Source organism: Molossus molossus, unplaced genomic scaffold (assembly GCF_014108415.1).
Source record: "Molossus molossus isolate mMolMol1 unplaced genomic scaffold, mMolMol1.p scaffold_m16_p_19, whole genome shotgun sequence".
In the NCBI taxonomy this organism is placed as follows: domain Eukaryota; kingdom Metazoa; phylum Chordata; class Mammalia; order Chiroptera; family Molossidae; genus Molossus; species Molossus molossus.
The window spans coordinates 43,303,603-43,586,742 of record NW_023425354.1 but is presented as its reverse complement, the minus strand read 5'-3'; the positions used below and the strand labels follow the sequence as shown (position 1 = coordinate 43,586,742).

The window sequence follows — 283,140 nt, the reverse complement described above, 5'->3', positions numbered from 1 at the left end:
ACTGTGGGTCAGATAGAAACACTGGGTCTGTGCCCAGCAGAGCGTCAGGAGCTGGGCAGCCTCAGTTAGAACACTTGCAGTGCGGGTGGTGCACGGTGTCTCCTCCAAATGACTCACAGGCATTGTGCTCCTTAGAGAAGGCCAGAGCTCAGGAGCGTGAGTGGGTATGTGCTAGAGAACACGAGACCCCTCCCAGCTCATAACTGGGTATATTTTGAAAGGCTGAGGTGGTGACACTATAGTCCTATGGTCAAGTGGAGGATTTGAGCCTGTAAACTTCTAGTATTAGTGTTAGCATGACCTTATTTATTGCCAAGGCTGGTGAGGTCTGAAATACTGGGTTACACATTTTTTCTTCATCACAGATCTATGAGCTCACTCTGAGCAGGAGCTATGGCCTATTTACTCCTGTATTCCCCACAGGATAATGCTTGTCACATGGTGGAATAATTGCCCATTCTCCATTTCAATGCCCCCAATTACCCTCATGTGAACCTCTGGAAGGCCTTCCCTAGGAAGAGTTTTCCCAGAGCCCCATGCATGTCCTTGTTCCTCAGGCTGTAGATGAAAGGGTTCATCATGGGGGTGACCACTGCATACATCACTGTGGCCACTGAGTCCTTCTTGGAGTAGGTGTGCAGAGGCTGCAGATACACCACGCTAAGTGTTCCATAGAAGAGGGAGACCACAGCCAAATGGGAGGCACAGGTGGAGAAGGCTTTATACTTGCCAGGGGCTGAGGGTATGTGGAGGACGGCTCTGACGATCCGGACATAGGACATGATCATGAGCCCTAAGGGGGTGAAGAAGATGAAGCAGCCTGTGGCGATCAGCACTGTGTGATTGGTCTGAGTGTTGGAACACGCGAGCCTCAGCAGGACGTACATCTCACAGAAGATGTAGTGGATCTTCGGGGACCCACAGAAGGTCACCCTGGTCATGAGGAGGGTGTGGATGAGGCCATAGAGGATAGAAAGTGCCCAACATAAGGTGAGGAGCAACATACAGAGCCCAGGGCTCATGGCCGTGGTATAGTGGAGGGGGTGGCAGATGGCCACATAGCGGTCATAGGCCATCGTGGCCAGGATGAGGTTGTCCAGGGCCACCAAGGAGACCAGGAAGTAGAGCTGTGTCAGACATCCTGCATAGGAGATGGCTTTGTTCTCGGACTGAAGGTTGACCAGCATCTTGGGGATTGTGTTTGTGACAAACAGTAAGTCGGTGAAGGAGAGATTGGCCAGAAAGAAGTACATGGGTGTGTGCAGGTGGGAATCGGTGCCTATGGCCAGGATAATGAGTGCATTTCCCACCACCGTGACCAGGTACATGGACAGGAACGTCCAAAACAAGACCCGCTGGTCTTCAGGACTCTCTGAGATCCCCAGAAGCAGGAACTCGGAGACTCTGCTCTGGTTGCCTCCATCCATCTCCCCAGCTGTCTGCAGCCTTGGACCAACACGTTTGTTTACTCAGCACCTCAAATTGACAGGGACGTTCAGAGATGTGAGATCAACTTTACTCTTAGCTTAACATAACTTAGACTAAATTTTGTAACATTTTTAAATTAGCAACAAGATAAAAACAGTCATAAACACATAACATGGAAAGTTTTTTTGTAACTTAGTCAATCCAGCTACTTTTAATTTTTTAATTTGACATACTCCATATACAGGACTAATGTCTTATCTTATTTCAAACCCTACCATCTTATAGTATGCCTCAGCTGCTTAAAGATTACTAGCTTATGATATTGAATAGATTTGTATTTATTTTTGATTGATTTTTAGAAAGGGAGGAAGGGAGACAGAGATAGAAACACTGATAAGGAAGAACATGGATTGGCCACCTCCTGCATGTCCCCCACTGGGGATCAGGCCCACAACCTGGGCATGTGCCCTGACCAGGCATCAAACTGGCAACCTTTTGGTGCATGTGTCGATGCTCAACCACTGAGCCACACAGGCCGGGCAATATTGAATAGATTTTTAAATGATACTTAAGACTGTATGCATTTGTTATTAAACAATGAATGGGTCACCGAGGAGATCAAGGAAGAAATCAAAAACTTCCTGGAAACCAATGAAAATGAACACACAACAACACAAAATCTATGGGATGCAGCGAAAGCAGTTCTGAGAGGGAAGTTCATAGCACTACAGGCCTACCTCAAAAAACAAGAAAAATTTCTAATTGACTGTCTAACCTCACAACTTAAAGGATTAGAAAGCAAACAAAAAGAAAACCCCAGAGCAAGTAGAAGGAAGGAAATAGTAAAGATCAGAGCAGAAATAAATGACATAGAGACCAAAAAAACAATTCAAAGGATCAATGAAACAGCTGGTTTTTCGAAAAGATAAACAAGATTGATGGACCCTTAGCTAGACTCACCAAGAAACAAAGAGAGAGAACCCAAATACACAAAATCAGAAATGAAAGAGGAGAAGTAACAACCAACATCACGGAAATACAAAATATCATTAACAACTACTATGAACAACTATATGGCAACAAATTCGACAATCTAAGCGAAATGGACAAATTTCTAGAAACACACAGTCTCCCAAAACTATTCCCGGAAGAGATAGAAAACTTGAACAGACCAATAACAACTAAGGAAATTGAAGAGGTAATCAAGACTCTCCCAGCAAACAAAAGCCCAGGCCCAGATGGCTTCACAGGGGAGTTTTACCAAACATTCAAAAAAAGAACTAACACCCATTCTCCTCAAACTATTTCAAAAAATTCAAGAAGAAGGAAGACTTCCAAACACATTCTATGAGGCCAGCATAATTCTAATTCCAAAACCAGAAAAAGACACTACGAAGAAAGAAAACTACAGGCCAATATCCCTGATGAACATAGACGCCAAAATCCTGAACAAAATATTAGCAAATCGGATCCAGAAATACATCAAAAAAATTATTCACCATGACCAAGTGGGATTCATTCCAGGGATGCAAGGCTGGTACAATATTCGCAAATCAATAAACGTGATACACCACATAAACAAAATAAAGAATAAAAGCCACATGATCATATCAATAGATGCTGAAAAAGCATTCGACAAAATCCAGCATCCATTTGTGATAAAAACGCTCAGCAATGTAGGAATAGAGGGATCATATCTTGACATAATAAAGGCCATATATGAAAGACCTACAGCCAACATCATACTCAATGGACAGAAACTAAAAACATTTCCATTAAGAACAGGGACAAGACAGGGATGTCCACTTTCGCCACTCTTATTTACCATTGTACTGGAAGTCTTAGCCACAGCAATCAGACATGAAGAAAAAATAAAAGGGATCCAAATTGGAAAGGAGGAAGTGAAACTGTCATTATTTGCAGATGACATGATATTGTACATAGAAAACCCTAAAGACGCCATCAAAAATCTATTAGACTTAATAAATGAATTTGGCAAAGTAGCAGGATACAAAATTAACGTCAAGAAATCGACAGCATTCTTGTACATCAATGATGAACTCACAGAAAGAGAAACTGAAAAAACAATCCCATTTACCATCGCGCCAAAAAAATTATGATACCTAGGAATAAACTTAACCAAAGAAGTAAAGGACCTATTTGCAGAAAACTACAGGTCATTGAAAAAAGAAATAGAGGAAGATATAAAAAAGTGGAAGAACATACCCTGTTCATGGATTGGAAGAATTAACATAATTAAAATGTCCATACTACCCAAAGCAATCTATAGATTCAATGCAATCCCCATCAAAATACCAACGACATATTTCATAGAACTAGAACAAATACTTCAAAAGTTCATATGGAACCACAAAAGACCCCGAATAGCCACAGCAATCTTGAAAAAAAAGAACAAAGTAGGTGGGATCACAATACCAGATATCAGGTTATACTACCAAGCGACTGTAACCAAAACAGCCTGGTACTGGCACAAGAACAGGCATATAGACCAGTGGAACAGAACTGAAAACCCAGAAATGGACCCAAGGCAATACGCTCAATTAATATTTGACAAAGGTGGCAAGAGCATACAGTGGAGTAAAGACAGCCTCTTTAATAAGTGGTGTTGGGAAAATTGGACAGCTACATGCAAAAAAAATGAAACTAGACCATCAACTTACACCACACACAAAAATAAACTCGAAATGGCTAAAAGACTTAAATGTGACCCGTGAATCCATAAAAATTCTAGAAGAAAATGTAGGCAACAAAATTTCAGGACATCATACGGAGCAGAATTTTCACTGATACATCACCTAAGGCAACAGAAATAAAGGAGAAAATGACACATGGGACTACATCAAACTCAAAAGCTTCTGCACAGCAAAAGAAACAATCATCAAAATGGAAAGGCAACCCACTGTATGGGAGAACATCATTGCCAGTGATGTATCAGATAAGGGGTTAATTTCCAATATATATAGAGTGCTCATACAACTCCACAAAAGGAAGACAAAGAACCCAATTAAAAAATGGGCAGAGGAGCTGAATAGACACCTCTCCAAACAGGACATACAAATGGCCAAAAGACATATGAAGAAATGCTCAACATCACTAATCATCAGAGAGATGCAAATTAAAACAACAATGAGGTATCACCTCACATCTGTCAGAATGGCCGCCATCAACAAATCATCAAACAACAAGTGTTGGCGAGGGTGTGGAGAAAAGGGGACTCTAATACACTGCTGGTGGGAATGCAGACTGGTGCAGCCGCTACGGAAAACAATATGGTGCTACCTCAAAAAATTAAAACTTGAACTTCCATTTGACCCAGTGATCCCACTGCTGGGAATATACCCTAAGAAGCCTGAAACACCAATCAGGAAGAATATATGTACCCCCATGTTCATAGCAGCACTATTTACAATAGCTAAGATCTGGAAACAGCCCAAGTGTCCACCAGTAGACGAATGGATAAAAACGCTGTGGTACATATACACAATGGAGTACTATGCAGCGGTAAGAAAAAAAAGATCTCTTATCCTTTGAGACGACATGGAGGGGCCTGGAAAGTATTATCCTAAGTGAAAGAAGCCAAGCAGAAAAAGACAAATACCACATGATCTCACTTATATACGGAATATAATGAACGTAACAGTCTGAGGAATACAGTAGACCCAGACACATGGAAGTAGGGCACAGACTGACATCCCTCAGAAGAGGGGGTGGGGGGGTGGGGGTGGGAAGAGATAAACCACAGAACTTATATGCATGTATGCATGACCAATGGACATGGACAACTAAGCCGGGGACGGGGTGGAGGTGGGGTGGGGTGGGGGGTGCCAATGGGGTAAAAAGGTAAAATATCTGTAACAAAAAAATAAATAAAAATTAATTTAAAAAAAAACTGTATGCATTATAACGAATGGCTATTGTCAATTGGACAGAGAAGAGGAAGTAAAAATGTTGAAAAGAAGAAGGAACAATGACTGTTATTTGCTGATAAGATGATCTATCTGGGAAACCAAGGACAGTCAACTGCAATGCCATTAGAAATAAAAAGCAACTTCAGTAAAGTGGCCATTTACAGTGAAGAGCAATGTATTCCTGAAAAGTAATGCTGTGCCCAGCAGGCCACGTGATGCGACGGGTAAGATGCGGGGATGCATGTCTGAGCTCTGCCAAGCTGAACCCTCAGGCGAGTGCCTGAGCTCTGGAAGACTTGCTGTTTTCATGCGAACATGAGTCCAGGATAAAATTAAGTAATAAAAGGCTTAACACTAAGAGTTGGCATGTGGTGTCACTGAATAAACATTGCCTGTTCATCAGGTGAAAATACAATATGAAACATCAACAAGATAACCTAAAGCATTAAGATGTTAACAGGAATTGGGCAGGACCTTCCAGTTCTCCATCGCTCCGTGGAATCATAAATGGATAGACTTAATAATTTTTAGATAGAAAGATAAAATCTTGCAAAAGCATATGTGCTCCTGAATATATCTCAGATTTACTTATTTGAAATCAAAATCATAACCGGATTTGGGGAAAACAAAAATTATTCTAAATTTTATTTAAACATGAATATGAAAATGAGTCAGGAAACTGTTGAAGAGAATATAGGCAGGGACACTTGCTCCGTCAGATGGAAAGGACTCTAAGACAGTGTGGTCCTGGTGCTGGAGCGAGCAATGAACTCAATACCTTCAGGAAATGGCAAAATGAACTTTTTACAGCTAACTCACAAATATTGGAAAAGGTGTCCTTCCAAGAATCAAGGACATAATCATAAATCATACTGGCAATTATTGAAGATACTTGAGACCCAGGAACCTCGTGTTTTTATGCTAGAAATCACTGTGACAGTATTGGACACAGAGCAAACACCAGACTGCTTGTATTTGGCCTTCCAAATTTTTCTAAATTTAATTTTATATTTCTTGAAAATCATAGAAGAATGCCACACAGTCAATTACACACACACACACACACACACACACACACTGTTATTCTTAGAAAATGTTGTGTCCATATTACTGAATATTTTTCCAACACACCAAAAAAGAGAAAAATGTATGCTCAACAATGTCATTTTATGACTTTGAAACAAACAAAATAAAGGACATGCTTTTGATTAGACAAATTCTAGTTCTAGAAATTTAGCTTAAGAATATAATCCCACAAAATATAATATATACATATATATGACATTTATCAGAACCTTGTTAATAATAATAACAATGTAAAAACAACATAAACATTCAATATTAAAATTTTGTTTAAAAAATTGCAGACTAGCCCTGGATGGTCTGGCTCAGTGTTTAGTGCATTGACCCTTGATCCAAAAAGTCTCAGGTTGGATTCATACCTCGGTTGTGGTTCGGTCCTGGCCTTGGTCAGGGTCACGCAGGGGCAACCAATCAATGTGCCTCTCTCACATCAATGTTTCTCTCTCTCTCTCTCTCTCTCTCTCTCTCTCTTTCTCTCTCTCTCCCCACCTCTCCCACTCTCTCTCACTCTCTCTCCCTCCTTCCCTTCCTTTCACTCTATCTGAAGATAAATGGAAAAATATCTCTGGGTAAAGATTTAAAAAGGAAAATACTGTGGACTGGGCAAATCCATAGAGACAGAAAGTAGTCTAGATTTGCCCAGGAGCTGTGGGAGGGGAAAATGGGTATAATTGGAAACTGGTATGGGGTTTCTTAGACAGTGATGTTCTAGAATTAGATTGTGGTGATATTTGCAAAATTTTGTGGCTCTATTTCAACCATTAAATAGTATACTTTAAAGGGGTGAATTTTATGATATTGAATTACAGCTCAATAAAACTGTTAAAATTATGTAATCCATTAAATCAATAGAACACTCTGAAGCTATCTTAAAATGATGATGCTAACATTTTTAAAAATTTGTATATGGAAACATGTTTATAATAATTGTTCAAAAGTAAAAGTACACTTCACTTTTACACACAGAAAAAAAAAACGGAAAACCTGCAGTTTGCACTCCTTGATGCCCGGTGGTGTGACCTTGAGGAGGAACAAGGAAACGCATCAGAAATGCTCAGCGCTGGCTGACCCCTCCCCCACCCAGCCAGGTGCCTGGATTCAGGGCCCCTGCTACTCCTGTGGTTGGCCAGAGGCAGGGGCAGGTAGCAGGTCTGGGGAAAGCCCCAGGCCTCTCAGGCCATCAGCCCAATTGTTTTTCTGGCCTGAAAGCAAGTGTCCCTCTCAGTTTAGTGTGCATCAGGGTCACTGAAAACTCATGAGAACAGATGTCCAGCCCTGGCCAGTTTGGCCCAGCAGTTAGAGCATCAGTCTGTGGACTGGAGAGATGGGGTTCAATTCCAGGTCAAGGGCACATATCTGGGTTGCAGGTTCGATCTCCAGCCCTGGTTGGAGTCCTGTGGGAGACAACCAAGCTAAGTGTCTCTCTCCCGTCAATGTTTACCTCCCTCTCTCTGCCTCCCTTCCTTCCACTCTCTCTCTGAAAAATCAATGGAAAAGTACACTTAGGTGAGGATTAAGAAAAATAAAACCAAATGATGTTTAGGTCCCCTTCACTGAGATGATTCAGTAGCTCTGTTCCGAGAACCTAGTCCTTGTCAGCCATCACCGGGGGACTCTGATCCTGTAGGTTGAGCAGCACTGCTTGAGCCTGTAAGAGCCGGTGTGCTCTGAACCCGTGTGTGGTCTGATGGCCTTTGAGATCCAGCCCCATGTGCAATGTGACTGGGCAGAGAGGGGACAGAGTGTGGGATGTATGGAAAGGTCGCCAGCCCAGGCTGGTTTGGGTCAGCAGTCGGAGCATCGGCTCACGGACCCGAAAGGCCCCCATTTGGTCCCCTCTAAGAGCACGTACCTAGGTTGCAGTTTGTCCCTGGGCCTGACTGGGGTCAGGTGAGTGGTGGCCACTCAATGTGTCTCTCTCAGGTTAATGTTTCTCTCTCTCTTTTCCCCTCTCTCCCTCTCGCTCTATCTGAGGATAAATGCAAAAATGTCCTCAGGTGAGAAGAAAAAAATAAATAAATAAAACGGCCTCCAGACTGGCCTTGGGCAGCTGGCCTTCAGTCCCCAGCCCGTTGCCTCCTGGCGGCACAACCTTGAGCAGGGCCCCACCCCCAGGTGCCTGCGCAGCTCACCCAGCAGGCCTTCCAGCAGGTTGGAGAATGGCCTGCAGAGACTATAGAGACTGGCGGGCTTGGTCATTACCTTAAATACTGGGGGTTAGAGCATATGAAGACTTCTCCAAAGATTGTGAGTGTGTTTGTGTGAGTCAGAAAATGCAGAAGAGACAGAGAATGAGCCAAGACCCCCAGCCCTTACCCCTGTCTGTGCTGGGTTCAGAGCTCACTGGGTCTGCTGCCTCCACTTCCTCCTGCTCTCAGTGACACTTCAGTCAGGACCCCGGAGACCCTGCGGAGGGCTGTGGGACTCGGGCTGGGACAGGGGAAGGTAAATGAGGGGACCTGGTACCTGGATCTCTGGTCCCGTAATAAGGGAGACAGATCCTTGGGCTGGGGGTGCCCCGAGGCTGGGGGACCTGAGCACTGATGCCTGAGCTTCAGGTTCAGGAAGAAAGTGGCTGAGTCAGGACGGCATCAGCTGATTTATCAGTTTTGGGGAGGCCTCAGGGAAGCAATCGGCTTCTTCACACACACATGGGTAATTGCTCCAGCGAACAGGGCCCCTGGGAAATGGCACATTCTCCTCCGCTTTTACCCTCACTCTGTCCCACCTCCCCCAACTTCTTCCCTGCCTTCTCCCTATTAGAGGTGGGCTTCCCACCCATAGATGCTCAGCCCATCCTCTCTCCGAACACACCCCTGGCACCACTGACTCAAAGCTGAAGGGATTTCAGCTTCAAACAAGCCGTCTACCCGCCCCTCCATATCCTCTCTAAAGAGAAAGTAGATCCTTAGCATCCTTGTCCAGATAACATCTTGGGTCTCCCTTATGTCTCCTCTTTCATAGGGACCGCACTGCCTTAAATCAGGCTTCAGACAAAGTGCATCCTGTCTCGAGGTGCAGCTGCGACCATCTCGGTGTGCAGCCCGCATCTGGGGCAGAGCGATGCCACCGACACACTGCTGGGGGAGCGCAGGGATGGCTGCTGGCCTGTTCCTGCCTCCACTGCCAGATGGATTAATTCATTACATCCTTCTAGGCCTTTTGAAACAAACTCTCTGCTGCTCACATTATGAGGTGGTCACAGTTGTCTTGGTGCCACCACCCAGCCACTCCATAGGCTCAGTTTGGACAGGTGGCCACTCTCCAGCTGCTGACGTCCCCGCACTCAGTCTCTCCAACCTGCACCCCTTTCTGGAAGTAGCCCCGACTCCCAACAGCGTTCACCAAAGCGTCCTCAGTTCTCCGTGTGTCAGGGGTTTACCTCCGTTCCCTCTTTGCGCGTTGGATTCGTGTATATTTATTGTTGCAGGCGTGGGGCTGGATGCTGGGGAGACCCCCATGGACACCATCACGTTTCCCCTCCTGGAGCTTGTAGACCGGAGGAGGGGAGATCTCAAAGCAAATGACAGGAAAGTAACCACAAACTGCTAAGTGCCGCAAGGAAACAGTAACGTGCAACAGAGAGTAAGGGGCGGGGGGCAAGCGACTTCTTAGGTTGTCAGGGAGATTCTCTCTGAGAGACATTTACGCTGAGATCAGAAAACTGAGAGGGTGTCAGCTCCTCAGAGAGCTGGGAAAAGAGCTTTCCAAAGAGAGGGAAGAGCATCTGCAAAGGCACCAGAGTGCATTCAAGGATGGAAGGAGGTCCGTGCTGGGGTTTTATGAGCGAGGCTGGGAGAGACACAGTTGACGTTAGGAGGTGGACAGGGGCAGATTAAGACGGTGAGTCATCTTGTTTTTTGTTTTACTGCAATGAGAAGTCACTGAAGTATTTCTAAGCAGGTAGGGTGCGGTGGTTCAAATTTGGTTGGATGGATCACTCTGGTTGCCATGAGAACAGGTTGAAGCCAGGACAGGAACAGAACCAGAGACAGAGGTGGCCCAGCAGCTGGGGAGGGTGGCCTGAACCAGGAGGAGAGCAAAGGGTAGGAAAATAATTGTGTAGCCACACGGAGATGACATCTCAAAGCTTCTGTGGGGGACTGGACCCTGGAGATACAAGACGGGAAAATCCAAGACGCCCCTCCATTTCTGACTCGGGGAGTCCAGTAGGGTCCACAGAGGGTTAGTAAGGGGAGAGTTTGAACTCCTGAGAGGTGAGCAGGGCAGATGGCAAGAAGGTATTTAGATGAATAAGTCTTGGATGGTGGTATAAATTTGGAACAAGGAAAGTTACTGATAATAGAACCCAAATTGGGTATCACAGGGAAAAGGAGACCCTACAGTAAAACTGGGGGAGGGCAACCAACCAGACGAGAAACTCTCACTGCATTTGAAACCCTGCATCCGAGCCACAGAGGAGGGAGCACTCGGCTGGGAAGTCAGGGAGCTGTTTCTAACCACATCTCCCTTCCAAACGTTTAGGAAAAAGAATTTCCCTTAAAGATGAGCGTTGGGAAATGATTGAGTACTAAGAAGAGTGTGGAACGTAGGCACTCATACATTTTAAGGAAAACTTGATCGGAAAAAGTTTATTAGAGAATAATTTAGCGCATCTATAGAAATTGAAATGTTCATTCTTTTTTATGCAATTCCACTTTTCTAACCTTTTTATGGCCGAACTCAAGCCACAGTGAAAAGATATAAGTACTAGTAAATTTATGACCACATTGTAATCATAAAAATTTGGAGTTACCCCAACATCTATCAATAGACAACTGAATAAAGTACATTATTGTACGTACAGAATGAAATACTAATTCAGTTGTGAAAATGAGTGATGTTATCTTAAGGCAGATGTGAAAAAAATTTCTATGATGAAGTTTTAAATAAAAAAACAGAAATTTGTTTAATCCAATTTTAATGCCATATATGTCTGTTTGTATATTATCAGAAAAACCTGCCAGTGTATGTATCAAACCATTAAGATCAGGTATTTTATTACTTAAAAAATTGTATTGTTCATATAATTCGATCCTATAAGTCTACTCTTAGGAATACATGTCCTAATAAGTCACTGAAAATAAAATTAGTGTAAGCCAGAGACATCCGTCACAGCATTATTAATCAAAGGTGTTTATTGACCCCTAATGGGTGTGCGCTCCTGCCCTGGTCCTGAGGCCCAGAGCTCTCCGATCTGCTGGGACCAGGACATGACCGTGTGCAAAGGGGAAATAACGAGATGTCTTCAGCTCGATGACCTCGGAGCCCCCAGGGAAGCAGAAAACTATGGGGAGACGGAGCCTCGGGGACACCCATGGGGACCAGGCACGAGCCTGCCTCCGTGCTCCCCGGTGTCCTCACTAACGAGGCTCTGGGGAGACTCTGCTTCCTCTGGCCTCCAGGTCCTTGACTCGATGCCGAATTAATCACTGGGGAAGGTCTGTGCCATCCAGTCACCCACTGACTGGGTAAATGTTGGATTATTTGGAAGGTCTCTCAGAAAACCTGTTTCCCATCCCAGACATGGGTCTCCACAAGGAGAAGAAAAATAATGGGTGGGAGGTGGGTGGTTACTGTTGTTTTCATGGTGAAGAGTCAAGTAAATCATGTGCCTCAATTCATGACACATTATCCCCACCATTCTTTGCAAGACATCCTCCTGGTTTTATTGTCTTTTATTAGCTCTAATCTCTGTTCCCTTCCTCTCCCTCAACATAGGTAGCGGATCAAAATAGGCGAGTATGCTTGAAGAATTCAGGTCTTTGCGTGTCTGTGTGTTTTACATGCACACAGAGTGTGGTGCTGTAGATCCCACTGGGTTTCTTACTTTCTGCCCATTGGGTGGATACTCGACTCCCTGCTGCTCTTCTCTTTCCCCAACCCATTGTCTCTACACACAGACTAATTTTCTTTAAATCTAAATTGAACCCTACCTACTACTTTCCTGCTTAAAGCACTTCAAGAACTTCTTATTACAATGAGGAAAAAATGAAAACCAGCCTATGAGGTCTACTTGTCTCGCTCCTACATGTATCTACAACTTCAGCCAATATCATTCTCTTTCTTCTGCTCCCAACACCTCAGCCCTGCTGGCTTTCTTTCCATTTGCTGAATTCACAAAGCTCTTTCATCTCAGAGCCTTTGCCTCCTCCACCCCCACCCCACCCCACCCACACTCTGGGAATGGCTCTCCCTTCTCAGCCCTCAGCCTCTCCTCAACTGGGTAAATGGGCACAACCACTTTGGAGAGACTGAGGCAATATTAGCCCTCTGGTCTCAGGTTCCCTGGAGGCAGAGGGACTCATGGGAACTGGGAGAGCGGTTGACTGAGGAGCGACCTCAGAGGAAGATGGAGGTGAGCAGAGACGTGGACTCAGCACGTGACGTTCAGCCTGGTCTTGAGAAGAGATCTGGACACGGCTGTACCCGCTGAGTCTGTCCTGTTTGGAAGTAAGGAGCCAGTGTTGTCTGCCCAATTCCAGTCAGTTATTGGCCACTGGCTGTCCCCTCCATCCCAGGGCAGTGCAGGGGGAGGACCTAACTACTCTGGGCAGGGAAAGGTCAGTGTGAGCCATTGGCAGCCAATGTTCATAGCAGCTGGGAGGTGGGTGCTGACCGGCCAGTGAAATAGCACCCACTAGTCACAGGTCCGTGTGATGGCCTCCCTCCCAGAACTCACACTTAGCAATACACTCTAGAGAATCTTCATTCATGTGCCCAAAAGATGTGTACAAGAAAGTTTATTTCAACATTTTTTTATAATTGTGAAACACTGCAAATAACCTAAATGACCTTCAACAGGAGAATAAACAAATTATAATTTATACCTATTATAGGGGTAAAAATAATAAACTCGGTATGTGTATAAATGTGGACAGATCTCAAAACATGACTTGAGTGAAAGAGCAAGTTTCAAAATATATACAGGATGATGCTGTTGAAATAAGTATTTTAAATATACAAAACAACGCTAAATATTTTTGTGGCTGTACCTCTTTCGAGTAAAATTGTAACAACATACATAAGAATGACAAACACAAAGTCAATGATAGTAACGACTCTGGGGAAGGAAAAACTGGGATGGACTCAATAGTTTAAGTGTCTCAATTTCACTCTAATGTTCCATTTAAACACACACACAGGCAAGGGCAACAGTTTACGATTTAGTAGTAACACAAGGGATTCTCTTTTACTCTATATACTAGTTTGTGTATTTGTAACAGTCACATTTTAAAATATATATTTTAATATATTTTCCCTGGCCAGTGCTGCTCTGTGGTTGGAGTATTGGCCCACACACCAAAGGATCACGGGATTGATTCCCAGTCAAGGGCATGTCCCTGGGTTGCAGATTCCATCCCTGGCCCTGGTTGGAGAGCCTGCAGGGGGCAACAATCTGATGGGCCTTTCTCACATCGATGTTTCTCTCTCCTCTCTTTCTCTTCCTCACTTCCTTTCACTGTCTCTAAAAAGCAGCCAGTACAATAATTACAAAGTATTCATGTGGCCATGTGGACACCTAGGGAGATCCTCTTGCTACGTGCTCAGGTGGCGTCCTGACGGCCTGTACGAGTTACACTCACCACAGTCCATGAGGTTCTATGTTCCCACATCCTCACCTCACTCTGTCCTCAGTCTCCAGTCTGGTGTTCTGATTGGTGTAAAGAGCATCTCAGTACCTCTCTGACTACAAGTGAGATTTAACAGCTCTTCATACCTTGCTCACAATATGGGTTTTCCTTTATGAAACTCTCTTCACATATGCTACCTATTTTTGTTCTAGGTTTTCATTCTGTCTTTGTTTGACAGACATTTCTTACAAACTCTATATAGTAATCCCAACAAGATGTTTAAAGATATAGCTGTAAGTTTGTTTTTTTTAATCCTTACTCAGAGATATTTTTCCAGTTATCGTCAGATAGTGTGGGAGGGAAGGAGAGAGGGAGAGAGAGGAACATTGACTGGTGCAGCTCATTGGTCTGTGGGTCGATGCTCTAACCACTGAGCTAAACTTGCCAAGGCTGGTGTGTAAGTTTTAAGATAAAACTTCTATAATTATTTGTGCACAGGTTTTTGAGTGAACTTAGATTTCTATTTCTCTGGCATAAATGTCCGGGAGTGCCGTTGCTGGGTTGCATGGTAGTTGCATGTTTGGTTTTATGAGAAACAACCAAACTGCTTTCCCAAGTGGCTGTAATATTTTACATCCCAGAAGACATGCAGCACAGACACACTAACCCACAGATGCTCACATCCTCACTCCACACTGTGTGTCCTCAAACTGCACTCAGAGCTGCAGGGTTGGTGGGTTAGAGGCTCTCTGCTCAGGGCTCAGGGGCCTTGAGGGACGGGCCCTCAGGGACAAACCAGAGGCCCTGGTCTGATCTCAGAGCCGCCCCTCCCTCTGCAGCACAGACTCCCTGGACTCCGTTCCTCACTGGGCAGGGCCACTCACCTCGGCGCAGCTCACTGCATGTTAAGGAAGATCAAGGGACCCAGACAGTGTTTGGAAAGTGGAAACAGGTCAGACGTGGAGAGGTTCCTTCTGTCTGTGAATCTCACATCCTCCCTGGCATGCATATTGTTGTTGTTCTTTTTCTATTAAATTTATTGGGGTGACGTTGATTAATAGGCTCCAAGTGTACAAGTCTACATTATATCATCTGCACGTTGCATTGTGTGCCCTCCACCCAAAGTCACATTTTCTTCTGTCATCATGTATTTGACCCCTTTACCCTATACTGTCCCCCAGCCCCCTTCCCTCTGGAAACCACCACACTGCTGTCTGTGTCTATGAGTTTTTGTTGTTTGCTTCTCTTCTTTGTTCATTTCTTGTTCTCAGTTTTATATCCCACATGTGAGTGAAATCATATGTTCTTAACTTTTTCTGTCTGACTTTTTATTGAAAACAGTGGGGAGGCTCCTCAAATCATTAAGAATAGAGTTACCAAATGACCCAGCAATTCCTGTTCTAGGTATCTACTCGAAAAACTTGATAATGTATATTTGCAAAAATATATGCACCACTATGTTCTTTGCAACATTATTTATGGTGGCCTAGACATGGAAACAACCGAAGGGTCCTTTGCAAGGTGACTGGATTAAGAAGATGTGGCACATGTACATAATGGAAGGCTACTCAGCCTTAAGAACCATGGAAATACACCATTTGCGACAATGTGGATGTACTTGGAGACTGTCTGGTGCACATGTTTGCTCACCCAGGAATGTGAAGTTGATTGTTTTTTTTAATCCTCACGTTAGAATTTCTTTTTCCATTTATCTTCACATAGAGTGGGAGGAAGGGAGAGAGACATCGATGTGAGAGAGACACATTGATTAGTTGCCTTCTACACAACCCCAACCAGGGATAGGGACCGAACTGCCACTAAGTTTTGTGCCCTGGACCAGAATTGAACTCAATACTCTTTGGCTCATGGGCCAGTACTCTAACCGCTGAACTAAATCAGTCAGGAGATGGCATTTTCTCTTTAATTTGATTTTCTTTCTAATGTGTATAATTGACTTGACGGAAAGCAAACAAACCGCTGGGTCAGGAGGAAGGCGGTGACTGACGCGGGAGAGGGCTGCTGATCTCGGTGTCTCCCGGGGAAGCAGGACTGGCCGGACGGCTGAGTCCTTCTGCCCAGATTGCTGTCCTCAGAGCCACCGGTAAGTCTGCGATTTGAGTGGGAATCACGCATCTTTATAAGCCAAAGCCCTCACATAACAGAGAAGAAAACTGAGGCCCAGCCAGGGGCATGACTTGCCCCAGGACTCACAGCTGGTGGCCTGTGTGAGCTGTGGGTTTCTCTGAGGTTGATGGGAATGAGCTCCCTGACCTGGACTCAGTCTGGCTCCCCCTGCCTCCCCCTGAGGGTGGCCCTCAGAAGGTCTGAGATCACAGCATCTGCTCTCAGCCTCCTACAGAGGTGACTCGGGGCTGGTTCAGGGGGAACCAGTGAAAGCCGTCCTTGTATCGTCAGTGGAACCATCATGAGGGACAAAGGGAAGGTCATCAGACAGGGTGACCCTGGTGAGCACCAAAGGGCTCAGGGCAGCCTCTTCCACTCATGTGGGTCAAATGACACCCACGTGATGAGAAGACGTGGACAAGAGGATCCTGAACAACTCTCACCAGCATAGACATGAACACCAGAGTCACCATCTCCAGGATGGACACAAGACTGGACCAGAAATGGTCCTCAGGTCTTTAGGATCCTGGTTCCATGGAAACACCATGCTGGCGCCCTGTCAACTGGTTTTGGATCGAGTTCCTCCAGGGGCACAAATCAGTCCTCAGACAGCAAAGTCCTTTTCCACCCTGGGCATCAATGAGATCCAGTCACTCACATCTATTCCCCAGGGGCCAGCGTGTGAGCACCTCGGCAGGCAGATGGCCCCTGGGATGAGGTCGCTGGTGGAGCCCCGGCAGTGCCAGGGACATTTTCCAAAATTACCTTCAGGGAGGGGGACGTGCATGGGAGTTTCAGGAACAGGGCAGTGGGGATATAATGGGGAGACACACGCTCTGGGGCCTGGGGTCACTTGTAAAGGTGGCTGAGCATCTGGAATGAACAGCACCCAAAGCTGTCACAGGGCTTTGTCACCTTTCCTCAGGACCGGGGCTGAGAGTTTTCTCCTGCAAAAATTCTCTCTCTTTCTCTCTCCCTTCTTTTCTTTTCCTCGGTCTCCTTGGTTCTCTAGGAGGAAGTTCATAGGGGGACGGGACAGGGTTGCAGTCAAGCAGAACTAGATGCCCCTGGTTCACAAATGGGGACACCCAGGTTTGAGGGAGGAGACTTGGCTGCCTGGCTCCACTCCCAGCGCTGCCATCATATCGGGCGGGGCTCCCTCTGTGCCCTGACCTCACTGCACCTCTCTGTGTGTCAGGTTCCTCTCTGACCACATGGACAGGAGTCTCACCTTGCAGGGTGGCTGCGGGATCAGGGGGCCCTGTGTGTGCGAGCCCAGCGCGGCCGCACCACCAGGTCAGGGCGCTGAGTCATCTTCCTGGGAGAGGTCTTCCCGTCCACCGGACCACTCCGTCCTTCACTGGGCCCTGACCACAGGTCACTCCTCCCGAATGTGGGGTTTAAACTTTGGTAAAGAAAAAAATATTCTGCCCTGGCCAGTTTGGCTCAGCGGTTAGAGCGTCGGCCTGAGGTCCGGAGAGACCCGGGTTCGGTTCCTGCTAAGGGCACGTACTTCGGTTGCAGTTTGTCCCCGGCCCTGGTTGGTCGTGCGGGTGGCAGACACTCGATGTGTCCCTTTACGTCGATGTTTCTCTCTCTCTCTCCCTTCCTCTCTCTCCCTCCCACTCTATCTGAACAAAAAATGGAAAAATATCCTCGGGTGAGGATAAAAAATTTAAAAAAAGAAAAAAATATTCATTTGGAGCTATCTTTGAGGAAGTACATGGGTGTAAATTGACTGCAGTAAAATATTTGAAGGCGTTCAGAGAAATGATGTTTATCTAAAACCACAAATCCTCACGTGGTTAGCTTCTCCCCATCTGTGGAGACAAATGCCTATGCATCACCAAATGAACAATGGTCATAAAAAAACAGTTCTCATTCTTATTTTGCAGTAATCACTGCTCCTGTGTCAATGGTTATTTCCCAGTGATGTTCTAGATTTGTTAGAGAATATTTAATTATTTGATGGACTTTTAACACTTTGCTTCTAAAATTCTGATTGGGTAGCTGAACCCCTGATGGTTCTTTCTGAATCAAAACCAATAAACAGAAATTAGTTTTGACAATTGACCGTGCCTCCCTTTGAGTCTTCAAATGTTAACCAGTTCTTCATCTTTATGTGGAGTTGGGTGGGTGGATGGCTTTGGTCTCCAGTTAGCAACCAGGTATTGATGCACTTTGGGCTGAGACAAGGAAGGGTTCGACATTTCTTTCTACATCCTGATCCTTCACTTTCAGCCCTTGACTTTGAGGCTATGAGCAGCCACACCCCTAACAACTTGCTCTCAAGACAAGGCTGTGTGAGTCCCCTTCTGCATCTCATCATCTCTTTTATTTGAAGCCTTTTCCTCCTCCATCTACCTGTCATTACAGAGACACACAGACATCTTCTCTGTGTCTTCATCCTCACAGTTACAGGGCCCTCTCTTAATACGCCCCCTGAAAATCAAGTACTGTTGGCAGGTAAACTCTCTCTTTCCACCCTGGTCAGAGTCAGAGAGACTATCTGTCAGGACTATTAAAATTCTTTAATTGAATTTCTTCATCTCTATAATGAGCATAATAATCATATCTACCTCTTAGGTATATTGTGAGAATTAAATGAACATGTATAGACTACAGTAGAGCTCAATAGACGTGAGCTCTCTCCTGTGCTCTATTCCCTCCTCTCCTGAAAGACTAACACTGTCAGCATTTCAGATGTGCACATCAGTCTTCCTCCCAGGGGAAGGAGAAACCTAATCTCACAGGTTCTCTGACATTCAGTTACAGTAGCATTACCTTGAGTACTTTCAAATGCAAATTCCCACATCCCAGTTCCCAACCCACTGAATCATAATGTTTGCAAAGGATGCTGGGAACCTGCATTTTATCATGTGCCCCAGACAATTCAGATGCAGGTAATTCACCGGCCACAGAACCACCACCTTATGTGTTCTTCACAAGACATGCCCATCAGCTGTGTTTCTCTTTCCTATGAACATGAACCCTGGCATGAATTTCCTCTCCTCTTTGTCAGGAAGAGTGGTCCCCTCTGTGTCTTTTTTTTTTATTATACTAACCCAAGGACATTTTTTGATATTTTGTTTAGATAGAGTGCGAGGGAGAGAGAAAGTGAAACATCGACATGAAAGGGACACATAGAGTGGTTGCTACCCACACGACCCAACCAGGGTAGGAGACAAACTGCAATGGAGGTACGTGCCCTGAGTGGGAACCAAACCCGGGTCGCTTTGTACCACAGGCCGATGCTCTAACCACTGAGACAAACCCACTTCGGCTCCTTTGTGTATTTTCCTCCTACTAGATTGTGAACTCATTAGGGGTTAGGTATTATCTCCATTCCCAGTGCAAAAAATATGGCCCAAACATGAAAGATGCTTAGTTGTTTGTTGAATAAATAAATGACCACAAATTTAACAACTCCACACCCTGCAAAAAGCCCTGTATGCTATAAATTTAGTTTCACAAAAATCCCCTGGAGGTAAATCCATAGAGACAGACAGAGATCAGGGACTGTCAGGCTGAACAGGGGGGAGGAGGAATGACTACCAGGTCCTGGGTCTGTGTGGATGATGATGCTCTGGAACTAGAGAGTGGTTGTGATGTGACTGATAGTCGCTAAATGTTGTGAATGCGCTTAGTGCTGCTGGAACGTACACTTGGAAGGATCATACCGTTTCCTTTGGTTTTATTTAAATTAAATTTATTTTCATAGCATTTTATTACATTTCACTTAAAATATATTTTATTTTTAACTAAATAATATGAGAAAAATACAGTCTAATATAAATATGGGATTTTTTTCCCCCTGTGAGGCTGGAGTTTCTTGGAAACCACAAGTAGGTGGTTCTGGGGGCACTTGGCCAGTTGGCAGCTGGGCCCTGGGCGGGGTTGAGTGGCCTCCGTGTTCTGCTCAGGACGCCCCCAGTGGGAGGCTGGCTCTTGGCCTCTGGCCGCTCAGCTTTGAGACTGGGCACACACCAAAGCTGGCCCTCGGGGGAGGTGACTCCTGGCATCCAGGAAGGACAGGGGTCAAAGGCAAGAACTCCTCTCACTGGGGTATCGGGATCCTGAGGACAAAACACACCTTCCAGGAGTCTCCTGCTCAACACTGCCTGCCTGACCTCCCACCCGTGGAAGTGTTCTCGTTAATAACAGAGCAGTTGGGGGCTCCCAGTGGGGGTCACCACATTAGTTTCCAGGATGTGAGCACATTTGCACTTATGATGGTTTCTCTTTGTGTTTCTAGAGTCTGTCTCTACAGTAAACTAAATTGTTAAGAGAAGAGCAGCTGAGCCCTCCTGGGTTCGACCAAGGCAGGGCGAGAAGGTGGACTTGGGGTTTTACAAGAGGCAGACGGGGAAGTGCTGGACGTGGGAGGACCACTGGGCGTCCAGCTGGAGGGACTGCACGTCCTTCCACTCCACGCCATCGATAAGGACGCGCTGAACATTCTGCTGGTGCTGGGCCGTGCAGACCAGGCGGCTGATGCCCTCGATGCAGTGGCTTTGGGCCTCCACATCCGCCTCCTCAGTGTCCTTTTCCTTGGTGATGACAGTCATGGACAAGCTGGGCGTGGCTCTGGCCTCACCCCTGCTGGGCAGCCTGCTGACCTGGAGAGACTGGAAGGTTCCCTTGAGCATGTTGGTGGCAGTAGGCAGGTCTCTGTCCTCTGCATTTCTCTCCTTGTTTGTGGGCTGAGCTGCCGTCCAGTAATCCACCTGCAGCTCCATCGGCTCGGTGCAGACGCCCTGGCTGCGGGAGGAATTCCCACTCACGGACGGGGAGGAGGACGGGCTGTGAGAGGCCTCCTTGGCGGCTGGAGATGTGGACGGCAGGGTGGACGGAAGCACACTAGAGCACGAGGGGGCCGCATCACCTGAATCTCCTGAGGTGGCCGAGGATGGTTCCACTGTTTCCAACTTCACCAGCCCCAGGAAGGGAATGAACCTCTGTGAGGATGGCTCATCGGGGCTCTTTGGCTTGTAGGTGAGCTTGGCTTGAGCGATGGGCAGCTGGTGGACAGAGCTGGCCCCCACGAGGTAGCGGGTGACTATGAATGCGACGTCCTGCTTGTTCAACTCAGTGCTCTGGGCCTCCAGCTTGGTGAACAGGTCCCGCCAGGCCCGGTCCGGGAAGAAGTTGTTGTCGTGGTCATCCACGGAGCACAGGTACCAGGGCACGGGGTGCGACCCCAGCGGGAGGACCTGGAAGCACAGGTAGGCCTGCAGCTCGGGCATCTTGGGGGACAGCTGCTCCACGTAGAGCCGCAGCACGGCGCTCAGGTAGTGCTGTGCCCCCACCACCGCGATCTTCATGGGTATTCGAGGCCGGGCATGGTGTTGGCTGTATCTCTCCATCTGCGATACGATGGTGCTGAAGGCCGCCTGGAGGTCAGCCTCGGAGCAGGTGCCCACCACAGGCAGATTTTGCTGCTGCAGGACGTCCCACAGGAACTGCCCCTGCCAGTCGGAGGTGTTGATGACGATGACATGGTCTGGCAGCTGGTCGTAGGGGTAGAGAATGGCCCTTAGCTGTTCTTCAACAATTTTCCTGGGGACCTGCAGCTGGCACTGTGGGTCTGGGCAGGTCTTGTTGTGCTGGCTCTGGGACAGCTCATCCTGTGGCCCCGCCTGCTGCTCCCCCATGAGGGACATGCTCTGGCCTCCGTGGTTGGGCTGCTTCCACTGCGGCTTGCTGGAGGGACTCATGAGAGACTCTGGCTTTCTGAGAAGCCTGCTGGCCAGCATCGTCTTTGTGAACTCCTCCTCCATGGAGGTCTCGGCCTCCGGGCTGTCCTCCGGCTGTGCAGGCTGCTCCTCAGGGGAGGTCGTGCTGTGGGAAACTGAGTCGGCAAAACTGTCATCCAGCTGCTGGCCTCCCGGGGCCCACATCTCTGGAGCGTTGGTGGGACTAAGAGGCTCCATGTGGCTCTGGGCACTTTGGATGCTGTCGGTCTCCGTCTCCAAGGAGGACTGTGACAGGTATTCTATATATGGCTCGAGCTTGGTCTCAGCGGTGCTTGAGATGTTGTCATCACTCCACAAGTCAGAGCCACTAAGGGTGGGCGTGCTGGGTGCAACTGGCTCTGAGATGCTGTCACTTGGCTGCTGGCCTCCTGGGGCCCCCATCTCTGGAGCGTTGGTGGGACTAAGAGGCTCCATGTGGCTCTGGGCACTTTGGATGCTGTCGGTCTCCATCTCCAAGGAGGACTGTGACAGGTATTCTATATATGGCTCGAGCTTGGTCTCAGCGGTGCTTGAGATGTTGTCATCACTCCACAAGTCAGGGCTACTAGGGGTGGGCGTGCTGTTGGCAACTGAGTTGGCAAAACTGTCATCCAGCTGCTGCCCTCCCGGGGCCCACATCTCTGGAGCGTTGGTGGGACTAAGAGGCTCCAGGTGGGTCTGGGCACTTTGGATGCTGTCGGTCTCCATCTCCAAGGAGGACTGTGACAGGTATTCTATATATGGCTCGAGCTTGGTCTCAGCGGTACTCGAGATGTTGTCATCACTCCACAAGTCAGAGCCAGTAGGGGTGGGCGTGCTGTGTGCAACTGGCTGTGAGATGCTGTCGCTCAGCTGCTGGCCTCCCGAGGACCACATCTTTGCTGGCACACTGGCTGGACTCGGAGGCTCCTTCAGGCTCCAGATACTTTGGAAGCTCCCAGACTCTGTGTGCAGGCTGGTTTGTGACAGGCTTTCTGTGTATTTCTGGAGCTGGGACGTTGGGGTGCTCAAGGTGCCATCATCAACCTCCGTTTCGGGGCCACTATCGCTGGAATACTCCAGGGTGATGTTTATCAGGTTCAGGTCTTCCTCCATCCTGGGGCCATGCTCCAGAGTGTCCTGCTCAGAATTCAAGGCCTCCTGTGACACTGAGAGACTGGGCAGCAGCCCCACATCATTTGGCCAGAAGCTTTGATGTTTCATCATAGATGTAGTCTCTACTGATGACTGCCACTGCTTGTTGGGTTTCCCCAAGTCCATGTCATCCTTTTCCAGGTCTTGCCCACATGAGGTGTTTTTCCTGTCCTCCTGCCCAGAGTGGAAGCTCTCCTTCTCCTCCTCGCACTTATCTGCGGCCTTGGCGATGGGGCCAGCCTGCATGGCACAGTCCTCATGCTCGATGGGCTGGCTGGTCAGGGAGAAGATCCAGATCTCGGCCACCTTGGTGTTGGCATCCTTGAGGCTGCTGCAGAGGCTCAACACCTGGCCTCCCTCGAGGGGTTGCTGCGTCACCTCGGCCATGTTGATGGTTCCTGTGGCCAGTGTTTTGTACGCATCCATTTTGCAGTTCAAGAGGGTCCGCACCTTTGAGCGCTTTCTGCGCTGCAATATGATCTCCAGCTTGTTGCCTTCTCCGTTTAGGATGTGGGGATATCGCAGGGAGAAGGTCAACGTCAGGTCATTCTCCTCGTGGCCACTTGGGGGCAGCATGATCTTCTGGGACCTGAGAATGTGCTTGGATCCCTGCATCCTGATGGCTATAACTGCCGATTGCAGCTCACGCCCAAGGTCCCCGCAGACCACCAGCTTCTTCACAGTCAGGCTGCACAACCGGGGCACGCTGGTGGGGCAGGAGACGTCCACCTCCCAGTCAGGGAACTGACCCACAGGCACCGTCCTGTCGAGTGCTGCTGGTGCACCGGCCTGGCTTCCGGTTCTGGACGAAGACGCAGACGCCTGCACCATGTTGGTTTTCCTTCTATTCAGGGTGAATGATCTCTCTCCCTGGGGTGGGACAGAGGAGGGACATGCTGTCAGAGGCAGCTCATGAAGTGCCAGGTGGGATGGTCACTGCAGCTAAGACTGAACCCACAAGCAATTAGTGATGATGGCAAGAGGTGGGACACAGGTGACGACAGGAGAGAAAAGGTTCTTAGTGAAATAGACCCAGAGACATCGAAGTGGGGTATAGACTGAGAAAACTCAGAAGAGGGAGTTGGGGGAGGGAAAAGATAAACCACAGAACTTACATGCATATATGCCTACACAATGGACGTAGACACCCATGCTGGGGATGAAGTGTGTGGGGGAATCAATTTGAAAATGAAGAAACAAAACAAAAGGTTTATGGCAGGAAATGTAGAATTGAAGTGAGGACAGAGGAAACACTTCAGTATCTCAGGTCACTATTTTGGCAGAGGATGGACAGCACCCCCTGTATTAAACTGTCACCCTGGGATGTCTGACTAAACACCCCATTCTATGATGAGAACGCAGAGATTTTCCTGGGGTGGAGGGTCAGGATATTAGGACTGTGGGATGTTCAGAGCAGCACCACTGAAATGGTAACAGGAGGGAATCACGTCCGGTCTAGTTGCAGTGAAGACATGGATCGTCATGGTAACCAGTCCTCCTCCTGCTGTGTTTTGCAGCCCATGGGACCCCAGCTCCTTACCTGTAGTGGCCAGGATGCAATTCTCAGGGCCTCCAATGGCAAAGCAACAGACTTAGTACCATGGCGCCCCCAGCTCCTTACCTGAAGGGGCCAGGATGACATGGTCCTCAGCGCAGCAAATGGCAAAGCAACATACTTGGTATCATGAGCCCCATGTCCTTTGGGGAAAACATCACTACTAATCACGATGGTGTGTTAGACTGGGACAAGTTGTGCAGGAATTACCAGGCAAACATGGACACCTGGGGATGGGCATTAAAGAGGCAATATCTGCAGACAAACAAGGTCACTACATAATTCTAAAGGAATCGATCCAAGAAGAAGCTAGAACTCAGGTAAACACATATGGACCCAGGATAGGAGCACTGAAATGTATTTTTAAAAACTTTTGGAGGATATTCACAAAGAAATTGACAGCAATATAGTCACAGTAGGGGACTTTAACACCCCACTGACTTCACTGAATATATCTTCCAGACAAAAAATTAACAAGGAAACAGTGACCCTAAGTGGCACACTAGATCAAATAACCTTAACAGACTTTTCACCCATAATTGTAGAGGCCACATCCTTCTCACATGTACATGGGAAAGTCTCAAAGAGGGACCACATGTTAGGACACAAACTGAGTCTCTGCAAAATACAAGAGGGTTTAAATCATATCAAATGTCTGATCACAATGGCATGAAATCAGAAGTCAACTAAATAAAAACACACAAAAGCCTTCAAACACGTGGAGGCTAAAGTGTATGTTATTAAACAATGAATGGGTTACCAATGAGATCAAGGAAGAAATTAAAAACTCCTGAAAAAAATAAAAATGAGCAGAGAGCAACACCAAGTCTCTGCAACACATCAAAACCATTCTGAGAGGGCAAATCATAGCACCACAGGCCAAACTCAAGAAACAAGAACAGTAGCTAATAAACTATCTAACCCTACACATAAATAATTAGAAAGAGAACAGAAGAAAAGCTCAGTGTAAGTAGAAGAAAAGAAATGATAAAGATCCCAGTGCAAATAAATGACAGAGACTAACAAAAAAAATTATATATAGATAAAAGATCAATAAAAAGAACCCTGGTTCTTGACAGAGATAAGAAAAGCGGTGATCCTCTAGTGAGACTCTTCAAAAACCAGAGAGGACCCATAAATAAAATCAGAAATAAAAACAGGTGAAGTAACAACAGAAATATAACAATTCTAAGAAACTATTCCAAACAACTAGGTCAGCCTGGGAGAAATGGACAATTTCCTAGAAATAGCAGTCTTCCCAAACTGAATCAGGAAAAATCGCAGAGCCAGAATAGACCAAAATGATGATAATAATGATGATGAAGTTGAAGTAGTATTCACAGATCTCTCAGATAACTAGTCATGAGCCAGACAGCCTCACAGCAGAGTTTGAGCAAATATTCAAGAAGAACTAACTCTTCTCCTCCTGAAACTAATTCTAAAACATTCAAGAGGAAGGAAGAGTTCCAAGCTCTTTTAAGAGACCATCATTGTCTCAACTCCAAAACCAGGTAAAGTCACTACAAAGAAAAAACCTACAGGCCAATATCCCTGATGAAGATAGAGGCCAAATCCTAAAACAACAACAGCAACAACAACAACAACAACAAAACATTAGAAAATTGGATCCAGATATATATTTTAAAAGATTATTCAACATGAACAAGTGGAATTTATCCCAGGGATGGAGGCTTGGTACAATATTGGTAAATCGATAAAAGTGATACAGCATATAAACAAAATGAATGATAACAATTATATGATTGTATTAACAGTTGTGGAAAGAACATTCAACAAAACCCAGCTCATATTTGTGATAAAAACTCTCAGCAGAGTGGGAATAGAGGGATTATACCCAATTTAATAAAGGCCATATATATAAAGCCTACAGCCAACATCATAATCAGTGGCAAAAACTAAGTGTTTCGCTTAAAAAAAGGAACAATCAGGGATGTCAGCTTTCACCAGTATTCTTCAACATAGTACTAGAAATTATCACTACATCATTCAGACAAGAAGAAAAAATAAAAGGCATCTTAACAGAAAAGAAGAAAGTAAAACTGTCATTATTCAAACATGACATGATATTGTACATAGAGACCCCTAAAGACTCCACTAATAAGCTACCAGATTTAAAAAACGATTGAACATGAAGTAAAATGGCACCAAAGTCTCATCTGATATTTATAAAAATTTGAGGACAGTGTCTTGGCAGCTGGTCTGAAAGGGGCTGGACAGCGAGAGTGGGTGGGGAGGAGATGGGGATCCAGATTCCCAGACTCTAGAAGGGATCTCAGGGGAGTAGCAGGGCAGCTTCTGGAACTTGGGGGCCACATTAAGTGCCTGGGGTCCTGGAGTTTGGGTCACCTGGGCACCTACACTCACCCTGAGGCGGCCGTGCTGCACCCCTGTGGGTGGGCGGGGCTCCTGTGCCTCCTGCAGGGGGGTGGAGCTGAGGACCCCATCTGTGAGCTCCTGTCCGCTGTCCTGTGTGGAGCTCTGTGAAGACAGTTCCCAGTCACCAGGCAGAAAGCCTCAGAGCCTGTTTGTGCTGCTTCTCAGACCCCTGGGACCCTCCAGTCCAGACACACACACGCCATGATTTGCTCAGACCTCCACTGGGGAGGAAAAGGCACGACAGGCTGAGGGCCGAGGACTCTCCCTGGAACAGATAAGAGGCCCCTGGGGAAGCCCCCCTCCACCTGCCTGCCCTGCCCTGGGCTGTGATCATGGCAGGGCCTCATGTTTCACCACCCAGCAACTGCTCCTGCCCAGGGGTCCTCCTTCACCTTCCTTCCCCACCACCACCCACATGAAGAGGAGGGTGTGTGGGCTGCACAGGGATGGCCGCCTGGCCTGGATGGTCCGACCCAGGCCGCCTGTGTTACCTCGGTCCATCTTCTTGAAAATGGCCAAAAATGTCGCAGACGAAGGTTGAACCCACGTCTGGAAGAACTCTCACTGCGGGGTCTCCGGAAACAAGAGCCCCGATGAGTGGGAACACAGCAAGAGAACATCTTGCTCTGTGAACTGTCTCTTACGACTGAGCTGGCTGTTGGGCAGTTGCTAGAAGGTGGGGCCTGGTTACCGGGTTCCAAGTTCTCTTGCAAAGTGACCTCACTTCCTGGGATGGCCTTCCCTGCATCCCCTCACGTAATGGCAGCTAGACAGGCAGTCCTGGGGGCCGCTGACTGCTCACCCCCTTCTCCATGGAACACCATCTCTGCACACAGTGACCCCAACACAACCCTCTCCACAGCCCCCTTGAGGCCTGGGTGCAGCCAGGTCCTACATTTGAGGAGACAGATCTGGTTCACACTCAAACTCTCTTTCTTACCTGTTCTTGATCCTGGATAAGTCACTGTGCCTGTAGGGCCTGTCCAGCTCCTGCCTGCACATGGGATTATTCTGGCAGGTGCTTCTTAGGGAAGTTCAGGCACATGTGGGGTCGGAGCTATAAGGCTGGGGAGGCTGTCATGGGAGGTAGTGCCTCCAACCTCATTTTCCTTCCTGTTGTCACCTCCCCTGTGTCTGCTTTACTTCAAATCTCACCCGTAGTCATTACATCTACTGTGTGTGTGTGTGTGTGTGTGAGTGTGTGTGTGTGAGAGCTCATATGATTTCACTGAAATACACGCACACACACGTATTTGTTTTAAGTCTCTGTCATTTATTTCCACTCTTATGTTTATCATGTTCTTCCTTCTCCTTACTGTGGGGTTCTTCTTGTTCTCTGTAATTATTTCAGTTTTAGGGTTAGTTGATCAGAGACTTTCCTTGTTACGAGTCTGGCCTGCGGTCTGTGTGCGACGTGAACTTCCCTCTGCATTCGGACCGATGTGCGATCTGGGCAAGGCTGGGCCCCTCGGGTCACTGGCTTCTCTCCTCACTGACCCCCATGGTCTCCACCTTCCTGGTGGAGGGTGACTGTGTCCCCTCCACTTAAGTGTGGTTGTCATTAGTGACTCCATAGAAGATCTAAAATGATCCAACATCACTTCCATGACTTGGTTATAAAAAGTCAGGGCCTGACCACGTGCTCACTCTGACCTGTGTTCTCTGTCTGTGTCTCTCTCAGGTCACACTGAGGAATGAGCCTTTGTGCTGGGCGTTGATATCTGGACATCCACATGGCCCAGCACCGAGGGAGACCAACCACTAGACCTCCAGTCCCAACTGAATCCCAGGGACCCCGAGGGAGCCCAGATCCTGAGGGACACAGTCCCTGCCTCAGCTGAGACCTCAGTGAGAGACACCGGCAGTCGTACCCGCTGAGCCACGCTGGATTCCTTGTCACAGAACCTGTGAGCCGATGAGTGTGTGTTGGTTTAGTCTCCAGGGTGGGGCAACGCGGTCCCACAGCAACAGGTCACTCTTACAGTCGTCCAGCACCGGCCCTGGCCCTGCCCTCCTCCCTCCCTCATCTCCCCCAGCTCCCCCAGCCAGCCCACCTCCTCCTCCCCGCCTCTCTGTGCAGACACCCTCTGCTCCACGTGTCTGCACAGCTGTGCCCTCTGCAGGCTACATGCCCGGAGCGTGTGCAGGGCTGGCTCCTTCTGGTCCTGCCGCGGGAACATACATGTCAGCTCAGGGCAGCTTCTCAGCCCCTCACCTGGAGCCTCCAGCCCTCCTCGTGGCACCTGCTCTGCCCCCGCAGAGCAATGGCTCTTTCTTCTCACGTGCTGTTTGCGTGCTGTGCCTCCCTTCCCTGCACGGGGAGCTCCTGGAGGGCGGGGGCCTGTTGGGTTTGTTTTCAGCAGGGACCCAGTTTGAGTGCTCAGGGCACCGTTGCTGAGGGAACAGATAAGCAGATCCGTCCACCACAGACCAGCCCAGTTACAGCCCCATCGACTTTGTCAGTTTAGATGGACTAGATGGAGAACTACGTAAGTTCATCCTGTGATTTGAACCTCTCGTGGGTGTACTACCTGATGCTGAGTTACTGAGTCACCTGCCACATTTCCATAGCTTGTCACTATTATTTTCTCACAAGGTGGTGCTGTGCGGGTGTTCAGATTGGAGATGCACCCTTCACATGGGCATTTGGGAACCCAGAGTTCTTCCATCATGTGCCTTCTTCATTCCCAGGACGTCACCCCCATGTGCTTCCACCAGCCTGAGGGGACAGAACACAGAGACACGCACGCTGGGGGGCTGTCACCAGGTCTGCGGTGGCACTCACCCGTCCCTGTCCCCTTCCACTGGCCACGACAGCTCATAGGGCCACAAGGGTGCTGGGAATGCCATCCAGCTGTGCCCCAAGTCCGGAGAATGAATTTTGATGGACAATGAAAGTCCTCTGACATGTGAGTAACTCATCTAGAATGACTGTGTTGTTCACGTCTCTACTGAGCACCCGCCGTGTGCCGAGCACCGTGCTGTGTGGGAGACTGAGACTGATTGTGCAGCATCTTGGCCTGGGACAAGCTCCTGATCTAAAGAAGGAGGTGAGACGTGGCATGAAGTGCCCTGCATTTTAAGAAAAAAGAATAAGGTGAATGTGCTCTGACAGTTCAATGAATGATTCTACATGTGGAAGCTACCTGGAGCTCACAGCAGTCGGACTTCACTTTCGGAGATGACCAAGATGTGGTTGGGAGAAGATGCCAGCAGGAACTCCAGAAGCAGGTCAGGTAGGTACAACATGTAATAAGAAATACTGTGCAGCCATGAACTCACAGATTTAACATTGTTAAAGGGCAGAGGTCATATCAAATGAAAAGTGAGTATATAGGGTGACCTTATATTTGTAATAACTCCATGTCTAAATGTGGATGAAAGCATATAAATAGGTTGAGGGGTAGGGTTCCGATCTTACATGTTTATTGTTCAGTGAGAAGGCTTCCATCAATATGCTTTGGTTTCATGTACTATTTCCTTCAACCGGACATAAGGCGGTGTGATTTGGACATGTTATCCCCACACTTCCCCGCCCCACCCCTGTGAGTCCAGGGCCTGTGACCTTTTCTGTCCCGGAACCCAGGGCCTGAACTAGGAGCTCAATACATACTCCCTGAAATGCCAGATTGGGACAAAGCCTGTGTTTTCCTGGTGTGAAATGACAGGACAATCCCTTCTACTAGAAGGCACCCCCACATCTTGACTCTCACCTGTTGTAGTTGGTCTAAGCACAAGCCCAGGCAAAGGCTCAGTTTGGTGTCTGCTTCTACTGCTGACAGAACCAGGAGCCCCCACACGTGCCATGTCTCTCTCGTCCACTGGAGGGCAGTGCATCGCAGCTCCTGACAATGACATTGACCCACTGCCAGTTTTTACAAATTCGCGTTCTTCAGAAGGTGCTTGATAAACTTCGAGGTTTCTTTAAGGAATATTTATTTGATTTTATTCTTCAATTTCATTTGGAAGCTAATGAAAGCTCCCTCCAACTAGCACAAATAAGGTGATCCACTAGCAGACGTCACTTGTGACACAGAAGTTCCACCTTCTGCGTCCATCTCCATCCCTACCTCTCCCCCTCCATCCATGTATAAAGACCTACCTCGTTAAGTGTCTTCTGCCCTTATGTGTGATGTATTCGAGATATTTGTCAATCATGTTTCCCCTTTTTGGTAATATGGGCCTTTGGTAGCAAGTAGTCTGCTCGTAAGACCGTCGAACTGTCTCCGGAAGCTGAGAGACCTGATTAAGTGACCAGCAGGAGCTCTCAGGAGAATCAGTCTGGCGGTCTCTGCACATCTCTAGTTACAGGTGTGTGACTGTTGGAGGTCTATACCGCCCATCCCCCAGGGTGTCCGCTAAGAAGTAACCCTGCATGTCAATCTTTTCACAGGTGCACCCCCAAAGCCTTGCAGGGGCGCAGTAGGCATCTTATTATTTATCAAAGAAAAAGTTATGTTATCCAAGGGGTTCACCTTTAGTCTCATCCACTGTCTGTAACCTGAAGTCTGTGACCGTCACAATCGTCCCGCCCACCCACTCAGCTCAGCACCTGCTCTGTCCACAGAGAAAGGGGGGAGGGGTGCTCACTCTGCCCTGTCACCACCCTGTCAGACGTGAAATTCTGCTGACTTTCATCCTCCCTGTTTGTCCCTTTCATGACCCCAGAAGAACTTGGCCCGTTTACCCTGTCCCCTTAGTTTTAGATTTGGGGCTTGTCTGTGAAGATTACTTGTCCTATATCTTTAAGGAAAGGACAGGAATGGGGATATGTTCAGTGTTCTAGTTTCTGTCCTTGGTGGGGCCACAGCCACGGACCACCACAATCAGAGCCCCGGAGCGGCGCCCTTTCTGGGGAAGCCAGTGAGCCCAGCCCAACATGTGGCCTCCAGAGACCCCAAGACACAATAACGTGTCTCCTCTCCCCAGTACGGTCTATCTTCTGCTTTCCTTTGCCTAGTTATTCTGTCTAAACTGCCATTTCTCGGTGAGTCTAACTGGACTTTCCAGGGGGTGCGTTTACCCGGAATGTTCACTGTGCCCTCCTGTGGCCTCCAGCATAACTGGCACCTCTCTCAGCAGGGCCTTGTGCCCACCTCTGCCCAGCTCCCTAGGGCAGCCAACAGGCCAGGTCCCAGAGGTGAGCAGGACAGAGCCCTCTGCTGGGCCCCAGCCATGCTCTTCCTTCTCAAGCATGGATCAGCATCTGGGGATCTAGGAACTGCAGTGAGTGAGCAAGAGCCGAGATCTCAACACAGTGCCTCGTGCCTACCAGCTCCTGCGTCAGCGTGACCCGAGGACATAGGGGAGAGGGTCCTCCTGAAACAGGGGTTCTGTGGAGGGCATCGGGGACACTCAGCACTGCCCAGAGGACTGGATGCCTTGTCCTGTGTCCTGGCTCCTGGGCTGTGCGCTATCCTGGTGCATCTGTGTGTTAGCTTGTGTGAGTGTCCCCGTGGAGGTGAGAGTCACCCTGTCTGCTGAGTTGATCCTCATAACGGTTTGTTAAATACCAAGAGCTGGGTGTCTGGGGAAGCCCACCTGGTGATGCGTGTTCAGGTGAGTGAAGTTCAAGCTCATCCTGGAGTCCAGACAACCTCCGGGCACCATTGAGGAGACAGGACTGAGGAGGGGCCCAGAGGAGAGGCCACTAAGGATCAGTGTGTGCTGAGCGTTAGAGGGACAGTTCTCTTTGTCTGTCACAGGAGGACCGTGTCATTAGCCTTGGGCTCTTCAAGGTCAGGTAAGGGCTAGGAGCGTAGGGTTTCCGGAAGGAGCAGGATCCAGGGGCCGCCTGCGCAGAGCGCTGGCTCCCCCGCAGATGGGGTCTCTGTGGGGCCCGGAGGCCGGTCAGCACCCACCTGCACCCCCAGGGCCACGTCTCCAGTGTCACTGCTGCCTCAGGAGCAGCTTCCGTGAGCCTCACGTCATCCGGCTGTGTCACTCCCCACCTCCTGCTCAGTGAGGGCATCGTTCTTCAGGGAGGAATTAGGCAACTGTCCCCGATGCTACCTTCTGTCCCTCCTGCAGGCTAGTCATGGGGAGAGTTATCCGACAAGTGGATGTCTCATTTATGCCCCCTCTCGGCCTGCCGGGATCGGTGCAATCGTGATGAACCTACAACCACACGCTGTTGGAGCGAGAGGGAGCCTTGCAAGAGGGCAAGAACTCTCGAGCTCTGGACGCCGTCCTACTCATTTTCAGATTCGTACCCCCAGGGGAAAATCATTTCCTTGAAGCCAACAGATCACAAACCCTTCTTTTCACCCAATACCCCTGGGCGGGCCAGGTTCCCCCTGGGTCAGGTGAGGGTGCTTCACACCAGGTTACAGAACATCCCTCTTCCATCCCCAACCCCACATCTCCATTTTTGTTTTCCTGAAAACGCGGGCACGCCACTGTTGCGGTGGTCGGGAGCTCATCACTCGGTCTTCAGTCTTCTGCACAGAGCACACCATTCGCCAGAGTCCTCAGAGAATCACATCGAGTCTTTGGGCTGGAAAGGGTGCACAGGGTCCGAAGCGGGCACAGGCAGGGGGTCGCAGACGAGTTGATGGACAGCTTTCTGGGCGGACTGCAGGGCCCGCAACAACTGCAAGAGGACGAGGGGGAGCAGACTGGTCCAGTCTTCACCGGTGTTTACAGTAAATTTGGCTGAGGTGTCCTTCAAGGTCCTGTCTAAATCTTTAACTTGCATCGACCCTCTGCGACTTTCCTAGTGCTTTCCCTGCATAAACCTGGGAGCTTGCTCGATCTGCCTGCTGTCTGCACATGGCCCAGACCTCCTTCTCTCCTCCCTACTCAGACCCACACACTCCTGCTTCTCTGTGCCTCCCCCTTTCCCTGAGACTGTACTGCACATAACCTGTCTCTCAGGCGTTTAGTAAGCGTGGAGTAACCTAAGTGGGTACGCTGGCGCAGCTGGTTCACTGAAGTCTGACCTGAAGCCTCGGGGACCAATAACCTCCCAGCAAGCAGTGTCCATCACCCATCGGTTCTTGGGCGGCTGGCTTCTGTTCAGCCAGGTCATTTTCTGACCTCGTGAATCTGGAGAGGCCCCGCTGGTTCCAGGGCTCTGGTCTGCAGCAGGTTTTCCTTGCCCCGTCGCAGAGCCTGGATCAGGGCTATGAGTTCAGGCCGTCGGCTGAAGTTCCCCTACTGAGAACAAATGACACGGTCCGGAGTCATTGCCGCTGCCCCAGCACCCCCGACCTCCTCCTGGACACAGCTGCTCCCGTCCACGAACAACACCTCTTCCGATGGTCGCAGTGGAACATCCCCGAGGCCTGAACAGGCCGCCTGCACCACGTTGACCACCGCCAGGCCGTCCCGAAGAGGTTTCTCCGGGCCACCACGCAGGGGGCAGGCTGGCAGGATCGATGGCCAACGTTCCGTAGACCTTGATGTGGGGCTGGCCTGGAGTGGCAGTGGCCAGCAACTGAACAGTCACTGGAGAAGACCACATCCGACTAGGGGATGAGGATACTCCAGCGTGGCCAGAAATGAATGAGTCACAGTATTTCTCCCATGGTCCACAGTCCTCTTGGAAGTCCAGGGGTAGGTCAGGGGCCCATTGGCTTGGTCAGGACTGAGTCTGCTGCACCAGTATCCTCTACACCTGACCTAGTCCAAACCTTTTCTATCCCTAATCGGGACCCAGGCCGGCCATCTAGACCCTTCCTAGAGTGATCCTTCACCACGGGCCCCATTTCCCTAAAGGTTGCTTTTAATACCTTGGCTATTTTTTTTGTCTTGTTTTTCCCCAGGGGTGTCTCTAATACAATATTCCTTTAGAGATAATTAACCTTGGGCCTAACAGAAGAGCATGGTGAAAAGTGTCCAAGGAAGCCCTCCCCTGGCAGTGTTTGGGTCCCACCATGGGCAGAGAAATTTTCCTCCGACCCCAGGTTTACGAAAGGACTCAGGGAAGGGAGGGTCATACTTCGCGCCCGCACCTGAAATCCTTATTTTTAACTCCCCAAAGTTTAAAGAAGCCAGTTGGAAACTAGCTGCTGCCACACCTGGGGCGGCGGACAGACAAGCTGCCTGGGCTGGCCCGAAGGAACACGCCCCTTCCGTGGCCTGACCGCCCTCCCCGGGAACCCCGGGGCCCCCCGGTGAGTGTCTGTGTGTCCGCTCAGCCGCCACCCCGTTTCCCAGGACGAGGGGCTCTCCACACCGACCCCAGTCCCGAAGCCCGGTGCCATGCAGGACGCACCCAGCAGCCCAGCGGCAGGGGCGACCCCTGAAACATAGAATGTTTCAAAATGCAGCCCAGCGAGGTCTCTGGACACCAGGCTGCTGTCCTTGATTAGACCGACCGTAAGAAAGTCGAGGGAGACACAGCGGGGAGGCAGACGAGGACAAAAACAAGGGAAGACACACAAGACAGAAACTTTTGCTTGCCAACGTCGTGGAGCACAGTCGCTCACACACAATTATATTCACAGAGTCACACTCACACATAATTTTCTTCCAGAAATTTCTTATCCTGAGCGGCGCTTGTGCTGCTTGGGAGGTGATCGGTCTCCCCTTCCGCCCTGGTGGCGGGTCTGAATGAACAGAATTTGCCAGATTTGAACCCCACCTAGCATCTTAGGGGGGTTCCCAGGAGAGGAGAGGCTGCGCCGCATCCGGCCCTCACTCTCATCCAGATGGACCGGTCACCCATAACTCACCTCCGGAGGCTTTACCAGGTCTCCTTTAATCTTTTTGGGGACATCTTGGCGTCTCCCGGCTGCTCATCAGAAACCCAAGTAGGACCTTCGGGACTCTGGAACTCAGGGGGCGCCTCCCCTCGGATCTATGGGGGTCCGGCGGCCGGATCGGGAGAGGCCGTCCATCCCAAGCATCTAGCCCTTGGTGTAACAAAGTATTAGGGACTCTTGCTTCAGAGCATTGTTGCAACTGCTTAAGGCTTCCCCAGATAACCCTAGAAGGAATTCGAGAGGGGCCATGGGACCGAGTCCGGGACCGAGTGTGAGTTTTATGATCAATGTCCAAGGTCAGCTGTGTCATTTGGGGAGTCAGGTTGAAGGGCAGGTCCTTCCTATTCATGGTAAGGTTTTTGCCACCGAGCCGCCAGCCACTTGGGACCTGTAGGAGACAAAACACAAGCACACCCCCGCCCCCAAGCCAGTAACTCTGCAGGCCCTTGCCATTCAGGCCCTTGCTGTGGATCCTTTATGCTTCGCCTGAATTCTTTAAAAACCAGACAGGGCCAACACTCGTGCACAGGTTGCTGATCTGGCCGTATTGTAGCTGGGGAAGCCCAAGGTCGCTCACTTTCCTGGCCTCTGTAAGACAGCCCCCCACTGCTGGGCGTGGTGAGCTAAGAAATCCCCCACAGAAGGTGGAGGAGGGGGAGGAACACTTTCCTCCTTTATGGACCAGGCGGAGTTCCCTCCGAAGGGGAGGTTGGAGCCGCCTCGCTGCTGGGGCTGATCCGGAGCCAGCTGCTGCAGTGCTGTGAGTACGGCCCCGCTGTCTCACTGGACACCACTCACCACACGAGGTATGCCGGCAGCTGTCCCAAGCCCGGCACTGCTGGCTCGAGAAAACCTCTTGAGAAAACCTCTTTCTCGAGAGAAATTTACTTACGATCCAGATCGCTCATTCACTTTCGCAGACCATCACGTTGCTGGTCGCCTCGATTCGCCCGCTGTGTCCGTTACCACTTGCTGGTCGTGTCGAATTCTCGCTGTGTACCCGAGTCACGTCGGGGTCACCCCTTGCCCTCCCTCGGCCTGCCGGGATCGGTGCAATCGTGATGAACCTACAACCACACGCTGTTGGAGCGAGAGGGAGCCTTGCAGGAGGGCAAGAACTCTCGAGCTCTGGGCGCCGTCCTATTCATTTTCAGATTCGTACCCCCAGGGGAAAATCATTTTCTTGAAGCCAACAGATCACAAACACTTCTTTTCACCCAATACACCTGGGCGGGCCAGGGTCCCCCTCCCCCTGGGTCAGGTGAGGGTGCTTAACACCAGGTTACAGAACATCCCTCTTCCATCCCCCCGACCCCACACGTGCACCCTATGCTCTCAGTTCCTTGGCATGTCGGTTCCCAGACCACCAGAAGTCCAATGACCAACACCATGGACTCTGGGGTAGACCTGCCCTCCCTTATGTCTCCACTTCAGGGACATCTTCTCTGACCATAGTCAGCATCGTGTCATCACTTGGGACATGTCTGAGCTTTTCGTCTCCTGCATCTCACTCTCTGGTCACTGTCTGCTCCCTCCTTTTTCCTTTCTCAAAACACCTGCTCGCCAACTCAGGAAGCCCTGCTTCCCTGGAATTTTCACTTCTCCTGTAAGTCCCACTTCTCTGTCTCTGTGCAGCCTGCACACCACGGTCCGTCACAGCAACCGCTCTCTACCGACCAGGATCCCTGGTGACGATTTTCCTCTGGGACACACTTTCCCTGCGACCCTCCCTCCCCGAACCATCCCCTCCAATTTCTTCTCTCCCCCTGCACCAAGACTGCTGGTCACCGCAAGGAACCATCGTGCCAGGCCTCCCAGAGCTGGAGTCTGACTTCCTCTCTGTCCTGGGCTCCTAGGTCCTGATGGGTCCATTACTTGCAGCCCCCACTCCAGCGTAGCTTCCTGTTTCCTGCCTCTATGCCAGTCTTTCTAATCCCTCCCTCTGCCTGAAATGCCTTTCAATGCCTTGTTGCCTGGCTCATATATCTCGACTGAGCATAAATATCAACTCTCTTTAGTGGTTCTCTTTGTAAGTGGATGCACAGTACTTCTCAAAGAAGTGTCTTCTTCCTCCTTTGTGCCGCCTCTCACCCTGAGTCCACTTGTGTTATAGCAACCACATCACGACATTGTCCCCATGTGTCTGTACTCCGTCCAGAGTAAGGGGGAAAACACTTTACTTCACTGATCTCTAGTGCCTAGCAGTTCCAGCACATAATACTCACTCTGAAAGCTTTTCCATCAAAATATATTTGTCCAAACTCTAGTCCATCCCATTCAATGTTAACAGCGATCAGAAATCTAAAGCCTCCCGTTTCACGGTCCGCTGTGAGACTTAGGAAAGGGCCCTGGAAAATGGAGCCAAACTAAAAGTGTAATTTGAAATAGGAAACAGCTTCTGTTCAGACCGCAGTCCTGAGCTGCCAAGAGCAGGAGACGGTCCACCGAGGCGGGTGGCTGCCCGTCCAGCTCCCTGCTGGGACGCAGAGGTCCTCTGACGACACGTGGACCCTGAGGTGGACCTGCCCTCCCTGTATGTCTCCAGCCTCGCTTTAATCTCACAATGCTCTCAGCTGCCACTGTGGAATCAGGATGAGGTGGGCAGACAAACACGTGCTCATCTTTCTGGTCCGGTTTGGAACCCGCCCTAAGGAGAGTCGTGTAATGTTCCCGAGGTGGGCTCTGTTCTCATGCCCACGGAACTCCCGGGCAATGGCAGGACGCGTCACCTCCGTTAGAACTTTCTGTTTCTATACGGTGTCAACCCAGAGGGCCGATCCCCTTGAGAGCAGGGACGTGTCTGGTCCAAAGTTAATCCCCAGTTGTCCTGAGACGCTGTAGCTCTGCCATACAAGGGGGTGAGTCCATCCCCACCAGGGTGGTGAGAGCCCTGAAGGGGATTGCTTGAAGGGAGAAGCCAGGCCCCCTCCACAACCTTGTTCAGCCTCGGGGCGTGAGAAGGAATTGCCGCTGGGCTCTGGGGAGACCGAAGGGCCTCGGGAACAGGCCTGGGCTGAGAGAGGCTGACACCGAGGTGATCTGGAAGCGGAGCCTGCGGAAGAGAAGAGCGCGGACCGGGCCCTGGACCGTGCCCGCTCCACTCTCGTGCTCTGCGTAAACGAGGAGCTGCTCCGGTGGAGGTCGGTGCGAGTGGAGCGTGGTGCGCCTGTCCCGCGTGCGGGCCGCAGGGTCAGTGTTCACAACCATTTGCTGTTTGTTGAACCCTACACATTCTGCAAAGTGGAAGCCAAGAGGGGTTTAAGACCATGCTTTGCCCACGTGCTGGTGGGGGATGAAGTCAAATGAAATGTGGTTTCCTAAGGACACTCCTGACATAAAGTGTCCCTGTGCCGATGCCCGTTGGTCAATTCAACCCAGAGTCCCGCTGTCCTGAGTGTCAAGTGTTCACATCCTTAGAGCCAGATGGCCTCTCAGAGACAGGCTGTTCCCAAGCTACACCTGATAGGAACTCGCCGAAGCCCAGAGAAAACAGACGTGCTCAGCACTATGAAGGTCGTTGGTGACAGAGTGGTGACCATAACGTAGGTCCCCTGATTCTCAGCGAACACCCCTGCTGGTTCCAGTCTGTGCAAACTGCTAACCCGTCTTCCATCGAGTTCCTCAACTTTACATGTCTCGTGAATAATCAGCTCATTACATTGGATGGGCCCTTTACACCCGTTATCTCGTGTGACAGAGTTGAGTACCCTCCGGGGAATGATGCTCATTCCTGTTTGACACTCTGGAAACCCGAGACCTGATGAAACGAGTCTCTCCCCTGAGGCTCACAGAGAGTTGTGGTGGAGCTGGACTGGAGCTCAGAACCCCTGACCCTCGGTCTACTTGTTAACTCCTAATCACATTTTTAAATTTATTGATTTTGAGAGAGAGAGATCAATTTGTTGTTCCACTTATTTATGCATTCATTGGCTGATTCCTACATGTGCCCTGACCGGGAATCGAACCCACAACCTTGGTGTATCGGGACCATGCTCTAACCAACTGAGCTATCTGGCCAGGGCCTCTAATCACATTTCCTTGTGGATTATTTTTTCATTCAGCCAGTGAGGACTCAGTGCGAGCCTGTCATGTGCCCGCACTGGGGCCACGATGTCGAGTCCCGCCCTGCTCCTCGGCGATTCCTACACGACTGGGACCAGAGCAATACAGGGGTTAAAACACACGGCTATGGGATTCTGTAAGAAGCCACAGAAACCATTTGGGGGATGCACAGGGCCTCACAGAACAGGTGGGTTTTGAATGGGGCCTGAGAGGTGAGCTCAGTTTTGCAGATGGAAGGAGAGCAAAGGGAACAGTGTGGAGAACAGAACAGCCCAGAGGAGCTGATGTGCTTGATCCACACCCAGGTTGCTCCCCACGCCCGGCCCCCATCCCTACATGTCGCCCATGTGTCTGCTGGGTACGGTCTTTGGTGTTCTGGCCCGGGCAAGGATGGCCGGGTCACAGAGAATACATGTGTGCAACTACGTGCAGACAGCATCTCACGGTCGCTCCAGCGTGCACTTCACAGGAGTTGTGGTCAGTACCATGTAGGCTTCATGGCTCTCCTTCCTTTGTCTCAATATGACTGGATAAGATAATTGCTGCTTTTCATTCGGGGCTTCCTTTTATTTCCCACTTTCCTCAATTTCATAGTAAATTGCTGAATCTCAAGAGACGTCTTTGATCTCTTTGCTTCATTTTTGCTTCTTAAGATAAAAAATACTGCCCTGGCCAGTTTGGCTCAGCAGTTAGAGCATCAGCCTGCAGACCAAAGGGTTGCGGGTTCAATCCCCAGCCCCCGTCAGGGTCGTATGGGAAGCAGCCAATTGATGTGTCCCTCTCTCAGCGATGTTTCTCGCTCTCTCTCGCTCTCCCCCTCCCTCCCTCCCAGTCTATCTAAAAGCAATGGGAAAATATCCTCAGGTGAGGATTAACAATAAATAAAGAAAGTGTTTCAGAATAAAAAGGACTTTCCTTGTCCTGCTGCACTATTACAAATTAACACAGTTCACATAAACCACTCAGGTTCTGTGGGAATCACATACGTGAGTAGGGACCCCATGCTCCTGGAATCCAACAAAGCACCTTAGACACTGATAGAGGAACAGCCCCTGGCATCCTTGTCGCCCCCTGGACACCTAGTGACATCACCTCTGTGCTGCTTTTGCTCTGCAAGGTGCAGCCACCACATTTGCTTCTCTCCTCCCCACCCTTAACCCCACCCTCCACATCACCTCCAAGTCCCCACCACTACAAATAATGATTTGTTCAACACAGGAGGAACATAATTATAAACGGTCCATGTGGGTCCGTGTGAAAATTTCCTGGAGTCTGTAAACCGAAGTAGAACACCTGGGACACAGGTGACCTGTGTTCTTAGCTGGACTAACACATTCTCACCAGCAGTACCAAGAGTTCCTAAAACTCCGCATCACTGACAGTATGTCTGCTCTGGCTAGTGTCGATTTGTGTGGCAAACCAATGATCTCGCTACAACATGTAGAAAAGCTGGATCAAATTTAGTAAGTAGTTTCTGGATAGCCACAGAAAGCCGCCACATCGGCCAGGACTCACAGACCCAGGCTCCCAAGAGAAAGTGAGCGCAGTGAGTGAGCTCAGCCACCGGCACTGCTTTTCCTCCTGACACATCAGCCATATTTTGTTGTTGTTGTTTGTTTTGTCTTGGTTTGCTTTGTTTGTATCTCTCCATGTTAATGCAAGGGCAGGTTGGATACTCTCCCATCACACTTTAGCTCTGACATCTGGTGACTCTCTCTGAGTCCTCTTTGGGGAAAAATACAGATGACAATGTCTCTGGGGGACCCCTTGATAGAGACACAGGAGTCTGGGACATCAGAACACTGCTCACTGGAGTGATCTCTCCTCCTTTGACGGAAGAGCCATTATTGGTCATCTCCCTCGTCACATCTCCACTGCCTGGGTTAACCTCATCTGTATTTGCTCTTTTTATTTCTATTTCTTTAATTGTGATAAATACACACAACATAAAGTTTACCATCTTAACTATTTTAAAGTGTACAGTTAGTGGTATTAAGTGCATTTGTGTTGGTGTGCAACCGTTACCACCATCCATCTCTAAAACTTCATCTTATAAATAAATCTAAACTACACTCATTGAACAATAACTCCTCCTTCCCCTGGTCCTCCCCGCCCCTGATAACCACGATTCTACTTCCTGTCGCTAAGAATTTTACTAACCTAGGGACTTCATTACATTGATTTGCTGGGTTTTGGTGTTTACCTATGCTCTCTACCATGCAGCCAACCTGGGTTTGGACAGAGGAAGTTGGGGCTGATTCACAGTGACATCCTCGCTCCTCTGGAAAGGGAGGGGAACCTGATGGTGTTCTCTTCCCCCAACTCCAGGGCTGTGCTTGAGATGGGAAGAGTTGACACTCAGAGGGGCACCAGGCTCCTACTGCACCCCATCCCCATCTCAGCGGTCTCCATAGACCACGGGGTGGTGGGTCTCACCCACCATAGGGTGGCTCTTCATCTCAAGATGGGGCTACACAGAGGACATCAACTTACACCAGGATTAGGGTTTCCTGCGCTCGTTGTCCTTCTAGAAGGGGAGGTCACAGCAGAGGCCTGAACACCACCCCACTGCTCTGTGTTCCAGCCCTGAGGCTGTGTCTCAGATGAGGGTGACAGGGGCCGTCGAGTCCTCTCTCCCTGATTGGCATCTTCTCCGTTTGCTTTCGTTTTCTCCCCACGTTGTCTGAGCACCTTTTAGTTCTTGGCCTCCTGCTCCGTTTGGGAGACAAAGAGATGAATGACACTCCTATACTGAAGCCGAGCCAGGAGCCTTCAGGCTGCTGGGAGAAAACGAAACAAAACATAAACAGGCTGACTTGCATGAGGCAAATAAGAGAGAAAAGGTAGACACAGGCCAGACTACCTGTGTCTAGGAGTTAGAGGAGTACTGTCCACTCGCCTCATACACGTGGACAGTTTTCTTAGCCTCTTAACCACTCAATGTCCCCTCCTCAGCGTGAGGATGACAGCACCATCGCACAAGGCCATGGAGGTCCAGGGGGAATGTCAGACGGCAGGGGTCGTGATGCCTGGCACATTTAGGGCTCATCCACAGTGGGGGAGCTCCTGGCAGCTGTCAGAGCAAATCTGCAGAAGGACCGAGTGATGAGTAAACGCAGACCATGCTGCCTTCAGAGTCCCATCCTCTTTGTGTCCAGAAACCCAGCTTCTGTACCAAATGTCCTGTCCTGTGATGACACAGCCCACTGGCCCCCGGCCCCATTCAAGTTTAGGGCAGCAGAAGGTTGTAGGTGCTGTCCCTTGGGACTTGCATGGGTTTTTACCAGGAAATGCTGAGCACACACCTAGGTGTGCCCCCCACTTGAGTGGGGCCATGGTCAAGGGACGGCGCCTTATCAAGGGACCCGTCTTCGCCCAGACGCACAGCACACTCCTCCTCTTCCTCGGTGGTGCCTCCTCAGCCCCGGACTCTGCACCTGACTCCTGGCCTTTGCCGAGAGGGGTTCTCAGGCCGCAGCATGTCCTGCTGTCTGCAGGAGCAGGGGAAGCAGAGATGGGAGAGGATTCGGGAGCCTGGGTCCAGTCTCAGCTCGGCCCCCAAGGGCTGTGTGACTTCGCCCCACTGAGGTCCTCTTCTGCAACAAGACGATGGACCGGACCTTCCCCACTGCTCTGGGGGCTGCCCTGGGACAGCTCTTGTGGAAACAGCTCCAGTTGTAGCTGAGATGTGAGCCCCCTTGTCTTCTCTCCTGCTGGGCTCACCGGCCTGTCAGGCCCAGGTTGGTGCAGACCCACTGTGCTCCCCATCCTTTGACTCTAGAAGATACTCCTGTCTCTTTTTAACAAATGCCTCCTTTTTGTCAGCTTCAACTAGCTGGAGCTGGCTCAAAGCCCTGCCATCAAGTCATCCTAATCGATACAAACTGGCAGTAAGTCACTGAATTCAAATCTTAGATAATGTTATCATGGCCCCGAGTCCTTATAACAGCTTGCAACTGTTTGTGTCTGCTGGAATTTTAACCTTTCCAGTTTGGGGAAACGTGCTTCCTCAGTGGAAAATTCCATAATTTAAAAAGTTAAAATATTTTTCCATTATAGTCACTATTGCACTCGAAGTAGCTGGATTTCATCTGGGCCTTGTTGTCCATTTTCCCTGGACTTTCCCTTAGATTCCTTATTAGCAATGAGTTCTTATAAAACCTGCCAACTAATATTTCAGAACAAGGCTATAAAGACTTCCTTGTTAGTCTTATATTTAAAATGTTTAATGTAATGTCTTGCAGATCGGATCACTGGAGCAAATGCTCTGCCCTCTTTCTCATGCACACACCTTGTGCTAATACAGTCTCGCCGGGTCCATCAGCATCTGTTTGTCTCCATGGGGAACCATTTATGTTCAGCTCTTTTTTATGCGTTCTTCTTTATGGGCCGTTTCGTGTTATTATCCCACTTGATGGAGTCCATTCATCAACCACATCCCTCGCCCGCTGTAGTTCCTGGATTATTTTGCCTTGAGCGTCGTTAGTGACAGGGAACACTTCACCCCCGGGTGTTCTCGTCAGCTCTCCCAGCAGCCGTTTTCTTGCGACACGGCAGGTAGCTTTCCTCAGTCTCACATCACATCTCTCATCTGATCATTAGTGTGGGGTTTTTTTGCTTTGTTTTTTAATATGTTTTTATTGATTTGAGACAGAGAGGAAGGGAGAGACAGAAACGCCAATGTGAGAAACATCCATGGCTGCCTCCTGCACGCCCCCTACTGGGGATCAAGCCTGCATCCCAGGCATGTACCCCGATTGGGAATCTAACTGGCAACATCTTGGGGCAGGGAATGACCGCTCCATCCACTGAGCCACACCAGCTGGGTGGATCATTTGTTGTGGGTGGATCATTTGTTACGAGTTGAAGAAAGAGGCTCTAGCTGTATTTCCATTTTTTATTTTAATTTAATTTTTGATTCTCTCAGTATCTGACTTCCTTCTCACCAAACTCCTTCTGTTTCTCACATCATGCTCATCTTTCCTCCCGCTGTTTCTATTCCAGGACGCCCTGCAATGTCATTCTGCAGCCATCACCCATTTCCATCTGAAACGACTCCTTACAAGGTTCATGTTTGATGTTTATTTCTCTATTCTATTCTCTCTAGCGATTCCTTTTCATTTTCTTGTAAGATCTTGTGTCTTGCTGGGACAGACATTTCCCCCACGTGTGCGATGACGATTATGCCAGTCCCTTAGGTGGGGGACCAGCATCTTTCAACCCCCCTGCTCCCTCCCTCCTCCTCCACTTCCTCACTGGGCCTGAGACGACCTAACAGGAGAGAGACCTACACAGAGACTGCAAACTGGATCGGTGGTTCCCCGAGTGAAAGGCCACATCAGAATCCCTCCTATTGGTAAAAATACAGGTTCCTGGGCCCACCCAGCCCAATCGAATTCTAATCGCTGGGATCTGCATTTGAACAATCACTCCGCACCCTCAAGCTAGCCGCCAGGGAAGAAGGCCTCCCTCCACAGATGGGAGGAGGGTCTTGTTCTGAGAGTGGAGAGGGCTGGTCTGAAGGTGGGGATGACCTTCTGCAAAGTTCCTCCAGACCCTGATGTTTCCAGCAGGAATTCTCTCTGGCTGAAGAAATGGAGACTGCAAGTCCCCTTCGGAGGATCACTGGCCTGAGGTGTCAGAGTTCGGCCTCCGAGGTCCTCTCTGGGGCATAAGCTTGGCTCCCATAAGCAGTGTCCACCACGAGGACACCATTGAATGTTTGAGGGCGGATGTTTGAATGGACCATAGCAGTAACCCACCAGATTCACAGTTCAAACGCAGGAAACAGTTGGAGTCCCGGGACCCAGCCATGGAGCCCTACGAGGCTTGTGGAGAGGCACCATTTGATCAGAACCAACAATAAAACCAACACCCTCCCCATTCCCAGGCAATGTAAGAGGACTAGCTCTGTGAAGGAGGGAGCATCTGACATCTCTCTCTATTTGTACAAGACTGAGGGTCCTCCAAACACATCCCCCATGGGTCATGGTGTGGCGACTCACTCAACATTGCAAAACCACCCGTCACTGCTGGATCTGGGAAAAGGAGAAAGCAGACACAGTGAAGAGGGAGAGGGTTGGGACGTGGCACATGGCAGCAGACATCGCCACCTGCTGGGGTGACGGGGAGAAGGGAGCCTCCTGAGAGCTGAGTGGATGCCAAGGAGGCAGCAGGCTGGAAGTTTACACCATGAACCACAGGCTGCGAGGCAGACCTCTTAGAGCGGAGCGGAGGAAGGGAGAACCAGGTCCAGCCCCAGCCCCGGCTCTCATGGCAGGGACTGGTGACAAAGCAGCAGCATCTGGATGCCACCGAGCCAAAGGAACAAGGGGAGTTGGTGTTAGACAGAAAGGCAGAGAGAACCAAGAGCAAGGAGGCTTCAACCCCCCACCACTCCCACCCCCTCTAATGAGGGCCTCTCTCCAAATGAGGAGAAAGTGTAAGCAACCCAAACAGGCAGGTCCTATGGCGACCAGGCGAACGTGCCTCTCAGGTTTCCGACTGCAGGGGGCGCAGTGGACCCACGGTCCCAGGTGCTGCACTCAGAAATCCATCACTGTTCGCACCAAAGCCAGGCTGCCCACAGGCTGCTCTCGCCGGTGACGGGGAATGGCAGGCAGAGTGATTCTAGGCTCATTCCTGTGCTAGGCAGGACTCCTCTGGGGGGTGACTTTGGCTGGGGGACTCCCTTGCTGAATTTTTCTTAGAACTGGACTGACATCAAAGATGCCTCCACCCCACCATGGTTCTCCCTTCTCCCCCTCACCCAGGGTCAGACCTGCGCCACAGTCTGAGAGCTCGCCGGCCGTCTCCAGCCCCGTCCCCATGTCCGCTCACGGGTCTTTCCTGTGATAGTCCTGATTCCCATCTGCGTGTCTGCTTCTCAGGGCACCCAGACTAACACCGTGCTCCTTCAGGGAGCCCCAAAGTGAGAGGCCTCCCCTGTTCCCCACCCTAACACTGGAGGAGAAGTGCAGAGAAGGAGGGGCTTGGGCATGATGAGGGGCGCCAGCCACCGGCCAAAGAAAGTCTGCACCAGCTGAGTTCAACAGGCAAGGAAGACGGTACTGAAGACTGACCTCAACTCCAAACACTACAGGGACAAATGGGGGCTTCAGCCACCAGGCTGGGTGAGGGGTTAGATGAAAATTACTAAGAGGAACTTGGTTAGGTATCAAGGGTGGGGAAATGGGGGAAGAGCAACTTGATTGGATATCAAAGGTGATAAGAGGGGGAAATTCTTTTTTTTTAATCCTCACCCGAGGCCATTTTTCTCTTTATCTTCAGATAGAGTGGGAGGGAGAGAGAGAGAAAGGGAGAGAGAGAGAAACATCAACGTGAGAAGGACACATCGACTGGTAGCCCCCTGCACAACCCCGACCAGAGCCTGGGACAACCACAACCGAGGTACGTACCCTTGACCGGAATCGAACCCGTGACTCATTGGTCCAAGGGCTGGCGCTCTAACCGCTGAGCCAAAGCAGCCAGGGCAGGGAGGAGTCTTGATAAAACAGTGTACTAGGATACCTTGTAAAACTGGCGGGGCAGGCCAAGGCAGGCCAAGATGACACCCGAAAGAAGGCTGAGATGGGTCCTTGCCACACACACGACACTGGACCACAGGCTGACCTGCCCCGGAAGGCTGGTGGGAGGCTGGAAGTGAATGCGCACTGAAGTTGAGAACAGGACTTTGTGAACTGAAATGACTGTTTTAATAAATGACAGCTACTGCAAAGTTAGAGGACTGGACTGTGGTATTGTTATGGAGCCAGCTACCAGGATGGCAAAGAAGGGTGGGTTGGGGCACAGCCGGACGCACCACTGGACACAGCAGGCACTTAAGAGGTTCCCCTGAAGGCAACACTGAGATGGGCCGAGCAGCTGCGCAGGAGAGCCTGCCCGTGCGGCGAGCAGAACGGCGGCCCGAGGTGTCTGCCGGCTGCGGGTGCTGGACACCCAGGGAGGGAAACGGGCTGCAAGCATTTGAAGAATGAACCTCTAACTTGACAGAGTGCCCCATCTAGTGGGCGGACACGGGAACACAGACCTAGGTGAGCTTGCTGGACCCCGAAGGTGGTAAGTGGCCCAGCGGAAGGTGACCTGTGCCTCCCACAGCACTTCCCACCAGGCAGGAGGTGTCCCACCTCCCAAAGGCTCCGTGGGGTCTGTGATCCCCCGCTTCTGGGCAGAGGCTTGACGCCAGCAGACACACAACCATGAGGAGCAGACGGGTTTGGGTGTTTGTGTAAAAGACGCAGCTTCACTTGCAGCCGTGGGGATCGACAGGTGGGGCCTAGAACCCTGAGAGACAGGAAGCCTGAAACCACAGGCTCAGGGGAGGCACACGTGCAGAGGTGATGACCCAGCCCAGGCCACCGCAGACACACCCGGACAGCAGCTCCAAGCTGGGCAGAGAAACCAAAGAGGGCTGGAGTGCACTCCCCCTGGAACCCCACAGTCCGAAACACACCTTCACACCGAGGTCAGCGGATCCGTGTACACCTGTGTCACAGTGGGATTCCAGACTGAAGCTTGACTCTGTTTCTTTCACATGCTGTAATGGGTTGTTTGGATGACTGAGATAATACAGTCAGTTCTGCTGATGTACTTTTGAAAATGGTAATTTGGTCCAATGCAGTTGATAAATTAGAAAGAAGAGAATATGAATATAACACAAATTGCATGTTTGAATATGCAACCCTTCCATGAGAAATACCGGGTGCATGCAAAAAACACACCCAGCTGAATCGAGCTGAGTGGGAACACACAAAACCCCCGTGCACACACCTCAAACGTCCACCAGCTTCTCGGCACAGCTCGTGTTCTGAGCTACAGCCGTCCACACTGGGTGTACTGCTGTCCGCTCGATTTCAGAAAACCTTTCCTTTCACCTCTCGATAGCTCATCAGTGGCAACCCTCCCAACGCCTGCTTCCACAATCCAACCAGGTCTGTTTCAAAGTAAAGATGCCGTATTTATTGTAGCATTTATGTATTTTACATGTGTAAGACTGCTACCATTTTCACTGAGTCGTGAATGAATTTTTATTTTTAAGCCTCACCCAAAGATATGTCCATTAATTTTAGAAAGAGAGGGGGAGCATGGCCAGTGTGGCTCAGTGGTTGGGCGTCGACCCATGCACCAAGAGGTTGCCAGTTTGATTCCCGGTCAGGGCACATGCCTAGGTTGTAGGCCAAGTCCCCAGTAGGGGACATGTAGGAGGCGACCAATTGATGTTCTTTCTTATCAATGTTTCTCTCTCTCCCTCTCTCTCTAAAAATCAATAAAGAAAAAAAAATTTTAATATCTTTAAAAAAAAGAGAGGGGGGGAGAGAGAAACATCAATCTGCTGCCTCCCACATGCACCCCAACCTAGTGGATGGAACCCATAACCCAGGACATCGCTCAACCACTGAGTCACGCTGGCCAGGGCCAGTGAATGAATTTTTATTTTTATGTGTCGCTGAGAAAGTTTGTAAGTGTTATGTTCCTGGCCCTATTTTTCCCACTTGCACAATTTTGCACCGTGGAGTGATGTTTTAGGAACAGTAGGTCATGCTACAGCAGAACTGGCTGAATATGCAAAACACCTCGGCTCAACTCCTGTGAGCAGCTAATACACGCCAGCTGCTGTGATTGTTATTATAGTAACAATCATCATGGAACCTCTGGTGCTTGAATAATACTTGCCTTTTTTTTTTCAAAGCTCTTTCCCAGTTACAAATGCATTTCTGTCCTCCTGCTTTCCTGGTGGATTGTTTTCCCAATTATACATAAAAGAAAATGCAAATCCCAGAGGTGAAAAATGTGCCCGAGATCACATAACCAAGTCCCAGCAAACAAAGGCCTGTTCCTTGCCTTTTCTTAAGGCAAAAAAAAAATAGATATTACTTCTAAACGTACATCCAAATGTTGTAAGTGGACATTCAGGAGTCAAAGGGAGTAGGAGGGGGGGCATTTAATCGGGAAAGAATCCCTGGAGGAGTAAACTGGGAATTTGGGAAGAGAGTGGGCAGAAGGAAGACACTCCCAGGTGGAAGACAAATCAGTGGCGAGCTGAGGTCTCAGACTCAGAGGGCCAAGCAGTACCAGGACTGGGTGACATGTTCCAGGGGTAAGTGACAGGGAACGCTGGGAACTGCGCTGGCTCAGGTCCCACAAAGGGGGCGCCTCTCGTGCGCTCTGACCAATCGCTGCCACTCCGAACCAGTGGGTCCAGCATCTGATTTTTATAGAAGCAGAAAATTTAGCTTTTCTATGAAATTTCTAGGTTCTCAAGAAGTTTTTTTTTCCCCCCTTTATTGATTTGAGAGAGAGAGGAAGTGAGAGGGAGAGAGAAACATCGAAGAACAAGAACATGGATTGGCCGCCTCCTGCATGCCCCCCACTGGGGATCGGACCCACAACCTGGGCATGTGTGCTCACCGGGAATCGAACCGGCGACCTCTTGGTGCATGGCTTGATGCTCAACCAATAAGCCACACCAGCCGGACTCAAAAGAGCTTTCATTGTGGTCAGTTTTTTAAACATCAGGGATTCGTTGGTAAATTTTAAAACACTTTTCAGGCCAAAGTGACACATCTCCAGGCCCGATGTGGCCCGAGGGCTGCGGTGCTCACCTCTGTGGGCTGAAAGGCCATGCTCAGGGGCGGGGCCCAGCCAAGAAATCTAAACACCGATGGACACAAAATATGTTATTTATTGTCAATTTCTGCAAAGACACATTTAAGCAACAAAATATACATTTGTCGACCTCTTTGAATTGGTTTTATACATTAACAAATACAATGTGCTGCCATAGCAATAAATTAAATGTACACTATTTACATTACATAGGCAGGGTCTACAAATCACCCCCTTGCGAAGAAGAAAGAAAAGTCACCACCACATGGATCATCGTGTCCAAGCTACACCTCCCGGGATCTACCGCACACAGAGAGCCCTTCCTGCGTCAACGCCAGCACCCCCGGGCGGAGCGCCCAAGGGGAAGGCCACCACAGGACAGTTGGTACGCATGCGAAGGGACAGGAAGGGGGCGCTGACCCTTCCAAGCAGAAATGTCACAAAATCAAAGACAAGAGCATTTACATTCCAGTCTTCCAGCCGAACCCCCTCTCCCCAGGGCTGGTAAGGCACAGAGCAGAGCCCCAGCAGCCTCTCCCTGGGCAGGGCTCCGCCGTCCTTAGCCCTACTGGGGGTTGTCGCCTTCCTCCCAAAGGGACACATGGGGTTGGGTGGGGCAAGGGGCTAGTGGTAAAACAGGTATCAGAGGGCTGGTAGGTGACCCAACAGCCCCCAGCAGGCCGTGGGGACAGCCCTGGCGAACTCCACTGCCCCCCCTCACCTCTGAGAAAGGGGCAGCTAGAGGCTGGGGGAGGAGTCGTGGGGAGCTGAGCAGGCTGAGTGGCCGGGTCCCTGCCAGCCACCTGCAGCCATGAGATCTACTTGAACCCCGACCATCCCCCACAACAGACCTGCCTCTGTGGGCTCACAACTGAATGAAGACCTTAGTGTTTGAGTTGGCACCTGAAAAGGTCAGGTAAGAAACTGAGCCGCGCTCTCGTCCCGCCTCGCCACTTGAGTCTACATTTCCATTAACCACCCTTGTGTAAGGAGCAGGGAGAATCAGAGTTTCCTTTTGTACTTTTCCTAACTTGAGAAGGGGAAACTGAGGGTTGCCCTGGCCTCCACCCCTCCTTACACACCAGAGTTGAAGAACCGATGTCGCTGAGGAACAAGCCACTGTTCTCTCCTCCCTGCCTCGTCTTCTTTGCCCAAGCTGCATCCGAAACCCCAGGGCCCTCACGGAGAAGTCCGAGGGAATGTCCCTCCTGATGAAAAGGACAGAGTGTGAGGCCCCGCCAGCACCCTCCATGGCTGACACGGCCCAGCAGGGCCAGACCCCAGCCGCCGGCTTCCGCCACTCAGGGTCCTGGAAACGCAGCCCGCGGGTGGCCAAGCAGGCAGGGGGTGCGGCAGAAGGGCCCTGGGTGTGTCCTAACCCCGGCTTTGCCACTCGCTGGTCATGTGACCTGAAGCAGTTCTTTTCCCCTTCCTGGGGCCGAGGTGTCTCACCGGGAAGATGACCTGGGTGGCTAAAATCTAATCATTAGAGGCTAAAAGAGGCCCAGAGGCGTGGGCAGCAGGGTGGTGCGGACAAAGTGGTGCCACCGAGTGTTTCTAAGAAACGCCATTTCGCCCTGGCCGGTTTGGCTCAGCGGTTAGAGCTTCAGCCTGCGACCCAAAGAAACGCCATTTCCCATTCATGACAGAAACTCTACCTAAGACCGACCTCAGGCTCTCTCTGCACCTGTTTTCAAGCACCATCTGAGCAGAGGCATATGGGTGCCCTACAGAGCCTGACAACGAGTTGCTTCCGTGAGTCAGGCAGTTCCCAGAGCCAGGGACGTGTCCCGGGAACACTCCTATGTCCAGAGACCACACACAGAATGCCTCCAACACCGGCCGAGCACCAGCAGGATGCGTCCAGTCACAAGGACCAATGAGGCTGCAGCAAATCTCCGAGCCTCAAGGCCGGGCGCGGCAATAAAAGGAGACATTTGGGGCCAGAGCCAATGCAAGGGGATTGTGGGGAAGGCAGCGCCTAGGAACCCCAGCTGCCTGCCCCACAGTCCCGAGGGGTGAGGGGTGTGGATCCTGGGTCTCCCTTAGCTCCACAGCCCTGGGACCTCGGCGGGGCTGGTCGTGGACATCGTGAAAGCCACAGGACTTTCTAGAGATGGTGAGTCAGGACACAGAGGGAGAGACATTTCAGATCCTTCCCCGAGCATCCCCATTAGCAAACCCAGGGCAGACACCTCCTCTCAGGTCTTGATTCTCAGGGCAGACCTGAGCCGTCCTGGCCACTGGCTCAGAGGCAGGCGCAAAGCCGTCCCAGGGGGTGGGGGCTGCAGGTGGAGAGGCCAGAGTGGTGGGGAAGGTGGGATTGTGGTTCTCAAGCAGGACAGAGTGGGGACCACCTGGAAATCCCAGAGGACCCCCAGGCCGCAACACAACACAGCACCCCCACCAAGCAGCTATAAATACCAGCTCTCCAGGGAAGCAAGCCAGACCCTGGAATTGTTTTTAAGGAAATGCAGTTTGACCTGCCAGGTCCCCCCAGAAACCCAGCCAACGGAACGCGGCCCAATCTGCAGGCCTCGCTCCAGCAGTGGGTGCTGCTACAGTAATTTTAATAAAATCTAAGCAGACATTTGTGGACCTTCTAACTAGAATAAACTCTACTGGACTAGCACTTGAAGTAAACACATTTCCCAAACAGTGTGAGGGGAGAGGTCCACCAGCCTGCACACCGGACCCACAACGCCCATGTGGGCGGGGCGGAAGGATTGAGGTTTTGCTCTCATTGCGAAAGCAATGGGGCAGCTGTCACATCGGTCAGAAACGGGCGTCACGTCATATGCCTCGACTTGGAATAAGCCCAGAGCCCATGCATCGGGCTGGAAATCCTCGTCCTCTGCTCTTTGAAGCAGGGCCGGCGTCACCCTGGCGGCCCACGTCACGGAGGCCCCAGCACCTTCACGCTCTGCTTTCCTGGAGGACACCAGGTCTCGAACCCCGCCGGGGCCAGGCAGCAGAAGCCGCCTGCAGACTGGATGGGTGGTGAGCGGGGGAGGGGCTGCTCCGAGGACACTTGGCTCACCCTGGGAAGGGGGCTCTGGCAGAGGGGCCGGGCAGGCCGTGTCCGAACTGCGTGCACACAGCTGGCACCCAGGTTGCAGGAATCCCTCCCATGTGACAGCTGCCTGTAGACCCTCGGTGGGAAAGGGGAAGGGGAGGCCTGGGGACCAAGCCCAACAAAGCCAAGGGCCCTGTTGCTGGAGAGACCCCCAGGCAGCACTGAGCTCCCCACAGATGCCAAGAACATAAAAATGCAGAGAGCGCCGCTCCTCCCCCTACCTGAGTTCTGCACCCACACGTGGCCTGACCCACCCCGGAAGCGTCCTCCCCACCTCACCTCGCGGCTCTCCCCTAAGAGGTGGGTTGAAGAAGCTCTCCAGGAACCTCCGCCCCCAGCAGAGACCTGGATCCTCGAGTCTCCCCTCAGCCAAGGCCCAGGTGCTCCCTGGCTCGCTCCCTCCCAATTCCTCCTCTCTCCTGGCTGCCCGCCCCTCCGCGGGAAAAACACCTGCTACACCTGCTCAAAGGGGAGACCGCGGGGCTTCTCCCACGGCAACCACAGTCAGAAGGACGCCCGGTCTGTGGACGCACAGGCAGGAGGACCAGCAGGCGGAGGCGGCCCTGGGCCCGCCGTCAGAAGATGGTCAGTTCCCAGCACAGAAGCAAACATGTTAGCTCTGGAGATGTGGGAGCCACAGGGCCGATTTCTACCAGGACATCTTGGAGGAGCTACACGTTTGGCCCCTGGAGAAGTGTTCCCTCCACCAGCACAAAATGCCTGCCGGTCCAGGACCCAGCGCTGCCCGTCCCCGGCGCAGTCCTGTGGGGGCCTGGGCTCCCCATGGCTCCGCTCTGTGCCTCTTGGCTCTCTGAGTCCCCAGGACCCAGATCCCCCGCGCCCAACACTTGCCTCTGCGGACAAACACAAGGTAACAAATGACCCAGACACAGCACATGGCGTGGTCAGGAGCGGGAGCCTGGAGGAGGAGGCCTTGTCCGAGGCGGGTGCGCTGGCAGGTGCCGCGGCGAAGGGCGGGCAGGGCTGTGGCTGGTCGGACACTGGGACAGACAGCTGGTCTGGTGGGCAGGTGGCCGATGGAGCAACAGGCCTGTGACGGTCAGAGTAGTGAATGGCACCCCCAAACTGCTAGGATAGGAGCCGTCTCCAAGACAGAATCGGGGCTTCCCTGGAGGAGACAGGCAGGAAGGCGCGATCAGAGGCTGGGTGAGGCAGGAAGAACACATGTGCCCACGGCCACAGCCCAGCGGGCACGCTCAGGACAGGAGGGTGCCGCACACGCAGTCCTCCCTCGGGTCGCCCGCGCACTGTTTAGGGTGCTGAGGCAGCTCTGGACACTCGGGAGGACACAGATCAGCCCAGAGCCCCCGCCAAAGACAGGGAGGGAGGCTGCCGAGAACAGACGGGCAAGGGGACAAACAGGACTGTCCCTCCAGGGAGGAGGAGGCTCTGGGCTACGGGCCCACACTGTCCACCAACCCTTCCCATCTGCCTCCTTCCCCATCCTGGGCCCCATCACAGCAGCTTGACCCTCCCCCGCTGTCAGGGCCTCGGGCCATCCTGATTATCAGGCCACGTGGTCTGAGCAGGGCACACTCGACCCACCTTTGACAGGCAAGGGCTCCTCCTTCACGTCAGTGACCCTGTGTCAAAAAAAGCCCATACAAGAGTTTTATGAAACTGCAACACAGTCCCTACCAACTGCCACCTCTGTGCCCTCAGCTCTCAAGGCTCCGGCGAGCTCAGGAAGGGGCCGGAGGCCCCAGGAGCCCACAGTGCACAGCTCACATCTGTGTGCCAGAGGGGCGGCTCTAGCACAGGACGTGGGCAGAGGTGGCGACCCCCTGATGCCTGCATGCGGGACCAACAGCGTCATCCCCCGCTGCGCTGTGCCCCCCTCCCCGGAAGGAAGGCTGGCTTTTGGGGGAGGTTAGAATGTAGGGTGCTGGAGGCTCCCCACCACCCCCACACCCCGAGATCCTCACCGCACTGGAGCTCGCATGGCTGAGCTTATCGAAGCGGAATTTCAGGTTTGACCTTGGGGAATTCCTGCTCTTGGCATCTAGGAAAAAGAAGAGGGGGTGGGGTTGTAGAGGTCACCGGCTGTTGGGGGGACCTGCAGGGAGGCCCCTGGAAGGAGGCTCCTCCCCTCCACTAGACACTAGCTGACTTGCAGCAACTCACAAGAGCCAACTCTTACATTTTTAGAAATGGTGTGAGCTGGTTGTTACACATAGTCACTTTCAAATTAAATTATATAAGCTTATAATTAAATGATATTCATCAAAGGTAATAAATACTTAAAAGCCATCACTTCCTCATTATTTCACTACATTTAAAAAAAAATTTTTTTTTCCTTTATTGATTTTAGAGAGAGTTGGAAGGGAGAAGGAGAAAGAGACAGAAACATCAGTGAGAGAAAACACTGATAGGCCGCCTCCTGCATGCCCCCCACTGGGGATCAGGCCCACAACCTGGGGATGTGCCCTGACCGGGAATCGAACTGATGACCTTTTGGTGCATGGGTCGACACTCAACCACTGAGCCACACCGGCCGGACTATTTCATTACATTTTACTATTACCTATTCTTTCGAGGTTTTTTATGTGTATTGTTATCTGGTGGTTCTTCTCAACGCCACATCACCCTGGTCGCTTGAGATCAGCAAATGCTACAAATCAGCTTGATCTACCGTTTTGTTGTCTAAACTTCAGAAACCAGTTGGAGAGAATATTAGTAATATAGATTAAACGTGAAAATGTATTGTGTCTATAACCTTGTGAACAGCACAAGAAACTGAGTAAATAGTCCTCCAGTATTTGGAAACTATTCGACTCTGAAAGAAGTGGCTCATGTCACTAACAAAAGAACATCAATCACTGTCATGTGGGGACTACACTTGTTCCTCATTTGCATCCTTGATGTGCCTCTGGATACAAAGTTAGGCAAATAATTAATAAAAGCGTTTTGTGACCATCAATTGGCTATGTGGGGTTTATAGTATAGAACATTGTATATTTTATCATTATTTATAAAATGTGTGCCTCGGACCCTTTACCTCAATAAAATGTACAATAAACATATACAGGTGTTTCTGGGGGCGGGGCTTGGAGAGCCGATTGTTAAACATTTCCCAGCATGCCACTGACCGGGGGTGGGGAACCTGGCTTTCCTCTGGCCCAGGGAGAGAACCCACAGCCCAGTCCACTCCACCTGGAGGCCACTGACTTACTCCTGGTGCTTCAGTCGGGGGTTCCTCCCAGCACCAGAAGCACCTCTCGGTGTGACCGGCCAATCCCCTCTCAAGGCCCCTGGGAGCCCCGGTATGAAATGACCAGTGGTCAGGGCATCTGAGACTATGGAAGACCAATATCTGGCTCTTCCAGGCCACCTCCCTCCCCTCAACCCTGTCTCTCCCCAGAGGCAGCCGAACAGCCTAAAATAGATCTCCAGACCTCCGAGGGTGAGCCTGCCAGTACCCGGAACAAGGTCCCTGGGGCTCGGGGTGAAAGGCATTCCCTCAGCATTAAATACTATGCAGGAAGGGGGTTCATGGTGCAGGAGCTGCCAAGCCCGTTCCAAGTCCCCTTCTGCCCTGGGTGACCTCCAGCAAGTCCCAAACACTGAAAACCTCCCTTTACTCAAAACCTCATTTAACCCTGGCCGGTGTGGCTCTGTTGGTTGAGCATAGTCCCATGTACCGAGAGGCCTCGGTTCCCGATCCGGACACATGCCTGGGTTGTAGGCTCAGTCCCCAGTAGGGGGCATGCAGGAGACAGCCGATCAACGTTTCTCTCTCTCTCCCTCTCCCTTCCTCTTTCTCTAAAATCAATAAAAACATATTTTTTTTTCATTCTTATTTATTTTTATATTTATTTAATATCAAGTAAGAGCCAAGCTTAGTTATGAATCCTTTCACTCATTCCTTCCGTAATTAATGAAGCCTTGCTCTTTTAAATCAGGGAATCTGTATGACTACCCTACTTTATAGATGAGGAAACTGAGGCTCAGAGAGGGACCACAGCCCAGCTGCACCCAGAGGGAGCTGAGGGAGAGGACGCACCTGAACAGGCCCTTTCTGTCTCCACCATTTAGGTCAGTTTCCTAACCTCAGCCCATTGGCATTCTGGGCCAGATAATTCTTCGCTGTGGGGTCGATCTTCTACACTGTAGGATGCTTAGCAGCATCCCTGACCTCTGCCCACTAGAGGCCAGGAGCAAGCCCTCCCACAATCATGAAAATCAAAGACATTTTGTCTAGACAGTGCCCTGTGTGCCCTGGGGAGCAAGATCACTCCCCGTTGAGAACCACTGATTATACTATTATTCTATTCCTGCTACTCAACGAACACATAGGTTGACAGTTATACATTCTTACAAAAGTGTAAACTCATTTAATCCCCACCAGCTGCAAGGTAGAAACTATTCCCCCTCCCCTCCTTTTTTTTTTTTTGCTTGGGGAAACTGAGGCACAGAAAGGCTCAGTAACTTGTCCAATGTCACGTCACCAGGAAGTGGTAGGCCCGGGATTAGGACCCAGCTCCCGGGTCTGCACCTGGCCCCCCTGAGCTGCTCTCCCCAGGGGCGGGACCAAGGCTCTGATTCCTGGGCACCCACGGAGCGCAGCAGTGCCTACCACACACGTCCTCCTGGATGCCCCTCAGGTGCCACCCTTCACCCTCCCCCCAGACCTGGCTCCTCCTACTCTGCCCAACTGCAGGGATCACAGAACCCCAAAAGGCCCAGACTCCTTGCTCTCCCCGAACCCTCCACTACTGAGCCCGAAGATTTTACCTCCTTGGCATCTCGAATGCACTGCTCCTCCCATTGCTCCAGCACCCCACAGATTCACAGCCCGTCACCCCCCTCGCCACTCACTGGGACCCTCGCTGATCTCCCCCCCTGCACCTGCTCCCCACCAACCCTTTCTGCTGGGCCAGCTGCAGCCACAAAATGATCTTTCTCAACCCCAGATGGTGCTTCTCTACTTAAGAACCTTCAAAGATGTAAGACCTTCCAATGGCTTCCCCTGCCTGTAGGATGCGGCCCAAATCCTCACCAGAGCTCCGTGGCAGCCTGGCCTAGTCCCCTAACCACTGTCTCCTCTCTCACCTGTCCCCGTCACCTCCATGAACTCCAGCCACAGCCACGTGCTGTGGTTCCAGATCACGGCCTCTCCAGTCTCCAGGCCTTTCCGTGTGCCGTTCCCTCCACTTATAAAACTCTCCCACCTGCTACCCTTGCACTTTGAGGACCATCACTGAGCGGGGGCCTGAGTCAGTGATGGGGTGGGCAAGAGGTCAGCGGGAAGAACCTCAACTTTCAGCTCACGCAATCCCAACTCCTCTGGCAAACCACTGGGCTCCCTGTCGGTTCCCCGGACTGAGGAGAGGACCAGCACACAGGCCTCTAGAGACGGATGAACAGAGGTGTGAGCCAGCAGGGCTCAAGGGCCTCCTGCTCGGGGCTGGAGCAGAAGCTGGCCAGGTCAGTGTGCCTGGGGCGCGCACCCCATGAACAGTGGTGAGGGCGCAGCCCCCGCCCCTGGCCACGTGGTGCACACCGCTGGACGCCACTGACCTGTGGGACTCCGGCTCATGATGATGGGGGTGGTGGCCGCCCCCAGGCTGGGGCTCTCGCTGCTCGGGGACGGGCTGTAGACAAACACCTCCTGCTTGAAGGGCGAGGTTGTGGACGGCTGGCTGCTCTGGGGAGAGAGGCTGGGTGAGCGAGGCCAGCCCCACCCTCAGCCGCCCCAGGGCAGCCCCTGCCTCCCACTCCCCACTTGGACATGCTCTTTCCTTCTGCCTCCTCCAACCCTGGCTCCCCTCCACCCCCCAGAAAGTGCCCCTGACCCACACCCATGGAGCCAGGAACCCCATGGCAGGGTCACCATTCAAACTGGCCTCTGCCCCTCTGCCTCCGAGGGCGGAGATGCTGAGGGGGCCGCCTCTTGTTTCCATACTTCCCCTTCTCCCCAGAGCCTGGACGGGGCTCTGCCCACAGTAGCTTCAACGCACAGAGCAGGTGGGCCAGGGTGCCCGCCCCTCCCGGTCGGACAGGCCACACCTACCCCACTGTCACACTCCTCCAAGGCCTCACCCTCCCCAGCCGTGCTGCTGAAGCTGCTGGTGCTGGAGGAGGAGCGGGAGATGTTGGCCCGGCCGTTCTCCTTCAACTTGATGAAGGGCCTGCAGGGAACAGGAAGGCGGGCCCTGGTCACTCGCCGGACCGAGGGCAGGGCAGGCCTCGCACAGACTGAGTGGCTCCCCATGGCCCTGCCTGGGGGCAGCTGCGGTCCAAGGAGTCCCAAAGCCCGAGAGGCCCGGAGCAGGGCTCCAGGGGCTAAAGCCCGCCCCCCCGCTCCCGTACTTCTCCTTGCTGGGGCAGATCTCCGGAGAGCTGGGGTTGGACGAGGTCTCAGACTTGACCTCCTGAGAAGAATGCCCGCTGTCCAGAGCCTTGGGGTTGCCGGATGCGCTGTCACTGAGGAAATGAGGAAGAAGAGGAGTGAGGCCAGGGGCCGGTCCCCAACCCCCACTGCACCCCCAGGCCCGAGATAGCCCCTCCCAGGCCCCAACACCACGCGGGCCTGTGGGGTCACAGCCCTTCCCGAGAGAGCATGGCCACCAGGACCTCCATCCCATCCAGGCTGCCCAATCAGAGACTGGGGGGCAGGCCACAGGGTTTTCTGCTTTGCAAGGGGCTACTGCGGGCTCCCAGGCAGGAGTCCTGACTGAAACCGCCGAGCCCACCCAGCCGTCCCGCTGGCAGACCTCTAGGTCAAGAGGGGTCACAGAGGCAATGGAGTGGGGTCTGGGACGTCCCCTGCCACAGCCAGGAAACAACCCGGCGCACATGCACGCCTCGGGGTGCCGGCAGGCCACAGCTGCGGAGCACCAGGGACACCCTTCCACAGACGAGAAATGCGCTCCCGGGACGGGTGTGCCGAGGCCGCTCTGAGTGCTGGGAAGGGCATCTGGGTAAATGGGCTTCGCCCACCCAGCCTGGGCCCATGGGTCTCCTCCTGCAGTGAACACAGACCACGTCCGCCGCCCACTATTTGCTCTGTGCCCACTGTTGGGGACACGACGGCCCTGTCCCTAATGTACTTTTATTTTTATTTTTTTACTTTTTACTGATTTTTAGAGAGAGAGAGAAAGGGAGAAGGATAGAGGGATAGAAACATCAGTGAGAGCCCTGGCCAGTTTGGCTCAGCGGTTGAACATTGGCCTGCGGACTAGAGAGTCCTGGGTTCAGTTCCCGCTGGGGGCACATACCACAAAAAAGAAAGAAAAGAAACATCAATGAGAGAGAACATCAACTGGCTGCTTCCTGCATGCCCCACACTGGGGATCTGGCCCACAACCTGGGCATGTGCCCTGACCAGGAGTCGAACCAGCGACGTTTTGGTGCGTGGGTCAATGCTCAGCCACTGAGCCACACCGGTCGGATTATGCTTTTATTTTTATAACAGCTTCATGGAGCTATAATCCACATACAATTCACTCATTTAAAGTGTACAATTCAATGATTTTTAGTATATTCACAACCCTGACCACAAACTAGTTTTAGAACATTTCTATCTCCGTTAAAAGAAACCCTGGACCCACTCACAACCACGCCCTGTCCTCCGTGCCCTGGCCCGGCAACCACTGCTCTGCTTTCTCTCTCTACCGACTCGCCTGTTCTGCACATTTCATACCACTGGAAACATACGCTATGGTGTGGTCTTTTTGTGAGTTGTTTCTTTCACTTAGAAGAGTGGGGTTTTTTGTTTTGTGCATTTTTAAAAAATATTTTTATTGATTTTTAGAGAGAGAGGAAGGAAGAGAGAGAAAGAGAGAGAGAGAGAGAGAAATGTGAGAGAGAAACATAGATCAGCCACCTGCACGCGCCCTACCAGGGATCAAGCCCACAACCCAGGCATTGCCCTGACCAGGAATCGAACCAGCAACCTTTCAGTGCATAGGACAGACACTCAACCAACTGAGCCACACCGGCCAGGACTGGTAAAGTGTTTTAAAGTTTCATCCAGCCCTGGCCAGTTTGGCTCAGTAGTTAGAGCGTCGGCCCACGGACTGGAGAGTCCCAGGTTCAGTTCCCACTAAGGGCACGTACCTTGGTTGCAGTTCATCCCCGGCCCTGGTTGGGGTCGTGTGGGTGGCAACCAGTCGATGTGTCTCTCTCACATCCATGTTTCTCTCTCTCTCTCTCCCTCCTGCTCTGTCTGAAGATAAATGCAAAAAAATGTCCTCGGGTGAGAATACAAAATAAATAAATAAAGTTTCATCCACACTGTAGCACGTATCAGGACTTCACTCCTTTTTGTTGCAAGATAATACCCCACTTTTTGGATATATCACATTTCATTTATCCACTCGTTGAGTGATCGGCATCTGGAATGTTTCCACTTTTGGCTACTATGAAAATGCTGCTACAAACATCTGTGTGCTAATTCTTATGTTGACATGTGTATTCTTTCTCTTGGGTGTACACCTAGCAGTGGAATCCACGTGTAACCCTCTGCGGAACTGCCAGACTGCTTTCCACAGCAGCCACCCTCGTTTACATTCCCACCAGCAATGCACGAGGGTTCCGATTTCTCGACATCCTTGCCGACACTTATTATTTGTCTTTCTGATCATAACCATCCCGGAGCCATGAAGTGCCTCAATGTACTTCTAAGGAGGTCATTAACGACCTCCTGTCAACCCAAGCAGGCATTGGGTCACTGTGCCAGACTCCTCTGCACGCCGGACACTGCTGACCTCCCTTCTGCAACGTCTCCTCCCCTAGCTTCTGAGCCCCCTCCCCAGGCCCTCCTCCTCCTCACTCACCTTCCTTCCCTGTCTTTTCACTGGCTCTCCCTCCTTTCTGCACTGGTGTTCCGCAGGCATCCTCCACCTCGGTGAGCAGTTCATGGCTCCATCCTTAGGCATCACCCCCACCCCCACCCCCGTGACTCCCGCCACTCCCTCTCCGCCACCACCTCTCTCCTAAGCTCCAGAGTAGCAATTCTGAGCCCTCAGAGTTCTGGATTGCTCTACCGAGTGGGCCCAAGGACTCACTCACATGCACAGGTTCCAAACAGCCCTCCTCATCCTCCTCCACCACCTGCCCCTGGTTCTGCTGCTGCCACATCCAGGGCTACAGGCTACGGACACCCGGAAGCCGGCCTACGCACCCCCGTTTCCCCCACCCGGCCACAGCTCCCGGAGGCACCGAGTCCTCTGAGCTTCCGTGGAGCACTGAGCCCACACCCCAGGCACTGGCGGGACGCGGCCTGCTGGATTCGACGGCAAACGGCTCACCGGTTACAGGGTCAGAAAGACAATGAGCAAGAATGGGGTAAGTAGGATGTGAGAGTTGGGAAAAAAATGAATTAAAAAAAAGGTCTTTGGCCCATTTTTTAATTGGATTGTTTGTCTTCCTGGTGTTGAGTTGTATCCGTTCTTTAAATATTTTGGAGATTAACCCCTTATCAGATGTATCATTGGCAAATACGTTCTCCCGTACAGTGGGTTCCTCTTTCGTTTGTGGATGGTTTCTGTGGCTGTGCAGAAGCTTTTCAGTCTAGTGTAGTCCTGTTTGTTTGTGTGTGTGTGTTTTTTCCCTTTGTTTTATGCTAAGCAAAATAAGCCGGTCGGAGAGAGACAAATATCACATGACCTCACTTATATGTGGAATCTAATGAACAAATAAGCTGATGAACAAATAGGTCCAGAGACATGAAAGCACGGAGCAGGCTGACATCTCAGAGGGAAGGGGGACAGGAAGAGATAAACCGAAGAACACACACGCATACGTGCACTGCCCATGGACACAGACAACAGGGCGGTGAAGGCCTGGGTGGGGCGGGTGGGGGGAGGGGGCAAAGGGGGGGAAATGGGAAATATGTATAACACCCTCAACAATAATTATAAAACATTAAAAAAAGAAAACGAAGAACCTTCTGGAAGCCCAAAGGAAGGTCCAATTTACTCTGCTTGGCAAAGGACATTTGCCAGGGAAGACTTCTATAAAGAGGACATTTGAGTGAGCTTTGAAAGAGGAAGCGAAGAAAAACAAGAATCTCAGCCCCATTTCTCTCTGGGGTCAAAATGTGACAAGAACAACTCTGCCTGTCCAGTGCAGGGGCCGCCAACGCTGCCCCAGGGGACAGCGATCCGAGCGAGTGACGGCTGTGCAGGGGCCTGACATGGGGACCAGGGTCGGAAGGAAGCCACCTGCTGAAGCTAGCAAAGCCCTCCCAGGGGCTGACCAACGCCACGCCGGGCAGTTACCATCGTGTCCGGCTGTCCGCTTGGCCTTCGGAGCCCGTGTGCAAACGGGGGAAGAGCCCCGACCTCCGCTTGATGGGGCTCCGGGACTGGCTCTTCGCGGTCGCCGCTGCCACTGGAGGCTGCCAACGAAACCACCAGTGAGCGCTCCCTCCCCAAACCCAGACCTCCGCCCCGCATCCGCCTTTCCGATCCGCAGAGCCCCTGCACACACCCCAACGGGCTCGGGGAGGTCCCCGGAAACCGCAAGACAGCTGGAAGGTTGGGATCTGAGTACCAGGAGCTGGGACCCAAGGCTCGAGCCACCTGCAGCCCGTTCTCCTGTGTTCTTCACCCGACCCCTGTGGCCCCAGGTAACGATCCACTAAAGACCAGAATTCCAGGAGGAATATGAGGTCAGGGCCACTCCAAGGGGAACCTCACACACTGAGAGGGACAGGATGGCTCAGGGGTCACAGACTGGGAACCACAAAGCTGGGAGTGAGCCAGTCCAACCTCTCGCTTTACCGATGAGGAAGCGGAGGAGTCGGGGGTGGGGGGGGGGGGCTCGGCCAAGGTCACAGAGCAAATCACAGGCAGGACAAACATAAGGTCCACACGCGCCTGCAGGCTGGGGAGCTGGCCAAGAGTGTGGCTTTCCTGCCCCGTGTGAAGGTCGGTGGGGGTGGAGGGGGTGAGAGGGGGAAATGGGAGCCTGCCGCCAATCTTTAGACCGTGCCAGGCCTCCGACCCAGGCCCCAACGTTTGCCATCCACATGCTGTGCCACCTTGGGCACGTGGGAAAATTCTCTGGGCCTCCGTCTCATCCCCAGACTGGAGATAACTGCCCTGCCCACTTACAGACCCTCTGGGAGGAACAGCTCTGAAAATACTATTTGGTAAATTAAATGAATGATACAAGAGCATTCATAACACACATTGTTAGTACCGTGGTGGGTATGTTCTGCTTTTACAAAAGAGCGAAGGAAAACCCTAACATACACAAATCCAAAGCCACTTGGCTTTATAAGAGGGACTCAGTGGCTCCTTCACCTGGGCAGCTCCTGGTACAAGCTGACCAGACCCACACCTGCAGACCAGCCTTGGAAACGCACACACAGCGACCAAGAGAGAAGACTTGGGATCTGGGCAACCTGCATTCAAATCCCAGTTCTTCAGCTTAGCTGGGCGACCTCTAGCAAGTTCCTTGACCCCTCTGGGCCACCTCTTCCTAAATGTAAAATGGAGAGCACCTCAGTACCTACCGCAGACAGCTGTTACAGGGATCCATGAATTACTTAGCTCAGTGCCTGGTGCAGGGGCAGCTACTGTCATCAGGAATAATAACAAAGGAAGGACACCTCTCTCTGTCACAGGTCCCAAGCCCCTGGGCAGAGAAATGCACCCAGGACTATTTCACAGGGTTGGCCCCGAGGAGGAGGCCCAGGTGTTAAGGAGACTCAGAGAACAGGACACCAGGTAGGTTCTAGTCTGGGCCAGCCTCAGGGACTGCCTGGTTGGAGGATCTAATTTCAGAGAAGGGTTGCCCCCCAGGTAGCCTCAGTCTCTCCATCATCCAGCTCACCCTGCTCACGGCCTGGCCCAAGCCTGGATGAACACACCCCTCCCCCACCAAGGTCTGGGGATACCCCAGCCTGCAGCCACTCACCGAGAAGGTGGTCTTGGTGACCTCCATGCTGTTGTGGGAGATGCCTCCGCTAAGGCTGCCTGGGAGGCCCCCGCTGTGCGGCTTCTTCTGGCTGGTCACCATGGTCTCCATGGAGTGACTGCGCACACGGATGGCCCTCTGTGGGGACAGCAGGTGACGGGGACCTGAGAGTTAGAGCCAGGCCTCTCCAAATGACCCTGCCCTCTGCGGGATCCGCAGACACAGCCCTCAGAACGCACACGTGTCCACACACGCACGCGTGCACACACACTCCCTCTTTTTCCCCCAGAGGCCCATGCTTGAATCACCAGTTGGCAGAGGGCTCTCACATGCTCTGGGCATGGGTGGCTCTTTGCAGGCAGAGCTGAGGGAGGATACTGGCCAGGGGCGTCTGAGGGGTCAGTGCCCCAGAAGCCCTGCAAGGTGGACAAGGGTTGTTATAGAGAAGGAAAGTGAGGCTTGGAGAGCTTAGCAAGACTGTAGGACCCTGGTCCAGTTAACTGTCTAAGCTGCTGCTTCTTCATCTGCAAATCGGGCTGGTCCAGGCAGCATCAGGCGGGGATGAAATGCAGCCATGCCCCTCACCCCACCTTGACTCTTTTTTCCAGAAAGCTAAGCACCCTTCTATATTTAAACACCAGGTACCCCTTCTGCTGTCACCCCCAAGTGTGCCTTGTGCAACCTGAAAGGTGTTTGCAGTTGGTGACCTGTGGCCAGAGCTCTTCCCGGATCCGTGCACTGAGCCACCAGTCACACTCGCCTGGCTCAGCTGCTCACACAGGACGTGCGAGCTCAGACTCAGGCTGGAGCCCAGAGGGCCACAGGGAGCCCTGTGCTCGCTTAGGGCCACCAGAGAGCAAAGGACACATCAGTACACAGTGAAGGGTCCCAGAGGGGCCACCAGGACAGCCGGGGCTGTCACAGTGCAGGCAAGGATGAGAAGACTTAAAATGGAGATGCTGAGCCACAGCAGGGGTGGACTTGGGAGGCGACGGCTGCCCTCGGCCACTCCGCCGGCCACCGGCGTTGCTCTGGAGCCTGACCCGAGAAGAAGGACCGAGCAAGGCAGACAGCGCTCAGCCGGACCCAGGGAGGGTTTTCTGACACGAGACGTCCTAGAGGAGTCCACCCGCCATGTGGACGGTTCCCTGGCTCTGAAGGCCTTCCAAGGTGACCCAGCTCTAGGAAGGCCAGTGTCTGCCCAGGAACTTCAGTCTCAGCTACGCGGCCAGGCAGCCACACACTGAGCTTTAGCAGCGAGCCCAGCACCTCGTAAGTACCCAATGCACATGGCTACTCTTCTCGTTCATGAAAAGCACTGCCATGTGCTCCCTGCGTGCCCAGCACTGTGCCAGACACTGGGAGAATGGCAGGAGGGCAGTCAGAGAAGCAAGACGCGGTCCCTGCCTCCAAGGAGTGTAGGGGAAACAAGACATTCCTGAAATTCGGGCAACAACGCCGAAAGGCCCAGGGGCGGTGGGTGCTCCCGCTGTGCTGAAGCGCTGTCCAGGCCCCAGGGCCTCAGAGACACAAGCAAAAGCTCACGGATGCAAATGCTGTCAGTTGCTCCCATACAAGGGCAACCCCGCCATGGTCCTTGCTGGCAGAGCCTGGTCCAAGGTCCCCTCTTCCTCCACAGGACTAAATCATGACCACCTAAGGCCGTCCCATAATCCTTCCCCTTGCCACTGGAACAGGAAGGGACATCTGGGGGCTCTGAGGAAGGGTGTCCTCAATGATTCCCAAACGCAATGTGACATGTCCGCACCTAGAACCGCAGCAGCCACCTTGGGACTGTGAGGGATGGAGCCCGCGGGTGAGGCTGACCAGATGGGGATGCCAGAGGCGACAGGGGAAGGACCCGCCTGCAATGACTACAGGGAGCCAGGAGGCACAGGGGCCTTCTGGTTAAGCGAGCTGATGGATCGTCCTCATTGCGAGAGCCCGCTGAGGTAGGGAGCACTCGGAGCCTCAGCTTCAGAAAGGCAGTGCTCCATCCTCACCCGGTCATGCCCACACATGAACAAACACTTCTGCTTACGCTCTTCCTGCGTCCACGTGCGGAACGGCTGCCCTGCCCCCCCCCCCACCCCGACCACCGAGGGGAGAGCTCAGCCTATGGAAACGCAGTCCCAAGAAATCAGCAGGAATGCTGTCCCCAACCCCAGCAGCAGGTCCCCCTGAAGCTCTCCCTAGGCAGGAATTCTCCAAGCCCAGGAAAGGCGAGGACCACATCCTGCCCGCCTTTCTCTCCTGAGGGGGGAAGCTGATTGGGGAAGGAGGCTGCCCATAAGTATGACGGCCCTGGAGGCGGGCTCCTCTAGAATGAGGCAGGAGCCCGTGGGCCTTGTCCCCCTGATGTCACTCATCTGGCCTGGCCTGTGTGAGCCAATCACACCCCCTTGAGGGACATCAACTCTCTCTCTTTCTAGACCACAGAAGACAGTCGCCTAGCAACGGTCCCCGGCAACGTGGCTGAACAGCCAGCACGTTCTATTCATTCCACCACCCAAAGATCACTAAGTCACATGCCCCGTGGAAAGCCGAGGGCACGGAAGGTGTGGCGCCACTCTGATGCGTCCCTGGGTAATAGCCAGTTTCTCTAAACGAGTCAAGTGCTCCATCAAGCCGGGCATCACTACATTCCGCCGGTGCCCTTGTGTGTGCCACCACCACTACCGTCATCAACGATGACACGTCAATGAATCATGCGTGTTCCGATGCGTGCTCACTGTCCCCTTCCAGCAAAGATGACATGTGCATGATGAGTCCTGTGGGACGGTATCTGGTCTACTGAGCTTCACACACATGACCTTATGAATCCATCAACTCCGAGCTGCAGGGAGGACAGACGCTGAGAGAAAGGTCCGGAAAGGTAAGGCCTGCCCAAGGTCACACCACAGGTAAGAGAGGGAACCAAGACTCTAGGCTCCAGATGAAAGGGGCCCAGTATCCCAAACTGTGTCCAGACTGAAGACACAATTCAACTGTTTGGCGGCCTGAGGGTGATGAAAAACCAAGGGGTTTCAGCCTCTCTTCAAAAACAAGAAAACAGCCCAGCTGGTGTGGCTCAGTGGTTGAGCGTCGACCCATGCACCAAGAGGTCACCGGTTCAATTCCCGGTCAGGACACATGCCCAGGTTGTGGGCCAAATCCCCAGTGGGGGGACATGCAGGAGGTGACCAGTCGATGTTCTCTCTCATCGATTTTCTATCTCTCTCTCCTCCCTAAAAATCTCTAAAAGTCAATAAAGGGAAAAAAAACAGAAGCTGATGTGAGGGAGGAATCGCCTCCTCCAAGGCCCTTGGTGCTGTCGGGTCAGTGAGACGTCTGAGGACCTGGTGGCTGCCAGGGGTGTGCAGCGTCTGAATCCTGGTTCTTCCCAGCACGGTGTGTGAGCCCGTCTGAGACGCAGTCTCGTCACCTGCACGTGGTGATGGTCCGTGGGCAGGATGTCTGACAGATCCCTGGCGTGATACCTGCTTGCTCAAGGCCATCTCTCCTCCCCACTCTTAGGGATGGCAAAAGAGATGACGGGCACCTCGAAACCCTAAGACAGTGCTTGATGTGGACCAAATCACCCGGTGGCACGGTCTAAGGTACTTCACATTTCAATCTGACACCGTTGGGCGCACTGGCCTCTCAAGTCGGCAGCAGGGTCTGGTGCGGGGTGGAGACGAGAACGGAGGGCGGCGGCGTGGGAAGAGGGCGGCAGGAGCGAAGACAGGCACGTGGAGTCTTCGCCTGGGCAGCAGGCGGTCTCCAGGCACCATCGGCCCCTCTGGCACTCAGGCCCTGCACCTCCAGGCCGCGGTGTGTCCTCTCTGCTTGCACCGAGGGGCGGGAACGGCCTGGCCCTTGAAAAGGTCTTCGGTGCACTGAGCTGCAATCTTACCACTTCGGGATGGCGGCATCGCAGACGAGTCTGTTCCAAACTTCGCACAACTGTCCCATCTGTCCTCAGAGTCTGCTCTCCTCCCAGCTACTCATCTCTGGTTCTACCCCCAACCTCAGTCACCAAGGTTTCCCAGCCCTCGGCACACCTCACAGCTTACCTCCGGGGGGAGGGGAGTAAAAGAGGGATGGAGTCACTTTCTCATGGTCTGCTTACCTCACATCACCTCAGCTGGGGTCAGAGCGCCAGCTGCTGTCATAAAGGGAGCATGTCACCTCTGGGCTGACCACAGACCTCGCTTCTTCACTAAGGGGTTTTCCGAGTTATTTTAATCTAACAAATTCAGTTTGAGGGACCCAATGCACAAGGATGACCACTAAGGGGGATGCATGCCTTCCTGCACCAAGTAGGCAACAGAGGCAGGGGCCCTTGGGAGAAAGATGCTCATTTCTTGCCGGCTGGGATAGCCGCTAACCAGGAAGTACCCTGAGGTACAAAACGGGGTCTTCTGCCCCACGAACAGCACAAATAAAGGAGGGGGGCTGGTGGGAGAAGGAAATCTCTCTCCACATCTCCTTTCAGACCCACCAGGCTCCCACCCATGCGCTGCCCCAGCCTGAGGGTCCTTGGCCTGAGCTATCTGCAGGCAGTGCCCCTCTTTGGCCACTAGGGGTCAGCGCAGACCAGTGCATTAACCACCACAGTCCCTCAAGGGCTGGACAAAAGTCCCGTTAACTCCCTGCTCTTGGCGGTTCCAGTTCTGGGGCCGGTGAGTGACCTTCTCCCAGGCCCCTCTATTCCCACTTCTACACGATGAATTCAGCAGAAGGTCGGGCTAGCTCAGGGCCTCTCAAATGTGGCTCACACGTGCTCTCTGTACATATGTTGATACATCCAGAGGCATCACCTTTTCTTGTCATCTCATTAGGGACCCACTAAACGTCAACAGCTGGCGGTGGCTGAGGATGGCACTGGAGAACAACAGTCTGGAGATCAATATTTTCAAATGTGAGTGCTACCCGCCCCTTTACAAAGACAACGGTTCCTGCAAGGCTCCACGGAAACGCCCACAGACCCCAACACCGGTGGCCCCCGGCGGCATTTGCAACCTGCTGACTTACTCGTGTCCTTCCGTTGTGCGCCTCACTGCGAAAGTTAGTCTCTCTGATTGGAGATACATTTTTTTATATTATCTGCTAAGGAAAAATACAAAATTTCAAAGTGTGCGTCGGGCTGGAAGATTCCTGAGATTATCTCCAAGCACCACAGAAGCCGCTCTAGGCGTCCCCAAGCCAACTGTGCTGTGTCTCGTGGAAGAAACGCTTAAACGGACAGCCAGCGAGCTGGCGCGGATATGCCGGGGAGCGGGGGGCACAGTCGGAGGTAGGCACGGACGGCTGAGACCGCTGTTAGCCCTGGGACTTCTCAGTCCTGTGACCATGTGCCGGTGAAACAGAAGTCCGGCAGGAAGGAGATAAAACCTACGCAGGGCCACCTTGGACAGAGGCGTGGAAGCAGAATGTAGGTGTGTCTTCAGCTTCCAGTTGGAAGGATTTAGGGCAAATAAGAAAAATTCCCTGGATTACTGGACTAAACACAGAATGACAGAGTCTCGAAGCGTCTCCCTCTCTTGGGAACCCGTTGTCAGAGCCTCCAGAGGCAGGGGGCGGGAAACGGCCTCGGGTCACGCTCCTTTGGACCCGAACCTGTGGGTAGCTGCTGGGCCGTTCTGTCCACTGGGCACCGTGGGCACAGTGCCCACAGCCTACCAGCTTCTCTAGGTTATAAAAATATTTGAAACAATTGTTAATTGAACGAAACAATTGTTAACTCCAAAATACAGAGAGAACCCACAAAACGGAGAGCAACAAACGCTTCCTTAAATGTCTGCAGTCAACTGCGGCTCAGGTCACATACACACCACATTTTCCAGGGGACCTGGGAGCGTCTGCTGTGATGTGGGGCCAGCCTGCAGAGGTGTCCTATTTACCTGGTCTCACATCCACCCCTCCCTCTGCTGGGCAAGATGACCTGGCTCCCTCTCCTCCCCCGTTCCTCTTCTTTCCCATCCTCCTTTCTCTTGATCTCTCAATTTCTCCCATTTCACCCTGGCGGCCCCCGTCCATCAGGACCGAAGCAGATGCCCCAGGAACCTCCCACTAGCCTGGACAAGCAGCTCGGCTCCTACCCGCACCCTCGTGAGGAATCTCGGCAGCTGGCCCGTGGGGCCAGCAGGGCCCTGCCCTGAGCTCTGCCCTCCAGCCTGGCAGCGAGGGACAGACCCCAGGCTTGCCTGGGCCAGGCGGGGGCGGGGGTGGAATCTTAATTGAGTTGGAACCCGGAGCAGTGTCATGTGGCCATTAGGAACACAGGCTGTGGAATCCGGCAGCCACATGCACAACTCCTATATCTGCTGGGCGACTTGGGACAAATTATTCAGTCTCTGTTTCCTCACATGTACAATTACACTCAATTATTAAAATTGGGCATACATTCCTATACCACAGTTATTATACCCATAATGATAGCCTCACGCACAGGGCACAGAGGGCAGCTGGGAGGCCTTGGAGGGGATCATGTGCATTAAGCTTTCACTTTGCAGGACAATAAGAACAGCTCACACACCCTGGCCAGTTTGGCTCAGCGGTTAAAGCATCGGCCTGCAGTCCGGAGAGACCCGGGTTCGGTTCCCGCTAAGGGCACGTACTTCGGTTGCAGTTTGTCCCCGGCCCTGGTTGGTCGTGCGGGTGGCAGCCACTCGATGTGTCTCTTCACGTCGATGTTTCTCTCTCTCTCTCCCTTCCTCTCTCTCCCTCCCACTCTATCTGTACAAAAAATGGAAAAATATCCTCAGGTAAGGATAAAAAAAAAAAAGAACAGCTCACACTTTCAGTGGGCATTTACTGTATTCCAGGTCAGGTGACCTATTCTGGACTAGTTCGATGAATTCTCCCAACAACTCCACCACACAGGTCGTATTGATCATCCCCGTGTTGTGGATGAGAAAATTGTAGCGCAGAGACTTTAAAGACCAGTGCCCAGGATCACGCAGCTGGGATTCTAACCTAGTCGAACCCTAACCCCCTATACTGTCCCCAGAATGGTAGCTTTAGAAATCGTTCTGCCATGGGCAATTCAGCAGCACACTGACCGAAGAGCCAGAAAACCTGGGTTTGAAACAAGCCTTCGCCTCTTCGTGGGGTAAGGTTTTGAGCAGGGCTGTGGTCTCTCATCCTCCCCCAGGAGTGTGAGTGGAAATCACCACCACCAGGCTCAGCTCAGATGCTGGATGTCAGTGCTCTGGGGACCAACAAGCACTTGACAAGCATGTGACAACGAACCTTCCTTATGCATGCCAGCTGAGTGGCTGTCCCTGCTCCACTTGAACACTTCGGGGACAGGGAGCTCACTACTTATTTTAGCAGCTCGTGCTGGTTAGAAAGTTCTTCCCTTTGCAAAGTCCATGGGGCCTTGCCTATAACTCCATCACCATGGCCCTGGCCAGGTCTGCCAGTGCCCTGCCAGCTGGGAAAGGTCCTTGGCAGTACCCCACACCAGCTGCTGAAGACCCCCAAGACGTGCCTCCGTGTTCCTGCCATTCTGCCCTGGGCGCCTGACCGCAGCAGCAGGCAGATGGGAACAGTTATGTTCCTGGTTTGCACTGGCTCCTCTCGGCTAACGTCCCCTGTCCCTGCTTGTCAGACTCCGGGCCAGGAGGGGATGATCCAGATCAAGGAAGAATGTGCAGACTGCAGGCTGTCCAACCCTCACACTGCTGATGCCCCTGCAACACCTGCGCTGCCCTGCTGGTCCCGCCACACCTGGCTGGTCTCGGCTCTGGGTCCGGATCGTGTGGACCGTGGACCTCTTCCCTTGTTTGTCCTGACCCTCCCTGCCGCAGCAATCCTCAGCCACTCTTGTGCCCGTACCTTAAAAGACTCCAGGAATCCTCCGTGGCCCCCATTCTCGAACTTGTCCTCTTCTGGGCCCAGTCCCAGCATGGCCTGTGTGTGGGCATGGAGCTCATCGTGCAGGTTGTCCAAGAGGGCAGCCCTCGTCCGGTCCTGGAAGGGAAGAGGGTTGTGGAGCTGGTACGGGGAGCACAGATGCGCCCTCTTTCTGGGGGCTCCAGGCACCTGGCTGAGGGCCAACTGCATACTGGGGACAGCAGGGACCTAAGGGCAGGCTGGGCGCCGCGCTCACCAATGTCGTCATTGACACTACGGCTCCACGCCCAGCCCTCTGCTCTCTTCCCTCTGCTCCTTCTCCCTGTGCCATCCCACCCTCCCAGTCCACCTGCTGACTCCCGGTCCAGATCTCCACCCCAAGCTCCACATCCATGGACCCAACTGCCTGCTGCCTCTCCATCCAGATGTTCCTCCAGAGCTATACATACAACCTCCAGGGGGCGCCATTCACCCAGACCAGGCCAAGCCCTTCCAGCAACCCCGCCTTTGCAGGCACCTCCAGACCAGCAGGTCCTGACAAAGCTCATCTCCCAGTGATCCCCATGTCAGCAAAGAGCCCAAGCTAAAGGCCTGAGAGCCACCCCACAATTCCACTCCCCCCCTTAACACAGAAGTCCATCAGGTCTTCCCAGATGACCTGTACCTGGTATAAGCAAGTTGCCATCGTCTGTCTTGAACTCCTGTAATAGCTTCTAACTGGCCACTCCTCCTGCCCTCCTCCCTTTCAATCTACCTTCCCCACCACTGACAGTCATCATCTAATATGCAAATCAAACATCACTATGCTGCCCCAGCCCTTAATAGGGCCCATCACCTCTAGCTCCAAGCCCTTCTTTATATGACCCAGCCAAAGTCTCCAGCTGAGTCCCCACCGTTCCATCCCCCACGAGTCCTTCTCTCAGGCCACAGCGAACCCGCTGCGACTCCCTCACAAAGTCACGCTCTGATTCTGCTGATTCGTCTGCTCATGCTGTTTCCCATGGAATAACCCTCCCCTCTCCTTTCTCCCGGCAAAAGGTTCACCAGATATCCAGATTCAGCAGCTGAAGGGTAGCCTCCTCCAAGAAGCCTTCCTTGAACACACCCAAGTCCCCCATAGGCAGAGGCAGTCACTATCCCAAGTCCCAGCCCCTATGCTGGCCTCCGTCACAGCTCAGTGCTGGCAAACTGTATCATACCTGTCTAGTAATGGCCCCCCACCAGCCTGTGAGCTCTACAAGGTCAGAAACTGAGTCTCACTTATTCCCGTGTCCCAGGAAACAGAATGGAGCCTGGCACACAGTAGGTGCTCAATAAATGATTGGTGACTAGTTGACTAGACCTGAAGTTTGGATGTAGTTTCCACCAGAAGAGTTACTGTATCAACACAGGACTGATGACTCAGAGGGGCCAAGACCACGCTGCCCGCCTTGAACAGCCCCAGGAGCAGACCCCCGGCCGAGGCTGGCTCACGGGGCAGACGGAAGACCATCAGAAACCACGCTCTCACCTCCAGCTTCGCAAACTTGTCTGACTTGCAGCAAGCGTTCTCCGCGTTGGTGAGCTTGGTGAGCAGAAACTCCCTGAACTCCGGGCCCTGGAACAGACAAGGACCCAGGGACTCTCCCAGCCTCGGCATGGGTAGGCAGCACAGGGCATCTGGGAGCACCCTGGAAAGTCTCTTCTGACATTTGATCAGTTCTAGCCAGGCCGGGTCCCCCTGCTACGATGCCAACATGGACACCAGCTTCCCTGGTCCTGGGAAATCAACCCTCCATACCCACAGTGCCATTTCCATGACTGAAGCTGACTTTTGCCCAAGGCGCCTGGGATCACAACATGGTATACAAATGCTTCTTTTAGCAGAAATTCAAGCACCCTGACAGGAGACCCTGTGCTTGGTGGGGAGAGATCCCAAGGAAGGGGATCCCCCAGCTCTGCTGAATAAAGGCCCTGTTCACGTTCCCAGCCCAAAGTCAGCCCCCTCCACGCACCGCCATTCAGTAGGGACTCCAGAGTCTCGGATATGAGAGGAGCAGGAAGGAGAGTGTCTTACCTTCTGGAAAACAGGGGGGCTGGGCAGAGGTGGGCCGAAGGCAGGCACGTCCTCCCGCGCAGTGACTGAGACCTGAAACAGAGCTCAGTGTGGGCCAGGAGGCATGAGCCAAGCTAACACACTCCGCACGTGCTGTGCTGTGGCCCTAGGGGACCCCACGTCCCACGGCAGAGCTCCTCCTCTTCTCCCCCCCCCACCCCCAAGCATCGCCAGCACCACAGAGTTCCCAGAGGTGGGGCTGGATGGCGTGGGACCACCCGCGTGCTCTCGTCCGCGCGGCTGGAGGCCAGGAGCTAGGCTGGCAAGATGACTGGTCAGGGCTGAGGAGCCGCTGGGACCCTAACTCCAATACAGTGCGAGTGCTCGGGAGGTCTCATCCCAAGACCGCGCTGGGCTGGGAAGCGGAGCCTCCGGACACGGCGTGGTGAGAACTACTCGTCCTGTCTCACTGAGGAGGAAACGTGCTCAGAGACGTGAAGTGACCCCTCAAAGGCACACGGGTGACAAGCCACAGAGATGAAGAGAATCCAGACCCTGCTCTGGGGTTCTTCCCACAGCACTGACGCCCAAACCTGGCCGTACCTCAAGTGTTTAGACAATAGATACCGATGGAGGGCTCCACCCCGGACTACTGAACCAGCAGTGCTGAGGCCGAGCCCGGGAGCTGCAGCTGTTAAATGCTCCTGAGAGTTTCTGTGCAGCGGGCTCTCCAGTGTTCGGAAACCCTGCCCCCACGCACAGGGTCAGTCAGTCTGGGCGAAGCCTGAACTCACCGTGCAGGGCCCAGGCTGGGTATTGGGGGTGGAGGACATCAGGTATGCTGTGCCCTGCAGGGGGCGCACCAGGCTCAGGGTGGGTGTGCACCTCTGGCCAGCCTGGCGAGGCCTGAATTAATGGGGTGAGAGCACCAAGATGTTCTGCAGGGGGTCTCCCAGGCTCAGGACAGGCCCCACACCTCCATCTCCCCTGCACGCAGACGCCCTGGCTTCACCCGTTCTCGGCCCAGGAGACTGCAGGCCTCTCTGGAGACCCTGCCCTCTCCCTTCCCCAGGCGGGCAGCTGCTGGCGGGAGCCTGGCCCTGGCACCCCGCCAGCGCCTAGCCTGTGAAGTAGGGCAGATGCTGAGAGTCGGCGGACCGGTGAGCAGGCAGCTCGGAGCCAGGCCAAGGAAAGGCCCTGCCTGGGTCTGCGGGGAAGGGAGCAGGAGAGGGCGGGTCAATGCCAAGCTCCAGGCTCGCTCTCCCCAAGCTCGAAGCTGTCTGCAGGCCGAGCTGCAGTGACCACAGTCAGGAACCAGGATCTAGCAGGCTGATGTGATTGCTGGCTGGCTCCAGCCGCCAAACAGTCCCCACCACCACCCGCCATGTGTCCACGGCACAAGTCAGGAATCCCGCCCACTGCCCTGGCCAGTTTGGCTCAGTGGTGAGAGTGTCAGCCCGCGGACCAATGAGCCGTGGGTTCAGTTCCAGTCAAGGGCACACATATTGATTGTGGTTCGGTCCCAGCCCTGGTCAGGGTCGTGCAGGAGAGAACCAATCGATGTGTCTCTCTCACATCGATGTTTCTCTCTCTCCCTCCCTCCCTCCCACTCTATCTGAAGAGAAACAGAAAAATATCCTCTGGTGAGGATATAAAAAAAAAAAAAAAAAAAAAAAAGAATTCCACCCGTAGAGCCAGAATCTGAGGAGGGGGTGGTGGGCAGGCCCCTGACAGGCTGCAGACGGACAAGGCCAGAGGCCAGGCCCAGCCCTCCCCTCTTCCCACCTGGACACCCCCCTCCCAGGCCTGCATCAGAGCGGTCTGCGCCGGCTGGGTAAATGGCTTCATATATGTTTTAAATCCACCAGGTGTCCCAGACAGACACGACCACGGCAGCAGCCACAAGGGGACGGATCCTTCCTTGTGATAGCCATTCACTCTCCGCCCGCATTGTGTTCCCTGTCCTGACCCCTTTCCGACAGAGCGCTGGGCCTTTGTCCCTTCCTCCTCTGGGGGACGGTTGGGTTGCTGGGCTGAAAGCAGAAGCTGCCTCTGCAGGGCCCCACCTTCCCGTTTTCTAAATTCAGCGCGGCCGGCAGGGCTCGGGCAGCAGGGTGCTCTGGGGAGACACCGCAAGGCTGGAAAGCGAAAGGCGGCCTGGGGAGTGTGAGGAGGGTGCACCAGCAGGCAGGCACCTCGCAGGGTGCAGACTCAAAGACCCCCCCAGGGTGCCCTGGAGTCCCGGAGAACCGCCGGGCCATGCATCAGCAGTGAGGGGAAGGGGCGCCCAGCCCGGACCCCTCCCATGATCCGCTTCACGTGAGACTCCTGAGACTGGCACAGGGCTTTGGGGACAGGTGGCCTCAGGCAGGGAGAGGAGGGAGCCCGGCGATGGCTCCGCTGGAACTGCCTTCCAGCCTGGAGATCAGTCCACTGGGACATTTCGTGACACCCCAGCCCGGCCGCCACCTCACCTGCTCCCACGGCTCCGTGCTGCCGCCCGGCAGCCTGGACAAGGGGGACTCCAGGTCCGAAGCGGTTTAAACCCTCTGCCTTGATTCCCACCACCCCCGCCCTGTAAAACAGGGCTAGTAAGAGGCCCTGCCTGGCCAGGGGCCTGTGAGGATTCAAGAAGACTCTCTAAGGGCCTACTCAGCGCCTGGCATGGAGCCAGCACCTGCAGAGACGTAACCATTGTCACCCTTTTCTTCCTTTTACTTCCTTTTACTTCCCCTACTAATATGCACCTAGTAAAGGACACCTGACATACTATAGAGTCCCCCAAACCATTTCTTAATCCATCACACACACACACACACACACACACACACACACACACACACCTGTTTCTCAACTCTCCCTCCTGCCCCTTCGGAGCACATCAGGGCTGGAGGGAACTCTGAGGTCGTCCAGTTCAACTTCCTCGTTTCACAGACAGAATCAGAGGCCCAGGGGGAGAAGGAACTGGCCCGAAGTCACACAGCCGGCAGAGGCAGGCTCGGGACCAGAACCCCAGGCTCCCGGGACTTGAGATCAGGAACCTTTTCCGCAGGTTCCCATCCCATCCCTCCCTTCCTCTTCTTTCCTGTTGTTTGTCCTCCCCGTGGGGGCCTCCGGGGGCACTGCTGAGCCCCTGGGGAAACCTCACTCGCCCTCCTTTTCTGTAGCCCCTAAGCCTGCAAGGGTCAGCTAAGGTCTCATTCCACCCTGGACCCCGAGGGATCTAACCAGGTCCCCCTCCGTCCGCTCATCACCTGAGGCTCGCCTGGGGTGTGGGTGAACAGAGGTTTGGGGAGCACCTTGGGAGGCTGGTCTCCCTCCCTGGCCCCATTCACAGGCCTCGCCTTCCAACCTCGATGTTTCCTGACAGGAAGCACAGTGTCCCACACCCCAGGGACAGCCCAGCTCTGCCCCTGAGTCCTACTTCCCTGCTTCTCTGATTCTCACCACCTCTCTGAACGAAGTACTTTTACCTGGACCACAGCCTGTGGCTGGGAAGACCTGGTCAAGTTGGACCTCAGATTTTTCTCTGTATTGCTGCTAAGTTCTTGGGAAAGTGGAGAAGCCAGTTAGCTGAGCTCCATTTCCAATCAAAAACCAAAAGCAAATACTCAACGTCCACAGGAGGCTCCACTCTGCCAGCAGAGGCCTAGCAGACAAGCCACACACATGTACGCGATTGCCGGGCCGGGCCTGGAAGCCTCCCTCCCCCGGCTTCCCCTGGGGTCCTGACCAGGAGTCTCAGCCTCTGCTGGCTGCTGGAGCGGCCCAGGGGCTGCACGCACTCACTGGCTCTTCCTCCTCCCTGAGGGCGGGTTCTGAGCATCCCTCCATGTGCCCCGCCCCTGGCACACAGCGGGCAGGGAATGAATCAGACCTGCTTCCACCAGCAGCCCTTGGAAGTGAACGCCCATTTCTGCCAAAGCAGGTGAGCCCGAGCCCGTAGCCCTCAAGGAGATGGCCAAAGCGTGGCTTCTCTAACCTTTCAGCTAACACTGCTCAGTGACAGAGAACATGCACATGAATGTTCATGGCAAGAAGGCAGCTCTCCTCAACAGGAGAGAGTGTGGGGTGTTTTTTTGTGAAGACTCATACTTGGATCTAAAGTTGGTGTGAATTTTGCACTTAATATATCTATCTGGCTTTGTACCAATATAATAATTATATAACATCAACCCGGCCAGTGTGGCTCAGTGGTTGAGCGTCAATCCATGCACCGAAAGGTTGCTGGTTCAATTCCCGGTCAGGGCACATGCCCAGGTTGTGAGCCTGATCCCCAGTGGGAGCATGCAGGAGGCAGCCAATTGATGTTCTCTCTCTTTGATATTTCTCTCTCTCTCTCTCTCTCTCTCTCTCTCTCTCTCTCTCTAATATCAATAAAGAAAAAAAAAGTCCTGGCCAGTTTGGCTCAGCGGTCAGAGTGTCGGCTGGGGTCTACTAGGCCCTTGCTGTCCACCCTACTTACCATAAACACCTCTTTTTCTTTCTTTCCTTCATTCCCAGCCTCCTTCCTTTCCCTTTCCTGACAGTCCTCTCTGCTTTTCCTTTCTCCCCTCTGGCTCCGCCTCACTCTAGCAAATGGCCTTACCAATGGGAGCACCCGGGCTCCTCAACCCCTGCGTTCGATGCTATTGAGCCTGGAGGGAACTAGATGGAGGAGATGACCTCAGGGGGTGCTCTCCACAGCCGGTCTAGTCCCCAAATCCCAGAAACCTGAGAGCCGCGGGAAATCAGTCACACCAAAGCTAAGAGTGACGCCTGGGAGAACAGCAGGAACCAGTGCGAGCTGGTGTTCCCTGGCATCACTGAATCCGCAGAGTAGGGGAGGTGTCTGGGTCGCTGCTTCCTCCGAGCAGACGTTCTCCTTACCTTGTAGGCCGGAGCGTCTGTGCCCGGCCTCTCAGCCTGCACCACGATGTAGGCATGTAAAAAGTTGGAGGCAATCATATCTGGGACAAACGGTGTGTTTTCTTCTTGGAAGATGATGGCCACAATGTCATTCCCAATGTGTCTCTTTCTCTGGAGCTAAACAAAAAGGGTCCCATTGTTAAGAGCCGGTCGGGAACATCCTGAAAGCAGCACAGATCTATACAGGAAATTCCTCATTATTCTATCTTTATACATACACCCTGGAACTCGGAGGCCTCGCTCTCCAGGGAGTTTTTCATTTTAACTTTTAGAAGCCATCCACAAGGGGGGAAATGGGGAAGCTGCCCAAGTTGTTAGGTAGGGGCTGGCAGGCATCTCCCTGAGCTCCGCGGTGCGCAGAGCCCTGACTCGGGGAGAAGAGGTAAAAGTAGAGGCCCAGGTTTTGCCCTGGTGGAGCCTGTCACTAATCCAGGAGAAACATAAACACAGGTGAGGCGACCTGAGAGCAGGAACAAAGCCCCCAGCCAGCAAGTGCTAAATGCCTGACACTGGGGGGCCGGGGGCAGGGAAGGGGCAACGTCTGAGGCCTGATGGGAATCTGAGCAGGCTTCCTGGAAGAGAAGATGGGCGGGGACTCCGGATGGAAATGTGGATGAGCAGGGATGAGGGGCCAGATCATTCTATGCCAAAGGGGAGAAGAGCCATGCTCAGAGACACATGGGCCACATGGCTTGGCAGACGTCACAGGGGGGTGGGGGGATCCAACCCCGATTCAATACCCCAAACTGTGCCAGGTGTCTTCACAGGTGACCTCAGTCACCAAGCACCTACCGTGTGGCAGGAGCCATGCTGGGCCTTCACACGCATGGTTCCAAATGTTAAGGCCCTCCTGCACACCAAGTCCTGGTGAGGTACACCCAGGCATTGCTCCTTTATTAAGCACCTACTGTATGCAGGCCCCATGCTTCACTCTGAGCTTCTTGCTCACAGAGCACCTGTTATATATGGAGCCTGGTGCTGGGCACTTTTTCACAAATTATCTCACTTATTCTATGCACATCATCCCATTTCTTGGGAAGAGAAAAGGAATGTTTAGTCAGTACCTGCCAACAGCCTGTCTCCCCATGCTTCCCACTGAACACAGGGGAGCCTGACAGAGAGCCCGGCCCCTCCCTCAGCCACAGCGGGGTGCGGCGGAGCGGCGGAGGGGCCAGGGCCTGAAGGTGAAAGACAGAGAAAACCTACTTGGACACAAAGGAATACTGCTCCCATTTGTCTCCGGAACATTCAGTAGTTATTTTAGAGCCAAATCACAGTCTCATTTGCCAATTTCCTCTTTTTTCCAAAGAAGCCAAGCACTATGTTTACAACATGACATCTGTGCTCCCTCCCCAGCTCCCTGCTCAGAAGCGGGTGGTCAGTGTCTGGTGGGTCAGCGTCTGGCGAAAGGCCTACCTTCCTTCTTCTCTCCCTACCGACGAAAAGGTGCAAGAGTGGGACAGCCAGGGACCAGCGCTTGGTTTCGGGGCTCAATGAGAAAAAAATCCAGGCCCCCCGGGGGCGCGCAGCTATCAGATGCAGGGAATGGGGGGTGAGCGGGAAAACCCTGGCCGCGGAGGGCTCATCCGGGCTTCCCTGGGTGGGGGAAGAGCTGCACTCTGCCCGGGCAGCTGAGCTGAGAGAGGCTGTGAGACAGGAACCGGGCCGTGGGGGCTTGACCAGCTTGACTCGGCCGGGGCGGGAGGGGGCGAGAGCCTAGCAGCCTGGATACTGACCAGCTGTTAGGGAGGAAGCCTGCCACAGGCCTGCGTCACACTGAGCCCTCCGTGCAGAACTGTACGGGATCCCCACAGCAATGCTCCGACGTACGTGGTGCTATCCCCATTTTACAGATGAGAAAAATGAGGCCACCAGCTTAACTGCTTGCCCGGAATCACATACCACGAAGGGCAGAGCCTCCACCCTACGTGATTGGGCAGTCGGGCTCTGCTCCCAGCTCGGCCCCAGTCAGGTGGGAAACAGTCTTTTAACCAGGCCGAGCTGCCGCTGCCCTGGTCAAAGGGAGAGCCACCGGCCCTGTGTCCTGCCCCACGTCAGCAGCACTGACGGGCGGCCTCGGCGAGATAACGCCACAGAACAGGCTTTGATGAGAAGAACACAGCTGAACAACTGGCCTCTTGTCGGGGGGTGGCAGTCCCTCAGGTAATGGGACCAGAAGCAGGCTCTCACCTCGCATGCCCCGGGCTCCCAGACCCCCCCTTCCCCAGGTTACCTGCTGGGCGTCTCCCTCAGTAAACGGCAGCTTTGTGGAGACATGAAACATGATCTCCCTGTCCCGAAATATCGTGTACACCGACTCCACCCCCGTCTGTCCGTGGGTCACATCCAGGCCTCCTCGGAAACTGTCAGTGAAAAACAGGGCAAGTGCCCGGGGAGAGGGGGGGTTAGCGGGCCACGCGGGCAGCCTTCCCTGAGAACACGAGGACGTGGGCAGGTGAGGGCCGAGACCACACACGAGAAAGCAGGTAGTTGGCTCTTCTCAGCAGAAGAGTCCTGGCGTTCCACCACAAACCCATATTTAAAAGACAAAGGCAGCCCGGCTGGTGTGGCTCAATGGTTGAGCCCCAACCCATGAACCAAGAGTTGATTCCCGATTCCTGGTCAGGGCACATGCCCAGGTTGTGGGCCCGATCCCCAGTGGGGGGCATGCAGGAGGTGGCAATCGATGTTCTCTCTCATCGACGTTTCTATCTCTCTCTCCCGCTCCCTTCCTCTCTAAAATCAATAAAGAAAAAAAAAATTAAAAGACAAAGGCAGAACCTCCATGTCAAGCTTTGGCTGTGTCCCCTCCATACCAGAGGGTCATGTAGGAAGGGACGTCATCCGCCCACAGTCCTGGACAAATGCTGTCCCAGGTGTCAGTGGCCCCCAAGGCTAGATACAAGCCTCTGCTCTCCGCAAGGCCCTGTCCAAGTCCTCAGCCAGAGCCAGGGCAACCGGCCATCCTGGTGGATGGTGGTGGGAACATCCAGAGTCAGCCTGGAAAGGTGACAGGTGCCTGACTTCTGCGCAGCCAGCGTCTGGCGTGGAGACCTAACCCAGGCAGCACCCAGCCTGCAGGCATCCCAGGAGGTCCCTCTCTGGCTATCTCCTCACGGCAGGAAAGAACCTGAGGGGCCGGGCGCGCTTCTGGGAGCTGCCCCTTCTTTCTTGATATGAAGAAGAGACACAGGTTCCTTTAAGAAAATGAAATAAAAATAGACCCTAGCCCTGGCCAGTTTGGCTCAGCGGTAGAGCATCGGCCTGTGGACCAATGAGTCGCGGGTTCGATTCCAGCCAAGGGCACGTACCTCGGTTGCAGTTCGTCCCCGGCCCTGGTTGGAGTCGTGCGGGAGGCAACCAGCCCATGTGTCCCTCTCATGTCAATGTTTCTCTCTCTCTCCCTTTCTCTCCCTCCCACTCTATCTGAAAATAAAGAGAAAAATAACCTCGGGTGAGGATTAAAATAATAATAAATAATAGACCCTGGACATCAGGCCTCCCCCCAGGCGCTGTAATATGATCCAGAAAGCACACTGGACCGGGAGTCAGGCACCCCCGGGTCTAGACCTGCTCCTGCCCGAGCCAGCACACGACTCTGGCACATCGCTTCATCTCTCTGGGTCCCTGTTTCCTTTCTCTATTTAACACAGAGAGAGGATGACATGATCTCCAGGGTCCTCCCTGGTTGTAATACACTTTGTTTCATCTCTTCTAAGGCACACTTTTCTCACAGTTTAGAAGCTGTGAAGTCAGGGTGCACCCCACAAAGATGGCATCTCAGCGTCATGGGCGGTGGCATGACAACAGGAGCAAAGATGACCTCCCGCTTGAGTGCTTCACGGACATTGCCTGTGCTAATCCCCAGTCACCTGTGGGCTCAGTACTGCCTTTGCCTCCCTCTACAGATGAGGAAGCTGAGGCTCGTCCGGTCACAGAGCTAGTAAGTGGTGGAGGCGAACTGTAACCCGTGTACGACTGACTCCGGACAGCCCGATGCCCTTGAGGGAAAGGGAGACAGAGGGAGAGGGGGAAAGAGGAGAGAGAAGGGAGCAGGAAAAAGGGGATCACTGGACACCTACTACTTGACAGGCAGGGAGCACATGACCCCGTTCACTGGGCGGCTGGGGTGGGGGATTCTCTGTCCAGGTCTGAAGGCCCTTCCCAAATGTTGCCTTTGCCAAGGAAAATCAAAGACCGGAGTTTTCCCAGCTATGGTTCCTATATTCTTTCTGTCCACTTAGAGAACCACAGACTGTTACAAAGGTTCTTGCGGGGGGGGGGGGGGGGGGGATTGTATTTCTACCAACTCTTAATTATTCATTCTTTCTGCATATTATCTAAAATGGGTCATTCCCCCCAAACAGCACAGGGCCCTCTTTCCTGAGTGCTGGCAGGTGAGCGATAGGAATGGTGGATTCATTTCACTTATTCGGAGCCAAACGTAATTAGGAAGGCGCACGTGGGGTGCAGCGATTTCCTCATGCATCCTGAGGCCGCTGTCAATGCCTTTCAGATAACCTGCCATCCTGGATTATCGCCTGGACCACCGATCCCTTGGGAAGGAGTGATGATCGTTTGCTGAAAAACAATCCTGTGTTTCTTGTGTGTGTTTAATCCTCACCAGAGGATATTTTTCTATTTATCATCAGATAGAGTGGGAGGGAGGGAGGGGGAGAGAGAGAGAGAGAGAAACATCGATGTGAGAGACATATCAATTGGTTGCCTTTCGCATGGCCCCATCCAGGGCCGGGGATGAACCGCAACAGAGGTACGTGCCCTTGACCGGAATCAAACCCATGACTCACTGGTCCGCAGGCCGACGCTCTAACTGCTCAGCCAAACCGACCAGGCCCCTTGTGTGTATGTGTATGTGTGTGTTTTCTTTTTCTTTATTGATTTGAGAGAGAGAGGAAGGGAGAGATAGAAAGATAGAAACATGGATGAGAGAGAACATCAATTGGCTGCCTCCTGCATGCCCCCCACTGGGGATCAGGCCCACAACCTGGGCATGTGCCCTGACCAGGAATCAAGCCAGCGACCTCTTGGTGCATTGGTCAAATTTCAACCACTGAGCCACACCAGCCGGGCTCTTGTGTGTGTTTTTAACTCTCACGCGCCCTCCCTGAAACTCAGCCGTCAACCCTCACCCTTCCTCCGCGTCCTCATCCATGGGGCCGGAGCCATCACTTGGCTGAAACCTACCCTTTGAAGTCCTGCAGGCTGATGGTGTCCCCCAGCAGCCCCAAGAACTCCTTGAAAGCTGGGCTCTCCTCATTATTCCCAAACAGCTCCTCCTCCAGAGTCTGGAAGAGAAACAGGCCAGGGGCAGGAGTTAGAAGAAGCCTTCTTGGTGCCAAAGGAAGGAATGCTGTTGCCTAGTTACCTGGTCCCTTTCTCTCCTTCTCCCCATCGCCCACACCATCGCCATCCAGTGGCTCTGATGCTCATGGACCTGGATTTGGGGGCTGGTTAATGAGGACTTTCTCTTCAAACAAAAGCTGCTGGTCAGTACAACAAGCAAAGGTGAAGCACAGAGTTCTTAGATCTGATACCAAAAACCAATCCATCAATGAAAAATTGATAGCTGGGCTTCTGGTGAGGGACTCCTATCTAGAATATATAAAGAACTCTTAAAACTCAAAGATCTCTTATCCTTTGAGACTACATGGAGGGACCTGGAAAGTATCATCCTAAGTGAAAAAAGCCAAACAGAGAAAGAAAAATTTCATATGATCTCACTTATTTGTGGAATATAATGAACATAACAGTTTGAGGAATGGGGTAGTCCCAGAGACGCGGAAGCGGGGTACAGACTGACAATCCCCTAAGGAGTGGGGAGGTGGGGGAGGGATGAACCACAGAACTTATACGCATGTATGCATGAACAGTGGACATGGACAACAATCTGGGGAAGGGGCAGGGAGGGGAGAGGGAGGGGGGAATCAGTGGGGGGGAAAAGGAGAATCATCTGTAACAAAAATTAATCAATAAAAAAAAAACTCAATAGGAATCAACACCACAATGAGATGCCACTTGACACGCAAGGATGGCTAGAAGCAACAAGAAAGACAAGTGTTGGTGAGGCTGTAGAAAAATCAGAACCCACATAAGCCAGTGGGAATGTAAAACGGTGCCCTCAGTTGGCAAAACAGGCTGGCAGTGTCTCAGCAGGCGAAACACAGAGTCGCTGTAAGACCCAGCCACTCCACTCCTAAGAACATATCCACGAGAAATAGAAACCTAAGTCCACACGAAAACTCGCACTCGGGTGTTAACAGCAGCATTCTTCATAACAGCCATTTTCCAGCAGCTGACACATGAGGACACAGTGTGGTGTGTCCACGCCATGGAATACCCTTCGGCCACAAACAGGAACCACGTACTGATTCCTACTACGAGAATCTTGACAACGTTATGCTGACTGAAAGGCACAGGCACAAAAAGCCACATCCCATGGTCCCATTTATATAAAATGTCCAGACCAGGAAAACCCTTGGAGACAGAAAGTCGATTTGTGGTTAACAGGAGCTGGAGCGAGTGGTGATGGAGAGTGACAGCCAATGACTATGGAGTTTCTTTTGGGGTTGAAAATGGTCTGGAGTCAGATAATAGTGGCAGTTGTATAATTCTGTGAATATACAACAAACCACTGAATTGTATACTTTATTCAGATATAGTCCATGTACCACTGCGAATTGTATGGTATGTGAGTTATACCTCAAAAAAGCTGTTACAAAAAATGTTTTAACGGAACAGTAAAAATAATCCAATTGGAAATAGTCAACAGTCAGCCATCTCAATCTAGTTTCTCTCTCTTGTAGTATTTCTGTGCTGTTCAGAGAGACAGAAGACTTGGTTGTAAATAGCCTCCTCTTCTGCTTTCTATTTTAAGGAGTAGGATCTATTGTGATGAACCTTCATTTTCAAGTTTCTATTACTATGCTAATGATAAAGACAAAAGACTCGAACACTCATTTCACCCGAGAGGATATACAGATGGCAGATAAGCACGTTAAAAGATGTTCAACATCGCCCTGGCCGGTTTGGCTCAGTAGTTAGAGCTTCGGCCTGCGGTCCAGAGAGACCCGGGTTCGGTTCCCACTAAGGGCGCGTACCTCGGTTGCACTTTGTCCCCAGCCCTGATTGGTCGTGCGGGTGGCAGCCACTCGATGTGTCCCTTTCACATTAATGTTTCTCTCTCTCTCTCTCTTCCTCTCTCTCCCTCCCACTCTATCTGAACAAAAAAAGGTAAAAATGTCCTCGGGTGAGGATAAAAAAAAAGAAAGAAAAGATGTTCAACATCATTAGCCATGAGAGCAATGCAAATTAAAATAATAATAAAATATAAATATAATGAGCTATCACTACACATCTATCAGAATGGCTAACATAAAACATAGTAACACCCCCAAATGCTGGCAAGGATGTGGAGATCACGGATCAATCAAACGTTTCAATCAAATGTTGCTTGTAGGAATGTAAAATGGAACAACCGCCCTAAAAAACAGTTTGCAGTTTCTTCCAGAACTAAACATATAGTTACCATATAACCCAGCAATCAGACCCCTGGGCAGCTATCCCACAGAAATAAAAATGTATGCTCACAAAATTCCTGGCTACGAGTGTTCAAAGCAACTTTATTTATAACAGCCCAAACTGGAAGCAATCCAGCTTTTCCATCAGTGGGTGAATGGTCAGACAGACTGTGGTACACACATACCATAGAATACTACTCAACCATAAAAAGGAAGTAATTACTGATATACTCCAGCACTTGGATGAATTTCACTAAGTGGAAAAAAGCCAATCCCAAAGTTGTATACACCGTATGATGTAATTTTTGAAATGACGAAGTTTTAGAAATTGGAGAACAGATTAGTAGTTCCCAAGGGTTAGGGATGGGAGGGGGAAGGGAGCACAGAGGCAGGAGGAGATAGCATGGTTACAAAAAGGCAATACAAGATATTCTAAAAGCAAAAGGATGATGGAATTCTGTATCTTGACTGTGTAACCTAAATATGTGATAAAATTATATACAACGAAATACACACACACACATACACACAGAGATAAGTACATATAAAATTGGGGAGATCAGGCCCAGCAGGTGTGGCTCAGTGGATGGAGCAGTGTCCCATGGTCTGAGAGGTCCCAGTTCGATTCCTGTCAGGGCACATGCCCAGGTTGCAGGCTCGATCCCCAGTAGGGGGCATGCAGGAGGCGGCCAATGGATGTTTTCTAACTCTGGCTCCCTTCCTGTCTCTCTAAAGACAATCCATAAAAACATATTTTTATATAAATAAATAAATAAAATAAAATTGGGGCGATCAGGATAAGACCTATGGATTGCACGGCTGTGGTACTGCACTATACATTGGCTGTGGGGGAAACTGGGTAAAGAGTACACCGATCTCTCTATATTGTTTCTTCCTTTTTTTTTTTTTTTTTTTGCTTTGCACAATAGTTTATTTATTTATTTATTTATTTATTTTATTTTTGTTACGGGTGTTTCTCCTTTTTTACCCCATTGACACCCTCCTCCCCATCCCCCCCGCCCCGTCCCCGGCTTTGTTGTCCATGTCCTTTGGTTATGCATACACGCATATAAGTTCTGTGGTTTATCTCTTCCCTCCCCCCACCACCCCTTCTTCTGAGGGTTGTCAGTCTGTACCCTACTTCCATGTTTCTGGGTCTATATTGTTTCTTACAACTGCATGTACATCTACAAACATCTAAAAATTTAAACTTTAATAATTTTTTAAATTGAAAACTGTAGTGACAGTTGTGACAGGCTGAGATCACCGAGCGGCCCCACCCGATCAGCAGGCTCTGGCCACAGTGGCACAACCTGCAAACATCCACAGATGGCAACGAGCAGCCTCAGGGGACATAGACACCCGTCTGCACACTCACTTCAAGGACAGAGTCTCTAGTAGGTGATTCTTCAACATCTCCTAATGCCCACATTCAACAAACAGCAGACCTGAGGTTCCAAGCCTTCACCAGGTAACAGAATCTAGTTAGATTTCAGCAACTTTATTTTTATAGCATTTCTGTTTAGAATTACCTTTGTTTCATGCAAAGGATAGCAATTTTCCAATTAGAGCATTGATATAAAATTTCCTTTAGAAATAAATGCTTTTAAGTTGGAAAAAAAAAACTTTTAAAGAAAATATTAAGCAGTTTATAGGAGAGATGTGATAAAAATTGTAACAGTGCCATACAGATACTGTGATGCAGATACTGAGTGTGGTTGGTGAATGTCTGCAGTTTGGGACACACCGCTTTCCAGCAGAGGTCGGCACACTAGGACCTGCGGGCCAAGTCTGGCCTGCTGCCTGTCTTTATAAATAAAGTTTTATTGGAACACAGTCAGGCCAACTTACTTACCTAGTGTCTTTGGCTGCTTTCACACTACAAAGGCAGGGTGGAGTGGTTGTAACGGAGACAGTATAGCTCATGAAGTCTGAAATATGTGCCATGTAGCCCCTCCCAGAGAGAGCCCCACAGCACACCGGGAAGGCTTCTCAGCCTTGGCCCAGCATTCGTCTGCCCCAGGTCACGAGGCTGAACGCAGGAGAATACCTCCAGGCAACGCACATCTTCTACTGGGAAAACCATCCAGCTCGTGCTCTCTCCAGATTTACACCCAACCTGGTGTTGGCATTATCTATATTTTTTTTTTTTTTTTAATCCTCACCTGAGGATATTTTTTCCATTGATTTTTTTTAGAGAGAATGGAAGGGGGGAGGAAGGGGAGAGAGGCAGGGAGAAAAAGAGAGAGAAACACTGATGTGAGAGAGACACTTCAATTGATTGCCTCCCGCACGAGCCCTGACCGGGGCCAGGATCGAACCTGCAACCCAGGTACATGCCCCTGACTAGGAATCGAACCCGACACCCTTTGGTCTGTGGGCCAGCAGTCTAACCACTGCTCAGGGCAGCATTATCTTTATTTTTGTACAGGCCATGCACTCAGGGCAGGGTCTCAGTCATCACTTATATACCCCACAATGCTTAGCACAGTCCTGACAAACAGAAGAGTTAGATGGGACTTATTTATATCCTCAGACCAGCACAAGGCTTTCATGTAACTAATGTTCATATTAAATGTCCCCAGGCTGTAGGTTTGCAAAACAACAATATGCCAAGTTTTTCTTTCTTTCTTTATTGATTTTAGAGAGAGAGGAAGGGGGAGGGAGAGAGAAATAGAGACATTGACGAGAGAGGACATCGATCGGCCGCCTCCTGCATGCCCCCCATTGGGGATCAGGCCCACAACCTGGGCATGTGCCCTGACCAGGAATCGAACCGGGACCTCTTGGTGCAGGGGTTGACACTCAGCCACTGAACCACACTGGCTGGGCTGCCAAGTTTTGTTTTGTTTCTAGAGAGTTATCTCCCTGCACACCCCCACCTTGCCTCAGCAGCATCAGGTACATAAACAACAGACAGACTCCTTCTCAGAGGTGGATGGTTAATATTCAGTAATTGTAACTTTGCTGGAACACTGGATTGTAATCACCTTATGAGATCTGCTTTGGTAAATTTCACAAGCAAGGAACTCTAATTAGGTGGGTTACATTAGCAGAGCTGTACAAAATAAAAATGCAATATGTGAACACAATCAGAGTGACTATCTGAATAATCTCCCTTAAATTACATGATTTATCTACGATTCAGCTCCTAAACTCTTCACTTAATTAGAGTGTTGTTAAGCGAACACATGTCTCTTGTGGCCTAATATCTTCAGAAAAGGAAGTCAGCTATTATGTAGACACACACATACACACGGGTTGGGGGGACCCACAGATAATAATGAAAGGTACTATCAACCTACCATTAGGGCCAAAACTTTTATTCATTCACTAATTCATATATGAAAAAAGCTGAGTGTATTTATACAAAGTCATCATGCTAGGACCCTGCATGATACAAAGATAAAACGAGTATGGAACCTTCTTTCATCAAACCAGGTGAGGAAACACCAACATGTTCAACGGGCTACTTCTCAGGATGTTAATAAATATTCAACAAAGTAATAGAGTCTTTACCTTGGAGGTTCATAGAGGCTTTAAAATGTGTCTATACAACTGAACCCCCTCCACATCATTTGTTCACAGAATACTTCACCAGACTGTGTCTCACGGAACACACTTTGAGAAACATTACTCGTCCAACTAACTCCAAAGTGGCATTAAGTGCTAAAAGAGACAGAGGAGGGGGAGTAGTGGTGCACTGGTCAATTTTTAACAACCAACTCTCCAAATTGAGAAACAGAAGCCCTGGTGTTTGCCAATTACCATGGTGTAAATACTTCTGCCATGGCTGCATTCCAGCCCCAAACATGACGTTGCTGAACTCGGATTTGGTAAGAAATGCACACAACTGGCCCCTGCACGACAAAGTCTGGGGGGAAAAGGCTAGAGAGCAGCGTGGGCTAATCCATTCCCCCTACTCCGCCTGATTTTTCTTGTGATCAACAGCCTGTAGATAATGATGAGCTGAGGTGGCCAGGAAGAATTGGGATCTGCTGTATGGAAAGCTACATTACCAAGCAAAGGCCTCGCAGGCCTCTGTGTGAGGAGGAGCCTACTTGGACAATTCAGCCCACTCCGGTCTAACTCATCCTTGACGTTGTTGTATTCAGACTATTTAAGAACCTAGTACAGGACTCCTGTACTTGGGGGAAGAAAAAACGAGTCCCCAGTGAGAAACCACAGGATATAGTGACCAGTATGAATTTGTGGTGCTTACCTGCCTGGCTTTTTGATAAATGACCCCAAATTTGAATGTGTTCTTGACATCGTGCTCATCATAGGACACAATCATGTGGGAGGCCTGGAAAAGGTGGGAAGGAAAATCGGATTGTTTATTAATGTGGAGGGAAACGGAAAGCGTGTGCTCCCGACACGGGACACCCACACACGGAGAAGCGGAGAAAGGGTGAAGGAAGAAGTACGTGGTCAGGATGCGGCGCCAAAGGGCTTAGCTGGGTCTCAACACCTGAGCGTCCCCCGGTAGTGGCCAAACCTCTGGATCACTCATTCCATTCCCATCCAGATGTGCCAGCCAAGAACGGGGCACACAGAGTCCAGCAGGACTCGGGGAACTGAGTCCACTGTTCGACCTGTGGTGTAAAAAGTGAACCCAGGCCCCCAAGACTGGTAAGCGAGGATGACACTGGCCCCATCTCCCCCTGTAACCAGCAAGATGACTTTGACGAGGCACAGCTCCTGCTGGGACTTTAACCCCCTCACCTCTAAATAACAGGTCTAAGAGGAGACCCCGTTAGGAGGAACATACCCTAACACAACATGCAAAGGGCAAAAAAAAAAAACGACCTCTGGTTCGATCTAATTTTCTATTGCGCTTCAAAGAATTGGTATGTGAGGGTCAGAAACACTAGACTCTAATTTTGAATCTGCTGCTTTTACCCGTATGGCTTCAAGTGAGCCACTTAACTTCTCTGGGCCTCAGTTTCCCCATCCATGAAATGGAGATATGTGGTTGTGGAGATTCGTTGAGACCAGGCACAGAAAGTGCTGAGCACAAGCAGCTACCATCATCACCATCATCATCATCATCATCTAGGTAACCCCCCAGAAAGATTAGAGTGGAGCCAGCTCTGCGGGGAAGAGATTTGGAGCTATCGGGATACCCTCTGCAATAAAACGGAGAGGTCCAACCTTGTGTTGGGCTACGGGAGAAGCAGACTGGGCACGACTTGTTGGCCGCAACGTGGCCCATGTTAGGTCACATCTCCCCGGGAGGCTCTCAGCTCCCGGAGGAGATGGACCCTTGTCAGCTGCCCCCGGAAGAGGATGGCCGGCCGGCCCGGGAGGGAGCCACCCACTCGCTCCAGGATGAGTCAAGGACCAGAGCAGGTGCCCTGCATGGAAGAGGCACCCAGCCGTGGAGACCTTCCAAGGAACGTTCTAAACTCTGAATCTGATAAAAACACACACACATCCCGGCCAGATTAACATCCCCGCCGGCCTACGCCGGCCTCCCATACTGAGAACGTGGAAATACAGCTACTCCTCCACCACTGGCCGGGCAGGAGGCTTTTCCGAGTCAGAGAGGGCGATGCAAGTGGGTGCCATCCAGGGCTCTCGGGGGCTCGACGTGACAGCAAACATGGCCCAATTTGGGGTTAAGTTCGGCCTTTATGATGGGGTTTTACTGTTGGTTCAACCGCACTAATTCAGCTTTAATTATAAAAGGAAGGGCGGTGAATGATGGGCGGTGTTCAGTGGAGTGCAGCACAGCACCGGGAAGTGCCCGCGGATGCCCGCGGATGCCCACGAATGCCCGCACGGCTGACAGGAGGCACCTGAGGGGAGGGCTCCGGCTCCTTCTCTGCGCAGGAGAGGACCGTCGTTAGCTCAACCACTGCACAGGGGTAAATGGAGTGTCCTGTCCAATCGTGAACACTTAAGGTGTTCGTTCCAGGGGGTTCTGGGTGCCCAGCCAGGATAGGGCCACTCTTCTCCACCAAACGTTTCACCCCGTGGTTCCTGGTTGTCAGAACTGGGACTCGGAGCATGGACCGAACCAGCCCCAGCTGCCCACAGCGCCGGCTCGGCCCAGCCCTGCACCCCGTCTCTCCAGACCCCGCCGGCTCATGGAGAAGCAGTGGGTACACGGGGTCCTGCCCGTGGCCCCTCTAAAGCAGTTCACTGTCTGTGGGTGATTCAGTCTTGTCATGCCGTAATTGTTCCTGAGTGGGTTGTTGGCTCGTTTCGTTTTTATCGCTCCTACCCCCATGCCCACATCAGACCCGGGGTCAAGATCAGGACGGTCGTAAGGAATCGATAACAGAGATCCAGCCAGTGTATTCACTAGGGCCGAGCAGGGGCCTGCCAGGCCTCAGAGCTGCGGTAACACTGGCAATGAGGAGCCGCAGTCTGGCTTTTCCATTTTTACAGGAGGTGTGCCTTCTGCCCCCTCACTCCTCCATGATGGCTGACCAGCCCCCACACCCCCTGCCAGAGGCAGATCACTCCCCACCCCCGCCGGCCTCCGGGCTGTGGGACAGAGTGCGGGGGAGAAGCTGGGATGCTGCCGCCCCCACAGAGCTGGGGGCCCACCCGGGCAGGCCGGACCCAGGCGTGGCTGACAATGGGTTCCCAGCGCACCAGTTCGTGAAGGGTTGAGCAAGGAGAGGGGAGACGTGGAGATTTGTCACGGAGACCCCACAAAGCCCCGCCAAGAGACAGAAAACTTTCCCCAGAGCCACAGTGCACAAATCCAGGCCAAGCTGCAGAGCCCTGGATAAGGGGTGAAGGTCTCACCTTGGGGTACAGGACAGGGCTGAATTTCAGTCCCACTGCGTCGTCACAGAAAGCCTAAACGGGGAGAAAACACACAGTTCAGGGGCCACGTCCTGCAGAGCATCTGGGCTCCTTTGCCCACTGGGGAAAGGAAACGGGGGGCCACGACCTGCGGTGTCAGGAGGCCGGGCAGTGAATTCCGGCTCTGCTGCTGAGTGACCAGGAAAGAACCAACCTTCCCGGGGTCTCCTGATGAAGCGAGGCCACTGAAGGTACTGGGCACGACTCTGCCCAACATTCCTGCTCCCAAAGTGCGGGTCCAACCCAGCTCGGCTGACCATCCTTCCCATCCCACCTGGCTGACTCAGTTCCCAGTATCCAGAGCAGCGGCACAGGCCTTGCCTCCTGAACTAGCTGCGAACTTGGGGGCAGAGACTATGATTATACGGAGCAGCCTCAGCAGCGAGGATGGGATAGGGAGGATGTCAGAGACAGGGTCTGCTAACAGCCCTCCCCCACCCCCATTTATGCAGCAAGGGTCAAAGAGTCCAGTGGCCTTCCCCTCTCCAAGGGTAAAGCCCGCCCAGGACGAACCTGCACCCCCGCCCCAGAGGCCAGCCTGGGCTCAAAGAGGCAGTCACCTTCCCTCACGGTCTGGCTTTTACCTTTGCAATCTGAGGGATGCTGGGCAACTTGCTCAGCCCAGCCAAGGGGATCCGTTCGTGCACGGTCTTCACTTTGGACCTGCAAAGAAGAGTGTCCCTGAGAAATGGAGCCAGTGAGGACGGTGGCTAAGATCATGCCCGACCACAGGTAGGAACACTCACATCGTGTCTCCCCTGGGTCACAGCTGCCTCATTCACCCAACCCATGTGTTGGGCACCACACTCAAATGGTGGGAAAATGAAATCCTACTTAGGTACCTCACAGGAGGTGGATACTTAAAGGACCTGCCTGGTAAAACTGTCCCAAACCAAAATATGGGAAGAGCAAACAGTCACCTTCAAGTTCACCATTATTTTTTGGTTTCTTTGTGGGTTGTGTTGTCTCAAAGAATCGGGCACAGCTTCTGGATATATTTGGGTTCTCGCATGCAACTAAACCTTTATGAAAAGAAACTCTAATATTTGAGAAGCTGGAGTTACTCCAGATATAAATGGGATGAAAGTTGCTTTATAAAGGGATTTACCATAAGACTCTAAATTTATCCTGTTCCCACTTCATTTAGCTCATTATGAAAGTGCTGCATTTTACGGAAGGCTTTTCTGTATCTGCTGAGATAATCACAGGGATTTTAATCTGTAAATCTGGTGGATTACATTTCTGTTGAGCCATCTTTTCATTCCATGGGTAAAACTCTACTTGCTTATGTATTATTTCTTCATCTTGCTGAATTCAGATTTTTTAAAATTCTCTCCCAAAGATATTTTTCCATCTATCTTCAGATAGAGTGGGAGGGAGAGAGAGAAAGAGAGAAAACCATCGATGTGAGAGAGACACATCGATTGGCTGCCTCCTGCACGACCCTGACTAGGGCCAAGGACCGAACCGCAACTGAGGTACATACCCTTGACCAGAGTTGAACCCACGACTCTTTGGTCTGCGGGCCGATGTCTAACCACTAAGCCAAACCAACCAGGGCTTAATTTGTCAATATTTTATTTAGAGTTTCACATTTACACTCAATAGCAACACTGGCCATTCCACCCCCCCCCCCCCTTGTACTTCCCTTGTCAGGTTTTAATATCAGGATGTTATTAACCTCATAAAATTGCTGGGGAGCTTCTCGTCCTTTAAAAGAGTTTGTATACCATAGATTTTCTGTTCCTTGAAGATTTGCTAAAACTCAACTGTGACATCTCTGGGCCTGTTGCTTGATACATTGGCCAGCAATTCAGTTATTTAATGGTGAGTATTTAGGCTTTCTACTCTTTATTGGATAAGTTTTGGTAATGTGTGTGTGTGTGTGTGTGTGTGTGTATATATATATATACATATACACATACATATACATATATATACACACATTTTTTTTTTTATTTCTCACCTGAGGATATTTTTCTCTCTATCATTAGATAGAGTGGAAGGGAGGAAGAGAGAGAGAGACAGAGAGAAACATCGATGTGATAGAACCACATCGACGGGTTGCCTCCCGTACAACCCAACCAGGGCCGGGACGAACCGCAACCGAGGTACGTGCCCTTGACCTGAATCGAACCCGTGACTCATCGGTCCGAGGGCCAACGCTCTAACCGCTGACAAACTTGCCAGGGCAGTAATGTATATTTTTCTATAAAATTATCCATCAAGGGCATTGATATAAATTTGTTTGGGGATGCTCTGAGGCCTTCACCCCTATTTGCAGCTGTGTCCCTGCCTTCACTGCTGTAAGGCCATCGTGCTTTCCCTGTGTGTTCCTCCATCAGTCCTCGTGAGGGGTTTATCTGCATCTTTCCAGTAGATAGCTTTCAGTTTTGTTGATGGTCTCTATTCTTTGTCATTTTTGCTCTTTACTGTGATAGCATGTTCTTGTCTTTTTCATTCCCTTGCTTCTCTTTCCTTCGGGTTTTTTCTATTCTTTTCCTAACTTCCTGACCCATGTGCTTACACAATCTTTTGCCTTTTTCATGAATGCATTTAAAACTATATATCTCCCCCCCCCCCTTTTGCATCCCACTGCATTGGTACATAGTATTTTCACTGTCATTTAGGTCTAAAAATTTTGTCAGTTCTTTTGTGATTTCCTCTTTAGCCCATGAGTTATTTACAAGGGTTTTTCCTTAATTCTCCAAATGTATGACATTTTTCCTTCAGTATTTTAATTGTTGATATTTTTTTTTTCTTTATTGATTTTTAGAGAGAGAGGAAGGGAGAGGGAGAGAGAGAGATAGAGAAACATTAATAAGAGAAAATCGACTGGCTGCCTCCTGCATGCCCCCAACTGGGGATCAGGCCCACAACCTGGGCATGTGTCCTGACCAGGAATCAAACCAGTGACCTCTTGGTACATGGGTCGATGCTCAATCACTGAGCCACACCAGCTGGGCTTAATTGCTGATTTCTAATTTAATTTTCTTATATTCTGGGAACATAATCTGTACAGTATTAATTATTTGAAATTTATTGACTTAATGTATAGATTTTTTTTTTCATGTTCTATGTGGGCTTAAAAAGGATGTACTTTTTTTCTTTTGTTGCATTCAGGAAAGTACATTATAAAATCAAAATTTTTAATTGTAGTGTTCAAATCTATATCCTTACAGTTTTTTGTCTGCTTTGTCCATCTGTATATCAGACATGTTACTGAAATCTCCCATTAGAACCAAGGATTTTTCCACTTCTCTTTATATTCCTAACAGTTTTTGCCTTATTAAATTCAAGACTATGTTACTAAGTACAAGTTTACAAGTTCAGGACTGTTAGATCTTCTGGGTGGACTGTTCTCTTTATCATCATGTAGGCTGAGGACTCTGAGGGGTCTCGCAAAGGGCATCTTTCCTTGCCCAGGTTATGAACACGTTCAGAAACAAACAAACAAACAAACAAAAAAATTAAGAGTAAGGCCGTTGGACGTCAACATTTAACTCCTTTGTTACTGATAAAGGCCAAGAGGAAGCATGCAGGTTAGTGTGAAGACGAAATGAATCTTCTAACTAACCCAAGAGTTACCCACCCAGTCACAGGCGGTGCTGGGCAGGGGCAAGCTCCTCTCACGGGGTCTGCTCAGGTGCGACTTTAGTCCAGGGAGCAGAGGGAACCCCGGATGGCAGCTAGCTCCAAGAAGGAAAAGGGAAGAACACAGCTACACATGTCAAGTTCTTGTTTCCAAATCCACCTAACAGAGAGGGCGGAGAGAGCCAGGGGTGTTACACAACAGTGCTCCTTCCACGCAACAGGCAACATCAAGAGTGGGAAGAAATGTTCCCAAGTTACAAAGAAGTGTTCCGTTTACCCCGCTAACGCTTTCTGTCTGAAGTGCTATTTTGTCTGGTATTAATATTGTTATGCCAGCTTTCTTGATGAGTATTTCCCCAGCATATCTTTTTTTCATTTTTTTTTTCATCTTAAATCTTTCCATATCATTTTCCTTTCGGTATGTGCTTTACAAGCAGAATTGTAGCTGAGTTTTTAGTTCAATCTGATCGTCTGATATTTTCATAGGCTCTTTATACTTATTGTGATTACTAATGTATTTTGAATTATTTTTATTATTTGGTGTTTTTTATTACCCAGTTCTTTCCTTTTTTTCCATCTTTCCTGCCTTCAGTTTAATAGTTTTTTAAATAGTCTTTTTATCCCTCTGCTATAGATTCTACTTCTATAACTTCTAATACACACATCTGTATACTTTCACAACAAACTCTAAATTTACTTGCTCTCTCTCTCTTGAGGCGGGAAAGATAAACAATAACGACTGAACCCTTCCCGACCCACTGCCCTTCCTACTTTTGTTTATAAACTTAGTTCGAGCCTCTTTAAACACACACAAAAAATTACTTTGTTTCCAGTCAGTAATTAAATTTATCAACATAGTTTACCTATCTTTGCACTTATTAATTGTATCTTTTCTCTTGGTTTCTCTTTTCTTCTGGCTGATGAACATCCTTTACTAATTCTTTCAGGGAGAGTGTGTGAGTGGTCATTTCCTTCATTGTTTTATGTCTGAAAACAGTTTTACTTTGTCTTTGCGAATAGTTTTTCTGGGTATAGAATTTTAGATTAAAGGGGTTCTTTGTTTCTTTCCTTCAACATTTTCAAAATATTGCCCTGGCCAGTTTGGCTCAGTGGTTGGAGTGTTGGCCTGCAGACCAGAGAGTCCTGGGTTTGGTTCCCGCTAGGGGCATGTCCCCCCCCCCCCAAAAAAAAAAATTCTTTTTCAAAATATTGTCCCATTGTCCCTCTGCTGATAAGAAAGTGTCCCATAGCTGATAATAAGTCTGCTCTTATGAATCAGCTGCCTCCTGCATACCCCCTACCAAGAATTGAGCCCAAAACTCCGTCAAACGCCCTGACCAGGAACTGAGCCAGCAAACTTTCAGTGCAGGGACAATGCCCAGTCAACTAAGCCACAGGTGCCAGGGCCTCTCTTTATCTTTGATGTTCTAATGTTTCACTTCAATGTGTCTGGAAGTTTTGTTTTTAAATCTTGCTCAGCACCATAGTATGTGCTTTCTTCCTTCAATTATGAAATATTATCAGCTGTTATTTTTTCTTTGGATATTTCTTTTCCACTGGCTTCTCCATTCTTTTCTTCTGGAACTCCTTTGAGACAAATGCTGGGGCCTCTCAGTCTATTATTCACATATCTTATCTTCTTTTTCATATAGTTTATCACTGTATCTGAACTGTGCTCTTGACAAATATTCCCCACATATCTTATCTTCTTTTCCATATACTTTATCACTGTATCTGTACTGTGCTCTTGACAAATTCCTTGATGAATTCCAATTCATAAATTCACTCTTTGACTATAAAAGGATTGTATTAGACTAGATTTTATCCCATGTATTAAGTTTGTTTACTTCAACAACTATTTTTTATTTTCAGTAATTCCAATTGTTCCCTTTTTATACCCATGTATATCCATTCTTGAGTCATTTCTATTCATTCACTGTATCATAATTTATTATCCCTTTTATAGATGCTATTCTTTATTTTTTGAGGATCTGCAATATATTTAAGTCATTCTGAAAGAGTACTATTATTTGCATTCTGTCGGCATTAAATCCATCTCTCATTGGTTGAGGTTTCTGGCTGTCTTTCTTACGGTCAGTTTTCCCTGGATATTTTGGAATTTTCCACCCATTTTTCTTTATCCTCGGGGCAATGCACCCTGGTTCCAGTTCCCACCAGGCCACTGGTTAGCACAGCTCTTCATATTATACAACCTGATGACCTGGATAATCACCTCTGATGATCACCTGAGTCATCAAGGCAGCCTCTCGACTCACCTTCCCTCCAAGCCATTTTCTTTACTCTACTCAGTGTTCATTCCACAGTGCAAGTCTGAGCTTGACACTCTCCTTTCAGGAGCTCTCCTACTGCTCACGGGATCGAAGCCTAAGTGCCTAGACAGAGTTTACACATGATTTAGCCTTTTCTTACCTTTCCAGCACGACCACTCCACCTGACACACATTTATATGTATTGTACACATGCATACCCACACTCCCCATTCAAGCTCTCTTGAACTTCTTTCATTTATCTGTCTTTGGATCACCCTCCCTAGCCTCTAATAATCCATGTCCATAGAAGAATATGAGTAAGAATAAGGAATAATATTATCAAATAAATTTGGAATGCTTCTTATAGCCAGGTAACAAGGGCTTATGCCTCACATATCCTTATCCCCAGAGAAAGTCTGGCATATATTATTATGCCTTGGTTAAACAAACACTGAATGGATAAATGAATTTCCTAACATTACTCATTTTTGCATTCCTAAAGTAACTCTTTCTTGGCTATAGTGAATTATTCTGTTAATAGACTGCTTAGAATTGGTATTTTATTTAGAATCTTTACTTCTATATTTATAAGAAATAGTGGCCCCTATTTTTCTTTCTTTTTTCATTTCATTGGTCTGATATTTTTCATGAGCAGCTTTTAAGCATTGTTAAATTAATTAGGATGCTTTCCATGTTTTTTTTCCTCTTGAACGGTTTAAACAACATGAAATCTGTTCCTTATGAGTTTTAAATAGCTACCTGCAAACCATCTAGATCTAGAAACTTTTGGAGACAGAATTCTTTGCAAACATTTCAATTTATTACCTAGTTATTGATCTGGTCAGGTTTTTAATCTTGTGCTAAATTAGTATACTTTCCTAGAAAGACATCTGTTTCTAATCAAATTTCCAATATATAATGTGAATTGACCATGACACCTATTAGTAATTGTTTAATCTTCTTCACATCAATGGTTATATGCCTTTTCTAATGCCTAATTTTGTGGATTTTTATTTTATGTTTACACTTTACTAGTTAGTTACCTATTTTGTTGGTTTTTTCTTCTAAATGAAGTATATCTTTTTCTACGTTGTATGTAAACACATACACACACACACACACACACACACACACACACATATAGCCTAGATGTATTTATAAAGTCTTGTATTCATTTTATTTCAAGTTTATTTGTTGGCCTTAATCTTTGCTCATTCCTTCCTCTTATTCTCACTAGGTAAAAATATTGGTAATTACAGCAGCAAACTATTGTTGAGTTGCTACAATGTATCAGGCCCTGGTACATAATAAGCATTCAATAATTTTAAGGTATGGATACTACCCTAATCATTTCATAAAACAAGAAACTAAGGCACAGAGAAGTTACTAACAACTTGGAACTATTATTCTTTCATATTTAATAAGAAGCTATTTACGATAATTAATTTTCTTCTAAATGGACACAACCCATCAGTTTTTATATGTAATATTATAAATGTCATTATTTTATAAATATTCTATATTAAATATATTTATAAAAATCTTTAGCTTCTTCTTCTTGAGTTCTTCTTTGGCCCAACAGGTATTTAGAAAAGTGTTGAGAATATTTATTTCTAAGTAGTTAAGTGGGTTTTTAAACATGACGTTGTTATTAATTTCTAGTTTTAGTATCAAATTGTAAGCAAATGTTTGGCAAAGTATCTGCTTTTTGAAATTCATAGAGATTTACTTTGTGCCTCAGAAGATTGGTCCTCAAATCTACCTGCTATCAAGAATTATCTCAAGATTTTTAAAAATAGAAATTCAGACTAACAATTCAATTAAAAAAGAAGCAAAGTATATAAACAGACTGTTCACAGAAAATAAAGACATGTGTTCCTTAAATAAAGGAAGAGATGCCCAACATCCTCCTCTAAAATTACTGTAAATTCAAACTACACTAAGATACCATTTTCACCTACCAGATTGGCAAAAACCCAAATGTTTGACAAAATATTCTGTTGGAGAAGCTTTGGAAAAAATAAGTAGTCTGATATATTGCCAATCGAGGTTCAAGTTTATCGAGTTCCTACAGAAGGCGATTTGGCAGTATCTGTTAAAGGAAGAATGCATGTGTTTTCAGCCAGCCTCTCACTCCTGAGAGATTGCTTTAATCCATACAAATTGACATTTGTACAAGGTTATTTATTACAGCATTATTTGTGATACCAAAGTGCTGACAGTGCCGTTAACAGGGAATCTATTCCATAAATTCTTCCACATCCACGTAATGGAATACTACGCAGCAGTAAAAGACATGAAGATGCTCTCCATGTACTAATATGGAAAGAACTCTACATCTATTATTAAGAGAGTTAAGTTACAAAACAATGTTGTATAGAATGTGAGGAATGAGAAAGACCCAGGAAATATGTTATTATTTATGTCTTTGTAAGTCTTACACATTTCTATTCAAATATACATACATGGGCATGTTTAAATTGTTATTGTCTTTTAAATGGTTGGAGCCTAGAAGTCTGGGTTTTGTTTTTGCTTTGCTCCAACATGATTCTGTGGCAGCACATTCATAGAAAACCACCGATGTCCTCACAATCAATATGAATATTCCATAGGCACTTGAAAAGAAGCAGAAATGTCTTCCTCTTCCTCCTCTTCCTTTCTCCTCCTCCTTTTCCTCTTCCTCCTCTTCCTCTTCTTCCGCTTCTCCTCCTCCTCTGTCTTCTTCTTCATATTTAAACGTGAAAAGGAAGAAATCTTTTCGGGCTTGTTATTTGTTTCCAAATTGTGGGTAGATCTTGGCTCCTCGCATGGCACGTACAGAGGCTGTTAAAATATTCTTCCTAGATTTAAGGCTGAAGAGCTGGTTGTTATAAGACACCAGTGAAATAATCCAGAAGCCTACAAGGACTGAGGAAGAGTCTGGGACGGGAGTGACGGCCAGCGGGGGAAGTCCGTCTCTGCATAATTTCTCCTTTGTGTCTGGTAAAGCCACTAAGCCCTGGGGCCAGTTGTCTAGGTCTGGTTTTCAGTTTGGCCTGGCCATCACTGCAAGTACACGATGGGCCTGTCCAACTTCCTAGCTGGTGTGTGGCTTCTCTCCGCCACCCTATCCGCAGCTTTCTCTGTGGGAGGGCCACATGTGGGCTTGCTCGGGCTCCTCGTGGCAATGATTTCAAATACTGTTGGCTCAAAACAACACAAGTGATTCCATGTGGAAAGACCCTGTCTGTTCCAGGGCTCACCTCCACTTCTACAGAGTCCAGGACTCCCCCAGAATCTCCAATTTCATGTATTTCCACCTTACACTGCTTTCTAAGGAAGGGGAACTGGGGTTCAATTTCACCTACATGATAGTCCTAACTGTCCCATAGATTACAAAAGAAAAAAGTCAGCATGTGATGTTCCTGGCATCTTTCTCCAGTTTTCAGTCCTGGTGCAGCATTTCTGGTAGGATCTAGTATTAGAAAGAGGTTAGATCCGTATGTTCAATTGTCATCCTCCTCAGAAGTCCTATCCAATCTGGGTCTGATTTTTATTAAGAAAGGAAGCAATTTTCTATACAGAGGTTCACCTACTTCAAAACCCTATTTGGACAGGAGGGTTCAGGTACTGCTCCCGCAGAAAATTGCTCCAGTGATTTAACAGATTCTCCTGCCTTGCAAATTTTTAGCCAGGTGAACTTCAGTTTTTCAACAAATTGCTTCCTTTTTTTAATTAAAAAAATGTATTTACTGCCCTGGCCAGTTTGGCTCAGCGGTTAGAGCGTCGGCCTGCGGTCCGCAGAGACCCGGGTTCGGTTCCCGCTAAGGGCACGTACTTCGGTTGCAGTTTGTCCCCGGCCCTGGTTGGTCGTGCGGGTGGCAGCCACTCGATGTGTCCCTTCACATCGATGTTTCTCTCTCTCTCTCCCTTCCTCTCTCTCCCTCCCACTCTATCTGTACAAAAAATGGAAAAAATGTCCTTGGGTGAGGATAAAAAAAAAAAAAAAAAAAAAAATGTATTTACTTAGAAGCATTCAGCATGCCAACAGAACAGCCGCAACTTCTTTTTGCAATTACAGAGTGGTATTCAGTTAACAGAACAACTATTTCGTACATTCCCAGGTCTCAGGTTCGATCCCCAGTGGGGTGTGTACATGAGGCAACTGACTGATGTTTTTCTCTCACATCAATATCTCTCTCTCTCTCCCTCCCTCCTTCTAGAATCGATGAAAAACATATCCTCGGGTAAGGATTAATTTTTTTAAAAAAGATACTGTACAGTTAAAAACAAATTTTACACAGCCTTATATTTCAGTTTTCTTTAAAAGGAGCAAGTTGTGTACAGGAGGATTAAATGCTTTACAGACAAGAAAAAAAAAACCTGCACTAGAACCAACTTATTCATCATCTTCATCTTCCTCCTCATCATCCTTTTCATCTTCCTTGTCTTCCTCCTCTTCCCTCTTTTTCCTTTAATCCTCACCCGAGGATACTTTTATATTTATCTTCAGACAGAGTGGAACAGAGGAAAAAAACATTGCTACAAGAGAGACACATCGAGTGGCTGCCACCCGCACAGCCCCAGAGGGGCCCGGGATGAACCGCAACTGAGGTACGTGCTCTTGGCCAGAATCGAACCCACGACTCTTTGGTCCAACTGAGGTACGTGCCCGTGGCCGGAATCGAACCCGCGACTCCTTGGTCCGCAGGCTGACGCTCTAACCGCTGCGCCAAACCGGCCAGGTGTCTTCCTTCTTCTTGCTTTTTTCAGCCGTGAGGATTCCTCCTTCGCTGCCAGGCCCTCCTACAGCTCCGCACCAGCAACACCCTTCCCTGCCCTTCCCTGGGTGCCCCCTGGACTCAGCACCTCCTTTCCTCGGGCCACTGGTCACCTGCAGCCATGTGACTGCGCATCTCCCTGGGGCTGTTGCAGCATCACCAGCGGACAGGCCGGATGCTCTCCCTTGATTCCTGGACGATACTCAGAACAAAACAAGAAAACGGCCAAGGGTGGCCTCGTGGGTGCACGGGGTTCCTGGAACTCCTTTTTGGTTTCCCTCCAGGAGGGAGGTCCATTTCAGAACGGGCCTCGGGGCCTTTGCCACGCCTTCCACTCTCCCTTCTCCCCAGCAGACAGGTCTCCAGCTCTCGCACCGCTGACAGGACTCTAGAAGCTGACAGCACTGGCGGCGGCTGCCGCTGCTCCTCCCGCAAGGCTGCACAGAGAGCGCCCGCCTCTCGGCTTCTGGGGTCTCCTTGGCCCGTGTTTAATTATTGGTCTTCCCGCCACCTGGCCCCAGGAATCGGGGGCAATGGGCAGCACAGGGAGAGAAGGTGCATGCCCGGGGCCCCCACTGTGCCCGCCGCCCCCATTTTGTCAGGTGAGGGACAAGCCCCGTTTGAAAAGGGGGCTGGCTCCCCCAGCAGCCGCCCGCCTGCTGCTAAAATGCTTCCTTTCTTATTAAAAAGCAAACCAAGACCAAACGGGTGCTCACGACTTCCTGGTACCGCCCGCCTCTCCCGTGGCAAGGCCATAGCAAGGCTGTGTGTCCCTGTCCCCTGCCACAGTTATCTCAAAATGTGGGCCCCCCAAAAATGTTATTGTTCTTTTCTAAGTGCCTTCAAGGACTTCCAGTTCCATCCAACAAATTGGGGTTGGGAGCTGACAGGTTCACAGGTCCCTGCTGAGCCCCGGCACTCGGCCTTCGCCCTGGCCGTGGCTTCTCCACCAGCCCACCAGGACGGAGAGGAGGACTCAGACTCCGTGCTCGCATAGCATCCTGTGCCGGTCACTAAAATCACACCTGTGACACATACTAAACTCCTGTCTTCCTCTCCCTCTAGACCGTACGCCTTTAAAGAGGGACCACGGCTCAGTCATCATTGCAGCCCAAGCACCGATCACAGTTCCTGGTACAAAGGAGGTTCCACAAGCCAGGCGAATTGAACCAAACAGAAACCAGTTCCATCCCTGCCGTGAGGACGTCACAATCCAGAGAGGTCCCTGGCTCAGCTGCTAATCAGCGCCCCTGCTGTGGCCATCACTCCATCCTGGGGACCCAGCCTATTCCCGACGCTTTGGGATCTATGCTTCCCAACTGGACGCACCCCACCGGCAGAGCCTCTCCCAGGAGGATGGGGTGTGTCTCCGCAAACTGAACCGTCCCTACTTTTCCTTCCCTGTTCCCCACAGCCAGAGACAGGCAGGTGAGGGCAGGGTCCGTGTGACCTTGAGACCAGGACACCACTCTGACTCCCGCAAACAGTCAGCTGGCATAAACACCGGTCTCCCTGCCTGGCAACTCGAACATAGCCCGGTCTGTTCCCCCCAGCACACCCAGACAGGACTGGTCAGACTGGTATTTCTGGGTGTGACCTCCAACAGCAAAGCAGCCCCACCTGAGAATAATCCGAAGGTACTCAATGCCCTCCGCCTCCTCGCACTTGATGGACAGGAGCAAGTTCCCCAGACTGCTGCCAGTGCAGTAAAAGTTTAGGTGATCCTAGAAACAGAAATCAGGAGTTAGCGGGGAGGAGGGGGACCTTCCAGGCATGGCTCCCAAAATCACCTCCTTCAATGGGAGTGAGAAGCCCCATAGCAAGGAGGAAGAGAAGGATGCTACAGGTGAGGGGGAGGGGAGGAGGGGAGGAGGGGAAGAGGGTCATAGTAACAGGTTCCAACTACCAAGTCCTCAGGCTGTCTGCGCCAGGCACTGGGCTAAGGGCTTACTTATGACCCATAATCTCCTCTAACCCACTTCACAGATGGAGAAAACACGTTCAGGGAGGTTAAGCAACAATCAGGGTCACACAATTAGTGGGCAGGAGATCCAGGATTCAAACCCACACGTCTTGGCTGAAGCTCAAGTTCTTCGCAAGACTCAGAGTCCAGGGCCTGGCCCCCAGGGAGCAGCCCCTGCCAATGCAGGCTGTTTGTGGGAACAAGGCCAGGGGGAGCCTGCCACCTCCACCCAAGGGCAGCAGGGAGATCTCTGGACAGTGGGTCTCACCCTGGCTCAGGGAGCCCGCCCCAGACCTGCTGTGTTAGGATGAGGCCCTGGAATCTGCATTTTAACAAGGCGGGGGGAGGGGCAGGGGCATCCGTCTGTCTCCTCCCTGTGAGACAGCAAAGCTGACTTAGGCGGGAGACTTCCGGAATCTGCCCTCGGGACTTCTGGAACCTGGCGAGTCTGAGGGCTGACTGTATTTAAAGAAATGTAACTGTCACTGTTAAGCAATCAGAGGCTCACAGCACATCATCCCGTGTAAGTACCGGGGGACCTGCTTGAGTGAGGACCTGAGAGATTTGTACTATTTAGATGGAAACGGAGACTTCGGAGGTGTGAGAACATGTTTCTTGTTCCAATCTTCACCCCCCCCCAAAAAAAAAACACTGCCCGCCTAGAACATTTGCTGGGGGTGGTCCCCACAAGGACCCGCCACACGGAGCCTTCCAGACTTCTGCAAACCCCGCCCCCTTGCCCAGGAGCAGAGCCAGGCAGACCTCTCCAAGGAGGACAGAGCAGGCAGCGAGGAAGGGGGTGGGACCAGGAAGGAACAGAGACCGGGAGAGGGGGGCCCTAGAGACGATGCGGGGTTCCCCATGCAGGCCCCTCTGGCAGCGGTTTTCACCAGGGCCCCTGGGCCTCACCTTCCCTAGAAAGTGCCTGCGGTAGGCCCTGGCCTCACTCTTGCTCTCAAGCTTGTAGCCGAAGGTGCTGGGGCTGAGGCCGTCCTCCTCCTCCTCCTCACAGACGCTGCTGCCCAGGGAGGTCGGCGTGCCCACGTTCTCCGGGTCCTCGATCCAGTAGCCCCCAAACTGGGGCAGGACGATCAGGGGGTATGGGCCTCCCTTCTCCACAACCTGGAGGCAAAGGGGGAGTCTTCACCGCAGCCTGCCCTGGGTCTGCAGGTGGAGTGGTGGTACCCCCACCTCTGAACTACTCCGCGGTGGGACCCCCACATATGAGGCCAAAGGCGGTAACATAAACTCCTCCTCCAAGCCCCGCAATATCTCCAACTTCGGTACTCCTGATTTAAATATTTTAAAATAGCTGAAGTCACAAAGGGCAAGAGGCCTCAGGCCCTCAAGTCCCAATCCCAAGGTTCTCCGGCCATTGGGCAGGAAGGGGACCATCACCATCAGCTCCCCCAGCCTTGCCCCAGAGACAGATCCAGGGGGCTCCTACCTCGTCGATGCTGGGGTACGGGATATAGTCGTCCTGCAAGACAGACAGACAACGCTCCATTAGTCCCAGCTTCCAGTCCCGCTCCCAGGGGGGGAGGAGGAGTGCTGGCAGCCTGGCAGGCTGCACCAGAACTTTGGACATGTCGGCGGGAAGAACACTCAACGGATCACAGCCTAGAGGCAGCTCTGGGCTCTGGCTTCTCCTGAGTTCTTCCCGGAACTGACAGAACCTGAGTGCAAAGCGGCCAGCGGAAGATGCACAGAGGAAGGGAGACGCAGGACACAGCGGCGCTGAACCTCACACCCCTACTGACACTAGCTCGTCCCCTAGGAGGCTCCAACAGGGAGATGGTGCTGGTCCCACCCAGCACCCCCTCCAGGCAAGGGGCTGACCTCCAAGTGATAACTGCACCCCGGGCCTTGGAAACAGAGCCTGAAGCTGAGAGCTGATGCCTGCTGGAGCCTGCAGTGTGGAGCCTGACACCCCCAAACACTGCGCGTGGTTCACCTACAGGAGCCGTGTTGGGGAGCCAGGCTGAGCTGCAAGCCATGGGTCCCCCCGAGGCCTCCACCCCAGCCTACTCTGAAGCTGCCATGAAACCAGTGCCCACCTTGCTGCCCACCATGCTCTGGTCAACAAGGTGCAGCCACTTAAGTGGCTGTTGGTGAAAATTAGTCAGATGGTGGAAGACAGCAGACCCCAGCATGCAGGCCGCTCCCCTGCCTTCTTCTGGCCTGGTCCCCTCACTGGGCCCACCTGGCTGCCACTTCACCCACCCAGCCCACCTTGTTCTTCTGGGGTCCTGGCTTCTGCTCTTCAAGCTTGATCCCCTGCAGAAACAAGGAAAAGAGGATCCATGGAAAAGCAAGGGTCACAAAACAGAGACCACACGGAAAAGTCCCTTGAGGGTTAGTAAAATAACAGCAGAGGCTGCCACATGCTGGGCCCTTCGGCGTCACACGCTTTGTCACACTCAGACCTCACAGCAGCCCAGGGGAGACAGCAGGGCAGGGGGTCGAGAGCAGGGACTCAGCCAGATCACCAGGGTTCAAATCCCAACTCTATCACTTCTGACCTTATGACCTTGGGCAAGTCACAAAACCTCTCTGTGGCTCAGTGTTCCCATCTGTAAAACGGGAATGACAACGGCACCTGCCATAGTGGTGAAGGTTAAATGTGGATCGTGCGTTAAGCCCTTGGAGGAGTGATTGGTGTGTAGTAAAGGCTTTCACGAGCTAGGCAGTATCAGCCTCACGGTGCAGAAGTGTCTCCCCCAGGCTCTCAGAGGATGAGGTGAGGAGCAGAATGGGAACCCACGTCTGTGGGGGTCAGAGCCATCACCCTGGACCTCCTGCCATACCTGCTCCACCACGTCCCTGGTGGGAGGACCCATGGGTGGCAGGCAGGAGACCCGGGCCCGGGCCTCACTCTGCCACTGTCCTATGAATGGCCCTTGACAACGTTGAGCCTTCTGTAGCCCTCACAGCTTCATCTGTGAAGGGAGGATTCTGGCACCCGCCCTCCCCTCTCACAGATACTGGGACCCGGCTGGATTAAAGAGCTCCCCGAGGCATCTGGGAGACACACTGCGTGGAACAGTGCTCAGTCCATTAGCCTGCAGCCAAGTTCTGACTTAACTGGGTTTCGTGGGAGGAGAGCACACGGTGTTCCCAGTTTTGTGAATAAATCCAACAAGGGTGCGAGATGGCGGGACAACTAGGACAAACAGGTCCCCTGGGGGGAGAAGAGGGCCGGAAGCAGCTGCTGCCAACCACAGTATAGCACAGGAGGCGAGAACCTTCCACAGCACACTCCCTCTGTCGTCTCCTCTGACGCCCTCGGTACCTTTAACCAGAGGGGAAACCGAGGCCCAGGGAGGAGGCTGCTTGCCTCATGTCACACAGCTAGTGAATGGCAAAGCCTGGATTTGAAGCCAGGCCATCTGTCCACCAAGTGCGTGACCAAATCCCAGAGCCCTGGGGGCTCAGGGTTCCTGCTCACTGGGCGGATTTGGACGGGCTTCCGGACTTTCTGGGCAGAATCACCTGCAGCACTGGGCAGGTGGGTGTGGGAGAGCCCCGCCCACCGGGCAGGTGCTCCCCTCCCTACACGGGAGAACTCCACTTGGGTGGCCCCGCAGACCCTATCCAGGGAAGCAAACTGGGTGGACGGAGAAGGGTGTGAGGTCAGAAGTTTGTTTTGTTTGTCGTCCCAGCCTGGGAACAGCCCCTGGGCAGGAGAACAAACCTCCTCCAGTCCCCTCCCCTCCCCCACTGCCAGGCATTGGGCCCACTCCCCTGGGCACAGAGGAGGATCTTAATAACTTGCTCATGATAATGACACAACCACTAGTAATATTTTTCCCTCAAACAGTCCCTCCTCTTCCCCATCCGTAGGGGAACCTGGCTTTCCAGGGAGGACTCCGCTTGCTGGCTCACTCACAGCCGCAGCCCTCCCGGGAGCTCCACCTGCGTCTCAGGACGGCAGGGGGCACCCTACCTGCATTCCTCCTAGTGCAGACCATCCCTATAGAATCCTCCTTCCTTGTGCCTGAAGCATCTACTTAGGGTTAAAAGCATGATATAATGACCAAGCCTTCTGGCTCTGAAGCTACTTACTAGCCATGAGCCCTGGAGTGTTTTATTTTATATCTCTGTGCCTCAGTATTCTCACCTGTGAAATGGGGATGATGATTATGATGATGATGATGATGATGATAACAACAATAATAATATACCTACTGCCTGGGGGCCTTATTAAGAAGAAATGCGAGCCCTGACCAGTTTTGCTCAGTGGTAGAGAGTCACCCCTGGACCAAAGAGTCGAGGGTTCGATTCCAGTCAAGGGCACGTACCTCAGTTGCGGTTCGTCCCCAGCCCTGGTTGGAGTTGTGCAGGAGGAAGCCAGTTGATGTGTTGCTATCACATCGATGTTTCTCTCTAACTCTCCCTCTCTCCCCTTCCCTCTCTCTCTCCCTCCCACTCTATGTGAAGATAAACAGAAAAATATCCTCAGGTGAGGATTAAAAAAAAAAAAGAAATGAGATAACAGCTGTCAATCTCTGACCCCAGACAAGTGCTTAAAATATATGTGCTTTTACATCATGTTCTTCACACTCTCTCCACCTGTGTCAATTAAACCTTCTGGACCTCTCCCCACATTCCCCGGGGCATCGGGTCTTACCTGTGAACCCTGACCCTTTGGTGATGACTAATCACAAAGGTCCCCAAATCCACACTAGACACTGACTGCTAGGCAGTACCTACCAAGTACTCACACCTATTATCTCATTTCATCCCAGCAACAATACAAGTGGGTATTTTTATTCTTATTTTATAGAGGCCATGATATTGTGACTTATAAGAAATACATATTTCGGTCTTTATCCCATTCCTGGCACAGAACTCCTAAAAGCCTTGGAATTTCTTAAGCAATAAGAACAATGAGAGCATCTGGGAGCGTTTTCTGTTCTAGGATTTGGCCTTTTGTCCTTGGATCTGCAATAGTTCCAGCGCCATAAAGATGAAAGGGGTGTTATTCATAAGTTTGTGTTAATGAGTTTATGTTAACGAGGTGACTTTGGGGATTTTCCTAAGGATGCGAGCTGGTTGACAGGGAAACCATCACATTAAAGGGTTGGAGGTTGAGACAGTCACCAGTGGCCAATGATTTAATCAATCATGCCTAAGTAATGAAGCCTCCATAAAAACCCAAAAGGATGGGGTTTGGAGAACTCCTGGGGCTGGTGAACCCGTGGAGATTTGGGGAGAGGGGTGCATTCAGAGGCCATGGAAGCTTGGAACCCTTCCCACACACCTTGCCCTGTGCCTCTCGTCCATCTGGCTGTTCCTGAGTTACATCCTTATCATAAACCGGTGATCTGGTAAGTAAACTGCTTTCCTGAGTTCTGTGAGCCACTCTAGCAAATCAACGGAACCAGAGAAGAGGACAGTGGAAACCTCCAATTTATAGCCAGTGGGGGTAGCCTGCCGGGCAGTGCCCTTACCCTGCAGGATCTAACGCTAACTCCAGGGAGACAGTGTCAGCATTGAGCTGAATGGTAGGACACCCAGCTAGTGTCGCAGAACTGTCTAGTGGGGGGAAAACAACCACACATTTGGTGTCAGAGCGAGGGGAGAACAGTGCTGTGAGTGGACAAAACACAGGCGCGAGAGGCTTAGAAAGGGGAAGGAATTTGGCAAGCCAGTGTTAGTGCAGAATTTGAACTCAGGTCTGTTTCTCGGCCGCCACTCTGCCCTCCAGACACAAGAGGAGTCCCCTAAGAAGGAGTTTTCTTTTCCAGGCGTTCTGTCCAACCCATTCGGGGGACATCTCTCAAGCCTTCCCCACACCCGTGGGGTTGATGGCATCCCATCTGATCTGTTGAGGCTTCTATTTTTATCTTCTCCCTGTTGGTCAGGCAGGAGCCGTCCACAATCCACTGTGCCACCCAACGTGGAAATGGCCTCAGGCTGTCCGGGCCATGGGGACAGTGAGTTCTCTCTTCTCTGCCCCTCCCTCCAAAGGCCCCGTGGGTTCCGCCCGGTGGTGTCCCCGGAGGGCAGTGCAGCAACCCCCCCAGGGGTCAGCGTCCCCACTGGGGGGATGCTCACCTGCATCTTCTCCAGCATCTCGAAGAACTCCGCCGACTGAAAGACAAAGAGGGAACAGAAAGATGGGGTGTCAGCCAGAAGGTCTGCTGAGAAGACCGCCTCCCCGACGGTCTGAACGCTTCCTTCGCCCAGGGCTCCCCGGAGACAAAACAGATTTGGATCAAGAGAGAGGATAATTTGATTTGTTCTGGAAGGCCAGAACACCCCAGACCACCAGAGAAAAAGTAAACCACGTGGGGCCGGCAAATGGTCCCGGGGAGGGCAGCCACTCCATCTCTGTCAAGGCCTGTGGGGCCTCTGGGAAAATGCACGTTCCCCAAAACGTCTGTCAGCCCTGGGACGCGGCCTCCAGCAGGGCTCATGTCTGGGATGTTTTCAGCCCAGCAGTGGGGCCAAGACGTCCACCGCGAGCAGTTTTCTAACCGCTTTGCCAACACAGCCCTTCCATCTCCTGATACGAAGTCTCCCTTAGAATTCTCACACAGAAAAGCAATCCAAGCAGCGGCGCTCGGCCAGGCAGCTGCGGGCCCGAGCCCGGCTCTGCCGTCTCTGCCGTCTCTGCCGTCTCTGCCGTCTCTGCCGTCTCTGCCGTCTCTGCCGTCTCTGCCGTCTCTGCCGCCTCCGCCTGCCTGCGGCCGGTGCCTGCAGCCTGTGAAGCGAAGCCTGGAGGCCACTGAACGGCAGCCTCCGGCGGCCTGCATGAGTTACTTAAAAAAAACCTCCAACTACTTACGTCCCAATCTTTCACCTGCTTTGGTGCTGCCATGTAAACTCCAGGTAGGACAAAAAGGAGAAGAGGGAAGTGGAATGAGGGGGTGAGGGGCTGAAAGCTCCGCCCTAACAAAACACACACGGGGGTCCCTCCATTCCGTGAAGACAGCCACACTTTCTTGTCTGAACACCGCTGCCCACATCTGGGCCCTCGCAAGCCATGAGTTAATGAGCCCAGAACAGACAGTCCCCAGATAGACAGGAAAGAATAGAGTAGTGACAAGGAGGCCCAAGTATGTCCTTGTCACTTCTTCTTGCAGAGGTAGGGCCTCCCAACGCTCTCCCTTCCCCTGCAGGCACCAGTGGCCAGAACTACCTAGGGCCCCGCTGCCCTGAGATCCTCAGAAGAAAACCTCCATGGGAGGGACCCTTGTGGAGTTACCTGGGGAGACGTAGCCCTGTTGCAGGCTCCAGATGACCTCGCTGAGGCCGAAGCTGACCTGCCAGAGGCAGAGTCTGTGACCCACCTGCAGTTCAGGTACCAGGGTCTGGAAACCCCACGTGTGAATGTACAGAATTGAGGACAATCTTGGGGCACCCACATCAAGTACCCTTGGCCAGAAGCAGCCACCAAACACCCAGCTCCCAAACCGACCCTTCCCACTTGCTCTGTTCTGTCCTTACCAACTCGCCTCCAACAGACCAAGAGTACTAGGCATAAGAAACGTATACAAATCAATAAGGCTAGAAAGATGAGTGGGAAGAAGACAAGAGTGTAGAAACAGTCAACACTTTAAATACACAGACCTCTTACCCAGCAATCCCTCCTCTAGGAATCTGTACTATAAACACAGTTACACTTGTACTCAAAGACAGATACAATAATGTTCTTTGCAGCATTGTCTGTAACAGTAAAAAATAGAAACAACTGAATCATCAATCTATAGGAAACGGGTTAAAGTAGCTACATTCATAGCATCAAATACAAATACCATGAATAACTATGTGTCAATAAATAAAATAACTTAAATGAATTGGACAACTCCCAGCAATACACAAATTACCAAAACTGACTCAGGAAGAAATAGAAAATCTAAAAAGATGTACAAAAAATAAAGAGATTGAGTTGGTCATCAAAAAACTACACACAAACAAAAGCCCAGATCCTGATGGTTTCAGTTGTGAATTCTACCATTTAAAGAAGAGTTAAGACTAATTCCTCAAAAACGTTTCCAAAAATAGAAGAGGGAACACCTCTCAACTTATTCTATGAGGCTAGTATTACTCTAACACAAAAACCAAAACCATGACAAGAAAAGAAACCTACAGACCAATATAGCTTATAAATAGAGATGCAAAAACTGTCAACAAAATGCTATCAAACTGAATTCAGCAATATATAAAAAGAATTATACATCATGACCAGGTGGGATTTATCCCGGTAATGCAAGGTTGGTTTAACATCCAAAAATCAATTAATGTAACATACCACATGAATAGAATAAAAAATAAAAACCACATTATCATCTCAAGAGACAGAGAGAAAGAATTTAACAAAATCAAAAACCCTTTCTTGATTAAAGAAGGAACACTTGAACTAGGAATGGAAGGGAAGTTCCTCAACATGATAAAATACACCTACAAAAAAAAAAAAAAAATCCCATAGCTAATCTCATACTTAATAATGAAAAGCTGGATGTTTTGTCCATAAGATAAGGAATAAGACAAGGACATCCACTCTAATTTAACATTGCACAGGATGTTCTCACCAGAACAATTAGGCAAGAAAACTCTATGAAAAGCATCCAAATTGAAAAGGAAGAGGTGAAACTATCTCTATTTACAGATGAGATGATCTTGCATATAGAAAATCCTAATGAATTCACTTAAAAAAAAATGTTTTAGGACTAACATAATAAATGAGTTCTGCAAGGTTGCATGATATAATAATCAATTGTATTCCTCCACACTATTAATGAACAATCCAAAAGTAAAATTAAGAAACCAATGACAATTACAATAGCATCAAAGAGAATAAAACACATAGGTGTAAATTCAACAAAAGTGTAAAATGTATACTCTGAAAAGTACAAAACATTGATGAAAAAAATTAAAGAGGTTCTAAATGAATTCTCACAATTAGAAGAGCCAGTAGGTACTCTCCAAATGGTCTACAGAGTCTATGCAATCTCTGTCACCATCCAAGCTAGACTAGACCCTCTCTAGAGATTGAAAAGCTGATCCTAAAGTTGGCATGGAAATTCATGGGGCCCAGAACAGCCAACCATTCTTGAAAAAGAACAAAGTTGGAGGACTCCCACTTCCCAATCTAAAAACCTACTACAAAGCACAAATAATCAAGATAGTGTGATACTGACACAAGAATAGACATATAGATCAATGGAATAGAATTTTGAGTCCAGAAATAAATCCATACATTTATGGTAACTGATTTTTAACAGCGGTGTCAAGACTATTCAATGAGGTCCTTTCAATAAACTGTGCTTGGAAAACAGGATAGCCACAAACACCATACACAAAAATGGAGTGAAAATATAAGAGCTAAAACAATAAAGCTCTTTGAAGAAAACAAGAGTAAATCTTTGTGACCTTGGGTTTGGCAATGAATTCTTAAATATGACACCCAAAGCATAACAACAATGAAAACAATACATTAGATTTCACCAAAATTAAAAATGTCTGCACATCAATGAACACTATTAAGAAAGTGAAAAGACAACCCACAGAATAGAAGAAAATATCTGCAAATCATATATCTGATAAGGGACTTATATCTAGAATATATAAAGAATTCTTACAATTCAATAATAAAAGGATACCTCTATTTAAAAATGAGCAAAAGGCCCTGGCCGGTTTTGCTCAGTGGTTAGAGTGTAGGCCCACAGACTAAAGGGTTGAAGGTTCGATTCCCAGTCAAGGGCATGTACCTGAGTTGTAGGTTTGATCCCTGGCCCTGGTTGGGATTGTGTGGGAGGCAATCAATCGATGTGTGTCTCTCACATTGATGTTTCTCTCTCTCTCTCTCTCTTCTCCTCCCTCCCTTCCACTCTATCTGAAAATCAGTGGGAAAATGTCCTTGGGTGAGGATTTACAAAAAAGTAAAAGTTAAAAGGAGCAAAGGATTTGAATAGACATTTCTCCCAAGAAGATATACAAATAGACAACAAGTACATGCAAAGATGCTCAACATCATTAGTCACTGAAATGTAAATCAAAATCACAATGAGAGAACTTTACACCCACTGGAATGGCTATAACCAAAAAAACAATCACAAGTGTTGACAAAAACATAAAGAAATTGTACTGTTGGTGGGAATGTAAAATGGTACAGCCACACCCTGGCCAGTTTGGCTCAGCGGTTAAAGCGTCGGCCTGCGGTCCGGAGAGACCCGGGTTCAGTTCCCGCTAAGGGCACGTACTTCGGTTGCAGTTTGTCCCCGGCCCTGGTTGGTCGTGCAGGTGGCAGCCACTCGATGTGTCCCTTCACATCGATGTTTCTCTCTCTCTCTCCCTTCCTCTCTCTCCTTCCCACTCTATCTGTACAAAAAATGGAAAAATATCCTCGGGTGAGGATAAAAAAATAAAATAAAATAAAATGGTACAGCCACTATGGAAAACAGTTCGGAGTTCCTCAAAAAGTTACACAAAGATTTAACATTTGACCTAGCAATTCCACTCCTAGGCATATTCTCCAAGAGAAATAAAAACATATGTCTACACACAAACTTGTACACCAATGTTCACAGCAGCAATATTCATAATATCCAAAGAGTGGAAACCCAAACATCCATCAACTCATGATTAAACAATTATGGCATATCCATACAATGGAATAGTATTTGGCCATAAAAAATAATGAAGTACTGGTTTTGTAAGGGGAACAGAAAAAATGTACAAAGAACATGAACAATTTGCTCAAGGAGAAAGATAAGATGACCAATAAACACAAGGAACATGCCCAACCTTCCTTGTTATTAAAGAAATCAATATAACATCTTTCATCTATCAGATTGGCCAAGATTAAAATGAAAACCCAGCCTTGGATGAGTTGCTTAGTGGTTAGAGCATCAACCTTTGGACAGAAGCGTCTTGAGTTTGATTCCAGTCAAGGGCATGTACCTTGGTTGTAGTTTGGTCCCCAGTCCCGGTTGGGGTTGTGTGGGAGGCAACCGATCAATGTGTCTCTGTCTCTCTCCCTCCCTCCCACTCTATCTGAACATAAATGGAAAAATATCCTTAGGTGAGGATAAAAAAATAAAAATAAATTAAAAAAAAAACAAAACAGAGTTGACAATGGAGTTAAGGACACAGGGACAACAGGTACATGCACACCTGGTACAACCTTTCTGAAGGGCAATTTAGTACTGTGTGCCCAAAGTCTTTAAAGTGGTCACATATTTTGGTCCAATGACCCCACTCTAGGGAATGAACTCTAAAGCAATATTTGAGCAACTACACAAGGATATGTACACCAGGATATTTGTCACAGCGTTGTTTAGAGGCAAAAAGTACAAACAGCCAAAGTATCTACCAGTGAGGGAAAGAGTAAATACCGCATGGGAGTCTGCTCATACAGTAAATACTATGAGAGATCTGTGCTAATTCTGCTAGCACAAATGTTTACAATGTGTGGCAAAGTGAAAAAAATACAGTTTAGAGCATGATCCCATTTTTTTCAATTAAATGTAAAAAACGTATTCAGATATAAATATATAGATCTAAAGATCTATATGTGTGTGTGTGTGTGTATAGAGAGAGAGAGGGGGGTGGAGAATAGATAATAGAGATAGAGATATCTGCATGTGAATACACACATCACCCATCCAGAGAAATGGCTACATACCAAAATGACTTACAGGTTAAGGATAAATTTTTCCATTTTGCTTTTCAATACCTTTCAAATTTTCTACAACAGTTACAAATTATTTTGCAATTTATCAACACTTTTTAAGACTTCAACACATAAACAGAGGCTATGGCGTTCCCTTTTCTTGCTTCCCCCAACTCCTATAGGCTTTTCCTTCACCTTCGTGACAGGGTGTGTTCAGGGACATGAGGACAGCCTCTGGTACCTGAAGAAAGTCCCTGCATTCAGGCCAATTCATGTCCAGGTCTGACCTTGGCTTGGTGTATTATAGACTGAGAGGCTCTCCTGAATCACCCCCTAATCCACTCACTCTGGTATCCATGCAAACCGGCAATCAAAAAATATTTCAGGTGTGTTCTCAGACAATGCCCTTGTCTTGATTAATCAGTTAACCTAATCCAATAAGCCTCTGCAAAGCACGGACTGGCCACTGGATGTACCAGGCAAGGGCCTCATTTCTGGGTACTTGATCTTCATTGAGACAAAGTGCCCAGGGTTATTTTACAGATGGCCAGTGCCACAGTGGTCCGGAGGCATAAAGCACTCTGGCTGGGAGGTCAAGTGTATTAGTTCTCTATTGCTGGGTAACAGATGACTCTGAAACTTAGTGACTCAAAACAATCTGTGTGGCTCAGGACTTCAGAAGGGACTCCACTGTGTGGCTCCAGCTGAGGGTGTCTAAGGTGGCTGCAATAAGGATGTCGGCTGGGCTGCATCCTAGAAGGCTTGACGGGGCTGAGACATCTGCTTCCATGATGACTCACGCACATGGCCGTTGGCGGGAGGCCTCAGTCCCTCACCACATGGCCCTTCCCACAGGCCACTTGAGTGTCCTCAAAACAGGGCGACTGACTCCCCATAGAACAAGCATCCGAGAGAAAAAGCATGGAGGATACCTTTTATGACCTAGTCTCTGAAATCATACACCATCACTTACTTGCACTTTATCCTATTCATTAGACGTCCCACAACCAGCCCACGTTCAGGGGAAGGGGAATTCGTTTCCTTCTCTTGAGGAGAGAAGTATCAAAGAATTCTTTTTTTTTTCTTCATTTTATTGACTTGAGTATACAGATGTAAGTTATCAATATGAATAACATAATAACAGCATTTAGAGGATAATTGGATTAGTTGTTTGTTTTAGGGTACTTTTTTAAACTTTCTTTGTTGTTGCTGAACTATTACAGATGTTGCCATTTTCCCCTCCTTTGCCCACCTCCACCCCCTCTCCTCAGGTATCACCTCACCGTCCTCTGTGTCCATGGGTTATGCGTGTATGTTCTTTGGCTAATCCCTTCACCTTCTTTCATCCAGTCCCCCCACAGCCCTGACAGCTGTCAATCTGTTTCATGTATCCACGCCTCTGCTTCTATTTTGTCTGACAGCTTATTTTGTTCCTTAGATTCCACATATAAGTGAGATCATATGGTATTTGTCTTTCTCTGACTGGCTTATTTCACTTAGCATAGTAATCTTCATGGACATATTTTAAACCCACCACATCAAGAAAAGCTCCTTGCAAAAGGTCGAATCCCAGGCAGACCCTGACGAACAAACAGATCATTTGACAGAGAGATGGAGAGGGCACTGCAGGCAGAGGTGACTGGGTGGACCCAGGTGGGAAGGTGGAGAATCATGATATGCATTCGATGCACCTGGTTCAACCTGGCTGGACTGAGGCCTCTGGGTCAATACCCTGAAGATCAGACTGGAAAGGGCTGGGGTCGAGGCCTGAGAGAAGGCCAGAAATTCAGGCTGAATCTGGAAGGCAGTGAAGAGCTACCGAGATCTGGGTTCGGCAGATACAGGATGCGGTAGAGTCCAGCAGTCTAAGCCAGGTCTGGGAGTGGCCACCTGCTACTGCCCAGATGTGTGACGGGAGGCATGTTACTCCATCAATCCCCTCACCTGGAAACGGAACCCCTCCCTTTCAGGGCTCCAGTGAGGACGAAGTGAGAACATGGACAAATGCCCCACCAGGGCCTGGTCCCCAACAAGCGCTCAGTAAATAGCAGCTCCAGAAGGAACTGATGGAAAGCTCGAACACTTGGCTTTTCTTGACTTCATTGGTTTTCCCAGAAATGATGTGCTTCAATCACTGTTAAAAATGGGTCTATGGCGCGGCCGGTGTGGCTCAGTGGACTGAGCCCAGTCCCATGGACTGAGAGGTCCCGGTTTGATTCCCGGTCAGGGCACATGCCTGGATTGCAGGCTCGATCCCCAGTCGGGGGCGTGCAGGAGGCGGCAGCAGATGTATCTTACTCACATTGATGTTTCTATCTCCTTCTCCCTCTAAAAAAGTCAGTAAATCAGATACACAATGGAGTACTATGCAGCTGTAAGAAAGAAAGATCTCTTATCCTTTAAGATGACATGGAAGGACCTAGAAAGTATTATCCTAAGCAAAACAAGCCAAACAGAGAAAGACAAGTATCATATGATCTCACTTATTTGTGGAATATAATGAACATAACAGTCTGAGGAATGGGGTAGTCCCAGAGACTGGAAGTGGGGTGCAGACTGACAATCCCCAGAAGAGGGGGTGGGGGAGAGATAAACCACAGGACTTATATGCATGTATGCATGAACAATGGACATGGACAACAAAGGTGGGGACAGGGTGGGGAGGGAGAGGGGAATCAGTGGGGGAAAAAAAGGAGAAACATCTGTAACAAAAATAAATAAATTAATTAAAATAATAAAAAATAAAATTCAGTTAAAAAAAAAATATGTGTCTGTGTTTCCTGAGGAAGATGCTCCAGGGCCTCGGGCCGGCACAGCTGATGAGATGAAAGGGCTGGGACCCCACCTCAGCCCTGAGTGACGCACTGGGCGACAATTCCCGCGGGGACAGTGCTCGGGAGCAGGAATCGGCCAGTGGCAACTTGACCTCAGCTGGGCTGGCCCTGCTTCTCGGTGACTGGCTGGACTTTCCAACGGGACGGGTCCAGCCCTGGCCAAGAGCGCGTCTCCTTTTCCACCCAGAAGCAGGGTGACTCAGGCCAGCCTGGAACAGTGGCTCAGGCCACCCGGACCCACCCTTGTCCACGCCCCCTGGAATCCTGCGCACAGTCAAGGGCACACAGCAGGCACTCGACAAATGCTCACTGACTCACTGGCATCGCCCCACAGGACCTTTCGAACAGCGTGAAGCCCGGCCTGGGGCACCCTTCGGAAGGGGATCCCCCTCCATCAGGAAGCCAGGCACCGGGTTGTCATCAAGAAATGTAATCCGGACTCCTCATCAATAGCAGCATCCACTCAGCTAATTTATTATTAGCAACAGCTGTTGCCACTCAAATCAGAACCATGGCCAGCATTTCCCCACGGGCTCGGCTTGAGCAGCCAGTCAAGGAGGCTGTGAAATAATCACAGAGAGCTAGCGCTCAGCCAAGGAAATTACAGGCTGGGCCCCAGGGTGCGCTTGGTTCAGTCCCTGTCCTCACTGCCCAAAATAGAAACCCGGTGTTCCCTTGGAAGGGCAGAGCGGGTCCCTGGGGGAGACTGCTGGAGGAGGTCCGAGGTAGCAGTGAACGAGGCCCCTCTTGAGAAAGCTCCCCGATGCCCCTCCTTGCTCCCTGCCCAGGTGGCGCAGAAGCAGAAGCAATGGCACGTTCCCGTGCTGGAGAGCCACCCGTGTCCTTCCCTCTGGTCCACAGCAGCTCTGCGCACGGACATGGCCTTCCCCTGCAGACGGCAGCCACCTGTTCTCTCCTCCTTGTTGCACCCCAGCTCAGGAGGCCCCCACCAGCACACTCCTCAATACCCGCTCCTCCTCTCTGACCCTAGTGGGAGAAGTGACACCCACTGCCACCCAGCCACTGTCCACTGGGTTTCTGCTGGGCATCCTGCCCTGGCTCTGGACTCCTCTCCTCGCCCCCGGAGGCAGGGGTGTGTGTGTGTGTGAGCAGCCTCCCTGCACCCCCTTCCCAAGAGGTGCCACACCCACTGCTCACAGCACAGCTGTCGGAGCACCTGCCCTCGGAGCAGGGCTGACCGCGCGACGCATGGGGCTGTGCTGGGATATCGGCAGCCGATGCGCAGAGCCTGGCGCGGCACCCGGCACAGACCAGGCTCGTGCACAGTAGCCACGGCCTTCCATCCCCACCCGCCTGAGCCCAGGACACACACGAGGGGCAAAGGCATGTCGACAGCAACGAGAAACCCTAAAGCAGACGAGGAGGGAGGACAAGGTGTCTTCCACCCCACAGGGGTCCCAGGAAATGAAGACAGGGGCCGTGCAGCGCTGGGGGGAGGAGGGAAATGGGGGTCAGAGCAAGTTTCTCGTCCCCACGGAGAAGAAAGACATCACACCAAAAACAAATTTCTGGGGAGTTTTATAAAGAGACTTTTAGAAAGTTGGGGGAGCTGGAAACCCACAACACGTACCCCGGTGGGAGCCACATCCGGTAGGTCTCCGGCTGTGTAACCGCGGTGCCCGCCGCACCCCCGGGCTCTGCTGAGGGCCAGCTGGTCACTGGTCTGGCTGCCAAGGCTTTCGGAGGACACCGGGCTGTCCCCCACAAGAAGGCAAAGAATGCAGTTCACTAGAAAGCAAGGGCCTCGAGGGCAGGGCTCTTCACTTCATTTGCTGCTCGATCCCTGGGCCTAGAACTAACTACCTGGTACGTAGTAGATGCTCGAGAAACGTCTGCTTAATGAATGACCGGATACTCTGCCCCGCAAGATGAGGATGAAGTTCCTGGTGGAGGCTGAGTCCTGGGTCTGGGAGTCAGGGCTGGACAGGCCGGGGTCCTGCTAGTAACCCATCTGTTCTCTGGCAACAGACTGCATCCGGCACCCTGGACAGCCAACCCCACCCCAGTGGGTGCTCCAGTGACGAGTTGTATTCAGACGCGGGTCCTGTTCCAACCAAGCCTCCCTCCCCTCTCGCCTTCCTACCTCAGGCTCCTCTTTCCCTTCTTTGGCCTCTGGTCCCACACTGAGGGCAGCTCCTGTGCCACCAAGGCCTTTGGAGGCTTCAGCAACATGAAGGCCGGCGGGAGCCTGAGGCCGTCTGTTCCCTATGGCAACGGTAATGCGGCAGAATCACCTGGGGTGCTTGTTAACACACAGGTTCCGGGGATACCCGTCCTCCTGGTCCAGGGACCACACCTTGAGAACCACTGACCTGCAGAATTCACTGGGTTTGATGGCAGGTGTTCTGTAAAGTCCACCTCAACAACAACGGGCGGGGGAGCGAAACAAGGGTGACCTGAAGGGCACAGGCCCTTCCAAAGGGGGCAGCTGCCGCTTACTGGCGGCCAGGCCACTGGCAGAAATACGAGCGCGACGTTACAGAGTTTTCCGCTTTTGAAGATAAGCCAGAAATCCAAACGTGAATGTGAACTCTCCCGATCCTTATACATGGATAACCAGTGCAAAATTGCAAAGATCTCTCCGTGGACCCAGCAAAAGATACCCACAAGCCCAATCAGCCCATAAGACACAAGTTCCAAGCTCAACTCTTTCCAGTAGGGAGCCATTGAATGTTTCTGAGCTAGAAAACGGGACGATCGAAGCAGAAGCCTCAAGGTATCTGCTGGGTGCCTGTGATGTGCCGGACACTGGGCACTGAATCAGGCACTTCACAAAGGCCACCCCCCTAAGCCTCACAAGAGCCCAGTGAGGGGGATTAGACAGGGGCAGGGTCTGAGTAGTTAAGCAACTTGCCCAAAGTAAACACAGTAAAGGCAGAAGCCAGACTCAAGTCCAGGTCTATCTGAGTCTGTCAACTCCACACTTCACATGCATGTCTGACAGGCGTCTCCGATTCAACAAAGCCCAACAGAACGCTCCCTAACTTTTTCCCTCTAACACCTTCCTTCACCCCAGCCCGTCTCCCCATCCTCCACCCATCCTGATGCTCAGGACAAAACCCCAAGGGTCATCATTGATGTCATCTTCATTCCCCACATCCAACCCACCTGCAAGTCTACTGTCAAAACACATCCCAAGTCTGCCCTGGTCGGGTGGCTCAGTTGGTTGGAGCGTTGTCACATACACCAAAAGGCTGCAGGTTTGATTCCTGGTCAGGTGACATGCCTAGGTTGCAGGTTCGATCCCTGGTTGGGGCATGTATGGGAGGCAACTAGTCGATGTTTCTCTGTCCCATTGATGTTTCTCTCTCATTTCCTCTCTCTCTTTAAGAATTGGTGAAACATACCCTCCGGTGAGGAGATATATACATATTCCAAGTCTGAGCATTTCTCAGAGGCATCCCTGCCCCCACCACCTCTCACTGTCCCTCCTGGCCTCCAGGCCAGCCTCTCCCCAAACCAACTAACCATACAACAGCCACGTGGTCTTTCCGAAAGGTAAATCAGGTGACGTCGGTGCCCGGATTAAGACCCTCCAGGGTACACTCCACACCCCTGCCAGGTCCAGAGGGCTCAGGCCATTTCTGTTTGGTAACAGGGACACCAGGCTCCCCCCTGTCCTGGAGCCAGTGGTGACACAGCCTGAGACTGGGGGACTCCTTGGCCCAACCCCCAAATAAGTGCCCTGTCACCCCGACGCGCACCCCTGACCTGCCTGCCTCAGCTCCCAGAGAAAGCGGGACAGAGGCCGAGCAGGGAAGGAAGGAAAGGACGCGGCCCATCCCCGGCTGAGCAGGCAGGGCCGTGAACGAGGAAGAGCCAGCAGTGCCGACCTGGCCACCAGCCCGGGACCCGTGGCCACCAGGAGGGACACAAAGGGCCTGGAAGAGCTGGAGCAAGGGAGCCACAGAGCCTCCTGGCACAATCCTGCTCGGCAGAAAAGTACGCTGACACTGCAGGCCAGCGGGAACATCACACACACCACCCCCGGCGTCACACTCAGCACACGGCTCTGGGGCTCCGAGACAGGACCCAGAGTCCCCTGCCACGGCCATGCCGACACCGCACATCCAGGCAGAGGGAGGTGGCCGGCCCCACGGGGCTGGCCTGACCAGCTCCAAGTGTTTGCAGCCAGGCGGACGGCCAGAGTCCCTCCCTCTCTCCCCTGGCACCTACATCTAGCTGTGGGTCCCCTGGGGCCCTGGCACAGCACCAAGGAGCCTTGTCAGAGGAGAGCAGAGGTGAGCCCTGCCCAGCCCCACGCCAGGACCCCCACCTCAGATCTCCAGGCCAGGGAGAGGTCCTTGCCCCTGACTCTGGGCCATGGCCTCCCACGTCCCCCTCCACACACAGTCCTCTCTGTACCTGAGGTCTGTTCCTCCTTCCCGAGTGCCAGGCAGCTTCCGTGCCCCATGACACGCCAACAGCCACCAGGAGCTCCCTGCCCGGGCCGCCCCCACCCACCCACTCCAGGCCGGGGGACCCGGACCTGCACTCCACAGCCTGGGACACTCACCAAGAGGTTCTTTAAGAAATCCATCATCTTCCACCAGCACCTGTGCCCTGCGAGGCAGGGGGCCTGCGTGTCTGCCTGAGCACCACTGTAGGTGTGGCTGCTACCACCCCAGCTGCTGCTGCTGACGTTGAACAACTTCCTTAAGATCAAACAAGGAACTGCAGGATTTGGGTGTCCGCCCGGAGCTGCTATGCCACATTGACTAGCCCTGACCTTTGACCCCTCCTTGGCCAATGTTGTTTTTCTGGGGAGCCTGGGGCTGGTGGAGTCACCACACGGTGTATGTTACAAGGCAAGAGGTCCCGCCATGGGAAGAGGCGCCATGCCAGCAGGTGGTAAGAGGAGACCATCTGGGGGCCGAGGAGAGTCGGGGTGCAGAAAGCACGCCTGCCCTTCCAGCCCTGTCCTGGATGAGCTCCAACTCTGCTGGCCCGAGGTGCGGGGTGGGGGTGGACAGGGCACAGGAGACCGATGGCAGTACAGGGTCTGAAGGAGACCTACTATCTCACGCGTTGTGGGACTCAAGGCAGGGCCCATGTGCTCGGGGCCTCGATCTTCCCATCTGTCAATTGGGAAGCCCTATGTGGAAAGAGAATAAAAACAAAGTACTGAAAGGAAGAAAGCCGGGCATTCACGTGGACCTCATGCAGCCTGAAACATCCTCCTCGGAGGTTTGCAGAAACGGCTAAACGAATACGAAGTGGCCGCTTTGCGGGCAAAGCCTGGGAGAGGAACAGGGGCACAGCCATAGTGAGCTGTTTCTTCCACAAACAGCCTGGGTTTTGTTTTGTAATCAGTGCATTGTATTACTTTGATTTTTTTTTTAAATGCTTTTTTAATGTTCTTTTAAAAAGAGAGCAGTCCTCATGCCCTGTGGACAATAAAAATTAAAAAGAAATCAAGTGAATGGCTTGGGGAGCCTCCGAGAGCATCTCGGGTCTGGGACCGGGCGCTGGAGAGCGGGGCTGTTAACAGGAGCACGAGAGTGGACAGTGCGGGGCCAGGCCTGGAGCTCAGCCCAGGGCCCACCTGGGCCTCAGTCTCTTTCCAGCACTAATGAACATGTCACACGCTCTCGGTCCTGTCCCAGCTTTGGGAGGAAAGCAATACACCCGACTTGGAAGGGAAAAAAAGGATTTTTAAATTCCTCTAAGAAAGGCAGCACGGTATGGAAGAAACAGCCCTGACTTAGTGTGTGGCAAACAGGGTTTTAAGTCGTGGTTCTGCTGCTCACCAGCTATCACCAGCTGCAGGCTGGTTTCCACACCTGTAAACGGCAGATCTGACCCACTTTGCAAGGTGGCTGTAGATAGGCTGTGGTTACACAGTGTGTCCAGTGGAGGGCGAGACACAAATACCCCCAGCAAATGGCAACTGTGATGATGGTCACTGCCCCCTCCCGCCTCTGCTCCGTGCTCGCTCTTCACAACCTGGCCCCCCAGACAGTGGGAAAAGCACCCCACCACCTGCTCAGCCCCACCCAGGAAGCCCATCTTCCTCCACTTTCCCTCCTCTGGCCCAGCCCGCCACACAGCTCATGTCTTCACAGCACGGCCCCATCCTGCTCCTGCCTGAGCTCCAGAAGCCTCAGCAGCATCCACAGGAACACAGAGAGGCACGGAAATGTCCCCAGGTGCTGGCGCAGGGCACAGCTCAATTAAGTCAGGGAAGGCCTTGGCATGGGTCCATCCCTGGAGGCTTGAAGTGACCGTGGAGGTCAGGAGGAGAGGGGGAAGGAGAGGACAGAGTTCTAGGATGTGACCTGGGCCATCTCCCACATAGAGCCAGGAGCTGGAGGGACGGCTACAGAGAAGGCCAGCAATGTCCCTTCCGACTTCCAACAGAAACGACCACATGAGGAAAGGGATGCAGTCAAGGGGTAGGCAGGGGCCCAGCTGGGCTCTCCTGAATGGGCCTTCTCTCAGGATAAGGCTCCTGCGTCCTCATAATTCTTGATCCCTCCCACATCTGCTTCTGGCTCACAGGGCTCAGAGCCAGTGAGTCATTTAGCAGAGACCCCTATCCCCTGCCACGCCCACTCCTGCAGCCCGCCCCCCAGGACACGCCATATCCATACCTGGGCAACCCCCTGGGCCACGGCACCCCAGGGCCCAGGAGGCCGAGTGGTCCATGCCCCTGCCACTGTGCAGGAATGCATTCCCAGACAGCGAACTAACTTACTGATCCCCTCTGGGCCAGGCACTGGCTTGGGGCTAGGGACCCAAAAAAGATCAGTCTCAGTCCCTCTTCTGCTACCCACTCCCCTTTATTCAGTTGACTCCTGTAAGCCTCAGCTTAGAGATCACCTCCTCTAGGAAGCCTTCCAGGCCTCCACCCCTGCCCCAGGTTGTACTTCCACAGCATCCTGCACATGCCCTATCAAACCATTTATCTCTTGGTGTTGTCGTTTCTTGTTTGTCTGTTTCCCCCACGTCATCGGTTAACCTCAGCTCCTGGCACACACACAGGTGCTGAATAAGTACTTGCCGAATGAATAACTGAACAAGGAACTGACTTCCATCCAGTGACTAAGACAGAGGACCAAACAATGACAACCCAATAAAGGAGGAGCAGTAATGGGGGTAAGCCCACACCTGCGGGACCCACGGAGGAGCGGGGCAACGGCTGGGCTGCAAAGGAAGACTTTCCAGAAAAGGGTTACTCCCCCCGTTTTGCAGATAAGGCTACAGAGGGTACAAGAAAATCGAGTCCCACAGAGAAGGACACAGAGCGGTCAGGTCAGTATGCAGGCCCAGGGTTCACTCCCAGTACCTCTCGCTGACTCTACGCAGATCCAGTTGGGAAGGAGGTGGGGGATGAAGCTCGGCGAGAGAAGCGAATAGACCCGCTTGAGGTCACGCAGACTGTTAGTAGCCGAGCCAAGTGTTCTGGGTAGAAAAGAGGATGATTTGGAGAGAATGGAGAGGGAGAGGGGGAAATGGTAGGGAGAGGTGTGTGTTTGCCTGTGTGCACCTCAGAGGCAAGGACAGTCGGGCGAGGAGGTCGCAGCCCTGCAGGGTCACCAGCAGCAGTGGTAGCAGGACCACACACTGGCGACCTCCCGGGGGTGGGCAGGGAGGGCCCAAGCCAGGGAGAGTGAGGCCCGAGGACAGCCAAGCACAAAGAAGGAATGAGGGCCAGGGAGACAAACGGCCATTCTGGTGAGGCAAGACTGCCCACTTTCCACTGGCTGTGGAGATGGGGGGGCGGGGGGAGGTCTGAACACATGTCCTTTCTGTCAAATGAGCCCCCTGTGCCTCTGAACAAGACGCCTCCGCCTGCACCAGAAAACCCACCATTAAAAATGCCCAATGGCAATAATTTGATTATAAAATCCCCTGGCCAAAGAGAGTCTCAGAATCAGCTGGGTTTCCCTCCTCACCTATAATTTTTCAGGAGCAGTAAAAGGAGCACCAGACTGGGCATCAGACACACAGGCATCCAAATCCCAGGCTGACACCGGCCGCCGTGTGGCCTGGGCCCCGTTCTCTTCACTTGTTAAGTTACAATAACGATGCCTCCCCTTCCCAGGTGCTTCCGAAAATGCAGTGAGATGACCAACGGGAATGCACCTAACTCCAGGCAGCAGTGGGTCAGCAAAGGCCTGCCGACCCCACCGAACTGCAGAATTGTATGATGCGAGTGACACTGATGGAGCTCCCACCATACGTGCCAGGCCCTTGACTAGGCACCTTACATGTGTCCTCTTAGCTATCCCGCAGGACCACTCATGGGACCAGCACCACTGTCACCCCCGCACTCCAGTTGTGGAAACCGAGGCTGAGCATTAAAGAACTAGGTCAACAGGCAGCATCAATGATGCAAACTGTCAGCCTCCAGGGTCCACGTGTTAAACAACCGGACTAACGGGAACTGGGCCGGTAATTCAATCAGCTGGCTGATACACAGGAAGCAGGATGCTCGGGGTCCAAATCCCACCCGTCCTCCCTAAAGTCCTTCTGAACACCCTTCAGGCAGAATTCCCGTGGTACCGGACTAGGTCTGGGGACACAACCTATTCTGTGATAGGTCCGTGGCGGGGGCTGTCTGATCTTTCCTCTAGACTGAAAACTCCTGGCCGGCAGAAGGTATGTCTCCACACAGCTAGCTGTACACACACCGAATTCCATCAAATCTAAAATGACGTCCATTGTGAGATACACTCTATATCAGGTACCACGAACAAAACAGAAACACCGCCCGTGACAGACTACGGCATGCTATTACTAGCGAAATGCTATTACTGGAGAAATTACCTGACTTCAGAGATGTTAAATGAGAGGGGGAACGTGTCTCACAAGCCAAGAAAAATAGTGGTAGACACTCAGTAATTATCCGTACTCAGTAATTATTTCCTGGGGTAGTAGAAAGAACGCTGAACTTGACATCACAAGCCTCCAGTTTGCGTCCTACCCGCTGCCTCCGTGGAGTACTGCATTTATCTAAGACTCAATTTTCTCATCTGTAAAGTGGGCAAAATAATTCTCCTCCACCAGGCTGGCTGCGAGAGCCGGAAGACTTCAAGAAAGTGTTTTATAAACTGTGAAGCACTGTGCCAGCCTAAAGCACAGGCAGGAGGAAGGTGAGAGTGGACAGTGGACACCATCAGTCTTCTGAGCGAGGCCAGGAGTCCCTGTTGGTGTGTGTAAGGGGCGCTGTAAGAATGTGGGGGCAATCCGGCTCCACTTTGCAGAAAACAACTGGGGTTCCTACTCCCAAGTTGTTCCGACTGGGAACAAGAGCGTGACACTTGCCCCTAGCCCGGCACTGGTTAAGGGATCGTGGCGTCTACACCATAGAAGCTCTCCAAGCCAGGCCTTGGGGTGCCAGTTGGCAGAGCTCCTGGATCTGATCCCAACTGTGGCTTGAAACTTCCCGTCTTCCCAACACATGGTCTCAGGTGATTTGACACAAGCCTCACAGGCCTGCAGCAGAGCGAGCTGTAGGTTCAGGCACTCAGGACAGGCAGCAGTCTGCACAAAGGCTTGGGGGCCGGAGAGGGAGGAGGGGGTCAGGCTGGCTTTAGTCTCCCCCGTGGCCGTACGTATGGCCCAGGCAAGAAGCCCAGATCCCCTCGCCTGTGTCTGTCCTGAGGACTAGGAAGTAAAGCGACCGTGAGGCAGAGAGGCTAACAGCAAACTTTAGCCGCCAGAAAATCTCTGCTTCCCTATCAGCCTCTCCTCCCTGTGCTCCTAACCGGCGCTGGCAGGCAGTGTCTGGCTGGCTGAGCATCAGAGGTGTGGCTCCTTCCTTCTGTCACTCGGGTGGTCTGTTCCCCAGGCAAGGTTCCCGCACAAACCAGGGCGCTGTCCAACTTAACCTCTCTGGTTACATGTCCTTCCCCTCCCCTCATCCTGCCCACTTTCCTGAGGGCTTCTGCAGCGGAACCTGCAGCCATGCCCAGCAGCCTGGACGCTGGGTTTGCAGCTGGGGCAGCAGCAGCCTCCTGAGTCCTGCCGCCACCTCTGCACCTCTCCCTGTACCAAGTCGGTTTCAGGACGGACACTGTGGACTCTGGTACCAATTGGGCTCCTCCCCCCGCCCTCGCTTTGACTTGTGCCTGGGAGAGAAGAGAGGCTGAGAAAGCTCCTTCGGAGAGAACCCATCACAGAGGGCAACCTGTGCCCTCTCCAGCAGACCTTGCCCCTGTCTTTGTCTCAGAAGCTGTGCCCTGCCCAGCCGTCCCCCCAGCTCCCCCGCCCATGGGAGGAGTGTCACCGCTCCCCTGGCAGAGTCTAGCATCGGCTCAGGGAACCAGGAACATACCCAGCTACCACTCGACAGGATGTCCTCATCCTGCCAGTCCCTTGGCTGTAACCGGAGCTCGGTTCGCTCATCTCCAAAATAAAGAAACACGCCGTTTTCACACTACTTCTGAAGTAGGAGGCGCCACCCACCACGGCGCATACCATGCCTTCTTGAAGGGCCTCTCCTACCTCTGTGCCTCAGTTTCCATACTCATTATAGGGTACGCAGGAGGCTGCTCTCCCTTCCCTTCCATTGGGGTGAGCTGTCAGCCCAGAGAGAACCCTGGGTACCCGATGACCAGCCGCAGGCTGCTGGCTGCCAGCACTTGGCGGCTCCAGCACCCTCCTGCCTAGATGTTCCCAGCTGCACAACCTCTGCTCTAGGGTGAAGAAGAAAAACAAAGCTCCCTGCCCCCCATGCCCACATCAGCGCTGTCAGTAAGTGGCAAAAGCAAGGGTTAGAGATGATCTAAACCAGAATTTCAAGTATCTGGGCTCTTCCTGTTAACACCCCTCCACCCCGGACAATAGATTGCTGGGATTTCGCTGCAGCCAGTCCCTTGCTTACCACAGAGCAGGTTCTCATCCAACACACTGGACGGAGAACTGATTCCGTCCATTAATACATGTTTTTGTGCCGCAGGGCTTGGCTGAGCACAGGGAAAAAGAAGTCATGGGAAACTGGTAACTTTGGGGGCTCGTGCTCCTGGTGGCCCTGAGAGATGCCACCCCAGCTCTGCTCTGGCAGCCCCTAAAAGACCCCAACCTGTCGCTCCCCCGAGGGAGATGGCAGGAGGGAGGCTGTGGGGCGGTTCATTTCAGGCTAGCCTGCAGGGAGGGAACGTCTGCAAATTGCATGTTCTTCGCCTTCCCCATCTTCTAATTAATGATTACCTAAATAAATGCTTTGGTCCCGAATGATTCTAACAGTCAGTCCCCGAGCTCCAACAGCCTAATTATACACATGCGGGGACTTGGACGCTGAACAGCTCTCTTCCCCATAAACCATGTGTCAAATAACACGATTGCCCCGCCCCTTTTTGCCAGGTGGGGCTAATGAATGGGGTGCTGGAGCAAATGCAGGCCCTGACAAGGTTTGGGATAGGGCCCTTGGGCTGCTCATCCCAGGCCCACCTGCTCAGGCTGCAGATGCATTCACACCAACGGAGTCCTGCAGCGGCCACCCCCAAACAACCAAAATGCACGGATGGTACAATGGAGAGCTCCCCAAACATTCATACTCACCCCCCACACACAATAAAGACTCAGGAAAACAGGCACACCTAGGCTTCAGGGGAGTTTATGGGCCCCCAAGAACCAGCTGCGCACACCCTCCTATCGATAGTCATCACTTTTGGCCACTTGCAATTTGCCTGCCCAGTGGTCCCCTCCTCGGGAGAGGCAAAGGAGGCACACAGGCCCTGGCCAGTTTGACTCAACGGTTAGAGTATCAGCCTGAAAACCAAAGAGTCCCAGGTTCAATTCCGGCCAAGGGCACGTACCTCGGTTGCGGTTCGTCCCCGGCCCCAGTTGGGATCGTGCAGGTGGCCACCAATCGATGTGTCTCTTTCACATGGATGTTTCTCTCTCTCTCTTCCCCCCACCCCCCCACCACTCTGTCTGAAGACAAATGTGAAAAAATACCTTCGGGTGAGGATTAAAATAATAATAAAAAATAAAAAAGGAGGCACACAGCGGGAAGGCACACACAGCCTCTTTCCCACAGTCCACTTCCTTTTCCGCCAAAAGAGCTCTGTGCACCCAGTGAATGTGTTCGAGGCCGTGCTGGCGCCGGCTCCGAGGGTGGTGCCATAGCCTGGGCAGGACTGGAGCCGCAGATGAGCCCGCCGTGCTGGGGATGTGCGGCCAAGCAGCAGAAGCGCTCATTCCGACTGAGGAGGCTGTGCAGCCCCCACGCAGGCCTGGTCTCCCTGAGGAGGTCTCCAGGGGCACCTGAGTGGTGAGGTTAGCAGTGGACACGGGTGGGGCCCCAGCTCCTGGCAACCTGACTGACTTAGCAAGCAGCTTGTGGGCTTGTCACTGCTCCCTAGAGCCCACCGCTGACCAGCTGGTACTGACGGTATCAGCCACAAGGGGGCCTGGTGAGCCACACGGAAGGTGCAGACCCACAGCTGGGGTTCCACGCCATCGCTGCAGTGTGGATCAAGGCAGCCCAGACAGGTGACTGCAAAGCCGATCTGGCTAAAGAGAGCTCTGGCTCCTTACAGTCCCGGACACACTCCCAGGACCCTTCCAGCTCCCCAGAGAGCAGGCGATAGGCCCTGACCCCAGGGCACAGCCCCTTCTTCGCTAAATTGGGAGTTCCTTCGGCCACACGGCTGTCCAAAGGGAAAGGTAACCTGGAGCCCTGGGCGTGACCAGTCTGAAAGGGCCATCGGGGAGTGACGTCATCACCCTGCTCTCTCAGGCCCACAGGACAGGACATGTCTCCCGGAGGAGGAAGGTGCATCCTGATTGTGACCGAGCCCCTGAGGCTCGGGCTGGGCACCCACTCGCACAACCATCCTCTCCCAGAACCATCAGGATCTAGTCTGCCCTGGCAAACAGCGTGCCCGGACTGTGAAAGGAGCCCACTGCCTTTGCAAGGCCAGGCAGTCATGGGGTCCTAGCCTCAACCTTGCACTTCAGAGACCCTACCGCCAGCCGCAGAGGACGGAGTATCAGTCTTCCTACACTTAGCCACTCTGGCCAGCTCTGCGGAATTCTGCACACCTGAGCTCCAGTCTTCCTGCCTCCATCGGCCGATCCATCCGGCCCCACCGCTCCCCTAAAATGCTCTTTTCAAAGTCACCAGAGACCTCCAAGTTGCCAAATCCAAAAAGAACTTTGCCCTCGTCTTCATCTCTCAGCGCCGCTCCCTCCTTGCGGGGTTCCCGCCTCTGGGTTCCACAGCAGCCCTGCTCAGAGGCTGTTCCTCCTCGGAGGGCCTCCCCTCCTCTCTGTCCCCGAGGCTGCCCACCCACCCTCTGGATGTAGTACCATTTCTGTGCCGGTTCCCCACATGAACATCTCCGACCGCGACCTCCCTTGGACCTGCACATCAGCATTTCCAGACGCGTATTTGATCTTTGCACTTCACCATCTCAGGAGTTTCTCAAACTCGTTGTGTCCAAAACAGAGCCCCTGATCTTCCTCCCCAGATCCCACCCACTGCTCAAGTCCCCTCTGGGAGGACTAGACATCTAGACCCCTCCCTTTCCCTCCCTTCCCACGTCTGGTCCGTCAGTATACCTGCTGTCTCGGCTCCCTCAATACAACTTGAATTCTGTCCATCTCCACCACCAACCTCCCAGGCCCAAGTCCCCTCCACTCTGTGTCCAGACTAGAGCAGCGGCCTCCAACCTGGCCTCCCTCCTTCCATTTTGGCTGATCTATGATCCATTCTCCGCACGGCAGCCAGACGGAAATCATGTCACTTTGCTGATGAAGATCTAAACCGCTCCCAAGTCCCACGGGCCTGGCACGCTCCGCCTCTCTGCCACCTTCCCTCGTTCCCCTAGTCCAGCCACTGGCCTCCTTCTGTTCCTCGAAAGTGCAGACTCTGCCCTGCCTTGGTGCCTGTGCGCTTGGTACTCTGACATCCAGACACACCCCCCGCTCTTCACACAGCCATTCCTTCTCCTCCTTCAGGGCTCAGCCTAAAAGTCACCTCCTCCAGGGCCTTCCTTGAGCCCCCGTGGAAAGCCATTTCTCCCTCCCACAGCGGCTGATATTCTCAAATAGTGCCCTTGAAGAGAGGACCACCCACACACCACGTCCGTGTCTTTCTTTCCGAGTGCGGACCAGAAGCTGCCGTTGTTGATGACTCTTCTATCTAGGGCCTGCCTCCCTCACCGGCAGGTAAGCTCCATGGCGGCAGGAGCGGGTCTGCCATGCTCAGGGCTGGATCCCCAGGCCCTGAAGCACTCCTAGTCCATGGCAGGCATCCAAACATCTGTGCAAAGTGAATGAAAGGATTTCACTGACATGTCCATGGGCACAGTGTTCTCGTGCAGGAGAGCAAGCGGTCCACACTTCTACTGGAGGAGTTTAGGGGAGGAGTTTAGGGCAGGTGGCATCCTAGCTATGCCTCTGAGTGAGGAGATTTGGAAAGAAGGGAGGCTGCAGGGTCGGGGAGAAGAATAAGCCCGAGCACCAGACGGGAAGCAAGCACACAGCACCTGCAGGGAGGAGCGTCAACCCCACTGGCCGCAGATCCCACATTACTGTCAAAGGGCCCCAGCCGGAGTGAGGTCACGGGGTGCCATCCCACGGCCTCTTCCACCAAGTGCCGGGCGCTGCCCCAAGCAGCCTTCTGTGCACCTGCAGGTCAGGGGACACAGGCCTGCCTTCCCGCCCCATGCAGAGTGTCTCCCCACAGCTGCTAGGACCCCTGCTCCACCTCAGGAGGCAATGAGGCTGCCTGGAGACAAGCCACATGATACTCAGCATCCCACGTGTGGTTTTCGGGATTCAATCCACTTAATGACTTTCCCTTGAGCAGAACGGGGGTGAGCCCACAAAGTGCCTTTGTGTGAATTCGCAAAGGGCACCCTTCCAGTAGACCAACTGGAAAAGGCGTCCTCTCCTCTGGTCAGACGCAGCCCCTCACGGGACACCGGCTGGCCAGCGGGTTGCCAATCTCAGGCCCTCTCAGCCCTGGCAGTCTCTGCAGTCCAAGGCAAACTCTGAATGAGCTGCCCAGGGCCCGGCACCCTCAAATCTCCATCAGCTGAGGGGTGCAGGCCAGTCTTAGGCTGCCTCAGGAGTCTTTGAAAGGTGACCATGGTCCAGCTGGTGTGGCTCATTGGTTGGGCATCAACCCACGCACCAAGAGGTCACCGGTTTAATTTCCAGTCAGGACACATGCCCAGGTTGTGGGCCAAATCCCCAGTGGGGGGCATGCAGGAGGCGGCCAATTGATGTCCTCTCTCATCGATGTTCCTATCTCTCTCCCTCTCCCTTTCTCTCTCTTTAAAATCAATAAAGGGAAAAAAGATTTTTTTTTGAAAAGGGTAACCATGAACGCCCAGCCAGTGTGGCTCAGTGGATTAAGCATCATCTCATGGACTGAGAGGTCCCAGTTCTATTCCCAGTCAGGGCCCAGTCCCAGGATGCCGGCTTGGTCTCCAGTGGGGGGCGTGCAGGAGGCAGCTGATCGACATCTTTCACATCAATATTTCTCTCTCTCTCTCCCTTCCTCTCTCTCTCTAAAAAAAAAAAAAAATCAATAAAAACATATAAAATAAACAGATACAATAGGTGACCATGGTGACAGGCCGCCTCGGGCTGAGGCTGGAACTCACCCGCCCCCACCCCATCCTCACAACGGCGGATGGCCAGTTCCCAGAGGAGACCATCTGGGTCTTGGTGCAGAGCCCCACTCCAGTGGAGCGAGGGGCTACAGATTATCGGTGGGCTGGAGGGCCCTGCTGGTGTTTGCCTACCCGGGAATACTGAACTGTAAACACGTGTGCCTGTTTACTTTCCCTGCCAGAGCCTCGCCGGCAGCCCTGTAGCCAGGCAACGCTATCTGACCTGACGGACCAGGAGGGGGACTTTCTGTGCCAGGCAGGTCACCTGGGGAGGGTTATCTAAGCACAGCCAGCCTCAGCATAATAGTGCCTCCCTCCCCTCCCAGGGCCTCGCCGCCCTCACCCCCAGATGACCCTGGCCCCACACGACAGACAGTGTGCGCTGACGGGACGAAGCAGAGGTGGTCCTGGGGACGGAGGTGGTGGCACTGTTAGAATGGGACAGCAGCGGGTCACTGGGGTCGGGTGTCCTTATCGACCTGGTGGGCGGCTTCGCCGTTTCCCTGCCGGCCAAACAGACAGCCAGGAGGCTGAAGTTGCAGCAAGAAAGGTTCAGGTTGGACGGGAGGACAATATGCAGCTGGGGACAGGCAGTGGCGCCTCCTTCCCAGAAGAGGGTGGACAACTGCAGATCAGAGCTAGGCGAAGTTCACGTATGTCTTCCCACCTGGATGGGTGTCAGCAAGCTGCTGACCAAAAGTGACAAAGCCAAGGCCAAATCTCCGCTCCAGACTGATGGTATGGGTGTGGTGTGGCCTCTTTCCTCTGTGGAAAAGCTTCGGGACATGCAACGTGCCTACCCTTAAAACCCCACGGTCAGGGGAAGGACCTTCGAAATCACAGACTTGGTCAAGGACTCACAAAGGAATAAAATAAGGCAGGCAGAGCATCAGTGACAGGACCATGGGATCCCACAGAAGAAGGCCTACTGTGTTCTGGGCCTCTAGGGTTTCCACAGGAGAGTGGGTTTTATTTTATTTTATTTTATTTTTCCTTTATTGATATTAGAGAGAGAGGACAGGAGAGGGAGAGAGAGATGCAAACATCGATGAGAGAACATCGATTGGCCGCCTCCTGCATACCCCCCACTGGGGATTGGGCCCACAACCTGGGCATGTGTCCTGACCAGGAATTGAACCGGTGACCTCTTGTGCATGGGTCGATGATCAACCACTGAGCCACACCGGCCGGGCGGGGAGAGTGGGTTTTTAAATCCCCCATTTCAAGTGTTGGCGAGGCTGTGGAGAAAAGGGGACTCTAGTACACTGCTGGTGGGAATGCAGACTGGTGCAGCCGCTGTGGAAAACAATATGGTGTTACCTCAAAAAATTAAAAATTGAACTTCCATTTGACCCAGTGATCCCACTTCTAGGAATAAACCCTAAGAAGCCTGAAACACCAATCAGGAAGAATATATGTACCCCCATGTTCATAGCAGCACTATTTACAATAGCTAAGATCTGCAAACAGCCCAAGTGTCCATTAGTAGATGAATGGATAAAAAAGCTGTGGTACATATACACAATGGAGTACTATGCAGCGGTAAGAAAGAAAGATCTCTTATCCTTTGAGATGACATGGAGGAACCTGGATAGTATTATCCTAAGTGAAAGAAGCCAAGCAGAAAAAGACAAATACCACATGATCTCACTTATATACGGAATATAATGAACATAACAGTCTGAGGAATACAGTAGACCCAGAAACATGGAAGTAGGGCACAGACTGACATCCCTCAGAAGAGGGGGTGGGGTGGGGGGTGGGAAGAGATAAACCACAGAACTTATATGCATGTGTGCATGACCAATGGACATGGACAACTAAGCTGGGGACGGGGCGGGGATGGGGTGGGGAGGGGGTTGCCAATGGGGTAAAAAAGGTAAAATATCTGTAACAAAAAAATAAATTAAAAAAAAAAAATCTGCCCTGGCCAGTTTGGCTCAGCGGTTAGAGCGTCGGCCTGCGGTCCGGAGAGACCGGGTTCGGTTCTCGCTAAGGGCACGTACCTCGGTTGCAGTTTGTCCCCGGCCCTGGTTGGTCGTGCGGGTGGCAGCCACTCGATGTGTCCCTTCACATCGATGTTTCTCTCTCTCTCTCTCTCTCCCTTCCTCTCTCTCCCTCCCACTCTATCTGTACAAAAAATGGAAAAATATCCTCGGGTGAGGATTAAAAAAAAAAAAAAATCCCCCATTTCACAGAGGAGGAACCCGGGTCTAACAAAGCCAGCCCCTCCCACTGAACCATGACGGTGGCCTGACCTTGTCATAGGCGGAAGAATGCCCCTTCCAGGATGCTCTTGTCCTATCCTCAGAACCTGTGAGTATGTGAGGTGCCATGGGGGCAAAGGAGAACCACGGGTGCACGTGGAATTAAGGCTGCTAATCAGCTGAGCCTGAGGCGAGAAGAGGAGCCTGGGGCATCCAGGCGGCCCCCGTACTCACAGGCGTCCTTATGGCAGGAAGCAGAGGAGCGAGAACCAGAGCGATGGCAGTGTGGGACCTGGCCCACTGGCCTCTGCCCTTGAAGACACAGGAGTAAGGCCCAGAGCCAAGGCGCGCAGGTGGCCTCGAGAAGCCGAGGAAGGCCAGGAAGTGGACCCTCCCCTGGAGCATCCGGAAGGAACGTGAGCCTGTCAACACTTCGATTTTAGCTCTTAGAGACCCATTTCAGATTTCCGACCTCCAGCACGGTAAGATGATAAGTCTGTGTTCTCTTAAGCCACGAGGTTTGCGGTCGTGTGTTTCAGCAGCCATAGGAAACTAAGACAGACCTCCTGACAGGTACAGGTGCAATGAGACTTTGTGGGAGGAAGGAACTCGGACACTCTAGCCCACTGACTGGGTAGCCTTCCCCATTCCTCAAAACTGAACGCTCTGGCACACTCACGGTCTGGGCAAACTTTATTGTGATATTTGATAACTGCCTTACAGCTCTTTGCTGTCTGGCCGGTGGGGCTCAGTGGTTGAGCATCGACCCATGCACCAAGAGGTCGCCGGTTTGATTCCTGGTCAGGATACACGCCCAGGTTGTGGGCCTGGTCCCCATTGGGGGGCCTAGGTAAGCGCAAAAAGGCGGGAAATCCATGCACAATGCTCTTCCTGTCACTTCCCCACGAGGGGACGGATCCTGGGCATGGGTGCCTTAGAGCGTGTCCCTTAAACACCAGAATGGAGAACAGGAAGCAGGTCAGGAACTGTGGCCAGATTTGAGGAGCAGGAAGGGATCTTCAAAGCCTGGAGTGGGGGTGTCCAGTCACCGTCAGGGCTGGGCCTGGTCACCTGTCACCTGCCTCCACACCCAAGCAGGGGCCACAGGAGCACTCAGCGGAGGTCATGTCCCATCTGGGTCACTCTCAGAGGGTTTCAGGGCTCTGCCTCCTCGTAGCCATCATACCCTCCAAGAGTAGAGATCACACCTCCCCAGAGCAATAAAGGGTCACCAAGCATGAGGAGATGAAGATAAATAAGCCACAAATCCTTCCTCCTGTCTCCCAAAGCCCAGCCCTCCCGACCAGGGAATAACCACCCCAAAGGGACACCCAAATGTTGTCAGAACGCCCTCTGGACCTCCACGGGAGGCTGAGGCCAGGGAGCCGCGAGCGAATCCAGCCAGAGTGTCAGAATCCTCCTGATGCCCACCACAGCTGGGGTGAGAGGCACTCTGGTGTCCTCTGAGCTCGGCACCCACCACAAGGGGCCCCTGGGGAGGGAGAGCCTGGAAACAGCAGCAGGGCATCTGGCAAAGGTCAGGAGGGATACAAGGCAACACAGGAGCTGGTGAGGACACCCGCCTCCCCATAGCACTGAAATGAATTGTTTGATAGCATGTCGGCCAAACAAAGCAGATCTGGGGACAAAGTAGGCCCAGGCCTACAGCTAGTGCTGCTCCTCCGCCTCACCTCTCTCAACCCCTTTCCTTCCTTCCTGCCGGCTCCCTGCTCCTCTCCTGTCCCTGCTTCCCTCTTCTTGCCTCACCCTCCCCCCCCCCCCCCCCCGCACACACACACACACACATACACACATTGGCTTCTCCCTTACAGCCATCAGCCATCACATTCACATCTGACGCTGCAGATACTGCTCGGTCCTGCTGCCAAATCCACGCAGCTCAGCTCATTGCCTAGCAAACCCAATTCACGGGCCAACGCGCAGCTTGATCTGTTAACCGAGCCTGGGCTCTGGAGCGCCCCCTTTCTTTTTTTTTTTTTTTTTTTATCCTCACCGGAGGATATTTTGCATTTATCTTCAGAGAGAGTGGGAGGGGGGAAAGGGAAGAAGAGAGAGAGAAACATCGAGGTGAGACAGACACATGGATTGGTTGCCACCTGCACAACCCCAACTGGGGCCGGGGACAAACTGCATCCGAGGTACGTGCCCCTAGTGGGAACCGAACCCAGGACTTCCCAGTCCGCAGGCCGATGCTCTAACCGCTGAACCAAACCAGCCAGGGATGGAGCTCTCCCTTCAGGGGCTGGAGAGGAAGAACCTGTCCGCCCAGCCTCCCTGAGGGCACAGAGGTCCCGCCCCAAAGCAGCAGCCACGCCCTCAGAGGGGCCAAGTTCAGACTGAAGCACCTCCTCTCCAAAACCCCGTCCTCATGTACAGAGTGGAAATAATTTACTAAAAAATAAAAAAATGAATGTCTCCACCTTCCAAACTTGTTTTTTAATCTTTCACCTCATCGTCAGAGGACTCTTAGAGGAATTAATATCTTGTATAGAGAGGAAACATTTATCTAAACTTCAGCAACTCCTGAGCCGCCAGGTTTTTGTCTTTCCTGGTTAAATGCAAGTAAAATTGAATTTAATTATTTTTATTACAAAGGAGCATAAACAGTGCGATCCCATTTATTTATGTCTCTATCTGTGTATGATGCCAAGAAGTCTGGACGCTTAGCAAATGGTAAGGATGAATATGTCTGGGTGGTAGAATTATTATTAGATTTTGGTGGTGCTTTGTTTTTACTTTCTCTGTACTTTATAACTGCTTAGTTCTTTTATAATAAGCAATATGTCATTTCATTTAAAAATCAGGTGGGGTGGGTTGCTCTTTATTTGCAAAAAGGTCTTATAAAAATTCTTGCCTGACCCTGGCCGGTTTGGCTCAGCGGTTAGAGCATCGGCCTGCGGTCCAGAGAGACCCAGGTTCGGTTCCCGCTAAGGGCATGTACCTTGGTGGCAGTTTGTCCCCGGCCCTGGTTGGGTCATGCGGGTGGCAACCATTTGATGTGTCCCTTTCACATCAATGTTTCTTTCTCTCTTCCTCTCTCTCCCCCCACTCTATCTGATCAAAAATTAAAAAATAAAAAATAAATAAACCTCTTTCCCTAAAAATAAAAATTCTTGCCCTGGCCAGTTTGGCTCAGTGGTTGGAGTGTTGGCCCACAGACCAGAGAGTCCCAGGTCTGGTTCCCGCTAAGGGCATGTACCTTGGTTGCAATTTGTCCCTGGGCCCAGTTGGGGTCGTGTGAGTGGCAGCCATTCAATGTGTCTCTCTCACATAGATGTTTCTCTCTCTCTCTTCCTCCCTCTCTCCCTCCCGCTCTATCTGAAGATAAATGCAAAAATGTTCTCGGGTGAGGATTAAAATAATTAATTAATTAATTAATTTAAAATTCTGTAAGAAAATACAGGGCTTTTTGTTCAATGCCACATTCCCAAGGTTGGATCCATCAATGAGGATTCATAAATCACCTATTATGCGTATTAAGCACCAACCACTACATGTTTATGAAGCACCAACAGTGGGCGCCTTCTGCACCAGGCCCTGTGGCATCGGGGATGGGAAGAACATACCCTGTCCCCTTAGGACATGAGCTGGGGCTTCACTCGGCCAGATCTTCCCAGCCCCGCCCCTCAGCACTCAGCCCCGCCCCTTAGCACCCAGCCCAGCCCCGCCCCTCAGCACCCTGCCCTCTCACTTAAATGACATCCAACCACACAAGGGTGAGCAGGTGCTGGCATGGCTTCTGGGCCTCACGGAGCTCCCACCAGGAGCTGCTAGAGAGGGCAGCCCACCCTGATAGGTTAAATGGTGACCCCCCCCAAAGAAAGTAAGTCCAGGAACCTTTTAATATGACCTGATTTGGAAAAAGGGTCTTTGCAGATACACTGAAGTTAAGGATCCTGAGATGAGATCCAGGTGGAATCAGGCGGGCCCTAAGTCCCTACAGGAGACCCAGGGAGCAGAGACAGCCAGGGAGAAGAGACAGAGGCAGAGGGTGGCGTCCCCGAGCTAAAGGAATGCCTAGAGCCACCAAAAGCTGGAAGAAGCAAGCAAGGATCCTCCTCTTTTAGTGCCAACACCCCGATTTTAGACTTCTGATCTGTCCCCAGGCCCAGTGCTGAGAGAGAACACATCTCTGGTTACCAAGTGTGCAGTAATTTGTTACAGCAGTCCCAGGAAACAATACACAACCCAAGGCCTGAAGCTCCATCTCCACACTCAGCAGGGAATCTGCCCGGGGCCCGGGAAAAGCCAACAGAAGGTACCTACTGGGGCTCAGTATCCCTTCAGGAGCAAATGAAGAACCCCCCATCCACTGTCCCCCAAGGCACCAGACACTGGGCTGGAGTGTTGGGTAAATGACATGCACACGAGGGTGGGGTAGAGTCTGCAGGACACCCTCCTGAGCGGTCTCAGAGAAGAAGTGTCTACGGCACCGGAACAGAAGAGTGAGCTCACCAATGAACCCTCCCCGCGAGCACTTAGCTCACTGCCCAGGGTAATCACCACGCGTGTCCATTACACACCGATAAGAAAACACCTGTATGTGCCTGGTGCCTTCTGACGCCCCAGCCCACCCGCTCTGTCCTGTGATCCTCAAAGCAACCCCACAGGGTGGGCTCCGTTCTACAAAGAAACTGAAGTTCACAGATGACTGAACTGCACAATGTCATTTGGGTCAGGGCCAGGCCTCTGTGCCCCAGACCCGCCACAATCCATCAGGAAGGCAGGACCAAAAACCAGCAGGACGTCGCAGAGCCAGGGGCGAGGTTAGGGGAGGACACTGGTCAGGCCCTCAGAGCAGCTGGGAAGCAGACCCAAGGAGACGCCCTGAACGCCAAGTGCCCGATCAGGGCACAAGGTCAGTGTCTGTCTCGAAATAGAGACTCATTTTAACATTAGCCACAAGCCAAAGGAATCAGAAAGAAAACTTCTGATAGGGAAAAGCAGATCATAAAATACATTCTAGCCCCACCGGTGTGGCTCAATGGATTGAGCATCGTCCCATGGACTGAGAGGTCCCGGTTCAATTCCTGGTCTGGGCACATGCCCTGGTTGTGGGCTCGATCCCTAGTGGGGGGCATGCAAAAGGCAGCCAATCGATGTTTCTCTCTCCACATCGATGTTTTTATCTCTCTCTCTTCCTTTCTCTCAAAAAAAAAAAATCAATAAAAACTTATCTTTAAAAAATACATTCTAAGGCCAACCTTGGGACTCTCCATAGCCTTGAACTGTCCAGGTGTCCATTCAGTCCAGTCCCCAAATCCTTCATGAGGACACTGGCCTTGCAAGGTCTTCCTGTCCCCCTGGGGACCGCCTGGACTGTGAGCCCTGACTGGCTGAGGGCAGCCCCACTGCGGGACCAGAAGGACGCTCCCTCCCAAAGATGCCCCCGGGGCTGTTTGAATTTGCTGGACCTCGGTCTCCAGTCCTTTGCCAATCCCCTCACTGTCTTCCCAGTTTCTCAGTCAGAGCCCTGGGTCTAATACACAGGGTTCAGGTGCGGCCAATCACACAAAATGCAATTTCAATTTTTGTTCATAGGACGCAGAGAGGCACTTCAGCCACGGGGACCTGGCAGGGTAGAAAATCAAGGCGTCCTGGGGAGAAACTATATTAACAGCAGGAAAATCGGTGCACTTCCTTCCAGACTGTCCCTCTAAGCCCTGTGGTTCTCTGGAGGAATAATAATGACTGGCGTGCCCGCCGCACCTGCTCCGTGCCGCTGTTCGAAGGGATAAGCTTACATCATTTCGATCAGTCCCCAGTGCAACCGCGTGAGGCAGGTTCTCGGATACTCCTGTTCCACAAATGAGGAAACTGAGGCAGAGAGAGCTTACACGGCCAGAGAGTGGTAAAGCCTTCAAGCCAGGCAGACTGGCCCAGGAACTGTGCTCTTAGCTACTGCTCAGCATTGCTTCATCTCTGAGACAGAACCTCGGAGGGATCCGGAGCCTGGACTGGCCTCCAAGGCGGGGGCCACGTGGCCTGTCTGAAGGAAGGGGAGGTGGGCTGGAGAATCCAAGGAGAGGGGAAGAGGGTTCCCAGAGAGAATTCTGGAAACCCTGCTGGCCTGTCCCCAACACAAAGGAAAGAAGAAGGAAAAAGGCCCAGATGGCCCAGGTGCCTAGGCCTGGGTTTGGGCTTCATTAGCAATTTCTGGGAAGCAGGGCTCCCCTGTGGGGCCCCCAGCTTAAAAGGTCAGGGGCCCAAGGCTGCGTGGGAGCAGACAGGGGACTCTCGTGGGCTGGAGGCTCCCAGATCCCTAGAGAGAAGCCCTAATGGTTTCTCCAGGGCAAGAGCCACATCGCTTCATTATCATCATCATCACCACTGTTGAGCACCTACTACATGCGGTCACTCCACTGGCTACTTCCTGGATCACCTCACTACTCCTGACACCTACTCCTCCAGGCGGCCACAGTCCTATTGCGCAGGTGAGGAAACCGGAGGTTAGGGAAATGACGTAACATGCTCAGGTGATTCGTGCAGGTGGTCCGGAGCCATGAGTAAGTCAGCACGGGCTTTGGAGTCACACACACAGACCTGAATCCAAGCCCCGGCTCTGCGTCACCAGCTCCGGGATCCTGAGTAAATCACTCCACCTCTTCTGACAATTTCAATCAGAGATGCCAGAAGTAATTCATCTCAAATGTCAAGTCCAACCGGCTGGCCGTGCTGCCTGCAGCGTCTTGTGGGAGAGGATCCCGACCCACGTCCAAACTCATGGGGAAGAGTGCCATGATGAGGGACTGATATCTGCCACGGGGCAGAAGGAAGGAGCCATGGCACAGGTGCCACCTATCTGCCACCCCGACCTAGGCAAACACCGCGGCTTACAGAGACAGCTACGCAAATACATGGGCGCACTTACACAGCCGGTGGCTTTTGACTGAGATGCCAAAGCAACTCAACATCTTTTTTTTTTTTTTTATCCTCACCCGAGGACATTCTTCCGATTTTTGTACAGATACAGTGGGAGGGAGAGAGAGGGTGAGAGAGAGAGAGAAACATCGACGTGAAAGGGACACATTGAGTGGCTGCCACCCGCACGACCAACCAGGGCCGGGGACAAACTGCAACCGAAGTACGTGCCCTTAGCGGGAACCGAACCCGGGTCTCTTCGGACCGCAGGCCGACGCTCTAACCGCTGAGCCAAACCGGCCAGGGCTCAACATCTTTTCAACAACTGGATATCCATGTGGGAATGAATGGACCTAGACCCCTCTGTCGTGTTATATACAATCCCATTACATTGACATGGAGCTGAGACCTACTGCTCAAATTATAAAGCTTCTAGGGAAAAAAATGGAAGAACATATTTGTGATATGGACTAAGCACCGATTTCTTAAGAAACAGAAAGCTATAGACATAACATTTAAAAATCCATAAATTAGACAGCATCAAAATTAAAATTTCTGCCCATGAAAGACACCATTAAGAAAAGAAATGAGCCCTGGCCAGTTTGGCTCAGCGGTTACAGCATCAAACAAAGAAAAGAAATGAACCTGTATCCAGAATATGTAAAGAATACTTACAAGAAGACAAACACCCGGTTTTCAAGGAGGATGAGGGGCAAAAGGAATTCTAATAAAGGTCAACAAGCATATGAAGAAATGTTCAACATCATTAGTCATCAGAAAAATGCAAATTAAAACCCCAGTGACATACCCCTACACATTCACTCAAGTGGCTAAAATTAAACAAATTGACAACAGCAAATGTTGGCAAGGATGTGGAACAGTCGCAAGAACTCTCATAACACTGCCTGGTAGGAATGTCAAATAGCACCACCATCTGGCAACAAGTTTGGTGGTTTCCTACAGTTGAACTCTCACCTAGCACTTGACCCAGCCATATCACCTTAGGTATTTACCTAAGAGAAATGAAAATACTTGTCCAAAACTAAACAATAAAACCTATACCAGTCTCTTCCTAGTATTAGGTTATGCATTATACCCCAAAACTGGAAACAACCCAAATGTCCCTCAATAGGAGAATAAGCAAACCGTGGTATATTCATGCAAAGGAACACACCACTGACACACTCAGAGAAATGGCGTATCTCACAGAAATCATACTGAGCTGAACACAAAGGAGTACACACAACATGGGTCCTTAAAAATTAAGTTCTAGCCCTGGCCGGTTTGGCTCAGCAGTTAGAGCATCGGCCTGCGGACCAGAGAGTCCCAGATTCGGTTCCCGCTAAGGGCACGTACCTCGATTGTGGTTCATCCCCGGCCCCGGTTGGGGTCGTGTGGGTGGCAACCACTCAATGTGTCTCTCACACATCGATGTTTCTCTCTCTCTCTTCCTCCCTCTCTCCCTCCCGCTCTATCTGAAGATAAATGCACAAATGTCCTCGGGTGAGGATAAAAAAAAAAAGAAGAAGTTCTAGAACAGGCAAAACGAATGTACAGTGCAGTGAAGAAAATCGGAACACTAGTTGCTTGGGAGGGGAGTGGGAGGGAGGGATTAACTACGAAGGGACATGAGGAACTTTCTGGAGTGGCAGAAATGCCCTATATCTGAGTTAAATCAGAGTATGAGTCATTTGGGTGTATCTTTAAATAAAAGTATACAGTTAAGATTTGTGCATTTCAATGCATGTCAATATTTTAAAAATCCAGCTATACCTAAAATAATTTGCAAGAAGTGGAAGCTAGTTGGCCTTGAAACAGGAACAAAATCAGAGACAATACACTTATGTGCAAATGTGTACACTGGGGCGGTGCACACGCAGGCATCTCTGTGGTCTTACCGCTTCCGAGGGGCAGCCCACAGGTGCAGACCAAGGAAGCCCTTCCTCGTGCCTGCACTGCCCTTGGGCTCCCTGTCCCCTGGCCTCCACGAAACCCAAGGGCTCCTGGGAAGTGGCTCCTGAGAATGGCATCTGGACAGGCGACATCAGTGAGGTCTGTGTGGGGACCAGAGACGGCTCTCCCAGGGCCCAGAGCATCCACAAGAGAGCCAGCTAATCCTCCTGCAGCCAAGGCAATGGGAGGACAAGTACTGTCCTCTCATGTCCCCTTCCAGGGCTTTCTTACAGAACGGAAAAACCAAACCCCCTTGCTGGTGTCCTTGAGCCCTTCCTGCCCCCACCCAACATCCTTCCACAAATGCCTCTGCACCCTGTCCACACAAAATTGGTACATCTGAGAGAGGCTGACACCCCACTCAACTCTTCCCAGGGTGGACAGAAGAGAGGGGCAAAATGAAGAGATGGCATCGGGCCTGGGGTTGTGCCACAAGCCGGAAAGGAAACCCCGGCCCACCCCCAGGGAGACAGCTGGTTGGTGGGCAACTGGTGAGCCAGGGGGAGCAGGAGAAGACGAGACGGGTCTGCCCAGAGGGGAGGATGAGAAGGTTCCTCTGACCTCCATCTTCTTCCCCAGCACCTGGAGACTGACTCCCTGCCTGGCCACCTCTGAATGTTTCAGAGGCATTCATGAGTTGTGAAGAGCAAAGTACCAAGGAAGCAAAGTAGGGCCAAGAAGGTCTGCTCATCCCCACAGAAGGAACACCAGGCCTCCTTGTCTGCTCCTGGAAAGAAGGTCTGAGCGGGGGCCGCCCTCAGACGTGCACAGAGAGATGGAGAAGGTCTGAGCGGGGGCCGCCCTCAGACGTGCACAGAGAGATGGAGAAGGTCTGAGCGGGAGCCGCCCTCTGACATGCACGGAGAGATGGAGAAGGTCTGAGTGGGGGCCGCCCTCAGACGTGCACGGAGAGATGGAGAAGGTCTGAGCGGGGGCCGCCCTCAGACGTGCACGGAGAGATGGAGAAGGTCTGAGCGGGGGCCGCCCTCAGACGTGCACGGAGAGATGGAGAAGGTCTGAGCGGGGGCCGCCCTCTGACGTGCACGGAGAGATGGAGAAGGTCTGAGCGGGGGCCGCCCTCAGACGTGCACAGAGAGATGGAGAAGGTCTGAGCGGGGGCTGCCCTCAGACGTGCACAGAGGGGATGAAGACTGAACAAGGGTCACCTCCCCCCACCCTGCTGATCTGGCCAGCCCAGGCCTCATGGGGCTCCAGGTGCCAGTGTGATGGTTCAGATCAAGGTCACATCAAGTCCCAGCACGGTCACCTTTGACAGAGTGCTCTGCACACGTACTGTGAGCTGGAGGACAAGCAGGAGGGGCAGCCCCAGCCCCTTCACTTCATGGAGCCCAGGAAACTTGTTGTGTGCGGTCGGTCCCAGGGGCGTTAGCTCAACCCCTGTGCTTGCCACAGGCCCCTTCCAACCCTCCCACCAGCCTCCCCACGAAGCTGTCCTCACTCCTCTCCACCCCAGGAGAAGCCACATGACACAGCGGAGCTTGTCACATGCTGAGCCATATGGTTTCTCCTGCTCCGTGAAGGCCTCTGTAGACAGCAGGTTCTTTGAGGGGTGAGGACTGCGGCCTCGGTTTGACCCCATGGGACCCAGCGCAATCCTGGGCACACAAAGCCAGCCCTCCCTAAAGCCTGTTGATCCATTTGGGCATGAAAACCAGATCATTAGAAACGTGGGCCTGGAAACCATCCACAGCAGCCCGGGGGGGGGGGGGCGGCCCTAAACCCCTCTCCCAGCCCTCCCTGTGCCATCCACAGTTTGAGTTCTGGCTGGGAACTGGGCCCTCATTCAGCCCATCTGCTCGGCATCTCTTCGGTTGCTTTTTCTCAGTTTCGTATTAGGGGAAAAAAAATCCCCTTGAAAAACACAAACAGCAAAGAGGTGGGGGAGGATGAGTAGGACCGGTTGCAGCAGGCACGGCAGTGGGGGGCAGTGGCCTGGGAGGGGGGGGCTTCTCAGGCTGGAGGCCAGCTGCTCCTTCATCAGCCCCTCCCCAAGGGGAGAAGCAACGGGAAGGGCTGTCCCTGCGTGTCGTGGGATGAGCAGAGAGAGCACTTTACCAAAAATAGTTTGGGTCTTTGAATTTAACTAAATCTACTGACTGTAGTAGGAACACAAGTATCTTCAGTAGGACCTTAGGTGAGTCATTTCCCATCCGTTTATCTATAAAGGAAATGGGTTGTCCATCCCTGACAGTCTGTGACTCCCAAATTAATCAATACCAAAGGGGTATGCCTGCCACCCCGGCCCCTACCTGCTCTGCCAAAGACACCAGGTGAGACCCTCCCCCACTGCCCAGATGCTGTGGGGGGCTGCAGAACCCCAGGGGCCAGAAGAGAATCCAGCCTGCACCCCTGGTATTTTGGACTTCAGTGTTCAATAACAGCCCGGGGGTAGGGAGGCCTGACCCTGCCCTCGTAGCAGGTGGGAGCCCCGGTCTGCACATGTGACCCCACGTGAGGCTGACTGGGAAGGGTGGGACTTCGGTCCGCATCTTGAAGGACACTTATCTATGAGCTTAATTCAGAAAAGCATTACCTGGATGCAGAGGCTCAGCTGGGATATAAGATTCGAGCAAAACCAGAGAACTAGAAGGTGAAGCGAAGCTCCCCTGACCTGGGTGTCCTTTACGGACAGCACACCACAGGACTGGGGACCAGCAGACCAGGACAGCTGCTGCCCTCAAGGAACTCAACGAAGAGAAGCTTCCCACAACCCACAACACACCTGATCGGCACTGTGACACACAGGACGCTCCCTCTGTGGTGGGCAGGCTGCGAGGTCAATGAGGACCGTGGTTTTAGTCCGATATGGATCTGTTAGCTTTGCACAAAGGAAAGAAAATGGTGTGGCTCAGGTGGTTGGAGCATTGTCCCGTACACCAAAAGATCGCCGATTCAATTCCCGGCCAGGGCACATACCTAGGTTGCAGGTTCGATCCCTGGTTGGGGACCATGTAGGAGGCAACCAATTGATGTTTCTCTCACATCAGTGTTTCTCTCTCTCTCTCTCTCTCTCTCTCTCTCTCTCTCTTTCTCCTTCTCTCTCTAAAATCGATAACAACTTATCCTCGGGTGAGGATCTAAAAAAAAAGTCCTAGCCATAGACAGACACCTAACTACAGCCACAAGTCTTAGGTACAGAATAAGCCCAAATGACAGTCACAGAGAGATCCCCTAAGTCCAGGTACACCACACACTGACCCCCAACACTAACCATAGAAGGGTCCTAACTCCAGTGTGAGACCCCAAGTCAACCCCTCAAATCTTTCTCTTAGTTCCCAAGTCACAGGCTGGGAAATTCCTGAGCAGAGTTCAAGCAGGAGGAGGACAAAGCTTTGGGATCAGGGCTGTCTTCTTTCTAACGGTGGGTCACAAAGATGTCCCTGCAGGTGGCTGCTCTGTTCTGTGGGGTCCCATGCAGGCCAGCCTTACCCCCCTGACAGCTGGCCAGGCCCTGTGCTGGCCAGAACAGAGTAGGGTCAATGGATGTTCACAAATACTTTTTTTGAATGAATCAAGATGTTAACTAATAATTGCTTGCTTGTGCTCCATACTCTTCATCAGTCTCCTGTTCTTCTGTATCTCCATATTCATGCCGGCTCCCTCCCTTCAGCATTTCTGCACACTCCAGTCTCCCACCTCACAAGCGCTGTCTACACCCTCTGACTCCCGCACCATCTCCCCTCAGTCACATCAGCAGCAGCAACCAGGCCACTGAGCCCAAAGGCCACTGTGTGCTCCGCATTGTACTTGGCCTCTCCCAGCAGCTGGCACGGCGGCTCGACCCTCCTCTGTGAAATGCTCCTCCCACCACGGGTCCAGCCTCCTCCACTCCAACCTTCAGCTGAGTCCCTCAAGGTGCTATCCCAGGAATCTTCTTACTCCACCCTCGCCCTGGCGAGATCACCCCCTACCCACCCCTTCACCCCATGCTTCAATTCCCACCTCTACAAAAAGGACCAGATTTTTACCTTCAGTCCAGACCCTCCTTCTAAACCAGGCCCCCAAATACCCAGCTGCTCACTGACATCCCCATTTGTGTCCCAAGAACGTCCAATTCAGCTCTTAGAAGTCAAGCCCTCCTCCTCCCTCCTGGGTCGCTCCACCTCAGAGAATGGCTGCACCATTTACCCAGCTGCTCCAAACCTGGGGCCGCTCGTGCCTCCTGCCTCCCCCAAACCCTCCTGTCTCATCGGTCTACCACCTAGGAAATCTGAGCTCTGACCACTTCCAAATAACCTCACAGGGCCTGAGTCGGCCACCATCCTCCCCTCACTGAACTCCTGCAGAAGCTCCAACTCGTCTCTGACTTTCCACTCTGCTCCTTCCTATGCACTCGCCACACAACAGCCAAGGTGATTTCTCAAAAGTCCCATCATCTTACTCTTCTGACTAAAATCTTCAATGGTTTTGCTGCCCTTAGACCATTCTGGTCTTCTGGTTGGAGAAACCATCCCTCTCCTGCCTCAGAGCATTTCGGCACCCAGAGCCCCGCTTCCTGAGTGTGGAGTACGTGTGAATGGGACCGCTGGTGAGGTGCGGGTTCTGATCAGTGGTCTGGGGTGAGGCCTGGGATTCTGCATTTCTCAGGGGCTCCCAAATAATGCAGGTGTTAGTGGTTTCTGGACCTCACTCCGAGTGGTAAACATCTAGAACACCCTCCTCCACCCTAAGTCCTACTCAACTCTCAGGGTTCAGCTTAAACATCATTTCCTCAAAGAAGCCCTACCTGACACTCTCCAAGATTAGGTTAGCTTCCTCCCCCACAGACCTTGTACTGTCCCCCAGGGACACCGTGCTTCTCCTTTGGAATACGCATCACACCTAACTGTTCATCCCTCATTCTTAAAATTCTTTTTTCAACTCTTGTCTCTCTAGCTAGACTATAAGCTCCGGAACAGGGGCCACAATGTCTTGTTCACTACTAAGTCCCAGCACTCAGCTCATGGTCAGCATTTGTAGTGAAAAGCCGTTGGTCTCGCCTGCCTGCATCCATTTGCTCTTCTTCTCATAGTAATACCTCAGTGTTCCTTTGAGGAGCCACCCCTCTCCCACTCTTGGTTCTTAGGGTTTAGGTGGTGGACATGAGACCCAAGTCTGGCCAATCAGAGCCTTCCATCTGTCTGGTTGCAATGATTGGCTCAGAGATAGACATGTGACCTAAGCCAGGCCAATGAGCTTCTTCCCTGGAACTTTTGTTAGAACTACTGGGGAAAAGAGACTCTTCACTGGAGTTACTTAGCAAGTAGAAACAGCAGTCACATTCCTGTCATCACAGAGAAAGAGTTTAACAAAGAATGAACCAATACAGAAGAGAGCTGCAAAGAGACAGATTTCATGGATACAGCCATGCCTGGAGTCTATACTTGCCATTACAAAGGCAATAAATTCCCTTTTATTCTTAAGCCAAAATGAGTTATGTTTCTGTCACTTAAAACCAAGAGTCACTTTTTTTCTTGTATTTCTATATCATTTTTTTAATTAATTTATTTTATTACAGATGTTTCTCCTTTTTCCCCCATTGACACCCTCGAAACCAAGAGTCTTGAATAATAAACATTCAAATAATTTTGGGTGTTGAATGAATTAAATGAGTATGTGAGTAATTAAAGACTGCCAAGAGCCCTACCCAGTTTGGCTCAGCAGTTAGAGCATCGGCCTGTGGACCAAAGAGTTGTGGGTTGGTTCCAGTCAAGGGCATGTACCTTGGTTCGGTCCCCAGCCCTGGTCAGGTCATACAGGAGGCAACCAGTCAATGTGTCTCTCTCATGTCGATGTTTCTCTCTCTCTCTTTTTCTCTACCCACCCCCCATCCTTCCCTCCCAATCTATCTGAAGATAAAGGGAAAAATATCCTCGGGTGAGGATTACAAAATAAAGATTAAAAAATAGAGACTGCCAAGAGAATTCAGCGACTCCTAGGAAACAGAAAGTTCTCCCTGCAAACTCCCGCCATCCATGAGCACAGAGACAAGCATCCCACACCCCATTTTGCAGACCAATGTGCTGAAAGTCAGCACTCCACCGTGCAAACAAGACCCCAGCACCTGGCTCGGATGCCAGCACTGTGACAAGGCTGATGAAGGTGGGCTGGCTTTCAGTGCCCCCAGGTACCCCACCAGGAGGAGAGCAGAGCTGTCCTCAGTCAGCCCTAAGCCCCGCCCACTCCTGAATCCTAATCCAGTCAGGGCAGGTGCTGGCTGCCATTCAGTGATATTACCCCCAGTGCATGGTGGGCATCCAAAAAGATGGTTTTTATCTACTTCCTTTGGGTGTATCACTTTGCAACAGATCCGGTCAGGGAAGAGGGGTGCAGCAGAGAGCAACAGGGAAGAGCCCTAATGATGTCCCTGTGAGTCGCCTCACGGCAGAGCTCCAGGAAGGAGATGGAGGCTGGCCTAGATGTCCCCTCAGCTGATTCAGGAGGCGGTGACTGTTTCAAAGCTAGTCCTCACCTGGCAAAATGTAAGGGAGGGTGAGGGGGAGGTGCGCTGATCCCAGGCAGGAACACTGCCTGCGCCAAAGTCCTCCCTGGGGCCACATCCAGTGTGCGTGCCGTGTGCCGAGGGGAGCTAGGGTAAAGGGGGAGGGTGCTGCCCCCTCAGCTCCTTTCCAGGAATGGGATGAGCCTGGAGTCCTGGGATGTGGTCTCCCAGGAAAGAGACTTGTGAACAAAGTGTTAATAGGAAAAGAATCAGACTTCCCAGAACATCTAAGGCAACTCTCCCATGGGGATTGGGGTGACGGGGCCAGCCCAAGGCCAGCTGGAGGCAGAAAGACCAGCACGCAAGCTCCATTCAAGAACCAGAAGGGCCCCAGCCCACAGGACCCCTCCGCCCCCCGCCCAGGCCCTGCCGGCCCTTCTGGGCAGTGAGTGGCCCCTTCGGGCACTAGCCTGTGGCTGCATTCTGACCCTCTCCCACTCACTCCTGCCTGGGCCCCCTGTTCCAGAACCTCACAGCTCCACAAAGCCTCTCACTAATTACCCAGCATCCTGCCAACCCCACTCAGCCCCAGTCTATTTGCTCCCTGGCCCTAACACCCCTGAGCCTCAGGCACACTGTCCTGCACCGCTGAGCTCAAGTGGGTGCTGCTTCCAGAGGCGGCGGGGCCCCCCAGGCCCCCATCGGGACAGGCAGCTGGGCCTGGCACCAGGACAAAGCAAAGCCTTGAGATGCACCCCTCTCCCCACCCCTCCCCACTTACCAACCCTAAGCCTCTTACCTTCATGGTGGGAGGTGCGGTGAGAGGAGGTGACAGCGACCGGTCTGGGAGGGGCACATCCGAGCTGTTGGCCAGCTCCTGCTTCCTGTAAGGAGGACACAGAACACAGAAGAGGTGAGTGAGGGCCTGCCTGCGCTGTCCCCTCTCCTCTAAAGCGGGTGCGCTTGGGGACACCGTCTAACACACAGTGCGTAAAACCAGAGTGGGGTGCACTTTCTTGCTGGGATGGAATTAAAGCTGACACAGGGCTGCTCCCAGTGTGCTCCCTGCTCCAGCATTACCAGCATCCCCTGGGAACTTGTGAGACATGCAGATTCTCAGGTGCACCCCAGACTCTCCGGGGACGGGGCCCGGGAATCTGTATTTTAATCTCTCCAGGTGGTTCTGACACACGCTGAAGTCCGTGAACCATGGAGCTGGCGAGATGCAGGACTAGGACCAGGGTGGGAGAAGAAGGGGAGAGGGGTAAACACTTTCAATTCATCCTCTCTGGGGGCCCTTCTCAACACACACACACACACACACACACACACACACACCCCACCCTGCCAGACGGCTGACGTTGGGAGGACGGGGCTGCCGGCAATGCGAGCTGCAGGTAAAACTTATTTTAGTCCATGTGGGCTAGGACCATGGAGAAGCAGCTAAACAGAGTTGTATCACCATGACAACATGATTGCGACAAGTTCGCTGCTCTCACACACCCCCCACCTTCCATCTGGCCCTAGCTGGTGACCAGGGAGCGCTGGTTTGCAGTCTGATCACCAGGTAGGATGTGTGCAGTCGGATAAGGCTTCGGAACAACAGTTACACAACAGGGCCAGCTGGGCAGAACCTGGGAAGTCCTGGACGAGGGACTCGGGTATCCTGGACATGCCCTAGTCAGACCCGGGGATGGGAGAGAAGGCAGGGGTGCCAGTGTTAAGAGCCTAAGAGGACCAGGATGAACCATCGAAGCCTCAGCTTTGCAGCTGTTTCCTTCTCCGGAGCCCCAGCCTGAAGCAGTTGAGTCAGCCCGACACCTGGTCCCACTTAAATGACCAAAGGACCGTCCCCCGACCCTGCCAACCGGAGAGAATGCTTCTGCACTTCTTTCCAGTGCATGCACTGCCAAGGGGGCTGACGGCTCCCACCCAGCCTCCTTCCCGAGAGAAGCCCACCCCCTGCAGAGCCCGCCCCACCCTCGGCAAGCCCTCGCCCAGGGGCCCAGCCACCACCCTGCCAGGCCCAGGCCAAGGGAAACCAGGCCAGGCGCCACAGGGCCCTGTCCACCCTGACACATCCCCTGCCGCCTGTCTTCTAGAAAGCACGACAAGGAGGCCACGGGAACATCTGGCTTGGAGAGGATCCATGTGACCCCATTAACCTCAGCCGTGCCAATTCCGCTTCTCTGCTCCTCCATCTGCCGTCCTCCTCCTTTCTTCCTGGACCTTGGCCTCGCTCTGATGGCTGGAAAAGGGGTCTCCTCCCCCCAGATCCAGACTGTAACTAGCTCAGGAACCAGCAGGGCCGAGACTCAGCACACACACACGAATACAGCTTCTAGCTCTCGGCCAGAGCCACCAGCCTTCCCTTCCAGCGTGGGGTCCACCCGCCTGTGGGCCTGACAGCTGGGTCAGGCACAGGCTCACCCCTCCTGCCACTCTGCCCTCTCCCAAGTAGCCACTGTTCCTGCTCTGTGGGCCAGCACCCCTGAGAGCCATGGTGGGGGGGAGGGAGGAAGAATGATCAAGGATGAGGAGCCCCACCCTCAGGTCCCCAGAGGAGAGAATGGATGAAGGCAGCTCCCCTTGGGGGCCAAGAGCCTGGCAGGGAAAAGCATGCAGAGAGGGGAGGCGAAGCCCCCCACCCAAAGACTATCGGACTGCTGGGGGTTAGCTGAGGACCTCAAGCCTACTCCCCTGAAGGTGGCTTGTAGGCAAACTTGACCGACAGCTGCCCTGGCTCTCCAAACACGACCTCTAGGGGAGGGCAATTCCGGCAGATTTGTAGCATCAATGGGCAGGAGACACGTACATGGTCACACTGCCTGGTTCTCTCCATAAGGCACAAGATGTCCACTCCCATGAGACCAGAGCAGACGTGATCCTCATCCAAGGTCCCTACATCCCAGACTAAGGGCCCCGTTCCCACCCCCACCCCCCGGGCTGAGCCCCTCTCTCCTGCGCCAGCCTGTTTTCCCTGGAAACTGGAATAACCTCCCAGGACCAGTCTCCAGGGAGCAGCGAGGGCGATCGGGCGGGAGCACGGGGCGTCTCCACCACAAGGGTCTCCCACATGATGCTCGCAGCCGCGAAGGTGCTGCAGCAGGAGTGAGCACCAGTGGTGCCAGCCTCATGCCAGCTCCAGAGTTCTGTCCAAGACCCCAGAGGGGACACCAGGGTGGGCAGAAGGCACGACTGCTGCCCTCGACGAGATCAGAACTGGGGCACACCCAGACCCTTGGCTGCAGATCAGAACCTGCTCTAACTTGGTACAGAGGTGGTTTGGGATGGTATTTGCGGGGGGGAGGGGGGGCAGCCACACTGAACCATCCCTCCTCTCGACTCCACCCCTGTCGTAGGAGCCAAAGGCACTTATTATGAGTTGAATTGTTTCCCCCTAAAGATAGGCTGAATCCTACCTCCAGCACCTCTGAATGTGACCTTATTGGAAATAAGGTCTTGCAGGCGTAATCAGGTTAAGATGAAGTCATCAGGTTGGTCTCTGAATTCAACGTGACTAGTTTTCTTATACGAGGAGAGGGTGGCCACGTGAAGACACAGACACGTGGGGAGAAGGCCACGTGACAACGGAATGATGCAGCTGAAGCACCAGGCAACGGCAGGGACTGCTGGCCACCAGAAGCGACAGGAGACCAGGACAGATGCTTCCCTGGAGCCTCTAGAAGGAGCCTGGCCCTGTGGACACCTTGAGTTCTAGCCTCCACAACTAGGACCACATAGGTCTGTTATTTCAAGCCACCCTGCTTGTGGTACTTGGTTACATTTGTGGAACTTGGTTACGGCAGCCCTAGGAAACAAACACACAACCCAATCCCAGGTTCTAGCCTTGGCTTTGTAACCGGAGGACCAAGAACACGGAGGATGGAAGCCCTGCCTCACCTCACACCCCTGCTGTGGCCAGCTGGGCCCACCTTGTCCCGCCCCAGCCCTTACAACCAATGACATCGGAGTGTGAGCCGCCCTCCCACGGACAGCCGGGCCAGGCGGCTGCTGGCTGGTGCTGAGACAAGACGGAGTAAGAACCACCGTGTCCACTTCAATCCCAGCCCTTTCTCAGGCAAGCATACCACACGCGAGCAGGTAGAGTAACACGATCCATCCCATCAAGGAGCAACCCCGAATCTGTTTTATTATAAGTATAAAGTAAATTGTTAGCAGAGGCAGGACCCTCACTATTCTTTGTCACATCTTTCTAGTAACCCACAGTGATCCTGACATGTGTCAAGGCACTGAGATTGGAAACTGCTCCTTCAACGAGCCAGCCAAATATCCACATGCAGCAATAAGGACACAGCGTCCCGGACCCACACGGGGACACACAGAGGAGGGGTTGGCGATGGGAGCAGAGGAGGAGGAACAGAGGACAGAGAGAAAGTAGAGGGGAGGAAGATCATTCACTCAGCTAAGAGAAGGGTGGTAAGAGCAGGCGCGAGTGGACAGGACAGGAGCCCTCCTCCCACCTCTGGGGGTCCTAGAGGCGCTGCCCACTCGGCATCCCTCTGCCCCAAAGCCAAGTGCCACTACTCTGGGATTCTTTCCCCAGAGCCTGGGTGATCCTGGGGCGGCTGGGAGGGCTCAGGGAGGCCCAGACAGGTCCTAACTGGCTTTAGCCAAATGAGGTTCTGGCCAGCTTTGGTCCAATGCAAACCTCAGGAAGAAATGATCAGAGAGCCTGGAGTGGAAGCTGAAAAACCAAAGGGGTGATTTTCCCAAATGGGGCTGTTCGTCGGGAACTGGACCGGCCCCGGAGAGGGAGACCCACTTTTAGCACCCAGGCATCCAGGATCCTCACCTCCAGCCCCCGCTGGCTCTGCCTCCGGCCACTTAAGATGACTGCAGCAATCATCTCTTGCTCGTTTTCTATGGCAACGCCCCACACTAAGAATCAAGACATTCCTGGGTTCAAGTGTGGCTCTGCTTGCTACCCCCCTGAGTGACCTTGGTTAAGTCACCTCACCTCTGTGTCCCAGATGCTACATCTGCAGAGATGGAGGCGATAATGTTCTAAGGAATTAAAAGTAATGGCTGTGAAACGAAACAGAAAGTCCTCTAAAATGTAGACCATTATTATTATTATTATTATTATTATTATTATTACTACCATCATCCTTATTATTATCATAACTCATAAAGTGGTGACCTGGTCTCCAGGCAGAGTGAGAATGAAGGGTCCAGGACTATTTAAATGTCTTTGAAAACATTTCTGGCATCTCAACTAAGCACCAGTTCTAGCCCCAGGGATCTACGGTCAGGATCATAACTGTCGGTTAATAATCAACAGGGAAAATACCCACCTATCATCAGCTGGCTCCGGGCCAGGTTTAAGCCCTCCGACTGGCAGAGACGTCTCCCAAACCTCAGACTCCCTTTGTGTGCACCTGCATCTCCCACCATCTAGTCCCCTGCCAACCACCACACGCGACTCTGCTTTCTCCTGCTTTTCAAAGAGCCACGCTACAGGAATGGCAACGGCCGCCCACTGCAAAGAGTTTCTCGGAACAACCAAACCAAATGGAATGAAAAACATTATTCACAATAGCCAAAAGGTAGAAGTAACCCAAGTGCCCATTAACCAATGAATGAATGAACAAAATGTGCTCTTTCCACATGATGGAATATTATTCAGCCAGAAAAAGGAATGAAAGTAGTGAGGCATGCTACAATGTGGAAGAACCTCGAAAACATAACGCTGAGTGAAAGAAGCCCAGACAGCCCTGGCCGGTTTGGCTCAGCAGTTAGAGCATCGGCCCGCAGACCAAGGAGTCACAGGTTCGATCCCGGCCAAGGGCATGTACCTCGGTTGCGATATCCCCGGCCCTGGTCAGGGTCCTGTGGGAGGCAACCAGTAGATGTGTCCCTCTCACTTCGATGTTTCTCTCTCTCTCTCTCTCTCTCCCTCCCTCCCTCCCCTCCCCTCCCTTCCACTGTATCTAAAGATAAATGGAAAAAAATATATCCTTAGGTGAGGATTTTAAAAAAAAAGCCCAGACACAAAATGCCATGGATTATGTAATTCCATTGATATGAACTGTCCAGAACAGGCGAATCCAGACACAGACACAGAAAGTAGTCAGTGGCTGCCCGGAGCTGTGGGAGGAGGGAATAGGCAGTAACTGCTCATGGGTGTGAGGGTTGTATCGAGAGGTGATAAAAATGTTCTGGAGCCCTGGCCGGTTTGGCTCAGCGGTTAGAGCGTCAGCCCGCGGTCCAGAGAGACCCGGGTTCGATTCTGGCCAAGGGCACGTACCTCGGTTTCAGTTTGTCCCCAGCCCTGGTCGGGGTCGTGTGGGAGGCAACCAGTCGATGTGTCTCTCTCACATCGATGTTTCTCTCTCTCTCTCTCTCCCTCTCTCTCTCTCTCTCCTACTCTATCTGAAGAATAAGAGAAAAATATCCTCAGGTGGGGATTAAAAGGAAAAACATGTTCTGGAACCACACAGTGGTGATGGTTGTACAATTTGGTGAATATACTAAAACCACTGAATTACACACTTTAAGAGGGTGACTTTTCGTACATTTAAATGTGTCTCGATTTGTTTTAAGGAACGAGACAGAGGGGCTGAAGGGCTCCACATCTGTCGTCCCTGCTGCCTGCTTTCCCCTGGGGCTGCCTCGTGGTGCCACAGGCCCCAGGCCGAGCGCGCTCTTGCTTTGTGGCGACGCTGAGGGTGCGGAGGGGGTTCCTTACTGCCCCACCTGCGGAGAGCGCCACCTCGCGGTGAGCTATCGCTCAGCACAGTCCCGCCACTTCGCGCTCCCACTTTGGCGGCTTCGCTCTATCGCGGTTCTTTCACATACGACCCTGCACTGTACTTGGGGAAACCGCGACCGAGTGAAGCTGCGAGGACGGCTGTAAATAAGGGTCCCACTTCGCCGAGACTCATTTATGCGGCAGAGTCTGGAACTGATTCACGCGATCAACCAGGGCCGACTGTAGCAGAGTGAAGGAAGGAAGGGGGGACAGGAAAGACGGAGGGAGGGAGGGAGGAAGCCAGAAGCAAAAGGAAACGAGGAAAAAACAATGCCTCTCCTCCTCACTCCCAGCACCACAGACAATAAATAAAATAACACTGGCCCTGGCCGGGTAGCTCAGTTGGTTAGACCATTGTCCCAATACGCCAACGTTGCAGGTTCAAACCCCGGTCAGGCCACATACAAGGATCAACCAATAAATGCATAGATAAGTGGAGTAACAAATCAATGTTTCTCTCTCTCTCTCTCTCTCAAATCAATCAATAATTTTTTTAAAAAAAGAAATAAAAGCCCTGGCCAGTTTGGCTCAGCGGTTAGAGCGTCGGCCTGCGGTCCGGAGAGACCCAGGTTCGGTTCCCGCTAAGGGCACGTACTTCGGTTGCAGTTTGTCCCCGGCCCTGGTTGGTTGTGCGGGTGGCAGCCACTCGATGTGTCCCTTCACGTCGATGTTTCTCTCTCTCTCTCCCTTCCTCTCTCTCCCTCCCACTCTATCTGTACAAAAAATGGAAAAATATCCTCGGATGAGGATAAAAAAATAAAAATAAAAAAAAAAGAAATAAAATAACATTAACATGATATAAAATAAAGAGCCTCGAGAGAAATCATAAGAAACTGACGCAGTGGGAGAACATGGGACCAGAGGCAGGACTACCACAAGCCGGACCCTCGGCGTCAGTACCTCTGCTTTCCCCTCCGCGGAATGGGCACACTGACCCACAGCTCCCACTGCCTTCCAGCTCTCCTGCACAGGACTCAGGTCTTTGTGCTCAGCTTCTCAGCATGCCTGGACGCTTAGACCACTTTCATGGTGACTGACAATTATGTGCTCACTGGGTGAACTAGGCCAGGGACATGGCTGATGGGACGGGGCTGGGTGGGGGCTGAGGTCCATCCATGCCCAGGGGGGTATGCCTTGCAGCCTACCAAGACCCCAGGCCCAGTGGCGCAATGGCGTAGCCCTCATTCTGCCAGCCAGCTGCGCTGGGCATCGCCATGGGTGGGAAGCGTTCCAGAAGTTCCAGCCATGCGTAGCAGGACACTGGCAGCAGGCTGAAGCTGAGGGCCGGGCTTTGGCCTTGAGGGAGGCAGGTGGGCAGCATGTGCAATGGATCAAAAGCACAGGCTTGGGTTTGAATTCCAGCGCCACCCCTGTGACCCCGATCAGATGACTTCACCTCTCTGCACCTCCACTTCCTTGTCTGGAACGTAGCAGCAGCTCCCTGGGTGGCGTGAGTAAGACGTGTAGAGCACCCAGCACGGGGCCTGGCACTCAGCACAGATGCAATGCCTGGTTGCCATTGCTATTGTTGCCCAGGCTGCTGTCAAGTGAGCTGGAAGGAGTGGGCATAGGGGAGGGGCCAGGCACAGCGCCAATCGGAAGATGGCTGCAGGCAGGGACGGCTCCTAACCTGGGGGAATTTGAATGCCCATGCATTTTGGACTCTAAGCCTGGCAGTAAGGGACAGGAGAGCACAGTCATTGTGTGTGGGCCCCCAGGGCCTGCACATGTACATGGTGAATTCCAAACCCCAAGGGGACAGACCCAGAGGGGGGACATGAGTGTCCGTCCTGTGCTGGGGCCCCTGTGGAAGGGGAGCAGAGCACGAGCCCAGCAGAGCTAGCAGAGCGGTGGGAGGAGGAAAGGGGTAACCGGACTCAGGAATGAGAGGCTCCAGCTGGGGGAGTGAGCCTCCCGATGCCCCCTTGGACAGCTCCTGGGGAAGGAGCAGGTGCTGCTCACCTGTCAGCACCTGGCACAGTGGACTTTGGAGTGGCATCTGGTCCCTGCGCATATTCAAAGTGGATCCTGGAGATTCAGAGCACAACCCTGGACCTTTGATCACTCAAAACTCCCCATGGGATGCAAAACACCCACACACACTGTGCCCACTCAATCCCAGGGCTCATGGATGCAGAGACCAGCAGCCCTGGGACAAACAACAGAAGCCATTAACAGCCCAATCAGCCAAGCCCCCTGCCAGCCTCTCTGCTGTTCCCAAGTTACCTCAGCACGAGTGTGCGGGCAGAGAGCCGGTCACATATCAGAAAGCACAGCTGGTTCATCAACAAGCATGAGTGCCAGGGCCCCATGTGACGGGAGAGGAGGGATGGGGGTCCCAGGGGCCTACGGGGGCCCAGCAGGGAGCAGACTGACGGCAGAGGCCAGGGCTGCACAGGAAGTGTGCCAGGTGTGACTACCCGGGCCGTGGCCGGGCACTGGGATGGGGCTGCACGAGGGACCGAGGAAGGCCTGAGCAATGCTCTGTCCCAGCAGCTTCAAAGGGCACGCTGGCTTCTCTCTGGGTGCGCTGGTGAGGACGACAGTGCCCATCCTGGAAGGCCCTGAATCCCTAAACGAGGCCAGGGGCAGGAGAAAGGGCAGGCACCACGGGGAGCCAGGATACAACAGGGTCCCAGCCCTGGAGACCTAGCCACAGCCCGTGGTTGGGGATGACTAAGCCTCCTCCTGCATCACAACTCAGAGCTGATGGACCAAACTACACACGCACACGTGCAAATCTCCACATGGCTAAGAAAATAAGCCTTGCCTGAACAGAACTTTTAGAACTGACTGATGCTGTCCACACACAAATAACCAGAGACGCCAAGGGGTTCAGTGTGGGACTGTGGGTCACAAAGTCAGAAAATTCGACAGCTGGTCCTCAATGCCTGAGATCTCCACCTCCAATTCTATGGCTCTTCCCAGCACGATGCCCAAGCCAGCGCCGCCCAGCCTGAGTGTCACAGCAGGACTGAAGGGAGGACAATGAGCAGCATCCTTTAAGTGTGAACTCCTGGAGACCAAGGTGGGCTGTGTGTCCTGTATTCCTTACAAACATCTAAGACGATCCAGGCAGAAGTGAAAATACAAAAACCGTCCTGAAGGCCTGACACACCCACAAGAAAAACCCATTTCCTAAACGTTAACTGTGGGTTACGAGTTAGGACGGGTCCAGAATCAAGTGCCATGAGCATATGGGGACGGGAGGGCCAGGTCTCCTTGGGAGATCAGCTAAGGTACACAGAGGGGTGACAGCTGAGCCAGACCTGGAGGGGAAGGGGCAGCACAGCAGCAGGGACATGGGTGGGGGTGGGGAGGCAGAGCCCTCAATGGAGCCTCTTGGTGTCCCAGGGGCAGAGAAGGAAGCAGAAGTGAAAACTAGCAGTCAGTCTTCAGGGCTTATCATGTCCTAGGTACTGTTTGAAGTGATCCCCATAGCCTATCTCATTTAATCCTCACAACAACCCTTGGCAGTGGGAATCATTAACCCCATTTTACAGAGGGGGAAACTGAGACGCAGAGGGTTAAGTTACTTGTGCAAGGCCCCACCCCTGGAAAGTAGCAGAGCAAAGCTTGGACCCAGGCAGTCAGCCCCACAGTCCACAATGTAAACCACTGTGCCCACGCCCATGGGGGAGGACAGGAGCCTGCTTGAGAGGAGCACCCCACCGCACTTGCCCGGAGTGGGGCACATGCTTCCCGGCTGGCAGCTGAGGTGACCTGGAGTGGCCTTGATTGTAACAGTTATTTATTGATCTTTTACAGTAACCTTCACCTGTGACAAGGCCACTCTGATTTTCCTTTTATGGTAGTTAAATTGTCTTGTAAAACGAGTTTATTTAAGTTTTAAAAACTGAACCCGTTACAGGAAACTAGTAAGTAACGAACACAGGTAGCACACAGAGGTGACAGAAACAGTGAAGCTGGTTTGCAGACGGGGCCATTTGGAAAACAGGCGCTAAGCAATCTGAACTGTACCTCGTGGGCCAAGGGGAGCAGCAGGTTTAGAAGGCGGGGCACGGCTGGCCTGCAGGCCTCTGCTGGAGGGCTCTGGGGCAACAGAGAGGACAGAGGGGCTGCAAGGGGAGGAGGAGGAGGGAGGAATGAATGCGAGTGGCCCCTGTGCTTATGGTCAGAGAAACGAAACAAGAGGGTCAGATCTCAAACATGTGAAAAGACTTCAGAAAACTGAATGATCAATGCTTCAGCCATGACATGGACTAAGGAGAATTGGGTTTGCAAGAGGCAGATGATAACTCATTCATTCTGGACACACTGCAAGGACCCAGGTGGGATCTGAAAAGAATCGATGCCTAAACAGAGAGCCGAGTACGGAGAACAAAGCAGGAGGCTGAGACCATGGGAGGAGAGGCCCCGGGAGAACAGGTAGGGCTGAAAGGCAGAAGAACAGGGGTACAGTGGGGACAGGAAGGGAACAGTGAGAGAGGGAGGACCCCACCCCACATGGAGTGGAGTATGGAAGCCAAGGGAAGGACGGGTGCCCAGGAGAAGGTGGGGGGCCAGTCGCCCCACTGTACAAGAGGCCCCATTTCCCCAGCACTGAGGACATCACTAACCCGCGTTAAGTGTCTCATCCGGCCCTTAACGCGCTGCATCCTCGGAAGCTGCCGGTGAGCAGCGTCCATCACGGGATGAGCTGTTTTGCTGGGAACTGCCTGGCCGCAGTTGAGGGAGCTACATCACGGTCAGAACAGAGGCGGCCAGCTCACAAGGTCACGGCCTCAGACAGCTTCAGAATCAAAATCACAAAACCCTGGAGTCACAAAAGCACAGAACAGCAGCATCTTCCTGGCCTGTCAGTATTTCTTGACCTGGATGGTGAGTACATGGGTGCCTATTTCATGATTCAGTCTGGATGCATGACGTGTATCACAATAAAAGTCATTTTTAAGTCGTTCTCCCTCACTTCCGTGAGGATAGCTAGCTGTAACTATGGACATGGAGGCAGAGATAGAGATGGAAACAGACCTAGTCTTAAGCCTGTTGAGACGTCTTCAGTGAACATATCAGACTGACCACATGCATTTATCATGCTCCGCAGCCCCTCAAAAATAATAGGTGTTTTTAAAATAAATAAAATAAAGAATAAAGTGTGAACTGACAAGAGCAAATGTAGTGGAAAGGAAAATTCACGTGCCTGGAAGTTAGACCAGGATGGATGACCTGGAGGAATGCTTGATATTTGAGACACTGAGCCTTTGGACCCCCACAACCCATCACTTCCGCATTAGCCAGATGACCTCGCCAACCCTCACCACCATGACAAACTGAACAAGCCCTCAGAAAAGACAACACCTGAGCCTGGCTGGTGAGACTCAGTGGTTGAGCGCCAACCCATGCACCAAGAGGTTGTGGGTTCAATTCCCAGTCAGGGCACATGCCTGGGTTGTGGGCCCAATCCCCTGTTGGGAGCATACGGGAGGCAGCCAATTGATGTTCTCCCTCATCGATGTATCTATCTCTCTCCCTCTCCCTTCCTCTCTCTCTAAAAAAAAACACAAAACAATAAAGAAAAATTATTTTTTAAAAATGGAATGATCTAGGGAAAAATCTTAGAAAACAGAAGCATGATTGAAGACTACATTGAGGAAGTCTTCCAAAAAGTAAAATAAGTAACAAGGATATGGAAAATGAAACAGAGAAGATAAAATTATCAGAGTATCAAATATCTAACCAATAAACGTTCTGGAAAAAAATAATAGCAGAGAGGGGGCATTGTGGCAGCTAGTCTCCAAGTTGGCTTCCCAAAGAGCATATCTCTTGGTATTGATACACTTGGACCTACCTCGTTTTGAATCTGGACTGGCCCTGTGACTCAGTTTTGACCAATATCATGGGACAGAGTAACATTACTTAACTTCTAAAGCTGAACCATAGGAACGCTGGAAGCGTGTATCTCAATCTCTAGAACATTTGCTCTAGGGAAAGCAAGTCAGCATGTAAGAACTGACCATCCTGAGATGGTTCTGCTGTGGCGATAGGGAGAGGCTGCGTGGAGGGACACCCGGCCGACTCCCAGATACTCCAGACATCCCAGCCCCTGCAAGTGAAGAAATCACCTTGGACATTTCAATAGATGACATGGGGAAAAGAACGAAGCCAGAGCCAAGGCCCTAGACATATAGCCCAGCTGAGCATCTCAGCCATCTCCAGCCATCTGAGCCCCAGAAGAGGAGGTCTCAGACATCAGAGACCTCAGAAGCAGAGATGAGCCATTGCCAAGGCAACCAATAAAATGGTGGCTGTTTCACCATAATAGAAGTAAATTAGCAGAGAATCAATACAAGAACATTTCCCAGAACTGAAAGACCTGAATCCGGGTCCACCAAGTACCCAGCACATGAATGACAAAAGATCCATCCCAAATATTGTCAGGAAGTTTCAGAGCACCTGGGTAAATGAAAAATCCTCAACAGCTCCAGAAAGAAAATATAAATGCACACTGTATGCAAAGGAATATGACTCATCATATCATTTTCAACAGCAACTCTAGAAATCTAGTAGGCAATGATGTAATACCTTCAAAATTCTGAAAGAAAATTATTTTCAATCTAACATTTTATACCCAGGCAAACTATTAACCAGTGTGAGAGTAACCTGGAGTATGCGTGAGCTCAAAAATATTTACACCCTGCACCCTTTCTCGAGTTCAAAAGCAACAGTCCAGTAGAAGAGAAAGGGGGCTGAAATGAGGTCTCCTGATGGAAAGAATGAAATCGACAGGTTATCTAATGGGTGCAAGCTTTGGATAGAACAAAAATTTTAAGGAATTATGGTAGAATAAATAAAAAATAGAAAAATATAGGTCCATAGAAAACTATGCTAATGGAGAGACCATGAGTTAATCATTAACTCAAGGTAAAATGAAAGGTTAGACAAGAAAAAAAAAAACTAATTATAGCACCCTCCTTGGCTCAACAATAAACCATATTTACACAGTCATAATAAATAAACATTGACTATTGAATTGAACCACAAAAATGGAGGACACGCAGTTTATTAAATGGTCCCAGACCTTGGCTGACTTCCTAGTAAGCCCTGGGAGAGAAGGAGCCCCACCTCACAACGCCCAGCACAGCGGTGTGTGAAACCATCCATCCTGAGAAACCACCCAACAGTCTGTTGGCGTTGGGAGTCACCCTGTCACAGAGAAGACTGGACTCCCAGCTAAGCCATCGCTCCACCTTAATCCAAGACTCTGCCTCTTAACTCTTACCTCTTCTGAATAAGGTATTATTCGGTGACATACCAGAATAGAGATTTTCATCATTAGCTCAAACTAAATGACAGTCTCATGGGTCCAGAGCATAGCATTTCAGGGCAAATATGTCTGGTTTATTCCATTAATAAGGTCTGCATCATTCAATTAATAATGTTATTCCCTCCCTACCTGTTTCACTCATTAGAAAGACAAATACTTGGAGCTGCTTTCCAGTATTGAGACAGAACGTGTGACCCATCATCATTCTTGCATCATTGGGAGATAAATGTCCGGGGCATGGGGGGTCCACCTGTGACCAAGCAACCAAGCATAGCTGACTCGGCCCCCAAGAACCGGGGCTGCAATCTCATGCTCTAACCCAGCCTACAGAACCCAGTGCAGATGAACCAAACCCAGTGACGTCAAACCTCTTGCCTCCTCCCAGCATTGGCTTCTTTCTCGAGGACATTAGCCAAGGAAAGATAGAATAACTGTGAGAGCCTCCAAGGGCATACTGGAATCTGAGCGTGACCCTTGAAGTATATTTTATGGCCGAAGGTTCAGGGAAAAGGCTTGGCACCTGGGGCACCACTGGATAACCAAGATCTCCAAGTGATGAGCAGAAACCCACTCCCCTGGCCCACTTCCTGCCTCAGTGAGAACGGAGGGCCTTGATAAGCCACCCAGTCTGGCCCCTTCACTGGTCTCTAATGTGCACCCTGCCCTCAGGCCCAGCTCCTAGCATAGTGGCTGGCACTGAATGAACTGAAGAATGAATAAGCAGGTGAGGAACTCACAAACCCTGGGAGACTACGTTAGAGCAGTAGGGGGCAGGCCTTTATCTCCACTGCAATTTGGTCTATGATTGATTGATTGATTGATTGATCCTCTGAATGACCTTAACTCCCTGCTCAAGTGTCTGAGACAGAGTTAACCCATTCCCCACCAGTTTGATCTGTTACTCAATACATGTCATTCCCTGTAACTGATTCTGCTCCTGACCTTGGATTACTCCTCTGGACATGCAGAGTAGAGATAAAAGACGTATCCTTCATCATTGTCATCATCATCATCATCCAATGATGATGTTAAGCTCTTTACTTGTATTATTTCATTTAATCTTCTCAACAACCCTGAAACAGAATTATTCTCCCATTTTACAGATGAAGAAACTGAGACTCAGAGAGGTTATGGACTTAAGGAAGGTCCCACAGCAGTAAGTGTCAAAGCTGGGATTCTAAGGGGCTCTGGAGCGTAGATTCTGGATGGCTCCTCTCAGTCACACTCCTACTTTGGAGCCCTCAGCATCAATCCCACCTCCCACTCAGCAGGCCTGGCCTCTGAGAGCTGAGAGCTGAGTCACAGGGATCATTTATTAAACCCTCTTTTGGAAACAGAGAAGTTCAAAGGCCTGGGAGTGGCCTCCCAGACCAACCTGAGATCCAAAAGCAATGCTGCTTGGGAAAGGGCCTGAGGTGAGGTTTTTTTGGTTACTGGTGTTTTTTTGTTTTTTGGTTTTTATTTTGGTTTGTTTTTGTTTTTTAGAGAAGGTTATTTTTCACTTGCTAAATGCCTACAAAAATATCCTTTTAAGTACAAATAACCCATTCTGGATTGTTTCAAAGGGTACACTGAGAGACTATCATTTGATTTCCGACTTTTACATTTTTATTGTAAATATAAATACATACTCATTGGTTTAAAAAAACACACCGAGAATCCAGAGGCATCTAGAGCAGTGGACTGGGTGTGGGAGGGGCCTGCCACATCTGCTTTCTGCTCATCGGACACAGCCCACCAAACCAGAGCACCAAGGCCCCAGGGAGCAGACGCAGCGCCTGCCACAGGGAACCAGGGCTTAGAAAAGACTGCTGTTTCGGCCTTCCCGCTGAATCATTTCCAGCTGCCTGGTCAGTTAAGTGACAAGATGATGCATCAATGTCAATAACACTAGTAGGGTCTGTCCATAGACGCAGCATTATCCTCCCAGGGGGTGTGGTGAAGCCCGTCTCTGCAGGCAGCTGGGGCCACTGAGAACGAAGGCTCCCTGCCCAGGGCCTCTGTCATCCCCTCCCAGATCTACTCCCTAACCAAGATGACCAGACCAAACAGGGACAGGAAGACATCACTCCTAGGCCAGCCAGAAAATCAGCCAATAAAGAGGCCCTGCTGGAGGCCCAGGCCTCAGAATTCAGTGGATGTGGTGGGACGAGAGGACACTAAGCCTTTCTGCTAGAGGAAAACCCAGCTTTAAGTCTTGGTGGGGCACCTGGACCCTTGGCTGGCCTCCAGTGTGCCCTCAAACACCGCCTGGCTCCTGCAGGCACTCGGTAACCATTTGTTGGGTGAATTGAAAAGGCTGATGGCTATACTGGGTCAGTGCCCCAAGAGACAGCATGATGAGAACTTCCAGCCAGATTCTTCAAGAAATGTGTCTATCTGCGGGCCAGGCTGCGAGCGCTCTGAGGGCAAGAACTATCTTAGCCGTTTCCGTACAGCTCATGGGGCTCAGGGCAGCATTCATACACCAGGGGCCCTCAAAACTGTCTGATAAGACTAAGACCTTACATTGTATAGCAATGTGCACTAAAAACGTATATTACCACCTTCTCTGCCATCCACAATTTTGCGAAGATGATCAGGACAAGGAGTGATGTTTTCATCTTACATGGAGTGAGTCAGCTGAGGCTTGGGAGGGCTGAATGATTTACCAAAGGAAGCACAGCCAGTTAGTAGGGGAACTAGAACTCAAACTTAAGAATGGTGACTGCAAGCTCTGGCCAGTGAGGCTCAGTGGTCAGAGCGTCAGCCCGAGGACCAAAGAGTCAAGAGTTCCATTCCCAGTCAAAGGCACATACCTTGGTTGCGGGTTTAATCCCTGGCCCTGGCGGGGGTCGTACAGGAGGAAACCAGTCAACGTGTCTCTTTCACATCAGTGTTTCTCTCTCTCTCTGTCTCTCTCTCTCTCTCTCTCTCTCTCTCTCTCTGTCTCTCTCCCTCCCTCCCTCCCTCCCTCCCTCCCTCCCTCTCTCCTGCTCCGTCTGAAGAAACAAATAAAATCAATGGAAAAATATCTTCAGATGAGGATTAAAAAAATAAAATTTTTTTAAAGAATTGTGGCCTGACTGGTGTGGCTCAGTGGTTGAGCATCGACCCATGCACCAAGAGGTCGCCGGTTCGATTCCCGGTCAGGGCACATGCCCAGGTTGTGGGCCCGATCCCCAGTGGGGGCGTGCAGGAGGCAGCCAATCGATGTTCTCTCTCATCGATGTTTCTATCTGTCTCTCCCTCTCCCTTCCTCTCTCTCTAAAATCACTGCCATGCAAACTCCAAGCTTCTGGGAACCACAGCCTGTGCTCCTCACATCCCCCCTGCACCTCCAACAGTGCTGAACAGTAAATTCCTGTCTGGCTGAGCCAAGGACACAGCATGACCTTGTCAGCGTAGCACCTGGTGCTGGTGCATGGCGCGCCTGAGTCCGCTTCGGCTAGGAACACAAGCCAGCAGGCAGATGTGGCCTCCAGCAAATCTCCCTGCAGTCCCTGCACTGTCCCTGGGGAGAGGCGAGGAGCCCACAGCCCACACGGACAGGGCCACCTCGATACCCTATCTAGCTTTGCTATTGCTCAAAGACTGGCTGGAGTCTCCCAGTCTCCCGCCTGGCCTTTCTGGGTCCCTCTCCAGATGAAAAGGTGAGCAGGAAGTAGGAGAAATGCAGGAAGTAGGAGAAATGGACTACCTCCTGCCTATCTGGGTCAGAGCCTTTGAGGCCCGGCTGACGAGGCCACAGGCCACAGGCAGTGCCCTGAGATCTCTGCCACTTGCCACAGGAACAGAGCTGACTAAAGCCCAAAGCTCAAAAGCCAATTCCCAAGGGAGGCAGCAGCTTTATCCTGCTCCCAGATGGAATAGATAAATGAGATTTTTAAAAATAGGTTTGTCTTACAGATTTACAGAAAGAAGGGGTGGAGGTAGAAAACAGGGGCAGAGGAGGAAAGGGGGAAGAGAAAAGCTAGGAAAGACAGACAGAGTGAAGAGAAAAAGAGAGAAAATGGAAGGTTCTGGAAGCCTTTAGATCAAAGACATTTCCCTCCCCATCAAGCCCCAAATCCCTCAGTTAAAAGGCCACGGAGCCAGAGAAGCCCCAACAGGCCGGGTGGCACTCAGAGCCAGGCCTGTGGAAGGAACATCAGCAGAACCACACAAAGGACCGGGCCAGGTTGTTCTGGGTCCTGCGGGATTTGGGGGGGAGCAGAGGGGGCAGCGGGGGTTGTGCGCAGCATCTGGGAAGTGCTTTTACCCCAAGCCTGGGGAACTCAGGCCTTGCTGCCTCAGAACCAGCCTGTCAGTTTAACCACTGACTCTCTCCCTCCCCCTCCTCCTCCCCTTCCCCCACCGGGGTTCAGCCCCTCACCCAAAAGGTCATCTCTCCAGCTCCCCAGCCCACCCACAGGGAGACCTTGAAAGGAAGAGAGGATGGAGGTGGCCAGAGCAGGAGGCCAGCCCCCACCTACCCACACTCCCACTGAGTAACCTGCCACCTCCCCGAGAGAGGGGCTGCCCAGGCCTCTCCCTCCCCCACCTTTCCAAGACCACGGCACTATTAGGGAGCAGTCATGGGAGGGGCCCTCAATAAGAGCCTGAAGAGCCTCAAGGCCCCCTCTCCTCCTCAACAGGAATCGGACATTAACTCAGTATTTACAAAGCACCCACTAGGTGCCCACCACCTAGTGCCGGCCACCAGCGATACCACGGGAGCAAGTCCTGCCCGAGCCCCCTTCCCCCGCACGGGCCTCCCTCCGGAGCATCACACAGAGCCCCCACCTCCCAAGTGGATTCTGTTCTCTCCACCCCATTGCCAGCCACTGTCACCCCACCATCTCTCAATCTCTCACCTGGACAATGGCACCCCTATCCTAACCCATATCCATCCTTAGCACCCCTCTGTCTACTCTCCGGGCTGTTAAACCGACAAGGCCATAGCCCTACTGAGTGTGCCTGTGAGGAAGAGGCCTGCCCCAAGTCCCGCGAGGCCTGGAGCGGATGTCCTGTCCCTGGCGGTGGGTCTGTGGGGCAGTACCGCGGCTGGCTGGCTTCGGGAGAGGCAGGGGGCCTCACAGCCCCCGCCTCCCTTGGTGTGCCCGCTCCCCACTCCGTCCCGCCCTCGCCAGAGCTGCGTCTGCCACCCCTGTGGCCACGCCCCACTTTCTATCTTCAGCTCGGGTCTCTCCCCTGAGCTTCAGAGCCCCCCTGTCAACTGACATCTCTCTCCACTTGGGATCGCACAGCACCTCAAACTCCAGGGACGCGGCCAAAAATAACCTCATCACTTCCTCCAACCTGTTCCTCCTCCCAGGTTCTGCCTCTCAATTAAAGGCACCAGCACTCCTGACCCTTCCCCCGCTTGTGCTTGACATCCAGCCCAGTGTGCCCCAGGCCCAGCAGCAGGGGTGTCAGCGGAAGCTCATTTAAGATGCAGTTGCTCCGGCCACCCAGACCCACCAACAGGAACCTGCACTTCAACAAGCTGCCCCGGGACCTGTGCACAGTCAAGTGTGAGAAGCACAGCTCTAATAATCAACACTGCTTTCCCCTGCCTCCTACATGTCCCTCGGGTCCACCCTCTCCCTCCTTCCCCCTGCACCACCTTCCACGGACATCCTCCTAACCCATCCATAACCCCTCTCTTGTCCCACCCGATACCTTCTCCCCCAGGAGCTAATGGGGTCCTTCAGAGTATAAATCTGGCCCGGTCGGTGTGGCTCAGTGGTTGAGCGTGGACCCATGCACCAAGAGGTCTCTGGTTCGATTCCCGGTCAGAGCACATGCCCAGGTTATGGGCCAAATCCCCAGTGGGGGGCATGCAGGAGGCAGCCAATTGATGTTCTCTCTCATCAATGTTTCTATCTCTCTCCCCCTCTTTTTTTCTTTCTCTAAAATCAATTTTAAAAAATTCTTTTTAAAAAACAAAGTGTAAATCTGATCAGATGAGCCTCCTACATAAGGCCTTGAAGTGACTTCCCACTACCTTACTATAAAGACCAGATTTCATGCATTCATTCAGGACATCTTTCCTCAGCATCCTGTATGTGCCAGGCACTGTTCTAGACAACAGAGAGAGAACAGTGAACAAAACAAACAAAAACCCCTACCCTCATGGAGCTTATATTACAGTGGGGAAAAGAGACAATAAACACCTAACAATATAAAAACTTTAAATAATATAAAAATTTTAAGTAAAAAAACTTTAAATAATATTTTAAAATATAAAAACTTGGTATATTTAAAGGTATATCGAGGGGTGACAAATGCTATGAAGAAAAATAAAGTGGAGAAAAGTTTGCAAATTTAAATAGGGTCCAGAGAAGGACATTTAAGGGGAGACCTGAAGGCAGGGAAGAAGCAAGAGATGAGGGTTTCTGGGAGAAAAGCATTCCAGGTAGAAGGAACAGCAGTGCAAAGGTCCTGGGGTAGGAGCATAGCTTAGTTGGGCAAACAAATAGCAAAGGGGCCAGTGTGGCTGGTGTAGAGTGAGCAAAGAGTAAAGCATAGGAGCTGAAGGCAGAGAAATCACAGGGAGGGGTCAGATCATGTAGGGTCTAGGGCCATAGTAAGAACTTTGTCTTTTCCTGCAGGAAACAGGGAAGGAGGGTAGTAAGCAGACAGAGATGTGATTATGGGTTCAGAGGATCATTCCAGCTGCAGTGTGGAGGACAGACTATAAGGAAGCAAAGAGTGGCCAGTTAAAAGGTTACTACCCAGCCCTGGCCAGTTTGGCTCAGCGGTTGGAGCATCGGCCTGCGGTACAGAGAGACCCGGGTTCGGTTCCCGCTAAGGGCACGTACCTCGGTTGCAGTTTGTCCCCGGCCCTGGTTGGTCGTGCGGGTGGCAGCCACTTGATGTGTCCCTTCACATCGATGTTTCTCTCTCTCTCTCTTCCTCTCTCTCCCTCCCCGCTCTATCTGAACAAAAAATGGAAAAATGTCCTCGGGTGATGATAAAAAATAAAAAAATAAAAAGTTACTACCCAGATGAGCCCTAGCTGGTTTGGCTCAGAGGTTAGAGCGTCAGCCTGCGGTCCAGAGAGACCCGGGTTCGGTTCCCGCTAAGGGCACGTACCTCGGTTGCAGTTTGTCCCCGGCCCTGGTTGGGTTGTGTGGGTGGCAACCACTCGATGTGTCCCTTTCACGTAGATGTTTCTCTCTCTCTCTCTCTCTCCCACCCACTCTATCTGAACAAAAAATGGAAAAATGTCCTTGGATGAGGTTTAAAAAAAAAAAGGTTACTACCCAGATGAGAGTTGAAAATGGACTGGTCGAGATTCACAGTCGTGGAGATGGTGAGAAGTGGTCCAACTCCAGGTGCAGTATGAAGGTAGATGCAGTATGGATTGGACGTGGGGAGGAAGAACACAGAGAAGTCAAGCATGGTACTAAGAATTTTGGCCTAAGCAACTGAGATGGGAAAAGCTACAGGAGGGATGAGTTTAGGGAGCTTGAGGGGGAGGGGAATAGAGACCATGAACTCCACCTTGGGCACGTTCACTTCAGAATGCCTTTCAGACAGCCAAGGGGAGGTCACTGAGGGAGAGAGCAGCCCAGACACAACACGTTGAAATCAGAGGAGGAGGACAAGAGAGAGATGGACTGGCAAGGAGATGGAGGAAACACGGGTGGGAGGGTGAGTCTTCATGAGCAAAATAAAGAAAGTGTTTCAGGAAGTGGGGAGGACTAAGCTTTGGTAAATGGCTCTAAATGCAGGCAGAAAAGGTAACCAGGAAATTTGGTGAATAGAGCAGTCACTGGGGCATGGTGGGGAGCAAAGCTGGGGCAGTCTTCTAGAAGTTCTGCTGTAGCCCTGGCCGGTTTGGCTCAGCGGTTGAAGCGTCGGCCTGTGGACCAGAGAGTCCCAGGTTCAGTTCCCACTAGGGGCATGTACCTCCCCCCCAAAAAAGTAGAAGTTCTGCTGTAAAGGGGAACAGAGAGAGAGCTGTAGCTGGAGGTGGACATGGGGTTGAGAGAGGTTAGGGTGGGGGGGTCGCTCATTGGTTAGTAGACAGCTTATTTGTTTTCAAGGGATGTCTCATTTTTCTCTAGATTCAATCCTTCTGATGTGGACCCCTCCCTCCACTCCATCCCATTAGCAGGTCATTCATTCTTATGCTCCAATTCAACCATCCAGGGCCAAAGGTGAAGACAAGGTAAAAGTTTAACTCTCCCCAAGAAAAGACCTCATTTTCCCCAGGTGAAGCTATAAACTTTTCTGAAATTCCAACCATTCCTCCCTTTGAGTCTTGAATGTTTTCAATCTTCAAGACTTTCCATTAAAATGCAAATGTCCCAGCTAGCCTGACGGGCTGCCTTGGTAATACCCATCTTTTTTTTTTTTTTTTTTTTGAGAACATTGGTTTATAACATTATAAAGTTTCAAGTGTACAGCATTATAATTCGACATCTGTATATACTATATCGTGCTCACCACCAAGTCTAGTTTCCATCCATCAACATACAAATGAAATCTTATTAACCAATGTCACCCCAATATATTTAATTTTTAAAAAACATACAATTGACCCCCTTTATCCTTTTCACCCTCCCTCCACCTCCTTCCTCTCTGGTAACCACCCAAACCCAAAGAATACAAAAACACTAATTGGAGAAGATATATGCACACTTATGTTCACTGCAGCATTATTTTTTTCTCTTTATTGATTTTAGAGAGAGAGGACAGGAGAAAGAGAGAGAGATAGAAACACTGATGAGAGAAATCATCGATTGGCCACCTCCTGCATGCCCCACACTGGGGACTGAGCTCACAACCTGGGCATGTGTCCTGACCAGGGATTGAACTGGCGATCTCTTGGTGCATGGGTCGATGCTAAACCACTGAGCCACACCAGCCAGGCCACTGCAGCATTATTTATGATAGTCAAGATATGGAAACAACCTAAGAGTCTTTGGAGGGATAAATGGGTAAAGAAGATGTGGCATATATAATATACAATGGAATACTAATCAGCCATAAAAAAGGTGAATCCTGCCATTTATAACACCATGAATGGAGCTTAACAGTATTATGCTAAGTGAAATAAGTCAAATAGAAAAAGGAAAATACCATATGACTTCATTCATATGTGGAATATAAAATAACAAAACAAATGAACAAAAGTAAAACTCACAGAGATAGACAATAGGTCGGCAGTTCTCATCTTGGAATCCTCACATTCCTCAAAGCTAACCCACAGGGAAGACCACTACCCCCAGGCTCTAAGCTAAATCCTTTACTTTCCATTCAATCCTCAAAATACAGGTTGTTTTATTATCCATACTTTACAAATGACTAAACTGATTCTCCAAGAAATTAAGTAATGTATCAACAGTCCTATAGCTAGAAGGCAGCAAAGCCAGGATTTGAAACAAGGCCATCTGACTCCAGGGTTCACATACCATGTTTTTTTCAGTTTCTTCCACTTTTGGTGGGGGCAGGGGGCTCTACTTTTTTTCACTTTTTAAAAATTGTGGCCCAGCCCTGGCTGGTTTGGCTCAGTGGTTAGAGCATCGGCCTGCGGTCCAGAGAGACCAGGGTTCAGTTCCCGCTAAGGGCATGTACCTCGGCTGCAGTTTGTCCCCGGCCCTGGTTGGTCGTGCGGGAGGCAGCCGCTCAATGTGTCCCTTTCATGTCGATGTTTCTCTCTTCTCTCTTCTCTCTCTCTTCCTCTCTCTCCCTCCCATTCTATCTGAAGAAAAAATCGAAAAATGTCCTCGGGTGAGAATAAAAAAACAATAAAAAATGAAAAATTGTGGCCCAGCTGGTGTGGCTCAGTTGGTTGAACATCGTCCCATGTACCAAGAGGTTGCCAGTTCAATTCCCAGTCAAGGCACATGCCCAGGTTTCAGGCTCGATCCGTAGGGGGCATGCAGGAGACAGCCAATCGATGTTTCTATTTCTCTCTCCCTGTCCCTTCCTCTCTCACTAAAATCAATAAAGAAAAATCAAATTTTTTAAATATATAAACTAGCTAAGTGGATAAGAAAACAAGACCTATATATATGCTGTCTGCAAGAGACCCACCTCAGAATGAAAGACATATACAGACTGAAAGAAATGGAAAAAGATATTTCATGCAAATGGTAATAAAAAAAAAAGCTGGGATAGCAATAGTTATATCAAACAAGACATACTTTAAAACAAAGACTATAAGCCCTGGCCAGTTTGGCTCAGCGGTTAGAGTGTCGGCCTGCGGTCCGGAGAGACCTGGGTTCGGTTCCCACTAAGGGCATGTACTTCGGTTGCAGTTTGTCCCCGGCCCTGGTTGGTCGTGCAGGTGGCAGCCACTCGATGTGTCCCTTCACGTCGATGTTTCTCTCTCTCTCTCCCTTCCTCTCTCTCCCTCCCATTCTATCTGTACAAAAAATGGAAAAATACCCTCGGGTGAGGATTAAAAAAAAAAAAACAAAGACTATAATAAGAGACAAAGAAGGACATTACATGATGATAAAACAATCAATCCAACAAGAGGATATAACCCTGGTAAACATTTATGCACCGAACATAGAAGCACCTAAATATATAAAGCAAATCTGATGGACTTAAAGGGAGAGATCAATAGTAATACAGTTGTTGTAGGGGATTTTAACACCCGTTTGACATCAATGGGTAGATTTTCCAGACAGAAAATCAACAAGGAAACAGCAGCCTTAAATGGCACACTAGATAAGATGCATTTAATTGATATTTTCTGGGCATTTCACCCCAAAGCAGCATAGATAGACCAAATGTTAGAACACAAAATACATCTCAATAAATCTAAGAAAATTGAAATCATATAAGCATCTTCTCCAACCACGATAATATCAAACTAAAAATCAATTACAAGCCCTAGCTGGTATGCTTCAGTGGTTGGAGCATCAGCCCACGCACCAAAGGGTTGTGGGTTTGATTCCCAGTCAAGAGCACATACCTAAGTTACAGGTTCGATTCCCGGCCCCAGTCGGGGTGCATGCGGGAGGCAACCAATCGCTGTGTCTATCACACACTGATGTTTCTTTCTCTCTTTCTCTATCTTTGTCCCTCCTTCCCTTGCACTGTCTCTAAAATCAATGAAAAAAAAATATCCTCGGGTGAGTATTAACAAAAAATAATCATAATCAATTACAAGAAAAAATGAAAAACACACAAAAACATGGAGACTAAATAATATACTACTAAACAATGAATGGGTTAACAATAAGATCAATAAAGAAATCAAAAGATACTTTGAGACAAATAAAAATGAAAACACGGCAACCCAAAAATCTATGGGACACAGCAAGAGTCCTAAGAGAGAAATTCAGAGCACTACAGATCTACCTCAAGAAACAAGAAAAATCTCAAATAAGCAATCTAACCTTACACCTAAAGGAACTAAAACCAGAACAACAAACAAAGGCCATACTGAGTAGAGGAAGGAAATAATAAAGGTCAGAATGGAAATAAACAAAATAGAGTCTAAAAACAAATACAAAAGATCAATGAAGCCAAGAACTGGTTCTTTGAAAAGATAAACAAGATAGATAAACCTTTAACTAGACTCATCAAGAAAAAAGAGGTGAGAGGATCCAAATAAATAAAATCAGAAATGAAAGAGGAGATGTAACAACTGAACAACAGAAATGCAAAGGACTATAAGAAAATGTTATGAACAACTACATGACAACAAACTGGACTATCTAGAAGAAAAGGATAAGTTCTTAGAAACATACAATCTCCCAAAACTGAATAAAAAAGAAACAGAAGATCTAAAGAAACTAATTACAGCTAATGAATTTGAATCAGTAATCAAAAATCTCCCAACAAACAAAAGTGAAGGACCAGATGGCTTCACAGGTGAATTTTACCAAACATTCAAAAAGAACTAACATCTGTCCTCAAACTACTCCAAAAAATTCAAGAAGAGGGAAGACTCCCAAGTTCATTTTACGAGACCAGCATTATCCTAATTCCAAAACCAGATAAAGGCGCTACAAAGAAAGAAAATTATAGGCCAATACCCCTGATGAATATAGATGCAAAAATCCTAAACAAAATATTAGCAAACCGAATACAGCAATACATTATCAAGATTATACACCATGATCAAGTGGGATTTATTCCTGGGATGAAAGGTTGGTACAATATCCACAAATCAATTAACATATAAACAAAATGAAGGATATAATTATATAACCATATCAATAGATACAGAAAAAGCATTTCACAAAATCTAGCACCCATTTATAATAAAAATTCTCAGCAAAGTGTGAATAGAGGTAACATACTTCAACATACCTCCAAATGCACCGTTAACACCATACTCAACAGGGAAAAACTAAAAGTATTTTTCTTAAGATCAGGAACAAGACAGGAAGAATGTCCACTTTCACCACTTTTATTCAACATAGTACTAGAAGTCCTACCCACAGCAATCCTAGAAGAAGAAATAAAAGGCATCCAAATTGGAAAAGAAGAAGTAAAACTGTCATTATTTGCAGATGACATAATACTCTACATAGAGAGAAACTTAAAGATTCCATCAAAAAACTACTAGAACTGATAAATAAATTCAATAAAGTAGCAGGATACAAATAAATATTCAGAAATCAGTTGCTTTTTTTTTTTTTTTTGGTTAATCCTCATCCGAGGATTTTTTTTTCATTGATTTTTAGATAGAATGGAAGAGAGGAAGGGAGAGAGAGAGAAACATCAATGTGAAAGAGACACATCAATTGGTTGCCACCCACATGACCCCTACGGGGGCTGGAAATCAAACCTGCAACTCAGCTACATGCCCTTGATTGAACCAAATTGCAACCAAGATACATGCCCTTAGCAGGAACCGAACCCGGTACTCTCTGGTCTGCAGGCTGATGCTCTAACCGCTGAGCCAAACCAGCCAGGGCTAAAATATTTTGAAAATAAAAAATAAATGGAAGCATATACTGTACTCTTGGATAAGAAAAATTAACATAATTAAAATGTCCATAATACCCAAAGCAATCTATAGATCCAACATAATTCCCATCAAAACACCAATGGTATATTTCACAGAGCTAGAACGAGTAATCTAAAATTTTATATGAAACCACAATAGACCCCAAATAGTCACGGCAATCTTGAAAAAGAAAAACAAAGTTGGAGGAATCACGCTACCTGATATCAAATTATACTACAAGGTCATTGTAATCAAAACAGCCTGGTACTGGCATAAAAACAGACATACAGATCAATGGAACAGAGAGCCTAGAAATAAACCCATGCCTATAAGGTCACTTAGTATTTGACAGAGGAACCACAACATACAATGGGATAAAGACAATCTATTCAATAAATGGTGTTGGGAAAATTGGAGAGATACATGCAAAAAAATGAAACTAGACCAACTCCTTACACCATATATAAGAATAAACTCAAAATGGAATAAAGACTTAAATAAAAGACTCAAAACCATAAAACTCCTAGAAGAAAAACATAGGCAGTAAAATCTCGGACATTTCTCATAGCAATATTTTTTTCTGATATTTCTCCTCGGGCAAGAGAAACAAAAGAAGAAATAAACAAATGGGACTGTATCACACTAAACAGTTTTTGCACAGCAAGGAAACCACTGACAAAACGTAAAGACAACCTACTGAATGAAAAAAGATATTTGCAAATGATAAATCTGATAAGGGATTAATACCCAAAATTTATAAAGACCTCATACAACTCAACACCAAAAACCCAATTAAAAATGGGTAGAGGACCTGAGTGTCCAAAGAGGACATACAGATGGCCAATAGACATATGATAAGATACTCAATGTCACTAATCAGAGAAATGCAAATTAAAACCACCTCACACCTATCAGAATGACTATCAACAATAAATCAACGAACAAGTGGCAAAGATGTGAAGAGAACCCTCATGCACTGTTGGTGGGAATGTAGATTGGTGCAAGCCACCGCAGAAAACAATATGGAAGTTCCTCAAAAAGTTAAAAATGGAACTGCCTTACAACCCCACAATTCCACTCCTGGGGATATATCCAAAGAAACCCCAAACACTTGTTCAAAAGAATATATGCACCCCTATGTTCACTGCAGTGTTATTTGCAATAGCCCAAGACATGGAAGCAACCCAAGTGCCCATCAATAGACAAATACATAAAAATGTTGTGGTACATGAATATAATGGAATATTACTCAGCCATAAAAAAGAATTAAATCTTACCATTTTTAACAGTTTGGATGAACCGAGGGTTGTACGCTAAATGAAATAAGTCAGTCAGAGAAAGAAAGATTTAATTTCACTTACATGTGGAGTCTAAAAAACAAAATAAACAAACAAAACTGAAACAGACTCACAGATACAGAGAACAGACTGATGGTTGCCAGAGGGGAGGGGGCTTGGGGAACTGGGTGAAAAAAGATGAAGGGAATAAGAAGTACAAATTGGTAGTTACAGAATAGTCACAGGGATGTAGAACACAGCAGCATAGGGAATACAGTCAATATTATTATAATAACTATGTATGGTGCCAGGTGGGTACTGGAAATATCGAGGAAAACACTTTGTAAAGTGTATGATTGTCTAATCACTACACTGCATACCTGAAACTAATCTAAAGTATTGAACATAGCCCTGGCCAGTTTGGCTCAGCGGTTAGAGCATCGGTCTGCGGTCCAGAGACACCTGGGTTCGGTTCCCGCTAAGGGCACGTACCTCAGTTGTAATTTGTCCCTAGCCCTGGTTGGGTCATGCAGGTGGCAGCCACTCGATGTGTCCCTTTCACGTCGATGTTTCTCTCTCTCTCTCTTCCTCTCTCTCCCTCCCGCTCTATCTGAACAAAAAATCGAAAAATGTCCTCGGGTAAGGATAAAAATAAATAAATAAATAAAACGGATTTAATAAATAAATAAAATATTGAACACAAACTGTAATTGAAAAATACAAATTTTTTTAATGTTGTACAAAGATCACCACCACCAAAGTTGTAATTCCAGAACTTTTTCCATCATCCCAAAAGGAAACTGATCTGTTGATTTTTTTAGTGCCATTCATAAGCCAAAAATTATCCAAAGGTATACAGTGAAAGGCTTCATCCTATCCTTGTCCCAATCTGTCCAGCCCCAGCTGGCTGTGAAATGGTTTTAACACATCCTTTCTCAAAAGAACTTTCTGTCGGTACATAGAAAGTTCACCACTCTTTTTTTTTTAATCCTCACCCATGGACATTTTTGCATTTATTCTGAGATAGAGCAGGAGGGAGAGAAGAAGCAAGAGAGAGAGAAACATCGACATGAGAGAGACACATTGAGTGGTTGCCATCCATATAACCCCAACCGGGACCGGGGACAAACTGCAACTGAGGTTGTCCCTTAGCGGGAACTGAACCTGGGTCTCTCTGGTCCATGGCCGACGCTCTAACCGCTGGGCCAAACCGGCCAGGACACCATTCTTTTTTTAAGTAACATAATACATAGTCCACAGAGCATAAATATGAGATCATTTAGGTAATCAGTTCTCTATTGATAGGTATTTGGTTGTTTCCGATGTTTTGCTATTTCAAATAATATTGCGGTGAATGACCTTGACCTACATCATTCCATATGTGTAGAAATATACATGCTGGATAAATTCCCAAAAGAGGTTCACTGGGTCAAAGGGAACATGCATAATGATGACGGGTGTTGCCAAATTGTACTGCTTATGGGATGGTACTAATTGATCTCCTATTAAATTGGTATGAGAATACCCACCCAACACACTGTGCCAACCCCCTATGGCTGGAAACAACGCCAAAGCCGCTTTGTCTGTGGCTTTTGCCTGCCCAACTCACTTTAAACCCTTCCTCTGGTAATGATACTCCCCACCCTTACTATAGGGATCTGTCCTCTCCCACTGGAAAGGAACCTTGTAGTCACCATATCTACACTGGCCACTAAGTGAGCCGGACTCAGGCTGGGGCCATCCCAGTTCCCCACCAGCACTCCATATAGGGATTCATGCAGAGATGTGTATGTGATTAGGCCAATCAGAACTACTCCTTGGGATCTGTCTAACCAGAGGTAGTAGAAAAGAGCTTTTTTCCTCTCTCGGGAAGAAAAGGGGTTAAAATGTTAAGCCCACAGTGGTCTGCAACCATGACTGCAAAATCATGGGGAGAGATGACACCAGAGAATGAAGACAATACAAATAGACGCAGATACAGCAGACAGAGAAAAAGAGAGACTGCTCATGGTCCTGGATCCAGCTGTTCCTGATGCCTACCCCTTTCCACAGATGGGTTATGTCAGTCAACAGATCCCCCTATTTCATTTGGCTAATTCAACCTGGGCTTCTATCACTTGCCCCCAAGAGTCCTAACTAATACACTGTGTGTGTGTGTGTGTGTGTGTGTGTGTGTGTATAAAGTATAATCCCAATCTTGTTATAGAGTAACAGATATAGATACAGATGTAAATATATTGTGTGGGAGAGTATTGGGGTAGGAGAAAAGACCAGAAAAAAAACATATTAAATAGTGATTATCTCTGCAATCCCCCATCTGGGGTTGCAGATGATTTTTATTTCAGTCTTTGTACTTTTTTGTGTATTCCACATTTTCTGCAAGGAACATGGATTTTTTTAAAAACATAATAAACATTTCTTTTAAAAATCACATTAGCAAGAAGCAGCCCAGGGAATGCTCAGAGGAAGGTTCTGAGCCCATGCCACGGTCAAGGACAACAGAGATGTCTACCCCTGAAACCTGCTCTTCTCAGGGAGGGTGGCAGCCGCTGAGGGCATCCATGGCGTATGTACTAACCCCAAGCCCTCCATCATGTGGCCATGGGCTCTGGTCTATGTCCACAGGCCAGCACAAAGCCAAGACTCCTCTACACACTCCTCCTGGAACCCATGCTGAGCCTCCAAAATCCCCACCCACCCAAGTTGCCACCCACCGCCAGTGCCCTGAGCCCCCAAGGAGAGTCCCAGAAGGCATGGCACATGCCTGTCCATGAACCCAGGGCTGCAGGAAAGGAAAATGTTGGCATAAAAGAAGAGCTCACACGAGGTGGCCCAGGCCTCCACATCTGCTCCCTAAACTAACCTTCCCTAGCAACACATGACGACCAGTGGGGGAAGTGAGCTTGGGCAGGACCGAGGCCTTGGGGACCTTCAACTTCAGCCTGCAGGGAAGAGAGGCGTGTGGCTTCCCTGGAATCCCCAAGGCACTCTGGCTCCCAAAGCATGTTTTCATGGGGACCAGGACAGAGCCATACCCATCTGCCCCATCCCATTATCAACCAGAGAAAAACTCTCCGATCTGTTTAAGTATTCCAAGTACATTCATTCAAGTGGAATCAAACAATATCTGTCCTTTTGTGTCTGGCTTCGTTCACACAGTACAATGTTTTCAAGGTTCGTCCATGTTGTACCAGAATTCCACTCCATATCATGGCTTCCGTTCGGAGCTATTGTGAGTCGTGCTGCTATGAGCTTAAGTGCACAGGTACCTATTCAAGTCCCTGCCTTCGATTCTTTGGGGTACATACTTAGGAGTGGAATTGCCAAATAAGATTTTTGTTTACACAAATATTCAATTAAAGAACAAGTGAAAATCATTCATTAGCCTTAGTCCCATTTCACAGACAGGGAAACTGAGGACCACAGTTTGAACACCAAATACATGGTGCTGCTTCCCTGGGTTTTTTCCATGAGGCTCCAGGCTGCCCTTCTGCAGTTATATTCTTGCTATCTAGGGGTCCCTACCTCTCATACCCCTGAGATCTCTGCTGGGCCTGGCCCTCCAGCAGGGGGATGGATCACAGAGAGCCAGCCCCACCCTCAGCCAGCGCCTTGTAGCTAGCGGGCCAGTAACCTGTATGCAAAGAATCCGGACTCTCAGGGTTAAAGGGCCCCACTGAACATCAACAGAAGATGCTGGGGAAGCCTTCTCCAAGCCCAGAGCTGAGGGCCAACCCTGAGCAAAGCCACCAAGGTGGTCACTTATCTGACTGCCTCGATGTTCAGGATGGATACAGGTAAAAGGGAGCTTTGGGTGGCCCCTCCTCTTTTGACATCCAGAGCCCCTGGCACCTCTTCTCCAGTACCCACCATCTTCCGTGTTGGGTTCGCATTACATGTCTGATCCCTCCTGGAGCACAGGCTGCGTGAGGCAAGAGCGTGTCCTATCCTCTTCCCGGCCCCTGTTGCCGGGTGCCTGGTACACATCTGGCACCCCACAGCTACCGGTGGGAGGGGGTTGACACAGCGCGAATGAACATCTGGAACGTAGCCCTTTTATAAGCAGGACTGCTGCCTGCATTTGCATTTATAGACAAAGGGAGGGCACAGAGTGGGGGGTGCAGAGAAACGGAGATGTGGAAGCCAGGTGTCCCTGTTCCCTCTGCTTGCACCAACGCCTGCGTCGGTGGCTGTGCCCTTGGGGGACCTTCTCGGCTATCAGGAACCAGCCTTTGTTGATGTCACACTCAAGAGTCCTTCCTGGCACATTTGCAGATCTAGTTTTCACACAGCCTGTTTTCAGTGACCTCCTGATTTACACACTGTTTCTGCCTGTGCATCTCAGATGAAATACCTTATTAAAATAAATGTTCTATTAAAATACAGATGGCACGGGTAACCCAGGCTCCAGCCCAGAGCTTCCCGTTCTCGTGGAGAAGCGGGAATTTATGTTCTAATTAGTGAGTACCGCAGCCAGGAGACCTTTCAGCTTATCTGAAGCCTGGGAGGACAGACCCTTCCCCCCACTCCAGGCTCCACCATGCCCCCTGCTCAGGCCTAGTGTTCAAAAAAAGCCCAAGAAACCCACCCAGTCCCTTCTTTAAAAAATAATGAGAATATGCTAAGGGGCCTCTGTTCTTAATATTTTGAAGCTTTTTATACACCCGGCATGCATTTCAAAATACACCTGAACTGCATGATAGTCCACTTCACAGATAGTGAAAGTCAAGGGCAGAGAGGTCAAGTAACAGCCAGGGTAATTGGCAAGGGAGGAAAGGCATAAAATGGGGCATCAGGGCAGAGAAGGAAAGACAGAGTTGGGTTTGAACCGCAGTTCCGCTGCACAAGCTGAATGACACTGGGTATGTCACCCCATTAACCTCAGCTTTCTCCTCTATGAAAGATGAGGATGACGCCAGTAAGCACCGTGCAGAGAATGAAATCAGGTAAGTGAGGTCTGCGTGCCAGCCCAACACCCTCCGAGAGCGGAGCTCAACACCAGTTCCCATCCCTGCCCCTTCGCTTGGGGATTCCTGAGTTGTTGTGTTGTAATACCCAGCCTCCCCGTAATTTCATAATTACTCCCATAATTTGGGGGTAATTAGGGAGGATGAGGGAGGAGGAACATTTAAAGGCAAATTGACAGTGGCCAATCTGCAGCCCACATCCCACAGGGACCCCAGCCAGACTGCCCAGACTCCTTAGTCACAATGGAGCTGCCCCAAACCAAGGATGGCCAGAGGGCATGCGGGGCTGGGATCTGACCTCCAGCCTCCTGTTCAGTGAGTCGCACCAGTGCTCCCCAACCTGAGACTCCTGCTTCTCACACTGCACACCGGGTCCCTCAGGGGAGGGGCAGGCGGTGCAGGTGTGGCCAGGTACAGAGGGACAGACGCTGAGGTGAGCAGGGGGCACCAGCCTCCCCCCATAGAAAGGCAAGCCCAGTCAATGTTGCCAGAGCTTCTGATTCTTCAAGAGAAGACTGAAATACAGACTCATGACATGGAACCTTCCCATTCTAAAATAACAGTGTAAAGGGGAGAAAAACAGGTGTGGTCTAACGGAGCGCCCGGAAAAGGGGCAGGGCTCCGTCTCTGTACTGTTACCGCTGTGCCCAGCGCCTAGGACAGTGTCGGTCAGGGCAGAAGCTTTGGGAATGTGCAAGCAATCATTTCCCACCTCCGCCCCAGACTGCAAACTCCCAGGTGCCGTTCCCACTCCCTGGGACAGGACAGTGTGGTATTACAGTACCTAACAGTGGAAAATGGAGGGTGTGGCCTCCACCCTTACCAGGGGTCAGTCCTGTAAACCAGGCGAGAGTTGTGCTGTATGAGTCGTAAGCACCTGGGACCATCACAGCGCCCTTATTCTACCGCTCACATTCGGTGTGATTCAGTGTGGTCGGTAAAAATCTTTGAGTGAAGAAATAGATAAAGGGAAAGGAGAGAGAGGACAGGGGAGGGGGCGGCTCTGATCAACGGGCCTGCTCCCTCCTGTCTGGAGAAGTGGATTGACTTTGAGGCCCAGTAGGGTCAGCCCACCCCCAAAGGGCTCTGGGAAGGACTTGGCTGGAGTTCCAGCTTGCACGAAAACAGAGTGTTCATAACTGATAAGCTTAAAAGCAAGTGACAATTTTTCAACCCACCCTTGCTCCAAGGGCAGTGAATAAACACAGCATCGGCTCCAGGTTCCCACTGAGCGTGTCTGGAAGGACAGGGGAAGGTGAAACCAAGCTCACTCGGACCGAGAAATCGGTGTGGATTCTTTGGCACCATCCTCTTCAGGGCTGAACTAGGACTTCCCACTCAGAAATCCCGCTCCCGAAAGCCCAGACATGCTGTTGCTTTTATCACGGGGTCAACGCTACCAGGTGCCACCCAGATACAAGGTGACGGACCTGACCTCACAGTGATTGTATCCAGACTGTGGAGAGGCATGAGGGAGCCAGCCAGGGTGCTGGAAAGTTCTGTCTCTTGATCTGGGTAGTGTCTACACAGGTGGGTACATATGTAGAAATTCACTGAGCTGCACCCTTCATTGTGCACTTAACCATAGGCAAGTTACACTTCAATACGTTCAAAAACCCGAAGCAGCAACATGTATCAAGCACGTCTCAGAAGCCAGGCACCGCATCCAAATAATGTACTAGTTAAGAGCTTGACTTCTGGACCTCAACAGACCAAGTTAAAAATCCTTGCTTCTCGCCCAGCCAGTGTGGCTCAGTGGCTGAGCATCGACCCATGCACCAGGAGGTCACCAGTTCGATTCCCGGTCAGGGCACATGCCCAGATTGTGGGCCCAATCCCCAGTGGGGGGCATGCAGGAGGTGGCCAATTGATGTTCTCTCTCACCGATGTTTTTTTTTCTCTCTCTCTCCTCCCTCCCTCCCTCTCTAAAGTCAATAAAGAAAAAAAAATTTTTTTTTAAATCCCTGCTTCTCCACCTCTGATTTTTCCACTTGACCTTCGAGGTTCTGTCCCTCAACTGGAAAACAAAGATAACAACTGGTAGAATTAAGGCACACATGCGCCCTGGCCGGTTTTGCTCAGCAGTTAGAGCGTCGGCCTGCGGTCCGGAGAGACCCAGGTTCGGTTCCCGCTAAGGGCATGCACCTCGGTTGCAGTTTGTCCCCGGCCCTGGTTGGTCGTGCGGGTGGCAACCACTCGATGTGTCCCTTTCACCTCGATGTTTCTCTCTCTCTCTCTTCCTCTCTCTCCCTCCCACTCTATCTGTACAAAAAATGGAAAAATGTCCTCGGGTGAAGATGAAAAAAGAAAAAAAAAAGACACACATGCATGTAAGCCCTTAGCACAGGGCCAAGCAAACAGTAAGCCTCAAAAGGTGTTAGCTTGTTACAACCGTTCTTCAACAACCCTAGGCTACAGGGTCCATTTTAACCGATGGGATATGCGCCCCCTCCCTTCCAACGAAGCTCCCTAAACTGCGAGCATCTCCGCACCGTCCTCCCAGTTTTTCCCAAATCCATGTACCACCTGACTATTACTTTTCTTAACACTTCTTTAAATTGACTTGCAATTTTCTACTTAAACAAATTTACTTTTTGAAAAATGTTATGTAACTGTCGTACACGGAAAACCAGCATCGCTTGCCAGAATTCATTTTTTTCAATGGCTATTAAAATAAAAAGCACTTATCCACCTGAAATCATCTTGCCTACCTCGTTTACTTTTTATGGATTCGGGAGGCAATGAAACTCGGTTTCTGGGGTTGGGCGGGGGCGGGGGGACTCGTCTGCTTAAAATGACTGAGAAACTTCCTGGGCCCCTTTACAGCCCCCGTTTGCACAGAAGTGATTTTCGTTGCTTTAACCAAGCAGGCCTGGCACGCCCTCTATTTGGCAACATCCTGGTAACCAGCCATCTGTGCAGCACACTGGCTCCACAGAGATAAAGCTGCATTTAGAAAAAATATATATTCACTAATGGCAACTCTTCCCTCACCCAGGCGCCCCCGGCCCCTCTTTGGCATGAACGATGGGAATCTGTCTCTGCCTATTTGACAGCAGCTCCAGGACCCTAGATCTAGGAACCCAGAGTCAGGTGCCCAGCCCGGCTTCAGGATGGTCAGGACCGAGCCTGGACCCTCACATCTATGGGTCCCCAAACCACACAGAGGCAGGGAAGGAGTTAGAGGAGTAACAATGGAACAACACGTGTGCAAGTGATTTTTCTGCAAAATCTCTCCCAGAAAGGAAGGAGAGGGAAGGGAAAACTTCTCCAATCTCAGACAACAAAAGGGCACCTAGAAACCTGTGTCACAGGGCGCTGCAGTATTAAGAGGATTACCTCAGGGTGACAGGCAATAGGCACAATTCTCCTGGGGAGTCAGTGAGTCTCGTAAGCGCCCATTCATTCATTCATCCAGCAAATAATTACCGAGCTCCTCCTATTCTGGACAATGGGGACCCCGAGGTGGAAAAGGTAAAGTCCTTGCTCGCAGAAAGTTCCCATTTTAGAGGATGGGACAGTCAATAAATTGCCTGTTTATGTGAGTTCAGTAATACCAGTTAATGATAAGTGCCACGTTGGAAATAACTCAGGAAAAAGTAACAATGGCTGGAGTGAGCTGCTCAGACTGGATGGTCAGGGGAGTCCTTTTGGAGGAGATGTTTGATTTGAAAGCCCATGATGAGGAAGTGATCAATTAAATCATTGTAAATAGCGTGTGTAAAGGTCCTGGGGCAGGATCAAGCTTGGCATGTTCCAGAAACAGAAAGAAGGCCTTTGCAGCTTCGGGAGTACAGTGATCACAGTGAGTGAGGAGAAGCGGTGGGAGACAAGGTCAGAGAACCAGATAGGTGGTGTAGGCCTCGCCGCGGAGTCTGGACTTCATTTAAAGTATAATGGAAAGCCTTTGGGGAACTTGCTACAGTAGACAGACTTGATCTTATTTGAATTGGTAAAACTCCACTCTGGCCACCATAAGGAGAATATATATGGGGGACAAGAAGTGAGGACATCAAATAGGAGACAAAAATAGTGGCTCAAAAGGAATCAAATAAACTCTGTCCCTTAATTCTAATTCCGCAGACTCGGTGAGGCTGAAAATGGGAAGCTGGTTCAAGGAAGATGTTTGTCCTTTAAAGAAATGACAGCCAAGCAGGTGGCATTCAAACATCACCCAAAAGAGGGCAAGTGACAGGCTCTTCCACACAGGGCAGGACCCAGCCACCTCCTATGAAGAGAACAAGCAGCTGTCTGTTCTGGGGCCAGAGAGTGGATCAGCTCCTGCCTTGTACCCCTTCCAGCCCTGGGACTCTGGGACTCCAGGGCCAGGGCTCCTGACACCCAACTGGCTCAGACCCACATCCAGCCAGCTTGCAGGGTTGTCGCTGGTTCTCCATTGGGACAATGCAAACATCCTCCCTGAGTCCTGCCTTCAAACCCTAAGGACAGACCAAGCAACAGCTACCAACATCACAAAAACAGACAACTAGACAACCTCCAGCGGCACAGTCTTGCCTGGAAAAAAAAAAAAAAAAAACACAAATCTGATAGAGCCTCCAAAACCAAACAGCAATGTCAGGTCGCATCAGGGACAGCAGAATATATTAAATGATACCGGGAGACACCAGCCACAACATCCGGACTGTGGGAAGCGCACGAAGACAATTCCATTTTTTCAACAATAGTAAGAAAAAAGAAGATTGGAGGAGAAAATGTATAGATAGAGAGAGAGAGAGCAACACTCAAACTTTTATGAGACAACTAGGGAAATCTGAACACTGACTGAATGTGATATTAAGAAATTAGTGTTAATTTAGAGGGTATGATAATGGCAGTGTTATATTTTTAGAAGAATTCTGATCTTTGAGATGCATACTGAAATATTTAAGGATGAAATGATATAATGTCTGGGATTTACTTCCAACTGCATATTACATTACACTATTCCCTCTCCTTTTGTGCACACTTGAAAATTTCTGCAATAAAAGTTTGTTTGTTTATAAATCTAGAAAGGAGATTTTTCTAATCACCTACCCAGGAATAACCCACGAGACATTATACCCCACAACCAGGAATCAGATCCATTGGATTCACTGTTCCGCCCTCCAGAGTCTGCCGCTGGTGATTTGCTGAATGATCAGTGAATTCATATTTTCTTCCTCATAAACCCTGTGGTGGGAGTTGTTCCAAAATAAACTACCCCAGGAAGAACTAGAGTTCCTTACATTTATGCTAATTTACCTCTCTCCAGTCCAGAATGCACACCTGAGGCCACACTGACTTTATCCACACCTTTCAGTACATATACATTTCGACCGTTCCTGCCTCGGTCCTTCCCACCACCGGTGCCCATTCGCCCCACCACCCACTTCTGTCATTCCTGAAGGGGTGCTCTGGTCTGATCTGCCCTGTCTATAAGAAAGCAGACTCTGAAAAGCAAAGCCTTTAAAGGCGCTCTCTATTAGAGTAGTTTCCAAGGAAAGTTTCATCAGGTGCCTCCTGGGAACCAGGCTCAAATCCGATCCCCTCTCAAACACACGTTGCTTCTGCAGGATCCCAGGTGATGGCATCCCTGAAAGACAGAAAGCAGCAGAACCTCCAGGCTGTCCCACAAGCCCCCATAGAGAATTGTCACGTTAAAGCTGATGCATACCACACCCATTTCTCCAGGAGGCAAACTGAGGCTGGGCCTTAAGCACAGTTCTTCGGACCTACCAAGAGTGCCTGGGAGTGTCCTGGTTCTGGGCCCAAACGGGATACCTGTGTCATTACCATCCTCCCTGGCAGAGCCGCCTGCACCAACATACAATATTTCTAGGTGGCCTGGGGAGAGTAGGAAGATGACAAGGACTGTGGGCCATCACTGCGAGTCACACAGACCATTCCATCCCTTATGGCCAACAGCCGGTAGTGTTATCTGCACATGCCTGTCAATTAGAGATGCTGGGAAGATCGATGGAGGATCAAGCCTTCTGGGAAAAATGAAGAAGGGGCCGGAGTCTGATCTGACCCTATGATGAGGGTGGGAAGGAAGGAAGGAAGAACTCAGCAAATTTCACATCCAGATGGAGTTTGGGGAGTGCTTAAGATCAGCTGCAGCCTGCTCCAGGCCCCCCATGGCCGGTACCCACAGAGAAAGGGTCAATAGTATGCACTGAACTGATTTCAGATGCTTAAAGAAAAAGAAACCCCAGAGGTCATTTAGCACCAACATGAAATCAATCGCGCGCTCTCTCTCCTTGCGTAGGTTAACTCCATGGCCAAACCTATCAGAATGACAGAAGCAACAGCAGAATGGGATGAAGGCAGGGGCTGGGAGGGTCACCAATGTCGGCTACATTGCAGGGGAGAGCACAGTGCATGCTGAAGGAAGGACAAGATGCCATGAGCCTGGGGCACCCTCACTCAGACCAATCCCTTCCTGTCCCCTGTCCAGGTCCTTCCCAGTGCCTCACAGCTCTCCCTGCCCAGGCCCAGGCCTGCCCGGCTGCTTCCTGGACCCTGCCTGGCTGGTCCTGACTGCTAGTGGGGCTGTCACCATCAGACACCTTACCTTGGTTTCTGGAGGCACAGGCCCAGCGAGAGCAGCTCTGATGAAACCCCTCCCACCTCCTGCAACACTTCCTACCTTTCAGTTGCCTCTTTCCCCCATTATTTCACTTGTGCCTCAAAAGCCCTTTGTGCGGACGCAGAAACTGAGACTCAGGGAGACTGAATCTATACTATCACATCACAGGACAGAACTTCTAGTTCCAGTGCCGGGACTCCCCCTACCACCACCATACACCCTGTACTCAGAGACAGGTGCTGGGCCAATGCATCTGCCTTTCTATCAAGTACATCTTCCTTCTTGTTCCTCAAAACAGGCCCAGGTTGTGTCAGAACAGCCGTCCCATGACCTCCTGACTTTGGAGGGTTGGCTTGCTCATCCCACCTCTGCAGATACAAGGCTGAAGGGCAGGGAATGGAAAAGAATCAACATCTAAGGAAGAATGGGGCCCAGACCTGGAGTGGACTCCAGAGTCTCGCTGGCAGCTTCTTCTGCTAGACATATGTGTCCCCAACATCAGCCATTCCTGGATCACCTGCAGGATTCCTGCCATTTTCTACACCACTTGTATAGTCTTTCTATTAAAGACTCATTCTTGTGACTTACACATACAGTTCAGGGTGATGCTTTATATCACCACTACAAAGGGGGAAATTAGTACCCTGGGCATAACTAGGGGAGAATCCTAAAAATAAATACTACAAAAACAGCTATGTTTCTCTCATCAATAAATATTTAAAAAATTTTAAAAACCAGCCTAAGTTGTAGGTAGGCACTGTTCCCCATTTAAAGGCTGAGCAAGAGGTCTGCTCTTTGTTACAAAAAGGAGATAAGCAAATGTTTAAAAGGTGTTAAAGCCAGCCCTGGCCAGTGTGGCTCAGTTTGTTGAGCCATGCACCAGGAGGTTGCCTATTCTGGGTCAGGGCACATGCCCCAGTTGAGGCTCGATCCCCAGGAGGGGCTGTGCAGGAGGCAGCCAATCCATGTTTCTCTCTCTCTCTCTTTGTCTCTCCCCCCGCCTTCCCTTCTTCTATCTCTAAAATCAATAAAAACATATTTTAAAAAGTAAAAAGTGTTAAAGCCAGACTAGCACCAAACCAGAAACTTTCCCCTTGAAGAAACCACAAGGGTTTGTAAAGAACTGAAAAGAAAGAACTTTCTCCCTAGGTGACTCAATGTTATTTCATGCTTAATCACCTGAAGTCATTTTACTGGAGATTCATCCTATGCTGTGGGAAACGTCGAATTAGATTACATTAGAGGAGGGATACATTAGAGGGATAGGAGACAACCACAGGGACCACCCATGCCAGCTCTCCAAAGTGCTCTAGCTCGTTGCCTACCACCTCCCCAGGCACACACAGCTTTTGAGCAAGTCCAAGGGCCACCAGTCACCACCTAGGTGTCTCTGGTCTCCCCATCCTCTGCCCTTGTCTTAACCTTTGTCTAATGCAGACCAAAGCACTAACCACTCCAAAACTCCTCTGGAAATTAGGACCTAGCAGGCCCACAGGACATTACCCCAACTCTACACATCTCTGTGAACAGTCAGCTCCATGACCCCCAGTTACAGGGAAGATTGGGGCTACTGTACCCTAGCAAAGAAGGGAGGCTGTGCCAGCCTGTGTGGGCAGCTCCCTGGGGTCTTGTGGACACCAAGCCTGCAGCTGAGGCAAGAAGCTGCCCCCAGAAGCTCCTTCGCCCACACCTTATCCCATAGGTGGCCCAGCTGTATCTCTGAAATAACCTGGGAGAACGATTTTCAATACCCAGGAGCAAACAATTAGGAGAGGAAGCCACCCCTCCCCCCAAAAAGTGAAGAGTTAAAGACAGAAACACCCAAAGACAGAGAGGCCTGGGGGAGGGGAGCTAGGGGGGAGGGGTTGAAGCAACCTCCAAACTTGCTCCTTGTCTACCGGAACCATGCTCAAAGCAAGCCGACCATGGCCTGGCGGGCACCTCGCGGGCTCAGCCAAGTTGCAGAGAAGCAAATGGCATCCCCAGCGCATTGAGCTACTCGGGCTGAGCCGGGGACTGTCGCCCCTGACGGATCAATGCTATCCGCGCCGCAGGCTTCAGCCAGGGCGCTGCGACTGGCAAATGTCGGGAGTGAGGGCATAGGACTTGGTGCCCGTCTGTTGGAGATGAAGCCCTAAGGGCCCTCCCAGCTGCCCTGCCTGGGCTTTCTCATAACAGCCAGTGTCTGGGGCCAAGCTCCGAACTCGTGCCCCCGACGGCGCCTGGAATAGAGGCATTTTCCAATCCAACTCGGAACCAAACGCCCTTTTGGAAAAGTCTGCCCCTAAAGAAAACGGGATTTTAGCACAAGCGCGGAGGCAAAGGGGAGGTGGCGCTGCCAGGCTTTACCTTTTCTCTTTATTCTGTTTTCGGGATTTGTGCAGGAGTCCGATGAGCACCACAGCCGCGCGGATCCCCGCCTTTCGGCAATGCATCCTCCCCGCCGGCTGGGACATGGCGAGGCCACTGCCGGTGCCCGGCCGCGCCCTCGCCCGCCCGCCGCGCGCCCCCGCTGGCCCGGCTCCGCGCGCTCCGCGCCGCCCGCTGCCGGCCCCCGGCCGCCCGCCTCGCATGGACCCCGCCCCGCCTAGGTGCGCCCTGGGGGTCAGGTGACTGGGCGCTCACTTCCCAGCGACCTTCAGCGTCTCCTCGGGGCCCGCCGGGTAGCCGGCGCCCGCTCCCCCAGCGCGGGCATTTCCAAGGCTCGCTCCGGGCGCGGCCGGGACGGGCGGCTCCGGGACTCCGGCTCCGACGCGCCGCCCGCGCCGGGACCCCGCCCTGGCCCCGCCTCCCGTGCTCGGCCGGGGCGCCCCGGCTGCGAGCGGATCCTGCGCCCGGCAGCCAGCACAAGGCGGCGGTCGGCTCACGCTCGGCGCTCCCGGGGTCTCCGCGCCCGCGTTCGCACGGCCCGGCGCCCCTCTCTCGCCTCTCCCTCTCGGCCCCCTCCTCCGCGCTCCCTGTCCCCCGCCCCCGCTGGCCGGCCCGGGCTCCCTCCCCAGGCAAAGGCGGCTGACGTGCTTTCCCAGCCCGGCCCGCCGGGATACTTCTCCGATGCTGTCACCGTCTTTAAAAACAGGGAGAAAAAACATGCACCGAGAGGAAACGCGCGTCCGCAGTCCAAGCGAAACTACCTTCGCGCGCGGGCACCGCCGCAGGCCTCCCCGCCCCAAGCCCAGGCTGCCGGGCGGTGAGAGGGACAACCCGCGCCAAGCGGCCGCCCTCCCCGGCCCGAGGCTCCCTGCCGCTTTGACTCAGCCCGAGGCCACCTCTCCCCTCTTCCCTCTCCCCTTGTCCGGGAAAGGACTGTGGTGTGGGGTGGGGATGGTTCACTCCAGCGTGGGCGCCTTAGTGGGATGCGGTCAGTCCCCCGTTAACATTTGTTTCCCCGGCCCTGGCAGTTTGACACAACATAAGGTCAATGGTCAGTTTCCCCGTGGCTACACTTTGGCCTCTCGTCCTAGGTTACCAGGGACACGCATGGGTTGGGACGGAGTAACTACTCCACCACCATCCCCGCGCTAGCGCTGACCGCCGCACACACCTACGTCGGCGCTTCCCCTGACACTGCGCACCACGAGCAAGCTTCATCCTCATGAGAAAGTCACGGCAGCTCGTGGGGAAAGGGTCCTGGCCAGGTCTCTGCTCTGAGGGCGGTGCTCCTAAACTCCACTTCCATTTGCTGCCAGGAAGTCTAGCCCCCCTCTCACCACCATCGCCACCACCCTCATCCTGTGTGTGTCCACTGGCTTTGCTTCTCCCTCCAGCCCCCTAGGAAAGACAATCAGTGAGAGGGCTGGAGGGAATTAAAACGAGCGAATTAGTCCATCTTTGGAAACAGCCTGGTTGGGGCCAAAAAGTCCCTGAGGCAATTTGCCTTGTTTCTTTTAATACGGTCTAGTGTTCAAGCAAGCACAGACAATCCAGACAGGGATGAAGACCTTGCTGGAGAGGCTGCAGGAGCTACAGATAAATTCAAAGGCCTGATGCCTCAACCCCACTTCTCCTGTGGGCACAGCTTCTTGCTGGCACTGAAATTGGGGTGGAGGAGAGGGAGCTCCAGGCTGGTGCCAAAATGTGCCTGGTTTATTTATGAAGCATCCATTAACAATGGCCTCAGCCCCCATGAGCCTTCCTGGATGGTAAGGATCACAGATACTGCCATGGACATCTACTTATAGCCAGAGAGTAAGTGACCCAGGCCCCACCCCTGGGATTGCAGCAGGCCAGCTGCAAGGAGCAGTCCAGTAGTGACCTGAGAATCTGTCTGGGAAAAGAATGGGGAAATGAATGTCCTCAGTGGGGAAGAGGGCAGGGACCAGCACAGGCAGCCCAGGGCTTGCCCTGCCTCCAACAGTACACAGAACTGACAGGTTAGCTGAAGGACTACTTCAGCCAGATGGCAGGGAGCGTGCTGGGGGCACTGGCCATACATCTAGCCCCAGCAAGGGGTATATTTTATCCACACAGAAGGGTAGACACTTTGTCTCAGGACAAGGCCTGACTCCCTCCCAGGTGGGTGAGTGTGGGTGGCCTCTACCCATCCCCCACTGTCTGGGAGATAGTTTAGGTCAGGTGCATCAGTGGGCAACAGGACCTTGGGATGAAGGTGAAAAATTTTTCCACCAAGCAGATAACTTGATTCATTGTAGTTCTTGGGCCTCTCAGCTCCTCTATAACCATACTTATTTCATATCTTAATATGGCTAAAAACACAAGGTTGTCCTCAAAAAACCATAACCTAATCTGATTCCTGGGAGTGAGGGAGCCCTTCCTTCTGCCCACACCCTACACAGGAAACACCACAGCATAAAGGAACCCATCCACGGCAGAGAACGCAATGGCCGTCTGTGCTAGACTTGCCTATTCCACCAATGTTTATCGATCGGGATGCTTCCAGCTTCGCACAAGAGACTAAGGTAAGAGAATGGAAGACCACCCTTGCCCAGAACTAACAGGGCCTAACCAGCAACCATCCCATTCCCACCTCGATCATGCAATGTGACCCAGCCACTATTCCCCCAAATTAGGCCATTTGCATACCACCTTCACATGTTTTTGTCTGAACACCATAGAATATATATACTTATTCTTCTGATTTAATTAAATCAACTCATTCTTTACTTAATTTGAAAAGAAAACATGATATTACCCTAAATGAAAATCCATTATCACTTGTCATTCACACCATGAAAACAAATACAAATTTCTTAAATTTTAGCTCATTAGACCTGCCTGAGAAGGCTCTGAGCCTGAAGCACTTTCATTAAAAGAGAAAAACAGGCAAGTAAGTGTTAGGTGTTAGCCACACATTTGCACCAAATAGAAACACTGTCCTTGAAGAAATCACAATGTTTGAACAATTTTCACATTAGTGATTCGAAGGTCTTCAAAGGCCTCATCCATGGGTCACTTTGGGGTGGACTGAGAAGTCTGGACACATCAGCCCACAGGGAGTGAGGTTGGTGAGGAACGAAGTGGTCAAAGAAGAGGTCTTCTCCCAGATCCCAATCTGCCCAGCAGAGCTTGTCCCCAGCAGTGTCCCAGATCACAGGACCTCAAAGGCCCAGCCCACAGTCCCTGAGAACAAAGTGCCAGGCAGCTGCCAGCCGGGGTCTCTGCCCCAATCTGGGGAAACCTAAAGGCTCAGGGGCCTGCGTGGGAGTGGAGGCGGTGGGGGACAGGGAAGTTAATCATGAACACAGGGCAGACAGCTGCACAGCCCGGCCCTAAGGGGCCAGTGTGGTGAGACAGGCAGACACGCATGCTTGGTCCTGAAGAAAAGGGCCTTCTGTGCCTGGGAACCAGCTCCAGGAGACACATCTGTGTGAAAGCGGGAATCAGCCCCACTGCCGGAGCCGTCAGAGAGAGCCTGGGGCCAGTGCCCCCTCCCTGTTCCACACCGCCTCCCACTCCCAGAGCCTCTGCGACCCTATACAATGGATTAGGAGTCCATGTGAGGCAAGAGGGGCTTTGGAGCCACAGGGTGGGGCCTTTTAAGGAAACATATTCAGACGCCTTACCCCTCCTCTTCTGCAGGGACAGCGCCTACAGCCTTCGGTGAATCACACAAACGTTGGAGTAATTCAAGAGTTATAAATATACAACATTAGACCTGCTCAGGACAGGCAGGCACTCTGACTCTCGTTTGCCTTTGGAAGCACACCCAAACACCTTCTGGGAGAAATCCCTCAAGCCCCCTCAGCTCTCAGTTCTGCAGAGCACTCGCACCTATGCTTGGAAGACTTCCATTCATGCTTGGCTGGTTTACCAGCGCCCCCTGCCGGGCCACATTGCAGTTGCATTTCTGGAATACCACCATAAGAGGAAAAGGAGAAAGGGAAGGGGGAGAGGGAGAGGGCGGGGGTGGGTAAGGGAAAGATTGAGGAGGTCATTTGAGGTAGGGAAGCAGTTTCTATTTTGAAAAGAGAGAGAGAGAAGTCTTTGCCAACATGTTAACTCTCCTCCCAGCTCCTAACCTCCTCTCTCAGAGTCCATGACCACCCCCACAGGGGTCCATCCCACCACAACAGGGGCCTTCAATGACAGCACAGGCCATGCCCAGGCCCGGCTGGGAGGCCTAAGAGCCAAGGTTAGGAACTGCAGCTCAGCTGTACTTTCCTGAAGCCACACATATCATACTGAACTGAAGTTCGGGCAAGAAACTGGCTCAGATTTTGGAAAGAGATCTCGGTGACTTGTGTGGCATTTCCGAGTCTGGGGAAAGGAAGCCATGCCCTGAGGAAACCCACAGCACCCACTCGATGGCAGGCATCCAGCCTGTGGACCGCACTTCCTTTGGTACCCTGAGCCTGCATAGCGTGTCCATCCCGACTGTGCAGATTTCCCTTTCAGGGGTTACAACAGGGGGCTGGAGGAAGAAGAAAGGAGATCTTCATCGATTTCTTGGGTTACTGAAGGTATTTAAAATATTTCTTTTTTGGTTCATTTATGGAATTTTGAATCCCTGAATCTAAGCCACATGACTATCATTTTTACCATCGTCAAAACAGTCCAAAGGATTTTTCTGAGTGTGAAATTTCTGATGAACATGAAGAAGTGAATTTTGCATGGGGGCTGCCCAGGGGTCACTGCAGGGAATCAGAAGCCGATGAGGCAGAGGGCTGGGTGACCTGCAGCAGGCCTCTCAAACCCAGGGTCCCCTGCCCCCACCTCACTGATTACCAAACCTCCCTAGCTGCTGCTGCCACCGAAGTCACTTCCAGCTCGAGGGCTTCTGGGGCTGAGTGGAAAAGTGGGGAGGGAAGCTGTCTTTCCATAATATTAGCAACATTGCTTAGCAACATCTTTCAAAGCAAGGACCAGCAGACTCTCCAAAAATCCATTCTGTTTGGCTCTACAAAAAAACAGAGTGGTTTCTTACACATGTATTATTTATATACTATTTTATATATCCAGTTAATGCCTTCTGTGCCTGTGCGCCCGGCCTCCTTGGGCGATGACGCATGACACCTAAGTGAGATTTCCAGACAACAGAGCTTTAAGTAGCAAAACTTTCTCTTGTTTGCTTGCTTTTACTATAATGACCTTGGCTACAAATTTCTCTGAAATGTCTTCATATTTTTGTCCTTCATAAAGACAAATTTAATGTAACTTTTCCTAATGATTCTGAGCCATTGTTATCAATACCACCTGCTGTACCAAACTGAAACTCAGCTATGAACTGACATAGTTCATAGCCACTGAGGTGAGGACCCCTTTGTCCCTATACTTACTGGCCTCAGTCAGTGGTGGTACAAAGATACTAGTGAGGGAATAAAAACTAAAAGACTCTGTAGTCAGACAAACCTGGGCTAGGATACCATCTCCAGCTTTTACTTTCTGGGTGGCCTTGGGCTAGAAATTGAACCTCTCTGAGCCTCAGTTTTGTCATCTATAAAATGGGGGTAATGACAGTGCCATCCTCCAAGGATTTTTTTTTTTAATTTTTTTCTTTATTGATTTTAGAGAGAGGAAGGGAGAGGAAAAGAGAGATAGAAACATCAATGAAAGAGAACATCGACTGGCCGCCTCCTGCATGCCCCCCACTGGGGATTTGGCCCACAACCTGGGCATGTGCCCTGACCAGGGATCAAACTGGTGACCTCTTGGTGCATGGGTCAACGCTCAACCACTGAGCCACACCGGCCGGGCTCTCCAAGGATTCTTGCAAGGACTAAATGAGCATGCATGGGCCACACAAAGACTTGTGTGAAAATGTTCATGGGTTTATCCAAGAGACAGCAGCCCATCGACAAACTGTGGTATATCCACACATGGCCTGCCACTCCGCAATAAAAAGGAACAAAATACTGACACGTGCCACAACATGGCTAAATTTCAAAAACATTATGCCAAGTGAAAGAAGCCGGATGCCAAATATACTTACTTTTATACTTCCGTTTATACAAAGTTCTAAAACAGGCCATCTAAGGTACAAGAAGTAAGAACAGTGGTTGTCTCTGGGGGTGGGGGATTTTCTGGAGAGATGGATGGAAATGTTCTATATCAGGATAGGGTGGTGGGATCCATCTGTCCAAAATGTATAATTAAGATTTGTGCATTTCAACGTATGTAAATTTTACCTCAAAAAAGAACTGAGCCCTGGCTGGGTGGCTCAGTTGGTTGGAACATCGTCCTGTGCACCAAAGGATTGCAGGTTTGATCCCCAGTCAGGGCACATGGGGGAGGCAGCTGATCTGTTTCTCTCTCACATCGAAGTTTCTCTTTCTCTCTCTCTTTCTCCCCCTTCCTCTCTCTCTAGAATCAATAAGAACATATCCTTGGGTGAGGATTTTAAAAACCTTGAAGAAAACAGACCCAGAAACATGGAAAAGAGTATGGTTCAGACTGACAAACCTCAGAGGAGGGGGTCTAGGGAGGAGGGATGAGATGAACCACAGAGCTTCTATGCATGTCTATGTAACCAATGGACACGAACAACAGTGCTAGCGGGTGGGGGCTGGATTGGCAGGAGGGTGTCTAGGGGGAAAAGGAGAAACAGCTGTAACGAAAATAAATTAATAAAAATTGCAAAAAAAAAAGCCTAAAGCCCTGGCCCATTTGGCTCCGTGGTTAGAGCGCCGCCTGCAGACCAGTGTGTCCCAGGTTTGATTCCAGTCAAGGGCATGTACCTCACTTGCGGTTTGTCCCTGGCCCTGGTCAGGTCATGCGGGAGGCAACCAGTCGCTGTGTCTCTCTCACATCTATATTTCTCTCTCCCTCTCTCTCCCTTCCTCCCACTCTACCTGATGATAAATAGAAAAATAAATATATCTTCAAGTGAGGATAAAAAAAATAAAAATAAATAAATAAATAAAAATTTTAAACCCTGAAATTAATAATAGCAATAATAATGCAGTGGGGTGCAGAGTGGGAAGAGGTATAGATGAAACAAGAATGACAGAATAGCCCTGGACAATTTGGCTCAGTGGTTAGAACATCAGCCGTTGGACCAAAGTGTCACCAGTTCAATTCTGGTCAAGGGTATGTACCTGGATTGCAGGTTCAATCCCTGGCCCTGGTGGGGGTTATGGGTGCTGCAGGCAACTGATCGATGTGTCTCTCTCACATCAATGTTTCTCTCTCTCTCTCCCTTCCTTCCACTCTCTCTAAAAGTCAATGGAGCCCTGGACGGTTTGGCTCAGCGGTTAGAGCATCGGCCTGCGGTCCAGAAAGACCCGGGTTCGGTTTCCGCTAAGGGCGCAGTTTGTCCCCGGCCCTGGTTGGTCATGCAGGTGGCAGCCACTCAATGTGTCCTTTTCACGTCGATGTTTTTCCCTCTCTCTCTCTTCCTCCCCCGCCCCAACTCTATCTGAACAAAAAATGGAAGAGTGTCCTCGGATGAGTATAAAAAAAAAAAAAATCAATGAAAAAATATCCTGAGGTGAGGATTAATTAAAAAAAAAAAAAAAGAACGAGGGAATGTTGATCATTGTGGGGATTCATTATAATGTTCTATTTACTTTGTACATGCTGGACATTTTTTAAATAAAAACTTAAGAAAAATGTTCACAGTGGGAAAAAAGGTTAATAGGGGTTTTCTCTGGAATTATGACTTCTATTGTTGTTTCTTCTTATATTCACAAATGTATAAGAACTACCTATTAATTTTGTAAGTAAGCAAACAGGTGGATATTATCACTAATTAAGTGGGATGCCTGTGAAGACACTTGGCAGGGCCTCTCTACGTGGCCTTTCTCACTGTGCTGTTTGGAGTCCTCGCTCACAGCCATCGGGAACCAAATAACGGAGCTCGACAAACATCAGGAGCAGCTCGGGGCTTTCTGACCCTGACTCAGAACCTCCCTTTGGCTCCCCATCTTCCCCGACTTGCATCTGTTTGCGCACACAGGCGTTTCAAGCAGGCAACTCACAGGTACAGCACTAACAAGTTGAAGGCACTGAGGACCCCTTTCCTCAGCCACGGCTCTGGCCTCTGCGGCTGGATCAACTTGGCAGAGTACTGGCCCCTGCCCTGGCCGGTTTGGCTCAGCGGTTAGAGTGTCGTCTGCGGACCAGAGAGTCCCAGGTCCGGTTCCCGCAAAGGGCATGTACCTCGGTTGCAGTTTGTCCCTGGCCCCGGCTGGGGTCGTTTGGGTGGCCACCACTTCATGTGTCTCTCTCACATCGATGTTTCTCTCTCTCTCTTCCTCCTTCTCTCCTTCCCGCTTTATCTGAAGAGAAATGCAAAAATGTCCTCAGGTAAGGATGAAAAAAGAAAGAAGACTGGCCCCACGCACATTGGAGGAAGAGCTGTCCTTTATTGCCACTTCCTGGACAAGAAGCTGATACCGTCCCCCTGGCAAGTCGTACATGTGTAAGGAGCCTGGCTGGCTCTGCCTCACCTCTGTGGATAAGGATAAGCCCCTCCGCCGAAGAGCCGGGCCTGGGCTCTCCCAGGCACTAGTGGAGCAGCTGCAGGACTTGGCAGTGAAACACCCGAAGGGCGCATAGAGGGAGTCAGCGGTCGGCCTCCGGACCAGCAGCTCCTGCCAATCACATGCCTGGGGTCCAGAAGGCCGTGGGACTGACCTGCTGCTGGGACAGAGCGAAGGGTGGGCTCTGTTTTCCCCCACTGACCCTCTCCACCCCCAACCCAGGCCTTCACCGCACTATTGCCCATGTCCATTGGTTATGCATAAGTGCATATAGGGTCTTTGGTTAATATCCTATATCTAATAAGTTCCATATTCTCCTAAAAAAATGTTTTGTTGTGTTTTTAAGGTTTTTTTTTTTTCTTTATTGATTTTTAGAGAGAGGAAAGAACAGAGAGAGAGAGAGAGAGAGAAACATCGATGAAAGAGAACATCAATTGGCCGCCTCCTGCATGCCCCCACTGGGGTCCTGGCCCACAACCTGGGCACGTGCCCTGACCTGGGATCGAACCGGCGACATCTTGGTGCCTGGGTCAACGCTCAACCACTGAGCCACACCGGCCGGGCAAAAGTTTTTGAAAGAGATTTGAAGCCCCTGGCAATGAGCGACGAGACACCTGATTGGTGGTGTTGATCTTAAACCAACCAGGGGCAAAGCGGACATACAGCCCTCAGCTCATCCTGTCCTGATGTCTGTGTTAGTGGCCAGAGCTGCTTCATGCCTGAGGCACATTTTTAAAAGAAGAGAGAGTTTCGAGAAAGACTGAGGTGCTGCTGTGCATGAGCTGTGTGCGACACCGACACCCACGGTGTAATCTGGGGTTTAGGTGGCCAGAGCAGTGTGTTCACATTCCCGGCACACTGGTGGGGGGCGGAGGGAGTGTACCAAGGGGAGCAGATCGCTCCCAAGCCTACTCAACATTCAAAAGTTGGAGCCCTATCTACATAATTCCTGATAAATTCTCTTTTTTATTTTTTTCCTTTTGTCTGAACTAATCTCTGTTCTGTGGGTCCCTAAAGAACCCTGGGTCGGATACCCCTTTGCAGAGGAAATTGCTCCTATTGGTGGGCGGAATCAAAGCCTTTCTGCTCAGCCACAAGGACTTTCCTTCACAACAGACTCTGGACTCCCTGACGTATTAATGGCTCCTTCTCACCCTATCATTAAGTCCTTCAGCCTTCAAGGTGAACACGAAGCTCACCTACCATGTGGGCACAGACTCCCGGGCTCTGAGCCTCCTGCGGGGCAGCTGTGTGTCCGCAATGAGCAAGCTTTTCACCAGGTCTGCTTTCTGGGGCCTTTCCCCCTTCAGTCGGGAAAATTCTCCCAGCGGTCTAGCCTGCATCACTCCCGTAGAAATCTAAGCTCTCTACGGTGAGCAACTCCCCTCTACCCTTAGGGAAAACCCCAAGTCCCAAAGCAGCTTCAGAAACTTCACCCATTTCCCCTTTTTCCTAACTAACTCTCTGCTTCCACCCATTGTCTCCCCTGCCCCAGGCCCCCTCACTCATAGTCACAAAGCAGGACAGGAGCAGCGTGGGTCACAGATGATGGGTCACAGCTAATAACTAAAGGACCCGAGTTTCCTAATTATGTCCTTCTTCTTCACACATTAGAACAGTTTCAAGGTTATGGGGAGCTGGGCTCAGCAGCCAGCTATGTGTGAACACCATCCATCAAACCTGTCACGGCAGAGGACGTGGAGACGGTATAAGACTGTCTCCAGGCGAGGCCGGCAGTGACCTTCAAGTGGCCTCGTATCAGTTATGAGAATGCTTTCTTTATGATGCTGGGCAAGCAAGGGGCCTGCCTTTGGAGAACCTGGAGTAGAAACAGTCTCAACCCACCTGCCCCAAAAGGCAGTGGGGTGCTGGGCAGAAATATAGGCAAGGAATTAACTGACAGTATAATGTTGCCGACCGACCCCATGGGGAAATTAACCAAGTGGCTTCCTCAGCTGTTGATCTGCCCCTAAAGAATGTCCCCTCCCCAGAGAGGCCTTCCTTGACCACTCACCTAGAGCATTATCTCCTTGGTTATTCTATACCTAGCCCCTGTTTTGCTTCCTTCATGACAGTTATTCTAGTTTGGGGCGGGGAGGAAGGAGGGTTGGTTGTTTGTTTATTGACTGTGTTTGCTTGTTTCGGGTCTGTTCGCCGGTGGAACATAAACCTCATGGGGGCATCTAAGACCATGTATGTCTTAGATGTCACCGTCACCCCACACCCCACACCCCACCCTGCGCCCGGATGGCCTCTGACACACTCTAACCTTCAATAAATATTGTTGGAAGTGAGGAAGGAGCAGGGAGAAAGGAGGAAAGGAGGAGAGGAAAAGAGGGGTAACCCCCACCCCCAGGAGAACCATATGTCCTTGGCCCCAGAAAATCTTTCCCAGGCTCTTGACTTCACAGAATGGGGTTGGCCACAGGGCGTCGCTCTCCTGGGGACAGAAACCCACCCCCTATCCCTCTCACAGGTTCCAAAACTCAGACAGGGCGGCCAAAGGATGCCTGCTTGGAAGCCCTACACCAAGCTGGCACGACCACGTGCGTCTGTGGAGGAGAAGCTTCAAAGCAGAGTCTCCAGCTCCACGGTTTCTCTCGGGAAGCAGCACCAGGCATCAGACAGCCCTAGGGAGGGCAGACTCCCAAAATACTGTACCTCCTGCAACTTTAGAGGGATTTTTAAAAAGCATTTTTAGCCCTGGCCGGTTTGGCTCAGCGGTTAGAGCGTCGGCCTGCGGTCCGGAGAGACCCGGGTTCGGTTCCCGCTGAGGGCACGTACTTCGGTTGCAGTTTGTCCCCGGCCCTGGTTGGTCATGCGGGTGGCAGCCACTCGATGTGTCCCTTTCACATGGATGTTTCTCGCTCTCTCTCTCTCTCTCTTCCTCTCTCTCCCTCCCACTCTATCTGTACAAAAAATGGAAAAATGTCCTCGAGTGAGGATTAAAAAAAAAAAAAGCATTTTTAGCCCGGCCAGTGTGGCTCAGTGGTTGAGCGTGGATCCACGCACCAAGAGGTCGCCGGTTAGATTCCCAGTCAGGACACATGCCCAGGTTGTGGGCCCGATCCCCAGTGGGGGGCGTGCAGGAGGCGGCCAGTCGATGTTCTCTCTCATCGATGTTTCCATCTCTCTCTTTCTCCCTTCCTCTCTCTCTAAAATCAACAAAGAAAAACCTTTTTTTAAAGTATTTTTAGAGAAATGAAGGAATGGGTGGGGGTAGGTGGAGGTGGGCAATGGGGAGGGACGGGGACAGAAGGAGACTTTGCCTGGGTCAATGGCATGCGATGCAGTGTGCAGATGACATTTTATTGAGTTGTTCACTTGAAACCTGTATGGTTTTGCGAACCAGTGTCACCCCAATAAATTCAATAAAAAAAAAGAATTTCAAAAAGAAAAGTGAAGGAGTGTAACTTATTTTGCACCCAAGGGTGGGTGGCCAACCCTACCTGTCAGCCAAGCGTGGACCCCAGAGTCAGACTGTGCTTGTGCAGAGCTGGCCCTGACCAGCTGCTGACCTAGACAGGTCCCTGCGTCCATCTACACACGTGACAAGGATACGAACGCCACCTGGGTTGTGGAGTAAACATTCCTGAAGGACCTTTCTGACCTTGACCCTGTAGGGAGGGTGGGGACCTGGACCTGTTCAGAGGCCACCTGCACAGGATGCGGCCATAGCTCCCCCACCCCGGGTCTCTGAGCTGGGCTTTAGAGAGGCTGCAGGATCCGGAGGACCGAGAGATGGGGGAGGGGAAAGGTCACGCCCAGGGAGGCATCACACCCATCCCTGGGGCGGTCACCACTCTTTCAGGTTGTTTGGAACTTCCCGGGGGCCACAGCCATCACAGCCCGTGAATATACACCTGCTTCCCACTCTCTGTCTTCAGGGGACTTTGGAAACAGGCCAGGAGGTGAGCCTGAGGCCCATGCATTCCCCCAGCCCATCTTCTCGATGACTCCCTGCCTCCAGAGCCTCTCCAACATCTGTCCTTCAGGGATGGCTTTCCTGATGGTTGAAATGTCTACTCTATTTATTTACTAAATTTACTTGTCTACTGAATGGTACTTACCTTTCGCTACTTAATATTTTTCTATAAATCAACTTACTTTCTGAGATACTTTGCATTAATACCACAAATGGATATAATCGTTTCCCACCAAAAAAAAAAAAGGTAACTATAAAATTAAATATAATAAATGTCCTACTCCTTGGGTGTGGGCTGTGCACAGTGACTTCCTCCTGAAGAGGGAATAAAGAATACTTCACAGTGGAGACACTTGGCAAATACCGCCTCAGTCAGGTGATCAAGGCCAACGCCAAGAGTGACTGGTCAGACTGACAGCATGTACTGTTGATATTATGTGATGAAAATAACACTTCACCTCTGTGGTCTTCGTCCCCAAACCCCATAACTGCAGTCTGATCACGAGAGAAACTGCAGACACACCCACGCGAGGGGCATCCTGTCATCTACCCGACCAGAAGTCCTCAAAACTGTCACAGGTCATCAAAACCAGGCAAAATCTGAGAAACTACCATGGCCAAGAGGAATCTAAGGAGCTGTGAAAAGTGATACAATGTGTTACCCAGAAGGGATCCCAGAACAGAAAAAGGACATTGAAAAAAAAACTAAGAAAACCTGAAAATACTATAAACTTTAATTAATAACATCAATATTGGTCCATTAATTATAGCCAATGTACCACACTAATCCAAGATGTTAATAATAGGGGAAACTGGCCCTGGCCAGTTTGGCTCAGTGTTCAGAGCGTCGGCCTGCAGACCAATGAGTCACAGGTTCGATTCCGGTCAAGGGCATGTACCTTGGTTGCAGTTCATCCCTGGCCCTGGTCGGGTTGTGTGGGAGGCAACCAGTCGATGTGGCTCTATCACACCAGTGTTTCTCTCTGTCTCTCTCTCTCCCTCCGTCCCACTCTGTCTGATGATAAATAGAAAAGTATCCTCTGGTGAGGAATAAAAAGTAATAATAATAATAGGGGAAACTGGATTATGGGGTATATGGGAAATCTCTGTACTATCTTCTCAGTTCCTCGGCCAATCTAAAACTGTCCTTAACATGTTTTCTACTTTTTAAAAAGTGAACATAATGAAAATGAAACACTGCTATTACCTTCCAGCTGGCAGACACTGTTTCCTGCCCAAGGCCCTGAGCCTGAGACCCTGTCTCTATGAATGAGGACCGTCCGCTGACAGAGGAGCAGAAGACATGGCGATGCCTGAGACTTCCTCCCTGAGGCGGTGAGGACACTGGAAGAGCATTGGAAAGGGAGTGGCTGGCCCTGGACCGTTTGGCTCAGCGGTAGAGCATCAGCCCGTGGACCAAAGAGTCCCTGGTTCGATTCCGGTCAAGGGCACGTACCTTGGTTGCGGTTCATCCCCGGCCCTGATCGGGGTCATGCGGGAGACAACCAGTCGATGTGTCCCTTTCACGTCGATGTTTCTCTCTGTCTCCCTGCCTCTCCCTCTCTCTCAACCGGAAGATAAATGAAAAAATATCCTCAGGTGAGGATAGAAAACAAAGAAAAGGGAGTGGCTTTTTCTCTGGTGATCAGCCTCAAGCAATGCTGTGTCCTTATACCACTAATGTCACCTTCCCAGTTCCAATGCGGGAATCACTGTGCCAGCCCAGGTACTTCCACCTCTTCCCTTCCTCCTCTGAGAATAAGCAAAGGGCTCAGATGGTCCTTGCGGAGCAGCGCTCGGCCCCATTCTACGGTCACCTGTGGAGGAATCACCATGCCCATTCTGAGGGGTGCATGGTCCTGATGGTGTAGGTCACCATCCCACCTGTTGGAAGAGCAGCTCTGAGGGTAGGCCCTGTCCACCCTGAAGCAGAAGAACCTCTCGTAATAAGCACCCCACACCAGTACAACATTTTACAGTTATAAGCACTTTCACACCGATTACTCCAGCGGAAACTCCCAGTTCTGTGAGGAAGGAATGGGAATAGCATTCCCATTTGCTAGATGAGCAAACTGAGACCCAGAGAGGTTAACTCTTCTGCCGACGATCACATAGCTACTAAGAAGCTGAGCCAGGACCCAGACACAAATGGTCCCTGTAGACACTGACTCCCCACAGAGATGGGCATATACACCTACTTGGTCCAAACAGAATGAACACCTGAATTTTTGCTGGCACCATTGAAAGAAGCTTACTACCCCCCGGGGTTTGTAAAGTCAGCGGCTGTCTTATGAGAGGAGAATTTCCTGTGTATAAAGCAAATGCAGAGGGAAACAGAGCCACAAGATAGAAACGAACATTGTCTGACAGTATTTTCTGACCCACCTTGATCCAGCCATTCCTGAAGCACTTTTCTTAAATGTATCAATTACAAGAGTTTTCTTGGATGTTTTTTCTTTTGGTGCCTTTTATTTTTCTTAAACCCTTTTGAGTTAGAGTTCTGTCACTAGTAGTCCAATTAGTTAACATACCAAATTTCTACCCAATGGGCAAGAAAACACATGATAGAACAAAATAGCAGCTCTAGGCAGGTAAAAAGGCCACCACTTCTTCACCCGAGGGAGCAGCCCCCAAAGGGAACTATGGGAAGCCTTCCAAGAAAGAGCCCCTGGAGCCGCTTCCCCAATACCAAAAAGACTCAGATGCCTCAAACCACCCCACAAGTGACAGGCTGGGGGACAATCCTCTTGATCCTACTCAAGGGGCAGACAGAGTAGCACAAATCTAACCCCTCAGATAAAACAGGAATGCCTCCCTTCCTTTTTGCTCTCAGCATGTAGGTCACTCATTTTGTCTTTCTTCAGTAAAATCAAGGACTATTCAAGGAAAAGTTTGAGGAAAAAAAGAATATTTAGACAAATCTTAAATGTGGGACATTCTACAAAACAATTTTGCCAGGTCTCCAGCTCTGTATCTAAAGAGATGTGACAACCAAGCACAGTGAGTGACCATTAATAACGTTGGTAATATAATCTAATATACAATCCATGTTTAAATTTGGGGAACATTTGAATATGGAATGTATATTAAGTAAAAGTATTAAATTAATATTAATTTTCTTCTTTGTGATAATAGTATTACAGTTAAGTCAGAAAATGACATTGGTACAGCCGGTGTGGCTCAGTGGTTGAGCGTCAACCACCAAGAGGTCGCCGGTTCGATTCCCGGTCAGGGCACATGCCCAGGTTGTGGGCTCGATCCCCAGTGGGGGGAGTGCAGAAGGCGGCCAATCAGTGTTCTCTCTCATCAATGTTTTTATCTCTCTCTCTCCCTCTCATTTCCTCTCTCTCTAAAGTCAATAAAATGAAAAAAAACTTTTTTCTTTAAAAGAAAATGACATTGCCCTAGCCAGTTTGGCTCAGTGGTTAGAGCATCAGCCTGTGGTCCGGAGACACCTGGGTTCAGTTCCCACTAAGGGCATGTACCTCAGTTGCAGTTTGTCCCCGGCCCTGGTTGGGTCGTGCGGGTGGCAACCACTCGATGTGTCCCTTTCACGTCGATGTTTCTCTCTCTCTCTTCCTCTCTCCCTCCCGCTCTATCTGAACAAAGAATGAAAAAATGTCCTCCGGTGAGGATAAAAAAAAAAGAAAGAAAATGACATTGTTTTTGGTAGGCACCTGCTGAAGTATTTAGGTATAAAGTATCATGATGTCTGCAATCTACTCTCTCTATCATGATATAGAGACAGAGAGAGAACTACTATAGCAAACCTTAATAAGTGGAGAATCTGGGTGGATACAGGTACTCCTTGTACTGTTATTATTTTTGCACAGGTTGGTAATTTTCCACATCACCCGTGGCTGTACCTGCCCTCAAGTCTGCACATACATATGTGCACGTGTGCAGTGACCACGCGTGTGCACACATGCACGCATGCACTCTGCACGACAGCAGACTGGTGTGCCAAGAGCACTGGGCCAGAGCCAGCACAACCAGCTTCTGGAGCAGATCTGTCTCTCCTTAGCAGTACGTCCCTTTCCTAGCCTGTTTCCTTGGCTGTGAAATGAGGGCTGGAGCATCCGTGTACATAAGGTGCGGTGTGGGCATCTAGGTGGCTGGAACCGTGTAGTGAAGGGTTAAGAACGGAAGGTAGAGGCTTAGAAGACATGGTCCTTTCTATCTTAACATCCTTTCTAAGGAGGTTGGTGTAGGTGACTGAAAGTGTCTCCAAGGTCACTCTCTTCCCACCCAACTGCCCAGTTCTAAGCCTCTCAGGGGACCAAGTCCTTAGAAGTTGACCTTGGGTTTGAAACTGACAGGCAACACTTCTGGATTAGCCCATGGAGAATATGCCTCCCAGTTCAATCAGCAAATGAAATGCATTTGGGCTCCAAGCTGTGGCTTCCCCAAGGGACTCTCGGGGCAGAGCCTGTGACTTAGTTACTGTGAAAGGATGAAAAGCCAAGGTCAGCCCCTCTGAACTTGGCTGGAGAAGTCAGTGCATTCAGTCTCATAATCAACTCCCTGGGCACCCCTCCAGTCAATGAAGCTCTCTAGATTCCTGGGGCTTCTGAAAGGGAAGAGGTTGAGGATATTCTCAGCAAAAGACCATCCTGCAAAGACCCCAGGTGAGCACAGAAACTTCAGAGAGCAGCAGTCCACTGACTCGGGGGGCCGTGCTGGGGTGGGCAGAGGCTGTGCAAGCAATGAACCCGGAGGGTGAGAAGCCAGAGAAATGGAATCGCGACAAAGAGATAGAATGTTTCCCCCAACAGACTGGCAAAATGTTCACACCTACTCGTGGTGGGCGTAGAAACTGGAGGGCAATTTAGCAGTATTATTAAAATAAGAAGTCACCTACCCTGTCACCCAACAATATCACCTCTAAGATTTACTCAAGTCTAGAGAAACATACACATGTGTGTAGAGACAAGTGTGAGGTTGTACACTGAGGCACTTTCTCTAACAGTGAAAAATACCAGAAACAAACATTTGGAGGGGAAACAGATAAGCGGATGGATTATATTCATAAGCTAGATACTATAAATGGAAGGAATGAGCGAAGTCTACATATCTGAACATTTCATGGTTACTTAAGATGCATGTATAAATATTTTTAAATATCTTGAGCCCAGCCGGTATGGCTCAGTTGTTGAGCATCAACCCATGCACCAAGAGGTCACTGGTTCGATTCCCAGTCAGGGCACATGCCCAGGTTGTAGGCCAAATCCCCAGTGGGGGGCATGCAGGAGGCAGTCAATTAATGTTCTCTCTCATTGATGTTTCTATCTCTCTCTCCCTCTCCCTTCTTCTCTCACTAAAAACCAATAAAGAAAAAAAATTTTTTAAATAAATATCTTGAAAAATATGTATCAAATTCTGAATAGTGGCTACTCTGGGGAGGACAGGAATGGACTGGCACTGCTAGCCACGGGAGACTGCCCACCTGGCAGGAGGCTTTAAGAGACCAAGCTCTCTTGGGTCGTGTGGGTGGCAACCACTCGCTATGTCCCTTTCACGTCGATGTTTCTCTCTCTCTCTCTCTTACTCTCCCTCCATCCCTCCCACTCTATCTGAACAAAATATCAAAAAATGTCCTCGGGTGATGATTGAAAAAAAAAAGAGAGACCAAACTCTTAACCGATGGGGCTCAACCAACGGCCTTAACCCTGACAGATGACAGCCAAGAGGTCAATACCAGGCTGCAGTCAGGTCAGTCTCTACTGAGAAACTACTCGAAGGGTAGTTTCCTAAACATGGGGCAGGGTAGCTCTACTAACCGAAAAGGACCCTTTTGGTACAGTCCCCACAGTGAGCTCTTCTGCTGTTTCAAGCCCTATGTTTTGCTGTCCATTCTTCCTTCTTTTTTTTTTTGGTACGTGCCCCTAGTGGGAACCGAACCTGGGACTCTCTGGTCCGCAGGCCAATGCTCCAACCGCTGAGCCAAACCGGCCAGGGCCCATTCTTCCTTCTTAAAGGCATACATAGTTCCCACTGTCAGGAGTGACATGAAGCCAAGGCTGCTTGCCGGAGGTGCTGGAGGTGAGCAGGGCATGGCCCTGGGAGGCAGGCCCAAGGGGTCAGGGAGTGAGGGGTACCCAGCAGTATTGTTTTCTGATTGGGGTCACTACGAGAACCCTGGACTCTCATGGAGAAGCCCCAGAAAGGAGGAGTAGGCAACAGAGTTAAGAAACAGTATCTTGCCCTGGCCAGGTGGTTCAGTTGGTTAGAATGTCATCCCATACCCCAAAAGGTTGTGGGTTCGATTCCCAGTGAGGGCACATACCCAGGTTTCAAGTTCAATCCCTGGTCGGGACCCATGCAGGAGGCAACCGATCAATGTTTCTCTCTCACATCAATGTTTCTCTTTCTCTCTCTCTTTCTCAAATCAGTAAAAACATATCCTTGGGTGAGGATAAGAAAAGATAAGAAACAGCCCTTGCTAGTTTGGCTCAACGTTAGAGCGTTGGCCCGCGGACCAATGAGTCACAGGTTCGATTCCGGTCAAGGGCATGCACCTCGGCTGCGATTCGTCCCCTGCCCTGGTTGGGGTCGTGTGGGAGGCAGCCACTCAATGTGTCCCTTTCACATCGATATTTCTCTCTCTCTCTCTCTTCCTCTCTCTCCCTCCCACTCTATCTAAACAAAAAGTGGAAAAATGTCCTTGGGTGAGGATTTTTAAAAAAGATAAGAAACAGTATCTTCCTGACCCCAGCTCACCATGCCCTCCATCAGAGCTACATCAGGAAGGCAAGTAATTAATCTCTGAGACAGGACCCAGCTGCCCCAGGAAACACGGGAGGGGGAGGGACAGAGACTGAGAAAGGGCAAGACTGAGAGGCGGAGGGGGAAGACACGCGGGCCCAGTGGCCAGAGGGAGCAGTTACCGCTGGAGGGGAGATGCGCAGACAAACACTGAAAAGACACAGCAGAGGGAGCCACACGGTCAGGAAATCGTCCCCTTCTCTTCTGGCCCCGGACAGGGCTCCCACACACACTGACCTCATCTCCTCAGAGAGCAGGAGCACACAGCCCCGCTACCAAGCCCTAGTCAAGGCATCTACTTCCCCCCGCGCCCCCCTGGCCACCTCCCGGAGCGGGCAATCCTGGGCTAACAGTGCCACCTGCCGGCACAGGGGAAGAACTGTCCATGTTCCCATCTTGCCCACCACCTGGGACATGCCCGCCACCTGGACATGCCCGCCAATCTCCCTACCATTCCCCACCCCTCTTCTCACCTTCACACCTGCCAAACTTGTTCCTGCCTCTAGGCCTTTGTATCCTCATGGTTGGCTCCTCCTCTTCCTTCGGTCTCCACTCAAATGTCACCTCGATGGAGAGGCTGTTCCTGGTAGCCCCCGACACCCCACCCATCACCTCATCGTCTGTTTCCTTCGAGGGACTGGGCACTAACTGAGACCGCCTGGGCTCTGTGCTGTCCCTGTCTGCCTCCCGCCCTGGAAGGCACCACAAGGCCCACGGGGCCGAGCGGCCCAGCAGGTACGACTTGCACACAGACCAGGCATTGGCCATGAGCACCGTGGAATAAATCCTTTCCTACTCACTCAACTGAGCTCTTCTGAGCTCAAGAACAGAACTTCAGACTCCACAGGGATGACCCACAAGCTCTTCAAACTCCCCTTATTCAAATCATTCTCTTCCCTGGCAAACGGGGTTTCCTCACACTCCGCGGTGACCCCTGCGACAGCTTTGCAAATCCTACGGGCACGAAACCCCAGTTTCTACGGGTCTCCTTTCCCCACCCTCACGTGGATCAGACCCCCATCTGAGGTCCACCTTCCCACAGCCCCCAGGCCCGCCTCCAGGTTCCTCAGCAACAGTTTCTTCACCTCCCTACTCCGCCCGTATCCCAAGTCCCTTGGAGACAGGGGGCTCCCATCCCGCTCTCCCAAGGCAGCCATCACCTCCTCAGCCCCACCTTCGAGATTCCCTGAGCAGATTCCACCCTTGCCTTGGTACCTGACTCGGTTTCTCAAACAGCTCCATACATTTTCCTGCCCTGTGCCTTTGCCCTTGCCATCCCCTCAGCCTGAAGTGCCCCCTGCCACCTTCCCCTCCTAGGGGATTTCTTTCCCACCTTCAAACACCTCCTTCAGGAAACCTTCCCTGATTGCACCAGAAAGAATTCACCACTCGGCCCATATCTCTACTGGCATTGGCTGTTCAGTGTCTGTCTCTCCCGGAGACGGTGAGTTGCCTGGACACAGGGACCAGGCCCGGAGTTCCTAACCACTCTCAGTGTCTTCGACAACAGCTATGGCCGTGAGCACTAAGGACTGGGCTAAATGCGTTTCGTGTGTGAGTTCACTTAACCCTCAAACCTCCCTATAAGGTAAAGATCTGCACCATCTTCACTTTCCAGATGGAGAAACAGAAGCTACGAGAGGTTCAGGGATTTGCCAAGGAACCTCATCAGTGAGTAGCGGAGCCAGGATCCCCTGAAGCAGTGCCTGGCAAAGGTAGGCGCCCGAAGAATATTCACTAGGTAAACAAACACCTTCACTGCTCCTGCAAACACCCTGGTGTTCACAGCTCAAAGACATGAACATCCTGAGTTTTTGCTTTCTCTATTCCAGTTCTGACTCAGTTGTATCTGTAAAGTTTCTTCCTTTCTCTACCTCTTCCTCCTATCCAAACTGTGAGCCCAAAATGACCCTGCTGGGTCAGGTGAGAGGAACACTCATGATAAAAGGGGTGGGGTGAGTCCTGGCCGGTCTTGCTCAGTAGTTAGAGCGTCAGCCTGTGGTCCAGAGAGACCTGGGTTCAGTTTCTGTTAAGGGCACGTACCTCGGTTGCAGTTTGTCCCCAGCCCCAGTTGGGTCATGCGGGAGGCAGCCACTCGATGTGCCCTTTTCACGTTGATGTTTCTCTCTCTCTCTCTCTCTCTCTCTCTCTCTCTCTCTCTCTCTTTCTCCCTTTCACTCCTTCCCACTCTATCTGAACAAAATATGGAAAAATGTCCTCAGGTGAGGATTAAAAAAATGACCCTGCTGGGACAGGTGCAAGAAACACTCATGATAAACCTACATTTAAAAGGGGTGGGGTGAGCCCTGGCCGGTTTGGCTCAGCGCTTAGAGCCTCGACCCGTGAACCAGAATCGCGAGTTTGATTCCAGGTCAACAGCATGTACCTCGGTTGTGGATTTGATCCCTGGCCCCAACTGGGGCCATGTGGGAGGCAACCAATTAATGTGACACATTGATGTTTCCCTCTCTCCCTCCCTTCCTCCTTCCCTCTATCTAAAAAAAAGGAAAAATATATATATATATATCCATCCTTGGGTGAAGATTTTAAAAAAAGGGGAGGGGCATGATAAGTTTTTAGGTGAAACTGGACACTAGACAGAGAGGCCGCCTTCAAAGGTGTCAGATGTTCCTTTCGGAATGGCCGCAGGCGTCTCCGCCCACCCCTCGTCCCCTTCTCCAGCGCACCCCCTGCTCAGTCAACAGCTGGCGGCCAGTGCGCTCTTTCCCATTCACTGTGTCCTTTCCCACTCTGTCTGAGGGCTCATTGCTCTGGTATTGCTTTACACTCTCTCCAGCTGCCTTACGTGTTACACAGCATTCAGGAGCACGGCCACCTCTTTGGGCCTCGACCGAGTGGGGATGTGGGTGTGAGCTGGGACAGCCGATGCAGCCGCCGCAGCCGACGCGGGCAGGTGCAGGGAGCAGCTCCGAGAAGCTGCGGCGGGCCCACTTCACCCTGTGCGCTCAAGGCCCCTCCACAGACACAGCAGAACACACTCGATACTTGCATTTCAATAGCAGGAGCTTATGTGACGCCAAGAAAAAGACACTGAATTATTTTTAACTGAATTATAACCCTAAATGTTTCTTTCTCGGCCACTTCTAAATTCCTGGACCCACACTATGTGGGAGGCGGGGCTCCCCTGACCAGGCCTGGCTCCCAATTCACGGCAAGGAATTTAGGCCCCAGGGCAGAGACCAAACCACCTAAGGCACAGGTGTCTTGTGTGTCCTCTCTGAACGCAGCCCTCTCCGACCCACATGACTGGAATCCTGCTCCATCTCGTACCAGCGGTGACCGGGCAGGTCACTCCCTCGCCTTGAGTCTTGGTTTCTCCCTTTTGAAATGGAAGGACATCGGGAGCCACTTGACAGGACAGCTGTGAGGACGGAGGAGGGAGCAGAGCCGTGCTATTTTTGCTGCTGTCATAACGGAAGGTGGCATCAGCCATGCTTGTGCCTTTTGGGGACTGTGTTTGTGAGCGTGGATGTGACTGCGTGTGTGAGACCCTGAGTGACAGGTGTGTGTGGTCACGTCTGAATGCATGTACCTGACTGTGGGTGTCCCCGTGCAGGTGCAGGAGAAGTCCGGGCCCGCGACTTATTACACTGGAACTGAATGTCCACCGGCTCTCTCGGCTCCTGTTCACAGGCCCAGGAAGCTGTGGGTCAGCTCCCAGCTGCCAATGATACCGGCTCATGGCTGCCTCCTCAGCGCCACCGGGTGGCACTGGATTTGTGCAGCTCAGACATCGCTGCAGCATGTGACAAGTCACAGACTAGGTAGAATCTCTGGGTTTGTTTGGCCCTTCGAAGACCACCAGGGTGTCTGGCCTTCCATCCCGACCAGCACTGTCCAACAGAACTTTTGCTGATGATGGAAATGTTCTGTATCTGTGTACAGTCGTCCCTCGCTACTTCACGACAGAGTGAAGCCGCAAAGTGGCGAAGGGACGACTGTATATGCATAAAGAATCCTACTTCGTGGACATTCATTTATCACGGTAGAATCTGGAACTGATTAACCGCGATAAACGAGGGCTGACTGGATCCAGTGCAGTAGCCACTAGACTCATGAGACTATGGAGCACTTGAAATACGGCTAGTGCACCTGGGGAACTGAATTTTACTAATGCCTATTTAAATTGGCACACATGCCCTGACCGGTTGCTCAGTGGTTAGAGCATCAGCCCACAGACCAGGGAGTCCTGGGTTCGGTTCCCGCGAAGGGCACGTACCTCCGTTGCAGTTTGTCCCCGGCTCCAGTTGGGGTCGTGTAGGTGGCAACCACTAGATATGTCTCTCTCATATCAATGTTTCTTTCTCTCTTTCTCCCTCTCTCCCTCCCACTCTATCTGAGGATAAATGTAAAATGTCCTCAGATGAGGATGGATGGATAAATAAATAAATAAACTGGCACACATGACCGTATTGGGCAGCACTGGTCTGGAGGACTGGTCCTGGGACCCACCTGTGCCTCAAGCAGGCAGACCAACTCCCTGGGCCTCTCAGTTACAAGAACCAAGACACTTCACGTAGGCTGGATTCTGGCCACTTCCACAAAGGATCCTGACTAATCGGATCCTCTTCTAGGGCATCTGAATACAAAACTCACTCAGAGAAGGCAGTCGAAAGCAGTGTACACCTGCTACTGAAAGATGAGGGGAGCCAGGACCCTGGAGTTGCCAGTGAGTCCCAGACATGTTTCTAGGATGCTGCACACCCCAAACCTAGAAGAGCTGGGATGCCACATGACTGAAGAGCTATCCAGGGCCTTTCTGTGGCTCCTTCCCACAGACACGAGCATGGGTTTAGAGACAGATAAACCTGGTTCAGTGCCCAGATTTCCAGTTACCACAGACCTCTCTGAGGCTGATTGTCCATATCTGTGAACTAGGAATCAGAGCACAGATCTCACAGGGACTGGGTGAGGCTCAAGGTCATACATGTAAGAGCATTTCACATCATGCAGCTGCACGGAATAAGCATGCAGTGTTTGCTAAAATTATTATTTATCCAATGCAGCTTTATATTAAACCATCCCCTTGTAAGTTTTTACAACATGAAAAAAACCCAATCAATAGAACAATTTTCTGGATCACCCAGATGCCGTGCCTTGGCTCCGCCCTTTCCTTCCATCCCAAGCCTGGCCAGCCTCCACTTTTTTTTTTTTATCCTCACCTGAGGATATTTTTCCATTTTTTGTACAGATAGAGTGGGAGGGAGAGAGAGAGAGAAACATTGACGTGAAGGGACACATGGAGTGGCTGCCACCCGCACAACCAACCAGGGCCGGGGACAAACTGCAACCTCCTTAGCGGGAACCGAACCCGGTCTCTCCGGACCGCAGGCCGACGCTCTAACCGCTGAGCCAAACTGGCCAGGGCGCCAGCCTCCACATTTTACAGATTCTACCCTGCAGCCCCTTGCGGCCACCTGGCTGTTTCCACACTTGAAGTCATCTCCACGTCTCACTGGAGCAGTTGCTGGTCCTTGTCCATCCGCTGCCCTAGCAGCACAGAGACCTTTCTATAAAGCTCAGGTGGAGCCTCTCCATACCTCCACTCAAAACTTCCAACTATGTCCCCCCAGCTCAATAAACCGAACACACACTCCGAAGTCTGACCTTCAAAGCCCACCACCACCACCCAGCCCCCACCCGTTGGACCTGAATCCTCACTCTTCTGAGACCCCAGACTTACCCAACACTTAAGCAAACCTTGCTCTTTTTCCCCTCTGAGCCTGTACAAGATTCACAGATAGGTCTATGGAATCCAACAGAAACCCAAACGTACATCTTTGGATATGTAAGGAGTTAGCGTTAGAAATGGAAAATTAAAGTGCAGTCCTGGAACAACTGGCTGATTATTTGGAAAAATATAAAATTATAGTTTTGTCTCTCATCTTCCTCCAAACTAAATTCTAAATGGATTAAAGAGTTAAATGTGAAAAGGAAATGAAACTGTTAAAAAATAAATAAAAGAATATACAGGGAACCATCAACTTTCTGGGTAGAAAAGGACTTTTCTAAGCATAAAAGTAACAAAAGGAGTCACAAATAAAAAGATTGACAGATTTTACTGTCTTAAAATTTAAAATGTTTGCACTAAAAAACAACAGAGGCAAATTTATTGGCAAAGGGAAAAAGAAAGATTATTTGGAAACAAAAAGATAAATGACAAAGGGTTCACAGCTTTCATGAAAAGAGAGCTCTAATGAATCAACAAGAAAAAATATGAACATCCCAATAGAAAAATAGGCATGAGTCATTAAGAAATATTTTCTCAAAAAAATTTTAAAATAAATATGTGAAAACATTTGATCTTTAGTGGTAACCAAAGAAAATAGTCAAAGATCCATACAAAGATTTATATTCAAGGATGTTTTGCAGCATTATTTATTAATAGTTTAAACTAAAAACAACCTTAATATCTAAAAATAAAGCAATGGGTAAATAAATTATGGAATATCACAATGATAAGATGATATACAATATTTTTAATCACATTTTTTTTTTTTTATCCTCACCCGAGGATATTTTTCCATTTTTTTTGTACAGATAGAGTGGGAGGGAGAGGGAGGAAGGGAGAGAGAGAGAGAAACATCGACGTGAAGGGACACAACGAGTGGCTGCCACCCGCATGACCAACCAGGGCCGGGGACAAACTGCAACCACAGTACGTGCCCTTAGCGGGAACCGAACCCGGGTCTCTCCGGACCGCAGGCCGACGCTCTAACCGCTGAGCCAAACTGGCCAGGGCTTTAATCACATTTTTAAAGAATATTTAATGGTATTGAAAATGTCATTATATAATAAGTTTCAAAGGAAACTAAAAGGCACAAAAAGACTTATTAAAAAACAAATCAAGTCCTGGCCGGTTTGGCTTAGCGGTTAGAGCATCAGCCTGCGGTCCAGAGAGACCCGGGTTTAGTTCCCGCTAAGGGCATGTACCTCGGTTGCAGTTTGTCCCCAGCCCTGGTTGGGTTGTGCAGGTGGCAACCACTTGATGTGTCCCTTTCACGTCGATGTTTCTCTCTCTCTCTTCCTCTCTCTCCCTCCCACTCTGTCTGAACAAAAAATGGAAAAATGTCCTCGGGTAAGGATTAAAAAAAAAGAAAGAAAGAAAATCAAAATGATGACATTTTGGATGGTGAGCCATGAGTTTCTTGATTTTTTTTTTTAATCTCAATATTTGTACATATTTTCTAAACCTTCCACAGAGAGCATGCACTATTTTTGTACTCAGAAATAAAGCTGTTTTCAAAGGGGGGAAAGAAGACTGTACCAATATTGGGAAATGCTTATGATACTCACAGAAAAACGAGAACAGGCGCAACAACGGGGCCTGTGGAGGGAGACCCCAGAAGGCTTCCCTCCGCTTGTTCAGAGTTACATTAATGTTTAGAATAAAGAATAAAACAACAAGTGCTGTGGTCAGTCAGATCAATGTGAAAACTAAATATCAGTGAGGACATAAGGGCGAGGGCTCTGAGAATCCTCACACCTCTGTGGATGGGGAGACAGGGTAAGGAGGCCAAACAGGAGTGGTTACAGGAACTTAAATGTACGATATTTCATTTCTTTTATATAAAAATAAGGCTCAAAAAGTTAAATATAGCATTACCATCTGGTCCAGTCATTCGGCTTCTGGGTATGTACATACCCAGAAGAACTGAAAGCAGAGTCTCAGACAGACATGTGCACGTATGCTCGTAGCATTATATTCACGACCAAAAGGTGGAAGCAAACCGTGCCCACCAACAGAGGAATGGATGAACAAATGTGGTATATCCATACGACGGAACAGTACTCACCTTACAAAGGAAGGACTCTCCGACACATGCTACAACATGGATGAACTGTGACACCAAGCTAAGTGAAATAAGCCAGACACAAAAGGGCAAACACTGCAGGACTCCACCTATCTGAGGAGCCCAGGGGAGTCAGGTTCACAGAGGCAGGAATGGAATGGTGGCTGCCAGGGGATGAGGTGGGGGAAATGGGAGTTAGTGTTTCATGGGCACAGACTCAGAAATAATGCAAAAGTTCTAGAAATGAATAGTGGTGACAGTTGTGTGACATTATAAATATACTTCGTGCCACTAAGTGGTACACTTAAAAACGGTTACAATAGTACATTTTACGCTGTGTATGTTTTACCACGATTTTTTTAAAGGTTTGATGAAAATGCAACAGAATGTTAACAACTGTCACTTCTGAGTCATCAGTACTCAGAGGTTTGCCATGTTATTATTGTAAAAAGCAAACAAACAAAACGAGAGCCTCAGTACTGCCAAGGATGTGGAAACAGGCCAGTGGCAGGCGGGGCGCCCCTCCCAGCCAGCTCAGGCCCTTCCCATCTCTTCCCCCTGCCTCCCATTCTTACTGCATTGTGGTTGCTATGGAAACAAGGGGCACCTTGGGCTCCCAGAGCTCAGACCAGGTGCTGCTAACTCCAGGAATAATGTCAGAGTGTGAATAAAATAAAAGCCCCTATCATCCAGGTTTTGTACACACACACACACACACACACACACACACACACACAAACGTCTGCCCTCCTGATACATTTATCGAGTGACTGTGTGTTCACGTGCCTACAGTTGTACCATCACCTGCACATGTCTGTGCTCAGCAGCAGGCCATGTCCGGGTGAACATCGTTCCAGTCTGCCCATGGGGGTATGTTTGCAGGCCTGCAGACATGTCACGTGGTTACATGTGTTCACACAGCCCAGAACTATTATCACTAATATCAGAACTATTAAGGTAGGGAACATTTACCAAGCGCTGTGTGCCTGGCACTGTGCTCCATGCTTCACCTGGATTACCTCCTTGCAACCTCACTACAATAGTATCCACATGTAGGCACTAGTATTATCCCAGATAGAAAAACGGGGAAACAGAGAGGTTGTGTAACTTGCCTAAGGTCACCCAGACCACATGAACCTAACCACTGAATCTGTACTGTGGGAAGAGAACTTTAAATGTCACTGGTTTCCAAACAGCTGCAAACCCAGCTGCCTCCGAGGTATCACCTCTGGCCCTGATAACACGCAGGCTTCCTGGCCCCACCCAGGCCTGAGCAAGCCGAGTCCCCAGCGTGGGTCTCCACTGCAGCCAGGGTGGTCAAACAGTGGGCCGGCCCCGGTGGAGCTGGCTGACGGGGTTCGGACAGGGCGTGGCAGGTTGGGGACGGGGGCTGTCCCTGGGAGTCCTGAAGTGGGCCTGGGAGAATTTAGAGCCCGAAGCTCTGCAATTCCAGATAGCGTCTGCTAGCGGCAAGACAGCCAAGGAGGTGGCAAGGGCTGCCGTGTCACACACACCTCCCAGGGCAGGGCTCCAAAAGTCAGTTATGTGGCTTTGTGGCCTGCCAGGCACGGATTTCCGCCCACTCCACCCTTTCAGAATGAGCTGGGCGTGGGGTGAGGGATGACACTGCGGTGACCTGCCGGTGCACAGCACAGCCCGAGGCAGGGAGGGGCCAGCCACCTCACCTGAACAACAAAACAGTGTGCAGCCTGAACTGGGAACCCTGGAGGCTCCCACCCTCTCTGACCTCCAGGGGAGAAGGACACAAGCAGAAACCACTGACCACCACCTGGCAGGAAGAGCTAACATAACCCCTGAGGTTCTAGCTGCTCTGGGAACAAGAGGAAGGAAGCGCTTGGTTCTCACGGAGAAGGAGGTGCTCACAGAGGAGGCAGCCTTCTCAGCTGGTCTTGGAAGGATGGGCACGATGTGCTGGCGGAGGAGGGAGAAGTACAGGCACTTCGTGCGGGGGAAACAGCATAAACAAAGACCCAGGCTGAAAAATGCCAGAAAGCAAGTTTCATCAGCTAGCTGGAGCTAACGGTCAAGAGGAGCCCGTTACAAAAACAGAGAGAGAAAATTAGAGATGTCCTGAGGCACAGAGAGGTCAAGTAAAATGCCCAAGGTCACCCAGCTGGTAGAGCCAGGATTTAAACATAGGCTGCCTGACTCCAAAGCCCACAGCGCTGACCACTAAGCTGGGTTCACGGTGGGTGGCCTTTTCTCCTGCGGGTATTTTAGAATGGCTGTCGGGGTGAGCCTGGCTGGGCTTGAAGCAATAGCTCTTGGCGGGATGGGGGAGCTTTCATACTTGCCCTAGAAACTCGGCAAGGACTGGAGACATTTTGATGATCATTAGCAGTACTGACGCTGGGTCCTACCCTGGACCTTCTGCTTTCCCATTCGGGAACTGGGTGCAATTGGGGCATCAGACCTCTTACAAAGCCTCCTGGGTGACAGCAAGGTGCAGGAGTTTGGAAACTTGCTTGGGGGAGAGGGAGAGGCTCAAACTACCTGGTGTGGAACAATGACAGCGAGTGGATGCCAACACCAGAAAGAGAAGTCACTGGGGAGTCAACACCACCCAAGACTGCCCAGCCCCCCGACAGAGAGTGGGGACATCCCCACACCAGGGTCTGAGGGACAAGCCTGTGGAATCAGCCCGAACAGGTCAGCCACGGCCGCGGCACCTCGGGCCAGAGCGGCTTTGGGGATGATGAATTACTCAGCCGGCAGAGCCCAGAGGAGGAGGTTAATTAGACAGCCTTTGTCACCGTCTGGGCAGGAAATAATGGGCCTAAACCAGGAGGAGGGCGGGAGCAGACCAAACCCCATGGCAACCCAGTGACAGAAAACGAACTGGATTTGGAAGAGAGAAAAGGTTAATTGAGAGTGAGTCCAATCTGGGGATAGAGCAGGAAGTGACCAGTCAGCAGCTGAGAGACAAGAGCACCAGGGAAGGGGTGACCTGGGGAGAGGAACGAGGGAGTCCGCCAGGGGGAGACAGGACCTGGTAACTCACTGGCGGCCCTATGGGCTGCGTCTGGCCTGCAGGATGGGCCATGGATGGCTTTGTTGTTTTTTTTTCATTCTTGAGTTAATTGTCAAGATTTGGCCTAAAACTCCAAATTAGCAGCTTCTCTAGTAAGGTGGACGATCTGGCAAAGGTGGCCCGGCAGAGCCGAGCCCGCAGCGTGGCGGTGCACGGGCCTGACAGATCCCTGCAGACACCACGTTTGTCTCCAGAAGCAGAAGCGAGGTGCTCAGCCAGGAAGCTGAGAAGATAGAGGACCTAAGGGAGGAGCAGGAAGGGGCACCGCACAGAGCCGAGAGCTGGCCTCTCGTGTCCTGATCCCACACCCACACCTTCACGCTGTGCCGTCTCAAGTTAGAACATCCCTGCCTGGGGTCTCAGTGTACTGACCTGTAAACAAGGAGGTTGCGGCCCACGACCTCTAGTTGCCTGTCCTCATGTCCCCTGGGCTTGCCAGACCCAGCGAGCCCTGCTGCCCGCCCTGTCCCAGCACAGCCTCACCCGGGCCCCAGAGGCAGAGGGGGCAGCTGGCTCCTGGCAGAGGGCCTAGCTACATCCCCTCCTGACGCTCCCCTCCCCCTCCCTGCTCCAGCCCTAGAGGAGCCAGCAGGAGGCAGGGGATAAAAGCAAGCGCCCCGCACACACTCCCAGACACCTGAGTGCAGCCAGGGCTCCTGTCCATCATGAACCTCTCCAGAAGGGCCCGGGGGATCCCAACACACCCAGGGGTCCACAGTGTGTGAGCAGGAAGCACAGGGGTGCACATGTGGGAAGTCAGCGCCTCTCCCCAAAGCCCAGCAGGAGCGATTCTTCCCAGCCCTGGCCAAACCCAGCTCCCCGTGAGCCAGGCTGAGCTCTCTGGCCTCTTCTCCACAGGACCCTGAGTCTTCCCATCCAGACAAGGCCGGCAGGCCTCTGGGCCTAGTGAGACCTGTGAAGAAGCTGAGGGTGTGGCCAGAGACCTGGGGCCCACAGGACTCCTTTGGGGAGCTGAAGGAGGTGAGGGATAGTTGACGCGGGGTTGTTGAGCCCGGGCCAGCAGGCCACAGGCTGCCCCCTGCATCCTGCTCCCCTGCCTCCCTGCCTCTGTCTCCCACATAACGGAGCCAGCCCTGTCCCACGGCATCAGCAAGGACCACTCAGCTCACCAGCCACAGGGAAGCCCTCCCGGAGCCCTGGGAACAAGCAGAGCCCTCCTGCTCGCAGTCCCACACCCACCTCAGAAGGGCCCCAACGCCCAGCTGGCTCCCTGCCTGCCCATTCGCAGCTACCACCAGGCCTGGTCAAGCCAGGGAGCTGTTTGTCCATCAGGAAATCAGAACAGGGACTCACCAGGGCTTCCTGGGCATGCCGGGGACTGGCGGGGATGAGGGCCAGGAGCACGCGGGCCTGCAGACCTTGCTGCCTGGCACTGCACCTCCAGGTGCTTCCCCGGTGCCTGGCAATAAAACCGGGCCCCAGCCCAATTGCCAGCTAAGCACCCGCCCGCCTTGCTTCTCCCTGGAGCCACTCACACCCCACGGACTCCAGATCCCAAAACAGACATGTTTATGGTTACCATAGGAACTCACTAAAACCAAAAAAAGGCACCACACAGTCACCCACATGGGCCCTCAAAGCTTGTGTCCACCTGCATGGGCAAGCATACCACATGCCTACACACGCCTACACACGCCAACACTGTTCTCCGGCTCAAGCCCATCCTAAAGAAATCAATGATCCAGCACTGGTCGGTTTGGCTCAGCGGTTAGAGCATCGGCCTGCGGACCAGAGAGTCCGGGGTTCGGTTCCTGCTAAGGGCACGTACCTCGGTTGCAGTTTGTCCCCGTACCGGTTGGGGTCGTGTGGGTGGTAACCAGTCGGTGTGTCTCTCTCAAGTCGATGTTTCTCTCTCTCTCTCCCCCACGCCCTCCCATTCTGTCTGAAGATAAATGCAAAAATGTCCTCCGGTGAGGATAAAAAAAAGAAATCAATGATCCAGGGTCTGATACTCAAGACAGAAACAGTGACTTTCCCTTGGGCCCCACCTGGAAGGTGTCTGAAAGTGGGTTCCCTGGGTGCCCAGTCTGGCCAGCTGTCAGTGAGGGGCAGCCACTACTCACCTGGAGCTCACCTGCCAAAGGCGCTCCAGGACCAAGCAGGGCACAGGCCGGAGCCCAGGACCACCCCAGCTCTGCCTGGCCTGCCTCCCCGGCCCCAATCCCCAACCAGCTGTTGAAACCCTCAAGATGCTGCTCTCCTGACCCCGTCCCCTTCTATGGGGGTGCAAGGAGCTAAGTGTAAGGTTCTGGATAAGCCAACTACACAGGAGGTGATAGTGGTAAAAAGGGAACAGAGATCGAACATTCAGAGTCTCCGTAGATGGGACCAAGGGCTCCAGCCACGGGCTCACTCGGAAACCTGACAGTCTGTCTGTTCCTTGCCCCCTCCCTTGTCCACACCTCCCACACTCAAACCAGCTCCAGGCTGGGGAGCCTACCTCCTCCATAGCTCCCCAATCAGTCCACCCTCCCCAACCCCACTGCCCCTGCCCTGGCCTCCAACCTCTCCAATGAGTTGGCAGAGGGCAGTCGGGGGCCCTCAGATTCAAAGCTGGTCACATTATTCTCCAGCTTCAAACCATTCAGTGGCCCCCAGTCACTCAGAGGAGCAAGGCCCCCCCCCAGCCCTCCTATGCTGCTAGGCATAGCCCATCCTGTCCCAGTTCTCCCACTTTTCCGTCTGGTAAAAATAACTGCACCAGGTCCCTCCCGCCCCACTGCCTGGGCGCACTGTTGCTGCGTGGAGTGCCTCTCTGTTCTCCGGCTGGACCCCACTCACCCTGGGAGACCGCCCAGGCATCATCAGTGCTCCCGGAAGTTTTCCTCCATCCTCTCTGAGAACATCTCCGTTAGCACCTGTCACATCCCACTGCGACTGTCTGTCCACATGTCTGTCTCCCTGCTGCGAGACTTCACACAGAGACCAACTTTTCCATCTTTGCTTCTGCCCAGCCCCGGGACCTACCACTGGGCTTGGAAAGTCGGTGCCCGGTAAATGTGAGCTGAACTGACTCAGCCTTCCCTTCCCCCCAAAAACCAAGCTCTCCCATCCCTCCCCAGCCAGCTCTCAGCAGGTGTCCTACGTGTGGAAGAGAAGAGGTGACTGAGATGGCGCAGCCCCAGAAGGTTCTGCAACGTCTTTGTGGTGCCTCAAGGATTCTTGTATCCACAGTAGACAGACCTGGTGGGAGGTGGGGAAATGGACTGGGGATCACGGCCCTCCACTGACACACGAAAAAAGCCACTCGGTTGGAATCAAGGGGTAGACTGTGGAGGGATGGGCTTTGTGGATGGAAGGCTGGGAAGCTGGATGCAGAGACCTGCGGCACTGACGCCCGGGCCCTGACCCTGCTCCCTCCCCGGCATGAGCAGGCGGCCTTGCTAACAACGCCGAGAGAACCAGGAGACGTGCATGTCCACAAAGCCGATCGCCTAGGTTTTGTACGTAATTCTCATAGAATGGGAATGGAAGCTCTGAGTGTGCAAGGGCTATGACATGGCAAGAAATCTGAGCTTTCTAAGTGCAACAAGCCCTCCCCACCCCAATTCTGCAAGGACAATGGCTCCAAGAGCTGCCATCAGGGACCCAAGGGGCCAAGGAAAGCTAAGCTGAGACACACTGTCTGCTCCTGCCCTGTGTGGTCACTTCATTTCTAAGTGGATTTTGAATTCTTAGCTGGTGAAATCTGAACCCGGGAGGAGGGGTGACTGTGTGGTGTCGTCTTCTGTCCAAGGCACAGGGCAGTTGCAATGCCGTCCCGGCCAGGCTGCTGGGAAGACGGCCCCTCCAGGCCCGCTCCACCCCCCTCCTGAGGAAGAAACAGGAGGACACAGTCGCCTCTAGGGTCCATCACAAGCTTTCTCTCTACTCAGAGATGTCCTTTCTGATGACCAAAAGTTGGACGCTTTTTCTGACAAGGCAATAGGTTCTAGATTTCTCCACCATCAGACTGTGCATGATACTGTGCCCCCAGCAGTGGAGACAGGCGGCACTGAGCCAACGCCCTGTTCACCCTGTCCCACGACGGCCAGTCCCTGGGTGACAGTCATCTCAGATGGCTGGAGTATGTGCAGTAGACGGACAGACACACGTATATTTTTTTCTTTATCAAAGAAGCAGGATCTCTGAGAGGGAGGGCCAGGGGCAGCGAAAGGAGTGGAGGAAAGCATCAAGGCTCCCAGCTCGGGACCTCACCTCTGGTTGCTGCTTCAAGGTGCTCCCTGAGCAAACCCACCTGGTCCTGCCAACCCGGGCTCTCCTCTGGGGGAAATCTGGTTCGACAATGGCTCAGTTACTGCAGACACAGGCTTTCTCCAAAGCTGATCCCAGAACAGGCTGGAGAAAAGGGAGCTCCACCTGCTGACCCTGCCTCTCTCCCCCCATCCCTCCCCCTGCATGTCATGGGCTATGATGAGCCATGATTCATTCAGCAAATATAGACTAAGCGCCTGCTGTGTGCCCTGGTGTTAGATCCTCAGGAGCCGGAGATGAAGTCTGCTCTCAAAGACATTCATTCATTTACTCATGCATTCACGTCCGCAGCAGCGAGCACCTACCATCATCAAGGCCTAAGAGAACTACAAAAGGACCCAAGTCAGGAAGGCAAACTCCTCAAACGTCAAAGCTAGAAGAGAGCAGGTTAGACACTAGTCCAACCCTCCCATTTCACAGATGGGAAACTGAGGTTCAGAGAGGTTAGCCTGGGGCTATAACCTCCCAACTCTTTCTCCTGCATGTACTGCCACCGCCAAACATGTCCTCCCATTCCGTGGGCTGCCTTTTCACTTTCTCATGGTGTCCTTTGTAACACACGTTTTCCATTTTGATGAAGTTCCATTTATCCGTTTGTTATGATGATGCCTGCTCATGGTCTTGGAGTCACATCTACAAAACCATTGCCTCATCTAAGGTCACAAAGATTTTTGTCTATGTTTCTTCTAAGAGTTTTTAGCTCTGATCCATTTTGAGTCAATTTTTGTATAGGGTGTGACAGAGGGGTTCAATTTCATTCTATTGCATGTGGCTAGCAGTTGTCCCAACACATTTGTTGAAAGACTGTTTTTCTCCATTAAATTGTCATAACACACTTGTTGAAAATCAGTTGACCACAAATGCGAGGGTTCTTTCTGGACTTGGAAATCTATTCCATTGATCTGTGTGTCCATCCTCATGCCAGTACCAAACCGTCTTGATTACTGTAGTTTGCAGTACATTTTGAAATCATATTCTTTTTTTTTCCAATCCTCACCTGAGGATATATTTTCCACTTATCTTCAAATAGAGTGGGAAGGAAAGAGGGAGGGAGGGAGGGAGGGAGGGAGGGAGGGAGGGAGGGAGGGAGGGAGGGAGAGGGAGAGAGAGAGAGAAACACCGATGTGAGAGGGACACATCGACTGGCTGCCGCCTGCACGACTCCGACCAGGGCCGGGGACTGAACTGCAAGAGGTATGTGCCCTTGACCAGAATCGAACCTGCGACTCTTCATTCCCCTCGCCGACGCTCTACCCACGGGGCCAAACCGGCCAGGGCTAAAATCATATTCTTCTTTTTCAAGATTATCCTTGAATGTCCATATGAATTTTAGGATCAGTTCATCAATTTCTGCAAAGAAGCCAGCTGCAATTTTGATGGGGAGGGGTTTCCAGTTCCTGTGCAACCCTTCCTGAGCTCTATTCCACTTCCTCGCCTTGGGTTCCCTGAACATGGTCCTACACACTGTCTCAAACAACCCTCTCAACACCACCTCCCCAGGGCCTAAGCCCTCCGACTGTCCCCCAAGTACCCAAAGACCCCACTGAGCCCCAGTCTCAACTGGCCCATGACCCTAGCCATTCGCTGCACACTGTAACGAGTTCCTCCGCTTAAAACAAACAGGTCCTCAATGTACACTTGTGAAATTGAACAAGATGTCCCAAGACAGCACCACAAGATAGACTCATACCACTGCACACCCCTTAATATCTCCACTTCATGCCTCACAGATAAGAAGCTCCAGGGAGGCCAAACATTGGTGTGCCCTCTGGACAAAGGATACAGGCACTGAAGTCCAGAGAAATATCATGCCCAAGAGTGATTTGCCCTGAACACTGGGCTGTACTGACACACACCCCATGTAGAGGCACAGGTGGGCCCACTGTCCCGCCCCATCTTTAAGAGCAACTTTAGAAGCCACCTCCTCCTGCCAGTCTTCCAGGACTGCTCCCACTGCACCTCCAGGGCCAACTCTACAAAGAGACTAAAAGCTCTTAGAGGGCGGGACAGTTTGCCCTCCATCCCTGCCCTGACTGCCCACCCTCACCCTTCTGAACAAAACAAACCAGAGTGGGAAGCCTCTTATGTTGACCACCTTATATACCAACTCTCAAGACTGGCTGTGCTTTGCCCAGAGACCTGTACCCAGGGGTATAGAGTTAGTGCTGGCAACAGACTGGCATGGCCAAGGGAGGCCGGCCTGGCGAACCTTTCAGCTGAGATGGGGGAGTTACAAGCAAAAGGAGCCACCTACGAAGAGGGGATTTTTCACGTGTGAGCTAACTCACATGCGGCGGGATAGTATTTTGAGCTAATGACCAATGCTATTTTTCCCTCCTTACTTCCCTCTTTTTCAGTTCACTCCACTGGAGTGGGTGATTAGTTAGTGCTCGCTGCCCAGAGGCGGGGTGCAGATGGAAGTGACCTGTTATGTCTCGAGGCGGAGGAGGATCAGGATGCTGACAAGATGGTTCGGCCAGAAACATGGAGGGGAAAGGAACAAAGCGGTGAAGGAGGACAGTCGGAGGTTCTAGAAGAGAGGCGTGTCTGCTCAGGGCTACCCAGACAGACGAGCAAACACATGGCAAACCGAGCGGATAATTCCCAGTCCCCGAATCTGGTGTTGGAAGCCTCAGAGAGCCCCAGGGCCAGGCTGAGCAGCATGACATGTCTGGTAACAGATGACTCAGTAACCTACTGCTCACTCACACCTGCTGGGGGGTTTATGATGTCCTAGAATTACGTAGCACAATTTTTAGATAGGTGGGAATGTCCAAAAGATAGCCTATAGGACTAGGGATTCCTATAAAAATTAAAGAGATAGAAAATACATGTATCACCGGGCCAGTTTAGTTCAGTGGATTGAGTGTCCCATGGACTGAGACGTCAGTTTCCATGCCCCGTCAGGGCACATGCCTGGGTTTCGGGCAGGATCCCCAGTAGGGGGCGTGCAGGAGGCAGCCGATCAATGTTTATCCCTCTCATTGATGTTTCTCTCTCTCTCCCCCTTCCTCTCTCTCTAAAAAAATCAATAAAGACATATTTTTTAAAAAGAAAATACATTTATCTTTCTTTCACCCCTAAGTTGTAGGCTGAAAGTAACCACGCGAGCCACATTCCCACCATTCTGGTGCCTCTCCCATGGCAGCACCTGTTTTGCCCACAAAGCCCAGGAAGCAAGAGCTTGGCCCAACCTCCTCCAATCCAGAAGCCCCCTGAGGTGAGGAGGAGGATCTGACGAATACAACAGCCCCACCCATGTTTCCCATAACTGAAGGGGAAACGAGGGCCCAGAAGAGCTCTGGTCTGCCATCACCTCTGACCTCTATGTAACAGGAAGTGGCTACTTACTTGACCTTCAGGCTGGCCAGCATGGTCTTGTCGATCCTGCCAAGAGAAAAGCAAGGGCTTGTGTCAGTGCCAGGGCTGGAGGCTCCCACCTAGCGTCTGCAGGGGAGAGGGCCTTGGGCCAGCCCAGACCACCAGGCTGACGGGGCGCTGCGGGACACCTGCTACAGGGCGAGTTCTCCTCCAGCCCAGGGAGGGAGGACAGTGAGCTCTGAGAGGGCTGGAGCCACACATAACCCTCTGAGATGGGCACAGTTATTCTCTCCATTTTAGTGATCGGGAAACTGAGGCTCAGAAGATTAAAATCACTGTCCCAGTCTGATTCCAGGGATCCGACTCCAGATCCACTTTGTATGTAGCCTCTCCCTCCATTACCACCACTCCACAAGAAGACTGAAACCGAGACTCATCAGTCACTGGCAGTTGGACATCCAACACACTGATGCTTTCTGGGACGCTGCTTTGAAAAGATGCCAGCACCCCCAACACCCCCAGCACCAAGGACCCTCCTGTTCTGGGAGCTGCCAGTCCAGCCACAGAGAAGACCCCGCTCCTGGGGCAGAAGCCAGCCACAGGTGCCAGGGTGCACGGGCAGGTGGGAACTGTCAGGCCCAGGAGCTCGGGACAGGGAAGACCGTGTTTGTGGCAGACTGTCCCGGCAGCCAGCTCCCCCACCCCAGCCTGCGCCGCTCTGGAAGGCAACGCAGCCCTGCTAAGCTTCTATTTTTACCCGCTACATATGTCAGCCCTTATGGCTGGTAAAAGAGGCCCTTTCTCTCTCCAGAGACAGAATGGTAGGCAAGATTCCCACTGCTGGTGTCTCCTCTTTTTCAGGGGTCACAACCACCAATATCACCACCAGTGTCACCATCAGCACCAGTATCATCACCATCAGTGTCACCATCAGCACCAGTGTCACCATCAGCACCAGTATCATCACCATCAGTGTCACCATCAGCACCAGTGTCACCACCACCACCAGTGTCACTATCACCATCAGTGTCACCACCACCACCAGTGTCACCATCAGCACCAGTATCATCACCATCAGTGTCACCACCACCACCAGTGTCACTATCACCATCAGTGTCATCACCACCATCAGTATCACCACCACCACCAGAGTTACTATCATAATCAGTATCACCATCAGTGTCACCATCAGCACCAATGTCACCATCAACAGTGTCACTACCATCATCAGTTTCACCATCAGCACCAGTGTCACCATTATCATAGTGTCATCACTATCAGTGTCACTACCACCATGTATCAGCACCACCATCAGTGTCATCACCAGTGTCACCATCATCAATATCACCACCACCATCAGTGTCATCATAACCATCAGTGTCACCACCACCAGTGTTATCATCACCATCAGTGTCACCACCACCACCAGTGTCATCATCACCATCAGTGTCACCATCATCAATATCACCACCACTACCAGTGTCACCACCCTATCAGTGTCACCATCACCATCAGTATCACCACCACCATCAGTGTCACCATCACCACCAGTATCGTCACCATCAGCACAAGTGTCATCAGCACCAGTGTCACCAGCACCACCAGTATCATCACCATCGGTGTCACCACCACCAGTGTCATCATCACCATCAGTGTCACCACCACCACCAGTGTCACCACCCATCAGCGTCACCAAAATCACCACCACCTCCAAGATGCTTGAAACCCCGGAAAGTTCTTTCAGCCACTCGTCCATCCAGCTCAGATCTGCCACAAGCCTCCTTCCCACACAGCGGACTGCTGGGGCCACAGGGGTAGGGGCGTGGTAGCCAGGGGCGTGGTAGCCATGCACGCGGTGAAAATGCCGAGCTCCCCCAGCAGTCACAAGTCAGCACCAAACCCTTGAGCTGGGGGGCGGAATCTTTTCGCTCTGAGTAAACTCTCAGCACCTTTTTTTAAAGCAATTAGGAATATAATAAGAGGCATTTCTATGGAAACAAAAGGAAAACAAAGGTTAATGATTGGAGCAGACTATAATCTCGGTTTCTGAGTTTGAAGGCAGGCAATCAAGATTTCTAGATGTCGCCCTGGCCAGTTTGGCTCAGCGGTTAGAGCGTCAGCCTGCGGTCTGGAGAGACCCGGGTTCGGTTCCCGCTAAGGGCACGTACTTCGGTTGCAGTTTGTCCCCAGCCCTGGTTGGTCGTGCGGGTGGCAGCCACTCGATGTGTCCCTTCACGTCGATGTTTCTCGCTCTCTCTCCCTTCCTCTCTCTCCCTCCCACTCTATCTGTGCAAAAAGTGGAAAAATGTCCTCGGTTGAGGATAAAAAAAAAAAAAAAGATTTCTAGATGTCTGTCTCCAACCACCTGCAGATGGAGTGAAGGCAGGCAGTGACAGTCTGAGAGCTTCTCCAGGCTGCAGTTTCAGTGTCTGGTGATCTTTCTGCAGCAGGAACAGACTGTCCACAGAGGAGCTGCTGTGGAGGTTGCTCCCAGGTCTCCATCAAGTGGTCCCACTTTAGCTCGCATGGCCTTGGGAAACAGGCGGTTTTAGTTCCCAGAGTTTCCAAGTCAATGGATGTGAGAATGAAAATGTTACTTTGGAGAGGGGCGGCCAAATATTTAAGAAAACTAAAAAATTCAGGATCCAGTCCACTATATAGGTAGAAAAAAAAATTTTTTTAGCTGAAAAGACAATGAACAGCACCAGAACCTAATACCCACAAAGGCATATTATAATTTCTATTGAAACCATTTTCTCTCTAAAAATGATGCTCATTTTTTATCAGCTAACCAAATTAAGACTAATTTATTAGCAAAATAAGTCTATTTCAATAAACTTGGCCTGATTGTTTGTAGAAGTCCAGCAAGAATAGTATCAACCACAAAGGCTCTTTCAAAACTGCTTTGCTGGAATTTTTCATAAGGAATCTTCAGATTGAATTTTAAAAGTCCTCTTGAGGCTACGAAGCTAAGCTGTGTACTTGCAGTCAGACTTCGCCTGCAACGCCCATGGATGTGGGGTTAATTCCTCTCTCCTCGAAGTCCCCAGTATATCCTGAGCTTCTTTCTTTGCATCTCCCACTAGGCAACCTTCGGGCCTTATCTGGAAAGACTGCTGTGAACAAGGTAAGCAAGGTATCAAAAGTAAGCTGCCCCGAGATGCGAGTTTGGTTTTCTCTCTCCGCTAAAAGGACTGTTAGTCTGATCCCAATACTGAGAAACGTTTTCTGCCTAGACAGCAAAGATTCTGTGTTTTCTCAGAATCGTTTCTGTTTAATGTTGTCTTAATCAGGTCCTTAAGAAAAGTAAATCTCCTCGCCCAGCCAGTGTGGCTCAGTGGTGGAGCATCAACCCATGCACCGAGAGGTCACCAGTTCAATTCCCGGTCAGGGCACATGCTCAGGATGTGGGCCTGACCCCTTGTAGGGGGCATGCAGGAGGTGGCCAATCGATGTTTTTATCTCTCTCTCCCTTTCCTTTTCTCTCTCTAGAATCAATAAACTTTTTTTTTTTTCTAAAAAAAGAGAATTAAATCTCCTCAATAGTAAGAACTAAGTTTTGCTAACAATTATGTAAACTTCAGTATTTTTCTTGAAATCTTTCATTGCCATTTTGGTTAAATGGATTATTACATATTGCTTCTAATGACTTATGATTCTATTTAGTCAAATGTGCAAGCTTTTTGATGTATTTTGACAAACCTCCCAAAATTTAAATTATATAATTTTTTTTAATCCTCACACGAGGACATTTTTCCATTTTTTGTTCAGTTAGAGTGGAAGGGAGAGAGAGAGAAACATCGACTGGTTGCCTCCCGGACAACCCGACCACGGCCGGGGACGAATTGCAACGGAGGTACATGCCCTTGACCAAAATCGAACCTGTGGCTCATCAGTCCGCGGGCTGACACTCTTAACCACTGAGTTAAACTGGCCAGGGCTCAAAATTTAAATTATAAATAAGAGTCTTAATCTGGGAATAACTTTGGGGTGTTGAAGCAGGGCCCCAAGAACACCCAGGAAAAAAGATTTGTTTTCCCAGCACCTTTCTTTTTCTTTACTGATTTGAGAGAGAGAGGAAGGGAGAGGGAGACACAGATAGAAACATTGATGAGAGAACATCGATTGGCCGCCTTCTGTATGCCCCCCCTGGGAATTTGGCCCACAACCTGGCCATGTGCCTTGACCAGGAATTGAACCAGCGACTTCTTGGTGCATGGGTTGACGCTCAACCACGGAACCACACGGGCCCGGCTCCCAGCACCTTTTGATGTCAGTTTCCAAGAGCAAAACCAGCCACGCCCCAAGGCTCCTGGCCCAGGTCCTTCCCAGCGTCTCCACATGCCTCCTGGACCCAGTCCTTGGGGCTTCCACGACTGGTCTCGAAGGGTCTCACTGGCCCCCAGCCCCCTCGAGGATGCAGACCCTCGTCCTCTCCCATTGACCCACCAGATGAGGGCAGGTTGGACCCTGGGGTCAGACCCCCACATTCCACTGTAATATTTGTCACCCAGAGCAACCCAATTGAAACCCCAAACAACAGGCTCTTTTCTCAAGGAATCTCTTTTCATTCTTACAACATCCATGTTGTGGGAAGGGCAGAGAGCCCCCCTTGCACATGGAGAAACTGAGACCCAGAGGTGAAGTGTCCCGTCTGCGCTCCTGGTGAGCCAGGGTGGAGTCAGCGCCAGAACCCGCACTCCCGTGTGGCACCCTCAGCCCGAGCACCACCCCACCCGGCGGCGCTCTGGGTCCAGCAACTCGTCCGAGTGCCCGCGTCCATGCCCGCGTCCACACCGAGCCGGCAGCCTGTCCAACACGGCTGCCACGCTGGGCGTGCACAGAAGACAGGGCAGTCACTGGCTGTGACGCTGGACGTTTCCCCTTCAGGAAGCCAGTCCCCAGGTTCTCCCTGGTGCCTTCTCTTCTCCGTCCCCACTCTTCATCCCAATCCGGCACCCTGTCTACCCCTGGCATCCCATGGGGCCCTTGAAATAACCACCCCTCAGACTCCACTCACTGTCTGCGTGGACTAGGGCTGCAGGAAGCTGTAATTTAGTTCCCAGCCAACTGATATCCCCTCCCAGCTGACAGCCATGCCCAGATGACACCCACCCTCACCCTCCAGCCGTCCCCAGAAGCCTCCATTCCCTCCAGCTCAGTGAGCCCCCACCCACAAGCCTGTTGTGGACAAACCACCTCACTTAGTCATTCCAGAGCATCTGCTGAGCACGTGCGATGTGCCAAGCACAGTCCCTCCCTCGCTCCACACCCCCCACAGAAGGGTGGGCCTTGGAGGACACCATGTCATTGCCTGGCCCTGTCCTGCATGGATCCCAGCCCAGCCTCGCACACTACCCCTGACCAGGAAGTGGACTAGGTGATTCAAACGCAAACCCCGCCCTCAGGATAGCAGCCCCAGGCCGGAGGGCCAGGAAGGGCCACGAGCAGGCGCTGGGCCACTCCTGGCACCTCATCCTGCCTGCCGTCATTCCCAAACGTGGACTCCCATGGGCCCTTCCTGCCAGAGGACGAGTGGCAACGTGCTTTAAAGAGGAGAAAGGGGCCCTGGCCGGTTCGGCTCAGCGGTTAGAGCGTCGGCCTGCGGTCCGGAGAGACCCGGGTTCGGTTCCCGCTAAGGGCACGTACCTCGGTTGCAGTTTGTCCCCGGCCCTGGTTGGGTTGTGTGGGAGGCGACCAGCCAATGTGTCTCTCGCACATCAATGTTTCTCTCTCTGTGTCTCTCTGTCTTCCTCTCTCCCTCCCTCCTGCTCTGTCTAAAGAGAAATGGGAAAATATCCTTGGGTAAGGATAAAAAATAATAATAATAAAGAGGAGGAAGGGGAATGGACAGCTGTGTACATACGGGGTGGAGGAATTGGCCAGAGGAACAAAGCCCACTCTCCCCAGTCCCCTGGCTTCCTTCCCCGTCTCCCTCGCTTCTGGCGGCCCCCATTAGCCCACCAGCTTCTACAGCAGGACACCCCCTGGCCACCCTCTCCATAACAGCGGGAACCTATCCGCTGACAGTGCCCCAGGCCCAGAAGCTGAAAGGAAACCGATAAAGAAAACCACTAGACCCTGCTCCCCAGCTGAGGAGAAGCTGCCAGCAGCTGGTAACCAGAGAGAAGCCTTTGACCTCCCCCTCCCCGTGTTCTGGCCCCTGGGGAGGAAAAAGGCTGTTCCTTATCCCAGGCAGTAGGACAGTGGCAAAAGGTGGCCCAGAGGGCCAGGCAAAGGCTGTAGCACAGACCCGGCTGCTCAGGCAGGCACAGAGCTAGGACTGGCTGTCCGGGGTGGGGGACAGAGGGAAGGGACCTTGAGAGACAGGCCTGCCCCCTCCTCTCACAGCTCACCCCTGCAAGAGGAGACAGTTTCAAAGGTCATCAGGCCACAGACTCCTCCCGCCACCAAGTCACAAAGAGGATACAGAGAGGAGTGTAACACACACGCACAGACAAGTGCACATACAGGTACAGAAGACCAGAGGCACAGACTGCTCAGAAACAAAGGGTGCGCACGTGGTCACACGCACAGGCACACCCACCCGGCCAGGCACACACCGCCTCACACACGGTCAGACGTGCACTCCGCACACAATCTCAGCCACGCGCACACGTATGCACAGTCATCACAGAGGTGCCTACACATACATGGGAACACAGGAAAGACACTCACACTCGCCCACAGTCACCGCGCTCACACTCACACTGACTCCAGCTCTGACCTTACGAATTCCCCAGAAGATTAAACCCAAAAGACAGTGAGGAAAAGCTTACAGGGTCTCGTGCCCCCGCCAGGATCCTCCGTATCCATCAGCCGGGTACATGAAAGTGCCCCCTGCTGGCCCAAAGTTCAACCTGAGCCCCTGTTCCCACAGGCACCCACAGTGTTCCACAAGGCTGCACAGCTAAGTCACCCCAACCCTCCAACCACCCCTCAATCTGTCACCCACCATCCAAAGCCCCCAAAGGACACACTGCGCTTCCTGCCAAACATGTTGTGGCCGAGGGTCCCCAGGTCCCAGCGACGTCCCTGGGGCTGTTGGCAAGGGGGTCTTGATGCAGCAGGGTCAGCGGGCCGCTGGTGTTGGGCAGGGCACCCAGCGTGGCACCTCCCCCGTGGCCTGTCCCCCAACCTGTACTTCCTGTGGGTGAGGCCACAGGGCCGGGAGGTGTGTCCTGCATTCTGGGAGGCACCACGGCGAGCCGGGAGGTTGCAGAGGGCAGCTTCCCCACGCCCAGAGGAACCCGCAGCTCCGGAAGGGGCTCGGCTGGCAGATTACACCACAGCCCCAGTTGGCAGCTCAGCCCCCAACAGCCCTGGGTTCCCGGAACCCGAAGGAGGGCTGAGGATTCCTACACTGGGCCTGGCAGGGAGAGAAAGCTAGCTGGGACACGCAGGGAGTCCTGCACACTGGGAACCCACATACCCACTGCCTGACCTGGGACCTCTGCTTCCTGCTGCACCATGGTTCAGAGCACACCAGAAAAACCAGCCCCACGGCTGTACTGATACCTTGATACCTGCACATGTGTGGCACGGAGCATATATGTGTGCATGTGTGTGTGTGTGTGTGTGTGTGTGTACACACACACGATCCATGGGCACATGCATGCTCACATGTGTGTCCTTAGATACACATATGTGCACAGGTACTGTACACACATGTGCAGGTTCATATAGACATTAAAAGACACCTGGGACATGCATTTCATATACATACAACTCCCCATCAGACATAGACTCACATAGGGATGAAGACACGTGTGCTCACATACACATATCCACATACATGTGCAACCCAGGCACACACTCAGAGTGCACACATGCCTACAACGTGGTCACAGGACCACGCACAGGCACAGATCTGCACTTCTCAGACCCCTCGGCGTCCAGACAGAAGTCAGCAGCGCCACACTTCATGCCAGCAGCGTGGGAGGGGCACCTGGGTGCGCGTGTGTTTGTCTTGGCAGCGGGAACCAACGGGGAGCCCTCAGCTCTGGTTGCACCAGCGCTGCCATGCCAGGCACACAGTAGGTGCTCATGAAACAGCCGTACGGCACACGCACAAACACTGCGACAGACTAGGGTAGGGGGACACAGAAGGGGCCCCTGCCCCGCCCCAAGCAGAGGGAAGGGGAACTAAAGCTGCAGTGGCAGCCATCAATGGCTTCTTTCCCAGGCCCACCCTCCCCGCAGCTTCCGCTTTGGGGCCCACAGTTACTGGGGAACTGGATCCTCGCTGTGGTGCCAGAGGGCCACCTCCAGGTTGTGGATAAATGGCACAGACATTTCTACTTTCTTGACTCCTCCCTGGCAGGGATCTCGGCAGGGATCTCTACAGGGGACTCGCGCAGCGACCCGGATGGGTTGTGAGAGCAGCTTCAGGGTCCCGACCCAGTTCAGGGCTGTGGGTGGCAAGCGTGGGGTCCTTTCCTCCAAGGCAGCTGGCCTCGGCTCAGGCCACACCCTCCGCCCCACCCACCAGGAAGGGAAGGATCGGGTGGTTCACCCTCTGGGCTTGCATCAGACCACTGTCCCCCACACCCAAGGGGTGCTTAACTGGTACCATGGACACCTTGGGTCCCGCCTGCCCGACATCAATTTGGCCTCTGTATGAGCAAAGCGGCTCTGTGCTCCATCCTCCCCAAGGGGAGCACCTGGCCAGCCGGGCCAGCCAGGACACCCGCCCCCTGGCCACGGAGACTGGGCAGGAGCGGGCAGGAGTCCAACACAGACCCACGAGGACTCACTCCCAGCACACTCCTCACTCTCTCCCCCAGGGCTGCTGACCACAGGGAAACGCAGCCAACCCGGAGGAAGGCGGGGCAAAGGACTGACAGACAGGAGCGTGAGAAAGGTCAGGGCGAGGGACATCGCCCGGGGCCTGGATCCAGCTGTGCTAAAAGCCAGCGTGAACCCCGAGTCCCTCCATTCCTAAAGCCAACGTGACTGGATTTCTCTCTCTCTCCACTGAGAAAGTGCAACTGTGATAAACCGCTTGGTGAGTGAAGAATGAAGAGAAAACAACAGCCCATCAGCCGCTCCCGCTCCTTCCCCACGGCCCGGCCCACACGGATGGACAGACACCAGGTGAGCCAGACACAGCTCACAGCCTCCACCCAGTGTCACAGGGGTCACTACCGAAATTCCTTTCACAATTTACTTTCTTTTTTATCAACTAGAGGGCACTCCTCGCACACCCAGCCTTGGAGTGCGTTTCGACATGCTGTCACATGGGCGAGAAAGTCAGGGTGCCGGTGACCAAGCTTGGCCACTTCTCACCGCCCATGACACCCGTGGCCATGCATGCATGTTGTCCATCACCTGTGTTCCAGGGGAAGACGCAGCTGAGAGATGCCCTCCTGCTAGCCGGCAGTCTCTGGTGACACCCAGCCCCACGCGTCCGAAGGTCAGCCGGGCCCAGGGACCGGGCAGGGAGGCGCAGTTCAAGGCCTCCGTTGCTTCTACCAAGGCTGGGGTCTCCCCCCTGGCGTCCTGGTCTCCTGCATGGCAGCCACAGAAGACGACACCGAGTCATGGGACTCAGACACTTGGCCGGGGAGCGGCATTGGCCCTGCTGGGCTGGCAGGAAGGGCACAGAATTCATAGCTTCTGGGACTTCCTGGAGGCCACTGAGATCTGGAAACCCGCACCCTCCTGGCCCCCCAGAGTTAGGGTGTGGGGAGAGAGAAGGGAGGGCCACAAACGGCTTTTAAGTTTTACTCCGTGAATTGGGGAGGGAGGCAAGAGCCCTTCTAGCGCCTCCCCCTCCTCTCCTCGGCCCTCCTCTCAAGTTCAGGAGCGTGTACCCTCCGTGTACCCTCCGGCAGATCATGTGACTTCTCTAGGCCTCTGCTTCCTCCTGTATATTGTAGGACGGCTGCCACGAACCTCACAAGATTATAAACGAATATAAACACTCAGTGCAGGGCTACATCATGGGAGCCGTGATAATTATTTATTATGATTCCACCCCCTCCCTCAGTCCTGCTCAGCTTCCCGTCACCCCTGTCCTGACCCCTCTTCTGTGTGGGGTGGGCAGCGAGGGGCCTGTGGGCTCTCTGGGAGAGACTGAGTCGGGAGAAGAGAGAAGCGCTCTGAGCCAGGCCCAGCCCTCCTGCTCCCACCAAGCGGGGCCCAGCTTCCTCCCAGGCCTCGGCTGACTCAGCGCGGGGTCAGCGTGGCGGTGAGGACAAGCCACAGGGACAGGGGAGCAGGGCAGCGCCTGCATCCGTGAGCTGACTAGGGACCAGCACCCACCTAACGGCTTAGCTCACTTCAAACTCACAACACCGCTGAGATGGTGCCACTGTTCCCCCCATTAGACAAACGGGACACTGTGGCTCAGAGAGGCACCTTGACGAAATCCACCCGGCATGATGGCTGCACAGCCAGGCCTGACTCCAGAGCCCAAGTCCCCGGCCACTGCTCCTGCGGGATCTGCTCCCGCAGGTGCCACCCGCAGAGCAAAGCTGAGTCTGAAGCCTGCGGAGACGCACAGTGGACGCAGCGCCCGTTCACAGATGAAAGAGCTCAGGCCCTGAGAAAGCCAAGCTCAGCTCAGCAGCTGGGCGAGAACAATGATGACATGGGAAAGAGCAAATGCCAACCTCCCAACACCTGGCCAGGCAGGCGCCTGCCCTCCCAGGCTGCTCCCCACTTCCACAGAGCCTACTTTGATTCGCCGAGTCACAAGGTCCTGGCTTCCCTGGTGGAGGCCTGTGGGTGTTCCTAGTACCAGCTGAAGGGCAAGTCCCAGCCAGAGTCCCAACCCCAGGGCAGAGCTCCAGGGAAGCCACTCGGCTCTCTGGGCTTTGGAGGAACGTAGATCCGAGAACACTGGCTGGGATCAGAGGCGACAAAGCAGCCAGGCCCCTGCCAGCAGCCCCTCCATCGCGTCCGCGATGCCTTTGGGGGCAGCAGGGAAGGGAGACTGTGGTTTCCTCTGCTTGGGCATCTCTGTCCTCACGCCCTCCCAGGCGCGGGGCTTAGGCAGTTCCCAGAGCTCAGGAAACATGCCCTAGAGAGGTGGGCACTGTATCATTCAGTCTAGATCCTCCCCCCACTCTGGACATCACGAGATGGCACCAGTACTGACCAGGTGGGGTCGGCTCCCCTCACAGCTCCACCACTGAATCACCTTGAGCAGGTCATGTACTCTTTGGGGGTTTCAGCTGAACTCTCCTCAAAAGACAGGCTAGATTCGCCTCTGCCTCCTTGACAAGCCAGGTGAGAACAGAGGACAATGGCAGAGAAGGACACTCTGATCCCCAGAAAAACAGGGCACGGTGGTATTTAGAGTCAGCAGACCCACACAGGTTAGGAATTCACACCTCGGGACGGAGATAAAATGACATCCGCACTGATTTACCGTGCACTGGCCACTTCCCATGCTCACTCTCTCGAGGGCTAGACTGAGCTGCTCCCTGTGCAAATCCTGAAAAGCAAGACAATCACACACACGCGCGCACACACACGAAAAACCTGCAGGACGCGTGCTCGTGGAAACTGGGTTCCAAGAGCAGGACCCTGACACAGGGTCTCACGGTTCACTCTGATCTGTTCAGGAATGCCCTCCCCCGCCCTCAAGACAACTACTAGCAATGGCTGGCTGTGGACTAAAGAAGCTACAAAATGTATTTTTTTAATTTTACAAAATAATAATAAGATATCATTTTTCCCATCAGATAGTAAAGGTTAAAAAAAAACACCTTGCCTGGCCAGTGTGGCTCAGTGGATTGAGCGTCGTCCCATGGACCCAGAGGTCCCCATTTGATTCCCATCCCTATTCCCAGTCAGGGCACATGCCCAGGTTTCTGTCTCGATCCCCAGTAGGGGGCGTGCAGGAGGCAGCTGATGGATGTTTCTCACATTGATGTTTCTATCTCTCTCTCCCTTCCTCTCTCTCTAAAAAATCAATAAAAAACATATTCTTAAAAAAATACAACAAAGCCTTGGTAATGGTGTGAGGATACAAGGAAACAGGCATGCCCACCACTAGTGCGTATAGTTGATGATAGCTACCAAAGTTTTAAGTGCCAACATTCTTGTTTTTAGAAATTTATTCCATGGGTCAACTCATACAAGTTGACATGATCTATGCACACAGGTGTGAATTGTATCACTGTTTGTAATAGCAAAATGCAAAAAAAAATAACCTAAATGACTGCCATTTAACTAATTATGGAACAAGCATACAGTGGAATATGATGTGGCTACTGAAAAGGAGGTAGAATTCATACACACTGCTATATAAAGATATCCTAAAAACTCATGCAAAAAAAAAAAAGACACAGAACAGTTCATACAGTAAAATTCCATGAGTTTAAATAAATATGTAAGTTTTCATATTTGCCTAGATTCTAGGCCCTAGAAACTTCTGTAAGGAAACATAAGCAATGGTCCAAGACTGACGGTTACCCTGAAGAATGGAACCGGAAATGGAAATCCACTGTGGGCCCAATCCCCAGTGGGGGGCATGCAGGAGGCGGCCAACCAATGTTCTCTCTCATCAATGTTTCTGTCTCTCTCTCCCTCTCACTTCCTCTCTCTCTAAAATCAATAAAGGAAAACAAAAATTTTTTTAAAGGAAACTCAAAGGAGAGCAATATACAGCTTTGCTGGGGGAAATTTGACATGCAAACCAGAATCCTTACATGCATGCCAAGGGGAATTCAGAATGCAGGTCACGGCCTGTTTCTGGTTCTGGGTGTCCGTTCCAGATGCATGTGTCAGTTTGTGGAAATTCATCAGCCTGAATACTTACAATCTGTGCACTTCTCTGTGTGTATATTACGCTTCAATAAAAAGAGGTTGGTTGTTGTTGTTGTTGTTGTCATTGTTTATTCCTCACCAGAGGATATTTTTCCATTTATCATTAGATAGAGTGGGAGGGAGGGAGCAACAGAGAGAAACATGGATGTGACAGAGCCACATCGACTGGTTGCCTCCTGCACGACCCGACCAGGGCCAGGGTCGAATCGCAACCGAGATAAGTGCCCTTGACCAGAATTGAACCCGTGACTCATTGGTCTGCGGGCTGACGCTCTAACCGCTGAGCCAAACTGGCCAGGGCAATAAAAAGGTTTTTATTTTACTATGCATGCCATTTGACCTGGCAGTTGCATTCCCAATTCCATGCCATCCCACAGAGAAAACTTCAGAGATGTGTGCCAAGTTGTACTTTCAAGGGTCTCCACCACATTGTTAATAACTGTGAAACACTGGGAACAACCCAAATATCCAACAGTAGGGAACAGGTTAAAGAAAGACAGCATCTCTCAACGACAGAGCGCCTCTCAGCCAGGACGTGTGGAAGTACAGGTAATGACAGAAAATTTCTGAATTAAATTAAATAGGCTACCAACTATGCTCAGGGCCATATTGTTCAAAGGGTGAGATTAAGAATCATGGTTTTGTTTTTTGGTTTTTTTTCCTTCTTTGTGCTTTTCTGGATTTTATATGTTTTCTGAAATACACAGTCTTACTTTTATAACAGCAAAAAAAAACACATGCCCTGGCCAGTTTGGCTCAGCGGTTAGAACGTCGGCCTGTGGACCAGAGAGTACTGGGTTCAGTTCCTGCTACGGGCACGTACCTTGGTTGCAGTTTGTCCCCGGGTCCTGGTTGGGGTCGTGTGGGTGGTGGCCACTCGATGTGTCTCTCTCACATCGATGTTTCTCTCTCTTTCTCCCTCTCTCCCTCCCGCTCTATCTGAAGATACATGCAGGAATGTCCTCTGGTGAGGATTAAAAACACACACACACACAAACTATTTAAAATAACAAATAAAAGGAAGCAAAAGGAGACAAGAAAAGGGATGGCCCCAGTGGTATAAAATAGTGGTTCCAAAATGCACTGGGCAGGAGAACCACCCGGGTCTTACACTGCATGGGGTCAAACCCCACCCCTGTTGCTTGCCAGCTGTGTGACCTTGGGCAAGTTACTTAACCTCTCCATGCCTCAGACCAGACTCCCCACCTACAAAGCGGGGAGACTAGCATACCTACCTCGTAGGGCCGTCAGAGGGGTAAATGAGTTAATACATGTTAAGCCTCCAGAACAGGGCCAAACACAGACCTACAGTCCTGTTAGCTAGTGTGACTGCTAAAATTCTGGTTCCATCGTGCTAGGGCGGGGCCAGGAATCCTGCCTCTTCAACAGCTCCCCAGACAATTCTGATCCAGGGAGAAACACCAGAATGAAATCGGCTACAATACTGCCATGGTCATGGGTGGCCCTGGAGTTATCTGTAGGAAGGCTGGGACGCTAGTTGCCCTCTGAAGGGAATTCTTACTAAAAGAGCTCACCAAGCCAGCTCCTCGCTCTCCCTCCATCCAGCTGGGTCACTCCAACCCTCCCCTACCACTGCAGAGCCTCACCTGGGTATTTTCCGGATTTTCCGGACGAAGATGAGCCAGAAGCTAGGCATCAGCGCCCTCTACAGGCAAGTGTGTGTAGTGCGAGGAGGAAAAGGGGGCGTCTTCTGGCTGGTAGCCACACTGCCCTCTGGCAAAAGGGACTGAGGGACGGGGGAAGTCTCTGTGTTACAGGGGATAAGTAACACTCACTTGGTGTCAGAACACCTGGGTCCCAGCTCCGGTTCTGACAGTTAACAGCTTCTAACCATGTTGCCATTTCTATAGGGCAGGCTCACTGCAGAGCAGACCCCAAATGATAGTGCTAGATGTGCGACAGCACCGGGCTGGGCCGGGCGACCCCCAAGATTCACTGGGCGCCTGCCAATGCCCAGCTGAGGAGCAGCCCCAACCTGGGCCAGGATGAACAAACCCTGCGGCTCCTCCCCCAACTCTGGCAATCTGGGCTGGGGGGTCACACTTCTGGAAGATGAGCAGTGACTCGGGTGGAGGCAGGGATGGGGGGACACGGGAAAGGCAGGGAGCTTCCCTCAGACCCCTTTTCTTTAAGGCCTGCAGCTTAAACACAGCCTGTTCGCGATTCATTTATCCTGATTTTCCTCAGACAAAGATGGGGGTCCTAGCAGTGTCTGCCCACCCCCAGGCCCAGAGGAGTCCTACTGAAGCCCCAGCATTGCGACATCTCCATCAACACTTGTCCCTTGCCCCTTTGAAGGGCTGACTCGGAATGACATGGTGAACTGAGACAGAAAAGACCTTTTCCACTCCAAGTCCCTCTGCTCTCCCCATGACTGGCCCCACCCGAAGGGCTCTGCACAATAAGGGGCCTCCTGTATGACAGGAGAGAGGGTGAGGAATTGGGGCTGGATCCTGTAGTTTGGTGACAATCGGACCAACACCTCACCTATGGCCAGCGAGACCCGTGGGAGGGAATGCAGTCACTACTAAAGGAGTAAGCCACGGGGTACATACTGATGATGTCCCCATTATACTGACGGAAAAACTGGGCCACTGAGAGAATAAGTAATTCGCTCAAGGTCACACTCCTGGTAAGCGGCTGTGGCAAACTGTATTTCCCAAAGATGGCCACACCACCCCATATGATATCCCCCACCCACGTGCCCTTCTCACCGTGGGACACTGACACCCCTCCGTTACAAGGTGCAGCGTGGACCCGTGTGGACCTGTGACTATGATGGAGGTAATGCTGCATCATTTCTAAGGCTAGGTAAGGAAAGGTAAGATAGCTTCTGCCTGGCTCGGGATTCTTGCTCCTTCGCCAGCCACCAAGCTGTGAGGAAGCCCAGAGAGAACACAGGAAGAGGCCGCGGGGCAGGGGGCTGAGTCCTCAAGCCAGCAGCCAGCAGCAAATGCCAGACATGAGAGCGACCGAGCTTTCTGATGACTCTAGCCCCTAGACTTTAAGCAACCCAGATGACGATGGCGGAGCAGAGACAAGTATCCCCACCTATCCCTGCCCAAATTGCAGATTCCCCAGCTAAATACATGCCACCATCGTTTTAGGCCATAAGCTTCCGGGTGGTTTATTACACCGTTTTAGAAGCCAGAACAGTGAAGAGCCAGAATTCAAATCCAAGGGAGCTGGCTCGGGAGCCTGCCGCTCTGCAAGGGCCCCTGCTCTGCGAGGGGCAGAGTGGAGGAGGGGTGCAGAGCCCGGGCTCGGAGTCCGACATATCTTCATGTATTCATTCATTCTTTCATCAAATATTTATTGCTTCCCCACTGTGTTCCAGGCTCTCTGCTGGGGCAGAGACTATTTTGGTGAACAAGACAGACAGATCCCTGCCTTAGGGGATACAGAGGGTGGGGAGGTGGAGGGTAAAAAAGGGATACTTTTACAGTCTCTGCCATAGGGTGACAGAGTGGAAGGGGCCTGGGGGGGGGGGAGCCTGTTTAGAGGGGAGGATCTGGGACGGCCTCTCTGAAGGGAAACTGCAAGGATGAGATGGATCCAACTCTGTGAAGAGTGGAGGGGACATCGGCAAGTGTCACTTATTAGCTCTGTGACCTTGTAGAAGGAACCCAGCCTCTCTGAGCCTCTACTTCCTCATCAGATGGGGGTGCTTTCAGAACCCACCTCATAGGGTCTCTCTGAGGAGCCCAGTGTGCAGTCCAGGGCCTGGCACAGGAACAGCCCCCTGAACTTAAACGATCGTAGTGACAGGAATTATGCTGAGGCCCAAGCCCACGGGGATGCCCAGAGCTTCAGAGACCACTCTGCTCCCCGTCGGCACCTATGCCAGCCCCGGGGAAGAGAGTGTGGACAGCAGGGTTGCGGGAGCCCTCCTACTGGTGCCCACGCTTCTGAGAGTGGGTGAGTGGGTGGGAGGTGCACCTTTCCTGGAACATGCTGACATACAGCCCAGCCTCCACCCACCCCTGCAGCCATCCCTGACTCATCTCCTCAACCCAGAGCCTACCCACCCATCACCCTTAGTTCAGAGCTTGAAAAATAGGGCTGGAGGTTGGACTGGCTGTCCCTCCCATGCCCCGCCCCAACGGCAGTGAGCACCCACACAGCCTCTGGGGGAGACACAGCTTCCTCCATGCAGAGAGAGAGACAGGGACAGGAAGCCTGGAGAGAGGGCAGAGCTGGGCAGGGCATAAGACAGGGATTCCAGGGGCCAAGCAATCCTGCTGGGGTAAACTATCACCTGCCATCGAACAGGAACCCCTTCGAGAACCCTGGAGAGTGCCTGGTGAGCAGCCAACACACACACCCAGAGAAAGGAGCAGGAACAACCCAGAGCACCCAACAGTGCACACAGGCATGCTCAGGGGACCCACACAGCCACACAGAGATGTGCAGACAGTGATCCAGCAACACGTCCTCCAGGGACACAGTGCAGAGCTGTGCGCTCCCATATGGGCACAGCTCACTGCGCCGACAGCCTGCCACACCCCTCCGCTCCTGCTCACTGCCGGTCACCTCATCGGCAGGTCCCCAGTGCCCATGCTTAATGCCATCTGTTGACCCGGACCTGGCACAGCCCGGCCAGCATGCCCTGCATGATCCAGGAAGGAGTCTGACAGCCTTGGATTTGAACTAGGGAAGAGGGTGGGACACCAGCCAGCCTGAGAGCAAGCTGCAAGTCCAGAACCAGAGCATGGGCTGGGGGGGCGGTGCTCAGCACAGCCTTGTCTCAGGCTAGGTCCCCCAGAGCACAGTCTTTGCCTTGGTGTCCCACCTGCTTTGGGTGGCCCCTGCAGCAGCTTCATGTCCTGAGCAGGTGGAGAGGAATCTACTTATGACTATTGGAAGCCCCCTCAGGGGGTTTCAGCAAACAAAGGGGAAAAAACAAGTGCAGCACGACAGGCTGAGATCAGACATGAGGCAGAACTCCCCCTTAGAGAAGCACCAAAGCCCTGAAGGAGGTGTAGGCAAGAAGAGAGCGCCATCTGGCTCCACAGAGATGCCCTCTTGAAAAGGGGAGAAGACGGATAGGCTGGCATTACTGTCTTATCTTTTCTTAAACTTATTAAAAACAAAATGAGTCCCAAATTGCAGGAGTCAGAGGAGTCTTTAGATGACTGTAAATAAAGACAGTGGCTGCCGCGCCTCCTCGGCCTTGGCTGGGTGTGATCTCGCCTGCAGGCTGAGGGATGGATGCAGTGACCTTTACATACGCCAGCCTGCGGGAGCGCAAGAGGCAGCTGGACACTTTCCCCACTGTGCAACCTCTCCCCGAGGGGGCGGCATGTTGCTCAGAGATGGAAGAGGGTAGGGAGACAAGGGCCACCATGGTACCATGGCAACAGGCCTCGTCAGAGACACGTCCACGCCTTCTCCAATCACCGCTCACAACAGAACCCAAGTGTTTGCAGACAACACCTCTCCTGCCAAAGGGGGTGGTGGCCTGGGAGGGACAGGTAGACACACTGGGGAGAAAGAGAATGAGGCTTATAGCTGCTGTACCCTGAAATATGAAGCCTGCTCTGGCTTATGCCCTAGGACCCACCTCAACTCATCCTCAACCACTGCCTTCCCCTCTCTCATGCCACCCTGCCACTCCCCCAGACCCAGCTTGTCCCCACCATCTCAGATGCCCCTAATCCCCTTAGACCAAGGCTGCCCAACTCACCCATTGACCCGTTTCCTCCATCATTCGTGGCCACTCTCTGCCATCCCACTCTCCCCTCCCTTCCTGCCTTCCGTTTTTTCTTGCCCTCTCTCCCATCCCCCTGCGCTGTCCTCCCCACTGACCGGGGCCCAGACCAGTGCCCACGACCATCTGCCAGCTCCAAACGCCAGCACCTGCTCCCCCTCCACTCCTCCTTTAAGCACCTGCTTCTGAGCTGCCTGCTCGTCCCCTCTGCCCACTGCCCAGCTCCCATGTTCTCCTGGGACAAACCCCAGCAAGACGTATGTCTGAGGAGCCACCCAGGGCCGGGCATTGCTGGCTCCAATTCACAGACTGTGAAACAGAACCATTCAGGGGGTTTGGGAGCCCAGGCCTCAGCTCCAGGAGGAACTGACCAGGTAGGTGTCTGGGCCTGAAGCCCCAGGTTCTACAATAAGGAGGAAGGTCTTTACCCAGCCTCCTCCTCCACCTGAACAATGGACATCTCAGCAACCCCTACAGAAATACTCCACTTATGGAGCCCTTGCTATGGACCTATCACCATGTTCAAAATTTTAATAAATATCTTATTTTTTATATATATATATATATATATATTTTTTTTTTTTTTGGTATGTGCTCCTAGCAGGAACCGAACCCAAGACTCTCTGATCCGCAGGCCGATGCTCCAACCGCTAAGCCAAACCGGCCAGGGCGCAAACATCTTATTTTAACACTCACATCCCCCAGATGAGAAAACAGAGACTCAGAAAAGTTGGGTCATTTGCCCAAGGTCACGCAGTGCGTTCGCACCTCAGTGTGCCACTACAAACCCTCTCAGCCCCATTTCTTTCTCCAGCCACTTCAGCAACCGCCAGCTGGTTCCCTGTAGGCTTTGAGCAACAGCTCACGCGCCCTGTGGCCAAGCTTCACCTAGGGCTACACCAGGCCTTCTTTGTAGCTACAGCGTGGGACGTCCACAGGAGCTCACTTGGAATCTCGCGGGAGTTCATGTTCACGGAGGTGTCTTTATCCATCGGGGGACAGAGCGAATGGACGAAGGCTCCCGTCTGCTCTCCCACGGGGCAGCTGAAGTGCATTCCATCGGCTCCCCAGGAGACGGGCTCAGGACAGTGGTGATGATAAAAACGATGCATGAATGCATCCTCGTGCTGCTTTCCCCTTCTCTCCTTCATACCTCCTGTCCCACCCGTATTCCCTGAGACCCCTTCCCAAGTATACCTCTCAGGTCCTGCTGTTGGGGAACACAGGGGAGACACGTGAGTGGGGGGTGGAGCTGGGATTTAACGCCAGGTCTGAGTAACAGCAGAGCCCTTGTGCTTAACCACTGTGCTTGCTGCTGGCACCACCATCCACGCCAGGGTCCCTTTCCCTCCAGGTTCAAGTCATTCTGAACCACTGAGGTTCCGCCACACTTGACCAGACAGTATCATGGGAAAGAGGGAGGGGAAGGTATGAGGGTGCCTGCAGCAGAAGGGTCATCTTCTCTGGAACTGAGGTCACCTCCCGCCAAACTGCTTCAGCACCCTGGGCTGAGCGGCAGTCCCAGCTAGACATTCCCTGGCCCTACCCAGCATCTGCCTCTGCCCAGAAATCTCCATGGCTCTTCAGCTCCAGTCCCCATCCCATCTCCCACGAGGCCACTCAAGCCCCACCCCAGCCCCGCTGCTCAATATCTTGAAAGGGAGGGGGGACCTGAGGTAGCTTTTGAAGCCTGAGTGGCCAGATCTAGCAGACACCCACCCTGGACTCGGAAAACCCAAAACAACTGCTTGGAGAGGGCAGAGCCTCCCTGGACTCCTGCCCAATTGCAAAGACAGGACTTTCCTGGGGGAAATAACTGCGTGGTACCTCACAACCCCAGCAGCTGCGTGAGCTTTCTGTTTACTCCTCGCCCGCAGCAGGAAAAACAGGGGAGGCGCTGCCTTCTCCCCTCTCCATGGGAAACTGAGGCCCATGGGGCTTAAGAAGCAGCCCCAGGGTCACAAAGCATGAAAAGAACCAGAGTCCTGGCACCCAGCCCAGGACAACCCTATTATTCCCTGTGGAAGCTGCTCTGGTGGGGGCCACTCAGAGGCAGATCCCGGCATTCAGAGCCCAAACCCCACTTGCATGTAAATGCCCTTCAGTTTGTTAAGAAGGGTGTAGAGGGAAAAATAGGAAACAGGAGAAAGAAGGCTGTCCCTACCGCCAGCTCACAGATCCAGACACTCAGTGTCTGGTGGTGGCAAAGACAAGTGGATCCTACTCTGTCCTGAGGTGCCCTGCACACACACCTGCCTGGACCCCCACCCAGGGCTGGCTCCACCACACACACACCCCCAGGCCCTCCAGGACTGGGCATCAGGCTGGAAGCTGGCCCTGCCCCAAAGGTTCGTGAAGGCCTGTCAGTCAGCACCCTCCCGTGCTAGCTTCCCTCCCTGTCACAGGCACAGGTTGGAGTGAGGATGAGGTGGTGTTTATGACCTTCTGGAGAGTGGAGGGGTAGGGGCGACAAACCAGCCCAGCCTAGCCACAGGGTCCTCCTGAGGTTCCTGGCTTCTTCCTTCTCCCACCACCTGTAAACACCCACCTCTGACCTCCATCTAAGGCAGCTTCTCCAGCCAGAGACTTTGACAGGGGCTGAGCAACATTTCATTCAGGCACACACACCCCCCATACACAGTGTGTGTGCGCAACGCCCCACCGGCACGGATTTCTGAGGACAGCCACCCCACCTCCCTTACACAGCCCACTGCACTGAACTGCTCTGTGGAATCGCAGCACGGAGCTCACGCACGTCCATACGGGCTGGATTTCTCTTTGCAAACACACGCATTTACACTCACAACATACGCCCCAATCTCACGTTCAGTCACACCCAGGACTCACGTCTGAGCCAAGCTGACTACGGAATTCACACCCGGCCCTGTACCTACTGACCTTCCGTGACACCGGCGCCCGGGCTCACTCCACGACGTGGACGGAATGTCAACAGTCAGGCACGGCGGCTGTCTCCGCCTGTGCGCCCGGCACGGCGGCGTCCCCCGTCTCCATCCGGACCCAGGCCCCCTCCTCCTTCCCGGCGGCGGGCTGCTGTCGCCGCACGCCCAGCGCGCGCACCGTCACCGTCACCGCGGCGCGCACACGCGCACCCCCGGCGGCGGCTCGGAAGCACCCGGCGCGCCGCCCGCAGCCGCCGCCACCTGGCGGGCCAGCCCGGAGAAGTGCGCACCCGGCGGAGGCGGGGGTCCTCCAGCCGCCAGCGGCTGACGGCGGGCCGCGCCCCTCGCTCTCCCTCGCCTGCGCCTCCGCCGCCCAGTTCCGGCTCTGGTCCGGGGGTGCCCGCGACGCTCGCCAAGCGGCCGCCGCGCAGCTGCCGGAGAGGGAGTGGGAGGGCCGGCACCCGGACGGACCAGGGCGCGGGGGACCGGAGGGGGTCCCGCGGGTTCTGAGCGCCGCCACCGCGGTTAGGACGCTTGCGTCACGGCCGCCAGAGGACTGCCCCAGGCGGCTCCTCGGGAACAAAGGCGCGGGGCGGGGCAGGCGCGCCCAAGGGACCCAGGGGACAGAGGAGGGGATAGCCCACCTGCTGGATGGGGCCCCGGGGCAGTGGGAAACTGAGGTGCAGGGAGACCCGTGGGTTCGTGGTCTATTGAAGACACCCTGGGGCCATCTCCAGCTCTGAGAGGTGTAGGACTGGAAGGGAGTAAAGTGCTATCTGCACTTGGAAGTGGGGGGCTTCAAGGACTGCCAGAACCCCTGAAACTGCCCCTGCCTTGGCCCTGGCAGCCTGGAGCTTTCATTCATTCCCTCCCACAAATCGCAGCTTCTGCCAAACCAAGGATACTCATGAACGTCAAGGGGTTGAAGGAATGAAGAATCTTCTAGGCAGCCTTTGGGATGCCCAAGTTTCGTCCTCTGTAACCTCCTCTGAATGTGGCTTGCATACCTCTGCGATGAGAAGCTCACTCCCTAAGGGGACAACCTAGCTGTGCTCAGGCAATTCTCGGGGCTAGAAAGCCTTTCCTTTCATTGCCGGCACATCGGCCTTGCTTCTGTCTGTTGGCGGTGGCCTCACTCTGCTCTGACCGCAGTGGCTTTCTGTTTCTAGAACATACGTGGGTTAGGACCTGTACTCGCTGTTCCTCCTGCAGGAATACTTTTCCACCCCCTCTGCTGAGCCCCTTCCCCCATCCATTCAACACCCCTCACCAGCACCCTTTCCACATGGCTACCCCCTTGTGTCCTTCAGGACTCCGCTCAAATGTCACCTTCTCAGAGAGACCTTCCACCTCTTCCAAAGTCCCTCACAGCCACTGGTCACTCTTTATCCTGATGCCCTGTTTTTGTTTCTTCAGCACTCTGGTCATTTCGTTTCTTCAGCATTCTGAAACGTTCACTCTGACATTTTCTCGTCTGTGCGTCTGTAGGCTGTCTCTCCCACTAGAATGTGTGCCCCATGGAGGCAGGACCCTTGTCTGCCTGAGACAAGACACTGTAACCGCAGGGCCTGACCCACAGCAGGGTGGAAGGAAGAAAAGAAGACAGGGGTGGCCAGCCCCTGGTCCAAGTCCCTTCAGCAGCCTGGGCCATCACCCCGAAAGGCAGTGTGCTCAGCCGTTCAAGGGTAACATCTGGCAGTGTTAGCAGAGGAAAGGTGCTCAATCCCTGTCCACCAAATAAATGAACAGACAAAGGAACATTCTTCTGAAAGTTTGAGACTCAGAACAGCGGGCCTTCTCTCCCTCGCTCTGGACTCGGCCCTGAGCTCTTGCAGCTCCACGATATGAGCATTTTCTCGAAATCTAAAACATAGGGCCGTACCCAAGCGTCTACTCGATTGGAACCCCTCAGCCAGCTCTGATTCCGTCGCCCTGCTGCCCAGGTACAGACAGGACTGGAGGCCGGCTGAAGTGGACTCCTAGACCTGTATCTGGGCTCCAGCCTCCAGGGCAGTATGGGTCCCAGTTCTGACATCTCCACTGTTGGGATGGTGCCTGGGTTCTTGCCACCAGCAATGGCACCGGCATGCTGTCCACATCCTTCCTCACCACGCCACTCAAACACGTTGAGCAGGACTCAGCTGATGGCAGCTCACTGGTCAACCTCCCTAGCTGTGCCAGCTCCCAGCTCACATGTCTCTGTGTCACTTGCAAGGCTTTGCTGGGAAGAAAAGAAACTCACAATTCCTGCCCCAACATCCCCAATGTACTTTCTACTCTAAAAAACTAATCAGAAAGGCAAATAAGCTTCCCCCAGCAGGGTGGATGCTCAGGACAGTCACTCACTGCACTTTTCTAAGTGCCCCCAAACCATCTCTTTTTTTCCCCCCTTTATTGATTTTACAGATAAAGGAAGGGAAAGGGAGAGAGAGAGAGAAACATCAATGAAAGAGAACATTGATTGGCTGCCTGCTGCATGCCACCCACTGGGGATATAACCTGCAACCCAGGCATGTGCCCTGACCGGGAATTGAACCAGGACCTCTCAGTCCATGGGACGATGCTCAATCCACTGAGCCACACCGGCCAGGCCCAAACCATCTTTTTAATAACAGACTCTAAAACTTGGCCAGGACTGATGCTATGTTCACTTATTTATGGTTTATGGACTTATTTCCTCTTTGTAACGATAGAAATTACCTTCCCCGCCTTCCAGCTCTGGAAACATGCCTTATTCTCTGAGAAGCAGTGTGCATATTAATTGTGAGCACTGCCATTTACTGGCTGTTATTATCTAACCTCTGCACCTTGGTTTTGTCATCTGAAAAATGGGGAGAACAATGGCACCTAAAGCATAGTATTGTTATTAAATTAATTTTCCCTGCAAATTATTTACATGACATATAATAAACAGTCACAATTAACCATTAATATTCTTTTTTTTTTTTAATCCTCACCCGAGGATATTTTTTCCATTTTTTTTTTTGTACAAATAGAGTGGGAGGGAGAGAGAGGAAGGGAGAGAGAGAGAGAGAGAAACATCGACGTGAAGGGACACATCGAGTGGCTGCCACCCGCACGACCAACCAAGGCCGGGGACAAACTGCAACCGAAGTACGTGCCCTTAGCAGGAACCGAACCCGGGTCTCTCCGGACCGCAGGCCGACGCTCTAACCGCTGAGCCAAACTGGCCAGGGCTTAACCATTAATATTCTATCTCAAAAATTAGTATAGTCAGGGAGCTATCGCAGCCTCCTCTTTAAGCACCTGGGATGTAGCCTTCCCAAGTATAAAAGCTGAAGCTATTTCAAATGGTTCCATCCTGTCTTATGATTGCTTCCCTCATCCAGGGACTCTGCTCTGCTCCTGTGATTCCACAGAGCATCCTTGTTCTTTGGCTTAGAAAACAGAGCACCTCCACTGGCCTCGGGCCACTAGCACAGGCAGGAGGTCTCACCCTCCTCCTCTTCCTTCGCTGTTATCTTGGGCAGGTGTAGCTGGCCTACCCCAGTCTTGGGGCTAGCCTCTCTACCAGCCCTCCTCCAGGTACTGAGCCTATGTCATGTTCATTTGTCATCCATGCAGTGCCAGGACGATGAGTTCCTTTGGGCTAGGACCTCAGGATACAGAGGAAAACAGCATGGAAAAGGCCCTGCCCTCATAGAGCTTACATCCCAGGGAGTCACAGGACAGTGAACAAATAAGATCATGTCAGGTGGTGGTAAGAACTTTGAAGGAAAGGAAAGAAGATGAGGGAGAAGCTGCTTTATGTCCGATGGCATCTGGCATGCAATAGGCTTTGGACGTTGCCTGAAAATGAATCCCATCGCATACCCTTCACGCCTCGTCTCTAGGATGCTCCTGGGACAGCCACGCTGTTTCCCTGCTAGCATTCACAATGAACACCCAGGATTCCATTCTTGTACCCTTCCCAACACTCTGGTCTCAAGCTCTAGAGACTTTTCTGTCTTTCCTCTGTGTTATTTAAAATCCACCTCTGGCCCTGGCCAGTTTGGCTCAACGGTTAGAGCATCAGCCCATGGACCAACCAGTTGTGGGTTTGACTCCGGTGAAGGGCATGTACCTGGGTTGTGGTTTGGTCCCTGGTTCTGGTCGGGGTCGTGTAGGAGGCAACCAATCGTGTCTCTCTCACATCGATGTTCCTCTCTCTCTCTCTCTCTTTCTCTCTCTCTCTCTCTCTCCCCCCTCTCTCTCTTTCTCCCTCTCAGTCTATCTGAAGATAAATGGAAAAATATCTTCGGGTGAGGATTTAAAATAAAACCCTTAAAATCCACCTTTGGAGTGCAGGGCACCCATTCCCTAAACACCAAGAGTTCCCAGATGGCCTGAGTCACCTTTCCCAGGGTTCCTGTCATTTCCACATCATCATTTCTTTCTCTTTGGACAGAACTGGTTCCAGAGTCCCGCTCACCTCGCTGCTCCCTGCACCTTCTGACATCATCAATGAGCTAAGAGGGAGCTGTGCTCTGCTCTGAGCTAAGCAGGGCTCCTGGCAGACGTCCGGTGCGGTGAAGGCTTCCGTCGCGCCTACGCTGTATTCCTGGGGCCAGTCAGGAGCTGCAGTCAGAGCATCACCCCTGGTCTCCTATTGGCCAGCCCATGGTGCACCCCCGCATTGACGTCACTCCCATTCCTCTTTCCTTCAACCTAGAGACGAGACCTGTGCATTCTTGGCTTCAAGGGTCCGGCTCATTTAGAATCTAGTGCAAAGAGGTTCTGATGGGGAAAGAGGGAAGAAAGGCCCAGGATCCGGTCTAGCAGAAGCCTTGGGAAGGGTGTGGCGGCAGGAGGGCCACCCAGGATCTCTGCTGAGATCAGTAACACTGGTCACGCCTGTCCACAGTATGAATGAAGAGTAGGCAAGAGCCTGGGAGCAGGAATCTGGGCCAGGAAAAGCCCTCTTCTCCCGGCCCGTCACCCAGACTCGGGGCCCAGCTGGATTCTCGAGCATGGGGGAGGAAAGAGACAAGGAAGGAAGGGCTGCCTCTACCCAGGTCAAAGCAGGGGCTGCCCCGCAAATTTGGCAGCCCTTCTCCCTCTTCAAAAGGAACCGGCTGATCTCTGGGCTTTGGGAATCTCTGCAGTCATCCTTTCATTTGAGACTCGTGATCTTCCTAATAGAAGGAAGGGAAAATATGATCATACCCATTTTACAGAGGAGAAAGCAGAGGCAGTGAGCTACCTCAGATAAATCGGTGCGTTCTAGGCTGGACAAACTCTTTACAGGACCCTGAGGGCAAGGTTTCCCCAATGTGAGTTTATGCAGTGTGGCTGCATAAGAATCACCGGGGGAGGGGAGGGGGCTGGACCCTGGCCAAAGAATGAGATCTGGGGCCGTGGATCACGTTACCTGGAGGGAGACTCGAGGTCAGCACGGCTGAGGATGCGATGCTGCTGTGGGCTGTAGAGCCACTGGAAGGCGGTCAGTGTCCTCTCCTCGATCCGGAAACGCCCTTCCTGCACGTACCTGTGGGACAGGAGAGAGTAAGGAGGGAGGGAGTATGTAGGCAGGGAGCTCTTTGGGAAAATTGGCCTGGATTGCTGGAAAAAGATAGATGTGGGGTACCTGCCCCCAAATATCCCCCCCTGCTCATTTGCCAGAAAGCCCTATTTTTAGGACCACAATGAAAATTCCCTGAAGAGGAGACAGCTCCAGGGAGCAGGTTTCAACCCAACAGATGAGAGAGCTTTCTAAAAGGTCATTGTCTGGCCCTGGCCGGTTTAGCTCAGCGGTTAGAGAGTCAGCCTGCGGTCCAGAGAGACCCGGGTTCAGTTCCCGCTAAGGGCATGTACCTCGGTTGAAGTTTGTCCCCGGCCCTGGTTGGTGGAGTGGGTGGCAGCCACTCGATGTGTCCCTTTCACATTGATGTTTCTCTATTTCTTCCTCTCTCTCCCTCCCACTCTATCTGAACAAAAAAATGGGAAAATGTCCTCGGGTGAGGAAAGAAAGAAAGAAAGAAAGAAAGAAAGAAAGAAAGAAAGAAAGAAAGAAAGAAAGAAAGAAAGAAAGAAAGAAAGAAAGGAAGGAAGGGTCATTGTCTGAAGTTGAAAAGAGTCACTTGGAAGGAGTGAGTTCTCTGTCACTGGAGGTATATAAGCAGAGTGTGGGCAGGAGATTCAAGCATCAGATAAGGGTCCATTCTCCAAGTGCCCTACAGTACAGAGACACTGGACTGGAGAGGGGGTCATGAATCCAATATTGGGTTTAGGTCTTCCAGAACCTCCCAGCTACTTCTGGATAGACAGTCAGCCTAGAGTAAGGATGGGGGACGCTGGCTGGGCAGGTGAACACAAAAGGGTCTCTTCAGCTCTTGCCATCTCCTCCTGGAAGAACCGTAAATCCATTGATTAATTCAACATTTATTGAGTGCCTACAATGATGAACAAAAGATACTTAATCCTGCCCTGGCCAGTATGGCTCAGCGGTAAGGGGGTTGCCTGCGGACCAGAGAGTCCCGGGTTTGATTCCAGCGAAGGACACGTACCTCGGTTGTGGTTCATCCCTGGCCCCGGTTGGGGTTGTGCGGGTGGCAACCAATCGATGTGTCTCTCTCACATGGATGTTTCTCTCTCTCTCTTCCTTCCTCTCTCCCTCCAGCTCTATCTGAAGATAAATGTAAAAATATCCTCAAGTGAGGATTAAATAATAATAAAAGTAATAATAATAATAAAGATACTTAATCCCTGCCCTCTTGGAGTTTACAGTTTTGTGGGAGAGAAACCCTCAAGTAAGCACACGAACAAATATATCACTACAGAGGGTCCTTTATACATTACCAGTGGGGGTGGGAGAGGTACAGTCCTTCTGCTGGACAACCTGACAACATTTGTATAAGTTACAATTACCCTATAGCCCAACTATCCCTTTTGGAGAATTAATCTACAGATTCCAGCATCTGTGGACAAGGTTATCTGTGGTGTTGTTTATAATAACGAAAGACTGGAAACAACCCAAGCTCTCATCGGAAGCAGACTGGTTAAATAAATTATGGTGCATCCGTGTAGTCAGACAGCGTGCAGCCATATAAAAAAGAAATGTTTTCAGTGAGGGCGTTCTCTGTGTGCTCTCATGCAAAGATCTGCAAGATATATCCGTAAGATGAAAAATCAGGTGCAGAAAGAGCAGTGTGTTAATAAGCACTTTATGTTAAAAAGGGGAAAAGGAATGAAGTATAAATTCATATTTGTACATCTTTATATGCAGAAACTCTGGAGACACAAAAGCTAATAAAAATAGTACCTGGGGCCCTGGCTGGTTTGGCTCAGCGGTTGGAGCATTGACCTGACGTCCAGAGAGACCCGGGTTAGGTTCCCGCTAAGGGCACGTACCTCGGTTGCAGTTTGTCCCCGGCCCTGGTTGGTCGTGCGGGTGGCAGCCACTCGATGTGTCCCTTCACGTCGATGTTTCTCTCTCTCTCTCTCCCTCCCGCTCTATCTGAACAAAAAATGGAAAAATGTCCTTGGGTGAGGATAAAAAAAAAAAAAAGTACCTGGGTAGGGGAAGGGGAAACTGGATGAACGGGAGCACAGGGAGTGACTTTTTAACAATGTTATCTCTTCATACAGGAGAGGTATTACCTATTCCAAATATTTAGTGTGTACATGCATGTGTGTGCATGTGTATGTGTGTGTGCATTTGTGAGTATGTTTATATGTTTGTGTGCATGTGTGTGTGTGCATGTGGACATTTGTATGTGTGTGCATGTGTGCTGCGTGTGTGCATGTGTGTGCATGTGTGTATGTAATTACAAAGTGTGTAAAGTGCTATGAAAAAAATTGTGCAGCTGCTCTGATACTGCCCCATGGGGCTCCGGCTATCTGCTGGGGCAGGACGTTTCCCGGAAGGCAGAGTTGCTAGAGAAAAGAGGGCTTTTTTTGCTCCCGGGGCCTCCCATATCAGAGCACCTGGCCCTCGCCTGTTTCCCTCACACTCCTCCGCATGCTCTGATGGGCATTTGGGGACCATCCAGGCTGCTGGTGGAAAACAGCAAGGCAGCCAGGTTGGATGTTGTTGCGGGGGTCCAGGTGGAACAGTGGTGGCCTATAAAGGGGGATCGTGCTGGAGATGGAGTGAAATGGGAGGACTCTCAAGTGAGCTAAGAAGGTAGTGCTGGCTGGACTGGTGATGGGTTGGACGTGGCTGAGGGAGAGACAGGCAGCAAAACTGTTCCCAAGTTCCTGGCTTGTGAGGTGGCTGGCTTCAGTGCCGTCATGCTGGACAAGGACGTGTTTGGGAGGGACAATCCTGACTTTAATTTGGGACATGACCCTCCTCTGTGACCTGCTTCCTGCCCTAAGATGACATTCCTCCTTAAAGCCTGGCTCCTCCAGGAAGCCCACCCTGATTAATGCCATCCTATTCTGATGACAAGTTTCTACACCTTTCCCCATCCTTGGGCTCCTAGGGACTCAGCCTTGAATGACACCCTGTTGCCATCGGTGTGGGAGCAACTAATAACACCAGTCGCCTGCAGGAAGAGAAGTGAGTGGCTGGGGACACTGTAACTGCTTCAGTGCTTTTTGAATTTGAACCATGGGAATAGGCTCTGTTTTCAGGAAGTAAATATCTTTTTATTTTTTTCTTTATTGATTTTTTTAGAGAGAGAGGGAGAGAGACAGAAACATCAATGAGAGAGAACATCGATTGGCCGCCTCCTACATGCCCCCCACTGGGGATCAGGCCCACAGCCTGGGCATGTGCCCTGACCGGGAATCGAACCGGCGACCTCTTGGTGCAGGGGTTGACGCTCAACCACTGAGCCACACCGGTCAGGCAATATCTTTTTTGTGTGTGTGTGAATTCTGCTGATTATGAAGTCTTGGGTCACTAGAACAAAACAAAACAAAACAACAACAACAACAACAACAACAAAAAGGTCACTCATTGGTCCAACAGCTTTATTTTACAGATGAGGCCATGAGGCCCAGGGCTGACCAACTCAAGCAAGAGCCAAGACCAGACGGTGGTATTCCCCACTCCCAGGCTGACAGACCTTGCTTGACCCCCCCCAAGCACCACAAGTCCCTAGGCTGAGAGAGAAATAGGCCCCTCCGGAACTACCCCTCCCAAATCCTCTCCTCGCCCACACCCAGCCTGCCAACAGGGGAGTGGGAACAGGCTCCCCAGAGCACCCTCCGCCTCCTTGCCGCAGCCAGACCCAGCCACCCTTCCCTGCCCTCTCCCCCCAGCCCTTCTCCCAGAGACAGATGGAAGGGACTGTCCTCCACCCCCTGCAGGCACCCTGACCTGGATTCCACTTCCCAGCGACAGGTGAGTGTTTTTCCACAGCGAGTCCCAGACTCCTTATCTGCCAAATGGGAGTAATAATCACGCGCACTTTGAAGGGTTTTTGCAAGGACTGCGTGAGATAACGCGAGGGAAGCTCTTTGCCATGTGCTCATCACTGTCGCCTTTCCTACCCATCATCCTCTGCGGCCGGCGCCAGTCCGCGGGCTTCACCAATGACAGACAGACCCGCTCCCTGCATTCTCTCCTCTCAGCCTCCTTCAAACCCCTTGGACCTTGTCGATCCCGCTGTAGAGATGAGGGAAAGGGGGCTCAGGAGAGGGCAATGAACTCGTCCAAGGACACGCACGGGAAGCAGCGGAGGCAGGCCTCCCTTGCACCTGCAGCATCCGGTCTCCTAACCCGTCTGCTCCACACACATCCTCCCTCCCCTGCACCAGCCCGCACTTCCCAACACCATCTTCTCAGCTCCTCCCTGTCCCAGGGGGCGAGCATCTTCCACTGCATATCAGATATCATCCAAACTGCTCACCTCATTCGTCCAACCCCTCCCCACTTTGCTCCCTTCCAGCCTTTCTCGCCATTACATGCCCCCCCTCCACATTTACCGTACAAACCCCTGCATCCCTGTCTGTCCTTCCCCAAACCTACCCTGCCTTTTCTTATCTCGGAGCCTTTGCTCAGGCTGAGCTCTGAGGGGAACTGCTCTCCCTCCATCTCTACCCCAGACTTGCCCACCCTGCCCCAACGGCTCAAACCACACAGCCTCTAAGAATCTGTCCCCAAACCCCAGCCAGAACCCAAGTGAGCTCCAAGGCTCCCAGGATGCTTTGCTTGCCCTTGTTCACAGTGGTGTTCTGGGCCCACCTGTGAGTTATTTATGAGCCTGTCTGTCTCCCCGCTGGAGCGCAAGACTGTCTGATCCTCTCTGAAAACCCTGCGACGTCCTCATGCAGCCCTCTGGTCAACTGACCCGGCCAGCAGTAAAAATCACAGGAGCGACAGTGATCGTCGACTCATCACATCCTTGGGAAGCTCTGATGCTCTCCATTAATGAGTCCAGTTTAATTTAAGAAGTGTATTTGCTTAATTGGACCCCATCAAATATAAGGAAAAACAGAACACCTCCCATCCCCAAATATCTCCCTCATTAACCTGTCATGCCCCTGACATTGTGTGGACTAGTACACTGAAGGAGATTAAATATCGCAGAGGGTCGCCCTGGCTGGTTTGGCTCAGCGGTTAGAGCACTGGCTCACACCAAAGGGCCGTGGGTTTGACTCCCAGTCAATGGTACATACCTGGGTTGCAGGTTCAATCCCCAGCCCTGGTTGGGGTGATGCAGCAATCGATGTGTCTCTCTCACGTCTCTCTCTCACATCAATGTTTCTTTCTCTCTCTCCCTCTCCCCCTACCTCCCTCCCTTCCATTCTATTTAAAAACCAATGAAAAAATATCCTCAGGTGAGGATTAACAACAACAACACAATACGACACATACTGAAGGGAATGAGGAGAGAAAAGGGAAGGTAGGAGCTGCTCACAGAAACAGACCCCAGGTTGTAAGGGTGGGTGACACCCCAGGAGGATGCAACCCATCACCAAAGAGAGAAGAGTCTGGCCCTTCACAAGTTACACCTATTTTTAAGCTGAACACTGGGGTAGATCAGGCAGTCACTGAAACCTGAACCTTCAAAACATTATGCTAAGTGGAAGAAGCCAGTCACAAAAGACCATTTCTATGAAATGTCCAGAATTGGCAAATCCATAGAGACAGAAAGTAGATTAGTGGTTGCTTAAGCCTTGGGGGGGGGGGGGGAGTGGGGGTTGAAAGGCAATGGAGAAGGAGGACTGCTAAAGACTATGGGGCTTGGGATAATGATAATGTTCTAAAATTGATTATGGTGATGATTGCACAATTTTTTCTTTTAATCCTCACCAAAAGATATTTTTCCATTAATCTTCAGAGTGGGAGGGAAGAAGGGAGGAGGAGGAGGCAGAGGAGGAGGAGGAGAGAGAGAAAGAAACCTGGATTGGTAGCCTCCTGCACGACCCCAACTAGGGCCAGGGACTGAACCGAAACCGAGACAGGTACCCCTGACCAGAATCAAACCTGTGACTCTTTGGTTCCCGGGCCGACGCTCTAACCACTGAGCAAAACAAGCCAGGGCCACATTTTTTTTCTTTTTATTTTAGAGAGAGAGGAAGGGAGAGAGATAGAAACATCAATGAGAGAGAACATTAATTGGCCGCCTCCTACAAGCCCCCATCAGGGCACATACAAGAAGCAATCAATGAATGCATAAATAAGTGGAACAACAACAAATGGATGTTTCTCTTTCTCTCTCTCTCTCTCTAAAATCAATCAATAAATCAATTTTTCTTGAAGTAAAAAAAAAATGAAAATTAAAACAATGAGAGATCATATTTCACTAGTGAGATTGGCCAAGATTTAAAAGTTTGTTCATTCCTGGTGTGAGCAAACTCGTGGGGAAAGTGGTGTCCTACACATCGCTGGAGATGATCGTTAAAATGGTACAGTTTCTTTGTGGAGGTCAGGTTGGCAGTATCTTTTGTTTTTTTTTAAATCCTCACACCCAAGGATATTTTTAATTATTTTCAGACAGAGTGGGAGGGAGGGAGGGAGAGGAGAGAAACATCAGTGTGAGACAGACACATTCATTGGTTGCCTCCTGCATGACCCCTACCGGGGCTGGGCGGAACCACAACCGAGGTATGTGCCCTTGATCGTAATTGAACTCATGACTCATTGGGCCACTGGCAGATGCTCTAACCACTGCGCAGCCGGCCAGGGCGGCGGTATCTTTTACAATATGTTCACGCAATTTCACTTTGAAGACCACATCCAAACATTCTCTCTGCACAATTTGCATGGGACAGCTTCAAAGATGTTCACTCAGCAATGTTTGTAATACTGAAATATTCAAAATACCAGAGAGTCATCAACAAAGGCTAGGTGAAGATATTATGGTCCAACTTACAATGGAATACTCTGCAGCCAGTGTAAAAGAACACTGTGCTTTTTTTTTTGGTATATGCCCCTAGCGGGAACCGAACTCTCTGGTCCACAGGCCGACACTCCAACTGCTGAGCCAAACCGGCCAGGGCAGAACACTGTACTTTTGAACCACTCACACAGCCTTGGCCTCTGGTCCGTCAGCTTCCTCCCCCTGACTCCAAGGCCCACCCTCAGAAACTGGGCAGGGCTCGGCACAGGCCTCAGACACAGTAGAAACACTGAAAAGATATTTAATATCTTGAACCGATGAACCAAATAAAATTCTAATTCAACGTTTGGTACTTCATGGTTTGCAGAAGAAGAGTTCAAACGAAGAGGGCAATTTTGGAAGGGCAAGTGCACATGAGTTGCTGTTTGTTTAATGTATCCATCATTATAATTGAGTATTTTCACTGCCCTACAAATCCTCTTTGCTCTGTCTGTTCATCTCCCCCCTCACCACACACACACACACACACACACACACACACACACATACTCTGGAAACACCTGAACTTTTTAGTCTCCTTAGATTTGCCTTTTCCAGAATGTCACATAGTTGGAATCATACAGTATGTAGCCTTTCTGGACTGGCTTTTTTCACTTAGTGATATGCATTTAAGTTCCTCCATGTCTTTTCATGGCTTGATAGTTCATTTCTTTTTAGTGCTGAACAATATTCCGTTGTTTGGATGTAGCCATTTATTTGTCCAGTCACCTACTGAAGAATGCCCTGGTTGCTTCCAAGTCTTGGCAATTATGAATAAAGATCCTATTAACATCCATGTGCAGGTTTTTGTGTAGCTATAAGTTTGCAACTCCTTTGGGTAAATACTGAGCAACTGCTGGATCATATGGTAAGAGTATGTTTCGTCTTGTAAGAAACCACCAACCTGTCTTCCAAAGTAACGGACCATGTTGCACTCACACCAACAATGTTTGAGAGTTCCTGTTGCTCCACATCCTTGCCAGCACTTGTGTCAGTGTTCCAGAATGTGGCCATTCTAACAAGTGTGTCGTGGTATCTCGTTGTCCATCTAAACCATTATTTTTTAAAAAGGTCCCAATTCTCCCACAAATTCAAACATGGTAATTTGTTACCACACTTAGACCTTAAGCAAAGGTTTTCACTTTTTTTTTTTAAATCCTCACCCAAGGATATTTTTCCAGTTATCTTCAGATAGAGTGAGAGGGAGGGAGGGAAGAAGAGAGGGAGGAAGGGATGGAAGGAGGGAGAAATATTGATGTGAGAGAGACACATCAACTGGTTGCCTCCTGCAGGACCCCGACCAGGGCCCTGGGGACCACACCCCAACCAAAGTACTTGCCCTTGACCAGAATTGAACCCGCAACTCTTCGATCCACAGGCTGATGCTCTAACCACTGAGCAAAACTGGCCAGGGTGAGTTTTCACTTTTAAAAAGCATGTGAAGCATTTGATTTTATGAGAGAACCACTAAATCTTGCCCATATTTTGTGGTTATTTAGGTGTGCCTATGCTCTTATGTATTGTGCATATATAAAAAGGTTAACGAATCTGAATAGCTAAAGAATTTTTAATACCAAGAAGCTTATCCACTATGCATATACACTAATTTCCTGTGAAATTAGTACGCCCTATAACAATAGCTTAGGGTGCGAATCGGGTCATCTCTCTTTTTTTCTAATTAATAACTTCAATCCTCTCTCCCCTTCAAAATCTATTATTAGCCCTGGCCAGTTTGGCTCAGCGGTTAGAGCATCGGCCTGCGGTCAGGAGAGACCCAGGATCGGTTCCCGCTAAGGGCATGTACCTCGGTTGCAGTTTGTCCCCGGCCCTGGTTGGTCGTGCGGGTGGCAGCCGCTCGATGTGTCCCTTTCATGTTGATGTTTCTCTCTCTCTCTCTCTTCCTCTCTCTCCCTCTCACTCTATCTGTGCAAAAAATGGAAAAATGTCCTCGGGTGAGGATAAAAAAAAATCTATTATTATAAAGCTTAATATATTGCTCTTGAATTTTCCAAAACCCCATAATCTTACTTTGTCCTACTTCTGAAATACCAAATTCAGAGAAACCTGCAGTCAACTATATACCTTCTGTGGCTCTTGCCTCTCTTCACCACAAGGTGGCAGTGTTGAACACCAGTCTTGCACAGCACCTGGACTCCTACAACTGCTGTGAGGAGAAGTCCTTGCTCTTCTGTATCTGCTGTTTCCTCTGTGATGTCCCACACTTGGGCTCTAAAGTTGGCTCCCTTGGTTCATGTTCAGACATTATTCCCCTGAACAGCAGCATCCACTGTCTTTCAGGTGTTGAGCCTGGATCATTCCCTATCTAGACTCCCATGTTTTTCTTGGTAAGCGTTATGGACTGATGTTTGTGTCCTTATCCCTGCCCCATTCCTTCCCAATTCATATGTTGAAGCACTAATCACCGATATGACTCTATTTGGAAATACTGTTTTGAGGAAGAAAATAAAGTTAGGTAGTTCCCTGATCCAACAGGATTAGTGTCCTTACAAACAGAGACACCAGAGAGCCTGTGTGTTCGCTCCTCATCATGTGAGGGCACAATGAGAAGGTGCCTCTCTGCAGGCCAGGAAGAGGGCTCTCACCAGAACCCCACCATGCTGGCACCCCAATCCTGGACTTCCAGTTTCCAGAACTGTGAGAAAATGAATTTCTGCTATTTAAGCCACACAGTCTGTGGTGTTTTATTTTATTTTATTTTTTAATTTACTTATAAGAGTGCTTCTTACATTTGGGATATTAACATTTAACCTATGTGGAAATATTACCTAGCTTCTAGTTTGCCTTTTAACTTTATTGTAGGTTTTGCATGACTTGTTTTTGTTGCCCAACAATTCATCATTCATCATCCTCTCGCGCACTCCAAAGTTCTGTGGGTGAACACATGACCAAGCCTGGCCAATCTGAGCAGTCTGTCCCCCTAACCCCAGTGATTGGCTCACTGATGTCCATGTGACCCCAATCATGCCAATGAGATGACATCCTGAGACTTTGGCTGGAACCACTGAAAAAGAAGCGTTCTCCCCCTAGCCAGTTTGGCTCAGTGGTTAGAGCGTCGGCCTGTGGTCTAGACAGACCTGGGTTTGGTTCCCACTAAGGGCACGTACCTCGGTCGCAGTTTGTCCCCGGCCCCGGTTGGGTCGTATGGGGGGCAACCACTCGATGTGTCCCTTTCACGTCTATGTTTCTCTCTCTCTCTCTCTTCCTCTCTCTCCCTCCCACTCTATCTGAACAAAAAACGAAAAAATGTCCTCGGGTGAGGATAAAAAAAAAAAAAAAAAAGAAGCGTTCTCTTTCCATGGTGGTCACTAACTTGGAGACTGCCTGCAGCGGATAGCCACCTTGCCTCCACAGGGAATAAAAGTGGAACCGAGGAAAGCGGAGGGAGAAAGAAAGCAGAGTATTATTTGGTAATATTATTTGAGCACCTGAATGTAGTTGTGCCTGAAACATGGAGAGTTCTTGGAGTTTTCAGTTCTGTAAGCCAATAAATTCCCTTTCCTTTTAAACCAGTTTGAGTTGCGCAAACTGACTCAATCTGAAACCCTGAAACCAGGGGCCAAGGCTGACTGTACTGGGAGCATGCCATGGGGTTCAGAAGGTTTCTTGCCCTCAAGAATTCTCCCTGCCAGGCTGCTTCACCACTCGAGTGGCTTCTTCAGGACCTTCTCAAAGCAATAGGCTTTCATCTGGGGGTGAAATGTGATCCGAAACCTAATTAGAGGCACTAACAATGATTCATGCATCATCAGGTCCCCCCCCCAGATCCAACCCAGCCAGGCAGTGCCAGGGCAGAGAGTCAGAGCAGAAATCCACGCTCTGCCCCTTTAAAACTTTTCCTGTTTCCTCCTCCAGGAAGAGAGGGAAGGACTTAAACTAAGCAAATTTAGTTTCATCTGGGAAGTCCTGGGGTCCTGGGGTGATGCTCCCTTTTCAGGGAGAGGACACTAAGTAACTGCCAGCTCTTCAAACAGACTAACTCTACTTTTTTTTTTTTTATCCTCACCTGAGGACATTTTTCCATTTTTTGTTCAGATAGAGTGGGAGGGGGAGAGAGAGAGAGAGAGAGAGAGAGAGAGACGAGAAAGGGACACATCGAGTGGCTGCCACCCGCACGACCCAACCAGGGCCAGGGACAAACTGCAACCGAGGCACATGCCCTTAGCAGGAACCGAACCTGGGTCTCTCTGGACCGCAGGCTGACACTCTAACTGCTGAGCCAAACCGGCCAGGGCAGATTAACTCTACTTTTATCTGATACATGCATTTAGGGTTTCATATGAGGAATGGTTCCACTGCTAAGTAATAATTTTTAATATTTGGACTTTGATTCTTAGAATCCTCCCAGGATGGGGGTGGGTGAGCAGGCTGCAAACCCAGTGACTCCTCCTGCTCTGTCTGACATGCTGGGATTTTCTAACAATGTAAACTTGGATGTGTGGCCAGGCTGTGTGGGATGAAGCAAAACAGAGAATCAGTTAAACAAGACCTGGGTTCAAACCCTGACTCTGCCATTTGCTTGCTGGTTGACTCTGACTAACCACTTTCCTTCTCTGAGACTCAGTTTCCTCATCTGTAAAATGGGGTACTAATACCATCCTCTGAGTATTGCTGAGAAAGTAACGGAGTCAATGCCTGGATCCTGATGATGGGGGAGCCAGCAGGAAGTGCTCAGGAAGCGCAGGTTGCTTTATTGATGATAATATTGTTGTTGCTATTTGTTTGTTTGAATTATGTTTTTATTGGTTGTTTTTTGTTTTTGTTTTTTTTTAGAGAGAGAGGAAGGGAGAGACAGAAACGATGTGAGAAAGAAACATGGATGGGCTGCCTCCTGCACGCCCCCTACTGGACACGCCCCCAATGGAGGTCGAGCCCACAACCAGGGCATGTGTCCTGACTGGGAATAGAACCTGCACCTCTCAGTCCATGGGAGGTCATTCAATCCACTGAATTGGGCTGTTGTTGCTATTTGTATTCAGGCTACAGAATATTCCTGGTGAGAGGTGTCTGGTGTGCTACTTCAGAAATGTCTCCTGGCCCTGGTGCGGGTGGGATGCTGTGGGGTGGGGTGGGGTCCCAACCAGACATTCTCTTTCGATTCTTGGAGTCCTCCCAGGGCGGTGGTGGGCTAAGCAGACTGCCCCGCCAAGCAGAGGTCAGGTCCCTGGCTGAAGCAGCACTCAACATTCGGACACCAGGGACATGGGCCCAACCCAGGTGACTGGACTGCGACGCGTCCGTCCGAAACCCTCTCAGTCTGCAGTCCCGTAACCTGACACCGGCAGGCTCTGATTTCCCAGCCGGGCCGGGCTGCGGCGGGGGTCGGGGCAACCACCTCTGCCGACGGGACCACTTCCCTCGCCTCCCAAGCCCCCTTCTCCAAGCCCCCACCCCCATAAGTGCCCACCCCCAAGGGTCCCTGTTTAGGTGGATGAGGGCATCTCCTTCAACAGGGGGCTGAGGACTGTGGTTGTGCCTTCTCCGGAGCCCAAGCCCTTGGCCCAATTCCGACAGCAGAAGAAATGCAGGGAGGCGGGGACCCCCATTACAAAACTAGAAAAGCGAGGTGGGGAAAACAGAAAGAAGACAAGCCCTGCCGATGAGCTTGCGGAAGGAGGACCCGGGTCCCTCCGAAGCCTGGCGCCGGGGGCCGGGCCGGGTCCCAGCCTAGCTCCCTGGAAAGCCACAGAGAGCGCGGGGTGAGAGCAGGCAGCCCCGCGCCCCTCCTCCAACCCGGCCCCGGAGCCTGAGCTCGGGAAGAAACTTCGCGCCAGTGCCCCGCTCCTCTCCGCGCCGCCCCGAGCCCACGGCCTCGGCGCTCACTCACCAGCGCACCAGCTGCCAGCGCTTCTCCGCCGGCGCCCCGCGCCCCGCCATGCCCGCCCGCCGGCCGGCCGCCCGCCCTGCCCGCCGCGGGCCGCACCGCGGACGCCGCTCCGGCTGCCGCAGGCCAGTGCGAGGGCGCGCTCGCCGTCGCGGGGTGCGGCGCGGGGACTGGCGGGCGGGGCGGGGCGGGCGCGAGGCGACGCGGGCTGGAGCCCGGGCTGTGCCGTGGGTTTGACGCTCAGCTCCCGCCGCCCCGCCCCCCGCTGCCCCCCGCTCCCCCCGCCCAGTGTACCGCCCGCCTTGTCCCTGGAGCCGGCTGGGGCTGGGTCACCGCGCTACTCCGCCGCAGCCGGAACGACCACGCCCTGTCCCCTCACTGCCTTCTCCCTTGCCCGGTTTGCGGATTGGCGCAGAAGAGCCGGGTGTCTTTGGAGCACTGGGCGAGGAGTCAGGTTCTCCGAGTTCCACAGGGAACTGAGTGACTGGAGGCGACCTACTCAATCCAGATAGCTGTACCTTACCCCCTATGACACCTGTCTGCCAACCAAGAAAGGTATGCATAAAAAATTAAACTACCCTAAATGCTTAAAATAAAGACTGATGTCCCCCCCCCCCGCCAGATTGTTAAAATATTTTAAGGTGACAATAATTTAAACAGAATGGCATTCTACCGGCAGGTGTGGCTCAGTGGTTGAGCGTGGATCCATGCACCAAGAGGTCGCTGGTTTGATTTCTGGTCAGGACACAGGTTGTGGGCCAGATCCCTAGTGAGGGGCATGCAGGAGGCGGCCAATCGATGTTCTCACTCATGTTTCTCTCTCTCTCCCTCTCTCTCTAAAATCAATAAAGAAAAAAAAAAAAATACAATGCATTCATTGGCCAGGCACTCTGCCCAATCCTAGGACCAGCTCCTCTCAAGCCCTCCACTCACCTCACCCCAGGAATCCATTCATTCCTGAAGTTTAGCAGAGACCAGCCTGGCCCAGGGCATCATCGGACCATGCATGTCAAGCCTGGTTTCAAGGAGCTGAGTTTTAGAAAAGTACAAACATTTGTCTGCACTTTGCCCTTCCAATTCACTTGCTTCCAATACCAGGACAACCCACATCTTTGCAGAAGGAAAACGTATGCACAGAGGACAAAACCTGGCCCCACTGTGAAGATCCTGGGAGCTTACCTTCTTTCTGGGGACTGTGGGCCATTCCCAGGATCACAGCAAAGTGTGCAGGGGAATCCAAATGCTACTGACATTTGTCATTATATCCATAGGGGCTCTCCCCAGTGTTCAACAAAAATCAAGATTACATAAGTCCTAAGAATCCTCACCTATGTCTCACTATATCCCAACTAAAGAAGTGACAGGAAGCAGCAGGGTGGCAGAGATTGCGACCAACACAAAGGCATTCTATAATAGAAAACCCGGAAGGAGATACAGACAGGGAGGCTGTCAGCTTGCCTTTGACCTCTAAGGTAATGTCTGGCAGGAGGCTAGCAATTGCCTTTGAGGATCTTTTTTTTTCTTTTTCCTTTTTTATCATCTTTTCTTTGAGCTTCTCCAACATAATTAACAAGGAGACAAAGAAAACAGAATAAAAGGTCTGCAATCATCCCCAAGGTGTGCATGTAACACATATTTCAAATTAGTAGGGGAACTGGTGATGGGACAATTAGCTAACCATTTATGTGGGGGAAAGCAAGGTCTCTATTTCATGTAACAAAATCTATTTCAGATGAATTATAAATATAACTGCATAAATACATATATTGAAAACTAGAAAAATATATAGGTAAGTATTGACATTACATTAAAGTGGGGGTGGATTTTTTTAAGCTTGACATGAATGGCAGAACCCATAAAGAAGAGAGTAATGGATTTTATTAAAATAAAAATATTTAACCTGAGTACATCACAAAAAACACACAAAAAGCAAAATTAAAAAGCAAATGTCAAGCTGGTTTTAAAATTGTATGTCTGTATTCATACATTTATGCTCATAGCAGCATAAATCACAATAGCTGAGGGGTGGAAGCAACCCAAGTATCCATGGATGGATGAATGAATAAGCAAAAATCTGATATGAACATACAATGGAATAGTATTCAGCCTTTAAAAAGGAGGAAATTCTGATACATGTGACAACATGGATACACCTTGAGGATGTTATGCTAAGTGAAATAAGCCTGTCACAAAAGGACAGTGTATGATTCCACTTATATAAGGTCCCTAGAACAGTCAAATTTATAGAGACAGAAAGTAGAATGGTCGGTACCAGCATCTAAAAAGGGGGCAAGGGTGTAGAAAATGAGAAGCAATTGTTTAATGATCACAGAGTTTCAGGTTTGCAAGATAAAAAGAATTCTGGAAATGGAAAATGTAAATGCATTTAATGCCATTGCACTATATACCTAAAAATAGTGACATTGGTAAATGTATGATGTGTATTTTACTATAAAAAATTAAAATATTGAAAGTTTTATTGTAAAGGAATATGCAATGATAAACACTCCAATAGAGAAATGAGTAGACATGAACAAACAATTTGCAAAAGATATATAAATAGCCAATACACACATTCTTAAAACGTCATTGAAAAATTAAATGTGATGCCATTTTTTACTTGTCAAATTTGGAACCACTGACTGGTTTTTAATTAACCCGCACAGGGTTTGTATGCAGAAGGAAAGTGGACCCTTTTTTGTTTTAATCCTCACCGGAGGACATTCTTCCATTTTTTGCTCAGATAGAGTGGGAGGGAGAGAGAGGAAGAGAGAGAGAAACATCGATGTGAAAGGGACACATCGAGCGGCTGCCACCCGCACAACCAACCAGTGCCGTGCCAGGGACAAACTGCAACCAAGGTACATGCCCTTAGTGGAAACCGAACCCCGGTCTCTCTGGACGGCAGGCCAATGCTCTAACCGCTGAGCCAAACCAGCCAGGGCGGAAAGTGGACACTCTTAATTGTGACTGAGGTTGGAGAACAAATTGGTCCAATCCTTGAGCATGGCAATGTGACAGCATGATGAAAAGTCATCAAATGTGCATATCTCTTCAGTCAATAATTTATCTCCTTGGAATTCATCCCAAGGACATAATTAGAAATGTGAAAAGAGGTCTCTATAGAAGAATGTCCTCTGCAGCACTGTTTACAGTGGAGTAAAACTGGAAACAATGTAAAAGTCGAACTGGAGATCAGTTAAGTAAAGAAGCTTGTCCAGCCCTGGCTGGGTGGCTTAGAGCCACCCAGCTGGAGCATTGTCCTGATGTGCCAGGGTTGCAGGTTCAATTCCTGGTCAGGGCACATATAAGAATTAACCAATGAATGTATAAATAAGTCAAACAAAAAATCTTTCTCTCTCTCGCTCTCTCTCTCAAAAATCAATAAATTTTTAAAAATTAAAGAAGCTTGTCTATATGATTGGATATAATACAGCTATTAAGAAAAATTTCATTGACATGAGAGAGAGAAACATCGACGTGACAGGGAAACATTGATCATCTACCTCCTGCATCCCCCACCTACCAGGAATTGAGCCCACAACCTGGGCATGTGCCCTGACTGGAATCAAACTGGCAATCTTTTGGTGCCTGGGATGATGCCAACCAACTGAGCCAGACTGTCCAGGGCAAGAAAAAAAAAATGTTTAACTATGTAAAGTGATGGATGTTAACTAGATTTATTGTGGTGATCATTTTATAGTATATACAAATATCCAATCATCATGCTATACATTTGAAACAAATATAAATATGTGTCAACTAGGGCTCAATTTTTTTTTATCCTCATCCGAGGACATTTTTGCATTTATCCTCAGATAGAGTGGGAGGGAGAGAAAGGGAAAGAGAGAGAAAGAAAAATATTGATGTGAGAGAAACACATCGAGTGGCTGCCACCCACACGACCCCAACCAGGGCTGGGGTGAAACTGCAACTGAGGTACGTGCCCTTAGTGGGAACCGAACCTGGGACTCTCTGGTTCGCAGGCCAACGCTCTAACTGATGAGCCAAACCGGCCAGGGCATGTCTCAATTTTTTAAAAAGAAGATATATTTTGAAGTGAAAAAAAAATGTTACCAAATAGAACTAGTACATTCATATATTCGTTGAAAAATCTGCAAGAACTATAGGAACATATGAAAAAGTGATTTATCTCTGGGTGATAAAGTTACGATGATTTTTATTTTATTCTTTTTCTTACCTATATAGTCTAATCTTCTAAATAAACATGTGCAATAAGAAAAAATACAATAAAAGTCACTTTTTTAATGATTAAGCTACCAGGATGTTCATCATATTACTATTTATAACATTACAAAAAAGAAATAATCTAAATTTTAAACAATAGGAAAATGGGTAGACTGTGGTTAAACCACACAGTGGAACAACACTCAACACAGGAGAAAACGTCCATGTTGTATTGCTGAGTTGAAAAGCAGACCACACAATAGGATGTCTAAAATATGTATAATGTTTACATATGTAAGGGAAAAAGGTTTTTGAAAAATGCAAAATGTTAGGAGTTGTCATGACTGGTAGGTATAAATGGGCTTTTTTTTTTTTTTTTTTTTTTTCACATCACTGCTTATCTAGAATTCCTCATTTTCCTACAATAAATAACGAGAAAAATAATTTTGTAATATATAGGTATTGATGAGCAAATGAAAACATATCATGATCTTTAGGAGATCTCCAAGATGCAAGTGAAAAAAAGCACAAGGCAGAATAGGGTGTCGTGCTGTATAATCTTCTCAGTGCCATAAAAATAGAAAACTGTGTGTGTGTGTGTGTGTGTGTGTGTGTGTGTGTGTGTACACACAGCATTTGTTAACAGCAGAAAAGTTGAGAATGAAGGATGAGGAGGTTTTAACTTTTTTAAGCATCAGCATGTCCTATTGTATAAAGTATTTTAAAGAATTGCCTGGATAATATGCATATAATTCTATAGTACCTGGATGATGAGATTATGGACTCCATTTTCTTCATTAGAAAATTTTCAGATTATTTAAAAATAATAATAATGTATTTCGCCCTGGCCGGTTTGGCTCAGCGGTTAGAGCATCAGCCTACAGACCAGAGAGTCCTGGGTTCGGTTTCCACTAGGGGCATGTACCAAAAAAATAATAATAATAAATAATTATAATTATGTATTTCAAACAATAAAAGACAAAAACCAATCACAAATAGCCAATTATCTTTAAGAGGTTGCAAGAATTGTGAACACTATATAAAAACATGTAAAAAAAAGTTATGATACAGTCCTGGCTGGTATTGCTCAGTGGTTATAGTATCAGCCCACAAACCGAAGGGTCACAGGTTTGATTCCCAGTCAAGGGCACATACCCAGGTTGTGGGTTCAATCCCCAGCCCGGTTGGGGTGCTTGCAGAAAGCAACCAATCGATGTCTCTTTCTCTCTCTCTTCCCTCCCCCCTCTTCCACCCTCTCTAAAACTCAATGGAAAAATATCCTCGGGTGAGAATTAACAACAAAAAAGTTATGATACAATATAGGTTAAAAATAATCAGATAGTTACACCACGGAAACAACTATGTAAATCATCACGAGTATGAAAATACTAGAAAATAATTCACAAAAACAATAATAGTGGGATTATAGGTATCTTTTTGTTACTGCATTTTTCAGTCTCACTGAAATGCAAATCTAATACTTCTCTAATAAAACATAATGAGCCTCGCCAGTGTGGCTCTGTTGCTTGGTCATTCCATGCACCAAGAAGTCACCAATTTCATTCCCAGTCAGGGCACATGCTTAGGTTGCAGGCTTGATCCCCAGTAGGGGGCTTGCAGGAGGCAGCAGATCAATGTTTCTCTCTCACTGATGTTTCTCTCTCTCTTCCTCTCTCTCTAAAATCATTAAAAAAAAAAAAAAACAGCCCTGGCTGAGCATCCTCGCATGCAGCAAAAAGCCATCGGTTCGATTCCCAGTCAAGGCATATGCCCAGATTTCAGGTTTGATCCCTGGTCAGGGTGCATGTGGGATTCAACCAATCAGTCTATGTTTCTTTCTCATACTGATGTTTCACTCTCTCCCTCTCCCTTTCTTTCTCTAAAATCAATACAACTGATTTAAAATTAAATTTAAAAAAGCCATAATGTTAACCAGAACTGGCTATATGTGGAGCATCGTGTCTGGCAATGCTAAGGGGAACATAAAGGGAGAAAAGGGGCTACAATTATACCAGATCATCAAAGATTTGAGGAGTTAGTCATCCAAGGTCATGGAAAGTGGTCTGAAATGGAAAGATTTCAGGCACATGCGTGCTTCTTTCAATGATGCCTGTCAGGTAAGCTCCTGAGCTCTCTACCCTAGATGGAGGAGGATGTGAGCAAGGTTGAGGCAGAGGGGAAGTGTCTGAGGTCAAACTGTGGCCCAGTACACACACACACACACACACACACAGAGAGAGAGAGAGAGAGAGAGAGAGAGAGAGATTTTCTTGTTGCTATGCTAGTGGTTTAGGAATAATCAGAAACTCTGTAGGTCAGAGCTGAGATTTTAGGGACCATTTTGTCTGTATCAGGCACCTCACCCCAGCCTTGCCCCAGTTTTATCTTTCTTTCAGAAGGTGTACTGGCTAAGAAGCTTATCCACAGTACCTCTGGTTGGCTCTCCAGTCCCAGAGCTCCCATCCTTCTAGACACAGAGTCCCAAAGAATGTAGATTAGGTGGTGTTTTGGGGTCCCAAGCTGAACTGAGGAGGCCAGGAGAGTATGGCCAGAGTCTTTGAAGAAAAGAGGCTACTCCTGTTACACTGCCACCTGCCCCTTTGTCTTGGTGCCCACCTGTGCTGGAGCATTCAATGGGCAGCAATCTGGGAGAGAAGAGCAAATTCAGTCCAAACTGGTAAGGAAGATTGAACCAGATAGCTCATTCCTCCAGAAACCTTCTCTCCTTTGTTCACTCTGCTGTGCCCTGGGAAGTCACCCTGTACAAACAATGCCAACGGGCTCCCTTAACTTCCGGTTCTGATTGGGACTGACTGGAGGAAGCACCAGTAGGGGGTTGGGAGGCAGAAGGAGAGTGAGGTCTGGTTATTTATTCCCCAGCTCCCTCCCTGACTGCTCACTGTGGGTCAGTTACTTCCCTTTAAGGAAAGTGACAGCCCTCTCCCCAAATCTGTTCTTTCTGAGTTCCCATACCTACCTTCTTCTCTTGTCCCTCTAGGTCTAGGAATGATAACAGCTCTGCCTTATTCCTGTCCTTAAACTCTGCCCACTGTTTTGTAAATAGCCCTTTAACTCTCTTCAAACGATCCATTTTAAATGTACCATCTGTTCCCTGCCAGGACACTGACCCAGGCAGAGTTGTTACCCAAGCTGAACTCAAAAAAGTCAATATTCCAAGCTGTCATGAAAAGATGGAGGAGCCTCTAAGCCTTCTCTGTCAGCCCAACCTCACTCTCTCAACAGTCTTTTAAGGCTTTACCTTCCCCTAAAACTCATGAGTGCTTTCTGCCACAAGTGAAGTCGTCTCTTCACCAAGGGATCTGATGAAGCTCACCTCTGACTGGGATTTGAATTCTGGCTCCAATGCTTACAAACTGGGTGGTGTTAGATTTCCTATAGGTTTTCTCTGAAGTTTCAATGAGATGAAGTGGGCAAAGTGCTCAGCTCAAACTAATGGTTACTTCTGAGGCAAGATGTATACTTTTTATACACTTTAGTTTGCCTTGACATTGTTACAAGTTTAATGTTGAAAAAAAATTTTTAAAGATTTTTAACAGTAGTTAGTAGATTGTCTGGCATATAGAAAGTACTTAATAAATGTTAATTATCATTGTCATTATCTCCATATTTTATAATATGTCTCTGGGTCTCCCCACAATTTCAGGTAGAATGCCATGCAGTCAGCCTTGTTCAGTATTACTCTTCGTGTTTACTGACTGATTGTTAACCTCCTCCAAGGAGGTGCCCTTTGGTCCCCTTTCCCAAGCTCTGCCTTCACATGGCCATCTCTCAGCTCTGCGGGCTCATAATTTTCAGTTGTTCTATGGGTGATTTGTACATATCTGTTTTTTTCTTAATCCTCACCCAAGGACATTTTTCCATTTTTTGTTCATATAGAGTGGGAGGGAGAGAGAGAAAGAGAGAAACATCGATGTGAAAGGGACACATCGAGTGGCTGCCACCCACACAACCAACCAGGGCCGGGGACAAACTGCAACCGAAGTACATGCCCTTAGCAGGAACCGAACCCAGGTCTCTCTGGACCGCGGGCTGATGCTCTAACCACTGAGCAAAACTGGCCAGGACTGTACACATTTTTTGTTGTTTCACCTGTGAATATTTTTTCAGCCAAAGATGTTGCAAGAGTCCTGACAACAGCCCTAGATTCCAGACCTTTCATTCCCAGCTGGAAGCACCTGTTCAAGGCTGGACTTTCTCCCATGAACAGGCAGGGTCACACCTCAGACAAGCATCTGGAATTGTTTTCTTTAGGTGGTGAAAGCCAGAGTCCCAGGACCATCTTGATACAGATCAAGGAGAATAACATTTGGGGCTTGATCATAACAATCCCATTTGCATGCACTTTACAAAAGTCTTTCATTCTAACCTCATGACACTCTCATAAAGATCTTGTTGGCAGTCTATAGTGCTTTTCCCTAAAATGGCTTACCAGAGGGAGCTCTGAGCCACCAGCCACTCACACAATGTCACCCGGTCCCTTGCCATCTTGAGCACGAATGCCTAATGAGAACGCAGCACTGTTTTAAGCAATTTACATATATAAACTTATTTAATCCTTACAACAACCCAAAGATCTTATGAGCTGAGTAGACCATCATTGTCCCATTTTACGGATGAGGAGACTGAAGCCTAGGGAGGAAGAAGGTACTGATAGAGCCAGAACTAGAAGCCAAGCAGCCTGGCTTCAGAAGCCTCCCATGTGTAGTGGGAAAGGACCAACACCAGTGTTCTGGACTTTAGAGTTTTTAGAGTAATCTTCTCTTGGCTCTTGAGACCTTCATATAGGGGACAAGGGTGTCTTATCAACTGGGGCCCAGAGAAGTGATGTGATTCACCCAAGGTCATACAGCTAGGGAGAGGCCTTGAACAGCTTTGCTGCCAACTAAGCACAGGATAGGTTTCCTGGCCCCTGGTCAGCTCACCACTCGTCCAACTCCTCCCTGGGCCGGTGCGGGCACTGTCTACGGTTCCTACGCCAGGGGGTGGGGAGAGGGGCCGAGCGGTTCGCAGCCTGACGG

At 51.0% G+C, this 283,140-nt stretch overlaps 3 protein-coding genes and 1 pseudogene across 4 annotated transcripts; 1 reads left to right on the top strand and 3 right to left on the bottom strand.

Annotated features, from left to right (window-relative positions):
* Positions 1-485: 485 nt before the first annotated feature.
* LOC118634631 (olfactory receptor 1D2) lies at positions 486-1,430 on the bottom strand. The gene has a single exon (XM_036269306.1). The coding sequence runs from the start codon at positions 1,425-1,427 to the stop codon at positions 486-488; it is 942 nt and encodes a 313-aa protein (XP_036125199.1). The 5' UTR covers positions 1,428-1,430.
* A 19,057-nt stretch (positions 1,431-20,487) lies between these two features.
* On the bottom strand, positions 20,488-23,622 carry LOC118634984 (phosphofurin acidic cluster sorting protein 2-like). The gene is made up of 2 exons (XM_036269872.1): positions 22,664-23,622; positions 20,488-21,979 (listed from the first exon to the last, which is right to left on the bottom strand). The coding sequence occupies exons 1-2, from the start codon at positions 23,620-23,622 to the stop codon at positions 20,488-20,490; spliced, it is 2,451 nt and encodes an 816-aa protein (XP_036125765.1).
* A 26,800-nt stretch (positions 23,623-50,422) lies between these two features.
* RAP1GAP2 (RAP1 GTPase activating protein 2) lies at positions 50,423-241,498 on the bottom strand. 2 transcript variants are annotated; one of them, XM_036269199.1, is made up of 25 exons: positions 241,341-241,498; positions 234,416-234,451; positions 155,395-155,479; positions 113,116-113,151; positions 109,288-109,332; positions 108,503-108,535; positions 107,965-108,177; positions 106,713-106,816; positions 95,053-95,131; positions 94,409-94,462; positions 91,869-91,952; positions 85,314-85,414; positions 82,342-82,471; positions 80,070-80,225; positions 75,222-75,293; positions 74,676-74,762; positions 73,148-73,282; positions 65,324-65,461; positions 63,679-63,797; positions 59,765-59,878; positions 59,466-59,583; positions 58,973-59,099; positions 55,378-55,454; positions 54,998-55,035; positions 50,423-54,560 (listed from the first exon to the last, which is right to left on the bottom strand). In XM_036269199.1, the coding sequence occupies exons 1-24, from the start codon at positions 241,382-241,384 to the stop codon at positions 55,027-55,029; spliced, it is 2,196 nt and encodes a 731-aa protein (XP_036125092.1). In that variant the 5' UTR covers positions 241,385-241,498; the 3' UTR covers positions 50,423-54,560; positions 54,998-55,026. The 2 variants fall into 2 exon arrangements, with proteins under 2 accessions (XP_036125092.1, XP_036125094.1); XM_036269201.1 differs by lacking the exon at positions 109,288-109,332.
* Positions 205,821-205,965, top strand: LOC118635161 (annotated as a pseudogene).
* Positions 241,499-283,140: the final 41,642 nt, after the last annotated feature.

Coding starts and splice junctions, on each gene's coding strand:
- LOC118634631 (XM_036269306.1), bottom strand. CDS start 1,427: ATGGATGGAGGCAACCAGAGCAGAGTCTCCGAGTTCCTGCTTCTGGGG.
- LOC118634984 (XM_036269872.1), bottom strand. CDS start 23,622: ATGCAGGGATCCAAGCACATTCTCAGGTCCCAGAAGATCATGCTGCCC. Junction 21,980..22,663: donor ACCCCTACTGGCTCTGACTT/GTGGAGTGATGA, acceptor AGTTTCCCACAG/CACGACCTCCCCTGAGGAGC.
- RAP1GAP2 (XM_036269199.1), bottom strand. CDS start 241,384: ATGTTTGGCAGGAAGCGCAGTGTGTCCTTTGGGGGCTTTGGATG. Junction 82,472..85,313: donor AGCCTGCAGGACTTCAAAGG/GTAGGTTTCAGC, acceptor TTTCACTGACAG/TTTCCGAGGAGGCCTGGATG. Junction 65,462..73,147: donor GATTCCTGGAGTCTTTTAAG/GTACGGGCACAA, acceptor CTGTCCCCACAG/AGGGCCATCCGTGTGCGCAG.